Below are 288,358 nucleotides of genomic sequence, written 5' to 3'. Positions count from 1 at the left end.
TCCATTAATAATCGGAACCTGTAATGTAGAAGTATGTACCAAGGAAAATAGAAAATCATCAAAAATGAAATGCAACACATAAACATCGATATCCTAGGTGTTAGTGAGCTGAAATGGACTGGTATTGGCCATTTTGAACCCAGACAGTCATATAGTTTACTCTGCTGGGAATGACAACTTGAAGAGGGGTGGTGCTGCATTCACTGTCAAAAAGAACATTTCAAGATCTATCCTGTGCCCTTTATTACCACTCTTATTCAACATTGTGCTAGAGGTCCTAGCCAGAGCAATTAGGCTAGACAAAGAAATAAAGGGCATCCAGATTGGCAAGAAGGAAGTAAAATTATCTCTATTTGCAGATGACATGATCTTCTACACAGAAAACCCTAAGGAATCCTCCAGAAAACTACTGAAACTAATAGAAGAGTTTAGCAGAGTCTTAGGTTATAAGGTAAATATACAAAAATCACTTGGATTCCTCTACATCAACAAAAAGAACATCGAAGAGGAAATCACCAAATCCATACCATTCACAGTAGCCCCGAAGAAGATAAAATACTTAGGAATAAATCTTACCAAAGATGTAAAAGACCTATACAAAGAAAACTACAAAGTACTAGTGCAAGAAACTAGAAAGGACCCACATAAGTGGAAAAACATACCTTGCTCATGGATAGGAAGACTTAACATAGTAAAAATGTCTATTCTACCAAAAGCCATCTATACATACAATACACTTCCGATCCAAATTCCAATGACATTTTTTAATATGATGGAGAAACAAATCACCAACTTCATATGGAAGGGAAAGAAGCCTCGGATAAGTAAAGCATTACTGAAAAGGAAGAAGAAAGTGGGAGACCTCACTCTACCCGACTTTAGAACCTATTATACAGCCACAGTAGCCAAAACAGCCTGGTATTGGTACAACAACAGGCACATAGACCAATGGAACAGAATTGAGAACCCAGATATAAATCCATCCACATATGAACAGCTGATATTTGACAAAGGCCAAGTGTCAGTTAATTGGGGAAAAGATAGCCTTTTTAACAAATGGTGCTGGCATAACTGGATATCCATTTGCAAAAAAATGAAACAGGACCCATACCTCACACCATGCACAAAAACTAACTCCAAGTGGATCAAAGATGTAAACATAAAGACTAAAACGATAAAGATCATGGAAGAAAAAATAGGATCAACCCTAGGAGCCCTAATACAGGGCATAAACAGAATACAAAACATTACCAAAAATGACAAAGAGAAACCAGATAACTGGGAGCTCCTAAAAATCAAACACCTATGCTCATCTAAAGACTTCACCAAAAGAGTAAAAAGACCACCTACAGATTGGGAAAAAATTTTCAGTTATGACATCTCCGACCAGCGCCTGATCTCTAAAATCTATATGATTCTGTTAAAACTCAACCACAAGAAGACAAACAACCCAAGCAAGAAGTGGGCAAAGGAGATGAACACACACTTCACTAAAGAAGATATTCAGGCAGCTAACAGATACATGAGAAAATGCTCTCGATCATTAGCCATTAGAGAAATGCAAATTAAAACTACGATGAGATTCCATCTCACTCCAACAAGGATGGCATTAATCCCCAAAACACAAAATAATAGATGTTGGAGAGGCTGTGGAGAGATTGGAACTCTTATACACTGCTGGTAGGAATGTAAAATGGTACAACCACTTTGGAAATCTATCTGGCGTTTTCTTAAAAGTTAGAAAAAGAACTACCATACAACCCAGAAATCCCACTCCCTGGAATATACCCTAGAGAAATAAGAGCCTTCACATGAACAGATATATGCACACCCATGTTTATTGCAGCTCTGTTTACAATAGCAAAAAGCTGGAAGCAACCAAGGTGTCCATCAACGGATGAATAGTTGAATAAATTGTGGTATATTCACACAATGGAATACTATGCATCGATGAAGAACAGTGACAAATCTGTGAAACATTTCATAACATGGAGGAACCAGGAAGGCATTACGCTGAGTGAAATTAGTCAGAGGAAAAGGACAAACATTGTATAAGACCACTATTATAAGATCTTGAGAAATAGTAAAAACTGAGAAGAACACATACTTCTGTGGTTATGAGTGGGGGAGGGAAGGAGTGTGGGAGAGGGTTATTTACTGATTAGTTAGTAGATAAGAACTACTTTAGGCGAAGGGAAGGACAATACTCAATACACGGAAGGTCAGCTCAAATGGACTGGACCAAAAGCAAAGAAGTTTCCAGGATAAAATGAATGCTTCAAAGGTCAGCGGAGCAAGGGCGGGGGTCTGGGGACTATGGCTTAAGGAAACTTCTAAGTCAATTGGCAAAATAATTCTATTATGAAAACATTCTGCATCCCACTTTGAGATGTGGCGTCTGGGGTCTTAAATGCTAACAAGCGGCCATCTAAGATGCATCAATGGGTCTCAACCCGCCTGGATCAAAGGAGAATGAAGAACACCAAGGTCACACGAAAACTATGAGCCCAAGAGACAGAAAGGGCCACATGAACCAGAGACTTAAATCATCCTGAGACCAGAAGAACTAGATGGTGCCCAGCCAGAACCGATGACTCCCCTGACAGGGAGCACAACAGAGAACCTCTGAGGGAGCAGGAGATCAGTGGGATGCAGACCCCAAATTCTCATAAAAAGACCATACTTAATGGTCTGACTGAGACTAGAGGAATCCCGGCGGTCATGGTCCCCAAACCTTCTGTTGGCCCAGGACAGGATCCATTCCTGAAGACAACTCATCAGACATGGAAGGGACTGGACAATGGGTTGGAAAGAGGTGCTGATGAAGAGTGAGCTATTGTATCAGGTGGACACTTGAGACTGTGTTGGCATCTCCTGTCTGGAGGGGAGATAGGAGGGTAGAGAGGGTTAGAAACTGGCAAAATTGTCACGAAAGGATAGACTGGAAGGGCTGACTCATTAGGGGGAGAATAAGTGGGAGTATGGAGTAAGGTGTATATAAACTTATAGGTGACAGACTGACTTGATTTGTAAACGTTCACTTAAAGCTCAACAAAAATTATTAAAAAAAAAAAAGATCTATTCTGAAATACAACGCTGTGCCTGATACGATAATATCCATACACCTACGAGGAAGACCAGTTATCACGACTGTTATTCAAATTTATGCACCAACCACTAAGGCCAAAGATGAAGAAACTAAAAATTTTAACAGCTTCTGCAGTCTGAAATTGATCAAACATGCAATCAGGGTGCATTGATAATTACTGGTGATTTTAATGCAAAAGTTGGAAACAAAGAAGAAGGATTGGTAGTTGGAAAATATGGCTTTGGTGACAGAAACAATGCCAGAGATCAAATGATAGAATTTTGCAAAACCAGTGACTTCTTCACTGGAAATACCTTTTTTCACCAACATAAACGGTGACTACATACATGGACCTCACCAGATGGAATACACAGGAATCAAATCTACTACCTCTGTGGGGAGAGACAATGGAAAAGCTCAATATCATCAGTCCGAACAAGGCCAGGGGCCAACTGTGGAACAGACCATCAATTGCACGTATGCAAGTTCAAGTTGAACCTGAAGAAAATCTGAACAAGTCCACAAGAGCCAAAATACAACCTTGAGTATACCCCACCTGAATTTAGAGACTATCTCAAGAATAGATTTGACACATTAAACACTAATGACCGAAGACCAGATGAGTTGTGGAATAACATCAAGGATATCATACATGAAGAAAGCAAGAGGTCATTGAAAAGACCAAGATGGATGTCAGAGGAGATTCTGAAACTTGGTCTCAAAACTCAAGCAGCTAAAGCAAAAGGAAGAAATGATGAAGTAAAAGAACTGAACAGAAGATTTCAAAAGGTGGCTCAAAAAGACAAAGTAAAGTATTATTATGACATGTGCAAAGAACTGGAGACAGATAACCAAAAGGGAAGAACATGCTCAGTGTTTCTCAAGCTGAAAAAACTAAAGAAAAAATTCAAGTGTCGAGTTGTACTAGTGAAGAATTCCATGGGGAAAATATTAGACAACACAGGAAGCATCAAAAGAAGATAAAAGGAATACACAGAGTCATTATACCAAAAAGAATTGGTAAACGTTCAACCATTTCAAGAGGTAGCATATGATCAGGAACCAGTGGTACTGAAGGAAGAAGTCCAAGTTGCACTGAAGGCGTTGGTGAAAAACAAGGCTCCAGGAATTGACGGAATATCGATTGGGATGTTTCAACAAATGGATGCAGCACTGGAAATGCTCGCTCGTCTATGCCATGAAATTTGGAAGACAGCTATCTGGCCAACTGACTAGAAGAGATTGATATTTATGCCTATTACCAAGAAAAGGGATCCAACTGAATGTGGAAATTATCAAACAATGTCATTAATATCACATGTAAGCAAAATTTTAATGAAGATCGTTCAAAAGCGGCTGCAGCAGTATATCCACAGGGAATTTTCAGAAATTCAGGCTGGATTCAGAAGAGGACGTGGAACCAGGGATACCATTGCTGATGTCAGATAGATCATGGATGAAAGCAGAGAATACCAGAAGGATGCTTACCTGTGTTTCATTGACTGTGCAAAGGCACTCGACTGTATGGATCGTAACAAATTATGGATAACGCTGAGAAGAATGAGAATTCCAGAACACTTAATTGTGCTCGTGAGGAACCTGTGCATAGATCAAGAGGCAATTGTTTGGACAGAACAAGTGGATACTGAGTGGTTTAAAGTTAGGAAAGGTATGAGTCAGTCAGGGTTGTATCCTTTCACTGTACCTGTTCAATCTGTATGCTGAGCAAATAATTTGAGAAGCTGGACTATAAGAAAAAGAACAGGGCGTCAGGATTGGAGGAAGACTCATTAACAACCTGTGTTATGCAGATGACACAACGTTGCTGGCTGAAAGATAAGAGGACTTGAAGCAGTTACTGACAAAGATCAAAAACCACAGCCTTTAGTATGGATTACACCTCAACATAAAGAAAAAAATCCTCACAACTGGACCAATAAGCCACATCAAGATAAATGGGGAAAAGATTGAAGTTGTCAAGGATTTCATTTTACTTGAATCCACAATCAACACTAGTGGAAGCAGCAGTCAAGAAATCAAAAGACACATTTCATTGGGCAAATCTGTTGCAAAGGACCTCTTCAAAGTGTCGAAAAGCAAAGATGACGACTTGAAGACTAAAGCGCACCTGACCTAAGCCACAGTATTTTCAGTAGCATCATACACATGTGAAAGCTAGACAATGAATAAGGAAGACCAAAGTAGAATTGATGCCTTTGAATTGTGGTGTTGGTGAAGATCATTGAATGTACCATGGACTGCCAAAAAAGGAACAAATCTGTCTTTAAAGAAGTACAACCAGAATGTTGCTTAGAAGCAAGGATGGCGAGACTGTGTCCTACATAATTTGGATATCCAGGAAGGATCAGTCCGTGGAGGACATCATACTTGGTAACGTACAAGGTCACCAGAAAAGAGGAAGATCCTCAACGAGATGGCCTGACATAGTGGCTGCAACAATGGGCTCAAGCATAAGGATTGTAAGGATGGTGCAGGACTGGGCAGTGTTTCGTTCTGTGGTACCTAGAGTCGCTATGAGTCAGAACCAACTCGATGGCACCTAACAACAACATGTGTCTCTGCTCACTTCTCTCTTTTATATCTCAAAAGAGACTGACTTAACACACAACTTAATCTTGTAAATTGAGTCCTGCCTCATTAATAAAACTGCAGCTAATCCTGACTCATTAACATCACAGAGTTAGGATTTACAACACATAGGAAAATCACGCCAGATGACAAAATGGTGGACAATCACACAATACTGGGAATCATGGACTAGCCAAATAGACACACATTTTTAGGGGGGACACAATTCAATCCGTAACAGAGTGATAGAAAACTTTGGAAAGGAAGTGGTGATGGCTGTACGATATGGTGAACGTAAGTAGAGTAGCTGCACTGTACATGTAGAAATGATTGAAATGGCAAATGTTTTTTTATACATATTTAACCATGATTTTAAAAATGTTCATGATGAACACATTTAAGCTGATCTGCTAGAACTGTGACTTTCTTGAAGATGTGACATGATCCTTACCTTGCAGAGCTGTTGTGAGGATCAAGGATCAAGGTGTGAATGATCCAGCATCTAGTGCTAAATAAACAATACTTAGTGCTTAAGAGTCTTCAGATACAAGAAGGAAAAATCCTGGGGGTGCAGTTCTGTGTGTGTGCAAGTATGTGCGTGTGTGCATGCATGCACGTGCTTTGTGGGGTGGTGCTGGAGGCCTGATGACAGACAATGAGCAAATACATAAGCAAAGATAAATAAAACTCAGGACAGAATGAGTACCGTGAGGAAAAAAGGCAGAATGAGGAGCTGTCGAGTGGCAGGGGAGGAGCAGTTGACTGAGGAAGGAGTCTCTGCCAAGGGAACCTCCACAGAGAGGAAACCCTGGCCAGGTCTCAGTTTTATCAAGCGTCAGGCCTGTGGTGGGCAGTAGTCTTTGGGCAGAACTCTATCCTGTGACATTGCCTCATTTTACGTTTCCGTATCTACCTATGGAAACCCTGGTGGCATAGTGGTTAAGTGCTATGGCTGCTAACCAAAGGGTCGGCAGTTCGGATCTGCCAGGCGCTCCTTGAAAACTCTATGGGGCAGTTCTACTCTCTCCTATAGGGTCGCTATGAGTCGGAATCGACTCGACGGCACTGGGTTTGGTTTTGGTTTTGGTATCTGCCTACACATATACGGATTCCGTTTTACTCCAAAAACTGGCCTCCTAACTCCAGAATCAACAGAGCATTGTGGTGTTCTAAAACAATTTAACTAAAGCCAATTGGCCTAAAATCAGTCTTCTAAAGTCAATTCACATATAGGCAACTTACTCAACGTTACTTTCACCTACATTTTTCTTAAAGGTTCACATTTAGAGTCTTTCCTATGAAGCAGGTCACTTTTAACCTCTTGTGAAGTTTTATATTTTTCCCAACGTTTTTCTCTTTCAGTCATTTGTTAAAGGGTTTTGTTTTTTTTTTTTAATTTTTATTTTGCTTTAGATGAAGGTTTACAGAACAAACTAGTTTTTCATTAAACAGTCAGTACACACATTGTTCTGTGACATTGGTTAACAACCCCACGACATGTCGACACTCTTCTGCTAAAGGTATTTTTGTCTTATTTTCATGTTTCTAATTAGCATTTAGGAAACCCTGGTCAGCAGTTCAAATCCACCAGGCATTCCTTGGACACCCTGTGGGGCAGTTCTACTCTGTCCTATAGGGTCACCACAGGAATTGACTTGACGGCAGCAGGGTTTTTTTAGTCAGCATTTGGAAACTCTGCTGGCATAGTGGTTAAGAGCTATGGCTGCTAACCAAGAGGTCAGCAGTTCTAAATCCACCTAGGCGCTCCTTGGAAACCCTATGGGGCAGTTCTACTCTGTCCTGTAGGGTTGCTATGAGTGAGAATCGACTCATCCTATGACTTGGATTCGACTCGATGCCTATGGGTTTACAGGTTAATCAGCATTTATTCACATAAAACATACACATTGATCTCTTTCAAGATTTATTACCTCTGCTTTGCAGTTTTGTCTTTTCACACCTATGTGCCTCAATGTATTTATCATGCGGATTAGTCCCACCTATCTCTGATGCACTTAATTCGATGTTATCAGGTGCAAATAATGCTCGCTGCTAACCAAAAGGTTAGAGATTCGAGTCCACCAACAGGTACTGTGGAAGAAAGTCCTGGCAAGCTACTTCTGAAAAATCAGCTCTGAAAATTCTATGGAGCACAAATCTACTCTGACGCACATGTGGTCACCATCATTTGGAACTGATTGGACAGCAACTGGTTTGGATTGTTTTTTATTATCTTGACTGATGCAAACCACAGAAAGCTTCCTAGTGCTCTTAGGTTCATAAACGTGGAAAAATAAAACTACTTCGCCCATGTAGGTATAGTGCACATGGTCGCTTTAAACCCATTTGGGAAGCAAGTGAGGCCGATTAAGTAATGGAAACACAAAGCACACTCACATACATTTTCTCATTCAAAATGTGTGTCTTCATGACAGCAGTTGGGGGGGTGGGAAGGGGGGGATTATCATTCTCATTTTAAGATAAGGATCTTAAGGCTTGGAGAGGTTGAGTTCCCATAGCCCACACACATGGGCAAAGACAAGACTTGACTACAGGCTTTCCAACTCCAAACTCAGCGTTTCAATTAAGCACCCTACACTACTTCCAGTAATCATCTTGCAAACGTGCTCATTATGCTGCTAATTCATTCAATAAGACATGATCTATCTACCATTTGTTCAAACACAGTCTCATTTGAGCCTCCAAAATGTCATTTCTTATTACCATTCTCATTTGAATGGGGAAAGTTGGTTGAATGAATAGATGAATTAATTCATCATATGATGCAGGGGCTACAAACTTAGTCCAGTTATGGAAACAAGAAAAATTGAAATCAGGAAGTAGATGAATGAACTAACAAAGAAACGTTCTCCTTTAGAATATCTTAAACCAGCAGTTCTCACCTGGGGATGATTTTATACCCCCGAGGGACATCTGGCAATGTCTGGAAATATTTTCCTCTTACAGAACTCGGGTATGGGGAGTGGGGAGGAGAGGAAGGTACTGGCATCTAGTGGGTAGGGGCCAGGCATGCTGCCAAATGTCCTGCAATACACAGGACAGCCCCCACAACAATGAATTATCTGACCCAAAACATCAATACTACTGAGGTTGAGAAACCCTATTTTAAGGGATGTTTTTTCAAGGCAGGAAGAACGAAGTGTTCTTTGAAGACTAGCACTATCCTTGAAGGGAATAATCTTCTTCCTGTAGTATATTTCCCCAATAGAGCCTTCGAGTGTTTTGCCATTTATAATCTCACTTCCTTTTCAGAAAAAAAGCCATGTTCCTATGTTCATTTTCTCAGCCTAAATTCTTGGGTGAGGTTCTGTTTTGCTGTCTGCTTTCTCTGGCACAGTCCCTCTTCCACCAACTCTCTTTATGAGCTTGACTCTTGCACTCAATGGAAATAAAGGCCATTATTACTTCAAGTTTTAGCCTTGCTCCCAGACCCTCTGTCCGGGTGAGGCTCCTAGACAGGCAGAGCAGATTGGGTCTCTGGTTCAATCAACTCTCTGTCCACTCCTGATGCTACCAAGCCCAGCTCAGGAGCCAACTGAAGAAGAGGAGGGCTTTCTCTTCCTTTCCTTTCCATCTGCCTGTCCATCATCATGCTTTCCAATCTCTCTAGTCCAGTCCTGACTCCTTCAGACAGCTAGAGGACTCCTTACCCTGAAATACCCAGCAATCCCACTGATTCGGTGCCTGGGCTCAAGACTCAATTCTTTCCATCTTCCTTTTTAAACTCCACCCTCACCTAGGGTCATTCAGGAAAGAGTTAATGACTGAAAGAGCTGCATGTTAACCAGGACCTTGCCTGGGCTCAAAAAAGAAAACCAAAAACCAAACCAGTTGCTGTCCTGTTGACTCCGACTCATGACAGTCACACATGTCACGGTGTAGAACTGTGTTCCACAGGTTTCTCAATGGCCAGTTTTTTGTAAGTAGATCCCCAGGCCTTTTTTCTGAGACATCTCTGGATGAATTTGAATCTCCAACCTTTTGGTTTGCAGCCAAATGCTTAGCCATTTGCGTCACCCTGGGACTAGCTCAAAGAAGTGAAGTGCTGATGGTGGGCTATCCGGGCATGATAATACAAAGTGATTTCCCATCCATTTCCTCACTGGTTTTCAGAGTTTCTCTCTCGGACTGAAAGGGCAGAGGATTTTGTAATGCCGTTTTGAATGATGGTAAAATATGCTCAGAGTTCCAGGCTACCCGGCTGGCTGATGGCAGTGGCTACATGAAACACGGGACTTCAGACCTTCAGTAGGTATACCTGGAGGGGTGTAGGGGCGAGGAGCACAACCCTTGCAGGACAGCTGACACCCTTCCTCACATGTGCGGCTCCTTTTCTGCTTACACCAAAAGGTAGCATCCCAGCGACCCAGAAAAGGAATCCTGCTCTTTGGGGAAGGGGTTGCTTCGTCTCCCCTCCGATATCCAAGCCCATGGAGCTGTGTGATTTGATGCAGTTCTGAGTCCCTAACAGCTCTCCCTTGTTAAACCCTGACTTATAATCATGTAGTCAGCATCTTCCTTCCTCAGTAAGATCCCCCACAGATGCTTGCCCTTTCGTAGTTGACTGTCCAGCTTCATTTGTTTGATGTTTATATTTGCTCTCATTCCTTTCTGGCATGGGAGGACTCAAGTTGAAACAGCTCAGATTCTTCCTACAAGTTCTCTCTGCTCTCTTTCCTCATTAAGTAAAGGTAAATTATAAGAGGCAAAACAAAACTTAGAATTTCATTGCCTGGCAAAATGCAAAAACATTTGAGAAATGGCCTAAAAATCCCTTCCCCTAAGGAATACACTATAGGGTAGCTACGAGTCGGAATTAACTCAATGTCACCAAGTTTTTTCTTTTTTTTTTTTAAGGAGCACTTGGTGCCCTGATGGTGCAGTGGTTAAGTGTTCATCTGCTAGCCGTGAGGTCGGCAGTTCAAATCTACCAGCCACTCCTTGGAAACACTACGAAGCAGTTCTACTCTGTCCCACAGGGTTACTGTGAGTTGGAATCGACTCGGTGGCAATGGACATGATTTTGGTTTTAATGAATACTCAGTCAAAAGGGGAAACAAAAAAACACAATTAAATATAGTGTGAAAAATGGTGCTACTGGTATAAGCCCAGGAGACTGTGGGAGCTCAGAGGAGGGAGAAATTACCTAGGCAGGTGTCTGGGTGATATATGGACAACTGCACAGAGCAGGAATCTACCACCTGACCTCACAACGAAATAACACCCTCAGTGAGAAACATTTGCTAGTTTTGTTACCCGAGAATGGCCTCGGTTCTTGTCTTCGGTGTGGGAAAGAATTCGAACACTGAGACAAATAGTGCCAAGCAAGCAGAGGGTTAGTAGTAAAAGTACACTTGACTAGGAAGCATCAAGGGGGCTACTCAGGTAGAGAAAGAATCTGAGTGCCCTGATAGTCATTTTCTTAGGGTTTTATACCCCTGTTATCTCTCTTTTTTTTATCTCTTATCTCTTTCTGTTAACATTTAACAGCCAGGACAGGACCCCCTATGGAGACTATTTCCTTGGCTTAAGGTTTAATTACCAAGTTAGGGACCTTATCAAGTTAGGGACTTCATCAAGTTAAGGACTTTATCAAATTAAGGACCCCTGTAAGGATCGTTTCCTTGGCTTAAAGTTTAACTATGTAGGGACCATCTTATTGAGGAATGTCACCACCCCCGTCTCTTCCTTTGTAGGGACAGTCTTACTGAGGAATGTCACCACCCCCTGCCTCCTCCTCTTCCCAAGGGCAAGCTCTCCCCCTCCCCCTTACAGTTTCAATGGCAATGCTAGTTTAGTGGCTGGCTTCATTTCCCATTTTATAATTGACTTCAAATGTCAGTATTACCTCAGCAGGCAGCTTTCCTTTACCAGAAAATCAAAGTTTTGAAGAGATTTTCCATAAAATTTAAGGATGAAATATAATTGAGAAAATAATTTTGTTGTTGGTTTTGGTGCTGTTGTTTTGGCGCAAATACCGCTCTACTTCCCATGCTTTTTTAGGATTTTGACTTTCACCTTGTATTAAACCTCCTCTGACTCCAGGAGAAGTTGTAATACTACCTACAGCAACTTGTCTCCACGACGTCACATTTTTGCACAGTAACCATTTCCAACTGACGTTATGTCACAGCAGCTGGGGCAAAGTAGAGCTGTTACCTAACTCTTCCCAGCAAGCAGCATGACAATTTCGTAGGGACCTGCTTTGACCTTCTCAATGCTGCAGTCATCTCATTTTATTACTCCATCTAGTTAAGACTCCTTAACCTAGTTAGCTGAGCTCTGCCGTTTCCTTTTAAACTCCTGTAATTGCTTCTATTAGACTTAGTCCAAGGTTTTGCTTTGTTTTGTTTTCATGCGACACTGATGTTTTCTAAATAACTTTTTTCCTTTTGACCAGATCAAGCAGAAAGGCTGCAGAAGGTACTTTGATTTGGGATGTTCTCCGTTCACAGATTCAGGGCATAACAATCTAAGATCAGGGGATTATGATCAATGTTGTACTATCACCATTTTAAATTAGAAATGAAACCACAGAGGCTGACTCTGTATAGAGCCTGAGCTTACCAGCACTTTACAGGAAGCCCCCTTGGGGTGTCTATGACCACGAAGGCACAAAGAAAGCATCCCAGAAGTGTAGGAGAGGGATAGAATACTACAGTCTAAGGAGATACCAGAAACTGAAAATTAGGAGATGGAGCCGGGCCTTTAAGGCTGGCAGGATTTCAAAAAGTAGAGAACAAAGAAAGCCTTTTAAGGAGATAGAACACCTCAAGCAATACACCATGTTAGATAAGATTAGGGCCTATCAGAAAAAAAAAAAAAAAAAAGGAGCTAATCAGTGTTGCTGGAGATCAAGTCTCTGGGGCAGGGAAGAGCATAGGAGGACCTAAGGCTGGGGAGGCGGTTCAGATGTAAATAGATCACGTGCGACTTTAGATGCCAAGTGGGGTGGGGACTTTATTCTCAAAGAAAGGTGAGCCATTGGAAACTTTAGAAAATACTCTAGAGGCATGGAGGAGAATATATTTCCTTGGTAAAAATGAGAGGTTTTGAAAACTTTTATCAGGATAATAGCTACTGAAAAGAAAAAAAAAAAAGTAACCGTGGAGTCCATTTTGACTCATGGTGACCCCCATATGTGTCAGAGTCGAACTCTGCCCCATAGGGCTTTCAGTAGCTGATTTTTCAGAAGCAAATAGCCAGTTCTTTCTTCCAAGGCACCTCTGAATAGACTCAAACCTATGACTTTTCAATTAACAGCCAAGAGCATTAACCTTTTGCAGCAGGGACACACGGAGCAAGAGGAGGGGAAAAATAAACCCTGTAGCAATCAAACCAAATAAGATTGAACTCAGGCTGGATGTGGGGAGGGGGAAGGTAGAGGGCTGTTATAAAAAATAAGAAAAAGCCAAATATCCAGCAATACATATCCAGACATTTACCCAATGCGAGGTCCAAGGTAGGCACTCAAGAAATACTCATTGAAGTTGATGCTTCCAGGATTAGGAGTGTAAGTATTAGGAATCGGGATAAGAAAATTGGGCATGGGGAAGATAATGGGGAAAGCCATGGGCATAGTACATTTAAGGTGCTTGGGGGGACACACAGGTGACAATGGCCAATTGGTATTGGATATAGAAATATGGAGCTCAGGAAAGAAATCTGGGATAAAGTCAGGATTTAAAGCGTAGGTGAAACTGCACAAATAAATGACATTTTCCAAGAAGATTTTGTAAATTCTCGTGGAATTCAGCCTTTCTGGAGTCATTGAGGCTGGATGAACCCATGAAACTGTTTCCCTGACATAAACTTTAAACCTTAAACCAAAAATATCACCTGACGTCTTCTTTAAACCAAACAGTAAAAACCAAAACCCAAACCCGTTACCATCGAGTTGATCCCGCTGACTCATAGCGACCCTATAGGACAGAGTAGAACTGCCCCACAGAGTTTCCAAGGAGTGCCTGGTGGATTCGAACTGCCGACCTTTTGGTTAGCAGCCGTAGCACTTCACCACTATGCAACCAGGGTTTCCACAGTTTAGCTTAATTAGTCAAGAACATCTGCCTTAAGCATTGTGCTTCAGGGCTTTGAACTGGTTCGTTCAGGTTCAAAACCCTAATGAGAATTTGCATTTCCACCCCAGATATACTGAATCAGAATCTATGGTAACAAGATCCCCAGGTGATTCTTCTGTATAATAAATTTAAAGAACTACTGCCCTACCGGTGGTTCTCAAAATTGGTACCTAATCAGCAGCATTAGCATCGCCTGGGAATTTGTTAGAAATGCAAACTCTCAGCAAAGGTTCAAACCGGAACTAACCTGTTTGAAGCCCTGTTATGCTCTTTGAAAGTACTATCTATATGGGATCAAACTGACAACAGCAACTCGAAATCTTAGACAGGCAGTTTAGGGGGCAGTGAGTTCCTGTTAATGGCAGAGAAATAATTCAGAAAAAGGGTAAGAATGGTTGCACAATTTGAGGAATGTAGTTAAGGTCACTGAATTGCACAGGTAGACATTGTTGAATTGGTGCTTGTTCTACTGTGTACAATTTCAGCAATAACAAAAATAGAATAAGTTACTTCTTAAAAATTTTGTAGAAGAGAACAGATGTAAGAGCAGATTCTTAAAAAAAAAAAAAAAAAAGAGCAGATCCTTAGAGAACATCAATTCTTTCTGCTGGACAGTGCGTTCATGAAGCCTACTCGTTGTGCCCACCGTGATTCCTATTGTATCTCTTGAGCCTAACACAGGCCTGGCAAAGAGCACATGCTCAATCAACCTTTGCTGAGTCATGGAATGAATAAAGTTAAGGAGCAGGTAGACTGCACTTCATGAGAGGAGTGAACAGGGATTGGACCTAATCTTTGTTGAGCATTAACCACCTGACAAGTACTGGCCTTATTCATGGTTTCTTCTTTAAGACAATAAAATAATGTCACCCAAAGCTTTACAAAACTTAAGTCCAGCTTTGTAAAGACCCCACCACTCCCATGCCTTCCTGTGGACCTTCCCCTACCCTCAACATTTTTGTATTTAAGCTCTGCTTAAAAAATCAGGGCAAAATGAAAGACCTTTTGAACTTAGGACAGTCTCATCATTCTCTTCCATAAGGAGAACTCTCAGGTTCTTCTGGGACTGTTGCATTTGTTCACTTAGTTGATTGCTTCATCATTTTCTAAGAGCCAGGCACTGGACTACAGTTAGGAATATAAAGTCAAAGAAGACATGGATCAGCCCACAAGGAGCTCAAAATACGGTTGAAATGTGTGTGTGTGTGTACATGTGTGCATGCGCGAGTGTACACACGTGTGTGCACGTGTGTGTGAATACTTAACCATAATATAACCTGATAAGCAGGCACTGTGTTTTGTGAACACGTACAGAAGAATGAGCTTAATTCTGTCCTAGAGGTAAAGGTAAGACCATAACAGCCTGCACAAAAGAAAAGTTGTGAAAACAGTTTTGAAGGCTGAGTAGATTTTTTTCTTCCAGGCAAACGACAGCATGTAAGCAAAGATGTGGAGACACAAGAGTGCCGACTGTGTGAAAGGCCTGGAGATAGAGCAGGAGCAGAACTGCAGAAGGTCCTTACATGAGACTGACCTGATTGCACCCGTGCTTTGGGAAGACCTTCAGCAACTAGTGTGGACTCTGTATTACAGCTTGGAGAGACGCCTGCACGGGGAGTTTTATGTCAAAGAGCTTTCTATCTGTCCTCTCCTTGGCCTCAGCAAGGCTTCAGGAGTGCTCGATCTTGAAGACTGGCATTTGTAAATGGTGTTGAACAATTTGAATAGGGTGTGTTGTTGTTGTTAGCTGCTGAGGTGTCGACCCCTGACTCATGGTGAGCCCACACACAAATGGAGCAAAACTCTGCCCAGTCCTGCACCGTCCCCGTGATCGGTTTGGCCATTGCAATCCATGGGGTTCTCATTTCCTAATTTTCAGAAGTAGATCACCAGGCCTTTCTTCCTAGTCTGCCTTAGTCTGGAAGCTCCACTGAAACCTGTTCAGCACCGTAGCCACACTGCAAGCTTCCACTGACAGACGGACGGTGGCTGTGTGTGAGGTGCATCAGCCCGGAAATGAACCCAGGTCTCCCGCATGGACGGCAAGAGTTCTACCACTGAACCACCACTGCCCCCTCAAAATAGGGTGTTGATTTAAGCATATTTCATGAATGCCTTTGCAGTCAGCGGGATGCAAGGAGAGTAGAGATGTGGGGGTGCGGGTGGGGGTGGAAAATAAAAATAAGGATGCTCAAGAAGAAGCTCGAAGATTCGGTCTAACTTGTGCTTACATGAACTCTTGATTTATCATAAATAAATGTTCATTCAGTCATGATGAGCTTTACGCGTAACTTCCCAAAGCCCCCTCAATGTTCTAAGAAGAGTTTGCCTTATGTGTCAACACTGGTCCTGGCTCGCCCCCAGCTCCGGTCCCAGCTCCAGCTACAGGGTGTCACAGGGAAAATGCAAACCTCAGGCACCTGAAGGAAAAGTGGCTTAACTCAGCAAAGCTTCTCTAACCAGGCTTTACTCCTAGTAACTTAGAGTTGACACAGATGGACTGTTGCACTATGAAATTCAAGTGGGATTTGCAAAGAACTCTTATGGCCTAATGCAGTCCCTAAATTATACCTTGGAATGTAGTTTAACCACCTCATCAAGATTCAAGAGTCTTAAATATCCAAAACCATTTTTTTTTTAAATATTGATTTAATTGCTGCTGCGTTTAACTTTCTTCTTGCACATTTTCATTAAGCATTCCTTACATATGAATCCAAATCAACTAGAGACTGAATTTCTAGAGTAATGTCTTAAGGGCCAAGAAGTAAGAATGGGGGATTTTTTTCCATAGTACAAAACGCACAAACCCTAGCATGCCTGGCAACAGACAGAAACACAGCCATGTAAAGGGTCATGATTTGCAGCCCTGGGCAACTTCTTCTGCCTGGTCACTTTCCCTCAGCCTCCCAGAATGAAAATACATTGCTAGACCTGGGCCTTGGAAAACAACTTATACTCCACAATGGATGGTGGTGGTGGGCCAGGAAATTTCTCAAACCGTGATGACAGGCAAGTATGTGCCTTCTGAGTCCCCTCTCTCCCTCCCTTTGTTCTCAGCGTGTCCTCTCACCTGGTCTACGATGAAAGCCCCAGGGGTAGGTCTCTGGGATTTCCTGGAAAGCAGAAACCCACCCTGATCTCCTGAGCACTGCCATCAGTCTACTTGGTGCAGAGTGAGGAAGAGAAGAGTGTCCTTGAGGAGATTCCCAGCAGTAGAAGAGGATTAGTGAGTTCACTGCGTACTGGGATATCTGTAAAGGCTAAGGATATCCCTAGAAAGAGACGAAAATTAACCCAGTTAACCAGTGGAATCAATGCTACCATCTACTCCAACTTAGAAAGAAGAAAAAACTTGGCGTGACAAGTCGATTCTCACTCATGGCGACCCCTATGTGTCAGAGTAGAACTGTGCTCTGTAGAGTTTTCAATGGTTGATTTCTTAGATGTAGATTGCCAGGCCTTTGTTTCAAGGCACCTCTGTGTGGACTCAAACTTCCAACCTCTCAGTTTGCAGCTGAGCACATTAACAGTTTGCACCATCGGTGACTTGTTAGCCATTAACCAAAAACACCAACCCTGCTATTGAGTCGATCTGACTCATGGCGACCCCATGTGTTTCAGAGCAGAACTGTGCTCCATAGGATTATCAATAGTGGATTTTTTGGAAGTAGGTCACCAGGCCTTTCTTCTGAGGCACTTCTGGGTGGACTTGAACTTCCAACCTTTTGGATAGCAGCTGAATGGGTTAACCATTTGCGCTACCCAGGGACTCCTAACAAAGAGTTCAGAGGCCATTATTTCAGTCTGGTTCTCGCCAATAATGTAGGAAAACCCTAGAAGGTCATTTATCCCGTGTAAGGTTTAGATTCTTCACCCCCCATGGGGAACAGAAACTTTTTGACTCACCAGCCCCTGAAGGCTGCTGTGAGTGTCAGACAAGAGTGATGTCCATGAAAGCAATCTAAAACCCACTGCGAGCCAGAGCAAAGAAAGGAAGCTTCAAGTTTTCAATCGATATTTAATATTGAACATCATGTGATTTCACTCTGCTTAATTTTTTTTATATTATCCATAACTTTGGCTCCCAAATATTTCAGTCTTAGAATTAATTTAATAATAATAATCTCGCACTGCAGCATATGCTTCCAACAAGGAAGACAATAATGACGTTTTCACCTGGAAATTGAAGGCCTAAAAGAGCTAGTGTTCCCTATAAAAATCAATTTAAATTATGCAGATTAGACCATCACTTAAACTATTTCAGGTCTACGGGATTTGCCAAAACCTTCTCATACACGGTCTACTACTGTCAGTTTATTCTTTTAGTCCACATATATTTATTAAGCAAATACCCTACAGAGTGCTAGCTACAGAGACCCAGAAAGCTGCTGGAAATGAGGTGAATAAAGGCGAAATTATGGAAGAGTAGACTTCTTAGGTTCTAAATTTTAGCGCGTTCTGGGGGGTAAATTTTTCCTTTTTTTTTTTTTTTTTTAGCAAAGCTATATTTTTAGATTTCTACCGTTAATTATTAAAAAAAATTAGAATTATTTTCAAAATGTATCTTTGGCATTGGAGATTATGTTTGGTCTGGTAACAGTCCTAGCGGCTTTCTCTCTTAACCAACAGCTCATCTAAAACCTTTTACCAAATACAGAACATAAGACAATTTACAATGACGTTTGGAGGGAAGGGGACTCAACTGTAGGAAGCGAAGCTTTGTTTGAATGGAGCCTGCATAAAATCTTGTGCTCTTGTGTATTGATACCTGTTCAGCTTAATGTCTGTGGAGTTGAATTCAAAAATTCCAAATGCCAGAAATAACAACTGCACTAGATCAAGTCCAGGAATACATATTGGGACTAGAAGGAGAATTTTTTTTTTTTGTCTGAGTTTTTTTGTTTTATTTTTTTCTCATCTCTAATATTGCAGATAAATGGAAATGCTACTAATCCCAGCACTTTTTTGACTATAAGAGAGCCATGTATGCAGTGACCATGGGCTATCATGCCTTAACAACCCTAGATCACAGAGAAAGCAATATCAGTACCTTCGAATGGTTAAGGAAGTCCTGGTGACATAGTGGTTAAGTTCTACAGCTGCTAACCAAGAGGTCAGCAGTTCAAATCAGCCAGGTGCTCCTTGGAAACCCCATGGGGTAGTTCTACTCTGTCCTGTAGGGTTGCTATTGAGTTGGAATGGGCTGGAGGGCAATGTTTTTTTTTTTTGGTCTAATGGCTAATGCCTCCTAATGAAATGCATTTGTTCCTTTGTAAAGACTAATTAAATACTTTTAATTTATTAATAAATAAGATTTTAATATCATTTCTGTATTAAACAAATAGGAACCCTGGTAGCGCAGTGGTTAAGCACTCAGCTGCAAGCCAAAAGGTAGGCAGCTCAAACCCACCAGTTGTGTGGAAGCCTGCTTCCTTAAAGATTTACAGCCTTGGAAACCCTGTGGGGCAGTTCTACTTGAGGGAACCCAACAACAACAAGAACCCTACTACTCAGGATTAGAGATTTTTGTTTAAACCCAAAAAACTCATTGCTGCCGAGAGGATGCCGACTCATAGCCACCCTATTGGACAGAGTAGAACTGCCCTGTAGGGTTTCCAAGGCTATAATTTTACGGGAGCAGATGGCCACATTTTTCTCCCACGGAGTCGCTGGTGGGTTCAAACCACCAACTTTTTGGCTAGCCAGGCCAGTCTTTTGAGGCACTTAACCACATACTGTACCACCAGGGCTCCTTAGTATGGTTCTATTTGTGTTTATATCTTGAGGAAAACTTGAATTATCTTAATATTTGCTAATCATGTAAAAAATGTTTGGTATTTTCAAATTAAGTTAACTTAAACGTCCTGCATTTAAAAATAAATATAGCTTCGATTATACCAAAAAAAAAAAAAAAAAAAACCTGTTGCTGTGGAGTGGATTTGAACTCATAGCAACCCCGGAGGACAGAGTAGAACTACCCCACAGGGTTTCCAAGGAATAGCTGGTGGATTTGAACTGCTGAATTTTGATTAGCAGCCAAGCTCTTAACCACTGTGCCACCAGGGCTCCAATTCAACTCTAGTAGCCTATATTTTATTGCATTTTAAACAAATGCAGAAAGAAGTTTTTATAAAGCTGTTAGAAAAAATTAAATGTGTCACACCAAAACAAAAAGTTAAATCTTTTTTCTTAGTACATATGTTTTTATAATCAGTGACTGTTCCTGCTACTTAAAAAATAAACAGGCAAAAAGAAAAAGGAACAATCTGCTAGTATCATGAGTACATTTGTAAGGCAGCTGGCTCGCCGTACCTCTTTGAGAAATGAGCGTTATCACTTTATGGACCTGGTTTTAGCCAAAGTAGTAAGTTAAGTAGTTTACCAATTATAGTACAGTCTTTTTCTTTTTCAATAGATTTAAAAGATAATAGTATGATCAGCCAAAAACAAATTTCCAAAAGAATCGACAAGTTGTTGCAAGAATATGGGCTTAGCCACTGCGTCGATAAGGCTTACTGTCTTCTTCAAGGGCTGCAGAGAAAAAGAGATTAGTTTATGTCTATTTTCAGCAGCATGGTAGATTCATACCTTGAATGATCCTCCCTATAAACAGAACTGCAACTGCTGGACAAAATATTTTGAAAAACTTGTTAAAAATAAATAGCTGGGCTGACCAGAAAGTCAGGAATCTGTACATGGGGGAATGAAACACCTTGGAAATTAAATGAATATGTAAGTCAGGTAAGTGAAACCACACAAGTACTAGGAGAAAACATGGGCAGATTCCTCCTGAACTTCAGTGTGGGAAAGGCTTTCTAACTATAACTTAAAATCCAGAGGCAATAAGCTGGCAGAAAATATTCACAATGTGTATCACAAAAAAGGGCTAATATCCATAATTCTAAAGAAATTTTAAAACTTTGAGGGTAAAGAGCCCAAAAATCCTTAGACAAATGGGCAAAAGGCACAAATAGACAATTATAAAGAGATATAAAAATTGTCCTAAAGTACATGAAAAGGGGTTTGATCTAACTTAAAGATAAATGCAAATTAAAACTACACTGAGATACAATTTCTCATCTGTCAGTCTGGAAAAATGCAAAAGCTTGGCAATACACTCTGTTGCTGAGCCTGTGGGAGACAGGCAGTTTCATAAATTGCTAGTGAAACAGCAAATGGGAATACCCCAACGGAGGGGAATTGGCAATATCTAACAAAACTACTTACGTGCTTATCCTTCAAGCTGAAATTTCACTTCCAGGGACTTACCTAGAGGATGCATCTCCAACAATACAAAAATTCATATGCACAAGGCTGTTTATCATAGTATTGTTTGCAATTCCAAAATGTTGGCAACTATACAATCATAGAAGATTGACTGAATAAACTGTGGTTCATACACACAATGGAGTACTATGCAGCTGTAAAAGTAATAATAATGAGGAGGATGATCTCTATGAGACTATGGAGTGATTTCTAGGAAATTTTAAGCAAAAAAAATAAAGTACTTACTAAAGAGTATGTATAATACGCTGTTTTGTGTAAGGATGAGAAATAAGAAAACATACGTGTATCTGCTTACCATTACAAAAAGAGATACAGGATGGATAAACCTGAAAACAATAAAACCAGTTACCACACAAGGGTGGTGGGAATGGAGGGGAGGAGATGTGAAAAGGAGTGAAACTTCTCTGACTTTCAAAAGCATGTCATGATCCTACAAATTCGTAAAATTAAATCAATATGGAGAGGAAGGAGAGGGAACATCTAAAACGTAAAGAAACTGAAACAAATGAACTTAATTATGTAAATGAACCATAAGCACACTGAGTGGAAAGAACTAATCCAAGCAATTTATAAGCACAGTGTTAATATAAATAGTCTCCATCTTGGAAAGGGTTGAGGAGAAGGAGAGAAGTGCACACAAATCCTAAACTCTTTGCAGTAGGTTTGCTTATTGTAGTGGTTTGGGCAAATCGATTCTGAAATGATTCTAAATGTATTACTGGATAAACCAAAGTTGCCATTGAGTTGATTCGGACTCATAACAACCGTATAGGACAGAGCAGAGCTGCTCCATAGGGTTTCTGAGGCCGTAAATCTTTACAGAAGCAGATTGCCACATCTTTCTCCTGTGGAGCAGCTGGTGGATTTGAACTGCTGACCTTTTGGTTAGACACCAACAGCTTAACCCACTGCACCACCAGGGCTCCTGTATCACTGCATAAAAATAGTATTGAGTAAATGTGCTAATGTTGTTGGGATCCAGGTTCTCATTATGGAGGAAGAGTTAAAAATGTGGGATTGGGAAAGGCAAGAAAATGCTCTGTGTGGTTGGGTTGGAATTGGAAGTATCAGTGTGAATTTATGGATTCTAAAATACGTATGTATAGGTTTATGCACATGTTTATATTTGTATGTATGTGTGTATATGTGACTACATGTGCATGTGTTTCCTAGTTCTGTCTGCCGAAAGGGACAAGAAATAAAGACAGCCCAGTAGCAAGAAGCACCCATTCCTTGGTCTCTAACACCATTCCCCACTTGAAGGAAGCAGGGCTCCTTGGAGCACTGGTTGATTACAGGGCAGGTTCAAGATAAGTCTGAAACATCTTGTCAAACCAGAAAATAAGAAAGTGCTCAAGAAAAATTATGGAAACATATCACAAAGACATAGGAGTCAGCTTCAAGGGGTTCCCAATGGCCAGATATGGGACAATTTGAGTATCCAAATAATTAAATATAGTAATTAATTTTAAATCATTAATAATTAAGAATCAGTGCATTCATTCCAATAATAGGTAGAAAGTAGAATGCCAAGGGCCCATTGGTAAATGTCAACTTAGAAAATCATTATTTTACAACCACCACGGTAAAGAATCATCAATGGATGGTAAACTCAGAGAGAACAATGGATGGTAAACTCAGAGAGAACATTTCATGATAAGCAGGATATTTTGCATGGTTTTACATGCAGGGTGCTTATTAGTTGGAAGGGAGGAAAAAAAAAAACACAGCAATTATACCAATGTAAAACTGGATTATACCTTGACCAGTGGGTCAAAATTAGCATCATCAACGAGGGACAGGTAGACAGTATGTACCTCCTGATGTGAGACGCAGAGGACACAGCATCACTTATGCAGTACTCTGGCTGAAAATGTATAACTTCAAAAGAATCAGGAAGTAACAACAGACAATAATATAATCGAGAAAGTACTACTTTTAAAACGTTGGGGGCAAGGGCCCTGTAATCTTCAAAAATGTTAATGTCACAAAAGATAAACAAAGACTGAAGAAATGTTCCAGATTATGGAGACTAAAGAGATATGGCAACAAAATGCAATAACTGCTCCTAGATTGGATTGTATTTTGGAGAGGGACAAAGCTATAATGGACAGAACTCAGTCAACTAACCAAATTAGAATATGAATAGTAGGATAAAGAGAATATTATGTAATGTGCTTTGATGAATTTGACAATTTTACCGTGGTTATGTAAAAGAATATCCCAGTTCTTAGGAAATACACACTAAAGTAGTTAGGGCTATGATGCATGCAACTTAGTGACTCAGGGAAAACAATAATGAATAGACACAGAAGGAAAAAAGAGAAAAGAGAGAGAGCATGCAAGTGATAAACCAACGGAATGAAACATTAACGAAAGACAAATCTAGGTAAAGAGTATACAGGTATTCCATGTACTATTTTTATTTTTGCAACAATTTGTAAATTTGAGATTATTTCCAAATAAAAACTTAAAAAAAAATGTAAAAACAAACAAAAAACCGAAATAGTAGAGCTTTTAAGAATCCTAACAGCATTGTCTCATTGCAATCTTCCAGAGAGCCTAAGGTAAAGAAAGACTTATCTAGATGACACAACCTCGCTTGCTGAAAGTGAAGAGGACTTGCAGCACTTATTGAAGAAGATAAAAAACCATAGCATTCAGTATGGATTACACCTCAACATAAAGAAAACAAAAATCCTCACAACTGGACCAATAAGCAACATCATGATAAATGGAGAAAAGATTGAGGTTGTCAAGGATTTCATTTTACTTGGATCCACAAACAACACCCATGGAAGCAGCAGTAAAGAAATCAAGAGACACATTGCATTGGGCAAATATGTTGCAAAAGACCTCTTTAAAGTGTTGGAAAGTAAGATATCGCCTTGAGAACCAAGGTGCGCCTGACCGAAGCCGTGGTGTTTTCAATTGCCTCGTATATATGTGAAAGCCAGACAATAAATAAGGAAAACCAAAGAAGAATTGATGATTTTGAATTATAGTGTTGGCAAAGAATATTGAGTATACCGTAGACTACCAGAAGAATGAACAAGTCTGTCTTGGAAGAAGTACAGCCAGATGCTCCTTACAAGCAAGAATGGTGACTTCGTCTCACCTACTTTGGAAGTGTTATCAGAAAGGACCAGTCCCTGAAATAGGACATCATGCTTAATAAAGCAGATAGTCAGCAAAAAATAAGACCCTCAGCAAGATGGATTGACGCAATGGCTGCAATAATGGGCTCAAACATAGCAATGATTATGTGGATGGCGCAGGACTGGGCAATTTTTCACTCTGTCATACATAGAGTCGCTATAAGTTAGAACTGACTAGATGGCACCAACGACAACATAATATGGTTGCCAAATTTATCAAATAAAAATACAGGAAGCCCAAATAATTTTTTTCAGTATAAGCTTGACTCCAGTATAGCATGGAACATATGCAATGCTAAAAAAAATTTTGTTGTTTATCCTAAATATAAGTTTAACTGGACATCCTGTACACTCTATCTAGAATTTTTCCTCCTTAAATTTGGGTGGGCTTATGATTATGGCAGAAATGATTCTATGTGACTTCCAAGGTCTCTCTCTTGGGCCATTTTCTCTTAGAATATAGCCACCATGCTGTGAGGAAGTCCAAGAAGCCTATGCAGAGGTCCACATGGAAAAAACAGGGGCTTCTTCCTGACCAACATCTCTGGCTAAGCTCAAAGTACCATTTTAAAAGTGGATCTTTACTCCTTCATGTGTCAGTCATCACAGCTGTGCCAAATAGAGAAGAGATGAACCATCTCTGCTGAGCCCTGACCTAATTCTGTATTTGTAAGCAAAACAAATGATTGTTGCTATTTTAACCACTGAGCTTTTAGGTTGCTTGTTAACCGATAATAAGATAACCAGAAAAGAGGTCACACATTTGATAAGCCTCATAGGTCAGGATTTGACTAAGTCAGTACTTTTCTCCTAGGCCTTGGAGAAGACTTGGCACTTTACTATGTGCAACCTGGAAATGCCAGAAGTTCACGCTCTTTGCTGCCAAAATTTACCACTAATTGACATTGATGTTAAATGCCCAATTGCTACCCTGGGAGTACAACATTCAATTAGGTGACAGAACATGGTGGAAAAATCACTTTAGTGCAGTAAAGAATCTAACCCAAGTGGCAGCTATCTTTATCAGAACCCCATGAACTATGAGAAGATGGCAAGTTATAGCACCGATAACAAGGAAAACACACTTTAATGCTTTGACAGTGATGTCTAGAGTGAAACCAGATGGAAGGTTAATGTTCTGACTCCTCCCTGAGTATTTCCGCTTCTCCCAGGCCCATGGAGAGTGGGAGAACAAGAACACCCAGTGCTGCTCCAGCGACGTTTCTTGTATGCACTAAGCAAGGGATGGACATGGCAAAAACATCCCTTCCCATCTTGTAAGAAATCATATGGGGGAAAGGAAGTGTCTTGCTTCCGGGAAGTCCTTTCCATAACTTTCTTACCTCTCCTCCTTTACGCCTTATGCTGACTCCCATCCCTCATTTTTACTATTCAAACCAATTTTCAATTCCTGAAGGGAAAGGAGGGGAACTCTTTATGATGCTTACCAGGAGATACCAAAAAAATCTAGGTGGAGAATGACCAATATGTCTATTCTATGCAATATGTCTATTTTTACCAACTAGGCCCTACCTCCAGTTTTGATTAACTCTACCACCACCACCCACTGTCGTTGAGTCGATTCTATAAAGTTTCCAAGGAGTACCTGATGGATTTGAACTGCTGAACTTTTGGTTAGCACCGTATCTCTTAACCACTACGCCACCACTACAGAGTCACATTGACAAATATGACTTAACTTTTTATGCCTCGTGAGTACTGGATACCTCGACTGCTTGCTCAAGTGGTATCTGTGGTCTATCCCAGTTCCACCAAACTCTCCCTTTAGTCATAACATCTCCCTTTCTCTCTCAACTCTCCCAGCATAAGGAACTTGCCAAAGTTTTCTCTTATCATATCATCTTCTAAATGTATAATCACTTCAGTCCCTATCACTTCACTGAGTCTCAGAGTTTTAACTAACAAAAGCCACAAATTGTCTTCTTTCTGTTTTCTTCTGTCTCCTTCCCACCCTGGTGCCATGAAGGTAGAATACCCAGCTGACTGGATGGAGAAGGAGAAGGAAGACACTCCAGGAACAAAACTGGATTAGTTACTTTTTCAAAATTATCAAGCCAAAATCATTGTTTCAAAAGCATGATGTCTGCACACCCATGTTCATTGTAGCATTATTCACAATAGCAAAAAGATGGAAATGACCTAAGTTCCCATTAACAGATAAATGGATAAACAAATTATCATACATACACACAATGGAATACTACACAACAGTGAAGAATGATGATGAATCCATGAAATACCTCACAACATGGATGGATCTGGAGGGCATTATGCTGAGTGAAATAAGTCAATCACAAAAGGACAAATATTGTATAAGACCACTATTTTAAAAACCCCAGAAAAGATTTACACACAAAATAAAATAATCTTTGATGGTTATGAGGAAGGGCAGGGGTAGAAAAGGGAAATCACTAACTAGACAGTAGACAAGTGTTAACTTTGGTGAAGGGAAAGACAACATATAATACAGGGGAAGTCGGCACAACTTGACCAAGGCAAAGTCATAGGAGCTTTCTAGGCATATCCAAACACATTGAATGGTCAAGTTACTGGGGCTGAGGGCTGGGGACCATGGCCTTAGGTGACATATAGGTCAGTTGGTATAAAAAAGTTCATAAAGAAAATGTTCTATATCCTACCTTGGTTAATAGTGTCTGAGGTTTTAAAAGCTTGTAAAGAGCCATCCAAGATACATGTATCACTTCTGTTACATTCGGAGCAAAGGAAAATGAAGAAAACAAAAGTCACAAGGAAAATATTAGTCCAAAAGACTAATGGGGCCACATGATCCACAGTCTTCACCAACCTGAGCCCAGAAGAACTAGATGGTTCCCGCTTACTACCACCAACCACTCTGACAGGGATCACAATAGAGGGTCCTGGACAAAAAGGGGAAAAAATGTAGAACAAAATTCAAATTCACGAGAAAAGACCAAACTTACTGGTCTGATAGAGACTGGAGGAACTCCCGAGACTATGACCCCTGGAGACTCTACTAACAAAAAACTGAAGCCATTCCTGAAGTCCACCATTCAGCCAAATATTAGACAGGCCTATTAAACAAACAATAACACACATGAGAAATATGCTTCTTAGTTCAATGAAGTATGGGCAACACCTACCCAAAAGCAAAGACGAGAAGGCAGGAAGGGACAGGAAAACTGGAAGAATGGACTCAGAGAACGCAGGGCAGAAAGGAAAAAGTGGAGAGTTGTAACACATTGCAGAGATTGCAACTTATGTCACAAAACAATGTGTGTATAAATTTTTGAGTGGGAAACTTACTTGTGCTATAAACTTTCACCTAAAACACAATAAAATTAAATTAAAAAAAAAAAACATGGAGTAGATTTGAAGCACCAGTCAAGATGAGTGGCGACTTAGCTGACTCCATCATAGCTGCGCTAAGAGCAAATGCATCTCTTTCAAGATGTTGTTTGTTCATTCATTTATTCATTCACTTACTCACTCAACGGTATTAATATTTTGAATTTTCTTTTTGTTAACAACTCTGTGAATAACAGAAGTGTGATGCACAAAATATCAAATAAAAAAAGCAAAGAAAAGCCATCGCTTTAGAAAAGAAAATAAGGTTCAGAGTCGGAAGTAAAAGTGGGTGTCACTGAATGGACAGGATATTTGTGAAGAACAAAGAAAAATATCAGACTCAAATAAAGTGCACTAGGCCATTCCATGCAATCAATGGTAATGGAAGTAAATTTTTATCTCTATGCAGGAGGATCAGATACGGAAAGTCTATATGCCTCTGAATTGAGCATCTACTTTAGTGAAGGTATTTTCCCTTCAGAGCTTTAAGAACTAGTGAAGTGAGACATTAAAGGAAGAAGATTTCAGAGAGAACAAAGGCAACTTACATTGCTTCAGGAGAAAACCGGTAGACAGAGGTCAGGGAGAGGCTCCCTTATTGGAATCTCACAGAAGATTAGAAAAACAGGTGAAGAAATTGTGATAAAAGCTCATTCTTCTAACATTTACTATTTGTAGCTATGATTCATGGATGCCATTGAAATTCTGATTAAAAAACAAAGAAACAAACAGGAAACTGTGGAGTTCTCAAAAGAAATGCACAAACACCCAATTTTACCAAATTCATTTCATTCCATTGAAAATTGATTTATATGACTTGGTATCAATATTGCATAGTGGGAAGAACATAGAATTGGCTCTGCCTCTGACATAGACAAGTACACGTAAACTTCATGGATCTTATTTCGTCACTGGTAAAAGGAGAGTTGGACTAAATGGTCTCTATGCGCCCTTACACAACTAGCTTCATATGTGTTCAAAACTAAAAGGAAATCCACCATTCCTTAGTGGAGGAACTTGTCCTAGAAGCAGGAAGTCTTGGTAGGAGGGGTGACTGGCCCCTTGACTCACTCTTCCCTTCCTCTTTCCTCTTGATATTGTTGTTTGTGTGTGTCATTAGGTCAGTTCTGACCCATAGTGACCCTATTAGGTACAACAAAACGAAACACTGCCCGGATCTGCACCATCCTCATAACTGTTGTTATGGTTCAGCCCATTGTTTTAGCCACCGTGTCAACCTGTCTCATCGAGGATCTTTCTGTTTTTCGCTGACCCTCTACTTTACCAAGCACGATGTCCTTCTCCAGGGACTGATCCCTCCTGATAACATGCCCAAAGCATGTGAGTCATAGTCTTGTCATCCTTGCTTCCAAGGAGCATTCTGGTTGTACTTCTTCCAAGATAGATTTGTTTGCTCTTTTAGCAGTCCATAGTATATTCAATATTCTTCACCAACACCACAATTCAAAGGCATCAATTCTTCTTGGGTCTTCCTTATTTGTTGTCAAGCTTTCACATGTGTATGAGACGATTGAAAACACCACAGCTTGGGTCAGGCGCACCTTAGTCTTCAAGGCGACATCTTTCTTTTTAACACTTTAAAGAGGTCTTTTGCAGCAGATTTGCCCAATGCAATGTGTCTTTTGATTTCTTCCTGCTGCTTCCATGAGTGTTGATTGTGGATCCAAGTAAAATGAAATCCTTGACAACTTCTGTCTTTTCTCTGTTTATCATGAGGTTGCTTATAGGTCCAGTTGTGAGGATTTTTGTTTTCTTTAGGTTGAGGTATAATCCATACTGAAAGCTGTAGTCTTTGATCTTCATCAGTAAGCACTTCAAGTCCTCTTCCCTTTCAGTAAGTAAGGCTGTGTCATCTTGAGTTCTTCCTTATTGTTGTGGTCTTCAGTTGATTCGTGCTGCTACCATCATGTTGACTTCAAAAGGGCTCTTTATACCCTCAGGCCTTAGAAGGAGTTGATTAGGAATTTTCAGCATGGAAGTGACGCAGTCTGATTTTTACAACTGAAAGGTCATGCAGCGCTAACCCCCAGATATATCCATCAGTGGTGCAAGGGAAATTCTGTCCCACCCCAAATGGTTCAACCCCATAGAGTCTTAGTAGATCCTAAGAACATCCCTGAAAATGGGAGAAAAAGGATGCAGGAGCAAGGCAAATAACTGGGCTAAATATACTTTCCAAAACTTCCTTGCAAAAATAAAGCCCATGCACAAACCACACATACATTACAAACTCAGTGTAGACACACTCAAATCTGCAGAAATCTTAAAGGGGTCTTGGGCCTTGGGTAAACATAAAGGAGGGACAAAATTAAGAGATGGGAGAAAAAGTAAGAGAGTTGACTCTGATCTACTTTTCTGTTCTGTCTTTTTTAGATCAGCCCCCCCTCCTTAAATCCTATTTCACCCTTAACATAATGGAGAGCCAATTTTTTAATCAAAAGCCATTTTTAGGATCAAAGAGAAACATATTTCCAGGCAGACAATATGTTAGTTATGTCTTATAAAATCATATGGTGAAGGGGTATTCGACTAAAATTAGAGGCTCTATTCACTGAAATTCTCAAAAAATCAAGTGCCTCCAAATCCAGGGATGAGGGAAATATTGAATCTTTTTTCTTCCAAGATATTTTTCTCAAGTACTAGCGGAAGTGCTAATGAGAGACAGGCCTCCTTGCCAACCAATGACAAATGTAATAGGTTACATGAAACCACAGAAAATGGGTCTATTTAAAAATGTCAGATACAACACTAAAGGAAAACTCAGTCTTGTATTTTTTTCCTCTTGATCATGGTCTAATAGAGATAATTCAGAAATAATTTCTTCTGAACTTGATGATATTCATGATTGAAACAGCGTTGTTAATGATAACAATGTGTAGAATTATTACATGAAAAGTAATAATAACGCAAATCAGATGGTCGCTGGCTGCAGTTCCCCTACAGATTTATTTTTTTCCTGAGCACATTTGATTGCTGAGAGATTAGCCTACTAACACTCAGATTTGTACTTACGGATAGAGAATTTGGGTTTGTAACAAAATTAGACAATTAAATAATTTTTTATTTATGCCAGTGTTGCCATGTAAGATAATAAACAATGTAAGACAAGGAGTAGTAAACCAAAAAATGTTACTTTCAAATATTTTTGGCATCTTGTATGTTTTTGCTTAGATTTACCAAGAAATAGATTTCTATGAGACTTAATATTTAAATAACTTTAAAATTATATGAGTACTTGCTAAATCAAAGGCAACTCAGTCTATGATGTCAAAGTATGATGCTGATTTTGGAAACTTTAAATCTTATCTGACTTCTTGACTATGCATTCAGGAAAAAGTCAAAATATTTTCTTTTTTCCTATTTAGAAGAATTTTTTAAAACTATCTTCATAGCTCACACAGCTTGTATATCTGACAAACCAAACCAAATCTGTTGCTTCTGAGTCAATTCTGATAGTGACTCTATAGGACAGAGTAGAACTGCCTCACAGAGTTTCCAAGGAGCAGCTGGTTAATTCAAACTGTGACCTTTGGGTTACAGAGTATTTTTCTTTTCTATAAGAGGCAGCATTTATAAAGATATATTATGTCACTATCATTACAGGGGAGTCCCTGGGCGGTGCAAACAGTTAAATGCACTTGTCTGCTAATCAAAAGGTTAGAAGTTCAAGTCCACACAAAAATACCTCAGAAGAAAGCCCTGGCAACCTGTTTCTGAAAAATCAGCCATTGAAAACCCTGTGGAGCACAATTCTACTCCAACATACATGGGGTCATCAGGAGTCAGAATCAACTCCATGGCAACTGTTTCCTTTTTTCTTTCTTCTTCTTTTTAATCCACCCAGTCACAAAGTTCTTCTGGGGTGGAGACTTGCCCAGGTAATTATTATATCCTGGCAGAGCAAAGAACTCCTAAACCAAAAAAAGAGAAAACCTACCAACCTACTCTCTGTCCAGTCAATTCTGACTCATAGCAACCCTGTAAGATGGAGTAGAACTGCCCCATGGGGTTTTCAAGGCTGTAATATTTACGGAAGCAGGCTGCCACATCTTTCTCCTGTGGAACAGCTGGTGGTCCATAGGTTCAAACCACTGAGCTTTCAGTTAGCAGCTGAGTGCTTAACCACTGTACTACCTGGGCTCCTTAAGAGAGAGAGGCTAGGAATGTTATATTAACTGAGATTTTTCACCATGGAAAGAGCCACTGAGAGTGGAAAACACGGCCACCTGTTTGTTATTGTTTCAATTCATCGTATTTATCCACAATCAACACCTATGGAAGAAGCAGTCAAGAAATCAGATGACGGATTGCACTGGCAAACCTGCTGCAAAAGACCTCTTTAAAGTGTTAAAAAGCAATGTCACCTTGAGGATTAAGCAAAGATGTCACCTTGTACCTGATCCAAGCTGTGATATTTTCAATCACCTGATAAGCATGTGTAAACTGGACAATGAATAAGGAAGACTGAAGAAGCGTTGATGCCTTTGAATTATGGTATTGGGGAAGAATATTGAATACACCATCAACTGCAAAAGAACAAACAGATCTGTCTCAGAAAAAGTACAACTGGAACCCTCAGAAGTGAGGATGGCAAGACTGTGTCTCACATACTTTGGACATATTATCAGGAGGGACCTGTCCCTGGAGAAGACATCATGCATTGTAAAGTAGAGGTTCAACAAAAAAGAGGAAGGCCCTCTGCAAGATGGATTGACATATTGGCTGCAACAATGGGCTCAAACATAGCAACAATTGTGAGCATGGCACAGAACCAGGCACTGTTTCATTCTGTTGTACACAGGGTGGCTATGAGTTGAAACCAACTCAATGGCACCTAACAACAACAACCCTTAGCCTATGGTCAAGAAGAGGTGTGTCTATCTCCCTCAGGAGGTTATTCCACCAATAACTGCTCATTTTAATGTCTTTCTGGATCACTGATGGGCAAGATGGATTTTCCCCCAGAAGTGTTGGACTGGCTTAGAAGGGTACATTTTTTTCAATTAAATTAAATCCAAGGCCATGCTGTGCTCCAGCCCAAAAATGTATTTTCTATTCTATTTTCCACTTTAAATTTTGTTCCTGTGGTGCTGTCTAAAACAGTCCATCAGAGGTTCTGCAATGAGAATAAATGATATTAAGGTGCTCTGATGGTAAAATGCAAACACTCAGTGTTGCCCTAGATGCCCCAGCTTTGAACTATGAGGATGCAGGGCCAAATCCACTTTTGAGAAATTGAGAAAATTGAATATGAACTGGATATTAGAAGATATTAAGGAATTATAATTAATTGTGATGTGTGATAACGCAATTGTTCTTTTTTAAAAGACTTTATCTGTTAAATATTCATACTGAAGTAATAAAGGTCAAAATAATATAATGTCTGGAATATGCTTTTAAATGTTCTAGCAAAAAAAAGAAACAAAGGCATGTGGACATAATGCAGATGTACTATGTGCTAGATATGTTCAACTGATCTCCAGAGCCCAGGAACCTAAGTGTATCTGGGAAAGTTAGGACTGTGATATTTGAGTGTGGTTGAAAGATGTGTAGGAGTTTTCTGGGACAACTGGAGTAGGTTTACTAAGGAAAGGAGTAACATTCTAGGCAGAAAGCGTGGCATACATATGGGCACAGGGTTTGGAAAAGCGTATTGAAATACACATGAAGGAGCTCAGGGATATTCTGCAATAAAAACCTTGTACAACCCTAGTTAGGTAAAAGTGTTCTTAGTCTTGACTGCACAAAGTTGATACTAGAGTGAACTTTTCTCCATTGGATCATGCCATTGCCAAGCATTTTATATATTTTGTTCAATTAATCTTCTCATTTAAAATGCCATTTTTTCTCTCCTCTATGCAAATAGTAGCCATCTTTCACAGCAGAACTCAAGAAATTCTTTCAGTCAAAGACCTCCCTAACCAATTCATATTTCGTTATCCCTGTTTTGACTCCTAAAAAAAAAAACAAAAACCAACCAACCCTACTGCCGTGGAGATGATTCTGACTCATGACAATCCCATGTGTGTCAGAGTACAACATGCTTTCTAGGGTTTTCAATGACTGATTTTTCAGAATTAGATTCAGGCCTTTCTTCCAAGGAGCCACTGGGTGGACTATATCCCCCAACCTTTTGTTAGCAGTCAAGCATGTTAACCATTTGCACCACCCAGGAACTTAAGAGTGTGCTTATTCCTTCCATATGGCACTTGATGACAGAGCTACTCTACAAAAAACAGTATTAGTAAAAGTTTATGTGGATAATTTCTTGTTCTCAGCTAAGTTGTGAACTCCTTGAAAGCAAGAAGGCGTTATCTTAAACCAAATCTCACACAATACTTGTGAAGTTACGGGATTCATAAAGTGGGGTATTCCCTAAACATAAGGAAAGGGCCAGATGTGGGTGGCCAAAAAAATGACACAAGTCCATTCAATCCCCACAGACACTCTTTGGGGTTGATGTCTCAGTTTTACCATATGGGGGTGGGGGGAGAAAGAAGGAGTACAAAACAAAGCAAAACAAAAAGGTAAACAGGGTTCTGTGATATTCCTGAAATGTTATAAAAATGGTTGACTCCAGAAACAAAGTTCAGATAAAATTGGAAATTTATTAAATCTCTTTTACCTTTTTGTTTAACTCTATAGATTTCAGCTTAAGAATTCTAAAGAAATCCATGAATGAAAATAGGACCTAAGAATAGACTTGAACTCTATGCCAATGATGTGACTACATTTGGTTTTTTGGGAAATAGGCTACGAACAAGACAGCCAAAAGTGTGAATCTTTTAAAGATATCTAAATCCAAGAAAGAAAAGGTCTAACAGAAAAACTACAATAATATAGCAAGAGAACAGTAGACATTTTAGTTCCTCCATTGTGCTGTACACAGTGCTGCGTAGGGCAATATCTCCAGTGGGTAATTCAGAGAGCTAAAATGTAGTCCTGGGCTTCATTATGGCTGCCAATGGGAATGCAATGTTAGTCTTGTTAGTTTGATCTGAGAATAGGATGCTTGCAAATTTGTAAGTTGCAACATAATGCATTCATGAACTATAAGCTTTAAAAATGAATATACATGGCGAAGCCAAAGACAATCAAATGTTAGAGGAAAACATAAATTAATTGAGTCAATTAGCTTTCTCTCTCACTTAAGACTAAATACTTGTCCAAAAGTCACATCAAACAGGAATATTCAGCAAACAGCAGAACAAAGGTACAATGAAACAGAAATGGGACTTTGTCATGTTTGATGGAAAAGAAACCATAAATATTTTGGCAACAGATAGTCCTCTGAAGCTTATGATCTACCTAGCTGTCTTAGGCTGGGTACTCTGGAGTAGCAAAACCAGCAAAGCATATATATATATATATGTAATACATATATAGAGAGAGAGTGAGATTTATCTCAAGGAAATGGCTCATGCAGTTGTGGAGGGTGGCAAGTCCCAAATCCATGGGTTGGTGTCAGGCTGGAGGTTCTCCTGACTCACGGAGTTGCAGGGGCTGACTAAGCCACAATCAGCAGGTCAGATGGTAGGCTGTTGGCTCATGGGGCTGTGGAAACTGGTGAATCCCAAAATCAGCAGGTCAGATGGTAGGCAGCTGGCTCAAAGGGCTGCAGAAGCCAGCAAATTCCAGAATCAGGAGGCCAGGCGACAGGCTCAAGTTCCAAGAACTGGAAGACAGATGATGACTAGCCAGATGCAGAATCCTAAGCAAGTGAGAGCCTTCCCAAAGCATCCATATATATATATCGAACGCAGGTCACACTCCCAGGAAACTCCCCCTACATCAGAGTAAGGGTGTGACTTAGGTAAGGGTGTGACTTGAGTTACGTGCTCTTGTAAGATTGTGACTAAAGATACATCTCACACTAATTATGCCTAATTAACATATAGAGGCTAGGATTTACAAGACATAAACTGTGGGTTAATTACATAATACAGCAAAATGGAGGATAATTACATCAGATCACAAAATGGAGGACAACTATACAATGCTGGGAATCATAGCCTAGCCAAGTTGACGTGTAACATTAACCATCACACTAGCTAATAATATTTACTGGTTTACAAAACAGCAATGGTCTAAGCTTTTATTTAGTTAGATAGTTGGATGGAATGGACAGGCATTTTAATTAACATAAGATTCCATTCTTGTTTTATCAGGGAAAACAAAGACTTCATTAAAAAAATAAAGGGGCCCAGACGGCTTCACTGCAGAGTTCTACCAAACCTTTAGAGAAGACTTAACACCATTACTATTGAAGGTATTTCAAAGCATAGAAAAAGACGGAATACTACCCAACTCATTCTATGAAGCCACCATCTCCCTGATACCAAAACCAGGGAAAGACATTACAAAAAAAGAAAATTTTAGACCTATATCCCTCATGAACATAGATGCAAAAATCCTCAACAAAATTCTAGCCAATAGAATCCAACAACACATCAAAAAAATAATTCACCCTGATCAAGTGGGATTTATACCAGGTATGCAAGGCTGGTTTAATATCAGAAAAACCATTAATGTAATCCATCACATAAATAAAACAAAAGATAAAAACCACATGATCTTATCAATAGATGCAGAAAAGGCATTTGACAAAGTTCAACACCCATTTATGATAAAAACTCTTACCAAAATAGGAATTGAAGGAAAATTCCTCAACATAATAAAGGGCATCTATGCAAAGCCAACGGCCAATATCACTCTAAATGGAGAGAACCTGAAAGCATTTCCCTTGAGAACGGGAACCAGACAAGGATGCCCTTTATCACCGCTCTTATTCAACATCGTACTTGAAGTCCTAGCCAGGGCAATTAGGCTAGACAAAGAAATAAAGGGTATCCAGATTGGTAAGGAGGAAGTAAAGCTATCACTATTTGCAGATGACATGATCGTATACATGGAAAACCCTAAGGAATCCTCCAGAAAACTACTGAAACTAATAGAAGAGTTTGGCAGAATCTCAGGTTATAAAATAAACATACAAAAATCACTTGGATTCCTCTACATCAACAAAAAGAACACCGAAGAGGAAATAACCAAATCAATACCATTCACAGTAGCCCCCAAGAAGATAAAATACTTAGGAATAAATCTTACCAAGGATGTAAAAGACCTATACAAAGAAAACTATAAAACTCTGCTCCAAGAAATTCAAAGGGACATACTTAAGTGGAAAAACATACCCTGCTCATGGATAGGAAGACTTAACATAGTAAAAATGTCTATTCTACCAAAAGCCACTTATACATATAACGCACTTCCAATCCAAATACCAATGTCATACTTTAAGGCGATAGAGAAACAAATCACTAATTTCATATGGAAGGGAAAGAACCCCTGGATGAGCAAAACATTACTGAAAAAGAAGAAGAAAGTGGGAGGCCTCACCCTACCTGATTTCAGAACCTATTATATAGCTACAGTAGTCAAAACAGCCTGGTATTGGTACAACAACAGGCACATAGACCAATGGAACAGAATTCAGAACCCTGATATAAATCCATCCACGTATGAGCAGCTGATATTTGACAAAGGACCAGTGTCAGTCAATTGGGGAAATAATAGTCTTTTTAACACATGGTGCTGGCATACCTGGATATCCATTTGCAAAAGAATGAAACAGGACCCATACCTCACACCATGCACAAAAACTAACTCCAAGTGGATCAAAGACCTAAACATAAAGACTAAAACGATAAAGATCATGGAAGAAAAAATAGGATCAACCCTAGGAGCCCTAATACAGGGCATAAACAGAAAACAAAACATTACCAAAAATGACAAAGAGAAACCAGATAACTGGGAGCTCCTAAAAATCAAACACCTATGCTCATCTAAAGACTTCACCAAAAGAGTAAAAAGACCACCTACAGACTGGGAAAGAATATTCAGCTATGACATCTCAGACCAGCGCCCGATCTCTAAAATCTACATGATTCTGTCAAAACTCAACCACAAAAAGACAAACAACCCAATCAAGAAGTGGGCAAAGGAGATGAACACACATTTCACTAAAGAAGATATTCAGGCAGCCAACAGATACATGAGAAAATGCTTCCAATCATTAGCCATTAGAGAAATGCAAATTCAAACTACGATGAGATTCCATCTCACACCAACTAGACTGGCATTAATCCAAAAAACACAAAATAATAAATGTTGGAGAGGCTGCGGAGAGATTGGAACGCTCATACACTGCTGGTAGGAATGTAAAATGGTACAACCACTTTGGAAATCCATCTGGCGTTATCTTAAACAGTTAGAAATAGAACTACCATACAACCCAGAAATCCCACTCCTCGGAATATACCCTAGAGATACAAGAGCCTTCACACAAACAGATATATGCACACCCATGTTTATTGCAGCTCTGTTTACAATAGCAAAAAGCTAGAAGCAACCAAGATGTCCGTCAATGGATGAATGGGTAAATAAATTGTGGTATATTCACACAATGGAATACCATGCATCGATAAAGAACAGTGACGAATCTCTGAAACATTTCATAACATGGAGGAATCTGGAAGGCATTATGCTGAGCGAAATGAGTCAGTTGCAAAAGGACAAATATTGTATAAGACCACTATTATAAGATCTTGAGAAATAGAAAAAAAGGAGAAGAACACAGACTTATGTGGTTACAAAGGGGGGAGGGAGGGAGGGAGGGAGAGGGCTTTTTATTGATCAATCTGTAGATAAGAACTGCTTTGGGTGAAGGGAAAGACAACACTCAATACAAGGAAGGTCAGCCTAATTGGACTGGATTAAAAGCAAAGAGGTTTCCGGGATAAAATGAAAGCTTCAAAGGTCAGCGGAGCAGGGGCTGGGGTCTGGGGAACTTGGTTTGAGGGGACTTCTAAGTCAATGGGCAAAATAATTCTATTATGAAAACACTCTGCATCCCACTTTGAATTGTGGCACCTGGGGTCCTAAATGCCAACAAGCGGCCATCTAAGATACATCAATTGGTCTCAACCCACCTGGAGCAAAGGCAAAGGAAGAACACCAAGGTCACACGACAACTAAGAACCCAAGAGACAGAAAGGGCCTCATGAACCAGAGACCTACATTATCCTGAGACCAGAAGAACTAGTTGGTGCCCGGCCACAATCGATGTCTCCCCTGTCAGGGAGCACAACAGACAACTCCTGAGGGAGCAGGAGCAGGAGACCAATGGGATACAGACCCCAAATTCTCATGAAAAGACCATACTTAATGGCATGACTGCGACTAGAGGAATCCCAGAGACAATGCTCCCCAGACCTTCTGATGGCACAGGACAGGAACCATCCCCGAAGACAAATCATCAGGCATGAAAAGGACTGGTCAGTGGGGGGGGAGAGATGCTGATGAAGAGTGAGCTAATTAAATCAGATGGACACTGGAGAGTGTGTTGGCAACTCTTGACTGGAGGGGGGATGGGAAGATAGAGAGGGAAGACGGCAAAATTGGCACGAAACGAGAGACTGTAAGGGCTGACTCAATAGGGGGAGAGCAAGTGGGAGAAGGGAGTAAGATGTATGTAAACCTACATGTGACAGACTGATTGGAATGGTAAATGTTCACTTGAAGCTTAATAAAAATTAAAAAAAATAAAATAAAATAAAGGAATGATTCGTAAAAGTCTATAGCAGTATTATTGATCCACAAAAACCTTACTGAATGCTGAAAACAGTTTTTGAGGAATCCAATAAAATGAGGACACACTGTATTCTAAAGGGATATTCATCAGTAGCTAGTGCCAACCTTTACTTTGCTTTTAATTTATAGAGAAAGTTGAGCTATATCACATGTATTTTATCTTCACATGCAACCCCACCTTGCCACTAAAAGCTTCTTTATAGTGTTTCATTGAGGGGAACTAATGAATCAAATTGATAGATTAAAACAAAACATTTGAAGTTAAAGTTACACTATATATGGTGAATGACCTTGAAAGACTTAAAAGATATATGTTAATCTCTCTCTAATATATACATGCATAAATATACACAAATACATGTGCAAATATAAGTGTGTGTATATATTTGTATATGATATATACATACATATTTAAAATTGTTGATGCCTTAAATATTTAAACACTGGTGTTTGTCAGTTTTTTTTTTATTCTTTGTTTTTATAAGTGAGTGCCTCTCTGAAGGCACTGCTATCAGCGAAGAATCTGTTAGCAAGAATTCTTGAGTATCACAGCTCAAGTGTGCAGGCTTTTAGGACCGGCTATCTCCTTGAGTATCTGCATAATTAAATGCTAGGAAGAACAGTGTAGTTATAATACATAAGCTAAATATGGCTTTTGTCAACTTCTAGCTATTACCTCCATTCTGTGTTAATTTTTAAATATAACAATGAATAGTTTATTCTAATTAGTAAATTATGGCTGCCGTGATTACTGTGGTCTCCTAAAGAATTACCTATGTGGGATCAAGTTGACAATGGCAACTCAATAGGTTAGATGGGAAGCTTAGGGGGCAATGAGTTTAAGATAATGGTAGTGGAATAATTTAGAAAAGAATAACAAGAACAGTAGCACAAACTGAACAATGTAATCAATGTAACTGACCTGCACATATAAAAATTGTTGAAATGGTATATTTTTAGTGGTGCATACTTTCACCAAAACAAAAAAAAATTTTAATCAATTAGAAATAAAGAATTCATTTTGACTTTTAATTTATGACTGAGATGAACCACTACATGGATATGTTTTCCATACCTAAAGTGTCTGAAAATATATATTAACATGGGTCTCAGAGCACATCAGAGAATTTATGGAGACTGCATTAAGTAACTATATATTTAAAAGCATTTAGAGTCGCTATGAGTTGGAATCGACTCAACAGCACTGGGTTTGGTTTTTGGTTTGGATAGCTATAATACTCATAAGTATAACATTTGTAAGTGCAGATATACTATTCAGTCATAAATTTACCCACCAACCACTGACACCAAAGATGAAGAAATGAAAGACTTTTACCAATTTCTGCAGTCTGAAGTTGATCAAGCATGCAATCAACATGCATTGATAATTACCAGTGATTGGAATGTGAAAGTTGGAAACGAAGAAGGATCAGTAGGTGGAAAATATGGCTTTAGTAAAAGAAATGACAAGGAAGATTGCATGATAGATTTTGCAAGATGAACAACTTATTCATTGGAAATAACCTTTTTCAACAACATAAATGGTGATTATACACATGGACCTCACCAGATGAAAACACAGAAATCGAATCAACTACATCTGTGGAAACATAGGATGGAAAATCTCAATATCATCAGTCAGAACAAGGCCAGGGCTGACTGTGGAACAGACAATCAATTGTTCACATGCAAGTTCAAAATGAAGCCGAAGAAAATTAAAACAAGTCCGCAAGAGCCAAAGTACAACCTTGAGTATATCTCACCTGAATTTAGAGACCATCTCAAGAATAAATTTCACACATTGAACACTAATCACATTGATGGAAAACCAGATGAGTTGTGCAACGACATCAAGGACATCACACATGAAGACAGCAAAAGGTCATTAAAAAGACAGAAGAGAAAAAAGAAGAAAACGGATTTCAGAAGAGTCTCTGAAACCTGCTCTTGAACATAGAGTAGCTAAAGTGAAGTGAAGAAATGAAGTAAAAGAGCTGAACGGAGGATTTCAAAGGGTGGCTTGAGAAGGCAAATTAAAGTATTATAATGAAATGTGCAAAGACCTGGAGTTAGAAAACCAAAAGGGAAGAACATGCTCAGCATTTCTCAAGCTGAAAGAACTGAAGAAAAATTCAAGCCTTGAGTTGCAATTTTGAGGATTCTATGGGCAAAAAAATTTAATGATGCAGGAAGTATCAAAATAATATGGAAGGAATACAGAGAGCCACTGTACCAAAAAGAATTGGTAGAAGTTCAACCATTTCAGGAGGTAGCATATGATCAAGAACTGATGATACTGAAAGAAGGAGTTCAATCTACCCTCAAGGCATTGATGAAAAGCTAGGTTCTGGGAATTGAGGGAATATCAATTGAGATGTTTCAAAAAACAGATGCAAAGCTTGAAGCGCTCCCACATCTATGCCAAGAAATTTGGAAGACAGCTAGCTGTCAGGAAGAGATCCATATTCATGCCCATTCCAAAGAAAGGTGATCCAACAGAACTTAGAAATTATCAAAAATATCATTAATATCACATGCAAGTAAAATTATGCTGAAGATAATTCAAAAACAGTTGCAGCAGTACATCAATAGGGAACTGCCAGATTTTCAAGCTGGTCTCAGAAGAGGCTGTAGAATGAGGGATATAATTGCTGATGTCAAATGGATCTCAGCTGAAAGCAGAGTATACCAGAAATATGTTTACCCATGTTTCACTGACTATACAAAGGCATTAGACTGTGTGGATCACAATACATTATGGATAACATTGCAAAGAATAGCAACTCCAGAACACTTAATTGTGCTCAGAAGGAACCTGTACATAGACCAAGAGACAGTTCTTCAAACTGAGCAGGGGATACTGCATGCTTTAAAACCAGGATAAGTGCGCCTCAGGGTTGTATCCTTTCACCACACTTATTCGATCTGTATGCTGAGCAAATAATCTGAGAAGTTGGACTATATGAAGAAGAACACGGCATCAGGATTGGAGGAAGACTCATTAACAACTTGCGATATGCAATTAATACAACCTTGCTTGCTGAAAGTGAAGAGGACTTAAAGCACTTACTGATGAAGACCAAAAACTACAGCCTTCAGTGTGATTACACCTTAACATAAAGAAAACAAAAATCCTCACAACTGGACCAATAAGCAGCATCACGATAAACGGAGAAAATATTGACGTTGAAAATTTCATTTTCCTTGAAACCACAAATAGTGCCCATGGAAGCAGCAGTCAAAAGATCAACCAGAGTATTGCACTGGGCAAATATGCAGCAAAAGACTTCTTTAAAGTGTTAAGAAATGAAGATGTCACTTTCAGGACTAAGGGTCGCCTGACCCAAGCCATGGTATTTCAAATCACCTCATATGCATGCGAAAGCTGGGCAATGAATAAGGAAAGACTGAAGAAGAATTGATACCTCTGAATTAGGGTGTTGGCAAAGAATATTGAATACCCTATGAGCTGCCAGAAAAATGAACAAATCTGTCTTGGAAGAAGTACAGCCAGAATGCTCCTTAGAAGGGAGAATGGCAAGACTTCGTCTCATGTCCTTTGGACATGTTATCAGGAGGGACCAGTTCCTGCAGAAGGCCATCATGCTTGGTAAAGTGAAGAGTCAGCCAAAAAGAGGAAGACCCTCAACAAGATGGGTTGACATAGTGGCTGCAACAGTGGCTCAAACATAATGAGTGTGAGGATTGAGCAGTACCGGGCAGTATTTCCTTTTGTTATGCATACAGTGGCTATGAGTCAGAATCAATTTGGCAGCACCTAACAGGAATATACTTATAAAGGAAAAGATTTATTGTTGGATCCAGTTGAATACCACTATTCAAAATTCACTAACTTTTATGCCCAATGGTCCTATCATTTGAATATACTTTGAATATAAATCTTAGTTGTCTTTCAAACTTAGAAAAAAGATAATTTTTTTCTTTTTGTTCTGTTTTTTTCCTTACTCTTGTTCTTTTTTACATAATTATCAATTTACATATCCACTAGGTCCAAGGGAGCATAAACCAAGAATAAATTTTTAACTTACTGCATAATGGAATAATTGGGGTAGAAGAGAACATTTTTTATTAATAAGCACAGGTCCTTTTAACGTTCTCATAATGTCTAACATTCTTTCTTATTATGTAGATCCAAGTGCTATCCCTATCTCTGTCTCACTCTCACTTTCACTGCTATTCTGGGGCCTATACCTCTTCTGTCAAAGTGTCCCCAACTACTCCCTTACCTCCACTAAAGGGTTCCCAACAATGTGACAGTTCCTAGAAGTTTCCTTGAAGGGTCCCTGCTCAGTTGATCTCTATCACATCAGAAATTCAATTTTTTCAATGCTCAAGGTCTTTGATGCAAACTAAAACTACAATGATATTCCATTTCACTCCCCCCCCCCAGTATAAAAAAAAAAAGATAAAAGCAAAACAAACAAAGACGAAAAATAACAAATGTTAGTGAGGAAACTGGAGCCCTCATCCATTGCTGGTGGGAATGCAAAATGGTACAGTTAAAACAGTTTGATGTTTCCACAAGAAATTAAACAGAGACCTGCCACTTGACCCAGCAATTCCACGCCTAGGCACATACCCAGCAGTTATACAAACAGACACATGTACACTAATATTTACTGCAGCACTATTGACAATAGCCAAAAGGTGGAAATAACCTAAATGTCCATCAACAGATGAATGGACAAACATGGTACAAACATAGTATTCCATATGGTATCCTATACATAGACGGAATACTACTACTCAGCCGAAAGACAAATGAACTCCTGATACATGCCACAACATGGATGAACCTTGAAAACATTATGCTGAACGAGATAAGCCAAACGCAAAAGGACAAATGTTGTATGGTCTCACTTATATGAAATGTCTAGAATAGGCAAATGTATAGAAACCATAGCTAATAAGTGGTTACTGGGGTGAGAAGGTGGGGAAGAGGGAGAATCATTGTTTGGGAAGCAGTGAGTTACTGTTTTTAGTGACGGGAAATTTAGTATCCATTAAGGATAATGATTGCATATGATTACATAACATGATTAATGTAAGTAATACCACTAAGCTGTACACCTGAAAATGTTAAATTGGCAAATGTTGAGATATATACATTTACAACAATTTTTTAAAAAAGAAATTCAACCTTCTCTCTCTTCTCTTTCGGTGACACTGCCCACAAAATGTCAGAACATGCTGTACTACCCCCACTGCCTCTGTTCCCTATAGCTGCTGCTTAGGATTGACCAAAAACGCCAAACACCAAACTCACTGCTGCCTAGTTTATACCAACTCACAGTGACCCTGTATGACAGAGTAGAACTGCCCCATAGGGTTTCCAAGGCTGTAAATCTTTATGGAAGCAAACTGCCCCATCTTTCTCCAGTGGGTTCAAACCACCCATCTTTCTGTTAGCAGCCAAGGGCTCAACCGCTGTGCAACCAGTGCTCCTCTCATGATTGACAGCCCCCTAAAATCATTTCCTGTCTGTGGTACACTGCATGGAGGGTTTTCTGCTCAACAGAAGGCAGATTTCCTCCCCTTCTGCTGAATTCCTTGGTACTACACTCTGTCATAGTGGTTACTGAGTAGCACTGTCTTGGAATCCCAAAGTAATCTCATAGATTTTGGGGGAAATTACTTCCTTCTGTTCACTGCTATACTCCTTCTCTTCCTAGAACTCAGACATGCATCCATATGGGTTGAGCAAAAATGGAATCATTTATCTGATACCATCATCCTAAATTCCGTTCTCATTTTTCCTCCCACCTAGGCCCATGTAAAACATTTAACACACAACTTGACACATAGTAAATATTCAGTAAATATTAGCTATTATTACTTTTTGACAAATCTCTCCTCTCCTTCCTTCTGGTCATTTATAAATTCCTCAGAGTTTCCTAATTATTATATGTAAGCCTCAGTTTATATCTGGAAGCCCTCCTTCCATAAATTATTGTTTTGCCATCACCCAATGACGAAGTTAATCAAAACGCCCTGCATTGCATCTTTACATGGCCACTGCTATGCCAATGAAATGCATAGTCAGCCCTTGCACGTTTTTATAACAAGTCCCCAGATGAACTCAGGAGTAGCTCGGGATTTATCAGGTAGGAGGCTGTCTACTGGAAATAATAAAACAGAAATGAAATTCCTTGGCTCATACAACTGGAAAGTCCAGAGATTGGCAGGCTTCATGTACGGTGGATCAGGACTCCACCTCATTTCTCCATGATTCTCTCAAAGCTGTGCTGCTCCTTGTTTTGACTTTCCTCATGAAAGCAAAAGGTCTGCAGCAATCCCAGACATCATATTCCACACCACATTGTCTGTGATGACAGAAAGACTTCCCCCAGCATTTCAAGCAACAGTCCTGAGATTTACCCTGACAGGATGGCTTGGGTCACACACCAAGCCTGGAACCATGAATGAGGCTGGGAAAGCGAATGCGGTGATTGATTAAGCCAATCAGGGCCATCCAGGAGCCTCTCTCTAAACATATGAGCTGCTTGGAGGTGGGATGGGTAATGTAGGGAAAGGGGAAGGGGAAATATAAACTAGTTAGACAACTGAAAACATGTCCACCATACCACCCATTGCTTCAGTTCTGTTTATCCAAAACCACACTATCAGCTAAAATGTCACTTTCTATTCCATTTCCTAGCTCGACCTATGCTTTATTATCCAATCGAATGCATAGACAAGAGTACACATTCTTCTATGTGCCTTCCATTAAAATCTATATCAGATTTCAATAACTAAAGTTACTTAATATTAGAAAAAATAATAAAAACTCAGATGTTGGCTTCAATGAAAATCAGTAATGAAATCAGAGCAACTGCATGGTTTTACCCACAAAGCTAGCAGCCTCTCTTAAAACTTCCAGTTTTAGAGGAAAATTTAAAATGTTAAAAAAAAAAATCAAAATAGGAGTTAAATAACAGTTCAAAAATAATACTAAAGAGAGAGGATCAAGAGAGTATATAACTGTTTTACGACTGTTCAGGAAAGATGAGCCACAAGCTCAGAAAAATAGCAAACAGATGATATGTTAGACTGGAGTCTTGAATTTTCCCAGTTACTTTATCCTGTACTTATTCTCTCTCTTCACCCAGATCTCTTCTTAAAGTTATCTCCTAAGAGAGGACTTTTCCTGCTCTTCTGATACAAAATAGTGCACTCATTGTGGTAACCAGTCTCCAAAATGGTCCCCAATGATCCCTACCTTCTGGTATTCACCAAACCCAAAAAAACCCACTGCCATAAAGTTGATTCCGACTCATAGCGACCCTACACACCCTTGTGTAATTCCTCCTACACTGAATAGCATACATACGCAAATGATGGTATGTCAATTCTGATATGAGGTCATAAAAGACTGTAGCTTCCTTCTTGGGTGCTCTCTCTCGTCCTCTCTCCCTCAGATCTCTTGCTCTAGAGGAATCCAGGCTGCCATGTTGCAATCAGCACTGTGCAGAGGGCCACATGATAAAGAACTGAAGCCTCTGGCCAACAGCCAGTAAGGAACTGAGGCCTGCCAACAAGCACATGATTGAACTTAGAAGCAGATTCTCCAGGCTCAGTACAGAGAATTCTGCCTGGGTTCCAAACTCTTTTCTAGATTCCATTTCTACTTCTTACTGAGGTCTGAATGTACTTCTGCCCTGGAAGTAGGAAATCCATTGTTCTGTTGGGGCTATATTAACTTTGAGATGCCTACTGGACTTCCAAGTGGAGATGCTGAGTAGGCTGTTTTATCTACAAGCCTGGAACTGATGGTAGAGGTATGAGCTGGAGATACAAATTTGAGAGTTGTTTGCCTCTAAACGGTATTTAAAGCTGTGGGACTGGATGCAATCACCTAGGGATAAGTTTAGATAGAGAAGGGTATCAAGGATAGTGCCTTAGGGTTGTAGGAAGCTAAGTTTAAAGGAGACAGCTAGAGAATGAAAAGGAATGCTGGAATGATCTTCTGCTAAATCTTCTGACTCCTTGTCATTCAGGACTCAGTTCAGATGTTTCGCTGACTACCTGACCTAATTTAACCACTCTCACATCATCATTTAACTTACCCTTATTACCTAGCACTGAAAACAATGCCTAGGACACAGAAGAATCTCTCTATATATATATTTGAAAGAATGAGTGATTAAATACTTTGGTACAGATCTATCTCCCCAAAATGGCAAATGGAACAGTATGTACAGAAGCATGAGAGTTTTATTGGAGATAGTATGGGCATTCCAGAAACAGAAAGACAAGAGTGAATACATTGAAAACAACTAGTAAACTACTGCAAGTGATCCATGCGAGTAAAGATAAGTGCTTGAACCATTCCAGTAGTAGAAACTCATCCAAAAATAAATCGAAAACAAAACAAAAATCGAACCCCTTGCTGTCGAGTCGATTCCGACTCATCGCGATCCATAGGGTTTCCAAGGAGCAGCTGGTGGATTCGAACCGCTGACCTTTTGGTTAGCAGCAGAGCTCTTAACAACTGCGCCACCATTAGTGTAGTGTTTATAGTGTAGAAAAGCCTGGCTCTGTCACTTATCAGCCAAGTGACCGTGGGAAAATTTCTCTGTGCCTGAGAGTTCCTATGGGAATAAAACTACAGTCTGGAAAGACTTTTTTTTTTACGCGATTGAACTCCCTTGGTTACTTTTTCTGGCACAGGCTTAATCAATGAAATCAGAGCTATAAATCATCTGAGGCAATACGGCACAGATGCATACACAAGGATGGAAAGAAACGCTACATTAGTGAAACACGTTCATTGTTATTTTGCACACACGTTGATCGGTGCATTAGTAATGAGGGACAACAGGTTGAAAGTAACATATAATGCCAATGTAATTAATCATTTATTATGTATATTAGTCTGTGTTTCCAGACTCTATGGTCACATGTAATACTGATCTCATTGGGTTGCTGTGAGGATTAAAAATGAGTTAATTCAAACTCATTAAGTGTTACATTAAAATAATAAAAACTCAGAGAAGTAAATGTAAGGTTTATTCTGAGCAATTATTCTATATGCATATAGGGAGGCCATTCTGATTACAGGAAAAAGCAAATGGCTCAGAAGTTTGCTAGTTATAATGAATCTTACAAAGCGGAGGGAGAAGACTAAAAGATCAACCACTAGTTATTGTTAACGTGATGGACTGAACCCTAACCTCTCCCTTTTTACTAAAATCACCTGATAGCGGGTCACAAGGCGATCTGAGTTTAAAACGCCTCTGAAACAGAAATTTCCAGCATTTTGCTAAAGTGAGGTGTAGCAGAGGCTGCTACAAACCTCTAAATGGTATTTAAAGCTGTGGGACACAAACAATGTGAACTGCGAATCAACGTTCCTCTGTACAGGCTGAAAGGAAGAGATGCAACCAGGAATGGAAAGAAACCGGTGGTGGGGGGGGGGGGGGAGACGTAGACAACGACTGAGAAAGGAAAGGAAGCGGAAGTACATCAAGGATGGCAGACAATAAGAGGCGAATGAAATCCAGCTGAAGGGGAAGAGAAAGACCCAGCACACCATCACCCTCCGGACAGTCCTGCCGGGTCTGGACCAGCGGGCAGATCAAGAAGCGCCCAGGCCCCGGCGTGCTCCGGCGCCCGAAGCGACTCGTGGCGCGGCGCAGTGACGTAGAGGGAGACGGAACTACCGATCCCCGTGACAACTTCCCAGGACCGCCTAGGAAGGGCTGGCTGCACCGTAGGCGGACAGGTGAGGTGCTGTTGACAGCGCTCGGGGCGCCTTTGCAGGCGGGAGGACGCGCGGTCCAGCCCGCTGTAGCCAGAGCTCGTTCCTCTCTATGGCTCTTCGCAGGGTCGGTGCTGCCTGTGGCCAGACGCCCACAGCGGCGTAAATGACGGTGTTGCGACCGGTCGGGGTTTGGAACCTTCTTGGCTGGAAGACCCTTGGGCTGCTGACCGGGTAGTCACTTCCCCGAGCACCGGAACGTACCGTTTGTACCGCTAAATTTAACCCACCTATTATGGAGGTCTTACGTCGGCCCCGCGAGGAGTAGGGACCAGGGGGTAGGCAGCCGGCCGGGAAGAAGTGGCAGAGAGTGAACAAAGTCTGGACGGGGAACTCCAGAGATCTGAGCTCTTGTACTAACTTCTCCTCTTAACTGTCCCTGGGTAGGTCACTCTCTTCCCTCGGTCGGCCTCAGTTTACCTTCTTGTCGAACAGTGGGATCATTAAAGGATTCTTTTGGTTTGGACTCAGATTTCCTAGCAGAGTCAGCATCCCCTTCTTCCTCCACCCCACTCCCCAAGCTCTTAACCCTAGGTATCCTTGATTATTGACTCTTGGCCCACCCTCTGAACCTGACACACTTGTAACTTCTTTCACACGTTTGAGGCTCAGCAGTAGCTGCTTTAATATTTGTCTGTTGTGCTGAGGTTAGAATGGAACTTTCTCCCTTGAAAACAATTGAGGCTTTCTGTCGCATCCACCACTGGTTAGGAATCTGGATATTTTACTGAACTAGCCTGTGCCTCAGTTTTTCTCATTTGTAAAACATGGTACATTAGTACCTACTTCATAGGGTTGTTGCATTAACTGAAAATTCATATAGCGTTTAGAGCAATGTCTTACACATAATAAAAATAAGCCATCGATAAAATGTCAACTATTGTTGTTGAATGATCCCCACCACCTCCATACACACTTCACAGGTCTCTTAAAGTTCTTTGCAGCAGGCATCTAGTGATCACACTGCTTTTCTTTCACCTTTAAGGCCTTTCCTGTAAAATCTCACCCTTGGAGTTTTTCTTCAAACAAGACAGGGTGTGCAGATTGGGATACTGTAGTACTTGATTCACTAATTCATTTTTTTCCTCGCAAGTAATTACTGAGTCCATAGTTCGTCGTTTTGGTTTTAACAGCAAATCTCTGTGGAGAAAGTAACGACTATTAAAAAAAAAAAAAAAAAGTTAGAAAGGCCCCAGAATCTTTATTCACAAAGGTTTTTGCTTTTTAAACTTCTCTTTGAAACAGTAAGTAGAAGTATCTTTATAGGATTTTTTTCCGTTTTTCCACCAAAGAGTGAAAGGCTCGCAGACATTCTAAGCCCATTTTCCCAGCACAGAGGATTGATTCTAGGGGCCAATCAAGGCAACACAATAGGTGCTTCTCTAAAATTGGTAGTTTGATAACTGAAGGCCTTCAGAATGGGTGACTTTCTCTTTCTTAAAAGGGTGATTCTCTTTGGGCATTTTCTCACTTGTAGTATTGTAGTTGTTAGGTGCCATCAAGTCACTTCCAACTCATGATGACCCTATGCACAACAGAACGAAACACCGCCCAGTCCTGCGCCATCCTCACAATCGTTGCTATGTTTGAGCCCATTGTTGCAGCCACTGTGTCAGTCCATCTCATTGAGGGTCTTCCTCTTTTTTGCTGACCCTCTGCTTTACCAAGCATGGTGTCCTTCTCCAACGACCAGTCCCACCTGATAACACATCCAAAATACATGAGACGAAGTCTCGCCATCCTCATTTCTAAGGAGCATTCTGGCTGTATTTCTTCCAAGAGAGATTTGTTCATTCTTCTGGCAATCCATGGTATACTCAATATTCTTAGCTAACACCATAATTTAAAGGCATCAGTTCTTCTTTGGTCTTCTTATTCATTGTCCAGCTTTTGCATGCATTATGAGATGATTGAAAATACCATGGCTTGGGTCAGGGACACCCTAGTCCTCAAAGTGACATCTTTGCTTTTTAACACTTTAAAGAGGTCTTTTCCAGCAGGTTTTCCCAATGCAATATGTCGTTGGATTTCTTGACTGCTACGTCAGTGGGTGTTGATTGTGGATCCCAGTAAAATGAAATCCTTGACAATTTCAGTCTTTTCTCTGTTTATTGTGATGTTGCTTATTGGTCTAGTCGTAAGAATTTTTGTTTTCTTTATGTTAAGGTAATCCACACTGAAGGCTTTGATCTTCATCAGTAAGTGCTTCAAGTCCTCTTCACTTTCAACAAGCAAGGTTGTGTCATCTACGTATCGCAGGTTGTTAATGAATCTTCCTCCAATCCTGATGCCATGTTCTTCATATAGTCCAGTTTCTCAGATTATTTGGTCAGCATACAGATTGAAAAAGTGTGGTGAAGGGATACAACCCTGACACATACCTTTCCTGATAAACCTCGCAGTACCCCTTGTTCAGTTTGATCAACTGCTTGTTGATCTATGTACAGATTCCGCCTGAGCACAATTAAATGTTATGGAATTCCCATTCTTCCCAGTGTTATCCATAATGTTTTATATGATCCACACATTGCGGTGCCTTTGCATAGTCAATAAAACAGAGGTAAACATCTTTCTGGTATTAGCTGCTTTTAGCCAAGATCCATCTGACATCAGCAATGATATCCCTAGTTCCACAGCCCCTTCTGGGTCTGGCTTGAGTTTCTGGCAATTCCCTGTCAGCGTACTGCTGCGACTGTTTTTGAATTATCTTCAGCAAAATTTTACTTACGTGTGATATTAATGATATTGTTTGATAATTTCTGCATTCTGTTGGATCACCTTTCTTTGGAATGGCCACAGATACGGATGTCTTCCAGTCGGTTGGCCAGGTAGCTAGCTGTCTTCCAAAAATCTTGGCATAGATGAGTGAGCAAGTGAGCACTTCCAGTGTTGTGTCCATTTATTGAAACATCTCAGTAGGTATTCCATCAATTCCTGGACCCTGGTTTTTTGCCAGTGCCTTCAGTGCAGCTTGGACTTATCATATGCTACCTCCTGAAATGGTTGAACGTCAACCAGTTCTTTTTGGTACAATGACTATTCTTTCCATCTTTTGATGCTTCCTGCGTCATTCATTTTTTTGTCCATAGAATCCTTCAAAATTGCAACTCGAGGTTGAAATTTTTTCTTCAGTTCTTTCAGTTTGAGAAATACTGAGTGCGTTCTTCCTTTTTGGCTTTCAAACTCCAGATCTTTACACATTTCATTGTGATATTTGACTTTGTCTTCTCAAGCTGCCCTTTGAAATGTTTTGTCTCTTTTACTTTATCATTTCCTCTTTTCACTCTAACTATTCTATGTTCAAAGCAAATTTCAGAGTCTCTTCTGCCATCCATTTTGGTCTTTTTTTTTTTTTTTTCTTTCTCTCTTTTTAATGACCTTTGTTGTCTTCATGCATGATATCCTTGATGTCATCCCACAACTCGTCTGGACTTTGGTCATTAGTGTTTAGTGCATCGAATCTGCCCTTGAGATGGTCTCTAAATTCAGGTGAGATATACTCAAGGTTGTATTTTGGCTCTCATGGACTTGTTTTAATTTTCTTCAGCTTCAGCTTGGAGCTTGCATATAGTTATGGATGGTCTTCAGTAGTTGGCCTTGTTATGACTGATGATGTTAAGCTTCTCCATCATCTTTTTCCACAGATGTAGTCAATTTGACTCCTCTGTATACCCTCAGGTGAGGTCCACATGGATAGTCAGTGTTTATGTTGTTGGAAAAGGAAAAGGTATTTGTGCAGGGGAAGTCAACACAACTGGACTGAACCAAAAGCTAAGAAGTTTCCTGAATGCAATCAAACACTTCAGGGGACAAAGTAGCAGGGGTGAGGGCCTGGGGACCATGGTTTCAGGGGACATGTAGGTCAATTGGCATAATAAAGTTTATTAATAAAATATTCTGCATCGCACTTTGGCGAGTGGCGTTTGGGGTCTTAAAAGCTTGTGAGTGGCCATCTAAGATGCATCAATTGGTCTCAACCCACCTGGAGCAAAGGAGAATGAAGAACACCAAAGACACAAGGAAAACATTAGCCCGAGAGACAAAAAGGGCCACATAAACTGGAAACTGCATCAGCCTGAGACCAAAAGAACTAGGTGGTGCCTGGCTACCACCATTGACCACCCTGATAGGGAACACAACAGAGAGTCCCTGATGCAGCAGAAGAAAAGTGTGGTGCAGAACTCAAATTCACGTAAAAAGACCAGACTTAATGGTCTTGCTGAGACTAGAGGAACCCCAGAAGACACGGCCACCAGACTCTCTTAACCCAGAAGTAAAACTATTTCCAAGGCCAACTCTTCAGACAAAGATTAGACTGGACTATAAGACATAAAATGATACTCATGAAGAGTGTGCTTCTTAGTTCAAGTAGATTCATGAGTCTAGTAATTATAAACTGACAGCAAATTACAAAAAAATTGTTCGGGAAGATCCCTGTGCACCCTTCATCTAGCCTCCCCCAGTGATAGTATCTTGCCTAACTGTAGTACAATATTAAAACCAGGAAATTGACATTGGTGTAATCCACAAAGTTTACTGAAATTTCACCAGTTTTTTTTTTTTTAATTTTTATTGTGCTTTAAGTGAAAGTTTACAAACCAAGTCGGTCTCATACAAAAACTTACATACACCTTGCTATGTATTCTCCTTTGCTCCAGGTGAGTTGAAACCAATTGATGCGTCTTAGAGGGTCGCTTGCTAGCATTTAAGACCCCAGATGCCACTCTCCAAAGTGGGATGCAGACTGTTTTCTTAATAGATATTATGTTATGCCAATTGACTTAGATATCCCCTGAAACTATGGTCCCCAAACCCCCGGCCCTGCTATGCTGGCCTTTGAAGTGTTCAGTTTATTCAGGAAACTTCTTTGCTTTTGTTTTAGCCCAGTTGTGCTGACCTCTCCTGTATTGTGTGTTGTCTTTTCCTTCACCTAAAATAGTTTCTATCTACTATCTAATTAGTGAAAACCCCTTTCCCTCCCTCCCTCCCTCACCGCTCTCATAACCATCAAAGAATATTCTCTGTTTAAACTGTTTTTTGAGTTTTTATAATAGTGGTCTCATACAATATTTGTCCTTTGCAGCTGACTAATTTCACTCAGCATAATGCCTTCCAGATTCCTCCATGTTATGAAGTGTTTCATGGATTCATCATTGTTCTTTATCGATGCATAGTATTCCATTGTGTGAATATACCATGATTTATTTATCCATCCATCTGTTGATGGGCACCTGGATTGCTTCCCTCTTTTGCTGTTGTAAACAGTGCTACAGTGAACATGGGTGTCTATATATCTGTTCAAAATTTGAGCAGTTTTATAAGCACTCATTTCAGTGTGTGTGTATGTACACAGTTCCCGTCTAATTTTATCACATTTGTAGCTTTGTATAACCACCACCGTAACTGGGATACAGAACTGTACTGTCACCACAAGTCTCGCTTACACTGCTCCTTTATAGCAACCGCCACCTCCTTGTAGCCCAATCCCTAGCCCGTGACAACCACTAGTCTTTTCTCCATCTCTGTAGTTTTGTCATTTCAAGAATGTTGTATAAATGGAATCGTATAGCATGTAACCTTTTAAGATTGCCATTTTTCTTTCAATCAGCATAATTCCTTTGAGATTCATGCAAGTCGTGTGTATCGATAGTTTATTCCTTTTTATTGCTGAGTAGCATTCCATGGTATGGCTCTACCACAGTTTAACTATTCACTCCTTGAAGAAAATTTGGATTGTGTCCAGTTTGGGGCTACTGCAAATAAAGCTGCTGTGAATCTTCATATAAATAAGTTTTTATTTTGGGGAGATAAATGCTCAAGAGTACAATCGGTCTGCAGTTTTTTCGTACTGTCTTTGGGTGGTTTTCATGGCAGGCTAATAGTATTCCCTTATTATCCTTTCACTGTCTACAGGGTCTGTAGTTATTACTCCTGTTTCATTCCTGATATTAATAATTTGTGTCTTCTCTTGTTTTATCTTTCTCCATCTGCTAGAGGTTATTGAGTTAATTGATTTTTTTCCAAAGAACCAACTGTTTGTTTCATTGATTTTTTTCCTCTGTTTTTCTGTTGGCAATTTCATTGATTTTTGCCCCTTCTTATTTTATCCCTTCTGCTTTTCTGGGTTTATTTTGCTCTTTTTTTCCGAGCTCCTTGATATAGGAAGTTGTATTATTGATTTGGGACCTTTTATTTCTAACATAAGCATTTAGTACTATAAATTTCCCTGTCAGCAGTGCTTTAGTTGCATCCCACAAATTTTGATATGTTGTATTTCATTTTCATTCATTTCTATGAATTTTTAAAACTTCCTTTGAAACTTCGTTTTTGACCCATGGATTCTTTAGAAGCATGTTGTTTAATTTCTAAGTGTTTGCAGATTTACCTGCTGCGTTTCTGTTACTGATTTCTAGTTTTATTATATAGTGGTCAGAATCATATTTAATATGATTTTAATTATTTTACATCTGTTTAAATTTTTTTATTGCCCTGAATATGTACTATCTTGGTGAGTGTTCCATTTGATCTTGAAAATAATGTGTATTCTGCTGTTGTTGGGTACAGTGTTCTACACATGTCAGTTAGATCCTGTTGGTTGGTTCCTTTCTTCTTTATCCTTGCTAATTTTCTGTCTGGTAGTTCTGTTAATTGCTGAGAGTGGGGTGTTAAAGTTATTGAGAAGCCCTGGTGGCACAGTGGTTAAGTGTTGGCCTGCTAACTGAAAGGTTGATGGATCAAACCCACCGGCCACTCCACAGGAGAGTTGTGGCAGTCTGCTCCCGTAAAGAGCACAGCCTCAGAAATCCTATGGGGCAGTTCTGCTCTGTCCTGTAGGGTTGCTATGAGTCGAAATCGACTTGATGACAACAGATTTTTTATTGCAGCACTGTTACAAAAAATTGGGAACTAATAATGCCCGTCAACAAGGAGATGGTTGTATAAATTACAGTAGATGCACATTATGTAACTATTAAAAGCAATGAATTACAGTTATACTATTTGGCTTGGCCCATGGGGGAGAACAACTGGCAATCTGCTCCTGCAAATAATACCGCCTAGGAAACCCTATGAGGCTGTTCTGCTTTCTCTCTACTGTTTTACTTTACTCTCTCCTAGAGGGCCGCTATTAGTCAGAACTAACTCAATGGCAACGGATTTGGTTTTTTTTTGTTTTGGTTTTATTTGGTTTAGCAGGATTGCCATGTGTTATTAAATATGAAAAGGAAACATCTTTTAAAAGTTTGTATAATATGCTGGTATTTATAAAACAGTGACAACTATATATGAAAATATATATAAATGCTTATATATTTTTATATTTTATGTGATCATAAAAAAATAGTGAAGACTTCATACTGTGTTAATAACATGAGTTTGGAATGATGTGGATGGAAGTAAGGAGAGGTCAAGGGGAGGCATGCAAAAGAGGTTTTTAAAAACTGACCATTTAAAAAGATCCCAGTATATATTATATTTGACTTATCCGTCTAAGCAATATTGTACGTCTGTGTGTGCATGTACATGTCTACATTTTTTCAAATAAAGAAAATTAGCCTGGAGTCAGCCATATCAGGGTTTAAATTCTGGCTCTGCTTCTTTGCAACTTACTGTGTGACCTTAGGCAAATTGCTTAATGTCTTTCAATGTGTCTTCTCCCAACTTATGTTTGTGGGGTGGGAATAGGAGAGAAAGTAATGGTACCCATTTGATAGTGATTGTTGTCAGGATTCAGTGAGGTAATATCTGTAAAGCACTTAGCACAATGCCTGGCTTAGAGAAAGTATCTGTAAAATGTTAGTTATTACTGTTGCCTCTGTTCTCATGCTCTTTGATATTTATGTAATTTTTATTTCATTACCAACCGCTAACCAAAAGGTTGGAGGTTTGAGTCTACTCAGAGCAACCTCGGAAGAAAGGCCTGGTGATCTGCTTCTGAAAAATCAGCCTCTGAAAACCCTATGGAGCACAGTTCTACTCTGACACACAGGGGGTCACCATGAATTGGAATCAACTCTACAGCAATTGGAGAGAGAGGGAGAATTTTCTTGAAAAGCTCCCCTCTGGCTTACATGACTTTACATTTCTTAATTTATGCCTATTTCTATTGTTTGTTTTCTCTCTTTTGCTGGCTTTTTTTCTATTTTTTTTTTTTAATCTGTGACTATCTCTTCTCAATACAGCAGAAGAAAGAGTGACTGGGAGAATAGTGCTATATATGCTATCTTGGTGGCGTAGTGGTTAAGTGCTACAGCTGTTAACCGAGAGGTTGGCAGTTCAAATCTGCCAGGCGCTCCTTGGAAACTTTACAGGGCAGTTCTACTCTGTCCTATAGGGTCGCTATGAGTCGGTATCGACTCGATGGCACTGGGTTTGGTTTTTTTTTTTTAATGAATATCCCTCGTCAATACAGCAGGAGTTGTCAAAGAAGCTTTTGAGGAAGAGTGACTGGGAGAATAGTGCTATATATGGCAAGAAGGAAGTCAGGATGTAGCGTTTGTAGGGTTGATTTTTATTTTTGACCTATAAAGTGCATCACATTAATGAGGCACCCAGATGAAAATGCTCAGTAGCTGGAACAATGGGATAGAAACTTGAGAAATAGTTGGGGAACAGAAAAATAGATGTAAGTGTCCTTCTCCATCGTTCAGAGTGGATATAATTTCCAAGGAACAGCACGTAATGAAGAGAACCCAGAGAAGAAGCTTTGGAAACAGGGAGTAAAGGATGATAGAGGCCTCACGTAGGACTGGGAGATGTCATAGAAGCCAAGGTAGGAGAGCTCTTTATAGCTGGACAAACCACGTTTCTAGCTTTGTCCTCTCTGGGGCTTTAATTTTGTGGCTTCCACTGTCTTCTCTCCTTATCGCTTACTATATAACTGAACCCAGAATTCCAGCATCTGCTTACTTGGCAGTCTGAAGGACAGTGTCCTTGTAACTCCTGAGCTCTGACCTACCTCCGGATGGCTGGGGGCAGAGGGCTACTTGAGAGCCTGGTGTCAGAGACGATTGAGAAGGAGAAAAGTGAGGATTTGATTAATCTTCACATTTTGGGGAGTGAATTTATGTGGATTCTTATGCATGAATCTTCTTTCCCTATGGTTCCTTTTGAGAATAGAAGTTACTAATTTTAATGAGTCTGATTTATTAATCTTTTCCTTTATGATTAATGCTTCTTATAACTTGTTTAAGTAATCTTTGGCCAACCTATGCTCATAAAGATATGTTGTCTTTTGGAAGTGTTATTGTTTACCTTTCATGTTTAGATCTACAATATACCTGGTATTATATTTTATGTATGCTGTGAGGTGAGAATCAAGATTTATTTATTTTCCATATGCATATCTAGTTGACCCAACACCATTTATTTGAAAGACCATCTTTTCCTTACTTCCCTGAAAGATCACTTTTGTCATAAATTGCACCCTTGTATGTGTAGATTTGTTTATGGGTTCCCTGTTCTTTTTCACTGTTTTGTCTTTCTCTGTGCCCTGATAATCCTATCTTTTTGTTAACTTTTGATATTCAATAAAGTTTCTCCAACTTTGTGGTTGTTCTTCAAAATTGTCTTGGCTATTCTTAACACATTGCATTTCACTATATATTTTAGAATTAGCTTTCTGATTTCTGTTAAAAAGGGGAAAGAAAAAATCTGTTGAGATTTGATTAAATTTCACTGAATTTAAGAACTAATATCTTTACACCAGTAGGTCTTACCATTCATGAATATGGCTAATCCCCTCATTATTTACTTTCTTTAACTAATACCGAACAAATTCTAAAGCTTGTATATTCCCAAGAATTTTATTTATTTTTTGATGCTATTATAAATGGTATCTTTAAAGTTTCATTTTCTAATTGCTTGTTGCTGCTATATAATTTGGAGCCCTGGGGCACAGTGGTTAAGAGCTCGGCTGCTAACCAAAAAGTCGGCAGTTCAAATCCACCAGGCACTCCTTGGAGACCCTATAGGGCAGTTCTACCCAGTCCTATAGGGTTGGTATGAGTTGGAATTGACTTGGCAAAACAGGTTTTGTTTGTTTGTTTGTTTATAATTATTTTTTATGTATTGGCCTTGTGTTTAATGACCATGTTGCATTCACTTATTAATTAAAAATTTATATGTATATCCTTTTGGATTTTCTATATATACAATCATGTTGTTCGTGAAATATGGCCATTTTCTTTTCTTCCTTTCCAATCCACATGCATTTACTTCTTTTTTGTGTGTCGTAAGCATTGACTAGAACCTTAAGTACGATGTACGGTAGTAGAAGTGTTACCAGCATACCTCTTAACATGATCCAAACTCAGAGCAGCTTTCAGTATTTTACTCTGAAGTATGGCATTTGCTGTAGGTGTTTTGTGGATAACATGCCCCCCACCCCCACCCCGCACACCCCTCACCATCACAGCAGCAATAGGTAACTAATCGGAAGGAAGCCGAATGGAGAAATGGAAGGGCGTGGGAGGGAGGTCCGCCATGCTAACAACCCCCCCCCCCCGGCCCACATGACCCTGTGAGATTTGTCTGATCATCCCCATATTTTTTTAGAGCAGTTTTAGGTTTACAGAAAAATTGTGTGGGAAGTTCCCCCAGCACACTGTTTCTCGTGTCATTGACATCTGGTATTTGTCTGTCATGTTTGTTACAATTAATGAACCAATATTGATACATTAGTATTAACTAAAGTCCATAGTTTACATTTGAGTTCACTTTGTGTTGTACTGCCCTGTAGGTGTTGAGGAAAACATTATGTCATGTGTCGATCGTTACAGTATCACACAGAATAGTTTCACTGCTCTAAAAATGCCCCTGCTCCATCTATTCATCCCTGCTCTTCTATTGGTGCTTAACCCCTGGCAGCTGCCAATCTTCTTACTGTCTGTAGTTTTGCCTTTTTTTAGAGTGTCATATAGTTGGAATATATATATATATATATAGTATGTAGCTTTTTCAGACTGGCTTCTTTATCTGTAAAAAACCCAGTGCCGTCGAGTCTATTCTGACTCATAGCGACCCTATAGGGTATGCATTTAAGGTTCTTCGGTGTCTTTTTGCAGCTTGATAGCTCATTTCCTTTTATTGCAGAGTAATTCTCCATTGTGTAGATGTACCACGGTTTATTTATTCAGTCATCTATTAAAGGACATATTGGTTGCTTGCCATTTTTGGCAATTATGAACAAAGCTGCTATAAACATTTGTGTGCAGGTTTATTTATTTATTGTCTTTAGGTGAAAGTTTACAAATGAAGTCAGTCTCTCATACAAAAAGCAGTACACACCCCCTGTGCACTCCCAGCTGCTCTCCCCTTAATGAGACAGTACATTCCTCCCCTCCACCCTGTATTCCTCGTGTCCATTCAACCAGCTGTTGTACCCCTCCTCCTCTCGTCTCGCTACTTGGTGGTAGCCGGGTGCCATCTAGTTCTTCAGGTCTCAGGCTGATGGAGTCTCTGGTTTATGCGGCCCTTTCTGCCTCCTGGGTTCATATTTACCTTGTGTCTTTGGTGTTCTTCTTTCTCCTTTGCTCCAGGTAGGTTGAGGCCAATTTATGTGTGCAGGTTTTTTTTTTTTTAGGTTTTTTAATGTTTTCAGCTCAGCTGGGTGAATATCTAGAAGCACAATCGCTAGATTGTTTGTTAAGCTGTATTTAGCTTTGTAAGAAACTGGCACACTGTTTTCCAAAATGGCAGCACCATTTTGCATTGCCACTGGCAGTGAATGAGAGTTCCTGTTGCTCCACATCTTCTCCAGAATTTGATGTCAGTGCTTTGGATTTTAGCCATTCTAATAGGTGTGTGGTGGTAACCTGTTGTTGTTGTTATTTTCTCTTAATTGTGATGAAAATATACACAACAAAACATTTGCCAGTTCTACAATTTCTACATGTATAATTCAGTAACATTGATTCCATTCTTCATGTTGTGCAAGCATTATCACTATCCTTTTCCTAATTATTCCTCCACCATTAACATCAACTCAGTGTTCCCTCAGCAAAAACTCTCCCTTTGCCCCTCCCTCCCATCCTGATAACTACTAATTACCTTTGGTCTCTGTATATTTGCTTATCTCGTATAAGTGAGATTATACAGTATTTATCTTTTTTGCAGCTGACTTATTTCACACAGCATAATGTTTTCAGGGTTCTTCCACGTTGTGGCGTGCTTCGGAACTTTATTTCTCCTTATGACTAATATTCCATTACATGTATGTACCACATTTTATTTACCCGTTCATCTGTTGATGGACATTTCAGTTGTTTCCACATTGTGGCTGTTGTGAAAAATGCTGCCATGACTATTGGTGTACAAGTTTTTGTTTGCGTTTCCACTTTCACTTTTTCTGAGAACGTACGTAGGATTGGGATTTCTGGGTCATATGGTATTTCTGTATTCAGCTTTTTGTGGAACTGCCAGACTGTTTTCCACAGTGGTTAGACCAATTTGCATTCCTACCAGCAGTGGATGAGGGATCCAGTTTCTCCACAACCTTGCCAGCACCTATTTTCCATTTTTTTGATCATTGCTATTCTAAGGGTGATGAGGTGGTATCTCATTGTGCTTTGATTTGCATCTTCCTTTGGAAACCCTGGTGGCATAGTGGTTAAGAGTTCAGCTGTTAACCAAAAGGTCCGCAGTTCGAATCCACCAGGTGCTCCTTGGAAACCCTATGGGGCAGTTCTGATCTGTCCTATAGGGTCGCTATGAGTTGGAATCAGCTCCATGGCAATGGGTAATGTAACAGGTAATGGTTAATGGGAGCCCTGGTGGCCCACTGGTTAAATGCTATGGCTGCTAACCAGAAGATTGGCAGTTTGAATTCACCAAGCTCCTTTCCAAGCTCCTTGGAAACCCTATGAGGCAGTTCTACCCTGTCCTAAAGGGTCACTATGTGTTGGAATTGACTCGGTGATAGTGGGTTTGGCTAATAATGTTGAACAGCTTTTCATGTGCTTCTTGGCCATTTGCGTGTCCTCTTTGGTGAAATGTGAGTCCTTTGCCCATTTTTTTGATTGAGTTGTTTGTCTTTTTCTTGAGTTGTAGAAGTTTTTGTTTTTTAAATATATTTTGGATATTAGACTTCTGTTGGATATCTGGTTCCCGAAAATTTTCTCCCATTCTGTAGGTTGTCTTTTCACTTTGCTGATAAAATCCTTTGATAAACAAAAATATTTAATGTTTATGAGAGCCCATTGATCTATTTTGGCTTTTGCTGCTCATACATATCATATCTAATAATCCATCATTAAAAACTAGGCTCCCCAGCCACACCCCTATGTTTTCTTCTAAGAATTTTATGGTTTTAGGCTTCACGTTTAGGTCTTTGATCCATTTCGAGTTGTGTTTTTTGTGTATGGTGTTAGGCATTGATTCATTCTTCTGCATGTTGAAATCCAATTTTCCTAGCACCGTTTATTGAAGAGACTCTTTCTTCCCCATTGAACTGAGTTAGCCCCTTTGTGAAAAATCAGTTGCCCATAGATGTATGGATTTTTTTCTGTACTCTGAATTCTATTCCATTGGTCTGTGTGTCTTTTAGTATACCAATACCAAAAAAAAATTACTCTGGCTTTGCAGTATGTTTTGAAATCTGGAAGTAAGTCCTGCTTTAGTCTTCTTCAAGATTGCTTTAGCCATTTGGAGTTTATTGCTCTCTTATATAAACTTGAGAATTGGCTCTTCCATTTCTGTAAAGAAGGCTGTTGGAATGTTGATGGGGTTGCATTAAATTTATAAATTGCTTTGAGTAGTATTGACATCTTGACTATATGAAGGCTCCCAGTCCACAGATACAGAATGCCCTTCCATTTATTTAGGTATTTAATTTCTTTTAGCAATGTTTTATAGTGTTCTGTGTACAAGCCTTTCACCTTCCTGGTGAAATCCGTTCCTAGGTGCTTTATTCTTTTAGGTGCTGTTGTAAATGCTAGTGTTTCCTTAATTTTCTTTCCTACTTGCTCATTGCTGATGTATAGAAACTCAGCTGATTTTTGTGTGTTGTCCTTGTACCCTGCCACTTTGCAGAATTCATTTATTAGTTCTGATAGCTTTCTTGTGGATTCTTTGGGGGTTTCTGTGTATAGGATCGTGTAATCTGTGAAAAAGAAGTTTTACTTCCTGCTGCCCAGTTTGGGTCCCCCCTCCTTTTTTTCCTAGCTTGATTGCTCTAGCAGTGGTGAGAAGAGTGGTGATCCCTTTCCTGTTCCCGATCCTAGTGAAGAAGCTCTCAGTCCCAATCTCTTGAGTGTGATGTTGTTGTTAGGTGCTGCCCAGTCGGTTCCGACTCACAGCGACCCAACACACAATGGAACGAACACTGCCCTGTCCTGTGCCATCCTCACAATCATTGTTGTGTTTGAGCCCATTGTTGCAGCCATTGTGTCAGTCCATCACTGTGTGATGTTAGCTGTGGGTTTTTCATAAATGTCCTTTATTATATTGAGGAATTTTCCTATTTTTATCTTGTTTTTATTATGAAAGGGTATTGAATTTTGCCCAGTGAGTTTCTGCATTGATTGAGATGATCCTGTGGTTCTTTTCCTTTGTTCTGTTAATGTGGTGAATTACATTGTTTCATTTTCTAATGTGGAACTGCTCTTGCATTCCTGGGATAAATCTCACTTGATCATGGTATATAATCCTTTTAATGTGTTTTTTGATTTGGTTTGTTAGTATTTTGTTGGGTATTTTTGCATCTATATTCAGTAGGGATATTGGTCTGTAGTTTTGTTTTCTTGTGGTGTCCTGTCTGGCTTTGGTATCAGGGTAATGCTTGCCTCATAAAATGAATTAGGATGCATTCCCTCCTTTTATATTTCTTGGAAAAGTTTAAGCAAGATTAGAGTCACTTCTCCAAGTGTTTGGTAAATTCCCCAGTGAAGCCATCTGGTTGAGGACTTTTCTTTGTTGGGAGTTTTTTGATTACTGATTCAATTTCATCACTTATCGCGGGTCTGTTGAGTTCCACTGTTTCTTCTTGCGTAAATATAGGAAGTTTATGTGTTTCAAGGAGTATGTTCATTTTCTCTAGGTTATCTAATTATTTGGCATACAACAGTGTTCATAGTATTCCCTTACAATCCTTTTTGTTTCTGTAAGGTGGGTCGTAATGTCACCATTTTCATTTCTAATTTTAGATATTTGCATATTTGCTCTTTTTGTTTGTCATTCTAGCCAAAGTTGTGTAGATTTTATTGATCTTTTCAAAAAAACCAACTCTGGTTTTGTTGATTCTTTTTTTTTTTCTTTTTTTTTTTTGCTGTTCTCTATTTCATTTACTTCTGCTACGGACTTTATTATTCTCTTTCTTCTGGTAGCCTTGGGTATAGTTTGCTTTTCCTTTTCTAGTTCGTCAAGTTGTAGAGTTAAGCTGTTGATTTGGGATCTTTTCATCTTTTTTAATGTAGGTGTTTATTGCTATAAATTTCCATCTGAGTGCTGCCTTTGCTGAATCCCATAAGTTTTGGTATGTTGTACTTTCATTCTTGTTCAACCCTAAGTATTTTTTTATTTCTCTGTTGATTTCTTCTTTGATCCATTGGCTGCTTAAGAAAAAAAAAAAAAACCTGTTGTCATCAAGTCAATTCCAACCCATAGCGACCCTAGAGGACAGGGTAGTTTCCAGGGAGCGGCTGGTGGATTTGAACTACTGACCTTTTGATTAGCAGCCATATCACTTACCTGCAGTGCCACCAGGGCTCCACTGGTTGCTTAAGTAGTGTGTTATTCAGCTTCCACATATTTGTGTATCATTGTAGTTTTAATTTGCAATTCCCTGATGACAGATGATGTACATCTTTTCATATGCTTATTTGCAAACAGTGTATATTTTTTGGTGAGGTGTCCAGATCTCTGTGCATTTTGTAATTGGGTTGTTTGTTTTCTTATTGTTGAGTGTTAAGAGTTCCTTTGAAATGGAGCCAGAATGGAAATAATGAGAATGGTCACACACCGTGAAGAATGTAACCAATGTCACAGAACAATTTGTGTAGAAACTGTTGAATGGGAAATTAAACGACTGCATAAATTTTCACTGAAAACACAATAAAATATTGTTTAAAAAAAAAGAGTTCCTTTGTGTATTTTGGATACAAGTCCTTTACCAGATACGTGTTTTGCAAATATTTTCTCCTAGTTCATGGCCTGTCTTTTCTTCCTCTTAATAAATAACTTATTTTCATAAAAAGAAGATCCCTTCTCTCTCTTCTAAGAGGGTTTTTTTTATTAATGCATAATGGATTTTATAATATGTTTTCTGAATCTGTTGAAATGATTATATGATTTTTCTCTTTAATTTTGTTAATGTGGTAAATGAAAATGGTTAAATTTTGAATGTTTTAATAACTTTGCATTTCTGGTTTTTATACAATTTGGCTGTAATGTATTATCCTTTATATATCACTGGATTAGGTCTGCAGATATTTCGAGTATAGTTGCTGCATCTATGTTCCTGAAGGAGATTGGCCTGTAACTTTCCTTTCTTGTAATGTTCTTCTCAGGTGTTGATAGCAAGGTCTTGCTGGTCTCATAAGATGAGTTGGGACGTGGTCTCTCTTTTTCTGTTCTCTGGACAACTTTATGTAAGATTGGTATTATTTCTTTCATAACTGTTGGGTCTGTCATCTAAGCCAGGAATTATGGATTTAATATATATAATAGATATAGAACTATTAAGATTTTTCTGTTTTTTGCATCTTTTTTTAAATTACCCATGTCAAATATATTGCATAAAATTCTTAATAATCTTTTTTTATTGTGATAAAAATATACTTAACAGATTCTTTTGACAATTCAACAATTCTACATGTATTATTCAGTGACGTTGATTACATTCTTCATGTTGTATAACCGTTTTCACTATCCTTTTTGGAATTATTCCACGGCCATTAACATAGACTCAGTGTCCCTAAGCAGTAATGCCCACATTGCCTCCCCTTCCCACCCCCAAAAACCGCTAGTAACCTTTGGTTTGTATTTGACTATTTCATATAAGTGAGATCATACACTATTTGTCCTTTTGTGGCTGATGTATTTCACTCAGCGTGTTTTCAAGGTTCATCCATGTTGTGGCATACATCAGGACTTCATTTCTCCTTAGGCTAATAGTCCATTGTATGGATATACCACATTTTGTTTATCCAGTCATTTGTTGATGGATATTTAGCTTTCCATATTTTGGCTATTGTGAATAGTGCCACAATGAACATTGGTTTACAGGTTTCAATTCTTTTGGGTATACCAAGGGGTAGGATTGCTGGGTCACACGGTAGTTGAATGTTGCTATGTTCATCTTTTTGGGAAACCACCAAAATATTTTCCATGGTGTCTGTACCATTTCACATTCCCACTGGCAATGGATGAGAGTTCCAGTTTTTCCATGACCTCACCAACACCTGTTGTTTTCGTTTTCTTTTGTTTACTTTTCTTTCTTTTTTTTTTTTTAATAGCCATTGTGATAGGAGTGAGGTAGTATCTCATTGTGGTTTGCATTTGCATATCCCTCCCAGTTAACTGCTTGACTACTAGCCCTTTGAACCCACCCAGAGGCGGGTCGGGGGATAGGCCTGGCAAACGGCTTCCAAAAGGTCACAGCCTTGAAAACCCTACACAGCAGTGCTACTCTGCACACATGGCGTTGCCATGAGTCAGACTCAACTGGATGGCGAGTAACAACAATAACTGATGAAACGGCTGTTCAAGTCTTGCACAGTTTTTAAATTAGGTTGCGTTTTTGTTGTTAAGTTGTAGACTTTTTTTGTGTATTTTGGATATTAATTTCTTAGCAGATATATGATTCTGAAAAACTTTCTCCCGTTCTGTAGGTTGTGTTTTATCCCTCCTTGTCTTTTCCTTTTTGCTTTTGGGCAAATGCCACCCTCTAGACCTCTTATAATTGATTATTCTAAGGTGCACACATTCACTTTGGGTGTTACTTTTTATTTTATGGGCCTGAAAACCCTAGTGGCATAGTAGTTAAGTGCTGCGGCTGCAAACCAAAAGGCCAGCAGTTCAAATCCACCAAGTGCTCCTTGGAAACTCTATGGGGCAGTTCTACTCTGCCCTGTAGGGTAAGCTGTGAGTCAGAATTGACTCGATGGCAACAGGTTTATTTTGGGGAGGGGGGTCTATGGTTTGACTACAAAGCACTTATGGATGGAAATCAAAGACCATAGCCTTCAGTATGTGTTACACCTCAACATAAAGAAAACAAAAATCTTCACAACTGGACCAATGAGCCACATCATGATAAACAGAAAAAAGGTTGAAGTTGTCAAGCATTTCATATTACTTGGATCCACAATCAACACCTGTGGAAGTCAAGAAATCAAAAGATGCATTGCCGCCTGGAACAAAGGAGAATGAAGAACACCAAAGACACAAGGTAATTAGGAGCCCAAGAGGCAGAAAGGACCACATAAAGCAGAGACTACATGAGCCTGAGACCAGAAGAATTAAATGGTGCCCAGCTACCACTGATGACTGTCTTGACAGGGAACACAACAGAGAACCCCTGAGGGAGCAGGAGAGCAGTGGGATGCAGATCCCAAATTCTTATAAAAAGACCAGACTTTTTTTTTTTTTAATAATTTTTATTGTGCTTTAAGTAAAAGTTTACAAATCAAGTCAGTCTCTCACACAAAAACCCGTATACACCTTGCTACACACTCCCAATTACTCTCCCCCTAATGAGACAGGCCGCTCCCTCCCTCCACTCTCTCTTTTCGTGTCCATTTCGCCAGCTTCTAACCCCCTCCACCCTCTCATCTCCCCTCCAGGCAATGCCAACATAGACTCAAGTGTCCACCTGATCCAAGAAGCTCACTCCTCACCAGCATCCCTCTCCAACCCATTTTTCCAGTCCAATCCATGTCTGAAGAGTTGGGTTCGGAAATGGTTCCTGTCCTGGGCCAACAGAAGGTCTGGGAGCCATGACCACCAGGGTCTTTCCAGTCTCAGTCAGACCATTAAGCCTGGTCTTATGAGAATTTGGGGTCTGCATCCCACTGCTCTCCTGCTCCCTCAGGGATTCTCTGTTGTGTTCCCTGTCAGGGCAGTCATCGGTTATAGCTGGGCACCATCTAGTTCTTCTGGTCTCAGGATGATGTAGTCCCTGGTTCATATGGCCCTTTCTGTCTCTTGGGCTCGTAATCACCTGTGTCCTTGATGTTCTTCATTCTCCTTTGCTCCAGGTGGATTGAGACCAATTGATGCATCTTAGATGGCTACTTGCTAGCGTTTAAGGCCCCAGATGCCACTCTTCAAAGTGAGATGCAGAATGTTTTGTTAATAGATTTTATTATGCTAATTGACTTAGATGTCCCCTGAAACCATGGTCCCCAGACCCCTGCCCCTGCTACACTGGCCTTTGAAGCATTCAGTTTATTCAGGAAACTTCTTTGCTTTTGGTTTAGTCCAGTTGTGCTGACTTCCCCTATATTGTGTGCTGTCTTTCCCTTCACCTAAAGTAGTTCTTATCTACTATCTAATTAGTGAATGCCCCTCCTCTACCCTCCCTCCCTCCCTCCCTCCCCGCTCTCATAACCACAAAAGAATGCTTTCTTCTCAGTTTAAACTATTTCTCAAGTTCTTATAATAGTGGTCTTATACAGTATTTGTCCTTTTGCAACTGACTAACATTGCTCAGCATAATGCCTTCCAGGTTCCTCCATGTTATGAAATGTTTCACGATTCCTCACTGTTCTTTATCAATGTGTAGTATTCCATTGTGTGAATATACCATAATTTATTTATCCATTCATCCATTGATGGGTATCATGGTTGCTTCCATGTTTTTGCTGTTGTAAACAGTGCTGCAGTAAACATGGGTGTGCATATATCTGTTCACGTAAAGGCTCTTATTTCTCTAGGATATATTCCAAGGAGTGGGATTGCTGGATCGTATGGTAGTTCTATTTCTAACTTTTTAAGGAAGTGCCAAATCGATTTCCAAAGTGGTTGTACCATTTGACATTCCCACCAGCAGTGTAGAAGTGTTCCAGTCTCTCCAACATTTATTATTTTGTGTTTTTTGGATTAATGCCAGCCTTGTTGGAGTGAGGTGAAATCTCATTGTAGTTTTGGTCTGCATTTGTCTAATGGCTAATGATATGTGAACATTTCCTCATATATCTGTTAGCTACCTGAATGTCTTCTTTAGTGAAGTGTCTATTCATTTGCCCATTTTTTAATTGGGTTATTTGTCTTTTTGCAGTTGAGTTTTTGCAGTATCATGTAGATTTTAGAGATCAGGCGCTGATCAGAAATGTCATAGCTAAAAACTTTTTCCCAGTCTTTAGGTAGTCTTTTTACTCTTTTGGTGAAGTCTTTGAATGAGCATAAGTGTTTGATTTTTAGGAGCTCCCAGTTATCTAGTTTTTCTTCTACATTCTTTATAACGTTTTCTATACTGTTTATGCCATGTATTAGGGCTCCTAACGTTGTCCCTATTTTTTCTTCCATGATCTTTATCATTTTAGATTTTATATTTAGGTCTTTGATCCATTTTGAGTTAGTTTTTGTGCATGGAGTGAGGTATGGGTCTTGTTTCACTTTTTTGCAAGACCAGACTTAATGGTCTGACTGAGACTAGAATAACCCCAGAGGTCATGGTCGCCAGACCCTCTGTTAGCCTAAGACAGGAACCATTCCCAAAGCCAACTCTTCAGACAGGGATTGGAATGGACTATGGGATAGACAATGATGCTGGTGAAGAATGAGCTTCTTAGAACAAGTAGACACATGAGACTATGTTGGCATCTCCTGTCTGGAGGGGAGATGAGAGGGTAGAGGGGATCAGAAGCTGGCCAAATGGACATGAAAAGAGAGAGTGGAGGTAAGGAATGTGCTGTCTCATTAGGGAGAGGGTAATTAGGAGTATAAAGCAAGGTATTTATAAATTTTTGTATGAGAGTCCGACTTCATTTGCAAACTTTCACTTAAAGCACAATAAAAACTAAAAAAAAAAACATTGCATTGGGCAAATCTGCTGCAAAGGACCTCTTTAAAGTGTTGAAAACTGAAGATATCACCTTGAAAACTAAGGTGCGCCTGACCCAAGCCATGGTACTTTCATTCAAATCATATGCATGTGAAAGCTGGCCAGTGAATAAGGGAAGACCGAAGAACTGACGCCTTTGAATTCTGTCTTGGAAGAAGTACAGCCAGAATGCTCCTTAGAAGCAAGGATGGCGAGACTGCGTCTCACATTCTTTGGACATGTTGTCAGTAGGGATCAGTCCTGGAGAAGGAAATCATGCCTGGTAAAGTACAGGGTCAGCGGAAAAGAGGAAAACCCTCAACGAGATGGATTGACACAGTGGCAGCAACAATGGGCTCAAGCATAACAACGCTTGTAAGGATGGTGCAGGACCAGGCAGTGTTCGTTCTGTGGTACATAGGGCTGCTATGAGTCGGAGCCGACTCAGTGGGACCTAACAGCAACAACATGGTTTGACTGATCAGGTATTGTGTTTTTGTGCCTTTGCTTTTCTTGATGAGTCTTATTAGGTGTTGTTTGTTTATAGGTCTTTTCAAAGAATGAACTTCTGGTTTTGTTAAGCTGCTCTAATATACATTTTTTTCCTGTCCCATTAATTTCTAAAAAAAAAAAAAATTAATTTCTACTCTTTATTATTTTCTTCTTTGATTTACTTTAGTTAGATTCATTAATTTTTCTGTAGCTCTTTAAAATAGATGCTTAGATCCTCAATTTCCAGTCCGGTGGTGCCGTGGTTAAGCACTTGGCTATTTACCAAAAGGTTGACAGTTCTAACCCACCAGCTGCTCTGTGGTAGGAAGATGACAGTCTGCTTCCGTAAAGATTTACAGCCTTGGAAACCCTATGGAGCAATTCTACTCTGTCCTGTAGGGTTGCTATGAGTCAGAATCGACTTGATGGCAGTGGAGTCCCCCCCCCAATATATGCATGTGAAGACTTTAAATTTTCTTGTACGTGTGCCTTTATCTGCATTCCATATATTTTGATATGCCATATTTTCATTTTCATTTATTTCATTATCATTCAATTCTGAAGTACATTTGATTTCTTCTTTGACTCATCAGTTATGTAGAAGTGTATTGCTTAGTTTCCTAAAATACGAGGATTTTCTTGTCATTATGTTATTCATCTTTAGCTTAATTCCGTTGTAGTTAGAGAACATACTCTATATTATTTCAGTCTTTTGAAATTTGTTGAGATTTGCTTTATGACCTAGTACAGTTAAGAAGCCCTGGTGGCACACAACAGGCTTGGCTGCCAGCTGAAAGTTGATGATTCAAACCCATCCAGCAGCTCGTTGGGAAAAAGATCTGGCAATCTGCTCATGTAGATTACAGCCTAGAAAACCCTATTGAGCACTTCTGCTTTGTCCCATGGGGTCACTGTGAGTCAGCAATCGACTCAGTGGCACCCAACAGCAACAAAATAAGGTCAGTTTGGTAAATGTTTCATGTGCACTTGAAAAGAATGTGTTGTTCTGTTGTTTTTGCAGTTATTTGATATAGAGTTTTATGTGTCAATCAGTTCAAGTTTATTAATTATTCAAATTTTCTATGTACTTATTGATTTTGTTTGCTTATTCTATCAGAGGAGCCTTGGTGGTCCAGTGGTTAAGAGCTCGCTGCTAACCAAAATTTCAGCACTTTAAATACACCAGACTCTCCTTGGAAACCCTGTGGGGCAGTTCTGTTCTGTCCTGTTTGGTCGCTACCAATCAGAATCGACTGGATGGCAACGAGTTGGTTTGATTGGTTGGATTCTATCAGATACTAAGAGTGGTGTGTTAAAATCTCCCACTATGACTGTAGGTTTATCTATTTCCCCATTTAGTTCTGTCAAGTTTTAATGTATATATTTTGAGACTATATATTTTCTTGGTTTGCATAAGATTTAACTGAAAAAGATTCTCTTACTAAATAAAATTAAGAACTCATTGGTACACGTAAGTGAGCACCTCTTTTAGGGCACTAAGGCCTGCCTGAATTGTGCCAGTTGTATCCATACTTGGTTTGTATCCAGCAGAAGTCTTGCTGCTTATCAAAACTGACTTCGGTTAAAGATTATTTGTAGGCTGCAGCTGAAGTTTGGGCCATCACTTTTTAACAATATATAATTACAACTCATTGTTGTTTGTTAACCGGACACTTTTTTGCAGAATTAAAGGACCTTGGAGTCTTGGATGAGGAAGAATTTGAACACTGTTCAGGTTTTCTTCTGCTTTTTTCATGTGGTATGTGGGATTAAGTAACATAAGAGTGAAGTAAAATGAAAAAATACTTTATAAATACACGTGTTAACCTGTTTCTCAGCTTTCTTTGAGGCGTTTTAGAGCTAAAGTGTGGCTTTTGTTTGTTTGTTTTCCAACTTTTATAGACTGAGCTTAAGTTTCATGTCTGCTTGAATTCTCAGTAATTTTGTGACTAATCAAACTCCCTAGGCAGCATTTACTTGAAGTTTTCATATTTATGAGTTGAATGCACTTAATAACTTTGGGTTCTCTTCTGATGAAAGTGTTAAGGTTAGCCAGTGTCTTCTCTGTCAGTGCTCTGATCTAATATTGTGTGAAACAGCTAAGTGTAATATTGTTTCTAACACATTATAAATGTCATACCCATAAAAAACCCATAAGACCTTTATAAATATGGACTGTGTTTTGTGACAGTTTTAGAGACTGGGCTACAATGACATTTACTAGTGAACTAAAAACTACTCCATAACAAAAGTTTAGATGATACATTTATTTAATCAATAGATTTTGAGTGGAGAGGGGTTCCATGCTATTTAAGAATTTTTCATTTTCCATAAGTCTTTTTATTATTAAAGAAAATTAATTTTGGACTCTCAGTTAAACATGGAGGTTGGAACATAGACATTTATTTCTTTTTCGTCCCTAAACTTACCGCTAAAATGACAATAAAAGTAGCAAAGGTGTAAACAAAGAGAATGGAAGAGGCAACATAACAGCGGACAAGAGAAGTGAAATTTTAGAAGCTTTAGAAAGCAGATGGATGAGTTATAATCAATTTAGCAGAACAGTTTTGATGGAATATAGTATTTGATCATAAGATCGAACTACAATTTATTTAATCATTCCCCTAATGTTGAGTCGTATATATCATTTTTAGTGGCTGTATAATGTTTTATCATAATGTACTTAACTATTCTTCTATTAATGGACATTTAGGCCCCTCAGCTTTTCCCTGTTATAAATAGCATCCCAAGCAGCTAGTCTTTAAATATTTTGGATTTTTTTTAAGAATTGAGTTCTCAAAATTACTGAATCAAAGTTACGCCCTTTATGGGTATTGATCCATGCTGCTAGATTGCTTTCTAAAGGCTGTTTTCATTGTTACCATCAATTTGTGAACTTCCCCCTGTCACCACGTCCTAACCAGCATTGCATTTACCTTAAGGTGTTCACTCTGGGGAGGGGCAGGTAGTGCTTGCAGTGATGGCTGTGGGGCTAACAGTAAATACTTAGGTCAGAGAGAGTGTACCATGACATGGATAACAAGTATATTGATCTCCCAGTAAAGCTTAACTGGCTACCTTATCATAGCCAGTTAGGATAAACACAGATTTTAGAGGAAGGGGAGATTTCCTTAAGCTGGGGGTGCTCAGTAAAGACCTCATTCAGAAAGGAGGATTTGCACTAACATGAGAAGGATTTGAAGAGTTCAGACAAGTTGAGACTGTAGGTAGGCACAGAGGGAGTTGGCCACACTGGGAGAGTTGGGGTATCCGTTTGGGTGCTGCTGGAATCGGGAGTGGGAGAGACCTTCCTCTGAAAAAACCTTGAGTGCTGTTGTGTATGGCTTGGGCCAGGGCAAGTCCAGGCTGCTGTGCAGGACAAAGGTTGGCCGCTGGCTGGCTGGCTGACTTAGAAGGCCAGCCTTGCAGGTTCCCTGCTGTGTGCATGTGGGGCTGGAGGGAGGTGTGGGGAGAGCAGTGAGCTGGTCTGGAGCATAAACCTCTACTATCTGGGGCTCTGGCAGTGCCACTGCTGCCTGAGTAAAGAGCTGGAGGAGAAAACACATGATGGCTGCCAGAAGCTGGTGAAAGCTACAGGCACCTAGCACTGGAGCAGAGTTTCTCAACCTCAACACTGTGACTCTTTGGGCTGGATCATTCTTTGTTGTAGGGCTATCCTGTGTTTCATAGAATGTTTAGCAGCATCCCAGGTTTCTATCTACTAGATGCCAGTAGTACCCATACCCATAGCCATCAAGTTGATTCTGACTCATAGCAACCCTATAGGACAGAGTAGAACTGCCCTATAGGGCTTTCAAGGCTGTAATCTTTTCAGAAGCAGACTGCCACATCTTTCTCCCGTGGAGTGGCTAGTGGGTTCTAGCCGACCTTTTGGTTAGCAGCTGAGCACTTAATGACTGTGCCACCAGGGCTCCAGTAGTAGTCCCCCCCGCCCCCCCAGTGTGATAACAGAATATATCTTCAAATATTGCTAAGTATCCTCTGGCAACAGAATTGTCTCCATTGGAAAACCACTGTACTAGAGAAACCTAGGGGCTGAGCTGTAGAGGGGGAAAAAAAGGAAGTTTTCCAGGAGCTGGTTGAGAGAGCACATTGAAACCAGGAAAGAAAACTCCTTCCTTCTATAATGTCTCTCCAGCACCCTCTAGTGACAAAGCTTAACATCATGTAGCTGGTAAAGGAAAAATATTTAAAGGGCCCAGATCCATTTTCTCAGAGCAGGCAATGAAGGATTTGGAGCTGAGAGTCAAAAATTGGTAATCGGCACATTCCAGAAAGCATTCTGTAAGTGATTAGGAAATAAAATATGAGCACAGTTACAGGAGCAGGAAAATGTGAAAACACTGAGGAAATGCAAGGATAAGACAGCCTGGAGTGCAAGGTTGGTATGAAGGGTGAGAGGAGAGAAACCTACAGAGGTACTTTGAGCCTTAATTCCGGAAGCCTTTCAGTGAATGGAGTAGCATTAAAGAAAAACTGAAAGACCACTGGTCGTTTGAGACTTGGTGCTGTTTTAGACATAGGGATGGCAGGAGTGGAAATGGCAGTAAAAATAATTTTAGGACTGTATTTTTGCACATGCATAGATTTAGGAAGTTGTTCACATTGTTATCTCATATCCTAGTTGTTTTTGTTTGTTTTCCAAAGAACCATTTTATAATTTAACAATATACTACTTTAATAATAATACATATACTACTTAAGAACAATAATGCGTATAAAATATGCTTACAGAATTCGGGACAAGAGAGGGTTAATAGAGGAAGGAAGTGATCATACATTGAAAGGAGGAAAAGACCGTAAAGGAGCTCACTGTCCCTCTTACAGTTCTACCACGGAAAATACGAGGGCAAGCCATAACCTCTACATTTTTTCCCCCCGTTAAGTCTTCACTAGGTGAAGGTAGGGGGACTTTTCACTGGTAAAGCACATAGCTGTGAGAGTTGCAGCAGAGAGGAAGTGGACGTGTTATCCATGGTTAGTTATTGTCCATTTAGACTGGAGATGAAAGATGTGGGAAAGATGAATTCGATTTTGATTCAGACCCCTCTGTAGGTTTGTTTTTTTTGCCAAATATGTGTCTCTTATATTTTGCTTTAATATTCTTGAAATCCTTTAATCCAGAATTGCTGAATAGTCTTATATTTCCCATATCTATTTGTGATGTCTCCTCCTACTTATATGGAAATTTGTCCTTTTTATTCTTGAATATTTTCTTTGGCTCAAGGTTTTATGTTTTAGTGATTGTTCACACAGTTTTTCTTTCCTTACTTAGAAATGGACTCAAAAATCAAGGAAGAAATCCCTGTGCATGAGGAATTCGTTTTGTGTGGTGGGATTGAAACCCAGGTTCTAAAATGCGGGCCCTGGACTGACCTGTTTAGTGATCAAGGTGCCACTAGGCCTAAGGTGCTTATTTTCATTATTACTGGTAAGTATAGAAAATCTGAATGAAGAGACTTTATGTGGACATTTATGACTATTTCTGATTTTAAAAACACCATTACAGGTTAATTATAGAGAATGTGATAAATATAGGAAATCTTACAGAAGGAAAAAAAATCACTCAGTTCATTGATAACAAGTACTGTTAATACTTTGGTGGTTTTTTCTTTTTCTTCTGTACATTTATAATATGTATATTATGTTGTTATGTGTATATATATATACATACATATATGTGTACTTATACATATGTATACACACATACACACAAAACTAAAAACCAAACACATTGCCGTGGAGTCAATTCTGACTCATAGCAACCCTATAGGACAGAGTAGAACTGCCCCATAGGGTTTCCAAGGAGCAGCTGGTGGATTTGAACTGCCGACCAATTTTGAGGGGTCAAAATTAGAAGCATACCACATATACAATTTTGTAATCTGCTTTTTTTTCCTTAACAGTACTTAGAATATTTAGAACTTTTTCAGATGTTTCTGATAGTTTCTAAATATCTTTTTCCTCTCATTTAAAGATGATTACATGTTTATTGTAGCATGCTTATTCTGTCTTCGTGGTTCGCTGGATTTGGCAGCTAGATCCCTTGTGACTTTTGCTAGGTCACTGTCAGTAGAATGTTAGGACTGGATACTTGCTTGCAAGTCGTGAAGCATTTTTTTAATTGTGAGTGAGTTTGAACATATATATTTATAATCGATTTGTGTTTCTTGTTCTATGAATTGCTAGTTTGAAACCCTCGTGCATTTTTCAACTGTGTTGTCAGTGTTTTCCTTATTGATTTGTTGTAGCCTTTTTATATTTAAAGTAAAATTGTGCTTTGTCTATTGTATTGTAGCAAGAATCTTTCCTAGTTAGTCATTTGACTCCATTATGGTATTTATTTGGTTGTGCGATAAGTTTCATTGTTATGTAGTCAAAATTCGCTTATCCTTTAAGTCTTCTGGGTGTTATGACTTTCCAAGAAAGGCCTTCGTTACTCCAAGATCATTCCTCCCATGTTTTCTTCTAGTTTTTTTTTTTTTTTCTTTTTTGCTATAATTGAGGTGAACCATATCATTGTAGTAAGTTTGAAATTGGGACGTTTGATTCCTCTTTGGTTTTCTTTTTCAATATTGTTTTTTTTCTATTTAGAACCCTTTGCAATTCCATATAAATGTGAGGATTAGTTTTTCCATTTCTGCATGCAAATGGGATCTTTCCATTTATTTAGGTGTTCTTTAATTTCTGTCAACAATATTTTGTAGTCTTCAGGATAAAATTCTTCTAGTATTTTTATAGTTTCGTTTTTATCCTCTAAATTTGATGCATCTGTAATTTAAGTGTGCATCCCGTGTTTGTGGATTAGAAGACAATATTTAAGATGGTAATACTCCCCAATGAAACCTACAGATTCAGTGCAATCCCTATCAAAATCCAATGGCCTTTTTTACGGAAATGGGAAAGCTGAAAAATTCCTTAAATTTATATGGAATTGCTCTCTACTTGGCCCATTACCCTTTATTATAGAATCTGTCTTTTTTCTATTGGTTTAAAATGTCAACTTTAACATAAAGTAGATTCTCCTATGGCTGGGAATCTGTTTCTGTACTCTTTTTCTTTCTGTACTAGTCACATCTTTAATGTTGTTGTTAGGTGCCCTCAAGTCAGTTCTGACTCACAGTGACCCTTTGTACAACAGAACGAAACACTGTCCGGCCCTGCACCGTCCTCACAATCGTTGCTATGTTTGAGCCCATTTGCAGCTACTGTGTCAGCCCTTCTCATTCTTCGCTGACCCTCTGCTTTACCAAGCATGGTGTCCTTCTCCAGGGACTGGCCCCTCATGATAACTTAGTAGAGTTGATGCATTTGAATTATAGCAATAGAATTGATTCATTTGAACTATGGTGTTGGCGAAGAATATTGAATATATCATGGACTGCCAGAAGAACAAACAAATCTGTCTTGAAAGAAGTATAGCCAGAATGCTCCTTAGACATGAGGAGGCAAGAGTTCATCTCACGTACGTTTTTAATAGCTCTAGCTTTATAATACTTTTACATATCTAGTAGCCCTTGTCCTGGGTCACTTTTATTCCTTTTCAGAATAGTTTTTGGCTTCTCACATGTTTATTTTCCCTACGATCTTTAGAATCAGCTTTTCTAGTTCCAACAATATCCTCAAAGACAAACACTTTCAACCCTGGTGTGTTCTTTTTGGTATTTGGTCCATATTTCTAAATGAAATACTTATGTTGCCATTTCTTGAGTTTCTTGAGGTTTTAGTATTAGATGTTATCTGTTGACTTCCTCCATGAAAGATGAGGATCAGCTTTCCTCCACTTTGCCCTCCCCAAACACAAACATATCTCCCCCTCCCTCAATCTTCCTTTTATGACTGTATTATAGTTTTTGGTTAGGTCAGTATTCAGTGCCTTTATTGTTATGAGTATGTACATATTTCCAGCTAAGCTTATAAGGTATCATGATTCCATTTCCTCTCTGGTACATCTTTTTTGTTTTCTCTGGGTTAATGTTTGTCTCTTATATTTGCTTTTTTCTGTTTTAATCATCAATTTATCCTAAACTATTCTCTACCAGTGGGGGAAAAAAAAAAAAGCCCACTCAATATGTTTGGGTAATCAGTGTTTCTTTTTTCTCGGAGATATACGTTCCTGAACTCTGTTCTCTGACTCCAGTCTGGAGTGATTCCTCTCCAGTCCTACACAGCTGTCATTCTGGGGATTCCCTTCACTTTTCTCCTGGATTAAATCCCGTTTCCTGGATCCCATTTTTTCCTCTTTCTTGATTTATTTTCTTGTTTGGGGTGTAGTACATCTTCTAGTAGCTCCCTGAGAAGAGGCTCAATGGAAAGTAATCTTTTAAAGATCTAGCATGTCAAAAATGTTTTTAGAATTATAAGTTGGAAATAATTTTTCCTTAGAATTTTAAGGGTACTAATCATTGTTTTCCACCACCTTAGTTCTAGGATTCTGAAATTTCACAGTGATTTTTCATACTTTGTAATTGGTTCCATTTTAACCTAGAAACTCATGTACTTCAATTCTAAGAGCTATTTTTTCTCTCTCTCTTCCTTTTTTTTGTTAAACAATTTCCAGTTTAGTGGGTGCAGTATTATTTTCTTTGGCTTCTTGTATTGTTGTGGTTTTCATTTAGTTTCTTTTCTTTTTTTGTTTGCATTAGTCCCTTTCTTTCCTCAAATATCTGGTAATCCTTGACTATCCCTTCATTTTTTAGAGCAGGGCACCAAAAAGCTGATTGGAAGTTCTGTATTCAGGAGTGGACCTTGCCCACAGGTGTGCCTAAGGTGACCATCCACCCCAGTTTGCCCAGGACTGGGCAGTTGCTCAAGACTCAGGACTTTCGGTGTAACACAAGGGCACTCCTGGGCAAACCAGGAAGTTTGGTCACTCTGGGTGAGTCTTTTTTCACTGGGGGGCCCCCAGCTTTCAGTATCTGTAACTTTTTCTTGGACTGTTCAGTTTTCCCAGCAAGGAATCTTCCAGTGTCCTGTCTAGGGGGTGGAAACCTGGCAGCTAATGTTCAGAGCTGAGTGGGGCAAAGCAGGCTGAGAGTTTGACTTTTTAGTAACACTTCACCTAAACCATCTTCTCGCTATGGTACTTCCATTCTCAGGAAGGTTAAGGTTCCTGAATTCAAAATTTCTCTTTGGTTTAGTCTCTTCCAGGAATAAACTTCCCAGTCTTCTACCAGGATGTAACAGTCTTTTTGGAAAGCAATCTGGCAAAATCTATGAAAATTAAAAGTACACATACTCTGCCTGCCGTGAGAATTTGAAATTATAGCCATGAGAAGTGCTAATTGATGGAGCAGAGATCTGGAGGCCACAATAAAAGATAGAATTGAGAGAATAAGTAGAAAAGTTATCTTAAACTGGAGAAGGGATGTACTCTGAGGCTGGAAGAAAGGTGCTGTAGAACATTTTAAGTCGTTGTAATTCTCAGGCGGTCATATGAAGTGGAGACATGTGAAGTGTTTTGTGCTGTGAGTACAGTGATTACATCTCGAGCAGACATGACTTCATGGATGAACCTCCAGTTCTGTCCACACAGCAACCTTCTACGTAGGTGCTGAGTGATTACCAGAAGCCACTCTCTCACACTAACTTAATATATGGTAGTTTTTGTCTCCTGCAAAATTAACTGGAAGGCAAGAAGTCTACAGGTGCAGTGTTTGGTACTTCAGAGTTTATTGGCAGAGTCTAGGGATGATCACTCAGCCTCTGTTATGTGTTGCTCAGGTATCTGACTATGTGTGTGTTCAAGCATGTGTTTGTAACACATTTTGATACAAACCTTTGATAAAATGTTTTTAGTTGCATTTCTTTTTGGATTGTTTTGTAACATCCCTACGCCTGGATATGTATGTGTGTGTGTATGTGTATGTGTTTATCTGATTTTAGTTCCATAAAAGCAGCCATGTTATTTTTCTTTGTGGTTTCCTAACCAGGAAGTTTAGTTCATGCTTGATAAAATATAAAACATAAGGCTGTAACGTTTAAGTGGTGAAGTATGCAGTGATATGTAAGCATTTTGCATTGTAGATGCAATGTTATAAGTTGGATTTTCTCTGTTATAAGTTGGATTTTCGTGTTACTGGCCATGGATTCACTGTATCTGATTTACTGTATCTGAGCGCTGCGTGCCCAACTGGTGCTGCTAGGCACCACTTTGGATAGAGAGAACTGTGAGAAGCCATGACTGCTTTTAAAAAACTTAAAATTTTTGGTTAGGTTAAGAAGACTTACCTGGTAAGAAGTAGTTTATGTATATTGACTAAGTTTTCTCTACTTATGATTCAGACCTATAAAAAGTAATAGAGTTGGGAGGGTGATAATATGACACTGCTGTAGGTGTGATGGGATTTCTAGTGGCGGTCCAAAGGGGAGAGAGAAGTAGCACAAGTCTAAGGGGCAAATTAAGAATAGCCAAACCTGAGGGGTCTGTAACTCCAGGCCTCCACATTGGAAAATATCATAAAAAGGAATAACAGAACTGGAGAAGTTGTTGTTGTTAGGTGTCGTCTAGTCAGCCCCTGACTCGTGAGCCTGTGCACAACAAGGAAACACTGCCTGGTCCCGCGCCACCCCTTTGATGGCTTGGGGATTGGACTTTTCTGATCCATAGGGTTTTCACTGGCTGAATTTCCAAAGTACATTACCAGGCCTTTCTTCCAACTGGAGGGGTACCTGTTCTTTTTTGGTAGTTCTGCTGTGTCATCTTACCTGTTCCTAGCCTCAATTTTTAACAGTTGACTTTTTTCTACTTTATATATTTTAAAAAATTACTTAAAAATAATTTATTCAAGTACATAAATGTGATTATATAAATACTGCTTTAATTTTTAAGTGAAGGCCCTTTTTTTTTCCTTTCTTTTCCTTTTTTGGATTGGTTTCTTCTACTTGTGTCTCTGACTAGCTACATCACCCCTTTCTCCCCCATTTAAGAATTATGTATACCTCCATATTTTTTACTGTATTAATATACTCTTACATATGTGTATTAAAAACATAGGGGTGTTTTTCCAAAACTGAATCATGTTATGCATACTTTTCTGCATCTTGCTTCCATACTCAGCAGTACTCAGTGAGGTCCCTTCAGGTCAGCTAGTGGAGTGCAGAATCATTCTTGTTAACGTCTGTGTAACATTCTGGGGTATAGCTGAGTCTTAACATCTTCTGTCATGTTGCCATTTCTGGTGGTTTTCTTGTTGTTTGTTTTGTTTCATGGTCAGGCAGCATGCATCTTTGTACATATGTCCATAGTTATTGATGTTGTTATTTCTATGATACAGATTCCCAGGTATGGGATTTCTGAGTCAAAGGTTGTATGTATTTTTAATTTTAATAGCTACTTTCCAAAAGTGCTGACCCTTTACATTTTCACCTGAATTATATGAGAATACCATTTCCCACATCCTTGCTTTAGTAGGTGTTTGGCAGTATAGTGCAGTGAGTACAAGCACTAGGGGCAGGATGGCTACCTGTATCCTAGCTCTGTCACTTGTTAACTCTGTGTCCTTGGGCAAGTTATTTCAATATTTCCTCGTCTATAAAATGAGGATGATAATATAAATAATACAAAGCAAGTTGTGAAGATTAACTAAGTTAAGGCATTTAAAGTGTTTAATAAATGGTAGCTATTTTTAAGAATATTAAGAATTTTGCCAGTCTTATAGAGTAAAATACTATCTTATTGCTTCTTTAATTTACATTTCCCTGACTACTAATGAATTTGAGTATCATTTTATATGTTGGTTGGTCATTTGGATTTGTTGTTGTCTGGGTTTGATTTGCTTTATGAATTTATATATAAAAAAAATTTAAGGGCTTATTTCCATTATTCTATCATCTCTTTTAAAAATATTGTTTCGGGGGCCAAGATGGCTGACTAGGTAGAAGCTACCTTGGATCCCTCTTGCAACAAAGACTCGGAAAAACAAGTGAATCGATCCCATACATGGCAATCTACGAACCCTGTCCATCAAACACAGATCTAAAGAGTTCACCTGAGTGACAGAGACTGAGAACAAGCAACCACGGGGAAGCAACGACTGTTTTCGGAGCCTGGAGCCAGCGTCCCAGTCAGAAAACTTGGCGCCAGGCTTTGGACTGGGCTCAGGGGAGCTGAGCACGGCATCCTGAGATGGCGCAAACACCGGACGCAGCCCTAGCCCCCAGAAGTGACCTCGGGGGAAGCCCAGCCAGTGCACGCAGGCAGCGCAGTGATGCAGCTGACAGAAGGAGAAGTCACCGGGATGCAGCGACTGGTTTTGGAGCCTGGAGTGTGACATCCCAGCCAGGGAACCTTGGCGCTGGGCTTTGGACTGGGAGCAGAGGAACTGACCACGGCTTCTGAGACAGCACAAGCAAAGGACATGGGCCTGACCCTTGGGGACAATCTTGACCCAGCCAACGCACACAGGCTACACACCCCTCAGGAATCTCAGATAAAACAGTCATGACCAAGCAAGATAAGTAACTTTGTCTATATTCCGGGGTGCTACTCTCTCCTATCTATCTGATCCCTCCCCTCCCCTTCCCAGGCAGCTTCATTAACATTGGAATTCCCTAAGCCAGAGAGTGAAGTGCTCTGCAGTTGTGTTTTTTTTTTTTTTTTGGTCTTTTCCTAACCCATTCTCCTGGCCTGAGAAGCAGCTACAAAAAATGCAGGAACCAAAAATCCTTCCCTGACTTCCCGAAATTGGACTAAAAATACAGAACCAGCTCCAGCAAAGCATATGAGATCCACAGTCTTGGGCTTTCATCCCTACAGGGAACAAGGTGGCTATTATAATGCAAAGGCAATTCTGATAGGGATCTGACTGTAATTGTTTTAGCAGATTACTGGAAAGACAAGTTTCCCAGGTCTGATATCTCTGCGTATTAAACAGAGCCCTCACTGACCTACAACGGGGAACTGAAAGCTGAAGCTCCCCCCAGACCACCTAACCTCCTCCCTTAGGGGTCTGAGGATGATGACACCTACCAATCTGTAGAGGTATATGCATTGGGTGCCTAAGGTACAGATGCAGAGCCTACCCACCAAACTGCTTTAGGAATAGAGACACACTGACCTCACTGGCACTTGGGGGAAGCCTGTCAGCACCCTGCCCCCCCCCCCGGAATGTGACCCCCTGCTGCTACTAGAATCTCGTGCACACAACTAGCACCACTGCTCCTCTAGGTGGATAGGTGACAGTCTGCACCACACACACTAGGTGTCCCAAAATCAGATTCTGCTCAAGAATAGTGAATGGGCTCTTAGGCTTATATACCTGATAACAGCCCAAACCAGCTGGTAATAGGACATAAGTGATTCAAGGGCTACAACAATCAAGACAGTGCAATCTAGTAGCCCATCTACGTATATTGAAAGAAGACAAGACAAGATAAGACTCAGTGAGCAAATATAGAATAAATCACTACAATACTTTATAGATGGCTGGGAGACAGCAGCCGATATCAAACCACATAAAGAAGCAGACCATGATTACTTCTACAACTCTCCAAATTAAAGAATCAAAATCTTTCCCAAATGAAGATACAATCCTGGAATTGCCAGATGCAGAATGTAAAAAACTAATTTACAGAATGCTTCAAGACATCAGGGATGACCTCATAAATGAAATAAGGCAATCTACAGAAAAAGCCAAGGAACACACTGATAAAGCAGTTGAAGAAATCAAAAAGATTATTCAAGAACATAGTGGAAAAATTAATTAGCTGCAAGAATCCATAGAGAGACAGCATTCAGAAATCCAAAAGATTAACAGTAAAATCACAGAATTAGACAACTCAATAGGAAGTCAGAGGAGCAGAATCGAGCAACTGGAATGCAGAGTGGGGGAGCTGGAGGATAAGGGAATTGACACCAATATAGATGAAAAAAATCAGATAAAAAAATTAAAAAAAATGAAGAAACCCTAAGAATCATGTGGGACTCTATCAAGAAGAATAACTTGCATGTGATTGGAGTTCCAGAACGGAGGGATAACAGAAAATACAGAGAGAATAGCTGAAGATCTGTTGACAGAAAACTTCCCTGACATCATGAAAGATGAAAGGATATCTATCTAAGATGCTCATCGAACCCCATATAAGATTGATTCAAAAAGAAAATAACCAAGACATATTATCATCAAACTTGCCTAAACCAAAGATAAAGAGAAAATTTTAAAAGCAGCCATGGATAAAAGAAAGGTCTCCTACAAAGGAGAATCAATAAGAATAAGTTCAGACTACTCAGCAGAAACCATGCAGTCAAGAAGGCAATGGGATGACATATATAGAGCACTGAAGGAGAAAAACTGCCAGCCAAGGATCATATATCCAGCAAAACTCTCTCTCAAATATGAAGGTGAAATTAAAACATTTACAGATAAACACAAGCTTAGAGAATTTGCAAAAACCAAACCAAAGCTACAAGAAATACTAAAGGAAATTGTTTGGTCAGAAAATCAATAATATCAGACACCAGCACAACACAAGGTCACAGAACAGAACATCCTGGTATCAACTCAAATAGGGAAATCACGAAAACAAATTAAGATTAATTTTTAAAAAGAAAAAAATGCTCAAAACAGGGAATCATTGAAGTCAATATGTAGAAGATCACAATAATCAAAAAGAGGGACTAAATACAGGAGGCATGGAACTGCCATATGGAGAGGGATACAAGGTGATATAGGACAATACAAGTTAGGTTTTTACTTAGAAAAATAGGGGTAAATATTAAGGTAACCACAAAGAGGAATAACAATTCCATAACTCAAAACAAAAACCAAAAAAATCATAATGACTCAGCAAACATAAATTCAACTACTATGAAAATGAGGAACACACAATTTACAAAGAAAAACGTCTCAGCACAAAAAATAAGTGGAAAAATGAAATTATCAACAACACACACAAAAAGGCATCAAAATGACAGCACTAAACACATATCTATAATTATGCTGAATGTAAATGGACTAAATGCACCAATAAAGAGACAGAGAGTCTCAGACTGGATAAAGAAACATGATCCGTCTATATGCTGCCTACAAGAGACACACCTTAGACTTAGAGACACAAACAAACTAAAACTCAAAGGATGGAAAAAAATATATCAAGCAAACAACAATCAAAAAAGAAGAGGAGTAGCAATATTAATTTCTGACAAAATAGACCTTAAAGTTAAATCCACCACAAAGGATGAAGGACACTACATAATGATTAAAGGGACAAGAGACCAGGAAGATATAACCATATTAAATATTTATGCACCCAATGACAGGGCTGCAAGATACATAAAACAAACTTTAACAGAACTGAAAAGTGAGATAGACACCTCCACAGTTATAGTAGGAGACTTCAACACACCACTTTCGGAGAAGGACAGGACTTCCAGTAAGAAGCTCAATAGAGACACGGAAGACCTAATTGCTACAGTCAACCAACTTGACCTCATAGACTTATACAGAACACTTCACCTGACAGCTGCAAAGTATACTTTTTTTCTAGCACACATGGAACATTTTCTAGAATAGACCACATATTAGGTCATAAAACAAACCTTTGCAGAGTCCAAAACATCGAAATATTACAAAGCATCTTCTCAGACCACAAGGCCATAAAAGTGGAAATCAATCACAGAAAAATCAGGGAAAAGAAATCAAATACTTGGAAACTGAACAATATCCTGCTCAAAAAAGACTGGTTTATAGAGGACATTAAGGAGGGAATAAAGAAATTCGTAGAATGCAACAAGAATGAAAATACTTCCTATCAAAACCTCTGGGACACAGCAAAAGCAGTGCTCAGAGGTCAATTTATATCGATAAGTGCACACATACATAAAGAAGAAAGAGCCAAAATCAGAGAACTGTCCCTACAACTTCAACAAATAGAAAGCAAGCAATGAAAGAATCCATCAGGCACCAGAAGAAAACAAATAATAAAAATTAGAGCTGAACTAAATGAATTAGAGAACAGAAAAACAATTGAAAGAATTAACAAAGCCAAAAGCTGGTTCTTTGAAAAAATTAGCAAAATTGATAAACCATTGGCCAGACTAACTAAAGCAATACAGGAAAGGAAACAAATAACCTGAATAAGAAACAAGATGGGCTGTATCACAACAGACCCAACTGAAATTAAAAGAATCATATCAGATTATTACGAAAAATTGTACTCTAACAAATTTGCAAACCTAGAAGAAATGGATGAATTCCTAGAAAAACACTACCTACCTAAACTAACACAGTCAGAAATAGAACAACTAAATAGACCCATAACAAGAAAAGAGATTGAAAAGGTAATCAAAAAACTCCCAACAAAAAAAAGCCCTGGCCCGGACGGCTTCACCGCAGAGTTCTACCAAACGTTCAGAGAAGAGTTAACACCACTACTACTAAAAGTATTTCAAAGCATAGAAAATGATGGAATACTACCTAATTCATTCTATGAAGCCACCATATCCCTGATACCAAAACCAGGTAAAGACACCACAAAAAAAGAAAATTACAGACCTATATCCCTCATAAACATAGATGCAAAAATCCTCAACAAAATTTTAGCCAATAGAATTCAATAACATGTCAAAAAAATAATCCACCATGACCAAGTGGGATTAGTTGGTTTAATATTAGAAAAACCATTAATATAACCTACCATATAAATAAAACAAAAGAGAAAAACCACATGATCTTATCAATTGATGCAGAAAAGGTATTTGACAAAGTCCAACACCCATTCATGATAAAAACTCTCAGCAAAATAGGAATTGAAGGAAAATTCCTCATCATAATAAAGGGCATCTATACAAAGCCAACAGCCAACATCACTCTAAATGGAGAGAGCCTGAAAGCATTTCCCTTGAGAACGGGAACCAGACAAGGATGCCCTTTATTACCGCTCTTTTTCAACATTGTGCTAGATGTCCTAGCCAGAGCAATTAGGCTAGACAAAGAAATGAAGGGCATCCGAATTGGCAAGGAAGAAGTAAAATTATCTCTATTTGCAGATGACATGATCTTATACACAGAAAACCCTACGGAATCCTCCAGAAAACTACTGAAGCTAATAGAAGAGTTTGTCAGAGTCTCAGATTATAAGATAAACATACAAAAATCACTTGGGTTCCTCTACATCAATAAAAAGAACATCGAAAAGGAAATCACCAAATCAATACCATTCACAGTAGCCCCCAGGAAGATAAAACACTTAGGAATAAATCTTACCAAAGATGTAGAAGGCCTATACAAAGAAAACTACAAAGTACTAGTGCAAGAAACTAAAAAGGACCCACATAAGTGGAAAAACATACCTTGCTCATGGATAGGAAGACTTAACATAGTAAAAATGTCTATTCTACCAAAAGTCATCTATACATACAATGCACTTCCGATCCAAATTCCAATGTCATTTTTTAATGTGATGGAGAAACAAATCACCAATTTCATATGAAAGGGAAAGAAGCCCGGATAAGTAAAGCATTACTGAAAAAGAAGAAGAAAGTGGGAGGCCTCACTCTACCTGATTTCAGAACATATTATTCAGCCACAGTAGCCAAAACAGCCTGGTACTGGTACAACAACAGGCACATAGACCAATGGAACAGAATTGAGAATCCAGATATAAATCCATCCACATATGAGCAGCTGATATTTGACAAAGGCCCAGTGTCTGTTAATTGAGGTAAAGATAGTCTTTTTAACAAATGGTGCTGGCATAACTGGATATCCATATGCAAAAAAATGAAACAGGACCCATACCTCACACCATGCACAAAAACTAACTCCAAGTGGATCAAAGACGTAAACATAAAGACTAAAACGATAAAGATCATGGAAGAAAAAACAGGGACAATGTTAGGAGCCCTAATACAAGGCATAAACAGAATACAAAACATTACCAGAAATGACGAAGAGAAACCAGATAACTGGGAGCTCCTAAAAATCAAACACCTATGCTCATCTAAAGACTTCACCAAAAGAGTAAAAAGACCACCTACAGATTGGGAAAAAATTTTCAGCTATGACATCTCCGACCAGCACCTGATCTCTAAAATCTATGTGATTCTGGTAAAACTCAACCACAAAAAGACAAACAACCCAATCAAAAAGTGGGCAAAGGATATGAACACACACTTCACTACAGAAGATGCCCAGGCGGCTAACAGATACGTGAGAAAATGCCCTTGATCATTAGCCATTAGAGAAGTGCAAATTAAAACTATAATGAGATTCCATCTCACTCCAACAAGGCTGGCATTAATCCAAAAAACATTAGATAATAAATGTTGGAGAGGCTGCGGAGAGATTGGAACTCTTATACACTGCTGGTGGGAATGCAAAATGGTACAACCACTTTGGAAATCTATCTGGCATTTTCTTAAAAAGTTAGAAATAGAACTACCATACAACCCAGAAATCCCACTCCTCGGAATATATCCTAGAGAAATAAGAGCCTTTACATGAACAGATATATGCACACCCATGTTTATTGCAGCTCTGTTTACAATAGCAAAAAGCTGGAAGCAACCAAGGTGTCCATCAACGGATGAATGGATAAATAAATTATGGTATATTCACACAATGGAATACTATGCATCTATAAAGAACAGTGACGAATCTGTGAATCATTGCATAACGTGGAGAAACCTGGAAGGCATTATGCTGAGTGAAATTAGTCAGATGCAAAAGGACAAATATTGTATAAGACCACTATTATAAGATCTCGAGAAATAGTATAAACTGAGAAGAACACATACTTTTGTGGTTACGAGGAGGGGAGGAAGGGTGGGTGGGAGAGGGTTATTTACTGATTAGTTAGTAGATAAGAACTACTTTAGGTGAAGGGAAGGACAATACTCAATACAGGGAAGGTCAGCTCAACTGGACTGGACCAAAAGCAAAGAAGTTTCCTGGATAAACTGAATGCTTCAAAGGTCAGCGGAGCAAGGGCGGGGATTTGGGGACTATGGCTTAAGGGGACTTGTAAGTCAACTGGCAAAATAATTCTATTATGAAAACATTCTGCACCCCACTTTGAAGTGTGGCATCTGGGGTCTTAAATGCTAACAGACAGCCATCTAAGATGCATCAATTGGTCTCAACCCACCTGGGTCAAAGGAGAGTGAAGATCATCAAGATCACACGATAACTATGAGCCCAAGAGACAGAAAGGGCCACATGAACCAGAGACTGACATCATCCTGAGACTAGAGGAACTAGATGTTGCCTGGCCACAACCGATGACTGCCCTGACAGGGAGCACAACAGAGAACCCCTGAGGGAGCAGGCGAACAATGAGATGCAGACCCCAAATTCTCATAAAAATACCAGACTTAATGGTCTGAGTGAGACTAGAAGAATCCCGGCGGTCATGGTCCCCGAACCTTCTGTTGGCCCAGGACAGGAACCGTTCCAGAAGACAACTCATCAGACATGGAAGGGACTGGGCAATGGATCGGAGAGAGATGCTGATGAAGAGTGAGCTACTTGTATCAGGTGGACACTTGAGACTGTGTTGGCATCTCCTGTCTGAAGGGGAGATGGGAGGGTAGAGAGGGTTAGAAACCGGCAAAACCGTCACGAAAGGACAGTCTGGAAGGAGGGAGAGGGCTGACTCATTAGGGGGAGAGTAGGTGGGAGTATGGATTAAGGTGTACATAAGCTTATATGTGTCAGACTGATTTGATTTGTAAACTTTCACTTAAAGCACAATAAAAATTATTTTTAAAAAATTGTTTCTAAATCTATAATTTGTCTTTATTTGCAGTAAAAAAGTTTTAAATTTTTATGTAGTCAAATAGGTGTTGGTTAAGGTCTCTTTGTACCCAGGTTATATACAAAATGTTCCAGGTTTCCTTGCAAATTATTTATTGCCTTAGAGTTTACACTGAAATCTTTAATCCAGTTTGTCTGTGCAATAAGATATGAATCTACTTTTTATTTTGTTTTAGGTGGTTATCAGTTGTGCCAGTACCATTAATCAATTCTTTTCTGGTGCCATTAAACAAAGCCCTTTGTTTTATGTTAAATTATTCTATAAAAGAGGACCTATTTCTTAATTCTCTTTTCTGTTACACTAATCTATTTTTATATATACTAATACTGTATTGATTTATTACCATAACTTAAAGTATGTTCTGATATGTGGTGAGTGGAAAAAACTGTTGAGATTGTAACTAACTGAATTAAGTTTATATAGGTTTATTTTGGAAGAACCGATGATTTTATAATTTAAGTTTTCAAATTTAGTGGAATGATATGCCTTTCATTTATTCAGTGTTGTTTTTTGTCTTTTCGTAAAATATTTCATTTTTTATATATGTAGATTTGGTGCCTTTGTATTTAAGTTTATTACTCAGTGTTTTATAATTCTTGTTGTTGCTGTTAATGGAATTTTTTTTCTGGTTTTCATTTCTGTGCTAGTTTTTACTGACTTGACATGTTTTTTTCAGCTCTTTTACCAAACTTAGTCATTTGCATAATTTTCATTAGCATCTCTAAATTTTCTAGGTATACAATCATATAGTAAACAGTAGGAGATTTAAGAAGTATCTAGACAATGAGTGAAGGAACAGTTGAGTACATGAACTGGGGACGTTCACAGATGCATAAGTCATTAGTAGAGACCAGTGGTGGTTCACTGGTAGAGTTCTTGCCTTCCATGCAGAGATCCAAGTTTAATTCCCGGTCAGTGCATCTCAAACACAGCCATCCCTTGTCTGTCATTGGAAGCTTATGTGTTGCTATGATGCTGGACAGATTTCAGTGGAGCTTCCAGACTAAGACAGACTAAGGAGAAAGGCCCGGCAATCTACTTCTGAAAACCAGTCAGTGAAAACCCTATGGATGACAATGATCTTGATCCCCTTGTGCATGGGGTTGCCATGAGTTAGGGGTCGACTTGACTGTGGTTAACAGCACACAAACACGCATATAAAAAACCTCTATTAATTGTGGCAAAAAAAAATTCGTTATAGATACATATAAAGCATAAAATTTACCATTTTAATCATTTTTAAGTGTGCATTTCTGTGGCATTAGTTATATTCAGAATGTTGTACAGCCATGACCACTGCCTATATTTCCAAAATTTTTTATCACCCCAGAATCTTCGTACCAAGCAGTGATTTCCCATTTCCTCCCCTTTCAGTCCCTGATAGCCTCTCATCTACTTCCTGTCTCTATGAGTTTGTCTATTCTAGATATATCATGTAAGTGGAATCAGACAATATTTACCCTTTTGTGCCTGGCTTGTTTCATTATCATAATATTTTGAAGATTGATCTGTGTTGTAGCATGTATCAGAACTTCATTCCTTTCATGGCTGAATATCCGTTATATGTATACACCACATTTGTTTATCCATTCATTTACTGACGGACGTTTGGGTTATGTCAGCTTTTGGCTATAGTAAATAGTGCCTCTATTGGCATACAAGTATTTGTTTGAGTCTTTGTTTTCAATTCTTTTGGACATATTCGTAGGAGTGAATTTCTGGGTCATATGATAATTCTGTGTTTAAGTTTTTGAGGAGTTTCCAAAATGTTTTTCATCACATCTTCACATTTGACATTACTACCAGCAATGCACAAGGATTTTAGTTTCTCCACATTCTCCCCAACACTTGTTAAGTTTCCGTTTTTCTGATCATAGCCATCCTGGTGGGTATAAGGCCTCACTGTGGTTTTGATTTACAATTCCCTAATGACTAACAACCTAGAGCATCATCTCATGTGCTTGGTCATGATGTTTCCTTTTAATATTTTGTTGGATTCAGTATGCTAAAATTTTGTTTAAAATTTTTGCATTTATGTTCAAAAGGTATTTTGGTTTATAGTTTTCATTTTTCGTAATGTCTGTCTAGTTTTGCTATCAGGGTAATGCTAGACTCGTAGAGTGAGTTTGGAAGTGTTCCCTCCTCTTCTGTTTTCTGGAAGTTTGTGTAAAATTGTTATTATTTCTTACTTAAATGTTTGGTAGAATTCTCCAGTGAAGACATATGGGCCTGGAAATTTCTTCATGGGAAGATTTTTAAGTACGGTTTCAGTTTCTTTGATTGATATAGGACTGTTCAGGTTATCTGTTTCTTCTGTAGTGAGCTTTGTAGCTTGTGTCTTTCTAGGAATTTATCTATTTCCTGTAAGCTGTCAAATTGGTTAACATAAAGTTGTTCATAATACTTTCTAATTATCCTTTTAATACAGAAAAATATCTTTAAAATTTAAATCTGATCATACCTTAACCTTGTAAAACCCTTGCAGTCTTACTTAGAATAAAAGCCAAATGTCTTATCATGGCCCACAAAGTACTGCGTAATCATATTTGTCCTTCTCTGCAACCTCATCTCATGCAAGATCTTTGCCCCTCACTGTTAGTACACTGACATGCTGCATGTAAAGAGAGAACTGGGGATTATAGCCTCTTGTTTCTTCAGGAGCCAAGCCCTTTATTTCTTGAGGGCCTTTGCACTTGTTCTTCTTCCTTTACTAAAATTTTCTTCCCTCAAATCTTCACAAGCTGATTTCTTCTCATCCTTCAGGTTTCAACTAAATGGCACCTCTTCAGACAAATTTTCAGCCCACCTTAGTCTCTTCCTTCCTTTATCACGTGGCCTTCTTTATTTCCTTCATAGCAGTTATCCTGTGGCAGTTATCATGGTCTTGAATTATCTTATTTACTTTTTCTCCCACTAGAATGTAAATTTCATAAGGAACCTTATCTGTCTTGTGCTTAACGCTGTTGTTGTTACGTTCCATCGAGTTGGTTCTGACTCATAGTGACCCTGTGTACAATAGAATGAAACACTGCCCGATTCCTGCACCATCCTCAAAATCGTTGCTACGTTTGAGCCCATTGTTGCAGCTACTGTGTCAGTCCATCTCATCAAAGGTCTTCTTGTTTTTCACTGACCCTCTACCTTATGAAGTATGATGTCCTTCTCCAAGGATTGGTCCCTCCTAATAACAGGTCCAAAGTACGTGAGATGAAGTCTCACCATGCTCACTTCTGTCATTCTGGCTGTAGTTTTTCCAAGACAGATTTAGTGACATATATAATAAGTGCTTAATAAATGTTTGATTATTAAAAGAATATACAAAAAATGACAGTAATGAGTAGAATGAATGAACATAAAGTAGTTGGTGTTATCATTCACTTGATAAAGCAGCAAATCAGACAGGTGGAGAGGATTTGCTTAAAATTTTATAGTCATTAGGGGCAGAACTCAGACTTAAGCCAGACATAGAATAAAAGTTTGTTTTATAGTAATACTGTTATCAAGTACACATTGTTTTTTATATATTTTGTCATTATTACTGGAGCCGTGGTGGCAGAGTGGTTAAGAGCTACAGCAAGCTACAGCTGCTAACCAAAGGGATCAGCAGTTCGAATCCACCAGCTGCTCTTTGGAAATCATTATTATTGCCTTTTATTATCAGTCTCTCTATAAATCCAATCTTCGAACATCTGAGAGTAAACATCCGAGAATGATAACATCAGCAAATTACATGCAGCAACATTGTATATAGTGCATATTACTAACGATAAGATGTACAAAAAAAAAAAAAAAAAGACAGTTGTAAGTGCGGTTTGTTGTAACTCGAATAAGTGTTGGACTACCTGTAACGCAAACTATAGGCCTATTGTAAGATTAACTGAAACAAGGTACACAGAAGATTCTAGATGAGGTCTTCTATGTTCTTTTTGCCCTTTTCAGTATTATTATCTTCTTTTGTATATTCTTTCAGTCATCAAATATTTTTTTCCCTTTGTGTCTTTTTTTTTTTTTTTGAACATTTTATTGTTCTTTAGGTGCAAAGATAAGAAGGCAGGAAGGGGCAGGGAAACTGGACAAATGGAAATGGGGATTCCAGGGTGGAAATGGGGAGGGTGCTGACACATTGCAGGAATTGTAACCAGTGTCACGAAACAATTTATGTATGAATTATTGAATGGGAAACTAATTCACTAAACTTTCATCAGTCATCAAATATTTATTGAACGTTTAACATCTTTGTGACTTTGGGCAAGTGTTTTAACATCTATTTACCTCAGTTTCTATAAAATGGAAATAATAATAGCGCTACCCCATATGGAGGACTAAATGAGTATATGTAAAGTACTTAAACACTGGCTGGCACTTAGTAAGTGCTATATAAATGTTCTGGAGCCGTGGCGGAGCATGGTTAAGAGCTCAGCTGCCAACCAAGAGGTCTGCAGTTCATATCCACCAGCTGCTACTTGGAAACCCTATGGGGCAATTCTCTGTCCTATAGGGTCACTATGAGTTGGAATCGACTCAACAGCAATGGCTTTGGTTTTCGTTTGGATATAAATGTTAGCTATTATTTATTTTCTACTCATATGAAGAAAACTGTAGAACTTTACTGAGATATGACATTTGAATAAACAAGATATAACACTTCCTAAAATATTATACTCAGTGATATAAAATAATCAAGTCTTTCTAATTCCATGTATTATAAAATTTTAATCATAGTCTCAAAGAGATTTTTAAAAATTGGAACTGCTGAAAATAATACTAAAATTTATAAGACTGGTCAAGAAAATTTAGAGAAGAACATTAAAAGAAAGGGTTTGTCCTGTCGGTTACTGAAACATTAAAATGTACTGATTAAGATAGTATAGTACTGGCACAGGAGAAGGGAGAAAAATAAATAGAATTATTTGGAAACAGAAATGACAAGTTAATGTAACAATTCAATATTAGATCAGAAGGACAGTTCAAATCGATGAAGGAAGACTGGGTTGTTTAATAAATGGTCTTGGGACACTTGGTTAGCCATTTGGAAAGAAATTTGATTGCTCTCTTATACCTTATATAAGAAAATATCCCAAACTTGTTGAAGATTTAAATATAAAACAGTGGACATCCTCATCCATCATAGATGTTACAGCCCCTGTCCTGGTATTCCCTTCTTTCCTTTTTCTCTTAACTGCACAGTGGCCAGCCAACTGACCAAAGAGCAGAGGATAAGTGGCAAAGCCAGGATTCTAACCCAGGCAGTCTGGTTCTAGAGTCTATGACCTTAACCACTTACCCACGTTGCCTCTCTAGGAAAGTGACAGATATGGACAATGAAGAAGAAATTGGTGAAACTTTGACAAGGATGGTAGTAGTTACATCAGTCTAGAAGACCCTTGCCATGTAATTGCAAAGAAGAGAAAAACTAATAGCATAGAGAAATAGATAAATTGATCAGAGAAAAAGATATTGATAGAAGTGGAGAAGTGACTGTAAAAACTTGATAAAGATGATTATTGCAAAATGAAAACCCCATTTCACTGTCTTTTACTCTACAGATGTATCACATTGAATCTTTTTTTAAAAAAAGATCATTTATTCATTTTGTTTCTGAATAGCAGAACTCTGTCAAAATGTGTTCTGTATACACACTGCCTATAAGGTTTTAGTTGGTGATCTTTTCCCCAAGGGATCAAACTGTACATCTCTTTACAATATAAATACTTTCGATAAATTATAAGGAAGCACTTAGTAGACTCCTTAGTTTCTCTTTGTGAATGATTCTCACACTGATTTGGCAGGATTCTTTTTTTACTTTTCATGCAACTTGATAATTGAGCATAGTCAAATCTTTTTTTTTTTTTAATGTGTTTTAGGTGAAAGTTTACACAGGAAATTAAGTTCTGGTTTGACAGGTTTTATACAGATTGTTTCATGACATTGGTTACAATTTTCATAATATGTCAGCATTCTTATTATTTCCATTCTGTAATTCAGTTTCCATTGATCTGGTTTCCCTTCCACTTTTGCCTACTCATCTTTGTTTTTGGGTAAATGTTGACTGTTTGGTCTCATCCGGTTGATTGTTTAAGGGACCATGGTCAAATCTTGAAGGACCTTACAGGCATTATTAACAAGTTTAGACTTTATCTGGATGACAGTGGGAAGCCACTGAAGGGCGTTAATTAGAGTACTGCTATGATTTGATTTGAGGTTCAAGATATTTCTCTGGGTCTCTAAAGAATTGATTCTTAGGGTAGAAGAGTGGCTAGGAGAAGAATGAAATTAGAAATCAATAACAAATAAATCAGGGAAACTCATAAATACGTGGAAATTTACAACACATTTCTAAATAAGAAGAAATCATAGGGAGTCAAAGAAATCATAGGGAAACTCAAAAATACTTTGAAAAGGAAGACACAACAAACCAAAACTTATGGGGTGCAGCTAAAGCAATGATTAGAGAGAATTTCGTAGCTGTAAATTACTATGATAAGAACGATGAAAGATCTCAAATCAATAAATTAGCCTTCTGGCTTAAAAACCAAAATGAAACTCATTGCCGTCGAGTTGATTCAGACTCATAGCAACCCTAAAGGGCAGAGTAGAACTGCCCCATAGGGTTTCCAAAGAGCACCTGGTGGATTCAAACTGCCGACTTTTTGGTTAGCAGCTGTGGCTTTTAACTACTATGCCACCAGGGTTTACCCTTCTACCTTAAGACACTAGAAAAAGAAGAACAAACTAAACCTGAAACAAGAAGAAGGAAGGAAATAATAAAGGTTAGGGTGGAAATTAATGAAATAGAGAATAGAGAAAAAAAAAAAAATAGGAAAAATCAGTGGAATAGGATTGAGAGTCCAGAAATAAACCTGTGTGTCTATGGGTCAACTGATTTTCGATACAGCTGCCAGGACTATTCAATGCGGAAAGAATAGTCATTTCAACAAATGATGATTGAACAACTGGATTGCCACATGCAAAAGAATGAAGTTCAACCCTTATCTCACACCACATACCAAAATTAACTCAAAATAGATCAAAGACTAAATGTAAGAGTTAAAACTATAACACTCTTAGCGGAAACATAAATATGAATCTTTATGACCTCAGATTTGGCAATGGATTTTTAGATATTATACCAAAAGCCCAAACAACAAAAGGAAAAATAAATTGGGCTTCATCAAAATTAAAAAGTTTTATACTCCTAAGGACATTATCAAGAAAGTGAAAAACCAGCCCATAGAATGAGAGGAAAGACTGCAAATTATATATCTGATAAGGCAATTGTATCTAGAATGCATAAAGAACGCCTACAACTCAAGAAACCCAGTTAGAAAACGGGCAAAGAATCTGAGTAGACATTTCTCCAAAGAAGACATACAAATGTCCAATGAGTGCATGAAAAGGTGTTTGGCATTAGTCCTCGGGGAAATGCAAGTCAAAACTACAGTGTGATACCACTTCATGCCCACTAAGTTAGCGTAATCAAAAAGTCAGATAATAGCAAGTTTTGGAGAGGATATGGAGAAACGGAAATCCTCATACTCTGCTGGTGGGAGTATAACCTCATACGCTCCTGGTGGGGGTGCAGCCACTTTGGAAAAGTCTGGCAGTTTTTCAAGTGGTTAAGCATAAACTTACCATATAACACAGCAGTTCCACTCCTAGGTATATACCCAAGAGAAATGAAAACGTATATCCACATAAAAACTTGTACTCGAATGTCTGTAACGGCGTTATTCATAATAGCCAAAAGGTAGCAACAACTCACATGCCCATCAACTGATGAATAAACAAAATGTGGTATAGCTGTACAATGGAATATGATTTAGCCATAAAAAGAAATGAAGTACTGATACACGCTACAGTAAGGATAAACCCTGAAAGCATTGTGCTAAGTCACAAAAGAAGCTAGTCACAAAAGGCCACATATTATATAATTCTGTTTATATGAAATGTCCAGAAGAGGCAAATCTGTCAAGACAAAAAGTAGATTCGTGGTTACCAGGGGCTGGAAGAGCGGGGCATGTGATGGAGGCGAGGGGGCATGTGGAGTGACTGCTAATGGGTATGGAACTTCTTTTTGAGGAGATGTAAATCTTCTAAAATTGACTGTAGTAGTCATTGCACATATCTGTGAATATTCCAAAAAATGATTGACTTGTACATTTTACATGGGTAAAGTATATGGTGTATGAATTAATGTCTCCATAAAGCTGTTAAAAGAGTGGAGAGGAGAAGACCCGTCAGGAGGCTGTGTTGCAAGAAGCCACCTGGGAAGTTACGTGGTAACAGAGAGAAGTAGACAAATTCGAGATGTATCTTAGAACTGAATTGATAGGACTTATTGATGGATTGTACCTGACGGGCAGGGAGAAACCAACAAAGACTCCTAGCGTTTTGACTTGAACAATAGACTTGTGATTGGTAGTGCCATTTAGTGAGTTGAGAAAGAGGGAGAAAGAACTTACTTGAAACAGAAGAAGCAGGAGCAGAAATTTTCCAAGTGATCATTCCCAAATTTAAGGTAGAAGGGGTTCTAAAATTGAAATGTATATGTTAATTTACCAGATTTGTAGAGGAAAGTGTGAGGAGAAAATAGCTCCTCCCCCCCCGCCCCTTATCTTCCTGTCTGGATATCATCTTGTGTGGATTTATTGCTTTGGCTTATTGAAGGTCTTTATTTCTTTTTTTAGGTAACCCAGGTTTTACTACGTTTTATTTGCCATTTGCGAAGGCTCTGTACTCTTTGATAAATGGACGTTTTCCAGTTTGGATTATCAGTCATGCTGGGCACTCCGTCACGCACAAAGACAAAAAGATTCATGCAGCCTTAGATGGTATGTCCTTGCTAACATCTGACTTTCTTTGCAGTGAGTGGGTGTTCATGTTTCTGTGAATTCTGTGAAGATAAAGAGTTACACTAGTGCAAACCTGTTTGTGCCATGAAGCCCATACTGCCATGTTTTGGTAATATTTGGATTTTTAGGAACATTTTAATTCTTGATGTGATTTTCTATAAGAATTTGGGTGAATCAACCAATGTGTCTATGACTTCCCTTTTCTGTTTACTGATTTGTAATCAACTGTGTATTTCCAGGGCTGTACTAGGTTTTTACTAGGAGGAATGAGGGTGAAAAAGTAATATACGCCATGGTCCTTAGTCTAAAGAAGCTCTCAGTCTCGACGTTTAGAAAAAGGATTAAGTGACAAACTGGCCTGCTGAGCATGTGGACACTTACAGGGTGAACACAAGAAAGAACACAGTAGGGGTTAGAAAAGACTTTGTGGAGTAGGTAGGTTTTGACAGTTGAATAGGATTTAGATTTAGTGGTGGAGGGAAACCAGAGGTGTACCAGGTAAAAGAAGTAGCGAAGCAGGGAGTGAGATTCAGTAAACGTGATACTCAAGGCCAGACTGGGAGAGATCTTGAAAGCAGACCGAGAGCTAGCACTCTATTTGGTAAAAAGCTGAAAGCCTTTAAATAGAGGATATGGTACTACAGAGTTACAAAGTACCTGCATGTAACTTATGAGAATTCTACTATGTTCATGGTTCCAAAATTTTTTAAAAATGAGAGAAAAATAACAAGTTCTATAGGCATCCATTCAAGAGCTTTTTGTTTTAAAGGGTGCCCTTTAGTGCATGTGAGGTGGGAGGGGAGTGGCTTGGCTGTAGCTTCCTTGCCTGGTTTGTTTTGGGTTTTGGTATGCCTCTCCTGTGGTGTGCCTTATACTTACTGAGCTTCTAAGTGTTAAAAATATAGTACTATAAGTTTATATTTTGCTTATGCACTCTTTATTACCATGTATCCTTCATTCTTTTAAACATTGATGTACAAGCTCAAATACACAAAAACCTGTGCTCTAGGGATAATTTAAGTGATGTTAAGGCTAGTTTTAATTATATTTAATTTTGACCAGATAACTTTGACTATACCTCTGAATCAGATACTTTTTTTTTTCTCTTTTAAAATTTGAATATAGTAACAAAAAATATAATTACATCTGTGAACTCTTCTGGACACCCTATAAAGAAGATTATTTTAAGCTATTACTCATTTGGGTAAATGCTTTGCAGGTCAGATAAACAGTAGTATTAATTTACCTAGTTTAATTTTATCCGTATATTTTGGCGCTGATTTTTTAGCTCCAAGAAGTAATGTTGTGTAATTCATTTATTTTCAGACCGTGTTAGCTTTCCTTATTGTGTTTCTATATTAAAAAGTTATACATGCTTATTGTAAAAAGTTTGAGATAATACAGGAAAGCGTAAATAAGAAAGTGAAAATCAGTGTCCATAATTTAAGGTTGAAAAAGAATGCTAAAACTTCATACCTTCTTGTTTGAATTCCACTTAGACATTTTCAGCTCCAAACCAAGCAAACATTAGCACTTTGGCCCCAGGAGATGAGATTTCCTAATACTTTTAACACCTCGTGCAATAGCTGAGAGTTTTTGACAAGGCTGAAGCACCAAGAAGTATATTTTTATTTCATTTTTTTTTTTTTTCCCTATAACAATGTCGTGCTGAAGTGTGTATCTTAAACCTTAGCAAAATAATTACACTTAGATTCTGAGGGGTCTTTTCCCCCCATTTATTTGCTTTTTATTACCTGTTCAAAAATTTTAATTGGCATGTATTAAACACCAAGAACACCTTATTGAAAATGATGTAAAAAACAAATACTGAGTTTTAAAAATAATTTACTGTTTACATTTCAGTTTTTAACTGGCATGGGAATGTTATAACGTTGCACCTGAGCAATAGTAAAACACAGGTTACTTCTTAAAACGTTTTCACTAAATGTTCAAGTTTTGCTGTCTGTCTTTGGCTCACCCTCAGAAGTCTTACCTGGGAGTTTTTAGAAGCTGGTACTTTGAAGTGTTGATCCTATTGAATAGCCAAGAGAAAGTTACCATTCAGAGTAGAGTTTTTCCCACATTCATGAACATCTGCAGATGTGCTAAATTTCTTTGGATACAGAAATTGGCCTATAAGTTGACCGATTGAGATTGTTTTAAGTGTAAAGTAAGAGGTAACAAAATAAAATGCAAACTGGATTAGTCACCTTTGTTCTTTGGTTCATATGTAAGAATTTATTTGAAGAAGTGATGACAATGAAAAGATTTCTATTTTTATCTTTACCTGATTTTTGGCAGTTAACTCGAACTATAAACAGTACACAACTTAGTTATTGGGAATTTAGGAAACAAATTACCTTCCTGCACACAGAGTGGAGACTGTCTGGTTCTGTGTTAGTATGGAACGTGGCTCTCTTTTCTTTTTCCTCTCGAAGCCATAGCTCAAACTTGGTGTGTCACTGCACTGTGACTATCACAGCTCCCTGACTCGTATCCTTTCCTAAATGCTCTGAATCAGTTTAATAATTTTTGAGTACCTGGTCTGGACTTGACTCTTTGTGAGCACTTAGAAGTACAACTGTATTTAAAATAAATCCTGCATTTTCGTTATTGCTAGTCAGGTAATGCCACCTCCCGCTGACGTTCTACATTTTCCGTTTTTAAGGCATTGCATGTAATATTGCCCTTCTCTCGGCAATCTCTCTCTACCTCTGTGGAAACAATTTCCAGTTTCCACTCTGTCTTGAGTTTTCAAAACAGCCAAACTTTGGCTTAGGGCTTCAAGCCATCAGATTTCTTCCACCACCACTTCCGCCTACTTTCTAAAAATCTTTTTACTTCCCTAATTATCTTACATTTAGAATCATAGCATTTTACAGCTAAAGTTTTCTACATCAAATCCCACTTTGAGCCCTTACTTTTCAAGGAAGAAAACTGAGACCCAAAGGTCACACAGCTAGTGAGTGGCAGAACTGAGTCTAAACCCAGCACTTTGATACTCACTTCAGCACTCAGATCCTGCTGGTAGGTCATCTCAGTTGGCTACCGCAAAGTGCTAATGAGACCAAGTTTTCAGATTTCATTACTATATCAGCTAATCCTCAGATTAACTCTCCCATGATCACAGGTATTTCCCTCTTCTGTGGCCCTTTTCCTGCTGTGACTCATAAGGGGACAGGATAAATGGAGTATGGATGGAACAATGCAACTTGCTTAAATAGCTCAAAGTGCCTTTTTTTGGTAGTATGTTTCAGTCTCTGCATTCTCTCTCTCTGTATGTGTGTGTATTTAGTCCTCCCTGAGCAGTTTACTTGAGAGCCATTTTCCACTTTGTTTTAAGACTAGGGTGTACTTTGAAAGCTAAATGTATATTATTACCTAGGAGTGAAAGATGTTAAGAGCGATAGTGAAGCAAAACTAAATAGATAGATTTGATTGCCTTGATTAGAAACATCTATTTCAGCAACCATCCATTTTGAAATGTGACTGAACATGAATAAAATGTATCACAGATACTTGCTGTGCTCTGAGATGTTTAAAAGATACTTCCTTATTGTTTTAAGTTTATTTCTTCAGATGTGCCCAGAGAAATCTGGGAGCTTAAGCCCATAGCTTTTCCTTTGTAAGGAAACTTGTATGTCAGCTTAGAATGTGGTTTTGCTACATTATCTGGTGCTTGCTCCCAGAAACCTTCTTAGTAGAAACAGGCTTGTTTAACATGCTGAACTTCCAAAAGCTGCCAGCTGCCTTGGCCTGTTAACTGAACTCTGGCAAGAGAAGAGATAAGGTAAAGACTGAGGAAGTTAGGAAGTAGTGGAAAACCACCAGGGTACTCAGTGAAGGGTAATACTTTTGTCCTGTTCAAACTTCTTAATAGTGAGTAGTTAACTTGTCTTATTCTTACATTCTTACCTTGGTAAGAAAAGCCATCCATAATAGGCAGAAACTATGTATTGGATTACTTAGTGGATAGAGCAACAAACATCTAACTCAGGTATCACCTGAAAGCATGCTGATGACGAAAACAAACCCTTAACTGTACATTAATAATTTTGAAAGTTGAAAATAGACTTGAAGGGTAATCCTTGATCTCAAACCCACTGCCATTAAGTCGATTCCAACTCATAGCAACCGTACGAGTTTCTAAGGTTATAACTTAGATAAGCAGACTGCCACATCTTTCTCCCGCACAGTGGCTGGTGGGCTCGAACCACTGACCTTTCTGTTAGTAGCCAAGTGCTTAACCACTGCACCACCAGGGCTTCCTAATCTTTCAACAGTGGTTCTCAGATTTGGCATGTGTCAGAATCACCTGGAGGGTTTATTAAACAACTTACTGGGCCCCATACCCAGAGTTGCTGCTGGGGTGGGACCTGAGAATTTGCATTTCTAACAAATTCTCAAGTGAAGCCAATGCTGCTAGTCCTAGAACCACACTTTTAGAACCACTGCCTTAGCTCTTCGCCAGTAAACCCTAGTGAGGAAAATGAGCAGAACATGTCTGTAGTGTTTCTAAATTTCCAGGAAATGTCTTTAGTTCTTGTTTTAAATTGGTATTTCATCATTTTTAACTTTATTTTGAATAAACCTATTGCTTTTTAGGCAGCCTGTATACAGCTGAGTTGATGACCTAGTAATTAAAGCTTGGGTTCTTTGCTACCTAATGAGAACAGTGCCATCTAGAGGCATTAGCCCAAAGGGCCACCACAGGGCCAGAGGAAGTTGCGGTTTCTAGAGAGGGTAAAGAATGTATTGACAGCCTGCTAGTAGGTTATTTATTACGTGTGGTGCTGCGTGGGTATACAAAGAAATAGCATTGTTAGTCTCTGCCTTCTAAGGTAGTGGCTTTCCATCTGTGTTCTGAGTAGCCCAACAGTTCTAGGAAGGGTGAATAGGGCTCTGGGCCTCACCAACTTCCCCAACTCAACTGGAACAGTTCTTCATCTGTTGTATGTTGGAGGTTATGTTTGCAAATGCATGCTGTGGTAATTTGCTTTGGATAGGTAGGACAGATATATTATTTCTCATCCAAGATTATTGTCCTGAGGTACAGGCTTTCTGACATGCAAAACATGGTGTAGGAAGTATGTAATCACTGAGAGAAAGGGCATACGCTATCACTACACATCAGATGTTGAAAGGAAAGTGTGTTTAGCTTCACGTTAACACACGTTAAAATTGTGAACAGTTGGAAATGATATTCAAGTGGCACCACATTGTCACAATTATAAAATGAGTACAATTGGGAGAACAGATGTTCACTAATGTCAGAAGGAGGTGGTTCAGGGAAAAAAAGTGTGAAAAGAAAATTTGAGAAATTAGAAATGTAAACACTTTCCAGCTCTGATTTACTAGAGTCAACTTACTCAACAACAGATTCATTTTCAACTATTTCAAGTCACCTGTTCAAAATGAAAGCTAGAAATCATATTGGTTTATTTTTAGCACATGAAAAAGTGATCTAAAAAAGTTCGACAGCCTTTCAATGAGTGGTTAGCTTGGGCCATGCTTATCTAGAGAAAGAATAAACCATGTCCACCTCTCCACCCCTTCTGCCATGCACTGCTTCCCCCTGACCCCCGCCAAAAAAAAAGAAAACCAGTAGAGCTTTCTTTATTGCCAGGACTGTGACTAGCAGAGAACATGGGGGTGAGATGGAATGACCAGATGAGCGCAAGGCAGGGAGAGTCAGTTTGACAAGTCTCAGGGCTCACAGTCACTAGAAATGAAAGCAAGTAAGTAACTAGGTGGGAAGCACAAAGCAAGAGAAGAGGTCAGGAAGGCAGTAAGCAAGACGCACAGCAGGACTGGGGAGTCAGCATTTCAGTTCACTTCTTTAGTGCTGCCCGGATCATGCCTCCCCTCTCTGCAGTCCTCAGATCTCTTCTCAGCTCACAGAATGGAGTTTAGTGTCCTAGTGAAACAGTGTCCTGTTCCACTTCTGTTCATAACCACAGAACTCATGGCTACTTCCAAAATAACACCTCACACTTTCACACTTTTAAGCCATTTGCTGTGTTGTTTCCTAAAGCTATATCATTATGTTCCTCTTGCTGAATTTTTCTGTCTTCTTTCCCACAATTCCCACTGAAATCTTCTGCAGACCACTAGTTTTAGTCAAGTGGAAAGCATAATCTGAGGACCCTGGTTTTCACTGTCTGTTTGGAGAATCATAATTTAATAATTCATTATTAAGACCTGTGACTTACAAATTGTTGTGTTTTAAGTAAGGTGGCAGTTTTAAGTAGGATGCCTGCCATGCCCTCACTGTGTTGAGCACTTCGGGAGTGAACAGAGCCATAGCAGTGTTTAGATACAGCGGGCTTAGGGAATACTTTGGGAGCCAGGGACAGGTGAGGCCTAAACTGTGAGAGTATACTTTCACACTAAAGAATTTGTATGTTCCTGTCGAAACAATGAGAACAATGGAAAGAAAATGACTTTAGATTTATTTTTTAAGAAGGTTACTCTGGTGGTAATAGAGAGCATTGAACGGAGTGGAAGACACTGTTAGACTCCCCACCCTACCCTGGCATGCATAGACATGCACAAGGAGACCTGCTGGGGAGTGTTTTTACTGTGTTGGTGAGAAGCGTTAAGGTCTCTTAAACTATCGTAAGGTCAGTAGGGATAAAGGAGAGGATATAGATTTGAGAAATTTTGGGGAGGAAGAATCAGCAAACTGAACTTAGTAACCAATTGGATAGGGGTGAAAGGGAGAAGCTGGGAGTATAACAACATTTCTAGTTGGGGAGCCTGTCCGGATTATATGTTTATTAATTGAGAAAGGAAATCCAGAAGAGGCAGTTTTGTTTTCTGTTTCCTACCTGATTTTAAATCACGATTTTACTACAGAGCCAACTATTAGGAGTCATGCTATCATGAGGGCTGTATGTGATTTATTTGCTTACTTTTTAGTAAAGCTTTTTCTGTAGATACTTGAGGTATTTGTGGAAGGTTTGGGCAAAGAAATAGGCTAGAGCGGTTTTTATCCAGCCAATATACATGGAATGAATAAGTTATCAATACATTAGTGGTCACACCAAGTTACCTCAGTACAGCAGAAAATGTCAGGGTATCATCTGTGTAGGTAGAGAGAATCATTTAAAAGTGAGAGGTGTTCACAGGAGATCTTTCCCATTGATGGCTGGATGGCTGGATAATAGCAGCAGGTCACTATCCTGTGTTCATTCATTCAACAACCATTGTATTTACTTTGAACCTCTTATGCTGCAATCACTGAGGGTATAACAGGGAACAAAAACCTTGTTGAGCTTACATTCTAGGAGGGAAGGAGTGGAAAGATTTAAGTAAGATATATAGAATGTTAAATGACAATATATGCTATGAAAAGAAGAAAGGCAAAGAGGGAGATTAAGAGTTTGTGTTGTATGTGTGTGGAAGGGATGTAATTTGGCAAAAATGAGTGCTGGTTTAAAGGAACAGTTTACTTTTCTACTTACGTCTTCCAATCTCAGTTCTTTAAACAAAAAAGTTATCAAAAATAATGAAGCAGTGCCATGAATTCTCTTAGTTGCCTGCTAGTAATTTAGCAGAAACCAGTGGTTCTCAAAGTGTGGCCCTGGGAACAGCTGCACCAACATCTCCGGGAAAAGTAGAAATGCACATTATTGGGCCTCCACCTGGTCTTACTGAATCAGAAACTCTGGGAGGGGGACCCCGGAATCAGTGCTTTTACAAACCCTCCAGGGGCTTTTTTTTTTTTTCTTGTCCCTCCAAAATCATGAAATTTGGTTACTATTGGCCATGTTTGAGTGCTTTGTTGATGAGACGATAATGTGTTTTTTTGTTTTTTAATGCATTTTGTTTCTTGCACTTTAGATGAAGGTTTATAGAACTAGTTTCTCATTAAACAGTTAGTACACATATGGTTTTATGACATTGGCTAACAATCCCACCACATGTCACCACTCTCCCTTCTCTACGTTGGGCTCCCTATTACCAGCCTTCCTGTCCCCTCCTGCTTTCCAGTCATTGCCCCTGGGCTGTTGTGCCCCTTTAGTCTCATTTTGTTTTATGGGCCATGAGTTTTTACAGTAGTGATCTCGTACAATATTTGTCCTTTTGTGATTGACTTATTTCATTCAGCATAATGCCCTCCAGATTCATCCATGTTATGAGATGCTTCACAGATTCATCATTGTTCTTTATTGCTGAGTAACACTCCATTGTGTATATATGTACCTTAGTTTGTTTATCCCTTTATCTGTTGATAGGCACATTTTATTGTTGCCCCCTTAATTATGAGATTTTCTACTGTGGCTGGTAGAAATAGTAGCTATTTTCAGTCCAGGAATTATTCTGTTAATCCTTTCAGATAGTTCTTTCCCTAGCTTCTGGGAATGTGCCGAGGATCACTAGGTGGGTGGATTTACATCTGGGTTCTCAAGTCTGTTCCACTGGTCAGTGTATCTGTCATTGTACCAGTGCCAGGCTGTTTGACTACCACAGCTGTATAGTAGGTTCTGAGGTCAGGTAGAGTGAGTCCTCCTACTTTATTCTTCTTCTTCAATAATGTCTTACTTATCCAGGGCTGCTTCTCTTTCCATATAAAATTAACGATTAGTTTTTCCATTGCTTTAAAGAATGTTGTTGGTATTTGGATCGGTATTGCATTATATTTGTAAATTACTTTAGGTAGAATTGTTATTTTTACAATGTTAAGTCTACCTATCCATGAGCATGATATGTTTTTCCATTCATGTAGATCTCTTTTGGTTTCTTACAGTAGTGTTTTGTAGTTTTCTCTTTATGGGCCTTTTACATCTCCAGGGGGCTTTTGATGCACACTCAAGTTTGAAAACCATTGGCCTAAACTAACAGTAGTTTGTGGGATAGTTGAAAGTTCATGGGCTTTGAGGACAGAGAGACCTGGGTTTGAATCTCACCTCTCCCACTTCTTAGGTATGTGACTGTCAGTGTGTCACCTAATTTCCATGAGCTTTGGGTTTTTCACCTATAAAGTGATGCTAATAATACTTCCTTTCCAGGGTTGTTGTGAGAATTGATTGATATAATGTAAGTAAAGTGCCTAATACTGTAACTGGCAAATTGTAGGCTTCAATAAATGGTAATTGCTGCTATGATTAATGGTTTTTCATTTTGTTTTTAGTTTTTTTCCACTGAAATAATTCTTTTCACTTATTGAATAAAAACATGCTCATATTTTTGCTTTTAGATTCAGATACTCAAGAAATTAAGGACATCTATGGACTCCGTGGTCAAATAGAGCACAAACTAGCTTTCCTGAGAACTCATGTGCCAAAGAAAATAAAACTTGTGTTAATTGGCCATTCAGTTGGCTGCTATATTTGCCTTCAAATGTTGAAATATGCTCCTGAGCTTCCAGTAAGTATCCTTTAGGAGGTGTTGTGCTTCCTTATGCGTTTTCATAAATCCTCCTCATCTGTCCTTCTTTCTTTTGTTAACTCAGCCGACTGGCTCTTGTTTACCTGATGAATAAAACAGGGAGAGGAATGCTTGGTAGTTGCCTTATCTCCGTATTACTGTGGGCCTTTGTGAGTGCATGTTCATGTAATGAATGCCTTGGAATCTAGACTTATATGGAGTTCTTATATTATACACATAACTTACTGTCTTTTATAAAGTAATATTTAGGAGCAGTTACCAGCTTACATCAAGAGAAGAGTCTGTCTCTATTGGGAGTAGATTTGGCAAATGTTTATGTTTCCTTTCAGAGGGAGAAGAATTTATCATCAACATTGTCGTCATCATCACTGATAGACAGGTATCCTTGCAGAACACCAAATTTTTGCTTAGTAAAAAGCTGGATCCTTAAACTTCTATTGTGTAGCTTGGCAGCCTTTTGAGACACACATTCATTCAGTAAGTCACTAAATACTCATTGGCTGCCACTATGTGCCAGATATTAAGGGAGGTACAGGAGACACAAAGATGTACTATTTAAAGTGCGCAGAAAAGCTAGTGAACTAGCAGATACCAGAGGCTTCAAAAAAAAAGAACAAAACTCTTACTAACATATACCATTGATATGACCCATTGAATCAATGCCATTCACAAGGTCATTTTATTGAGCAAACATTTATTAAGCACTTGTCATGTGTCAGGCACTGTGCTGTGTATTGAGGACATTTCAGTGACTAAGATGGTCTTTGAGGTAAGAGACCGAAGTCTAATGGAGGAGACAGACTAGGCAATACATGTGATAATCTGCGTTATGCAAGTGCTGTATGTGTGGGAACACAGAGGAGAAGCACTTAACCTAGTCACCCGAACACAAGATAGAAAATGATCCCTTCATCAACCTCTCTGTCCTAGAATTGTGATTCTTCTCCCTCCGTGTGATAAATTACCTCCAGTGGGTTCTCATTACTCGTTTGGAATTTGTTCCTTTTCCCACCAGCTTGACACCCTTACTTTTTACTTGTAATTGCCCTTGGGAAAAGTACAACTATAGCTTCCCTGGCTGTGGTTTTTATGCCCAGTGGAGGTTTTTAATTTTCTCTTATTGAGTATTAAAAAAATACGTATTTTATTTCCAAGTGTAAATTCAATAAATTCAAGATTGCACTCCATTCACCGTACTTACTGCTTCTACTCTGCAAACCCTCCCACCAGCGTCTTAATCAGAAAACATGCTTTGTTTTTGTTTTTAGCTTCGAATCCCTTTTATGCCTTCTAAGTCTCCTCTAGTACTGTCATGTCTTGTGGTTACCATCTCTATAGTGCCCAGCCTAGCGTGCCATCTGTTCACACAGCTGTGAGCTCTGACTCTGGAGCCAGGACACCTAGGTTCAAATAATTGCTGTCACTTTTTTGTCTCTATGACTTTGGACAAGCTATCAAATTTCTCTGTATCTCAGTTTCCTCACCTGTAAAATAAGGATGCTAGTAATATTTTTTTTTTTTTAGTAATAGGTTCCTGAAAGGACTTTTGTGAGGAATTATGTAAGGTACTTAGAATGGTGCCTGGAACATAAAAGTTCCATGTAAGTATTAGCTATTGTTATTATGGAAATGAGAAAAGACAGTGGAATCATTGTCTCAGACATTAGGTTAAACTACTATATTATTTATCCATTGCTGTGTAACAAATTACCCCAAACACAGCAACACTGAACAATACACATTTAATATCTCACAGTTTCTGAGGGTCAGGCATCTTAGCTGGGTTCTTCGCTTCAGAGTCTCTCACAAAACTGCATTTAAGGTGTCTGCCAGGGCTGTGGCTTCATCTGAAGGCTTGAATTGAGAAGGATTTGCTTCCAGCCTCACTTAACATGGTTGTTGATGGACTCAGCTCCCCTTGAGGGAACTAAGGGTTGTTGGACTGAGAACCTTAGTTCGTTGCTGGCAGTTGGACAGAGATCAGCCTCAGTTCCTTGCCCTGTGGTCCTCTCCTTCTTGATTTATCAGAGCAAACACAGGGGAAGAGCCAGAGAGTCATCTGGCAAGATGGAGGTCACAATCTGTAACTTAATTATGGAAATGACATCCCATCACTTTTGCTCTATTCCATTTGTTAGAAGCAAGTTACTAGGTCCAGTCCACCCTGAAGGGGAGAGGATGGCACAAGAGTGTGAATAGCAAGAGGTGGGGGTCCCTGGTTGCCATGTCAAAAGCTGCATAGCCCACCACTATTGAAGTCAGGATTTCACTTGTATGGTCTACAGGCAAGCATGCAGATACAGAGACATACAAATTAAAATACTTAATCTGTTTCCTAGTATAGAAGTGACTTTTTGGTTATTATTTGTTCCAGGTGTTTAAAACTTTAAAAACTACATATTTAAAATAATAATAGCATTACTATTTTATAAAAATAAGGAGGAAAATACTCATTTCTGGGTTTTTCACCATCTATTAACTTAATCACAGATCTGTCCTTTTGGTTTTTGTTTCAGATCCATTCTGCATGTAATGTATGGTTTCTCTTGTGTATATTGGAAAACAATTGTTCAGTACATTTGCTTTGAATCCCTCTCCATTCTGGCTTGCACTCACAGTGTCTGCTGAGAAAGTACAATGCATCCTAAGGACAGCGCTGTTTCTTACAGCTTCTCCAGCTTTATAACTTTCTAATTACTGTAGTGCTCGACTTTCAGGTGTGTCTGCTCTTGTAGGAGTAGCGGTGAAAAGGAAAAAGAAGATGAAACATGAGCTTAACCTAGTGTGTTTTTGGAGACATAACTCATGTAGTGATTATAGTTTTCAGAGAGACGTGGGAAACCACGTTTTATCTTCTTAGAAAGGGTGTGTTCTAGAAAATAACAAGTGCTGTAAATTGTCCATAAAGATTTTTTGTTTTTTTTTTCTGGGGGTGGGGAGAAGGGTGAACATCTGTGTGATTTTTATTATTCAAAAGCTTTATCTGGTTTCAATAAACTCTATATTGTTGAATCTCTCTCTCTCTGTCTCCCACACTGGGGCCAGTTAATATTGGTGGTGTGATCCCTGCTGAAGTGTTGAAATTTCAGTGTCTCTGGGCTAGTCTAAGATGGCACAGTGCCTGCACGCCTGAAGTTCGCATGACACGCTCCATTTAAGATGCATTTAACAATCAAATAAGTTTGTATAAGGCAGGGTGTTGCAATCTATAATCATTTTGCCAAAAATAAGTTAGCTGTTATGTTTTATAACATATGAAGTGTGATAATAAGAAACTTGTGTTTCTGCCTCTTCTGTTATTTTTACTGGAATTTTTGACTCCCATAAGATTTTTAGCACATATGTGTAGTTTAGTAGCTGGTTTATTTGTTTTTTATTTTGGTTTGGTTCTTTGCAATATTTTTGTTACTAAGTGTAAGAACCTTTGTCTTAAAATTGTTTTAAGAGGCATTTATTTCATATGTCAAATACATTGTCTGGCCTATGTTTTAAGATACTGGAAAATTAATTGCCTTTTTAAAAAATCTGGCATTTAAAAATGTTTGTATCTTTAAGCAAATTAGGTACCTATACTTTGGAAATGCTTCAGATATTTTGACAGTAGTTTCCAGAAGAGAAATTTTAAAAAGAAGCTTCAGAAAATAGGTATTTGGAAGTCTGTTAAATAGGAGCTGTCATGACTTATAATAATAAATACAATTTATTTTTTGACTTATAGAAACTTAGAACAGAGATGCTCTCTGGAGACAGCCTGGTCCCATCTTTCATGTCATAGGTAGAAGCTAAGAGGAAGGTACCTTGCCAGGATTTAGCCTCAGCTCAGCATGAATCCAGGGTGGGGTACAGTTATATCAGCTGTGGGTATAAAAAGAAGGTATCTGATGATTGTTTCAACCTTGGATGATAGCAGAGGCTACAGATAGTATATTTCCCTGCAGCATACACGTCTAGATTCATGTGACTCATTATGTTGCCGTTTAAAAAAATGAGAGACCCCGTGAATGCTTAGCTATTTAGAGGGTGGAGGAGAATGGGAGCAAAAAAGTAGTAGTCTTATTCCTAGTATCCAGAATCTTCTTTTTCTCGTCATCCATGCTCTATATGTTTAAAATGTGTTATCGGGTTTTGCCAAGAAGTCTTTTGCATAAAGCTCAAGATTTGAGACTTGGGAACCCTTGACTCCTAGCAGGGCTCGGCAGTGAGTCATGGGGTGAACGTCAAGTAATTAGACTTACTTTCCTCTAAGAATTTCTGTAGCATATGATAACACTTACCCCCTTTCCATGGGTATTAGATCTTTTAAAACTCAATTTTTTATATTATTTGGCTTTCCTTGGGGAAAATGCACAATAATAGTTTCCTTTCTCTGTTCTGGTTGGCAGAGATACCTTCTTTTTTTAAGTGAAATTTCCAGATTACTTAAAGTAGTCTATTTTTATAGACTATTTTTATCCAGTTGGATAAAAACTTGTCTAAAATATATTATTGACTTATCTGTCTTCTTCACCAATACGTATTGATTATAAAGGAATCTTTTTCTGAATGATTCGAGGACATCATTTTGATAGTCTTATTATGTTAAAATGTAGTCAAAGGAATTTTGCCTGTGTCTAAATTTCTTGGGTAATAGTGCTTTTCATTTTTAAATTCCTTATGTCTTTTTTATACCTTCTCTGTGTCCTCCCCCAATATTAGGTGCTACTTTACTTCTCTTTTCTAATTCTGATTCATTGCTACGAATTAGCTGTGGGTAGGAAAAACATAACCATTTTACAATTCTGTCTCAAGTAAGAATAAACAGGTCCTAAATGAAGATAAACCAAACCCTTTGCCGTTGAATCCATTCAGACACATAGCAGCGCTATATGAAGATTTAAAAAAAACAAAAACCTAGTTGCTGTTGAGTCTATTCCAACTCGTGACATCCCGTGTACACAAAGTAGAACTGCACTCCATAGGGTATTCAAGGCTGTGACCTTTATGAAGCAGCTCACCAGGCCTTTCTTCCAAGGCACCTCTGGGTAGGGTTGAACTGCCAGCCTTTGTGTTAGTAGCTGAGTGCTGAACTATTTGTACCGGCCAGGGATTCCTAAATGAAGAGTAGAGTAAAATTAACTATATTAAGTGCAAGAGTTTAATTGTCATTCACAGCCGTTTTTCTCTTTTGTTTCCTTTGGAATCCCCCGTGGTGCTTTAGATACTCAAAGTTTTAGTGACTCACACTACGGCTGCAGCTGAGAAGCTTGAAAAGCTTTCCTAAGAGTTAGAATATCATGTTAGATCATGAGTATGTTTATTCAGAATTACATCTCATCCACCAAAAAGAAAACCCTGCGTCAAGTCCCATAGGGTTTCCAAGGCTGTAAATCTTATGGAAGCAGACTGCAACGCCTTTCTACTGAGGAGCAGCTGGTGGGTTTGAACCATTGACCTTTTTGGTTAGCAGCCGAGCATGCTTTAACCACTGTGCCACCAGGGCTCCTCCTCATCCACTTTAGAGAAAAAAAAAATTCAAATATTCTGTCAACAGTGCAATTGTTGAGACTGTGGTGCACTTACACTATTCTGCTGAGCCTTCATGTCTGGTATCAGACATGTTAGTGAGAAACACTCACATAACATGACTAAGTTGTGTTCAACAGAAGAAATAATCTGGAGGGAGGGTGCAAAATAGGAGATAGTTCATTTATCCACATCAATGTCATCAGAGTTCTTGTCCCTAGATTAAGTGATAGGAAATAGAAGGCAAGATGAGAAAGTACTGTAAGGCTCTGAATGTTGTGAGGGGAGAGGTGATCTCTAGCTAGGAAAATCAGAGAAAGTTTCATGGAAGAGCTGGTGTTTGAAGAACATGTATGTAGAAGTATGAGAGTTGGCTTTGTGTTGGCAGGGATTGGTATGCCTTCTAAGCAGTGGGAACAGAATAAAAAAAGAAGTGGTTTTTAACCCTGGGAACATGAAGAGTGCAGTAGGTGGTTTGATTTGGCTGCAGTCTAGTGTGCATGGAGGGGACAGTGTGATACAAGAACTCAGGCTGATAGAGGTGGAGGGCCAAGAAAGCTGGGCTGGGGGTTTGACCTCTGTTTTCTGGACATCAAGGAGCCACTGAAGGATCTGCGATGATAATAGTTATGTGTCAGGTAAGTTAATCTCTCAGCGAAAAGGACAGTGAATTGCAGAGAGAAAGAATGTAGAATACAAAGCAAACAACCAGCTGATGGGCAAATCTAGTAGTCCAAGTGAGAAATCATGAAGAAGACCAAGAGAGAAAAGAAAGAGGTCGTAGATGTATACTTAGGGAATGACTTCATTGAGGGAAAGGAGGATGGAGAGGAGGAAGCAGAGAAAGAAGCAGAAGATATATTAGTTTTCCAAACTATTGACTGCAACCTGTTAGCAGATTGTGAATCACTTCAGTGAGTTACAACCAGTGGAAAGTCTAAATAGAGTAGCCTGTGCTGTAGTAACAGCTTCAGTGGCTTTATAACAACAAAAGTCCTTTTCTTGCTCACAATACAAGTCCTTTGAGGATAGGCTGCCTCCATGTAGTTCTCTCCGTGCAGTCTTCACTCCAAAGTCGAGGTCGATGGAATAACCCTTATCTGGAATACTCCAATCTTGTGACAGGATAAAAAGAAAATAGTGGACATGCACTGCCTTGTAAAACCTCTGCCTGGAAGTGCCACTTGTCACTTTGCACATTTCATTGGACAGAGCAAGTCACATGGCCAAGGCTGCCATCAATGACACCGTAAGGTGTTTGTGAACAGTGGAGCAGCATTTTTAAATGTAGCAAAATAATGGAATAGAGTAAAATAGAAACTATTAGAGTTTAATGTGATGTAGTGAAGGTACAGTGAAACACTTTCACTTATGTGTATGTGGATGCCCTAGATTACCATGTATATCTTACTGTGAGTCAAGGTAGAAAAAGGTTTAAAAGCCAGTAGTAACCTAGGCTAGAGTACGCTGTAGAACCTAAGGGAAGACAAAGGAGAGTGTCAAGAACAGTAGACGTACTGGTAGATTAAAGATGGCCGAGGGTTTTGTCTGTTTGTTTGTTTTACCATTCCTCTTGGAAGAGGCGAAGTCTGTTTCCCTCCCCACTTGAATCTGGGCTGGGCATGTGACTTGCTTTAAAGAATAGATGCAGCAGAAGTGCCTTTCTGGTACTTCCAGCCCCAGGCGCAGACTGGCAGCTAGTTTCCTCCCTCTTAGAAGCCAGCTGCCGTGTTAGAAGTCAAACTACCCTGAAATTGCCATGCTGTGAGAAAAGTCCAGGCTAGCCACTAGGAGAGTCATGAGGTGCTGGACATTAGGGTGAAACCTACTTGGAACTTTCAGCCTGCCCTTCATCCGCTGAATGCACCTGAGTATAGGTGACCCCAGTTGGTGCCACATGGAGCAGGAGGACTGTCTAACTGAGCCCTGTTTGAATTCCTGACCCACAGAATCAAAAGAATAATCATTGTTTTAAGCCATATATTTGGAGATGCTATGTTATGCGGCAGTAGATAACTGAAATAAGGTAACAGAGTTGAGTGGTAATGAAGATTGAGGAGGGTAAGGACTGGAGCCCCGGTGGTGTAATAGTTATGAGCTTGTCTGCTAACCAAAAAGATCGGCAATTTGAATCCACCAGCTGCTCCTTGGAAACCCTAGAGGGCAGTTCTGCTCTGTCCTGTAGGGTCACTATGAGTCAGAATGAACTTGATGGCAACGGGTTTCGGGTGTTTTCAGTGTTAGTAATTGGAAAGACACTGGTGTCCTTGAAGCAAACATTTGTAGTGAAATAATGGGAAAAGGAGGTTACAGGAAGTTACATGATACATGGATAGTGATCCAGGAATTGGCTGGTAAAAAGGAGAAGACAAGATGATAACTTAAGAATCTGCTCGAGGGATGTATTTTTCCTGAAAGTGGGAGAGAATGTAACATATTTGTATGCTGAGGGGAGTGGCCCCATGCAGACAGAGGTGTTGAAAATGAAAGAGAAACAGGGTAATTGTTGGAGCACATTCCCTCTTTTGCCTGTTCACCTAAAAACTAGGGAAATTGAATTTGTCTTCATCTTTGCCCATGTCCTTATAAAAGATGCTTATTCTCATTAGGATATATGTGACTTTTACTTACAGTCTAAAATCCTGAATCAGTTTTTTTTTTCTTAATTGATGTTATTGTCATCGTTAACATGAATGATATTAAATATTCATTTGAAATTTACAGCACGTATTCAGAAGTACCAAGGTCATATAGCAACCTGATTTTTCCAGTTTTTCAGACAAGGAACCTGAAATGCCAAGGACTTATGCTTCTAGCCCATATGTCAGTTGCCTAGCAAGTGGCGGAGTTTATACTCTATTCTGTTGCCTAACTTTCCCATTCATCGTCTGCTTTCCAAGTGGTTGCAGACAGTGGGAGTAAGTTAACACCAAAACTTATTTGACCTGGTTGCTTAACCTTAAAGTTTCTACTGCTTTTTCTTTAATAATAGAGCTCTTCAGATACTCAAGGAAGTGGATGAATGCTTTTGGTGGAGTTAGGAGAGAACCAGGAGGACTGTATATGTGAGACAGAAGATAAAGAGAGTTGGTGTTGGGTCATGAACCAAGGGCAGAAAGAGTGGCCAAATTGAACTCACAAGACAGTGAATCTGAATTCTAGAATTGAGCTGGGAACAGAAAGGAAGATTAGAGTGTGAAAGGAATTAGAGGACCTTCCCCAGCATAGTGTATAATAGTTCCCCAGTTATCTCCATGTGACCCATTGTGGACTCTGATGTATGAGAACCACGGGGGTCAGGCAGTCACAACTGACTCCTCTGATTTGTGAAAGACTCTTCTTCCTTTTAGAAAACAGTGAGTTCCCTACACTGAGAAAAGTTTCTGTTTTGTATGAAGAAATGCAAGTTTTTTCATTCACTTATGCATTTACTTAGATATATATATGTACACATACGTATCTGTTTATATATATATATATACACACACACACACGCACATTTATTTTCATCTCTCGATAACCAGGAAGCTACCTTGCTGAGAACTAGGTGCATGGAGAGTCTCAACTTTTCAGCTTCAGTCCTTTTTTAGTTATCTGTATATAAAAAGAAAAATCCTGAAATTGCTTTCAAAGTGGAAAAATTGTGTGGGCTTTTTCGTCTTCTCATAACTCAAAAACTAATATATTTTTCTCAACTTTGCAAAAAAAGAAAAAAAAAACACCTTTGGGCTGAAACCAAGCATGGAAAATTTCACCACAAAGAGCTAATTTTTTTGGAAAGCTGCAAGAAAGTGAAAACAGGGGTTTATAATAGAGCATTCTTCATGCACATTAATACTTAGTAGTTCATCTAATGCATTTCATCTGAGAAATTCTGAACGCTTAAATGTTGGACCATTTTAATATTTGTGTATCCATGCTGTACTGTAAGTTATGGAAAATTCCCCCATCCCCTCAAAGGTACAGTATCTTAGGAGGGAGTGAGAAGTATTTCAAGGGACAGATAGGGGAAATGAGGTAGCCACTAGCTAGAGGAAGCCTTACATTTACCCTCTAAATGCATTTGTTTAGCACCTCTTTCTGGCCCAAGAGTTGTTGTGAGTAGAATATAATAGATGACCAAACAAAACCGTCGCCGTTGAGTTGATTCTGACTCACAGTGACCTTATAGGACAGAGTAGAACTGCCCCATAGAGTTTCCAAGGAGCGGCTGGTAGATTCGAACTGCTGGCCTTTTGGTTAGCAGCTGTAGCACTTAAAAAACCCAAAACCCAGTGCTGTCGAGTCGATTTCCGACTCATAACGACCCTATAGGACAGGGTAGAACTGCCCCATAGAGTTTCCAAGAAGCACCTGGCAGATTCGAACTGCCGACCCTTTGGTTAGCAGCCATAGCACTTAACCACTACACCATCAGGGTTTCCATTGTAGCATCTAACCACTGCTGTATCTAAGCCAGTGGTTCCCAAAGCAGCATCCCCATCACCTGGGCTCTTGTTAGAAATGCACATTCTCAGGCCCTGCCCAGACCTGCTGAATCAGAAACTCTAGACCTATGGCCTAGCAATCCATGTTTTAAACAAGCCCTGCAGGTGATTCTGATGCATGCTCAAGTTTGAAAACCTCTGACCTAAGTTTTCCCAAAGCTTGGGACATAGAATGTACTGAGATGCTCTGGACAATTAAATCTGTCATTGGTATTTCTCTAGCATGTCCAAATGTAAGACCTCTTTTCCTTAGCTCTGTCTTCTCATGTTATCTCTTGGAGGCAGGAAGAATACTAATCAGGGTCTATAAAGAAAAGATCTCCTTTTCTGTGTTCATATATTCTCATTCTTTCCACTTATAACTTTGTCCAGAAGCACTGAGACCCCCTTGGGTAGAGGTGCTGATATCCACCTTGTTCAGGGAAACAAGCAAGATGTATTTTCTCATTTGCCTGAATTAGCAGGGTGAAACCTGGGATGGGAGCATGTATTTCATTCTCATTTCTTTGAAGTCTTAAGTTTCAAGATTTAAGCAGCAGTGTAGCAGAGGTCTGTCAGCAGAGGTTGATTGAAGCCATGCTCTTCTGTGTGCAGGTTCTGTATCTTATGCTTTGCTGTGGCCCTGTGCATTCCAGCCAGCCCTGATGCCCATATTTTTGTGTCTTCAGGTGCTCAAATAGTTGTGTTATGTGGCATTTTAACAAACTCTGAGAATACTCTCTTTTTGATGGGAGTCAGAGTCTCTTGTATGTGGGCCTTTAGTGAATCTCTGTGCCCCAGCTTGTTGTAAGGATGGGAAATTTAGGCGTAGCCTGAGATCACCCAGGAGAGGGAATTTAAGAAGTTTTAAAAAAGTATATTGAGCTGTAACCCATTTCAGTGAAGCCTGAATATGGATGTATAAGCTAATATTGAGGTAAAGGAAAAAAAAAGGCATCTCTATGATAATTTAAGTGTTCTATTAAAAATGTCCAACAGGAGAAAAAAAATTATATAATCAATCTCTAGATACCCATTACACAGATAGAGATAACTACTAATATTTTGTTAACTTACCCCATTTTTTGCTTTTAAATACTTTCAAGTAAATTATAGACCTTATAATATTTTACCCCTAAATACTTTATTGTGCATTATCTTGGAAAAAAGGACGTTTTCTTATATAATTATCATATTATCATCCCTAACAAGATTAATAGTCATTCTTGGATATCATTTAATACAGTCCGTATTCACATTTCCTTTGTCCCCAAAATGTCTGTTTGCAGTTGCAAGATCCTTCTTTAATTTAAAGATTGCTTGTCTAATTATAAAAGTTAATATATTTGTGAATTTCAGAAAAGTAAACAGAAGGAAGAAAAATGTCCCTTTGAAGTTTCATTAAAAAAGTAGTGTCCAGAGAGACCTGATGTGCTAAATGTACCCCAGATTGCTTTTCTGCTGCAATAAGTGGCTTTTAAAACAGCATGTGAAGTTGGCTTAAAGAAAAGGTATAGATAGATCTGATTATAGCTAGTTATAGAGAGAGCTAGTGGTAAGAGTTCATGGTTTTATATAGGTCATTTTAAAGCTAATTAACTTATCCCTGAAGTTTTATGTCTAGACCGGATAGAGATAAATAGCACCTTGTCCCCATTTTTTTATTTAATAAGAAAAAAAAATGAAAATTTGACTTGTTCCATTATTATTTTTTAGGATGTAAAAATTTCTGTAAGGTCCCTAACTCCCTTATAGATACTTGTGTATGAGGCGAATTTTTTTTTTAGAACTAATAGTAAAGTTTCCAGTGGTTTGATGTTAGCATCATATTTATAACTGTCTTGTAAAAGGAAGCCAAATGTAAGAGTGGCTGTGGAGTCTCATGATGAGTAATGTTAAGTGCAGTTGAGTTGCTTCTGACTCATAGCGACTCCATGTGACAGAGTAGAGCTGCCCCACAGGATTTCCTAGGCTATAATCTTTACGGGCCCTGATTTCCAGGTCTTTTCTCCTGCAGAGCCGCTGGGTGGGTTCAAACCACCAACTTTTTGGCTACCAGCTGAGTGAGCGCTTAACCATCGTGCCACCAGAGCTTCCTATGATGAGTAATAGCATAATTCAAATATCTCTGGAGCGATCACATTCTCTCAAGGAGGTGGGACGGGATACATACCTACTGTAATGTATGGACCTCCCCTTGCGTTTTACTGACTAGTGAAAAGCAATACAGGTTATGAGTTGAGTATGCATGTTCTACTGAAATTCAGTGAGGCCTGCAATTATAATCTCATGGGAATAGAAGCAGATGCAGCTATTAAGGAATTTGATAAGAAAGAAATCGTCTTCTGAACAGTCCTCATAGTATAGGCCTTCCAGGTTTTGGCTGACAAGATTTACAATTTTGAACCTACATGTTAAAGTATTTCTAGATAGGAATCAGTGGTCAAGGATTGAATTTTTGACCTTTGAGTCTTTCAGTCTTCTTGGCAGGGCTCCTTCCTGGGTTTGTTATTTAAAAAAAAAAAAAGTTTTTCTAAAATAGGTCTCTATTTAGAGAGTTTGCATAGTTTCTCCCCCTTGTTAGCTAATGACTTCTAATTCCTGTATTTGCATTGATATGTAAATTATTCCAAGGTGAACATAATCATGGTGGTTTGGGGTGATTTTTTTCTGTTTATTTTCTGCTTTTCAAATTTCCTTTAATGGCATATATTTCTTCACTATTATAATCATTTAATGGCCAGACATTTTCTTTTTTTTTTTTTGGAAAAGCAATTTGATTATATTGTTTCTTAACAAAAAGTTGGTCCACTTTGTAAGTTGTGAAGTTTAGCACAGTCCCTCTTAAAGCCCATATGAAATGCCAACCTTCTTAAATCCTTTTGGGCATAAGACAGAATTTACAAAAGCATACCAACAAATACACTAGAGTCGGAATAGACTCGACGGCATTGGGTTTTTTGTTGTTTTTTTTTTTTTTTTTTTTTTTTACCAACAAACAGGTAATAAGCCGAATGCCACTTTCCTGATTGCTCTGATGGAGCATAATTTCTGCCACTTTTGAACTGATCATATTGTCTTCTATTAGCTTTTCTCTTGTAGCTTGTAGATTAAGTCATACAGCCACAAGAACAGGAGCTGGCTCTTTTTTTTTTTTTTTTTTTGCTTTGCAGCTTTGTAGCTTGAAGAATGGGGTCTTATACATCCCAAAAAGGGATATATAACTTTTTTTTGTTTAATTAAATTAAACTTTATTGCAGTTACAACTTCAGCAGCTGCTACTGGGTAACAACCCTCTTACTTGGTTCATAAGTGCCACTGACTGTTTTGTTCATATGTTGTTGTTGTTAGCTGCCATCGAGTCGGCTCCTGCTCACGGTAACCACATGTATAACAGAATGAACCACTGCCCAGGCCTGTGTCCTCTTCATAGTTGTCGGTATGCCTTAGTCCATTGTCGTGGCTATCATGTCAGTCCATCTCACTGAAGGTTTCTCTCGTTTTTACTGACCTTCTACTTTACCAAACATGATATCTTTCTCTTTCTGTTTATATAAATTAATCATCTGCATTGACAATGAACAAGGGCACAGATCAGCAGCAGGAGATGACAGCTCTGTGCATTGGAGGGGATACTACTCTTTCAGGATCTAGAAGATACCATAGGAGAATATTTTCATGGCCTTGGAGCGGGTACACATTTCTTAAACTGGACAGCACATGCTCACCTACAAAATATCACCATATGTTAGAAGAAAGAGATAAGGCAGGCAGACTCTAGGTGGCCCCCAATAATCCTTGCCTCCTGATGTTCACATTTCCATAGTTTCCTTCCCATGTGTTCGTGTGACCTTTGACTTGCATCTAAGCAATAGACTGTCCCAGAGGTAACGGACAGGATGCACAAGATTACATGTATGCAATTACGTACATCAGATTCAAGGGTTTATCTTAACTGAAGTATCTTGCCCTGGATACTGCATCCAGCTCATTATCATCTGACCTCTGGTTCTCGGGGCTTGAGCCAGTGACCTGCCATATTGCCTGCTGATCTTGGAATTCATCAGCATCCACAGCCTGTGAGCCAGTAGCCTGCTGTCTTACTTTCTGATCTTGGATTCTTCAACCTCTGCAGCCTGTGAGCCAGCAGCATACTGTCGCACCTGCCAATCTTGGGTTCATCAGCCCCTGCAGCTACATGAGTCAGGAGAAGCCTCCGACCTGATGCCTGATCCCCAGACTTGGAACTTGACAGCCTCTACAACTGCGTGAGCCATTTCCTTGAGATATATATATGTGCTCCACTGGTTTTGCTTCTCTAGAGGACCCAGCCTAAGACATTTGGTTCTCCCACCAAGAGAGAAGAGCCAGGAGTGGAGCGTGTTCTTTGGACTCCAGGTCCCTGTGATGCAAACCTCCTGTTCCTAGGGGAAGATGGATGCCCAGACACATGGAGATTTCCAAGGAAAGCTGGACCCACAGTTGTTGAAAAGAGATAAGGACCTTTCCCCGCAGAGCCGGCAGAGAGAGAAAGCTTTCCCCTTAGAGCCAGTGCCTTGATGATCTTGGACTTATAGTCTCCTAAACTGTGAGAGAATAGATTTCTGTTTGCTAAAACCATTCACTTGTGGTATTTCTGTTTTAGCAGCATTAGATAATGAAGACTCTGAGAAAGCAAGCTGCAGTGTTGTTGGCTGCGTATGTTGGGAGGCTTACGAGGCAAGGAACTGCATGAAGCTGAAAGTAGCTTCGGCCAACAGCCAATAGAAAACCAAAACCCTCAGACATACAACTGCAAGGAACTGAATTCTGGCCACAACCTGAGTGAGCTTGGAAGTGGATCTTTCCCCAGTTATGCCTCAGACAAGGCCACAGCCTCAGCTGGCATCTTGATTGTAGCCTCATGAGATCCCACACAAAGGACCTAGCTAAGCCATGCCTGGACTCCTGACCCACAGAAACTGAGATGAAAGTGTGTGTTGTTTTAAGCCACTAAGTTTTTGGTAAGTTGTTGTACAACAGTAGGTATGGAATGCAAGGGGAAAGTAATGTCAGCTTCAGGAAAACCCACCCCTAGTGTGGGTTTTAACTTGATACAATAGTAATGTTTGAGGTGTGGTAAGATCGAATGTGAACCAAGAGAAGGAGGCCGGAAACATTTAAATATTTGTTACATTCCCAGTCCCTGGTGTTCACAGCACCCCACAACTCAGGGCCACTTGGGATTGCACCCGGGACAGGGTAGCAACAAGCTAGAGTTGTACGAGAGGGTTTATGTATGGTAAACAGAATGGGATGACCCAGGTTTAGTAGGCTTCTTGGAGATTGGGTACTGTGAATAATTCTGCAGGCTTCGAGCCATACCTGGCCCTGACACAATTAGAGCAGGCATATAGTGGTCCAGGAGTGGGCGAACTCGATAAGGGGGGTGGTTGGATAGTGGACTTAACTACCTACTCAAGGGAAACTGACCAGCCTCTAACCAGGGTCTCAAAACTAGGTCAAGACAGCATTTATGAAATATTAATGTTACTTAGTGGTACTAAGTGGCACAGTGGTTAAGTGCTCTGCTACGAACCAAAAGGTTGGTGGTTTGAACCTAAAAGCCACTCCACGGGAGGAAGATGTGACAGTCTGCTTCCGTAAAGATTCCAGCCTTGGGAACCCTTTGGGGCAGTTCTGCTCACTCCTATAGGGTCACTGTGAGTCAGAATCAACTCGACAGCAACAGGTTACGGGCTAGTAAGTCAGTAGCAGCATCTTTAGCAGTAGCGCTTATCCTGGCCTCTTAACCCAAGAACTTTTCCTGCTCCACTGAATTAACTAGGCTTTTGGCCTTCCTTGCAGTTTTTCATTAACCCTATTTTTTTTTTTTCTCCAAATTAATTTGTGTTGTTGATAAGTATGCCTTTTGGATGACCTGTCTCATGATTGTTTTTTGAATGTGAGAAGAAAATCACAGGTTGGGATAAGCATTGTTTATCCTACTCTTAGGAAGAAGCCGGCCTTACTTGAAAGCACAGCCATATTCAGATCTCATCTGATCATGAAGTTCACTGTGGCTCTGGAGTATGAGTGAGCGCCTGTGCTAAGGCCTGTGCTAAGGGGATGGCTACGGGCCTGAGAAATGGACCTTGTTGTACCTTGCCACACTTAAGCCTTGGTGGGCTAATGTGTTCATAGAGGAACAAATTCATTGGATAGAACATAGCAATTAGAGAAGAGGTAGTAAGGAGGAGATTGGAAACAGATGGACAGAATTATGTGAAATTGCCTTTTGTGGCTGTTGTTTATCCCAGCCAGAAGATTCATTCTAGGTCTGTCTGTTTGCAAATGAGAAATGTGAATGTGATCTTTAAGGAAAAGGCTCTCTAGTATAGTTATGAGATTATTTTACATTTCCTTCTTGCTTATATGGAAAATCTGTGAACAATATGGCAACGAAGTCCACACAAAAATTCCCTGAAGTGGAAAAAGCCTAGCAGGCATTAAATGAAGGATACTTCACAAGAATAAAATGTGGTTGCTTTGAGATCTCACATTCCAACTCAGTTCAGACTAGTTGTATTTAGCTGGGAAGAAGCAACATCACCATGGCTGCAACAGTGGGGTCAAACATAGCAAGGATTGTGAGGATGACAGGACCGGGCACTGTTTCTTTCAGTTGTGCATAGTGTTACTATGAATCAGAATGGACTTGACACCACCTAACAATAACAACAACATCGTGTATGAGGAAGGTACACTGACGCGTGGATTAAAGACTAAAACCAGGATCACCTGGCAACCTGTCCCTAGGAAAACAATAAATCATTTTTCACTATCAGTCGAAAAGATCAGAAGGAGCACACACGAATGAAGCCTAGACGGTCTAGAAACTTCATTTCAACAAATTATTTTCCTACCAGTACAGTTATGGGAGCTTCTGTAGTAAGCCAAATTGGATGTTACAAATTCAGCCTTTTCCTCTTTCATAGCATACTGCCCTCAGGAAAATGCTGAAAAGCTTCTTGTGCCCTATCATAGAGGAGAAAGTCTTTGAAGGCTTCAGTAACGTTGTGTTAATATTAATGGACACTGATTCAGAAGAGATTTTCATAAAAACCTACGAATGGATTCTGATTATCTGAGTGCCAGGAGAATTCTCCTTAAGGACCACTGAGGGCAGCATGGCTTTAGCTTGGTCCTTCTAGTCATATTCCTGGCTCCTCCCATATACATGCCCAGTGCTCCATCCTATTATGATGTCCAACAAGGAATTTCCTGTCAGCGTGCCTTTGTGTGAACCGCTTCCTTTCTGCTTTGTCTCAACACCACCTAACAGATGCCTTCTGTCCATCTTTCAAAAATCCATCTCAGATGCCAGCTCCAAATGAACTTTTCCTGATTTTTCCCAACCATTTTTACTCTCTCCCTTCATTGTAACCCCTTTTCTCACGATATTTATATGTTCTACCTTATATTATTGTTGTTGTTGTTGTTCAGGTGCCGTCGACCTGGTTCTGACTCATAGCGACCCTATAGGACAGAGTAGAACTGCCCCATAAGGTTTTCAGGGAGCACCTGGTGGATTCAAACTAGCGACTTTTGGTTAGCAGCTGAGCTCTTAACCAGTATGCCACCAGGGTTCCACCTAATCTTATAGGCATTGCATATTTATTTGATTTTTCCTATTAGTTTTTTTTTTCTTTTTTTGGCCAAGGTATAATTTATATACAGTAACTCCTTTTTTCTCTCTATGCTTTAATCTAGATACGTTTAATCTAGATACATTTTCTGACTTATTTTCTAGGCTACTAATCCTCACTTTAGCTGTGTATGAACTCTTTTAAATCTGTCCGTTGAGTTCTTAATTCCAGTTCTTAATTCTGGTTTTTGTTATAGAATTTCCATTCTCCTTATTTTTATAGTTACCAATTCTTGACTAAGATTCTCCATCGTATTTAATTTCTTGATCATTTTAGTCACAGCTAGTTTGAGGCGCATGTCTGACTTTATTCTGCTTTTAACTGTTCAAAACAATTTAAAAGCACGGTTACTTTTATTCTTAAAAAATAAAAATTTGGAGATGACATATTTGAAATAAGTGGAAAGATTGTGTCTGCTGATGCCAATATCCAAATCTCATATAGTTCCATTTCTATTTCTGCTTCTTTTCTTCTTTGTTTTTGTTCATGCCATTCATTTCGTCTTTCAGTATGTTTGTTGAGTTTTGTTTTGAATACCTGAAATTATATATGAAAAAATCCTTTTGATAATATGGGGCTCTTATCTTTCTCCAGGGAGGATTTACTTTCGCTTTTAACTAGCAGTCATAAGAACGACAGATCACTTTAATCCCAACAGGAGTTGAGCTGAATCAAAGCTGTGTGCTCCATTCTGTGTGAGAGCTGGGCTATTCCCAGTTTATCACTACTTGCAAGGTGTATTTCCATAGTAGTTCCCACTGAAAATCTAGGCTGCCTTTTTGTTAATGGGCATCAAGTTTTGTCTCATGATCACCATAAGATTCCCTTAAGCTCTGTTCAGCTTCTTGGCCTGTTTGCTACTGCCTACACAGCTAATACTAAGAAAAGCTATGGCAGTGTACCTCTCTGAGTTTCCTTTCTGTCCAGGGTCTTGGTGCTTGAAATCCCCGCTGCTTCTGCTGCTTTCAGGAGGACTTTTTAAAAATATTTTTCCAGCCTTTCTAATTGTTCTTGGCAGGAAGATTGCTCTGCAAAAAGTTAGTTTGCCATCTCCACCCTTCGTCACCACCATTACCAGTTATTGCCTAGTTTCAGGTTCTTTAAGCCTTGCTATCAAAATGTTCCATCTCATTTTGATTTTTTGATACCTTTGTGTGACCTGTTTTCTTTAGACAGTTTTAGAATCTTCATTTTACCCCCAATATTTATTATGTTATTCTGTGGTATTGTTGCTTAGATTATTTATCCTTTTTTAATCTGGAAACTGACATCCTTATGTGCCGAGAAATTTTCTTGTATTTTTTTTTCTTTCTTCTTGTTCTCATCATTATTCACATCTCCAGAAATTATTCTCTTGATATGTTTTCTTTTCCATTATCCATCTCTTTTGTTTTTTAGTTCTGTACAAAGGGAAATATGAAAAATTTCCTTAATTTTATCTTCCAGTTCATCTAATTGAAGTTTTGATTTCAGCTTTCATATAAATTGTTCCTAAGAGTTATTTGTTGTTCTTTGTTTCCTTTTTGTAATATCCTTTTTATTTTGTAGATTGCTCTCTTAGGAGCGCAACCTGTTGAAGGTTTTTCATGTTCGTTTATGTTTATCTGTTACGATTGAAGCTTTCTTCAACTGGCTGGTATTCCTTTGTTATCTATTCATATTTAAGAATGACGTAGTAAAAATGATAGAAAGTTTTGTATGGAGTGGGGTTTGTGAACTGATGAACTTCAGTATGGGACAATTGGACAGGTGCCCTGATTTTTTTATTTTGATATTTCCATATGTCACTATCTGTATATATTTTCTCTGGAGCCATTCAGTTTGTCCAGGAAAAAAAATCTTAAAATCTCCTGCCTAAGAGCAGCATCTTTGAAGCCAAAACAGCACAAGGGGCTGATACTTGTAAGTGGGGCGTCCCAGCATTTAGTGTTTTGACTTTCACCTAATCCCCTTTTTATTACAGTCCTTTCCCCCTGCCTTTCTCTATACTAGATGTACCCACCTCTGGGATCTCTTTCCTTCACTTGCTATACAGAATAAGCCTCCAGGCCTGTGTTGGGGTTGGCCAGGAGAAGTTGCCTGGTGGCAGAGGATGAGGCAGGTGGCCTGGGAGACTAACTGTCCCTCTCCCAAACCTTCATTTGTTCAGTCTACTATGTGCTGTGCGCTGTTACTGAGGGCCTATTAGAGACTTGTTGAAAAATAGTATTTCCAATGAATAGGTCGTTGGTCTTGTAAGAATCTGTCATGCAATCTCTAGCATTGTTTCTGTCACCAAGACCATGTTTTCTAACTACTGACCCTTCTTCTTTGCTTCCAACTTTCATATTCCAATCACCAGTAATTATCAGTGCATCTTGATTGCATGTTTGATCAATTTCAGACTGCAGGAGTTGGTAAAAATCTTCAATTTCTTCATCTTTGGCATTAGTGGTTGGTGCGTAAATTTGAATAATAGTCATATTAAGTGGTCTTTCTTGTAAGCCTATAGATATTATCACTGACAGTGTTGTACTTCAGAATAGATCTTGAAATGTTCTTTTTGACAATGAATGTGACTATATACGTGGACCTCGCCAGATGGAATACACAGGAATCAGAAAGAGACAATGGAAAAGCTCAGTACCGATCAGAACAAGGCTGGGGCCGACTGCAGAACAGACCATCAGTTGCTCGTATGCAAGTTCAACTTGAAGGTGAAGAGGATTAAAACTAGTCCACGAGAGCCAAAGTACTACCTTGAGTATATCCCATCTGAATTTAGAGACCATCTCAAGAATAGATTTGACTCATAGAACACTAATAACCGAAGACCAGATGAGTTATGGGATGATACTGAGGACATCATACATGAAGAAAACAAAAGGTCATTAAAAAGACAGGAAAGAAAGAGTAGAGCAAAGTGGATATCACAAGAGACTCTGAAAATTGCTGTTGAACGTAGAGTAGCTAAAGTGAATGGGAGAATGTTGAAATAACAGAGCTGAATAGAATATTTCAAAGGGCAGCTTGAAAAAACAAATTATTATCATGAAGCGAGCAAAGTTAGAGTTAGAAAACCAAAAGGAAAGAACACACTCAACATTTCTCAGGCTGAAAAAAGTAAAGAAAAAATTCAAGCCTCAAGTTGCAATATTGAAGGATTCTATGGGCAAAATATTGAACAACACAGGAAGTATCAAAAGAAGATGAAAGGAATATACAGAGTCATGGTACCAAAAAGAATTTGTCAGCGTTCAGGCATTGCAGGAGGGAGCATATGGTCAAGAACTGATGATATTGAAGGAAGAAGTCCAAGCTGCACTGAAGGCACTGGCGAAAAACAAGACTTGAGGAATTGACGGAATACCAGTTGAAATGTTTCAACAAATGGACGCAGTGCTGGAAGTGCTCACTCATCTATGCCAAGAAATTTGGAAGACAGCTGCCTGGTCAACCAACTGAAAGAGATCCATATTTGTGTCCATTCTAAAGAAAGGTGATCCAACAGAATGCAGAAATTATCAAACAATATCATTAATATCATATGGGAGTAAAATTTTGCTGAATTCATAAACGGTTGCAGCAGTACAATGACATGGAACTGCCAGAAATTCAAGCCAGATTCAGAAGAGGATGTGGAACAAGGGATAACATTGCTGATGTCAGATGGATCTTGACTGAAAGCAGAGAATACCAGAAATATGAAAAGATGCTCAATGTTACTAGCCATCAAAAAAAAAAAAAAAGATTTTTTTTTGAGATGCAAATCAGAATCACAATGAGATACCATTTCACTCCCACTGGGATGACTATGATTTAAAAAATAATAATAATAAATGTTAACGAGGATGTGGGTGAATTAAAACTCTTATCCATTGCTGGTGGAAGTACAAAATAGTACAGCTGTTGTGGAAAACAGTGTGGCAGTTCCTCAAAAAACTAAAACTAGAACTACCATATATGACCCAGCAATTCCACTCCTAGGTATATACTCAAAAGACTTGAAAGCAGAGACTCAAAAAGACTTGTACACCAGTGTTCATTGCAGCACTAGTTGCAATAGCCAAAAGGTGGAAACAAAGTAAATACCCATCAACAGATTGATGGATAAACAGAATATGGTACATACACACAATGGCATAGTACTCAACCAGTAGGAGAAATGAAGTCTTGATGTATGCTATGGTATGGATGGAACTTGAAGACATTATGCTGAGTGAAATAAGCTAATCACAAAAGGACGAATATTGTATGACCTCATCTATATAAGAAGACAAGAAAAGGCAAATGTATAGAGTCTAAAGTTTATTAGTGATTACCAGGGTCAGGCGGGAGGGGAAAAGAGGGGTTAATGGTGATAGAAAAATTGAATTAAGGGTATTACACAGCCGATTGTTGTAATTGCTGCCAATAAGTTGTATACCTGTAAAAAGTTTAATTTGCAAAGATTGTGTGATAGATATATTTACAGCAACAACCAAAAAAGAGTAGCTGCTGAGGCTGCTTATGTACAACCACACACCTCATGGGATTTGTTTTCTTGGTTTGGAGGTTTAGGTTCATGGTTTCGTGGGACATCCCAGTTAATTGACCTAATAACGTGTTCAGCGCTTCTCTTCTACCTCCTAGTTCATTGCGTAGTGCCTGGGGTCTTAAAAGTTTATAAGTGGCCATCCCAGGCACAATTGGTCTCTTTTCACCTGGAGCAACAGAGAAAGGAGATTCAGGAATAGGAGGAGGATATGGAATGTGTGACTAATAGCTTCCATGAACAGCTGCCTCCTTTGCCATGTGACCAGAACTGGATGGTGCCTGGCTACCATTACTTAACATTTTGATCAAAGAATCCATAGAAGAATCCTGATCAAAGGAAGGAAAATGCAGAACAGGGTTTTCTGGAGAGGGTGGATGAACTTCTGAAACTATTTACCTGAGATAATCTTTAAACTTTAAACCAAAAATATCCCATGAAGTCTTCTTAAAACCGAACAATAATTTAGATTAACTAGTAAAAAAAGGCTTGCCTTTAGTATTATGCTATTTGCAAAAACTATATGGGGTCAGATTGACAACAACAACTCGAAAGATTAGATAGGAATATTAGGGGGCAGTGAGTTTATGCTGATGAGGTTGAAACAACACAGAAAAGGAGAGTGAGAATGGTTGTACAACTCGAAGAATATAATCATTGTCACTAAATTATACATGTAGAAACTGTTGAATCGGTGTATGTTTCACCATGTATTTTCTCAACAACAACAAAATAAATAAAATTTAGGAAAAGAAATCTGTATGCTAAGCAAATAATCCCAGAAAACTGTTACCAGCTAGTTGACTCTGACTCATAGCAACGGTATAGAAGAGAGGAGAACTGCCCCATAGAGTTTCCAAGTAGTGGCTGAATGGATTCAAACCGCTGACCTTTTGGTTAGCAGTCAAGCTGTTAACCACTGAGCCAATAACCCCAGAAGCTGGACTCTGTGAAGAAGAATATGGCATCAGGATTAGAGGAAGAGTCATTAAAAACCTGTGATATACAGATGACACAACCTTACTTGCTGAAAGCGAAGAGAATTTGAAGCATTTACTGATGATGAAGATCAAAGACTGTAGCCTTCCCTATAGATTATACCTCAAAGTAAAACAAAAATCCTAACAAATGAACCAATAAACATTATGATAAATGGAGAAAGATTAAAGTTGTCAAAGGTTTTATTTTACTTGGACATCAGGGAAGAAATCAAACGGCGTATTGCATTGGGTAAATCTGCTGCAAAAGACCCCTTTAAAGTGTTAAAAAGCTATGCTGTCAGGACTAAGGACTAAGGTGCCTCTGACCCAAGCCATGGTATTTTCAGTCGCCTCACTCATACGCACACTAAAGCTAGACAATGAATAAGGAAAACTGAAGAAGAATTGATGCATTTGAATTACGATGTTGGCAAAGAATATTGAATATACCATGGACGGCCAGAAGAATGAACATACCTGTCTTGGAAGAAGTATAGCCAGACTACTCCTTAGATGTGGGGATGTCAGGACTTTGTCTCACCTACTATGGACCTGTTATCAGGAGGGACTGGTCCCTAGAAAAGGACGTCATGCATGGTAAAGTAGAGGGTCATTGAAAAAGAGGAAGACCCTCAATGAGATGAATTGACACAGTGGCTGCAAAAAATGGGCTCAAACATAGCAATGATTGTGAGAATGGTGCACAACTGGGCATTGTTTCATTTTGCTGTACATAGAGTTGCTATGAGATGGAGCCAACTTGATGACACCTAACAGCAACATTATGGACTTGGATGCATCTGTGAAAAAAACAGAAAGAGATCTCTGCCCTCACAAAGCTTATAGTCTACTAAGGGGAGTTGATAATAAACAAAGAAAAAATAGAAGTAAATTAGTATATTGAAAGACAATACTGCCTTCTTAAAAAGACTGGAGTCAGGTAAAGAGGACTGGAAATGCCAGGGCTGGGGGATAGAGGGCAGTGGTGGACTGCAATTTATTTTTTAACATTTTATTTGGAAGTAATTTCAAACTTGACAGAAAATTTGCGAGAATAGGAAGAATGCAAAGAATACCCATATGCCCTTTACCCAGATCTGGGTTACCTATTGTTAATATTTTACCTCATTTGCTTTTTCATTTGCTCTCCCTTTCTATGTACACATACTATTTCTTCTTGAACCATCTGAGATAAGTTGAATATACATAGCCCTCTAACTCTAAATATATCCTAAAGTGTATAGTACTTAAGAACAGGGATATTCTCTTACATAATCACGGTGCAATTATCAACTTCAGTAAATTTAACATTGATGAATACTTTAAACTACCTCCCATATTCCAGTTTTGTCATTTGACCTAATAATGTCTTTTGTAGCGTTTTTCCCTTCCAGGACAAGATCCAGTCTAGGATCAGATACTACATTTAACTGTCAGCGCCTCTTTGTTCTCTTCTAATCCAGAACATTTTTTTTTTTTGTCTTTTCATAAAGTTGACATTTTTTGAAAGGATATGGTTTCTTTTCTTAAAAAAGAATATTCCTAATTTTGTGTTTTGTTTGTCTGATGTTTCCTCGTGACTAGATTGAGGCTATGCATTCTCGACTAGAATACTGCGTCAGTGATGCTGTGTCCTTCTCAGGGTATCATATCTCTAGGCTTCTCCTTGGTGATGTGAATTTTGATCACCTGATCAAAATGTTATCCTCACTGTATAATTGCTATTTTTTTCTTAGCAATTAATGAATAGTCTGTAGACAGACACTTTTTAAGATCATGCCAATAGCCTACGCTTCATCAAAAATTTCTCCTATATTCAGCATCCATCGATGACCCTTTCCTGACCCTAACCTTACCATGATGGTGATTTCCCAACTCTTAACATTCCCTCCATATTTCTGACTGATACTCAGTATTCTACTGTAAGCAAGAGCTCTGACTTATCTTTCTCTCTCGCTCATGTATTCGTCAATTATTGGCATGGTTTATGAATTTTCTCTTTTTTTAAAGTCTTGTGATTCATTACAGTACTTAATTATTTTGGTAATAAAACTGTTCCAGTTTTGGCCAGTGGAGACCTTTCAAGCTGGCTTATATTGTGGACTGCGACTAGTGATCAGGCACTTACAGGAGATGAAGGAAATAGCCTTGTTGATATCCAGGGAACAAAGGTTCCAGGCATTAGAAATAGTTAATGCAAAGGCCTTAAGACCAGAAGCTTGCGCATTATGTTTGAGGAACAGCAAGGAGGCCTGTGTGGCTGGAGCATAGTGAATAAAATGGAGAGTAAAAAGAGAGTTGCCTGAAAGCCATTATAAAGAATTTGGCTTTTTCAAGTAGACACATGAGACTATGTGGGCAGCTCCTGTCTGGAGGGGAGATAAGAAGGCAGAGGGGAACAGAAGCTGGCTGAATGGACACGGAAATACAGGGTAGAGAGAAGGAGTGTGTTGTCTCATTAGGGGGAGAGCAACTAGGAGTATATAGCAAGGTGTATATAAATTTTTGTATGAGAGACTGACTTGATTTGTAAACTTTCACTTAAAGCACAGTAAAAATAAAAAAAAAAAAAAAAGAATTTGGCTTTTGCTCTAAATAAGCAGAGGAGTGATATGATGTGACTCAGGTTTTAAAAGGAATTTCCTGGCTGCTGTGTTTGGAATAGACCGTAAGGGAACAAGAAGCAAGAAGTCCAGCTATAAGGCTAATTCAGTAATCTAGGTGAGAGATGATGGTGGATGTGGATCAGAACAGAAAGGTGAATCCGTGGAAGTAGTGAGAAGGGGTCAGATTCTGGATATATGTTGAAGGGGAAGGCAACAGAATTTCCTGATTAGATGTGGAGCGTGAGAGACAAGGAGGGACTTAAGGATGACTCTAAAGTTTTGGCCTGAACAATAGGAGAAGATGGAGTTACCATCAGCTAAGTTAAAAAAGACTTGTTTTTAGGTGCCATCGAGTTGGTTCCAGCTCATAGGGACCCCACTGCATATCTGAATGAAACATTGGCCGGTTCTGTGCCATCCACACCATCATTGCTGTGTTTGAGCCCATTGTTGTGGCCACTGTGTCCATTCATCTTACTGAGCTCTTTTTTGCTGACCCTCCACTTTACCAAGCATAATGTTCTCCAGGGATTGGTCCCTTCTAATAACATGTCCAAAGTAAGTGAAATGAAGTCTTACCATCCTTGCTTCTAAGGAGCATTCTGGCTATACTTCTTCCAAGACAGATTTGTTCATTCTTCTGGCAGTCTATGGTATATTCAGTATTCTTCCCCAACTCCATAATTCAGATGCATCAGTTCTTCTTCTTCAGTCTTCCTTATTCATTGGCCAGCTTTCACATGTGTATGAGGCAATTGAAACTACCATGGCTTGGGTCAGGTGCACCTTAGTCCTCAAAGTGACATCTTTGTTTTTTAACACTTTAAAGAGATCTTTTACAGTGTATTTATCCAATGCAATACAATACATTCTTTGATTTCTTGACTGCTCCTTCCATGGGTGCTGATTATGGATCCAAGTAAAATGAAATCTGTGGCAACTTCAGTCTTTTTTCTGTGTATCATGATGTTGCTTATTGGTCCAGTCGTGAAGGTTTTTGTTTTCTTTATATTGAGATGTAATCCATAGAAGGCTGTAGTCTTTGATCTTCATTACTTAGTGCTTTATGGCCTTTTAGCTTTCAGCAAGCAAGATTGTGTCATCTGCATATTGCAGATAGTTAGTCTTCCTCCAGAACTGTGGGAGAATGTATCTCAGTTATTTTAAGCAACCCAGTTTGTGGTAGTTTGTTACAGCAGCCACAGGAAACTAATACAGTGTCCTTGACACTTGAGGCTGTTTCAATATGAAGACCTGTATATCTGTGTTCTTCATTTTGTGGAAACTTCCATCAATTATTTCTGTTAGGTTCCCGTCCCTCCTTTTTTAGTTTCCTCATTCTGGAACTCGTTTAGTAGGATATTCATTTTCTTGTATTGGTTCTCTAATTTTCTGTCCTCCTGCTCATCTTTGTGATTACAGTTGGATTTTCTCCACTCTTATTTCTACTATTTTTACTGATTTTTTTTTTAATTTAAGAAATTATATTTTAATTTTTAAGAATTGTATCCTGTTTACTGTGTTCTTTTTATATCCCATTCTTTATTAACATAACATTTTCTTACATTTCTAAGCAAATTTTCTTATAATTTCTTCTGGTTTTCCCATTGTGTTTTCCTCTGAGTTTAATTTTTATATTTGTTTTGTCCTCTGTCTTCCATGTTAGAGCCCTTACTCAAATGTGTGACAATCTGTTGTTTCTTATCTATATTTAAAGTCGTACATTATATTTGCGATTCGGAAGCTCTCTTTGTGTGTGCTGGACTTGACAGCATGTGGACTTCTGCCTTCACTGTAGACTAAATAGCTGCAAGCCAGCTTTTTTGTCAAGGAACCCAAATGTCAGTGTGGTAGGCTATGGTCAGGCTTGTCTAGGAAGAAGATTATGAAGATGTTTAACTCTGGCACAGCTAGAAATTCCATTTACAGTAGCGGTGAATTCCTTCATGCTGAGGTGTTGCCATGATCCCTCAAGCCACTCATACAAAAGGCTGCCTTCCAGCTATGAAGATTGTTAACCCATGAAGTAATTATGTCTGTTTTAGTGAGATTTGTTATTTTGGGGAATATATGTATGTATCAATTGGAGGGCTCCAGAAAACGTGCAGTTCCCCCTCCTGAAATAAATGATAATTACATTTTGCCCTGTGAGAGGTCTTTCCTGGGGTATTGACCCTCATTAGACTGAGGAAGACTATATTATGCTTTGCTCTAAAAGATCTCTCTTAGATTTATTGAAGATGGCAGATTATGGTTCTCTTTCATGATCATCTTATTTTGAAGTAATTTTTCAGAGAGAAAACGAAGCATCTTTACCTCACAATAAAAGTCTGAAACCACGTATTTGTAGTGATCTGTAGGAAGACTTACTAGAAGCACTCACAGGATACTTTCCCTAACAGAATGTACATCTTGCATGCAGTGATTGTATTCTACCTGTATAAACTATATTCCAGGAAACTATTGCATAAAAGTTGTACAAAATTGAAAATAAAGAAAAGGCTTTTCTATGAGTGGGCCATCTGGGATATTCTATAGGTATATCACCCCTTAGGGAGCAAGGAACAATGAAGAAAACTAAAGATACAAGGGAAAGGTTAGTCCAAAGGACTAACAGGCCACATCTGCCACGGCTTCCACTAGGCTGAGTCCAGTACAACTAGATGGTGCCTAGCTACCACCACTGACTACTCTGACAGGGATCACAATAGAGGGTCCCAGACAGAGCTGGAGAAAAATGTGGAACAAAATTGTAACTCAAAAAGAAAGACCAGACTTGGCGACATGACAGAGACTGAAGACACCTGGAGTGTATGGCCCCCGGACACCCTTTCAGCTCAGTAATGACGTCACTCCTGATTGGACAGGCCCATAAAACAAAATGAGACTAAAGGGGCACACCAGCCCAGGAGCAAGGACTAGAAAGCAGGAGGGGACAGGAAAGCTGGCAATAGGGAACTCAGGGCTGAGAAAGGTGAGTGTTGACATGTCGTGGGGTTGTTAACCAATGTCATAAAATAATATCTGTACTACTGTTTAATGAGAAACTGGTCTGTTCTATAAACCTTCATCTAAAGTACAATTTTTAAAAAAAGGCTTTTCTTTTCAAAAAGATAGGTGAAATTTCATTGAGGATCGCATGGTATTGTTTTAAAATCAATTTGCTTTGATATAATGGTGACAAATGTACTTTTTTAGAAATAGTTGTTATTTATGTTATAAATATTAGAACCAAACTTTGAATTATATTTTTTTACTGTGGTAGTCATATATGTAAGAAAACATTTGCCATTTCAGCGTTCTTTACATACACACTTCAGTGGCATTAGTTATGTTTATCAGGCATATATTATGTTATTCAGCCATTACCATTATCCATTTCCAGATTTTTCCATCATCCTTAACATAAGCTCAGTGTCTTGCTTTTAACTTAATGTAAACTTTCGCTGTATGCATTTGAAAAGCATGAATTAATTCTGTCAGTTGAAAATGTTACCTTTACTTATTGAACAACTTTCAAGGACCATTAAGGTGAATGAATGTTTGAGTCGCAGACTAAAATATGAACTGGTAATAGAGTATAATACCTAGTTCATTATATATCCAGATACCATGGAGTGTTTTTGGTTAAATTGGATGAATTATTGTCTTATTTATATGCCCAGTACTCTTGAGATTTGGCAGAGATGTCATTAGGCTATCAGAAATACAGCCCTGTCCTGTTGGGGAGGGTACAGAGTCTTCCCGAGGATGCTGTCCCCTCTCTAAACTCTGTAGAAGCCGATGCCTTAGTTCAGTGAGGCAGTGGTAGGACTTAGCAGCTAACCAGGGTTATTGCTTAGCCTGTCTTGGAAGAAGTACAGCCAGAATACTCCTAAAAGGCAAGGATGGCGAGACTTCATGTCATATACTTTGGACATGTTATCAAGAAGGACCAGTCCCCAAAGAAGGACATCGTGCTTGGTAAAGTGGAGGATCAGCTAAAAAGAGGTAGACCCTCAATGAGATTCATTAACATGGTGGCTGCAACAATGGTCTGAAATACAGCAAGATTGTGAGGGTGACGCAGGACCAAGCAGCGTTTCGTTCTATTGTACACAGGGTTGCTATGAGTCGAAATCGACTTGAGGGCATCTAACAACAACAGGCTTGTGACGTCACCAGACGATGCTACCCTCGTGAAGCTGGCATGCCTGAAGTCAGTGGGAGGAGGACCACTCCCTTCAGAGAATCGTAAGGAAAAGATAAGCATAAGATGCATCTTTGAAACATCTTTATTGAACTGAGCAAGACAGATCCTTGCCTGTTATCAAGGCTGGCACTGGGCCTAATGCAGTTCCTTTAGTCGGTTGGAACTAACCTTTTGCTTGTGAGTTAACTTCTTGTTTTTCAAAGATTTAGCCTCTGTCTCACGGGGTCTTAGTCACCTTAACTGATACATTTGCATTTTGCCAGGCAAAATGGAACAAGAAAGCCACACTTTGTGCCTTCCAGTTGACTTCTGAGAAGATGAGAATGTTTACAGGGACAGCTTCTGTGGTGGAAATCCCGTGTTCTCTGGTACTTTGGCGTGCATCCAGCATGTGCCTCTGACTACTGGCCTTTCCATTGTATCTAAAACCAAACCTCTTGCCTGGAGTTAATTCTTATAGGACTGAGTAGAACTGTCTCATAGGGTTTCCAAGGCTGTCATCTTTATGGAAGCATACTGCCACATCTTTCTCCCACAGAGTGGCTGAAGGATTCTAACTGCCAACCTTTTGATTAGCAGCCAAGCACTTAACCGCTGTGCTACCAGGGCTCCTTCCTCTGTATCATTCTCCCTTAAATTCAGAAAACCTGTGAAGGACACTTTACCTCATCTTAGGAAAGGTATAAAAATGGTATTTTAGTATGTTGAACTGAAGTATAAATGTTTCACAGTGTCTTTCAGCAAAGTTAAATGTGGAAGAATCTTTGTTTTACTGATTTCCCTGAGTAGCCCTGTGCTCTATCCTCAGCACCTTGACAGCGGTAGGTACTCAGTGAGTATTTGTCTACTTCTCTGGGGCCCTGGTGGCGCAGTGGTTAAGAGTTACAGCTGCAGTTCAGATCCACCAGATCCACCAGACGCTCCTTGGAAACCCTATGAGGCAGTCCTCCTCTGTCCTGTAGGGTCTCCAAGAGTTGGAATTGACTCTACGGCAATGGATTTGCTTTGGTTTTTGGTCTCTTTCCAAAGTCTTTTTCAACAGTTCCTAGGTCATGATGAACAAGAGATTTCTAGTGTCTGTTTTATATTTTTCTACTGTACTCTTTATTTCCCATATCGTGGTACCTATCATGCATTATTATAAACTTCTCTAACACTAAACTTTAAATGCTCTGAGGGCAGGCACTGTGTCTGTCTTGTGCATCCGTTTCTCCAGCACTCAGCCCAGCATCTGACGTGTTGTAGGTGCTCAATATATATTTGATGAAAGTGAATGAATGAACAAACTAATGAGCAGCCAGTAGACCTAATGAATGACTCTTTCTTCTCAGTCACTCTAGGCCCAAAATTTGAAACAGTGGGATTTCTAACTTACAACAGTCCCAACACCAGTGCTAAAACACTGGGGGTTTTTCGGTTGTTTTTTGCCTCCTGCCCTACATATAGTACTCTAGCTCCCAGTGTGATGCATTCCTACAACTGATTGGTTTATCACATCAGATCACATCATGAAGGATGACTACATCATTAGATAACTGCCAACTACATCACTATGTAACTGCCAAACCACTGAGAATTATGTCCCAGCGAAGTTGGCACACAATCTTAACCATCACAGGGCATTTTCAGTTTATAAACTATGCATACTTCTGGCTAAATAAGCTAAATAGACTTTGTGTTTCCAGTCAGATCCTAAGGGAGGAAAACATGGTCTTAGTGGGAGAAGAGTTAAACTAGGATCATTTCTAGATCTATGCTGTGACTACTAGCAACTTTATCTTTGAAGGCTGTCTGGTCTATAATGCATGTTCACTAAGATACGTCTTAACAATACTGGTAATCTGATAAAGAAATAAACTGTGTGCTAAATGTTCTTGTTTTCAACTTGTGCGGTTAGGTATCACCTGCCATGCAGCAACAAGTGGGCTCAACTAGTAAATTAATGTGGAAAATAGCAGCGATGCTGGTTTTTTGAAGGTTTTGTAAACATAACAGATATCATTTTTCATTATTTTGTCATAATGTGTAGGTACCATTGCTGCATCCAGAAAAACAGATGCATCTGTAATAAGTTACCTGAATGGGGAAGTTCATTTTTGTATTATTTTTTAAATTTTGTTTTTTTTAAAGCATCTAACAAAATAGATTGCATACAGACCACACCTGAACATCATATTCCTTACCTTACAGCCACACCCCAATTGCCTCTTAACTTCCTTCCTAAAAAATGACTACTAATAAGTTCAGGCAAAATAATTGTCAAAATACTATGTGTAAACCCCAAAATGTATCCACCATAAACAGTCCCAGTGTGTGTATTTATTTTCCTGCACTCTTCAAGAAAGCCTGGTTGTGTTTCATTATCAAAAGTTGAGTCTGATAGACTTCAAATGAGGATGTGAGCTATGTGAAAATGTTCCCTTAGAGTAGAATAACTTGGCTAGCCTGGAAGTTCTTTCTATAATGAGATAGTAACATAAGAAAATGTTTTATTGTGTACACAGATTTGGAAGCTTTCTCTGCACAGCTGTGTTTATAAAATGGGGTGTACTTTCTTGAACTCGGTGGTTTTTTTTGTTTTGTTTTTTACCAGTAGGTTTCTACATGAAGAAGAAAAGAAATTTTTATTATTGTGACTTAGGCTGTCACATGTGGGTTGTTTATTTTACTGAAATTATCATTATGATATATAGGAAACTTAGAAGCTTCACTCACAGGCAATAACTATTGTTCTCCAAAAGTAAGAGAGAAAAATCAGTCCCATCAACGAAGTATGAGTTGTGAAAAATGGTCTCTGGTCGTCTCATATTTTTGCGAGGCAATGATGCATTCAGAGCACATGATAGAACTTCCTTATTGTTTCGGTCCATTCCCGTGATTTCAGAGTGCACTTTAATTCTGAATTTGTTACTGATATAGATCAACCAAATGTAACTATGTGGTTGCTCATGTATTTTTAGAGTTTCCTTTGCATGCAATTTTGTTTAACGTGGGTCACAGTAATGGATCATTTATAAAAATAATGGATTGTTTCCTGTTTCTGCCAACTGATTTGATCAATCTGAAGTTCCTTGTGTACTGTGGGTTACATAACGAGTATGGAATCTGTGTGGTATGTTTTTTGGTTTGACAGTAGCTGTGTTAACCGTTTATATTCCCTAAATCTTTGAGGACATGTTAATAAGCACAAGCAAGCCCATGATGCTTCTTGAAGTGAGTAAACTTGAAGCTAAAATGAGCAAAGAGTTACCATAAAGGCCTAAATTATCAGACCTCTTGGAAATGAGATTGTTTTGTTAGTCATTAATTATTTTGGCTAACTGTAGATTAGCCAGGGCGAGGCTAGGGAGGGAGCACACTTATTTCCAACTTTGCCATTTAAATGTTTCTGATGTGTTTTAGCATACTCTTCTGCATTCGTAAAGAGTACAGTAAAACATAATTTAGCTTATTTTCCTAAAGAAGAATCTTGTTGTTCATAGCACCTAACAGTCCTAGTCCTGAATATTTTCTCTTACCTACAACAGTATTATAAATGCCGAAGGTGTAGAAGACCAGGATTAAATGTACTGTCCTCACATTATTCCCTGGAAATATTTTTAAATAAATCCCTGGTTTGGCTCTTTGCTAATATTTTCTAAAAGTTGCCTGGAGGAGAAAATATGATTGAGAGTTGAACAATTGAATTTCATTTAGTAGAGATTGTATTATTTGGTGACATCTAATTTACCAGGAATCATTTATGGGATATAGTTGAAGAGCTTGAAAATAAGCAAAATACCTCTGTGCTTTCAGAATTAAAAGCCCAAAGAACATATGAGCCTATAGAGCGTCTTACTTGCAGCTTGCTAACTCCTTTTGATTCACAATTCCAAGAAGCAGATTTCAAAGGAGAATCAAAATTTGTACACCCTTCCTGTCAGCACATACAAATCTGGCCAATGTTTTGTCACGGCCAAGTGTTCCATCATATGGATATAGCATAACTTACGTAACCAGCCTTAATTATGGGCGCTCATTTCCAGTTGTTTGCTATTTGGAATAATTCTGTTTTCTAGTTTTCCCAACTCCATTTATTAGGCAACCTTTTTCTTCCATTGATACCTTTATCATAAATTTCATTCCCATGAGTGTTAAGGCCTGTTTCTGTTCTTTTGTTTTTGTTCCATTGAGCTGCGTGATCCTTTTCTGGCACCAAGCAGTTTTAATTAGTGTAGCTTCATAATACATGTAATATTTAGCAGAGCTCATTTCCCTCGTTTCTCTTCCTTTTTCAGAATTCCTTGGCTATCCTTCTTATTTGTCCACATGAACATTAATATAATTTGTCAAATTTCAAAATAAGAATCATCTTTTGTTTTAAGCATTACTAGAGGTGTAAAGAGAGTTACTTAATTACAAAAAGATTAATAGTATCAGGGATGAAAGAGGTAACATTACTACTGGTGGTTTAGAAATTGAACTATAATAGCAGGGTATTATAAATAATTTTATGCCAGTAACTTTGAAAATTTCAAATGAGATGGATAAATCCCTAGAAAAAGATATCAAGACAGATTCAAAAGAAATAGAAAGCATGAATGGTCCTATAGCCATTAAAAAGTTGAGTCAACCAATAGTCAAAAGTCATTCTAAAGCTCCAGGCATAGATGGCTTCATTGGTGAATTCTACTAAACATTCAGAGAATAAATAATTCTAACATTATACAAAGGCTTCTAGTTCCTGTCAGGGCTCTCTAATCTGTTCTATTGGCCTGCTTTTCTAACTCTGCACCAAAAGCACGTATGTCTTATTTATTAAAGGTTTATACTATAGTATGCTATTTTTTTTATGATATTGGTAGAACAAGTTAAATCCCTTCTTTTTGTTCTTCAAGAATGCCTTAGGTATTTTTGGCTTTCTGCATTTCCATGTACATTTTGAATTTGCTTGTAAAGTTCACGAACAACTTGTTGAGATTCTGATTCTGGTTTTACTAAATTTATAAATTAATTTGGGGAGAAATAATGTCTTTACAATGTTGTGTTTTCTATTCCGTCAACTTGGGATAAAATAAACCCATTGTGATTGAGTCAATTCCAAGTTATAGAGAACTGTCCCATAGGGTTTCAAAGGCTGTAATCTTTATGGAAGCAGATTGCCATACCTTTCTCCCACGGAGCAGCTGGTGGTTTCCAACTGCTCACCTTTGGGTTAGTAGCCAAACACTTAACCGCTGTGACACCAGAGTTCCTTGAACATGGTATAGTTCTCCATTTATTGTAAATCTTCTTTATGGTCTTTAAAAAAGTTTTATACATTCTACCTATAGTCATTCTGTACAACTTTTGTCTGATTATTACCTTCTTATTTTTTATGCAGTTGTAAATAGGATATTTTTAAAATTTCATTTTCTAAATGATTGTTGCTGATCTATACAAATACAAATAATGTTTACATGTTGATTTTCTGTCCAGCAAACTTGTTAAACTCTCTTGTTCGTTCTAAAACTTGTCTGTATATTCTTTTGGATTTTCTAAGTACACATTTGTCCACAGATAATGACAGTGTTGTTTCTTCGTTTTAGATCCTGTATCTTTTATTTCTTTTCCTTACCATATTGAGGTGGCCAAAACTTCGAGTATAACACACAGCAGAAATAATCCACCCCTGTTTGAAATCTGTTTAGTCTTGTTAAGTCCAACAGAACATCATGTAGCACTTAAAGCAACAAGAAGACTTGTGATGTTAGAATTACCTACAAGATAAGGGAAGAGTTCTGAATTTGAAGGTGAAAAATCAAGGGTTAATATTAGCACCACTCCATCACTGAGAGGTTTTTCATCAGTTTCTCCTCTCAGACTCTGCAGGCACGCTGCTTAGTATCCAAGTGAAATGCCAGACCCCTATATTGCACAGTTAACATTAGACAGTGTCATAAAATTTACTAGCTGTGTGAGCCCCAGACACCCAGGAAGGTAGTTTTCCTTTCAAAAACAGAAGAGAAAAATTCAATACTTAATAGATGCAGTGTTGTTTAAGAGTTCCTTTTGAGCCACATCTTCTTTAACCCTCAGTATTCTCAGACTTCTTAATTTTTGCCAATCTGAAAGACACATGTCACATTGCTAAGAGAAACAGGAGTCACATTTGACTTTGAACCATTGGCAGCAGTTCTGAAGAAAGTCTTTGGACAAAAAGGCAAAAATGAAGTAGTGGCATACCTACTGTACATTGACTGTGAGAGTGGGGAGGCTTCTATTACAAAGCCCTGGAGACATCAGAAAGCTATTAGGTTCATTGCCAGTGCTGTCTGCAGCTGAAGATAACTGTAGTTATGATGCTAGTGCTGTATACTCTGCTTAACCTTTCCCCACATCATAGTGATTACTAGTGCATGAAGAATGCTGGATCCTTGTGCTATGCTAGAAGGGGAAAAGGAAGATGACCAAATATCAGAAAAGTCCTGGGATTCCAGAGCTGATCTCATTCCCTCTCTGTATTTGAATGTGTTGGGTTGGATCTCACTCTCAAAGTGGCATCTGGAGAGGATGATTGTTTTATTGTCTTTACTTTTCCAGCCAGACTTCACAGAGATTCCATAACCTTTCTGTGAATCTTTGTGCATAACCTTTGGACAAACCCATTGCCACACAGGCAGCTGGCTTCGATTTGAAGATTCCGGATCATCCCTGACATTCTGGGGCCCGCAGTAACCTGCAGCAGAAAAACCTGTGAATGCCTCATACATAAGGCCTTTAGCACAGTCCATCCGGCATGTCCTCTTCTGCTTTGTACCTGAGAAGATGCCAGTGTTGGAATCTCCCTTCTGCATTCTGCCAGAAATCCTGGATTCAATTGAAAAGTAACGTTGCCATCTAGCAGTTTTAAAATCATTTGCATGGATGTGGCTACCTGCTTCCAAAAAGTGTCTTTAACTCATCAGCTAAACAGGTGTTTAGGTAGCAATACATTCTCACTTTTACGTGGCAAAGGAGAAACAATGGAGGTCAAACTATCCTGTGACCAAAAAAGAAATAGCTAAAATATCTCACCTATTGTTGGGAGAAAAGGAAAAGTCTACGGAAATGGCTGAGCACTTAGCTGACAGATATGACCAAGGAAAAACAAGAAGATATCATGACTAAAATGAGAAATGTCCTTCACAGTTTTCATTCACAAACCCCTGTTCTTCCTAATAGTGAAAGCAGCATGAAGACAAAATTACAGCTGATTACTGATCAATTCAACATTTGGGCAATACCATCATACAGGTTTTTATGAAAAACTAGCATCAACAGCAGAGCCCTGGTGGTGCAGTGGCTGAGTGTCCAGCTGCTAACCAAAAAGCTGCCAGTTTGAATCCAGCAGCCACTTCTTGGAAACCCATTGGGGCAGTTTTACTCTGTCTTATGGCGTCACGATGAATTGAAATCAACTCGCCAGCAATGGTTTCTTTTTTTTTTTTTTTTTTTTAATGGGTAGTATCAATAGCAGAAAATGGAAGAGTCTGAGTCCACAAAAACCCACCTTTAGTCTCAGGGTCTACCAGCAAAAGTGCACTCAGTTCATCCAGAAGGAGGAGGATGAATACATAAGGGAAAAGGTAAAGCAAATCAGTGATCTCCGAAATCAAAGGAACAGATTCATAACTGAAGTTAAACACAACTGGAGACATAAGTCCACATCATAGAGCAGATAAAGAGGTATGTTTATAAAGAAACATTTTGAATGAAAAATATCTTCATGATTTGGGGCTACAGAGGAATTTCTTAAGCAAGACACACACACACAAAAAAAAGAACAGTAATCTTAAAGGAAAAGACAAATCTGACTGCATCAAACTTAAAGAACTTGCCTTCATTAAGAAAAATATAGTAAGAATAAGAGATGAACAGGCAAGCCACAGAATGCAACATGACCAAAAATTGATATCTAGAATATATAACAACTCCAACAAATCAGCACGAAAAAAGACAGGCAACCTAATAGAAAAATGTGCAAGAGACTTGAATAAGCACTTAGAGAATACAGAAAATATCCAATAAGCATATAAAAGAATCAAACTCATTAGACATCCATCAGTGAACACAAATTAAAGCCTCAGAGACACCACTCACTATACACAAGATTGTCCAAAATTTAACAATTTGCCAGTATCAAGTGTCATGAGGATATGTAATAACGTGAACTAGCATGTGTTGCTAATTGGTCCGAGTATAAATTGGTACAACTACTTTGGAAAACGATACGGCATTGTCTGCTAAAGCTGAACATATGTCTGTCTGTCTTAGTCATCTAGTGCTGCTGTAACAGAAATACTGCACGTAGGTGGTTTTAAAGAGCAGAAATTTGTTTTCTCACAGTTTAGGAGGCTAAGAAGTCCATATTCAGGGCACCAACTACAGAGGAAGGCTCTCTGTCTGTCCACTCTGGGGAAGAATCCTTGTCTCGGCTTTTGTGGCTGCCACATTTCTCAGTTCCTTGGCAATCTCCACATAGCATCTATCTTTCTGCCATTTGTGCTCACTTCTGTGTATAATCTGCTGTTTTTGTAACTCAAAATGATTAGGTTTAAGAAACACACCCATGCTGATAATGCCCTTATTAACATAACAAAGAAAACCCTATTCCCAAATGGGATTTTATACCCACAAGTATAAACGTTAGGATTCCAGCACATATTTTAGTGGTACAAAAATCCATGACACTAACCTGCCACCTAGTATTTCCACTTTGAGGTGATGTATCCATCAGAAACACATACACACCTACACCAAGAGACATGTACAAAAATGTTCATAAGCAGCATATATGTAATATCCCTGAGCTGAAAACAGCCCAGAGACCAGTAAAATGGAGAAACTGTGGAATGTTCATGCAATGGAAAGCTATATAGCAAAGATGATAATAAGCTATTGCTACATGTATCAACACAGATGAATCATATAAAGTTGAGAGAAAGAAAAAAGCATACTGTGTAATTCCATTCAGATCTAGTTCATTAACAGGCAAAAAATAAATATAGTTTTAAGGGATGTTAACTGTTAATGTAAAGCAAAATAAGTCAGGATAGAGGTTACCTAAGATGTGAACAGAAGTTGTTGGGAAGACATACATGCAGGGCTTCTGGCACTGCTTTGTTTCTTGACCCACATTGCTATTCATTTTATAATGATTTGTTAAATTGTACATTTCTGTTTTATGTGCTTTTTTGTATATATGTTATACTTCATTTAAAAGAGGGTTTAAAAAAAAAAGGAAGTCATTGGGTCCATTTTCATTTCCTGTTTTACAATCTATTGACATTGAATATATTCCATTCATGTTATTCTGTTATTAATAGAGATTGTGCCTAACGTTTGCCTTTTCTGATCCCCACAGAAATTATTTTTATATGTTAATTTTAGAAATACTAATATGGTGAATAATAAGTTTAAAATGATGTTAGTGATTCCCATTTTCCTGAACTAATATTAAAATATATTTAATAATAATCTGATAAATTGAGTTGAAATAATATTTTTGTCTTTAAACATTTGCCCAGTTACGTACAGATTTCCAGCTTCTCTTTTCCCTGAGCTGCATTTTATTAATGTCACATACTGAGTGTTAGAAATTTATTTGGTCTTGTTAAAGATCATTGTTGGCTGGTAAGATTAAAGAATAGAAGAACTTTTAAAAAGTTAAATACTTCAAATGTAATCAACGAAATGCTGAATGAAAATGGAATCACTTATGTGGTGCAAGTGCTTAACACACTTAGCTGCTAACTGAAAGGTTGAATGTTCGAATCCACCCAGAGGTGCTTCAAAAGAAAAGCCTGGTGATCTATTTCTGAAAAATGGGCTTTTGAGAACCCTGTGGAGCACACTTCTACTCTGACACATTTTCGGTCTTCATAAATTGGAATTGACAGCAACTGATTATTCTTATGTGGCTCTGCTGTCTTGTGGTGTCATTAATCACTCAGGTTGGTATAATTGCTTGACTATTATACCAACATTAGTTGGTATACGCTACATTAGTTCCTACTTTCAGCAGTCTTTAAAAGGGATTGTGAATTGTTATCACAGATGGCTAGGAATTACCTAGAATCTGATTCCTCCTCACCTTGAAAGTTAACCCCCACAACTCAGCAAGTCTGGATCATCCTTATATCCTAACCAGATTGACTATGGGCTGAGAGTGTAGTAGGTGATGTTGCTCTGTCTGAATAGATCTCTAGTCTTGTTCTGAAACCCAACCATGTGTCAGTAGTACGTGGAAGAAACCATCAAGCCATGGGCTACCCCTTAAGAAAGCCTCTCATCAAAGTATATTTCTTTATTGTAGGTAATCCGCTGCATGATGCTCTTTCCAACAATTGAGCGAATGTCACAGTCACCCAACGGCAGGATTGCGACCCCATTACTGTGCTGGTTTCGATATGCTCTCTATGCTCTTAGCTACTTATTATTGAAACCGTTGCCTGAGAAAATCAAGTACTTGCTAACTAGAGTGGTCTTTAAAGTGAAAAACATACCGAATGAGTATTTGTGCATGAATTTATTGAATCCATTCTGCCTTGGTAAGCATATTTTAAAATGTATGTTTTTTCTTATATAAGAAAGTGTTTTTGAGAATAACCTTAGAAAGTGAAGGAATATCAAGCAAGGAAGTATTTTTTGTTCCCCCCCCCCCAAAAAAAAAGTTTAAAACTAGGAATGAATAAAATATAAAATACAGTCAGGGGAGTTTTATATGACAAATAGATAATCCCCATCAAGCTTTACTTTTACCTTATGCTTCTGATTCTCTACTCTAGCCGTAGGATTGTGAGAAATAATTCTCCTGTATACATAGTATATTTATATATACTGTGTACATTTAGCATATTTCTTCACTGGGGCCTTTACAGGAAGCCAGGATGTGTCCTGATAGTTCAGTGAAAGAACTTTGCAAAAGACAGCCCAAGAAAACCAGGCCCAATATTCCCATAGAGTGAACAGTTATGCTTTTATTTTCCTCCTTTAAATGTCTTTGGGGGGTTTAAATTACAAAAGTAATAAATAACCATCATGGTAATACAGTATTATAATAAGGGGTGCTTTGTTGATTATGTTTTCTGAATGTGCCAAGAATGTTCTTACTACTTTACTTTTTGGCATCAAACATCATTTTAAAATGGAATTTATCTTTTTAGATGATACTACTTTATACTATATTTATAAATGATTTTCATAATAAGATAATCCTAGTTTCTTGATCTACAAAATGAGGATAATAATAACCCACACTTCAAAATGTTGTTCTGATGATTAGATGCAATGATACATGCATTTAATTTATAACAAGCCTCCGATAAAGAATAACGACACTTGTTGTAGCAGTAGTATTTAATGATGCTCAGTACAAACCAGGCACTGTTCTAAGCTTTTACCTGTGGTGCTCTGAAGAACTAATGTGGTTTAGGTTTATTACTATCCCCATTTCACACATGAGGTACAGAGAAGTTGTATGATTTGTCCAAAGTCACACAGCTAGTAAGTGGTGTTCAAACCCAGGCAGTCTGCCACTATGCTGAGCTTTTTTTCACCATAAGCTGCTGCTTCTGTCTTTTTGCCCCAGTTAATGATAAAGGCAAGACATCTGAATAAAATTTCCCATGCTCACCTGTACTGAGATATTGTATTGAGATATTAAGATCATGTAGATTGTGAGTCCAAACACAAGTCAGAACTGCCTGCAGTGTTATACACAGCTACTGATTGTATGGGAGGTATTTTTTCAAATATGTAGCAAGAATTGGTCATCACAAATATAAGGCACAAAATATCTTCTGTATTTGTGGGGTTTTTTTCTCCTCCATACTCTTCCCCACCCTTATTCTTTATTAGAGCCTTAGCATAGTGGTGGAAGAAGGTGAAATAGAGCAGTAGCAGGATTAAGGACAGTCATAGAAATTGGCAAAGGTTGAAGTTGGACATGTCTCTTAAAGACCATCTGGCCCAACTTCTCATCCACCCCTCATATTGCAGATAAGAAAGAGATGGCCTGGGAAGTGAAAATAGCACTGACTGGAAGTAAGACACCCTCAATTCTCATTTTGATTCTCCCCTAGACTCCTTTTTTTTTTTCCTAGACTCACTCTGTGACCTCAGTTTAGTCCCTTCCTCTCTCTGATTCTCAGTTGTGGATCAAATGAAGAGTTACAGTTACCTTGCCCCTTCCCCTGCTGGAGTGGTGTCAGAAAAACCCAGCTACAACGGACGGTTTAAATAAGATCCAGAGTCCCATAACATCATAATACCCAAAATGTTTGAGTTTCAATTAAAAATCACTTGTCATACCAAGAACCAAGAAAATCTCAACTTGAATGAAAAAAAGATGATCAATAAATGTCAACACCAAAATGACAGACGTTAGAATTATCTGACAAAGATTTTAATGCAGCCATTACAAAAATGTTATGCTGAGCTTTTATGAACACATTTGAAACAACTGAAAAAATAGAAAGTCTCAGCAAAGAAATTGAAAATTTGGAAGAAAAACCAAGTGGAAATTTTAGAACTAAAAAAGTATAATTAGTGAAATAAAAAAAAAAAAAACTCGATGGGTTCACCACCAAAGTAGAAGGGACAGAGGAAAAATTTGATGACCTTGAAGATAGAGCAGCAATTACCCAACACAGAGAAAATAAACCAAATAACGGGAACAGAGCCTTAGGAACCTGTAGGACTATTAAAAAAAAAAAAAAGATCTAACATTTATGTCATCAGAGTCTCAGAAGTAGAGGGCAGAGCTGAAAAGGTACTCAAAAAAATAATGACTAAAAACTTCCCAAATTTGACAAAAGACATAAACCTACAGATTTCAAGAAACTGAGCAAACAAGACAGTGTGGGTACAGGACACATCCCCCTCTCTGACTCACGTTAGCTGGAGCCTTCCAGCTACAATGTTCCTTGAGGAATCCTGAGCTTCCTTACTCTCACAACCATAGTAGAGTTATATTAGATGCAAAACAGACTCTCTGAATCAGATCGAACTCTCAGTTACAATCCTTCATCTTTGTTCCAAACAACCAACTTGCAAAAAACCTTTGGAGAACAGCTTGTTTGGTTCTGACTTCCCTTCCTTCTCTCTGATCCTGTAGTCTCTTCTTGGTTCTAGATCTGGCTCTCTGATATTCACATAACCATTACCTACCTCAGTGGTCTCTCTTTTTTTCCCATGACTCACACAGCTGAATAACCTTGGGTAAAGGGAAAAGAGATGGGAATTACCTTTCTTCTTTCTCTTCGGGTTCTTAGTTCATTCTCTGCTTGCTTAGATCAGTCTCCTAGTAGTTACACTAGGCTGGTCTTAACCAATCATTCCAAATATCCTAACTAGCCTTCTCCCACCTTCCCCCTTGGGATCCCCGCTGCCACCCGTGCTTGCTCTTGCAATAACCCTCACAGTAGCTGCCTTTGCCTAAGCTTGTCTTGGCCATTCTTCAGACAATTGCTATGACCTTGCTTACTAGATGATGTCACTGTTTCTCTATTACAAATGGAAGAAGGTCCGAGCTTCCTGAGAAAACAATGCTTATAATGTAATACCCTAGTCCTTGCAGATGATAAGTGGTATCCTCCAGAGCTTATGCCTTATGAATGGTGAAGGTAGCCAGTATTCATACCAGCTACTTGAGTTGGTGGCATGATTATCAGATTACATGAAAAGAGGGGTTTTTGAGGAAAAAGCAGCCCAGGCTAGAACTCATTCTCAGTGAGTACATCTAGGCCATCTGGTATTCCTTCTGCAGACCTGCTTCTCTGTAGCATGACTGTCATCCAGACGATGACCTTTGACTCGCCGGCTTGAGTCCTAGGAGGCCTTGTGGTGTTTACCCATTATGTAATGTCTGTGCTTCAATAGAAATCTTGCGGAAACAAATGGAGGAAGTTTGCCAGTCCAAATAATGGATAATAAATCCTGCCCCATCTAGATCAAAACTGGTTTTCTGTATCCTTTAGCTTATACACAGATTTTTTGTTCTAGCAAATTCTGAAAAATTCAAAGAACCAAAATATTTCAAATGCTGATTTTTTTGTTAAATGACATGTCCCTTTCTGTAGGCTGGGATTCCGTGGCATTAGCATTCTTCTCCCAGTGCGAGTGAAACCTGATTTACTATCCACCATTCAGAGAAGAGTAGTCCTAATTTAGTATACTTTATAAGTTTTACCATGGTGCTTGTTAGTACAGTTTATGTAAATAATTGTTGTAAATGTTATTTTAAAAAAAATATGTGAAATTTTATTCTTTGATTTTAATTCTGGAATGTTTGCAACTACATATTTTCTTTAAGTAGATGTTCTTCCATTTCATGAGAAGTGTGCTGTTCACAGAGACAGCTAAATTGGATTTTCTGATCAAAGCTAAAAGCAAATATATTTTAGCTCAGCAGTGCCACAGGTCAAGATAATTAACTTTTTAAAATATCCTAGGGTCTTTTCGTTACTTAGACCAAATTGATGTGTCATCATTGCTTTCAGTTACCCCACTAAAAAAATACAGTGCAGAAACATAGGGACTTTCTGGTAGGTTATGTTACTTTGTTGAATATGTTCTTGTAAAAGAAACTTTCATAAACTTTCCTTAATCAATATGAAAATAACTTTTTAAAACTTTTACAATGATATAAAATTAACTGAACTATTTAGTGAGCTGATACATAAGCTCCATTAAAGAATCACAGATTTCTTCCAGAATATTTCTAACTCAATCCCAGAATAATTTTTGAATAAGACAAAACCAGACTCTCATGGTGGCTATTCTATTTACGTGATCAGCTGTGAAAATCTGTTTATAAAACCCAACTGCAGCCTTTAATAATTCATGGAAGTTTAGCCTAAAATTCAACAATGAAGGAAAAAATTTTTGGAGAGGATAATATTAGGATTTAGGGGAAAAAAGGATTTGGTATGGTACTAGTATGCCATCTGTGGTCTAAAATTAAATGGTCCAGCAAAAGTTGTCTTCTTTTTTTTTAAGAGAAATTTTTACATATCTTTTAAAATTATGTCAGTCTGAAAAGTTGTATTATCTTTTTTTTAATTATACAACACCTTGATCTATGTATTTTACTTTGGTGAACTTAGTGTCACGTAAGCAAGATTCTCTAGTTACAGACTCTAGATGTATGGTCATGATAACCAGGGTTCTGGCTTATGGAGAAACACCTTTAGAAACTTTAGAATGAGGGAATTACTTTTTTAGCTCTGCTTTTCAAATTGTTAAAAGTCATGTTAGTCCCCATTTAAGAAAGATGAGAAACAACCTAGACAAAAATTAAGGAACTGCTAAAATATTTCCCCTCGTAAGAAGACCCTGCGCCTGGGTTTCTGTGACTGCGGTAAGGTCAGTGTGATTAAGTTGTGCTTAATCTTTTGAGCACCCTCCTGATTTATGCCTCTCTGAGTGCCTAGCCCTTAATCTGCCTCAGCAGCTCTGTCTCGATGGAGCTCTGCTGCAGTGTGGGATACTCACGTCCTCCAGATCGTCAGATCTCACAGTCTGTCCTCAACCCCAAGGACTGCACAGCCAGGCAGCCCTGCTTGGTACATAGCCCCCTAACTAGTGGCATGCCCCCCACTTTGCCTCCCCACCCCGTGTTCAGCAACATCTTGCTATCCTCAAGACTAGTTAGAAGATGGATGTGCTAGGAGAAGTTATCCTTGGAAGGGCTCTTTCAGTTAGCTCCCACCTCTGTCTCCTGTCAGAGAAGTCCTAATATATATAAGTACCAGAATCTGACAGGAGTTTAAGTATAGTGTTAATGCCTGTCTATGATCTAAAACACTGAGAAAATTCAAAGGCCCTTTCTTTATTCTTTTGCATCAGCTAGGATGGAGTTTGGCTATACCAAAAAAAAAAAAAAAATACCTGTTGCCGTCGCGTCAATTCCAGCTCATTGTGACCCTATAGTTTAGAGTAGAACTGCCCCATAGGTTTTCCAAGGAGTGACTGGTAGATTCAAACTGCTGACCTTTTGATTAGCAGCCGAGCTCTTAACCATTGTGGCACGAGGGCTCCCAGAGTTTTGCTATAGATAACAGCAAACTAAATTACAGTGGCCTAAAATTAAACAGATAGGCATCTGTTTTCCTAATGCACCAAGAAATCAAGGAGTAGGCAATCCAGAGGTAAATAGCAATTCAATAGTACCATCTTGGACTTGGGTTCTTTACACATTTCTATTCTGTTATCCTTCACACATAGACCTTTCTCTTCTTGCTTGTAATCTCATGGTCACAAGATGGCTCCTACAACTCTAGACCTCATGTATGACATTTAGGCAAAAGGAAAAGAAGCAAAGGACTTATTCCTGTTGAGGCTTTGACTTTTTATTTAGAAAGAGAAGTCCTCAATGGGAACTTTTGCTATAGATTAAAAGCCAGAACTGTGTCACACCCTAGCTGTAAAAGATATGACGAAGTCAAGTACTGTGGCTTTCCCATGTCTCTAGTAGAGGAAATCAAGGAAAATGAATTTTTTTTATATTGGCTTTTGGGTAATCACATAGTATCGACCACATCTCTATGCCAAGAGGGTCTTGGATCATCCATGGACTTAATCATAGAACACCCTACTCACCAAACACCTAACTAAGGCAGTTAACTCCAACCCTGCCCACCATAACTAAAACCCACCATAGCCATGTCCCTCCAGAATGTCTTCGGACTTCACAAGTCCTGCCAAGAGAACCTCAGAATGAGGTCTACAGTTTACTTCTTAATTATGGAAGACCTTCTTCAAAGCATGTGTTGATGCACCTGTTCACAGTGGAGCCCACCTCAGTTCCCATGATTAGTATTGTTATATTTTTATGTTAAAAGGAGCTTAAAATAAAACTGTGCTATTTTGCCTTTTTTGTGTGCTTACTAGAGGCTGCTTTTCCCCAGCCCATCCTCCCGTCATGGAGGGGAATATACCAAAACCTTTTTTCTAATCCAGAAAATTTTATAATGAACACTTTTTTTATAGAAATTGGTTTTTCCTTGTAAACAGGGTATACACCCACTTCTCACTTATCAACATGGTTAGGTTCCAAAGACCAGATCGTTATGCGAAAATTGGTATTATGCAAAAGTGGAGGATGACAGCATCAGATCACAGAATATTATGTGGGATGCATATGACCCTCTGGGCTCTGGGGGTAGGGTTGGTGGTACATCAGGTATGCTGTAACTTGTGCTAGCACCTGAAAGTGAGCTATTCCCATGAACATGGAATCATCATGAGAAATGCAACTTCCAAATAACACACAGGAACCCAGAAATAGACTTACAAGGCTTATCTCATTGTACAAAAGCCAAAAGAGGCAAAAGTTTTGCACAACCATACCTCCAGTATGCACCCGCTCATACAATACCTTGTAAAAACAGTAATTCGTGGCACACACCCATTTCTTCCATTTTAAACAGTCATACAGGTCCCTGCCTACCAGCAGCATGTACTGTCAGTGGGCCAGTAGCTTGTCAATAATCTCGAGAAGCGGAAAATGTTGGTGGACACCATATGTTCCATTGGTCATGAATTAATGCCAGCTGTTTGTCATTAATACACAAAATAGTCCAATAGTAGATTTTTTTTACTGTTGTCTTAAATTTGAAATGTCAGATAACGAGATAGTCAATGAGTGAGGAGTAGATATATTTTGGATCTGCAGAATCTTTCAGCCCTTTTAAAGAAAATCAAAGTGACTAGAGGTAGTATCTTGATCAGATTAGACCAGCAGTTTCCATCACATTTTACACATACGGTAGACTTTCTACTTCCAGAATTCACCTATTCTGATTAAACCATGCCCATCCCTTTGCTTCAGTAACCAACAATTCTCTGTTCCTAGCATGATGACAAAACCAAACAAAGGTAAAGGATTCTATGGCGGAATCTTACTAGTGGCACTAGGCCACCTACCACCAAAACAGCTAGGACAACTTGGCTTCCCACCACCAAGCTCTACTTGAGAAAAGCCATTCATGTATCTGTCCAAAACCTATTTTATAATTAGTTGTGGTTTTACCTCCCTGTCCATTGTCCCTCACTGCTCTAGCCAGTGTTCATGTGGCTTGCTTCCTGGGCAGCCTCTCCAGAGGCTCTTGGACTGCTCTTCTTGCCTGTAATTATTCATCCCAGTTATAAACCAGTACCTACCAACTTGGCTTACCAGTGTCACTGTGCTTCATCCTCCTGTTCTGCCTTCCATTGCGATGTCAGCTCTTGGACCACTTCAAAGAAGGCTTTTCCTCCTGACCACCACCACCCCCCAGAAAGAATAAATAAAAACACCAGCCCAGCTACTTCAACCCTCAGGCCCTTCCCATTTATTTCACTTAACAACTCTTAACTGATAACCTTCCATCAGCCAAAGCACTCTCTCAGATAGGCACTAGAGAGAGAGAGATGAATGAAATATAACTGCTACCCTTAAGTTAACTTACAGCATGTTGAGGGAGACAAATGTGAAGAATCTTAATGTATCACCATAAGAGCTATCATAAAAACGGATACATAGAGTATGCTGGATGGGTAAGGGAGCCAAAGATAGATGAATTTAGATTTAAAGATGAGATTTTTCTAGACAGACAAAATGGCAAAGGGCTTTCCAGGTATCAGGATAGGCTGAGTTGAGTCTTCTGTTGTAGATTATGTGTACTGGGAGGATTTAGCGATACCATTTGACATGTGAAGTGGATGCCCTGTTGGTCTTCCAACTTTAGCCCTCTTTTAGGTGTTCAAAACCCTTCAGCTACCCTTCCATAAGTTGAAGTCCTGTAGTGGTATTTGAACATTATGAAAATTTCAGGCACATAAAATATAGAATATTAGATTCCTCAGTGAGTCATTTTGAAATTTACACCTGTATTTAAATTTGTAATGAGGCAAAAGTAAACAATTAACATTCTTCTAAATAATTTTCATTCCTTCATGTTTTTGTTTCCATTGTTTCTGCTATTAAACATTTCCTTTACTGTGAACTCTGAATTCTGCTGGCTTTCCAAGAATGCTATTGACAGGCATTGCCAAGAGAAATGTGTTTTCCCCTTAGGAAATTACACTTCTCTTTGGTATTATTATTTCTGATCACTGTGTTGTGTTATGAGCATTTCTGAGGAATGACAGAGACGGCTTCCTTGAAGCAAAGAATTAACTGGAAAGGAAACTGGTATGATACTTTCTTTAAAAAAAAAAAGTGTACTTAGATGGGAAATTATCAAGAGGAAGAAAAGAGAGTAGTAATAAAGGTAGGGTGAGGTAAATTCCATAAAGAAAAATTTACTTTCAGAAATTTAAGACTCCATGATTTGAATTTTTAATTGAATTATTAAATTATTTGAATTTATTTCAGTTTTTAAGTTTGTTCTAATTCAAGAATGATACACGGAGAAAAGTCCTTAAAACATAAATGAATGCCTCCACAAATTATTAAAAAGCAAATTCCCACATAATTGCCACTCAGCTGAAGAAATAGAACATTGCCTGGTCTCAGAAGCTTCCTTCGTCCCCTGCCAATCTCTGCCTATTCCATCCTCCCAAATGTAACTACCATCTGAAATTCTACAAACATTATTTAATTTTGCCTGTTCTTGAACTTTACACAACCGAAATTATAGTGTATATTCTTTTATACATGGCCTCTTTCACACAACATTGTTTTGTAGTGTTCGTCAATGTTGTTGCATACAGTTTTAGTTCTTTCATTTTCATTGTTGTATATTGGATGAATGTACTACAGTTCTTATCAAACAATATCATTAATGTCACACCTAAGTAAAATTTTGCTAAAGGTAATTCAAAAATGGTTGCAGCAGTACATCGACAGGGTACTGCCAGAAATTCAAGCTGCATTCAGAAGAGGACATGGATAAAGGAGATATATCATTGCTGATGTCAGATGGATCTTGGCTGAAAGCAAAGAATACCAGAAAGATGTTTACCTGTGTTTTACTGACTATGCAAAGGCGTTCAACTGTGTGGATCATAACAAAGTATGAATAACATTGCAAAGAATGGGAATTCCAAAACAATTGTGCTTATGCAAAACCTATACACAGACCAAGAGGCAGTCGTTCGAACTGAACAAGAGCTTAAAATCAGGAAAGATGTGCATTAGTGTTGTATCCTTTCACCATACTTATTCAGTCTGTATGCTGAGCAAATAATCTGAGAAACTAGACTATATGAGGAAGAATGTGGTATCTGGATTGGTGGAAGACTCATTAACGAGCTGCAATACACAGATGACACAATCTTGCTTGCTGAAAGCAAAGAGGACTTGAAGCACTTACTGATGAAGATCAAAGACTACAGCCTTCAGTATGGATTGCACCTCAACATAAAGAAAACAGAAATCCTCACAAGTAGGCCAATAAACAACATGGTAAATAGAGAAAATATTGAAGTTGTTAAGGATTTCATTTTACCTGAATCCATAATCAACGTCCACGAAAGAAGCAGCCAAGAAATCAAATGATGTTATTGCATTGGGCAAATCTGCTGTGAAAGATCTCTGTAAAGTGTTGAAAAGCAGAGATACACTTTGAGGACTAAGGTGCACCTGATTCAAGGCATGATATTTTCAATTGCCTCATATACATGCAAAAGCTGGACAATGAATAAGGAAGACCAAAAAAGAATTGATGTCTTTGAATTGCGGTGGTGGCAAGAATCTTAAATATACCATGGACTGCCAGAAAAGCAAACAAGTCTGCCTTGGAAGAAATACAGCCAGAGCACCCATGAAAGTGAGGATGGCAAGACTTTGTCTCATACTTTGGGCATGTTATCAGGAGGGACCAGTCCCTGGAAAAGAACATCATGCTTGATAAGGTAAAGGGTCAGCGAAAAAGAGGAAGACTCTCGACAAGATGAATTGACACAGTGACTGCAACAATGGGCTCAAACATAGCAACGACTGTGAGGATGGCACAGGACCAGGCATTCTTTCATTCTGTTGTACATGGGGTCACTATGAGTCAGAACCAGTTCATCGGCACTTAATAACAACAACAACATCCATGTTGATGGATGTTTGGGTTGTCTCCAATTTGGGACTGCTCCCAAGAACATTTTTATACATGCCTTTCTGAACTTGTGCACATATTTCTGTTGGTATTTATCTAGGAGAGGAGATGGTGAGTTTTATGGCATGTGTATGTTCAGCTTTAGTAGATAAATGCCAAATGATTTTCCAAAGTGATTGTACCAATTTACACTCTCACAAGCAGTATATGAGTTTATGTTGCTCCATTTACTCGCCAATACTTGGCATTATCTGTTTTTTTTTTAAATGTAGTTGGCCAGTCTACTCGGTGTATAGTGATATCTCATGATGTAAATGTATGTGTGTTTAAAGGTATTTTAGAGATAGTTTGTTCTTAAGCAGATAAAAGAGTTCAGTTCTTTTCAATTTGATAATGTTATTTACCTTATAAAGGTGGAAAAGCATTTGAATAAAAATGTGACCATTTCTTGTGGCAAACAATTTGTGAGTCCATTTGACACTCACAGTGTTGTGAGTTTATGTAAAATAAGTACTTTTTGGAAACCCTGGTTGCGTAGTAGTTAAGTGCTATGGCTGCTAACCAAAAGGTCAGCAGTTTGAATCCCTCAGGCGCTCCTTGGAACCTCTATGGGGCAGTTCTACTCTGTCCTATAGGATCGCTATGAGTCGGAATCAACACGACGGCACTGGGTTTGGGTTTGGGTAAGTACTATTTCTTCTTTGAATATTTGGTAAAATTTACCAGTGAAGCTCTCTTGGCCTAGAATTTTCTTCATGGGAAGGTTTTTAACTACATATTCAATTTCTTTAATAAATATAGGACTAATCAGGCTATATAGTTCTTGGTGAGCTTAAAATTTGTATCTTTTGAGGACTGTCCATTTCCCCTAAATTGTAGAATTTGTTGGCATAAAGTCAACAAAATGCCTGATTATCTTTTTGCTGTCTGTAGACACTACAGGGATATCACCTCCCTCTTTCCTAATACTGGTAATTTATGTCTTCTCATATTTTTTTCCGGATCATTCTTGCTCATCAATTTATTGATCTTATCAAAGAACTAGTTTATGGTTTCATTTATTTCCTCAATTATTTTTCTGTTTTGTGTTTCATTGATTTCTACTCTAAACTTTATTATTTCCTTTACTCTGCTTGGAGCCCTGGTGGCACAGTGGTTAAGAGCTCAGCTGCTAACCAAAAGATTGGCAGTTCCAATCCAAAGCCACTCCTTGGAAACCTCTGTCCTAGAGGGTCACTATGAATTGGAATCTACTCAGCGGCAATGGATTTGGTTTTGGGGTTTTTTTTTATTCTGCTTACTGTGGGGTTAATTTGCTCCTTTTTTTTTTTTCTTTAAATTTTTTTTTTTTATTATTACTTTGTTGAGAATATATACAGCAAAACATGTATCAGTTCACCACTTTCTACATGTACAGTTTGGTGACCTTGATTACATTCCTAGAGTTGTGAACCGTTCTCACCCTCCTTTTCTGAGTTGTTCCTCCCTCATTAACATAAACTCACTGCCCCCTAAGGTTCCCATCCAATCTTCCGAGTTGCTGTTGTCTATTTGATCCCATATAGATGGTTCTTAAAAGAGCATAATGCTCAAGGGAAACCTTCTGTACTAATTAAGCTACACTATTGTTCAGTTTTAAGAAGACTTCAGGGGGTATTTTTCATTCAAGGCTCTCAAAGATAGTCTCAGGGAAATAGTTGCAAGGGTTCATCTACCCTCCATGGGGCCATAAAATCTAGATTCCATGAGAATTTTAAATTCTTTTCTACATATTCTCACTTTTGATCAGGATTCTTCTATGGAATCTTTGATCAAAATGTTAAGCAATGGTAGCCAGGCACCATCCAGTTCTTCTGGTGTCATGGCAAAGAAGGCAATTGTTCATGGAGGCAATTAGCCACACAATCGATATCCTCCTTCTATTCCTGACTCTCCTTCTTCCTGTGTTGTTCCAGGTGGATAGAAAATAATTGTTGTGCTTTGGAAGGGTGTTTGCAAGCTTTTAAGACCCCAGACACTACGCAGTGAGGTAGGAGGTAGAACAGAACCACTAAACACATTATTAGGCCAGTGAACTGGGATGTCCCGTGAAACCATGATCCAAAACCTCCAATCCAAGGAACCATATCCCTTCAGGTGTTTGGTTGTACATAAGCAGCCTCAGCAGCTACCCTTTTTTTTTTTTTTTTTTTGTAATAGTTGTAAATATATCTATCTAGTTAGATATACTTACCTATTTAATATATCTAGTTTCTTAAGTGAAAACTGAGGTCTTTGATTTGAGACCTTTTCTCTTTTTTTTTATTGCTATAATTTTTCTCCAAATATTGCCTTTCAGCATCCACAGATCTTGATAAGTTGTGTTTTCATTCAGTTGGAAATAATTTCTTATTTCCTTTTAGATTACTTCTTTGACCCAGGGGTTATTTTGAAGCATGTTATTTAGTTTTCACATACTTGGGGGTTTTCCAGTTGTCTTTCTGTTATTGATTTCTAATGTAATTCTATTATAGCCAGAGAATATATTTTGTATGGTGTGAATCCTCTTGAATTGACTGAGACTTCTTTTATGGATATGGCTTATCTTGGTAATATTCTGTGGGCACTTGAAAAGAGTATGTATTCTGTACTTCCTGGGTAGATTGTTCCATAATGTTAATTAGGTCTAATTGGTTGATAATATTGTTCAAGTCTCCTGTATACTTACTGATTTTCTTTCTACTTTTGCTGTGTCAATCATTGAAGAGAGTCGAGATCTCCAGCATAATTGTAAGTGTCTGTATTTTTCCTTATAGTTCTGTTAGTTCTTCATATATTTTCAAGGTCTGTTATTAGGTGGAATCCCTGGTGGTGTAGTGGTTAAGAATTAGGCTGCTAACCAAAAGTTTGGCAGTTCCAATCCACCAGGTGCTCCTTGGAAACCTGGGCATTTCTACTCTATTTTATAGGGTCGCTGTGAGTCTGGATCTATTAACAGCAATGAGTTTGTTTGTTTTGGTTATTCTATATGTAGACATTTAGGATTTTTATGTCCTCCTGATGACTTGACCCCTTTATTACTAAGAAATCACCTCCTTGTCTCTAGTTAGTATCCTTTGCATTGAAATCCATTTTGTCTGATAATAATATAGTCACTCTACCTTTCTTTTGACTAATGTTAGCATAGTGTTTCTTCTTCCATCCTTTTACTTTTAACCTACTTATGTTTTTCTATTTAAAGTGCATTTCTTGTAGGCAGAAAATAGATGGATCTTGTTTTTTATCCACACTACATTTTGATTTGGGTGTTCAGATTTGTACTGGATTGAATACTGTCCCCCAAAGTTCATGCCCACTGGGAGCCTCAGAACATGACCTTGTTTGGAAATAGGGTCTTTACAGATGCAATTAGTTAAGATGAGGTCATACTGGGTTATGATGGGCCAAAGTCCAAGTACAGTTGTCCCTACAAGAAGGCCACGTGAAGACACAGAGGAGGCACACAAGGAGAATGCCGCGTGACAACAAAGGCAGGAATTGGAGTGATGCGTCTACAAGCAAAGAAAAGCCAAGAATTGCTGGCAGTTTTTCTGGGTACCAGAAGCTACCAGAAGATGGAAGGAATACATAGAGTCATTATATCAAAAAGAATTGATCAGTGTTCAACCATTTCAAAAGGTAGCATATGATCAGGAACCGATGGTACGGAGGGAAGAAGTCCAAGATGCTCTGAAGGCATTGTCGAAAAACAAGGCTCCAAGAATTGACAGAATATCAATTGAAGTGTTTCAACAAATGGATGCAGCGCTGGGAGCACTCGCTTGTCTATGCCAAGAAATTTGGAAGACAGCTACCTGGCCAACCAACTGGAAAAAAAAAAATTTTTTTTTTTTTTTAGATCCGTATTTATGCCTGTTCCCAAGAAAGGTGATCCAACCACATGCGGAAATTATAGAACAATATCATTCATTAATACCACACACAAGTAAAATTCTGCTGAAGATCATTCAAAAGTGGCTGCAGCAGTATATCCACAGGGAACTGCCAGAAATTCAAGCTGGATTCAGAAGAGGATGTGGAGCCAGGAATATCATTGCTGATGTCAGATGGATCCTGGCTGAAAGCAGAGAATACCGGAAGGATGTTTACCTGTGTTTTATTGACTATGCAAAGGCATTCGACTGTGTGGATCACAACAAATTATGGATAACATTGCGAAGAATGGGAATTCCAGAGCACTTAATTGTGCTCATGAGCAACCTGTACATAGATCAAGAGGCAGTCATTCAGACAGAACAAGGGGATATTGTGTGGTTTAAAGTCAAGAAAAGCGTGTGTCAGGGTTGTATCCTTTCACCATACCTATTTAGTCTGTATGCTAAGCAAATAATCCAAGAAGCTGGACTACAAGAAGAACAGAGCTTCAGGATTGAAGGAAGACTCATTAACAACCTGCATTATGCAAATGATACAACCTTGCTTGCTGAAAGTGAAGAGGACTTGAAGCACTTACTAATGAAGATCAAAGACCACAGCCTTCAGTATGGATTACACCTGAACATAAAAAAAATCCTCACAGCTTGGCCAATAAGCAACATCATGGTAAATGGAGAGAAGATTGAAGTTGTTAAGGATTTCATTTTACATGGATCCACAATCAACACCCATGGAAGCAGCAGTCAAGAAATCAAAGGACACATTGCGCTGGGCAAGTCTGCTGTGAAAGACTTCTTTAAAGTGTTAAAAAGCAAAGATGTCACCTTGAAGACTAAGGTGCACATGACCCAAGCCGTGGTATTTTCAGTTATATGCACATGAAAGCTAGACGATGAATAAGGAAGACTGAAGAAGAATTGACTCCTTTGAATTGTGGTGTTGGTGAAGAATATTGACTATACCATGGACTGCCAAAAGAATGAATAAATCTGTCTTGGAAGGAGTACAACCAGAATGCTTCTTAGAAGCAAGGATGATGAGACTATGTCTTACATATTTTGGACATGTTATCAGGAGGGATCAGTCCCTGGAGAAGGACATCATGCTTGGTAAAGTATAGGGTCAGCGAAGAAGAGGAAGACCCTCAATGAGATGGATTGACACAGTGGCTGCACCAATGGGCTCAAGCATAACAATGATTGTGAGCATGGTGCAGGACCGGGCAGTGTTTCGTTCTGTAGTACATAGGGTCGCCATGAGTCGGAACCAACTTGATGGAACCTAACAACAACACCACCACCAGAAGCTGAGAGAGAGGCATGAACCAGATTCCTTTCAGACACTCCACAAGGAACCAACCTTCTTCCATCATGATACATAATTTCTATTTGTCTCCTCTGTCTTTGTTCCTTTTTTGCTCTTTTTCTGTCCTATTTCTATGTGGCTTATTAGACATAATTATTTGTTTTGTCTTTTTAATTGTTGCTTTAGGGTTTATAATATATACCATTAACTTTCACAGTCTATCTTCAAATGATACTATCTACCACTTGACATATACTGTAAGAACCTTAGAGCAGTATACTGCCTTTTGTCCCTCTCAGCACTTGTGATACTGTTGTCATTAAATTTACCTCTGTTTTTTTATTCAACAATTATCTTTTAAAGATATGTAAATAATAGGAGAAAATGTATTTTAAATTTAACCACATATTTGCCATTTCTGATGCTCTTTATTCCTTTATGCAGATCAAATTTCCAGCTGGAATTATTATCTTTCTGCTTGAAGGATTTCTCTTATCATTTCTTGTAGTACAGTTCTACTGGTGATTAATTCCCTCAGTCTTTATATTTAGTCTAAAAACGCCTTTATTTTACCTTCATTTTTGAAAGCTATTTCCGCTGGCTATAGGATTCTAGGTAGACAGTAAAATTTTTATTACTTTTAAAGATGTTGTTTTCTGATTTACATTGTCTCCAAGAATAAATCTGCTGTCATTTTTAATCTTGACTCCTCTGTATACATCTTTCCTTTTCCTCTGGTTACTTTTAAGATTTTCTCTTTACCACTAGTTTTAAGCAATTTGATTATGATGTACTTTGGCATAGTTTTCTTCAGGTTTCTTGTGCTTTGGGGTTCTTTGAGCTCCTTGGATTTATGAGTTTATAGTTACGGAAAATTGGAGAGTTTTTCACTGTTATTTCTTCAAATATACAAGTATAGCCTTTTGTGACTACCTTCTTTCACTTAGCATAATTCTCTCAGGGTTTATCCCTGTTGTAGCACGTATCAATACTTCATTCCCTTTTATTACCAAATAATATTTCATTGTGTGGCTATTCCACATTTTGTTCATGCCCCCTTGACTATGAGATTTTCTACTGTGGTTGGTAGAAGTAGTAGCTATTTTCAGTCTGGGGATTATTCTCCTAATCCTTTCAGATGGCCCCTTCCCTAGCCTCTGGTAGTTTCCTCACAAGATTGTGCTGAGGATCACTAGAAAAGCCTCCAACAGGAAAAAAGTACAGAATCAAATAAATGACCCTAGAGTAAATGGAGATAATCTGAGAAACAGAAAAATTTAAAAAGCTACATATTTTCCCCCAAGATCAGAGAAAATATGTTGGTGAAATCAGTAGGATGTTTTGAGGGAGGAATAATTAGAGACCAAGACAGACTCCATGCAAATTAAAAATAAAATTGTCAAAATTAAAAGTTTAGAAGGTAAAGTTGAGATTAAGAACCAAAAAGCAGAACAACCACAAAAGGAGATAGAAATTAAAATAGAAATGATAAGAGCCAGTGTCTAAGCCATCTAGTTCTGCTATAGCAGAAATACCAGAAGAGGATGGCTTTAACAAAGAGAAATTTATTCTCTCACAGTCCAGTAGGCTACAAATCCAAATTCAGGGTGCCAGCTCCAGGGGAAAGCTTTCTGTCTCTGTCAGCTCTGGAGGAAGGTCTTTGTCATCAGTCTTCCCTTGATCTGGAAGCATCTCAGCTCAGGAACCTTAGGTCCAAAGGTGGTGCTCTGCTCCTGGCATTGCTTTCTTGGTAGTATGAGGTCCCTATGTCTTTCTGCTGGCTTCTCTGTTGTATATCCCAAAAGAGATTGGCTTAACACACTATGTAATCTTGTAGACCTCATCAGTGTTACTGCTGCTAATCCATTTTATTACATCATAGTAATAGGATTTACAACACATAAGGAAATCACATCAGATGATAAAATGGAAGACAATCATACAGTACTGGGAATCATGACCTAGCCAAGTTGACAGATATTTTGGGGGGACACAGTTCAATCGATGACAGCCAGTAAGTGAGAACAGTGAAAACCAAGAGGAAGATATTGTCAACAATATAAGAAAATTTCCTAGAACTGAACAACACAGTGAATTGAAAAATACCCACATCAAGGCATATCATCATGTGGTATCAGAATCATTAGTAATATAGACAAAACCTTAAAAGGTTCCAGAATTTAAATTAAAAAAAAAAAAAAGCCTTCAAAGGAGTAAGAATCAAACTGTATCAAACTTCTCATCAACCATCAACAACAGTAGACTCTTAAAGATAGTGGAGCAGTGTCTTCCAAGTTTTGAGGAAAAAATATTTTCAGCTTACGATTCTTTAGCCAAGTATCAGCCAAGTATAAAGTAGAAAAATGACTTTTGCAGATATGCAAAGACTACAGAAATTTTTCCTCTAGTATACTTTTCCATACAAAGTCACCTAAAGATAAATCCCTCCAAAAACAACAGGAAATCATGAATAAGAACATAGATAGGCCCTCGTTCCCTAGCTGTTCTCCTACCTCATCTCCTACCCCTTCCCCACCCACTTAGTCCTTGGCAGCCACTTGCTGTCGTTGCTGTTCCTCATAGACAGCGAGCCACCTCCCACCCTGTTCTGTCTGGAGTTTGTTCCCCCGATAGCTGCGTGGCACACGTCCTCACCTCACTCAGGCCTTTGTTCAAACGTTATCAGAGCGGCCTTTCTCATGCACTTCACATAAAATAGGCAACTGCCATCTTTGCACTGTCTGCCTCCTTACCTTGTTTTATTTTTCCCATAGTGCTTGTCACCATGTGACTATTACATATATGTTTGTCTGTTTCCCCCTTTCCCCGTCCCACATTAAAATACAAGCTTCATAATAGTAGGCAGTTCTTTTTTTTTTTTCTGTGTTCATTGCTCTATTTCCAGTGCCTAGAATAATGTCTGGCACATCACTGGTGTTCCGTAATCTTTGAATGAATTAGTTAATTAACTTTGATTCAAGGAAACTGTAGGGACAACCCAAGAAGGTAGTGAAAGGGAATCCCAGAATGACAGCTGTGTAGTAGGCCTAGAGGCCAGCAGTCCAGATTAGAACAGAAGGCCTGGGGGTCCTGGAATGGACATCTCCAAGGGGAGAGAGTTTCAAAAAAAAAATAGTGTGGCTATAACAAAGAGACTATCAGAGGAGGAAGAAAGTTATATACACTGCTGGGAGCTGGGGGCTGGGAGGTTGGGTAATTATAAGAATGGAAATATGGCACCATACACAACTTGGCTCAACAGTAGCAGTGTTCAGATGGGCAAAATAACACCATTTACAGAGTTTTAAATGGTTAGACTCAACCCATACAGGGATAACTAGCGGAAGAACAGTTAAGAGAGGTTTCTTCTAGGGGTGAGAAACAGTGTAACAGGGGACTATTGTTTTTCATTATAAGCCTTTCTGTATCATTTGATATGTAAATTATATACAGTGTATGTATTTGATAAAACTTTAAACAAGGAAAGGAGAGGCAAAATATAAAAAATAATGATCTAGAACTAAAATTCCAGATGTCCCTATGTGGCACAAATGGTTAAGTGCTACTAACCAAAAGGTTGGCGGTTCAAACCCACCCAAAGGCACCTTGGAAAAAAGCCCTGTTGATCTGCTTCTGCAAGGTCATAGCTTTGAAAACCCTGTGGAACAGCTCTGCTCCGACACACGTAGGGTTGCCGTGGGTCGGAATCAACTCAACAGCAACTAATAACAAAATTCAAGATAAATTAGGGAAAAGGGAAGACAAGAAGAGAAAGTGCAGATTTGCTGAGGGCCTGCCTTGTTTGGATGGAGACGTTATAGACACCAATTAATATCAGACAGCAACAGATAAATAGAAGCTTTCACATGGGTTTAGGCGAGGCTATTTTTTTTTTTATTAACTACTAGGTAAATCAAAACGCAATTTATGCTTTGAAACTCTTAACAAAAGGAAATTAAAAAACAAAAGCAAGTGAGGTATGGAAACTCTTCGTGTTAAAAGGGGTGGGAAGAAGGTCACAAATAACAAGAAAGCATAGCATACACAGCAAGATGGTCCAATATCTTTCATCTCAGTATGTGTGAATATATATGTTGACTCCCCTTATTTAAAGACAGAGGCTTTCAAATGGCATTTTTCAAGAAGCCACTTTTATATTCTGATTGCAAGAGACATACTTAAAACAAAATGACAAACAATGGAAAAATAAGGGGAAAGACAGATATATCAGGCAAATACTGACAAAAAAGAAAGCAAAGTAGCGATAATTACACTAGTCAGAATGGAATTTAAGGCAAAGTACTAAAGGAAAATTTTCTTGCCAGTAGAAGAAAGCGACGTAAGTTTGTGTTATCTCTGGCTTTCTTTTTCTTTCCAGGTACTTGCTATCTTGCAAGTGAGAGTCACTTTGCTCATTTTGCATTCAGCATAATGGGACTAACCCTCATTGAAAAATCTTAGAGATCTTTCAACATGCTTTAAAATAAACATTATTTAGTTGTTTCCTTTTTTTAAAAGTGTGAACATAGCTTCCTTTTAGTAACTGTTCACGCAGTTTCCCTGGTGTACATGATTTATCTGAAACAATTTATTCTTCTAATCCGTAAATCGTTATAACAACAGATACTTATCAGGTACAATTATACATACATGTTATCTCCTGTATTTTCTGACAATATGTTGTCATACTGCTAAACTATCCTGCTAAGAAAGCCAAATAAGGCTGAAAGTTTTTTTTCGTAGGACACACTCTGGTTTCCAGAGGCTAAGCATGTTGCCTGACTTGCATGCCTCTCTTTGCCTCACAGATATTGTACATCAGATATCACTTGCCTCAAGAAATGGAGGAATATGAATTCATTAAAAATAATCTGACATTTGTATTTGTATATTCTAACTGTTTGGTTCTTTATTTATTAAATGTAGCAAATGCTGCCTACCTTGGGAGCCAAGAAATGGTGCAAATTGTGGAGAGAGACAATGAAACCATAAGGAAACATTTATCTAAGGTAATCGCTTTATTGCTATGAGGGAGTAAGAAAGCAAGGAGATGGGCAGAAGTATTTACTGAGAATCAAAGACTAGAATTGTTAGAATATGTAAGACCTCAAGGGTTTGGAGATTCAGATAGAGCTCTACATCTAGTTAAAATTAATATAATCCTTGAAAGTTGCATGGAGAGTAAAACTCATTATGGTTATTTAATTTTACCACCTATTCTTACTGAATTTATTTTCAGAATCAATACTTTTCTGTTTTATCAATGCATTTCAAATTCTTTAGGACCTTGAACTAAGAAGATTCTCAATAATATGAATAGGATAAATGAATGAGTTACATTAAAATATAAATAAAACATTGGAAAAGAACCAATATTACATATGACCAGATGACTAGTGAGCCTGTCTGTCTTATTCTCTAACCCATTAGAGTAGGAATGTCTAGCTCTTACATCAAGACCAATTGTCTATACAAGCAGGTGCAGAAAGGCAAAGATTGAAATGTTCAGCATTTGTGAGTTCCTGCTGTAAATGCTAGAATCTTGCACAAACTCATTGGGAAGCACCGGTCTCTGAAACTTGAAGAGAACCATGGTTCGGAGTATGTCTGAGCACCCTAGAATTTGAGCAGCTTTGGTACTTCTGTGGCATCATTTATCTGTCTGTCCATCCTGAACAGAATAGAACCCACTAACCCACTGCCGTCCAGTCGATTCCGACTCATAGCGACCCTATAGGACAGAATAAAACTGCCGCATAGAGTTTCCAAGGAGCACCTGGCAGATTTGAACTGCCAACCTCTTGGTTAACAGCTGTGGCACTTAACCACTACGCCACCAGGGTTTCCAGAGTAGAGGTGTGCTAATCCAGTATGCAACGTGTGGTTGTCTGTGGCTAGTCTGAATTGAGATGTGCCGCAAGTGTAAAATGCACATTTGTTCTCGAAAATTTGCTATAAAAAATGTTAAGTACTTTATTAATATTTTTATATTGATTACATGTAGAAATGATAATATTTTAAATAAAGGAGTCCCTGGGTAGTGCAGATGGTTAACATGCTCAGCTGCTAACCAAAAGTTTGGATGTTCAAGTCCACCCAGAGATGCCTTGGAAGAAAGGTTTGGTGATCTACTTTCAAAAAATCAGCCATTGAAACCCTTTAGAACACAGTTCTGCTCTGACAAACATGGGGTTGCCATGAGTAGGAATCAACTTGATGGCAACTGATGGTTTTTTAATATATTTATAATATAAATAAAATATATTAAAAAAAAAAGTAAATTCATCCATTTCTTTATACTTTTTAAAAATATAGTTACCAGAAATTTTAAAACTCCGTCTGTGGCACACATCATATTTCCTTTGGAAACAGCCGTAGCCTAGAGCTTTGTATTTTTTTTTTTTTTTTTATGATGTCTGCTGGGTACAATGAAATGATCCCTACTGAGTGTGGCCAACTCTTACAGGACCAGGCACCCACAATCTGCAAATGAAATCCTAGATACCCTACTGGGTTTAGGATTCCTTCAGGAACTTTATAAACTTAAACCTGCCTATAATGTTAATTCATATTTCTATAATCTCCCAGTAAAATTGTCTTAAAACAAGAAATGTGTATGTCCTTAAAATTTTTTTTGTTGTTGTTCAGAATATTGATCCTGTAGTAGCTTCGCCCATTAAGGACTTTTTAAAATGCTAATTTGCATCTTAGGCCATTGTGTTCATTGTATTTCTAAATGACAGTTGGTCAGAGATTGTAATTTTGAAGCCAAAAGGAAGTCCTTACTAAGTGGGACCCCAGGAGGGACCTGCCCTTCGGGGACATGAAAATACAAGAAAAACAGTATTTTATTTTTCAGTTAAATTATAGTGACTCTTATAAGTGTATCAAAAATGCATTTTAAGTTCTTAAGCTGGGAAGTTTATGAAAACTCAACCCCCAGTTAATAATAAGACTGACAGATACTCACTTCCAAAATTCACACTTGCTGAATGTCTAGACCCATCTTGTGTCAAAGCCGGTCTTACCACCTGTAGGAGCCAACTGCTGTAAAATACTCATCATTTCTGGATTCTGTGTGTATGTTGTGCTCAGAAGGAGGTCAAAGAAAGGTGCTAACTTATTCCAGTCCTAAGTTAAATCCATATGCAAGTGTAATCATTCCCAGATAGGGGTCTGTTTTGCTAACTATGTCAGGGCTGTAAGGTTTACTGTGATTTTTGTGGGAGAAATATGAGTGTATTATGGTAGGTGGCAGACGTTTCAAGGTTAGTGTTAACGTACATTCAGAGGAATAAACGTTTTCAACTATGGGGAATAGCTTTGTTTTATTTTTAAGACAGCATTAAATGTACTTGTGAAATTTCGGGAAGCAAGGCATTGTTTAATTTAATGATGCAAAGCTGCCTTGCCAAAATAGGTCAGTGCGGTTAATTGATTATCCCTTCTATCAGCTAAATTTGAGCTCTCCTCTAGAATAATACAAATCCAATTCCTAAATGAAACTAGAGAGACAGGAAGTTTATTGCAACTTTTTTTCTGTAGTGAAAAAGAGGAAGCATGCTGTAATTTAATATTGGTAAAATTTGAATCAACATAGTGTGTCCCAGTTGGCTCAGGAAAACAAGGAAACTTCAAAGAGTGAATAGTTGCAGAAGAATAGTTGGCCATTACCTCCTACCTTCCAACACCATGATAATTAGTCAGACTTGAAGACTAGTTCCCAAAACTAGAAATGTCCCTATTTTATATATTCTAGTCAAGGATACTCTGCCCATTTCAGCCCAAACACAGGCATTCAGAGACTTCATACCTACCTAGCCGAACTATCCAATGTGAAGAGATTTTGAGCCACAAATATTGGTGTAAAAATCATTCAATATACCTGAATTATTCAATTTAAAACATGTGCACCAATACAGGAGAGATCAGCACAACTGGACTAAACCAAAAGCAAAGAAGTTTCCTGAATAAACTGAATGCTTTAAAGGCCAGTGTAGCAGGGGTAGGGGTTTGGGGACCATGGTATCAGGGGATAACTAGGTCAATTGGCATAATAAAATCTAGTAGGAAAACATTCTGCATCCCACTTTGGAGAGCGGTATCTGGGGTCTTAAACACTAGCAAGCGGCAATCTAAGATGCATCAACTGGTCTCAACCCACCTGGAACAAAGGAGAATGAAGAACACCAAAGACACAAGGTAATTATGAGCCCATGAGACAGAAAGGGTTACATAAACCAGAGACTACATCAGTCTGAGACCAGAACTAGATGGTGCCTGGCCACAACCGATGACTACCCTGATAGGGAACACAACAGAGAACCCCTGAGGGAGCAGGAGAGGAGTGGGATGCAGACCTCAAATTCTCATAAAAAGACCAGACTTAATGGTCTGACTGAGACTAGAAGGACCCCCAGAGGTCATGGTCCCCAGACCTTCTCTTAGCACAGGACAGGAACCATTCCCAAAGCCAACTTTCAGACAGAGATTGGACTGGACTATGGAATAGAAAATGATACTGGTGAGGAGTGATCTTCTTGGATCAAGGAGACACATGAGACTATGTCGGCAGCTCCTGTCTGGAGAGGAGATGAGAGGGCAGAGGGGGTCAGAAGCTGGCCGAATGGACACAAAAATAGAGAGTTGAGAGAAGGAGTATGCTGTCTCATTAGGGGGACAGCAACTAGGAGTATACAGCAAGGTGTATGTAAATTTTTGTATGAGAGACTGACTTGATTTGTAAACTTTCACTTAAAGCACAATAGAAAAACAAACAAACATGTGCACCATCTAGTTAGGAATCCACAAGGAGTTAATGTAAAAATAGCTTCTCTGCTGTATCCTGAAGGAGCCCTGGTAGCACAACAGTTAAGCACTCGGCTGCTAACCAAAAGGTTGGCAGTTCCAACCCATCCAGCGTCTCCGCAGGAGAAAGACCTGGCAACCTGCTCCCGTAAAAGTTACAGCCTAGAAAACCCTGTGAAGGAACTCGACCTGTCTTACGGGTCGCTGTGAGTCAAAATCAACTCGACAGCACTGTGCCTTGCAGATGACCTTCTGATTGTTTTTCTTCTTCTGGAAAACTATCATTTCATAAACAGCAGCTTTGGTTCTAAATTGAAATTTTCTATCACTGGATTTCTTTTATCCACATGAAGAGAGCTTTTTATCTTCTTGAGGAAACTGTGTCTTTTTAACTCTATGGGAAATCTAGTGGGCTGATAATCTACCCCCGAAGTCTAGAGACTTTATACACAGTATTGCACAGTTGTGTATATTTGCCATGCTTCAACACTGGATAAAGTTATTTCCCTTTCCTGGGGCAAATATGTCAGACTAATAGATGTTTCCAAAGAGTATAGCATGGTTTATGGCACCATGGGTTGTGTTATTTCTTCACCTGACGAAACCTGCTTGGCTCCAGTGTCATCTCCAGGAGGCCTTTACCTTCCTCAGCTCCTGGTTCTGGTTCCTCAGCTCCAGGTTTTGGTTCCTCAGCTCCTGGTTCTGGTTGAGTGTCCTTCCCTGGACTCCCGTGCTCCTTGTGTAGACTAATGATACTGCAGTTAACACACAGCATTTAAAGGATCAGCCTCACTGTCTCCCACCTTGAGGGAAAGAGCTGTGTTTTTCTCATCTCCACATCCCCTAGAGTCTAGCACAGTGCATACTACATGGTAAGTAATCCATAAATGTATGTTAGATGGGTGGACAGAGAGACAGATGGATGAACAAACCATTAGAGTATAGATTCCAAACCTTTGTAGTACCGGAGAGTTTGGCTTTCTCATAAAATGTGTGGACTTTTCTCAGATTAATATTTTTGAGTGCAGGGTTGTAAAAGAACCAATTATATTCAAAATACAGTTATCAAAATATTTTAAAAATAAATTTATAATACGGTAATAAGGGCATCTTATTTACATATTAAATAATAGGATGTACTATCAGTAACTACTGTAAATTCATAGTGATGAGCATTAATAATTTTTGTTATCTCCAACAAGTTTACTGTGATTTGAAAATATCTACAGTAATTCCCCTTAATCCACAGTTTTGCTTTCCACGGTTTCAGTTACCCACCATCAGCCACGGTCCGAAAATGTTAAATGAGTACTGGGTGATGAAATCGCACACCGTCCTGCTCCACCGTTCACATAATTTTATTTCAGTATACTGTTATAATTGTTCTATTTTATTATTGTTGTTGTTCATCTCTTGCTGTGCCTAATTTATAAATTAAGCTTTATCATAGGTATGTATGTATAGGCCAAAACATAGTATATATAGGGTTTCAGGCATCCATGGGGGTCTTGGAACATATTCCCCACGTATAAGGGGGACTACTTTATAATCATAGATGACGAAGTATAGGGATTACTGATAATACTATGGTTTGTTGCCTGTATTCATAATTGAAGGAAACACTATAGTTAGAGATTAGCAAAAATAAAGATATAATTTTTTCCTCACCCAAATTTACATTCTCCCGCTTCTATCCATGGACCTGCATGAATTTATTGGCCCCAGGTGAAGAAGCCTTGCATTGGAGAAACTAGAAGAGGTCAGGCAGCATGATGTTATGGCTTGGGCACTCTCTTGAGATCGAGAAACCACGGTATGGTACACTGTGGTATGCCACACTAAAGAGACTAGGCAGGTTTGAGTTGTTGGGGAGACTTTTAACCATCATATGACATGGCCACTGACCAGTCAGAAGATATTCCAGCTGATATGAGCAACTCCTTTTTATCAATAGCCCTAGGAATGTGGTCAGATTAACAAATGAGAGGGGATTATTTAGAGAGAAATGTGTGGAGGAATATTGGAAAAGAATGAAATTTGAGGCAACTAGACTAGAAGATTTTTACAATAATCAAGGCAGGGGGATTGGAGATGAAGAGGGGAAGAATCTGGAGATATTTAGGAGGCCAAATCAAAGGCACTTAGTACTAATAGGATATGAGATAATGAGAGATGGAGGTTTCTGAGATTATTTCTCTGTATCTGGATCTGGTAATAAGATAGGGAATAAGAAAGAGAAGCAGCAGCAAGTTGCGAGTGATGGTTGAGAATAATTCATTTTGGTACTTGCGTTTGCAATGCCTGTGGGTCTTCCAAGGGGAAACATGACGGTAGGTAGCTGGATGTGTGGGTATGAAGCACAGAAGAGTAGCCTGGGCTGAATTTTTATTTGGGAGTCATGAGGATATAGTTGAAGCCATGAGTACGGATAATATTAACCTAAGGGAGTATGTGGAATAAGGAGAGAAAACATCTAAAGATTGATCCTTGGGGAGCAAAGCTTAAGGGTTAGGAGGAAGGATGGAATAAACCAAGGGAAGAGAATCAGCTGTACATTTTCACCACCCGAATCCCAGTATTCATCCAGGAGCCTCTGGGGTATGCTCTGCTTTATGAGGCACCTGGCGTGTTTGAGGCAAATAGGAGGTCAGTATTCCCTTGTTCTGTCATTGTTCTAAACTATAAGGGGATGCATGTCTCATTCATAGAAAAGTAAATTAGCGTTTGGTTTATAAACTTGAAGTTTCCATTTAAAACTCACTTAGGAGGGAAATTCTAAACTGCCGTGACCATCTTTGGCGCAGGCTTATGGAAACAGCTGGTGTGTGCTACTGCCAGACTGAATCTGAACATCACCATCAGTCCATAGGAGTCTGAAATTGTTCCCAGAGGGAACACACGGGCGCAGCTTTCTGATGAAGGTAGCCATGGGTGGAGGGGCTGCCTGTAAGACGGTGCTGCCCCTGCCCCCAGAGGTCAGGCCAGGGCTACAGTGTGGTTTGGGAAAGGAGCAAAATATCCTCAAGAATAGGAACCCTCTTCTGTCTCCCCATCTTCCTCAGCCTACCTTAGCCCAGAGGTGCATGTTGCCTTTGGGAACAAACCTGTGCAGTTTTTGCAGATTTGAGCATGCAAATCCTTCTGACATGCACACGTCCTTCTTGGTGGAGCATAGCAAGTGCTGCCCAGACCAGCCAACCAGGGCTGCCTTTCTGCCAAGCCTCGGTCTGAAACTGATTGTGTTAGTTCTGGCTGTTTAATTTGAAGCCTGTTTAGAATGTCATAATCATCCTGGAAATAGATAGGTTTGTTTTCATCTCAATCATTGTGACCTTGAAAGCTTCATCTTGGCAATGGTGCTAATATACCCTGGAGTTGTCTAGTAGAGCATGATGGAAAGGAGGTAGTGTGCTGGAGTGCAGACTCTTCAGAGTCACAGACCTAGTTCAAACCCCAGCCCCACCCCTTGAAGAGTTATGTGACTTTGGTTAAGTTACTTGACTTCACTGTGCGTCCTTTTTCATCAGTAAAATGGTTTAAAGATACTATCTCTTCGGATACAGTTGTTGCAAAAAATGATGCCATAATTCATTTCAAGACCTTGCAGCATTATGGTATGTACTATGCCTAGTATGTAGTGAGCACTCAGTAAGTGTTGGTTATTACCATTTTGAAGTTAGTTGTATCCTAGATATGTCTCTGAGTACTTTAAAAAGACTATTTGCCTAACTTTTCCTCCCCACCCACACCCTTTCCCAGCGAATTTCATTCTGTAATAAAAGATTTTGGTGATACTAAGGTGTGTGGCCAAGAGACTCTGGAATGCCCCTATCCATCCTAGATCGTAGCCTTTGCTCCCCGAAGATGCCTAGGGGAGATGTTGCATAGGAACGGTGATGAAGGAAAACAGAGCTGTACTTAATGTTTACCAGGATTTGGGCATAATACCCAAGTGCAAAGAATTCTGATGAGCGGAACTGGGCCATTTCCCTGAGTTAGTTAAGCAAAACCATTTCATCCCACCTGCCAGTTTGCTTTTTCGTAGATAGAGACAGAAAGGTTTAAGCAAGGATAAATGTGCCCCCAGTGCCTGGTACTCAGCTGCCTCACCAGAGAAAAACAGAGGTCCTGGTCCCACTTCTCACTCCAGCCTCATGGAAGACAGAGACAAAGCTAGTCACTAGATAGCCAAGTGACTTCCATGTGGGACTAAGTAGGTTCTGACCCTTTATGATTTGGGCACACAGAAAGGGGAAGAATGGCCACACTTTGCAAACCTTTTGATGCACAGTGACCAACCAGTGGCGACTGGTCCAGTCAGTAACCTGGTTGGACCTACTTCTCCTCCTTGGGAGTTTCAATTCCCACGGCTTGTTCCCCTGGATACCTGCAGAGGGGAAGTAGGATTCAGTGGGCATGAAGTATTAGGTTTTCACCTCCACCCTCAGCTACCTTTTTTTTTTTTTTTTTTTTATTTGATGATTTTAATTCTCCTTATTTTCTCAAGAATGGTTATAGAGCCAGATGGGGATGAAAGGAAGCAAGGTAAATGGGAAATTAAATTTCCTATTTCTTTAGCAAGTCCTCAGGTCCTAAAAAGAGTTGCTTAGAAAGGCCTCAGTGATATTTTAACGTTTTGTGGTTTCTTATGTTCCCAAGAGGGATATGATTATTAAATAACTGAAAGAAGATACGTATAGAATAGGTTGCCTTCAGAGTTGCAGGGTAGAGGCTTAAGTGCCTTTAACTTGGAAGGATGGGGAAAAACAGAAGGCAGTTGGTGTAGTCCAGCTCGTTCTGGATTCTCCCGAGAGGTGGAGATGCACTGCAGGACCTAACAGTTTATACCTGGAGCCCAGGAGAGCTGGGAATTAAAGCCAGGACAGGGAACTCTAGCTGGCAGGCAGGGGACCTAGATGTGTGGCTACTAATTTGCTCTCCCTTGGTAAGCAAGGAAACCCTGGGGGAGTAGTGGTTAAGTGCTACGGCTGCTAACCAAAACACATCAGCAGTTTGAATCCACCAGGCACTCCTTGGCAACTCTGTGGAGCAGTTCTCCTCTGCCCTATAGGGTTGCTGTGAGTTGGAATTGACTCAATGGCAATGGGTTTTTGGGGGGTTTTGGTAAGCAACTGGCTGCTTTGTAGCTAGCCTTTTGTTTCTTCAACTCAAAGAAAAAAAAACTTGCCAGGTGGGAGTTATTTCAGAGAAGGAAAGAAAGAGTGGAGAAAGCAAGAATGACATGATTTTATAGGGCAGAGAAAATGTCTGTCTTCCCTGAGCATCTGCGTCATTCCTTTTGGTTATGGTTTGAGTGCCGGCTGACTGTTTCCCTTCCATACTGCATGATAGCTCAGGACACTCTTTCTAAACATAATAGTGCAAAAACGTAGCTGGGGAGCCTGTTTAGTTCCCAGGAAACTACAGCTCTCTATGAAATGCACACACAGCCCTGGAAAGCAGTGAGCATTATCTTTGCTGCTTCGAAAACCCAGAAGCTCACTCACCCTGTGGTGCCTAACAGGATGAGAAGCACCAGACCCAGAATGCTGGGGCCTCCTTTCGTTTTGGAAGATACTTGACAAAATGGCAGTATAGCCTAGGCACCAAGTCTACTTACAAGTAAGAGTGGGCGAGAATCCACTTTACTCAGTGAGCTAGGTGTTAGTGTTAGCTTGATAAGGGGGTGTGCTTCACTGTTTGATTCTTACCTTCCATCTCATCTGTCTTTCTCCAGGATCATTTTAGGGGAATATACACACCCACACATACATGTGTGTGCATAATAATGGATAATGTACAGAATAAAATACCTTTGCCTTACGTTTAAAAAAATTTATTACATATTCTCTGAGCCTGGCTTATGTCAAAAGCAGCTCATCAGAGGAAAAGATATTTTAAGGTCCTGTGGCTTCTCTTCCCTCTGACCTAGGCACAACTCCCACTGTGGGGAAGAATCTAGACAGATTTTTCCCCAACATTACACAGTCTAGGTCTAGGAAGTGCCTTTGTCATTGTCGTCATCATCATCATCATCATCCTCATCATAGCCACTACCCTTTCAGAGTACATACTGTGTGTCAGGTACTTTATATACTTTATTTTCAAGTCCTCACCACAAACTCACAAAGTAGGTATTTCTATTCCCACTTTACAGATGAGGAGCAAGCACATAGCACAAGCTACATAGCTCGTCCAAGGTCACAAAGCTAGTAAATGGAAGAACCCAAATTTCAGTCTGGGTAGATAGGGCTCAGGACCCAACACTGCTCCATGCTGCCTCCCTGTACTGACTGTGGAGCTTGAGTAGTTTCACAAATTATTTTACTGTAATATAAAGCCTTTATGAGAAGCTGTTTCACTCGGAGCATGATACCCCCAGAGGCCGTTTACCACTGTGCTCAGGTTAATACTGTATCAGGAAACACACTGCTCAAAGACCACCTGAAGGCATGAAGTCCTTCAATTTAAGTCCTGGGAAAATCACATAGTGAATAATGTTCTGAGGATCTTCTACAATTCAGTTTATCCATACATTAACCAAAAAAATACACGTTTCTAAAGCGGTGAAAAACTTTCATTTTATTACCCCTGCCATTCCCATGATGCATGTAGCCCTGCTGAACTACTGAATAGAGAGAAGAAATTCAGATCAAAATCTTTGTGACTTTTAAAATTGTGAACATTTAACAATGTTGTTATATCACTGAAAGTGATTTTCATTAGTTATTAGCTGAATCAGATATATAAATTTGGGTCAAAAGATGGCTCCTTTCTCGTAAAAAGACCAGACTTAATGATGTGACTGAGACTTGAAGGACCCCAGAGGTCATGGTCCCCAGACCTTCTGTTAGCCCAAGACAGGAACCATTCCCAAAGCTAACTTTTCAGACAGGGATTAGACTGGACTATGGGATAGAAAATTATACTGGTGAGGAGTGAGCTACTTGGATCAAGTAGACACATGAGACTATGTGGGCAGCTCCTGTCTAGAGACGAGATGAGAGGGCAGAGGGAAGTCAGAAGCTGGCCAAATGGACACAAGGAGAGAGAGTGGAGGGAAGGAGTGTGCTGTCTCCTTAGAGGGAGAGCAACTAGGAGTGTATAGCAAGGTGAATATAAGTTTTTGTGTGAGAAACTGACTCGATTTGTAAACTTTCACTTAAAGCACAATAGAAATTATTTAAAAAAAAAACCAAACCCATTGTCACCAAGTTAATTCCAACTCATAGCAACCCTATAGGACAGACTAGAACTGCCCCGTAGGGTTTCCAAAGATGTAAATCTTTTTGGAAGCAGAATGCCACATCTTTTTCCCTGCAGAGCAGCTGGTGCAAGGCTGGTGTGTTTGAACTGCCAACATTGTGGTTAGCAGCTGAGTACTTAACCATCGTGCCACCAAACCAGCCAAACCTGTTGCCGTCAGGCCGATTCCGGACCGTAGTGACTTTATAGGACAGAGTAGAACTGCCCCATAGGGTTTCCAGGGAGCAGCTGGTGAATTCAGACAGCCAGTCTTGGTTAGTGGGGCTCCTTATATCCTCTGTTAGTTAAGCATAAAAGCCAATAGCTAAGAGTGTATACTAAAACAAAGCTTTGTTGACTCCCGCAGGGTAGAATTAGGGTTTTCCTGCCTGGGTTTTCACAGTATTTCGTTCATCTCTTTCTCCGCCAGTTGCGTTTTAAGGCCCATTCTGCACGTGCCTGTATTCTTCACTCGTCTGTGAGCTTCTCCAGGGCAGACACTCTTCCTCATTTCCAAATCTCTACCACTCAGCCCAGTGCTAGTTGTAGGATAGGGTCAGTCATTTTTGGTGGAACTGCTTGGAATCTGTCACCTTCAGTTTCTGTCCAAAAGTGCCTGTTTTTAGATTTTAAACAAAAGCACATAAAAACAGACAAACATGATTTCTGCATGGGGACAAGTTGCAGGTGGTTTCAGGGACACATCAGTAGGAATGTGCCTTCTTAGGGGCACACAGAAAAATTAAAGTAAAATATGTCTACGGGCACAGAGGCTGTAGTGAATGTAATTCCATTTTCCTGCAGAACACTTGAGGACGAGTAAAAACGCAGGTGTAGGAAATCAGAATTTAGGAGAACTGAGAAAATAGAAATTTTGTTCAATAGAGAAGTGAATTATTTAACATGAGAACGATTTATAAACACAAAGATTTCAACCTCAAGAATACGTACCTTTTGTCAACTGTCAAACCAAACCAAAACCAAAATCATTGCCATCAAGTTGATTCCAACTCACAGTGAGCCTATAGAACAGAGTAGAACTTCCCCATAGGATTTCCAAGGCTGTAACCTTTATAGAAGCAGACTGCCACATCTTTCTCCCTTGGAGCAGCTGTTGTGTCCAAACTGCTGACCTATTGGTTAGCAGTTGAATGCTTAACCACTGCACCACCAGGGCTCCTTATCAACTCTTACGCATATCAAAACAAGTGCCAAGGAGAAGTAAACTATGGGAAATCATTTGTTTTCATATAAACCTTTGAATGTAAACAGCCTACTGATAGCCTAAGATTCTGACTCCAGTGTTTTCAAGGCAGTTCTCACCCCATGGCATACAGAACCCCAGAAGAAAGCATAGACTGGTGGAACCCCCGAGACTGTAGCCCTTAGGCATCCTTCAAACTTGGAAGTGAGATCACTCCCAAAGACCTCACATTATAACCATATAATAGACAGGCCTATAAAATGAATAGTAACACCAGTGAGGAATTTACACCCCAGAACAATCAACTATCCCAGACCTAAAGGGCAGCATCTGCCCCAAAGCAACGTTCAGAAGGAAGGTAAGGGGAGGAAAGCTGGGTGAATGGACACAGGGAACCCAGGGAGGAACCCAGAAGAGTGCTAACACACTTGGGGGTTTGCACCAATGTCACAGAACAAGCTATGTATAAATTGTTGGTTGGGAAACTAATTTGCTCTGTAAACTTTCACCTAAACCGCAATAAAATGTTAAAAAAATTATAATAAGAGTAAAAAAGAATTCTGTAGACTTTGAGAAGATTTTAAATAAAAGTAGTTGGTTTTGTTCTGGAAACCCGGGTGGCATAGTGGTTAAGTGCTATGGCTGCTAACCAAAAGGTCAGCAGTTCAAATCCACCAGGCGCTCCTTGAAAACTCTACAGGGTAGTTCTACCCTGTCCTACAGGGTCACAATGGGTCGGAATCGACTTGATGGCAACAGGTTTTTAGTTGGTTTTGCTCCTGTCTTAGATTATCAAACTCAGTTAGCTTTCCTATGCAGTTTAGGACTCCCAGGCTTCAGATTTGGTATTCTCATCACATGATCAGTTCTCCTTTCATCGTTAATAGTAGTAAAAGGTAGTAGCAGTTAAGAATGTTGTCTCTGGATTTGTAACCTGGCTTTACAATTCACTGATTGCTGGAATTAAAGCAAGTTCCTTAATCTCTCTAAATCTCAGTTTCCTCTTCTGTAAAACAAAGATAGAGTACCTTCCTCAGAGGGTTGTCGGAAGAACTGAACGAGATAATGCGAGGAAAGTGCTTTACACAGAACCTGGCACGTTACTCTCAGCTCAGCATTATTCGTAGAGATTCAGTTTTGCATATCCACACAGTAATAGTTTACGCTCTTAACCACTCTGTTTTGGTCCTCTCCACACTTGCAGTTCTTCCTCTTTCTTTCCCCTTCACCTGTCCTCCCCCAGGCCCCCACTACTCCGTTCACACACTCCATACTTTTTCAGTTTCCTGTTTAGGGTTACAGGTGCAGAGTTCTCTGGTCAGATCTATTGCCTGTGACTTATAATCTGTAGGGAACAGGAAGTATCTCAAGTCAGTGTGTGCACAGGCATTAGAGTGACCACGTGTTTTACTTATAAGCCAAGATTTTTATAGAGAGCCCTTCAGTGAATATAGCCAAAAAAACCTAAGAGAAAGGGAAAACCTGGCCCCACAATCAATTAGGGACTTAACAAAACACAGCCTACTCTAAATGGTTACTGGTCTTGGAGGTTCAAGAAACAAAATCAGATTTAAAAAAAAACCCCAGTGCCGTGGAGTCGATTCCAACTCATAGCACAGGAGAAATCTAGACTCCTCCCTGTTGTGCTGTTTTAAATACTAATACTACTTTTTTAAGGTTCTTAGTATATGCCTTGGGCAGTGTGTGCCCCATAACTACTTGGAACTGTACCATAGTTGGACATGTCTTGATACCCAAAGATGGGTGTAGGGTCCCTGTAATCCATGTGTTTTACCCCAGCACAACTGTCTAACACCCCCATGCATGAGGGGAGGGATGGAGTTTCCCTCGTGCTGAGGTTCATTAAGCTGGACTTCTCATGGAAAGCTCTGGTTCTGTTCCAGGTTGTAGTTGCCTCACTGAAAAGTAAATGCTAAGTTCTTCATAGAAATATTCTTTGAAATGTCAAGTAAAAAGCAATGGCAGGTGTGTACAGGGGTGGCATTCTTGTCAAGATTTTCTAGGGGAGATCTTTCCTGCCTTGCTTTCCTTCTAGTTGACTCTGTGTATTACAGTTTTTCACTGTAGCTTGTACCAGTCCGAGGGCTCCCAGATAGCTTTTGCAGTGGCCAGATATCTTCAGACAAGAGAGTGCCCAGGAGTGGAGGAACAGACCTGATGAACACAAACCCAAATCTGAATATTCAGATCTATCAGCCTTTTCAGACCCTAAGGAAATGCTGAACAAATGTGTGTAATGACTGTTCCATGTGCTATTTCCTGAACAAAATTTAAAAGATTCCCGATGGTAAAAGCAGGGAGTGGCTTAGAGAGAACCTAAAGTTATTAGCCCTTTTGGTAGATAATTAACGCTGCAAATAACATACTCCTAACAGTATTTCAGAGGGAAGCTGTAGCAGGGTGATGGCTGAGAGAGTCTGAGAAACTTATTTTTTCACACCTGGCCAGAAATGTCACTCACTAATTGTGAGATTTCAGCTACAGAGACAGTGTTAGAGCCCAGGAAGGAAAAAGCCAGAAACTGCAAGGTTCTCCCATCCTCCAGGAAACAAAAAGAAGTTTTCACTCGGCTAAGAGCCATTAAAAAAAAAAAAAAAAAAAACCAAACTTGTTGTGATCAATTCCGACTCGTAGTGACCCTATAGGACAGAGTAGAACTGCCCCATAGAGTTTCCAAGGAGCGCCTGGTGGATTCAAACTGCCGACCTTTTGGTTAGCAGCCATAGCTCTTAACCACTCTGCCACCAGGGTAACTGTGAGAGCCATGGCAAAATGATATTTGGTTTAGAGGCTTTAGATTGCCTAGAAGTGGCTGGAATGAGCAAAAACAGGAGAATGTGAAGAATAAATTAAATGATAAATCTGTAAGCCACAAATTCTCTGTAACATTCAACATTGGAACCTGAGAAAATTCTCTGTGAAATGATTCAGAATAAATCTGCGGCTCAAGATTTAGTTGTTACTAGTTTATCTACAGAGTACTATGTGAAATGATGTATTTTTCTCTTTAAAATGTTTCTTAATGAACCATCTCTTTTAAATATTGGTTAGGTCATAATATTACTGTAATCAAGGCCAGTGTTTTTATAAGAGCAGCTCTCTCTGTCCCATATTCAGAGAATAGATTTAGTGGTTAATATAGTAAAATCTTAAAATCATCCAATAAGCAGAGGCGATAAGAACTGTTTCTCATGCCCTCCTCTCCCAACCACTTGATCCCCTCCAATCTCTCTTCCAATTTCAGCCAGAGTAATTTTCATAACATACAGACCTGATCGTGTCACCTCATTATTTAAAGTCTTTTGTTAGTTGCTGTGAGCTTCCAGAAGAAGGCTGACTATGACCCAGTCTCTCTCTGTCTCTCCAGTCTTGTCTCTCACCACCCTGCATCCACCCATTTTTAATTACTTGCAATTCTTCAAGTATGTCATCCTCTTTCATACTTCTTTTACTTCACTTGGAATGCTCCCCACAGTGTGCATCCTCCCCTACTTGAAGACTCAACTCTCTGGGGAATCTTTCCTGATTCCAACCAGCTGCCCCTCCCCTGGGCTCTCAGCACCCTGTACTGCCTCTGCCATTTTGAGTCCTAATTATCTGTGCACATGGCGTCTTTTGTATCCCCCCACAACACACACACTAGAGACCCAGTCTTATTGTCTCTGTATTCCAGGTTCCTAATACAAAGTAGATGCTCAGTAAGTGTCTGCTGAACAAAAGGATGAATAAATATTTGAGTGAGTGAGCGAGCGAATTTGGTATAGTTATGAAAATTGCAGGTAGACTGCAACTCCACTTAAGGGCTGGAGCTAGGCAAAAGTCTTTTTTTTTTCAGTGATAATAGGTGTCATAGAGTCCATAAAATTTAGTTTGTACTTTTGTAGAAATTACCACTATGTGCCTTTCTGAATATAAGATTTCACCTTTGTTGCCTTTTTTTTTTATATAAGAAATAAAGAACAGAACATAGCTGTTTTTCAGTGAAGCCCAGCAGCCTAGACACACACACATACTCACATATGCATACATACATGCACGCACAGGTATCACAGCAGATGTAGAGAGGTATCCAAAAAGGGTCTTAGCAATGCCTCAGAGGAGGCTCTGTCTCCATTCCGCCTGCTTGCTGTCACCTAAAGTACGACCGCTCCTTCCCACTGAATGAACATACCCCTCTTCATGGAGCCCCTCTCAGGGCACTGATCCCATTTCATCTACTACATTGGAAACCGTTTGAAGCCAGTGTCTATCTGATTCATCTTTGCATGAATTCAGCAAACATGACCCGTATGCCTACCAGGTGGCTGTATGAAAACTACTAAGTGTTTAATAAATGGTCACTAGTCACTCAGTGACTGTCTCAGTGGCTCTCTTCCTCATCCTCACCTGCCTTCTGTTCAGTGTCCATCCCCACCTCAATACACACAACTTTGCTAGCAAGTCCTTTTTGGGGATTACAGGTGATCTGTCACACAGGGTCTCCCTGCATGGGCTTCTTCCCATCAGGTGCCTCTCAATACACTCCTGGAAAGCTTGAAGGCTTAGGCCTCAAGATAGCCTCAGTCTGCGCGGTGCCTTGGGACTAGCTTACAGGGCCAGGCAAAGGCATTGTCTTTTAAAGCGTTGGGGGCAGCTGGTGCTATATCTCTGTGAAGAGGGGAAGATGTTTTCTAATAAAATTTTTTTGTCTTGTGTTTTAGCTTACATTTTACTACGGTACTATAGATCGTTGGTGTCCGAAAGAGTACTACGAAGACATCAAGAAAGATTTTCCAGAAGGAGATATCCGACTCTGTGAGAAAACGATGCCTCACGCTTTTGTCGTCTCTCATATACATAGCCAGGAAATGGCTGAAATGGCAGCTGCCTGGCTAAAGGATGACCTCTCCAAAATATAAATACTGATATGGGGGAACAAGAATCTACAGCCAGTATATAGGATCAGCAGATTTACTATACTTGGTAAATAAATGGTTAATTTTGTTGTTTGATATTAGCAAAGAAAAGATTGAGAACCTCTTGGCTTAAAAAAATACCAATTCCCCATATAGGCTGAAGTAAGCACAGTCGATGAATCATTCCATAGGCATTTTCTAAGATTCAGGGAATAATCATTTCTAAACAAGGTGTCTCGTGTTTGCACAAGATGCCCAGTGGTACCGTGTGGCTTAATTTGGAAGGCAGAATGCTTGCAGACAAAAAGAAATACAAATTTAGTTGATTCTAACTGTAGAATAGGCTCTTCTAGAGGAGAAATTATGAAATACCTACTAGAAAATGTAGAAGAGATCAGTGAGTATGGATAAATGGTTAGATATGTGAAGTGTTTGAGATCACGAGAAAGTACACTCATGCTGCAGGAAGTATGAGCAGTGGATCTTGACAGGAGACTGGGGTATCCTTGAAGGACAAAAGCTGAAGGTCAGCCCAGACTAACTTTGCACAGGTCTTGGCTGAGGTCATCACAATCAGACTGAGTGCCAGAGCAACCTGTCAACCCCACCTGGGACTATCTTGCAGCATGTCACAAACACCAAGTCCACTTGTTTCCAGCCACCAGTGGCACAGGCCCACCATTAGGGGAGGCACTGCTTGTCTCCGTATCTGAGCAGCTTCCCTGAGGAGTATGACTGCCTGATATACTTCCATTAGACAGAATACAGTTCGCCACACAGTATCTGGTCACCTAGCCAGATAAGAGTTGTTGAAGGATCCCAACTCTTCCACCTGCCACAAGACAGGCAGCGGTCTCTGTGCTGAGCCTGTGCCTGCCAGGTAATGAGCTCCCTGCAGGCCCCTCTCCTCCAGAGCCACGACAGCGAGCCATGGGCCATCTCAAGTCAAGCCTGTGCCTGCAGCATGCGGTTGCCCATTCTGTTATTCTTTCAATAAAATTCTATTGAGGACCAGCAATTAGCCAAGTAGTATGCTGGGCATTGAGAATAGAGTTCTTAGCTACGTTTTTTTTGTTTCTGAAAATCTTGCCGTAAATAATTATTGAAAGGGCACCTTTAAGTTGCTAAGTGGAGAATTACCATAAATTAGTTCTGCACATCTGCTTTTGTTTATTAGGTAGAAATAAATTGTTTTACTAAGGAACTAAAAAAGCAAGCCATTAAATTATGTGAATTCACCTTCTCTGGAAACCTTGAAGTCTGGTAAAGAATAAGCATGTTCTTTTTTTCTGGCCTTAGAGTGGGCCGACAATATTGCTGTCTTCCCTAAACTGACTGAATTCAGGTACTTTAGGAGCCACATGCTAAGTCCCCCTGGCTGCAGTGACAGATGACGGTCGATCAGAAGCATTTGGTTTTCTCCTGGAGGAAATTTCTCATGACATATTACTCCTTAAGGACAATGGAATGGTGTCGTTCCTCTCAAAACCTAAAGCTCCCCGATGAAAGATTCGGCTCTGATAGGCTGCCAACCCAGTGCTGAGCACTGATGACTGTCCTTTGGCCTGGCTTCTGCATCTGAGCAAATGACTTCTCAGAGGGGAAGAGCCAAGTTCCAGCAAGGAGTGCTCTTGGCCAGGGAGAAGCCAGTGGACGCAGAGGCCACAGGCACAGGACTACACACAAAGACCTTGTTGGCATCTGCGTGAGGAAGCCTTTAGCAGATCTGATGCTGGAAGCTAGAACTCGTGTCTCTGAAGTGCCTTGCCTACAGGCCATGCTCAGTAGTTTTAAATTGAATCATTTAAACAGGTTCTGGGTAAATCGTACCTACTGGAATGAAGAGTAACAGTCTCAGCTTTTAGCCATTATTTTACTTCTCCATATTTCAAATGCCCAGATATACAAAGTTGTCTTAGTTTTGTTTTTTTTGGAGCTTAAAGTAGAAGACACCAGTTCTTATTTCTATTTCTTGTTTATCATCTGAACACCAAATGAATTACAGAAATGTTTTACTGGCACCTGTGTCCCCATTCGGCCTGATCTGTGTGTTGGGAGCGGGGAAGGTAAAATCTGCGCAGTTCTCCTAAGTTACACTCAGGTCAGAGTCTCTCCGTAGAAGTGGAAAGCCACTTTCTCACAGCTTCTTTTAGAAAGGGAAGAATCAGATTTCAGGAGACTGAAGTTCATTGTATTTCATTAGGAATTAAACAAAAGACTAAATTGATAAACAGGGGATGAAATCCATTTTCCAGAAGCAATTCTGCCTGTCCAGTCAGCCACAGCGATGGTCCTTGTCAAAGATTTTCACTTCCTAGAGGGTTATCGGGTGCTGACTAGAAAGCAGAAGTTGGCTCCATGATTAAGCGCCCTGGGTTGCGCATCTATCTGCTCTAGGCCATTGGAAGAATCTCCACTGTCAGCCCCTGGGGCTCTGTGGCCTGATGTCTGAGGCTGCCAGGGCCCTCTCGGAAAGCCAGTGACTTTCAAAGGCTTTTTTTTTTTAATGCTACACTTTATTAAAACAAACAATTCCAGATTAAAACAGACACGACAACCAAGTAAAACACGTGATTCTGGACTAGATGTTTTTGCCATGAAGACATTGTTGGGACAATTTGTGCAACTCAGATGGGGTCTGAAGATTAGATAGATGGGGTCTGAAGTAAGGTACCAGTGTTAATTTCCTGATTTTGTTGGTTGTATTGTGCATAAGTACTGAAGACACAATAAAGTATCCGGGGTGATGGGGAAAACATGTTGGCAATTTCCTCTCAAATGGTTCAGGGGGTAAAAATGTTTCTTGTATTTTGTTTGCATCTTTTTTGTATGTTTGAGATTGTTTCAAAGTTTATTAAAATAATTAACAACAAAACACCGTGTTGTCTCTCCTGTGTCTATCTCTCTTGGCCTCTTTTCTAGAAAATGAATTTCTTCAAAGCAGCAAATGGAGACCTGGGTTCAAATCCCAGATCTGTCATTTACCAGGTTTGTCATGTTGCGTAAGACATAACCTCCCTGAGTGCGCCCCCCTTGCCTCATCTAGGAAATTGGGATAATACCTGTATTTACTTTTTTGGATTTTGAGAGGGTCCTTCACACTTTGTGACATGAGACTTGCTCTGGAGATGCCTTCAGTCTTGTGGGAGAGGCCAGACACATGACCCACAGCTGCTCCCCACCTGGGCCAATGTGATCACTCCCCTGCATCTGTATGGGGCCCAGGCAGGAATCTCAGTCCCCTGGCAAAGTGACTGGGAGGTTAAGTCTCATGTATTCATCAAAGCTGTTCTGTCCTCAGCACTCCAGGGGGAGAGCCCCGGCCTCAGAGCCTCAGAGATTCATCTGTTCACACAGCACGCTCAGTTCTTGCCCCCGACTTGTGGTTCAACCGCACCCCCCACCTCCCACGACTGAAGACGGGCCCAAGCATATGCTCTTCTGTCCTGCAAGAGAAGGCCAGGAACAAAGACCGTGTCTCAGATTGCCTTGGACACACACCCTACTGACTGACCGACCTCCATAATGGGGATCAAATGAGGTCATAACATTTAGCACCCTGCCAGACTCATGGAAGATGCTCAATAAAATGGCACCCAACGGACAAGGGCAGCAAAGTTGTTTTTTCCTTACTACCTCCTTGGTGCAGTGGAGGGCCCCAAGATACCTCAAGTTCCTGCCTTGTTTCACCGAGGCTGTAGCTTGATTCTGGCACAGTCTTAGAATTTCTGGCATGTATGGGCACTTGCGTTCCTGGCTCCGCTCTCTGGCCTCAGGCCATGTAGGTCTCCCCCCACACAGCCAGGATATGGATTACAGTTGATTTAGAAAAGATGCAAGAAGCTAAGCATTTCTTAGAATACCTGAGACACGATCTTTGTTCCTGGCCGTCTCTTGCAGGACAGAAGAGCATATGCTTGGGCCCGTCTTCACTCGTGGGAAGTGGGGGGTGCGGTTGAACCACAAGTTGGGGGCAAGAACTGAGCGTGCTGTGTGAACAGATGAATCTCTGAGGCCCTGAGGCCGGGGCTCTCCCCCTGGAGTGCTGAGGACAGAAAAGCTTTGATGAACACGTGAGACTTAACCTCCCAGTCACTTTGCCAGGGGACTGAGATTCCTGCCTGGGGCCCATACAGATGCAGGGGAATGATCACATTGGCCCAGGTGGGGAGCAGCTGTGGGCCACGTGTCTGGCCTCTCCCACAAGGCTGAAGGCATCTCCAGAGCAAGTCTCGTGTCACCAAGTGTGATAAGAAGTGAGCTTCTGTGTGGTATCTTCGAAGGGTGGGTGAGGGCCTGAGAAAGCGCTGGGTGACTGTAGTTCTATAAAGAGAACCTCCTGGAGAGACGGGGAGGAGGCTCACCCCTGCATTTTAAGTGTCTCATTGAGGCCTTACAGTCCTGTGAGGTTATGATTATGCCCATTTTACAGATTGCCATTGAGGTGCAAAGAGATAAGTAGCTTGCTCAAGATCTCCAAGCTAGCAAGTGGCAGAGCTGGCATTCAAATTAAGGCCTCTGCTCCGGAGCCATTCATTCCCTTTGCGTGCATCATGCTGCCCCCTAGAGGCAGCAATGGGCAAGCCTAGCAAAAGTGGAAGTTTTTTTTTAAAGCTTGAAAAACCAAACCAAACCTGCTGCCATCAAGTCAGCTCCGACTCATAGCGACCCTACATAATAAAGATTTTCAGGGGAAAAAACGCGCACCAAGCAGTGAATTGTAAGGAGGAAAGCCAGCAGACGGGCCAGAGATGAGGCGGTCATCACATACATTCTCCCGTAGCCACCTGATGCTCCACCCAGACCTGCTCACTTCAGTCGCTCCTCAGAGCCTCTCTGCCCCCTTCAATCTTTGGAATCACTGCTCCAGCTTTTAGCCTACCCATGCCTCTCTCCCACCCCTGGAGACATGGCCCAAAATACCAACTGCTTCTGCCTCCAAGAGCAGTCCCTCCCCCCTCGGAGCCCTCATGAGTCCCTGGCCACCTCTCTATTGAAGTACTTACCAGTATGTCAGGAATCATCAAAATTTTTACTGGTCTGTCAGTCTGTCCCCCCAACACTCCTCCCTGCCCTTTAGAGTCCTAGAAGGTGGGATTGTGTCTTAGTCATCTCTGTATTCTGACAGTCTATAGAATAAGGCCTGCCACACAGAATATTCAATAAACGTTTGCTATCTAAATAAGTTTCTACCATCCATAACAGGCAGGCTCTCAAGAAACGTGAGTCTGTCACTCCGTCAACTATCAGGAAGTCGCATCTCAGGGACTGACTCCTCATCCCTCAGAACTGATGATCTGAATGGAAGTGTGAAGTGGACACTTGCTCCTTTATCCTTTAAGCGTTTCCCCAGCAGAGCTGTGCACACTGGGTCAGGTTTGAGGGTGTTGACTCTTGCAGCACTGAGGAACAAGCAAGGAAGCCCGCTGCACCTTCTGGCCCATTCGTCTAGCCCGATAGGGCTGCATCTGTTACTTCCACTCTTCTGATTAGAAAACCTCTGGCGTCTGGGTATTAGCAACTACCAAATATGTAGTTTATTATTTATTGAGGGCTAGGCCCGTGCAGCACACCAAGTGGGAATTGTAGCAACAATGCACAAGACTGTGCTCTGGGGTAGTCTAGTTTTCATTTTGTATTGCACTCCTCAAAGACTATGGAAGAGGGGCCTATGCTGACCTCCCCACATTGGGACAGATTTCCTTGCTGGGAAAGTCTATGGGGAAATTCCTCTTCCTTGGGATAGGAATGTGACCCTGTGGCTGGGCGTCCATTACAGCCAGGGGTGCAGGTGTGCCTGCAGGGCCTCCCTCCCTCACAGCAGGACTCGAATTCCACTTCTGCAAATCCACCCTGCTCAGGCTCTGCAGAACATCTGGGCTTCCTCCTACTGGCCACTGCTGAAGGGCTGTGCACCTGCAGGTGATTAGGACTCCGGCCGGCAGACACCCAAAGCCTGATAGTTGGTGGCTGCACCTGGTGACACTGCAGTGGAGGAGTTTCTTGCCAAATCACTGGGCCTTCCGGGCAGGTGAGCATGGGGTTCCAAGGGGCACAGGAGCACAACAGCAGTTAGAGGCATCTTTGCATCAGCCTGCCTGGAAAGGAGCAGGCATGAGGGGCAGGGCTAGGGTGCCCAGGGCCAGGGGAGGGAGCAGAGAAGTCAAACTGAGCCTCCTTTTAGCATCCGTCATGGCAGGGCCCTTCAGACTTGCTCTGATCTGTGTTTGGGAAGTAGGGTATGTTTTTAAATGCCCCCTCTGACTTTGCTCTCTGTAACCACCCCTTTTCTACTGAATGTGTGAGCCTCTAAGCACAGAATGCTGGGGCAGGTCAAGTGGAGACTGAGACACAAGAAAATGAAGTGACCAAGATTCTTTACAAGCAGTTCGTGGTAAGACACTTTACACTTTTTGATGACAGGGTTCTACAGCTTATAAATTTATTGTACCTGCCAAATGAGCTAGCTAAAACAATTTTTTCTTCCAAAGAAAAAGACACCTGCCTTTAGTACTAATGAAATTGAGGAGCAAAAAGGGAGCAGGCTTTCTTGATCTGGCTTTCACTAGACAGACAAACTCACACGACCGCAGGAGCTTGCACTGACGTGCGGCAGGAACTTTGAATTTAGAGATTAGAATCTGTGCTGCTGTCACTGACCAAAGGGTGGCTCCCACTGGCACAACCCACATCCCAAAGGCTAGGGATAACCAGTCGTTACTGAAGGCAGGTTCCTGTCATCTTCCAACAACTGCTGCTCTGTTCACTAATCCTTTCTTAGAAATATCTGAGCAGATGAGATAGCATTCCCCTTCATCTGTAGGAAAGTCAGGTGTGAGGGCCAAGACAGCAGAAGGATGCGTGTGGTTGATCCTCTCCCACGTGATACTGAAAGTTTCAAGGCAGTGTCACTGAGCACGGAGTGTTGTACTTGGCTAGCACAGGACTATGCAGAAGTGGGCCGTCAAACTGGCTGTGGGCCTTGGTCTGTTTCCCTCAGATATGTAACGGGCCTTGCAGAGGAAGATGCTACAGTTGCGCTCTATGCGCTGGGACTTGGGAGGCAGGGTGGCAGGGCCCACGCTTTCTGGAGTGAGATAGGCGTTAGAGCAGCCTAGTATGTATTAAAACGAAACCTTTCCACAAACTGTTGGAAATGCCAACGCTCACTCATTACAAATCATAGCGCTGCTTTTCCAAAGAGAAAATGTTTTTCACTGCATTTTAGCCTCTTCTCCCCTAAACCCACACTTGATTTTTCTTCCTTCCTGTGCAGTAACTTTCTGCTATCTGGGGCTGTGCTTCCCGTTTTAATGGCTGCGTTCCTAATGCCTAAATGTCGACTACTGTTCTCAGTGGTTGAAGAGCCAGCCTAGACTAGCTCAGAAAGGCTGAATAGCAAAAGCCAAAAAACTGTTCTCCAAAGACCAGTCGTGAACAGTTTTATCAATAAAATATTTAATCAACTTATCTGTACAAAATATTAAAATTGTTAATGAAGAGTATACAAGCCTGTTTAACAAATATATACTGCTATATGATAGTCAAGAAAAATAGAAAATGCTGTTTTACAGTTCATTTACATTTCAATATGTACAATCTATTTAAACTTGAGAATACATATACACAGTGGACTTACACCTGCCCTTGAAGAGCACCCTGCTAGCTGGCCTGGGCCGCGGACAGACAGCCGATCGGCAGCCCCCAAGCTGCAGAGTTCTGCTCTGCCCTAACCAGAGCTGGAAGAGTGCAGACAATGGAGATTTCAGTTGCATCAAATGAGGTTTAAAAACCCCACTCCCACCTCCTTGCTCCCAAACCAAGCTGAGATAAAGCTGGTGTCACTGCAACATGAAACAAGCCAAACATACTGCCTCGAGTCAATTCCGACTCATAGCAACCCTACAGGGCAGCATAGAACTGCCCTATAGGGCTTCCAAGGCTGTGAGTTCTTCACAGAAGCAGACTGCCAAATCTTTCTCCCATAAAGTGACTGGTGGGTTCGAACCTCCGACATTTTGGTCAGCAGCCAAGCACTTTAACCACTGTACCACCAGGGCTCCTCTGCAATATAAAAGGACTGCTCAAACAATAAAAAAAAAAAAAAAAATTGACTTTGTCTTTAGCTGCTAAGGGACTGGTGTGTTATTGTGCCTTGCTGGCATCACCATGACTTGAGTTTCCCCATTTCCTTAAAATCACAGTGTTGGAATCAGCTTCCCCTTTCAGGGGCAGGGCACTCGCAGAATTCCGCTGCCCTAGGTAACCTGGTGCCTGCTTAAACAGCATCACTTGGTAAGCCGACGCGGCAGTTCTGCAGAACCCTTCACAGTTACAAGCTTTCTTCTTTATATATGGAAAAAAAAAAAAAAAAAAAGGTTTTTCCAAACTTTTCAGAATCCTCTGTTGTCATTAGCAGAAAGGGCAAATTGTAGCCAGCATGTTAATCCTTGTAAAAAATCCATTAACTTTTCAACTGGGGTGAAATACTTCCAGCTACGAGACCGAGAGTGACTCTATTATGATTCTTTGTCAAAGAAAACATAAAAGCTGTTTGCACTACAGTATAAAGTGAAACACAAAAATAAAATTAAGGTGCTCATTGTTTAGGGTGTGATTTATCCAGGATGGAGAATGCCAGAGAAATTCCCCTCTTGAGAATCTCTGTCCCTGGCTCAGAACACTCAAGTATTTCTCAGCCAGAAAACACATCTTAGCCCGAGCTTCCTTTCTCGCCGAACTGTATCATTTCCCCCACATAATGCCGAATGGCTGACTGTGCTCTGAGTCCAACAGGCCCTGACCCCGAAACAGAAGTTACAAGGAAAATAAGCCTGCTCGTGGGCACACCCCTTCCTCAAGCCAGCCTGCTCATGTACCATTTTCTGGCCTTGGCAGCTTTTGGTCACTCAGAGACAAAAATGCCAGGCAAGGAAAAGCCCTCAAGACACCTGCTTTGCCAGTGCTTTTCAGATTCACGCCACTGGGGCTGCCCCCTGGGTGAGAGGTCTGAGAAGGGTGGGGCTCCTCAGGAAGACCATCAGGTATGATCAAACATCTCTACCAAGTGTGTGCAATTTCAGCAACCACTGACTCCGCAGTCTACATGCGGCCGCTGCCCCATCTTGCAGCCCAGTGAGTTTCCTCAAGGGAACCTCAGCCTGTATACTTCTGATCGCTTTGTGTTTATTCTAATTCAGCAGGACTCTTATGAATAAGCCATACAGGGAGCCTCGTTTTGGTCAGCCACAAGCACACCTGAGCCCCAGACTCTAACAACCATGTGTCTGAGCAGGACCCAGGTGTGGAACAGGCATGTAACCTCTCTCTATAGACACAGCAACCTGGGTGTGGTGTTACCCCTGCTGGTCACGTGGAGCGGTACAGATAGAATTCTGCCAAGATGACAGTCACTCATTCACCTGCCTGGCCACAGTCCTGTTTGCCAACAGTTCCAAAGGTAGTGAAATGGAAATGCAAAAGCAAAACAGCGGGCCGCATCTCAGAAGGTTTGTACTGCCGTGCTTACAGGTGCCTGGGATCTGACCATCGGAAGCTTGGCCTTGCTTTTCTAGACAGCTTATTTCAGCACCCCGTTACTGACTTTGGAAAGATATGAAAAGTGTCTGCACTACAGCTTCTATCAGGTGGCCCTCTCTGGAATGAAGAGTTTCCAAACTAGCAGCAGGACGTTCATCTGGCAGAAAGGAGTGGGGACTGTACTTCGTACACTTGCACGCTAAGCTGCCCTGCCAGCAAACTCACCTGACTGTGCAGCCCCCCACTCTCGGAAGTTTCCGTGAACACTGCAGCCCTCTTGCCATCGTAGGGGCTAGAGTTGAGAGAAACCACTCCTTTCTTTTGTCAGCACAGACACATCCACAGATGCTAGAGAGGGTCTGCAGTCTGCTCCTGGGAGATCTGCATAGGCAACAGGAAACTGACTGTCGCCCTCTGGCTGTGCTGGGCTGAGGGTGTGTTTGTACTTGTTCAACTATAAGCATGAGTTGAAATCCAGACTAATTTTTCAACGGCCTCACACCCCTCCACTCCACCTGTCCTGGATTGCTCAGCTCTAACTGCTGCTGCTGCCATGAAGCACCAACCCAGACTCTGCCCCGCCAAAAGGCCTAAGTCCCAGGTGCTCCAAGAGCACAGCACAGGCTCCAGCCGAGCTCCAGTTAAGCTGGGCACATGCACATCATGAGCAGAGAGAATCCCTGAATGTATGATCACAGCCCACGTGGCAGGTTTCACACCTCACTCACCCCCACTGAGGCACTAGGCCAATGTCCAACCTTCTCCCTGCAGCCTGCGTCCACGCGGGTGATGCTCTCAGGTGAAAACTACGGCCTCCTGTAATAAAAGGCTTCCCCCACCTCACTGTGCGTCAACTATTTGTGTAGCTCTGAGCTTTGGGCACAGATTAACAGATTAAAGTCCAGAACAGCACAAAGAGACAAGAAGGCTCTGCTCCAGCCTAAATGGTCATAAGGCTCTAGGCACAAAAGGCCAAGCTGTCTGAAAAATTCAAAATAAACCTCTTTTTCCTTCCTCCTTTCTAGTGCTTCTTACTGTTAAACTTCACTGCCATTTTCCAAGCCAAAAAAGAACGGAAAGTGAAGGCTCTTCTGGCCCCTGATGCTTGCCCTTGGATCCCTCCCGTGACCAGACACGGGGACCTGGTAGGGAACCGGTGGAGCCGTCCAACCCTGCGTGACTCCTCCAGGGCGCTAGGACAGTCCCGGAACCCTGCCTGGCTTGTGAAGACTGTGCATTTTCTCTCCTCTGTGACTCCACAGCCTTTTCCCCAACACTTGGACACAGAACAATCTCAGTCTACATGTGCCCCTACCAACCCCTACGCTCACACAGGGGGAACTCGAGCTGGGTTAGCAGTGCCCCTAAACCAGGGACACAAGAAAGGGCTGGGCTTTGGTGAGCTAAGCCCCACCCTGAGGTGCTGGCCTCCCCTGCACCTGCCTTACCTCAGCTGGAAATTGAAGCAGCAGCCATGAAGCATCACAGAGGCTAAGAGTATAACGGACACACACACGCAAGAGCTGCAAAACCTAAGAGGAGACGTGGCTTGGCCAGGGCTGTGCCCAAGGCCGCAGGGCCTGTCCCTGAAGCACAGTCACAGCTGCTCTGCCTTTGAAGTGTCTGAATAGACTTTTGGGGCAGGTAGAATCCTACAACCGTGGAACTGGGAGGTCCTCATTTTACAGGGGCAGAAGTTGAAGCTTGGGGCAGGGAGGTGACTGCCCATAACCTGCCTCTCACACCTCTCTCAAGAAATGCCTTGTGGCGTCCAGGCAGCTATGAGCCATGCCATGTGGGCCAATTCACTCCTGGGCGGGCATGCGCAAGCCTACAATGAGCTGTGACTCCAGTGCCTCTGAGAGGGATCCAGTTACTTCTCACCTCACCTCCAAAGTTTTCTAACTGCTGCATTCACTCCTAGGTTCCCTCTCCTCCCTTCCTTCCCAGTCCAAACACCTTCTCTCTCTGAGCTGAGCCCCTCTGACAGACTGAGGCCTTTAAGAACAACAGCCCTCAGCCCTCCTGGTGTCCTGCTTGAGGCCCCTGGCCCACGGCCCACTGGAAGGCCCTGCATTCTGGGCCTGGGGGAGGCTCTCTATCCCCAAGATGACACGCTCTCACAAGAATCAGTGACGAAGCCTGTGGCTCAGCAACAGCTGTGGTGTTTTCTCTTCCTTTCACTGGGTTTTCTGGAGACCAGACTCAGGCAAAGGAAGAGCTGGATGCTTTTTCTGTGCACAAGCTGCTTTTGGAAAGAATTCAATTTTTCTCCCTGCTTTAAGAAGAAAATCAGTCTACGATCCCTAGTCATTTTCTGCTCTGAGGTTGAATGAAACTGCTAACGGGATGACAGGATAAATGACTTGTAGAATTTAAATTACAATCCTATTACATCCACAAGGTTATCAGTACCCTTCAGTTCTGATGGCAAAGCGCTATCAGGGGAGAAGTTACTGCCCTGGGGTTTGATGGGTTTTGACTCCACTATCACACAATCCACACCTCTTATCTTTCCCATGCCACCTTAGCAATAAAATGCCAGGAAAGTCAGATGGAGGGGAGCATGTACAGAATGAATGGGCACAGTTCAGATCTGGATTTCGCAAGCTAAGACAACAAGGCCTTCCACCCTCTCCAGAGGACCCAAACCAGTTGCTTGGGAAGCCAGAATTCAGCGAGTCCAGAATTTGGTCACTGGCAGAGGTGCCCACCTGCCAGTGTAGGGGTCTCCTTTCATGCAAAAGGCCAGTTTCAAGCACCCAGCCTGCCCTGGCCCCAGCTGGCCTGCCCCATGCTCCCCAAGCAGGGATGCCAAAACCGCCTCTCTAGCAGCACTTAAGGTGGTTCAAATTATCTCAACTAATAGTGCACAGTTCTTCCTGACAAAATGGAAAATTTGATTTTTAAAAAAACAATTACGCCTCACCACTTCAGGAGGGAGACTTTGGTAACCCCAGATGGGAGCCTGCCTTCACTCACAGTCCTGACACACTTTGTCCCTGCTTATAAACAGCTGGCTTTCCCCCATTACTGGTGACCGGAGAGTCCAGCTGGTAGATTCCAGCAGAGGAGCTTGGCTTGTGCTGGTTGACCCTGATCCCTGCCCTCCGCTGCTCAAAGACAGATAGCACAAAGTACTGCCAACTGTGCTAGCAGAATCATGCTAATTTAACCAGGTCACAAATCCTGTCTGCCTCCATGTGATGGCCCTTTTGCTGTCATTTTTACAAAGTGAAACACATCCTCTACTTTCCTCTAGTTGTAACTATGCAATGTCAGGAAGCTGGACAGAGTTGGAGCAGAGCAGGAGTGGTGCCTGGTGTTACATGCAGCTCCAGAGGAAACCCAGGAGGCATGCCCTGTATTCAGTAAGCAAAGAACATACTAGGGCACCAGGGGCCATGAGAAGGGATTGTGTCACTGGGTGATAACAACACACAGCTCCATCCCCTGGGTGAGCCTGGACTCAGGAAACTGGGAGAGATCTACACCCTACATCCTCACAAGGAACCCTGTGAGAAGTGATCAGCAGGAGGAAACAGTGCAAGTGGGCATTTGTTTTCCTGCCACAGAAAGTTCCAGCTAAATCAAGACATCTCTTCCCCCAAACTTGTTTTCCTAATCACTAAAAAACGGATCAAAAAAAAATTTTTTTTGCCTGAAAATACTAAACACCCTGGAATTTCTCCAAAATAATATTTAACTTCAACTTTAATTAATTAACTCCCTTCCTAAAACTTTAAATACTACAACTTTCAATACTTTTTCCCCTCCCCTCCCCATAATGACAGGTATCAGAGCACTCGCCATGTAATCATTACTGAAATCACAGTTTAGAAAATGGGAGTCAGCCATCTCTGGCAAAATCCATAAATCTAATGGGGCCATCACTGCCTAGTGGCGAAAACTGGATGGAATTATACCACAGGAGCCTTTTTTTTTTTTTTTTTTTTACCTGAAGACACTGTTGCATTTTCTGGCTATTTATAGCTGTTCGCATGGCCACAGCATATAAATTCACATTATAAAAAGGGAAAATCTTAATTAAAAAAAATAATCTAAATGTGCCCCCGCCCCATTTGGGGGAATTTTACAGAATAAAAGGACTATGTAGGGCCCTTAAATAAATTGGTTATTTTTTAGTATCTCTTGCTTATGAGTATAAGGACTGAGAACCAAAATTTTTATAAAATGTCCTGGGCCTTAACAGAAGAGTGGAATTAATGACTTTCCAGGACCCTAAAGAGGAGGCTTGGCATAGCCTTAAACAGGAGCACCCAAGAGAACTGGAAGGTTTTTAAAAGGAGTCCTGAAAGCCCCAGACAGGTGGGTGTCCAACTGGTATCTCTTCCTTCTCTCAGCCATTTGCACAAGGCACAAAGGACTCTGGGGATAAATTAATCCAATAAAACACAGAACCAAATGACGAGGCTGGCATGTTCGAGTTCACTCTTACATGAATAGAAAATCTTAGACTGTCAACAAGACTTTTCGGGGGCAAAATACAAGGTCTGGAAAATGGGCTTCCACTTCAGGCCCCCCACACCAAGGCCCAGCACCTTCTCACAGGGCGACAGCAGGCAAGCCACCCATCCCCTGCCCCTCTGGAGGCAGGCGGGGAGGGAGCAGACCTGCCTCCAACTCTGAACGACTGGGTCGTGGTGAGTTTAAATCTGACAAAAGCACGTTTGTGTGGCCTCACTTCCCCTTACTATCACATTGCCAGAGACCACAGCAACAACACACAGTGAAAGCGTGTAAAAGCCGACAGACTTGATAGCTAAGCACAAGCACATGTTGGCCCACTCTGAGTGTGCCATTAGAAGAGCACTAAGCCAACCTGGAAGGGGCCCTGGTGGCACAGCAGTTAAGCACTCAGCTGCTAACCAATAGGTCAGCAGTTGGAATCCACCAGCCATTTCGAGGAAGAAAGATGTGGCAGTGTGCTTCCATAAAGATCTATAGCCTTGGAAACCCTATGGGACAGTTCTACTCTGATCCTACAGGGTCTCTATGAGTCAGAGATGACTCAGCAATGGGTTTGTTTGATTTGGGGAGGGCTACTTTTTTTACCTGGCATACAAGTGAGTCCTCCACAGTGGCAGGCCCCAGGACGCCTCCCAGCCTCCTTCCAGGCCTAAGCGAGCCTCTTTGCCAATTTCTTAGGAAAACCTCCTGGCAGGCCTCTAGGAAAAGCGGTAGCTGCCTCCCCTTTCCCCATTTCCAGCCATTGCACTGTGAACCCCCCTCCCCCCAAGGCAGTGAGTGCTACCATCTCTGCCTGCCCAGCTCGGGAGTTTATGAACCTCCAAATCCCATTCCACCCCCAATTCCACATCAAATTAGCCTCAGCAGTTTTAAACCTCTCCCTCATTCCACTCCCAAAATGAAGAAAATACTTTCTATTCTTTCCACTTTCTGGACCATTTCTAATTGGAAATGGTAAAAAAAAAAAAAAAAAAAGAGGTGGGGCCGACCTTCGCGGAGATCTGGGAAGCTCCTCACGCATTCTTTCAGACAAACGTTTCCTTTCAAAACTGAGGGAGCACGTTAAATTTAAAAAATTAAAGAAAAAAATTAAGGCCCCTCACAGTGGTTCCCTCCTGGAGTATGTGTCTCCTCCCATGCAACGCAAACCCTCAGAAAAGCTATTATATCCCTTCAGTCGGTCCCAGGGCAGGCACGAAACTCACCATCCAGGAGGGGGCGTGACCTACACCCGGCACGAAACAAAAAGCGGTGAGACAAGACTTACCAGGTCCCCTTTCGTTCGCCCAGTCTGGAGCCCTCAGTTCTCTAACCCGTTTCTACCTGATACTGTGCTTGTTACCGTAGCATCAACTCAAGCACCTTCCACTCCCCAAAAGGGGGCAGTGGACGCAATGGTGATTTGTTTGCAAAATACACACGGCTCTGACATTCGGTAGCATCAGGTCATCTCTTCCCGGGGCTTTCGGAAGCTGTACACGGTAAATGTGTGCATGAGTGAACGAACGTATGAATGTGGATGTGAGTGCGTGTGCTCTCTCTCCTCCGTGTGGACGCGAGGCCAGAGTCCGATGCTCACCCACGGTCGGTGACAGGCTCGGTCCGGCCCGCAGCTGCTCTTCGGCAAGTGGTCTTCGGCGGCGCGGCTGCTCTCTACCCGGCCCGGCCCGCACGCTACCTGCAGCCGCATGCCTCTACCACCATGTCCTCGTATTGCTTATAGACCACGTTGTTAGCGGCATCGATGTAGAGGATGCTGATGGGGCTAAGGCGCGCAGGCACGCAGCAGGAGGCCGGCGCCGCGTCCGGAGCCATGGAGTTGAGCAGCGTCTGAATGATGGCATGGTTGGTAGGCTCGAGGTGCGAGCGCAGCGGGAAGTCGCAAATGCCCTCGCAGTGGTACGCCTCATAGTCCAGCGGCGCGATGATCCAGTCGTCCCAGCCCAGCTCCTTGAAGTCCACGTGCAGTGGCTTGCGGCTACAGCGGCTCCGGCCCTTGCGCCCGTGGCCCCGACCCCCGCCCCCGCCGCTGCCCTGCGCCGTCCGAGTCCCAGACAGTGCCGTCCGTCGCCGCCTGCGGCCGCCGAGAACCCCCTTCGGAGCTCCGGGGCCGAGTCCCTGGTCGGGCGGCGGCTCTGCGGCCAGCGCTGCCCCGAGCGCGCGGGCCTGGGCGCGGATCTCCTGGAACAGGCTCTCCTTGCTCTGCGAGCGGGAGGAAACAACTAGCAGCGCGCGCTCTTCCGCCGCTGCGCCGCCTCCGCCCCGCGAGCCTAAGCCCAGAAGCCGAGGCGCCAGCAGACTTCGCGCGGGCCCCGCCACTGCGCGCAACAGGAGGCAGAAAGCCCGGCCAGCGCGCGGCTCCCGGCGGTGGCGCCGCACGGCGTCCGCCACGTCGAACACCTCCCAGCGCGCGGCGTCCAGGGGCTCGGCAGCCCGCGAGTGCAGCAGGCGCGGTGCGCGGGCGGCGCCGGGGCACGTGGACAGCAGCAGCAGGGGCGGCGAGGTAGCCCTGCCGGGATCCGGCTCCCCGGGCGCTCGGCGCAGCACGCGCAGCTCCGCGCCCACCACCTCATCTGCGTCGGGAAGGCTAGACACGTCGAACAGGAAGCTCTGACCAGTCTCCGCCGCCGAATCATCTGCAAGGGACGGGCAGAGACAAAAAGAAAGAGCTGAGAGCGAAGCCCGCACTCCTGCTCACGGGTCCTCCCAAATGCAAAAAGCCAGCCGCCCTCGATTCATAAATGAGGAGCATTGGAACAGTGGCGCAAGTCCCCAGCTTTAACTCTGACAGTGTACCCAAAGGAAAGGGAAACTTCGCCCTCACTGTCAGGCCTGGGGCTTTCGTTCCTAGAGCCAAAAGCCCTGCCACCCCAGGTACCCATGGACACCTGCATATGGCACATGCCCGCACTCAGGACCAAGATTTAAGGCCACCACAGTTCCGCTGCCTGCCCCGGAACCACCGGTATGAGAGGACCAAGTCGGAGGCCAGATTTCCAGGCCAGTGACAGACGGAAGTCGTGCGTCCCTTGGGCGTCCTGGAGGCCAGTTGGGCTTTTCGCCCGAGTCTCTAAGTTATACAGGGACAACTCTGTTGCCCTGTTAAGCCCCCGGACAGCCGCGAGTCCCAGGCTGTGCAAAAAAAAAAAAAAAAAAATTTTTTTTTTTTTTTGTCCTCTGAGAACTCTTTCCTTTGGCTATGTCTCTTCTCCCAGAAAAGCTCGAGTGATCCTGACGGGGAACGCGTCAGTCAGGGTTGCAGACACCCTCCAGTCCAACCTCATCATTTTGCAGAATTGAGGCCCAGATAGGGGCCACGCTCTGTCCAAGGTCTTACAGCAAATGAGGTCTGCTAGTCCCAATGGGGAAGCCAGGCTCAGCTCCTCCCCACGGCCTCAGAGGACAGCCGGGAGAGGAGCACAAGGAACCTTCTCGGAAGCGGTCCAGGCAGCCGGTGCCGACTTGGGACTATGGGGGCAGAATCCTACTTCAAGTGAGGTCTGGTCTCCAGAACCTCTTGGTCCCTTCGCAGACTTATTCTTTCCCTCCGTTGTGATTTATCTGGGGTTTTATTTTTGGTCGTGGCCTTTTTTGGCGGGGGAGGGTGGGGAGGGATTGGGGAAAAGTTGAAATTCCACCAACAGCTCCCTTTCAAGAGGGTCATATGGTTTCGTTTTGCCCCAAACTTGGAGAGCCTGTGCAGACTTTCCCCCACCATCAGGGATTTGCTGGGTAACCACAGACCCCAGACCCTTGCTGTCTGATGCCAGAAGTCTTGCTGTGTCGCTGCTCCCAGTGGCTTCCTGGGACCTCAGACAGCCCCACTTCAAGTCTAGGGAGATGAAGCTCAGGGTGCAGAGGGAGCTGCAGGGCAAGTGCCCCCCACCACTGCTCTCGGCCTGCTTGAGCTCTTTTCCTCAGCTTCCCCTGCATGCTCTTGGCCTCTGTGGGCTTCAGGGTCCCTACACGACTGCATTCCCCTAGAGAGAAGAGGTGGCCTCCCGAGCCTCGGCAGCCAAGCCGAGCTCCCCAAGGAAAGGCCGGGGATTTAGGAAAGGCTGAGGCGGTGGTAGGCCCAGCTGGTGCCTCTGTGACCTTAGGACGCTGCACACACCACCTCTCCTGCAGCTTCTGAGCCTCCATTGCAGCTGGACACTGCAGCATTAGGTCTGGAGCTGCCCCAGGCCCTTAAGGACCAGGACTCAGGCTTCCTGTGTTAGTACTCCCAGCACCCACTTCAGCAGGGGTGAAGAATGCTTCACAGTTCCCACTGATCTCTAGGGCTGTTTGGGCCTGGGAGTTGCTTACACTCAAAATAAAACAGACCAAGCCCATGCATTGTGTACGTGTAGGAAGGGGCTGGGTGATTTGGCTGCTGCACCACTTCCGCCTGCATTCCCAGGTCAGGGAAAGGTGTGCAGCCTCTCAGTGGCTGGCGGGCAGGGGCCGCCTGAGACCAGCAGCACTTACTTTCCAGCCCTATTCCTCCTTTCATGCTGGGTCTCTGGCTGGATAGAATTAAGGCCGAAATTACTTTATTTCCGCCTGAAATTAGTTAAAATCTCCCTATCTGTCTGCTTTAGTGACTTCAGTGGAGATTAATAAAATCCAGATGACACACAGCAACCACCGCAGGGCCTCACCCACATCCTACCTTTGGGAGGGAGTAAGGTGGGATACTTGGTCAGAGAGAGGCCGGCATTCCTGCACACCTAGGGTCCCCTCTCCGCCTCACACAGCTAGGGATTCCGCCATCTCTGGCCCTCCGAGGGGCTCAGCATAGGACACGACACCCTTACCTGCACACCTCACACACACACAAGCCACCACCACCCAGAAACAGCCTGCTGAGAAGAAGAGTCCTCTTCATACCTGCTGATAGCACCAGCCAGCCTCTCCAGGGCCATCTACTTTAATCTGACACCTGCCTCTGCTTCGCATTCCCCTGGGCTTCCCCAATTTGTGCGGTCCTGGGAGCTGCTTTTGAGATTGCTGCAGCCAAGCAGCCGCCAGCATCACTGCGCACTCCCTCTCGGCCCGACCCCGGATGTCCGCGCTCCTGCCCTCCTTTCTTCTCCGAGGGCTCACGGCCCCGAGGCCACTCCAGCCTCTACCCGAAGAAGTGGATCTCCGACTCAGCCTGCCTCCTCTAGGGTACCCGCCGGTCGGCAGGGCCAAGGAACCCAGCAGAGGGGCCGGCTCAGCTTTCCGGGGCCGGTCCCCACGAGCGGCCCCGGTTCGGCCCCAGTCCAGGCGCAGCGGGTTCGGGTACTTCGCCCTCGGCGAAGTTTTTAACACCTGAGGCTGGGGCATGCGGGGCCCCGAATGGAAAGTAGCAGGGGGTACGGTTCCTGCGGTGGCCTCAGCCCAGGACCGGACGGGATGGTTGGGCGCAGGAGAGGCTTGAGTACCTTGAGTCGCCTGGTCTGCGAAGCCGGTGATTGTGTCTGCGTGGCTGTGGCGGCCGGAGGCGGAGGCGCCTGCTGCCCCGGCTGGAGCCTTCACGGACAGGCTCCGGTAAAGCGACATCATGAATTGGTGAGGCACCACCGAGCCGTTCCTGAAGCTAGAGCCGGCGGCGCGGCGCGCCGCACGGGCCCGGGGAGCTGCGGCGGCCGGGGCAGCGGAGGGGCCTGCAGCCGAGGCGAGGTTCCGCCTGCCGCCGCCCCCCGAGCCCCTGGCCGGTTCTGCCCCCTCCGCTCGCAGCACCGCAGCTGCCTCGAGCCCGTCGCGGGGACGGCAGGCGCTCAGCAGCCAGAGGCACAGCGCGGCGGCGGCGCTCAGGTCCATGGGCTCCGTGGGCCGGGCGGGCGGGCGGCTCGGGCTCCGTGTCTCCGGGAAGTCCCCCGGCGCCTTTTGAACATAGTATTTAATAATGGGGGAAGTGTGCGCAGCAAGCCACTGCCCCCCTCCTCTCCCACCCCACCCCCGCCCAACCCCCGGAGCAGCGCCCCCTGCCGAACACTCTGGTGGCAGCGATGCGCCCCCCATTCTGGCCTAACTAGCGTCCAGAGCTGGAGGCGCCTCCTCCCATCGTAGCGCTTCGCCCCCACCCTAGCCAAGTGAATGTGACCCGCCGGAGGCTCTCGCCGCGACCCAGTGCCCCGCCTCTCTTCCCGCGGCAATGCGATCCACCCACCCACCCAGCCGCGCCCGAACCAAACGCGCCCTCCTCGGTTCCTGGCTCAGGGGCATCGCCCGTACCCGCCCAGCTTCTTCCCCACTCCCCTGCGGAGAAGCACCCCGCCCCCCTCTCGTTCCCCTCAGCGAACGCTTCCGACGCCAGAGGTGGGGCCACAGAAGGGCGCTGCCCCTGCGGTCTGCGCGGTGATCCCTTGGCCAACGCACACCGAGGCCACAAGGGCGCGCAGAGTCCACACCGGCGCGGAGAAGCCACGAAGGCGCGTTTTCGGTCACCAGTTAGGTGGTTCCTCAGCCTGCCACAGCCTCCCAAGGATCGGCGGGCAGCCGGAGCAAGGAAAGGGAACCTCGCAGGGGAGGAAGAGAAGGCAAGCGGCTGGAAGGGCAGGCCGGAAAGAGACAGATGGACATGGACCGACCGTTGGAAAGATATGGGCACGGAACTTGCGTTTAAGCGTAATCCGAACACAAAGCAAGAATTACTGAGGCAACCCTGGGGTGACGAGGGGACTTCTATCCGGGAGTGGTGCTCCGACTTCATCTGTGTGTCCATAGTGGTGACCTTCCGCCCTGCCTTCCAGGAGCGTCGACGGCCACGTTTCTTCGCAATCAGTCCGGCTAACACAGACGGGCGACCGGGTATGTTCGGCGCGGGCCCGAAGCCGGGAAGGCAGGCAGCAAGGAGCACCTGAATGGCGTCTCCGTCCTTCTTTGCTGGGGCGCGATTATCGCGCGGGGCGGGGATGGGTCGAGGGGACGCCCTGCTGCTGCGGCGGACCCTCAGAGGGCACTCGGGTGGGCAGCGGGGCGTTTGGGTCTGCAGCGGGCAGGGGCAGGTCCCAGAGGCCACGTCTCAGGAAGACGCGCAGGCAAGGGAGGCTGTCGACGAGTGTGGGCTCAGTTCGACGGTAGCTGGAACATACACAGAGTGTGGGAACGTCCGGCGGATGGGCGAGCCGCTATTAGGCGGACGGTGGGCCTGGGGCCGAAGGATCCCCCGAGGCAGGGTAGGCGCGTTCTTTTTCTCTGAAATGGTGTTTGCTACCGGACTCGAAATCTAGACCGGCGCGGTGAGTTATGATCACTTTGAGCGGTGATCAGCGTTAACATGACGCCGCTCGGTCCAAAGCCACCTTGGCCGCGAGCTCGCAGGGCTGCGCTGCACTCTGACCGAAGATGCCTGACGGGTGTTGGTCCTGGGTCAGCTGCCGCCCAGGCTCGGGTGTTCCCTTGCACTGGCCGCTTCGTCCCAAGCGAACTGCTCGGCCATCATCATCCAGGCCCTAGGAAGACGTGGCGCCCGCCCGGCTTGGGGCTCTGTGCCACTCATACGCTGGGACGTTTGGGGGTAGGAGGGGGCGGCCTGGCGAGGGGTCGTCACTCGCGGACTCCAAGGCCGCTCAAGTGCATGGAGAAGAAAGGTCCGAGGTTAGCGTGGGAGAGTCTGAACATGGAGGGCGGATACCCGGGCGGGGTCGGCGCTGCCGGGTCTTCCGGTAGCCAGAACGCGTGCACCTGGGGGCGGGGGGAAGTGGGCTGGCCGGGGCTGCATTACACCATCCTGCCTTTGGAACTGAGGCTGGAAAGTCACCTCTCACCCACCTCCCTTTGTGGTGCCAGTAGACACAGAGCGGCCCTATGGGAACCTACCCAGGTTGGCTGGCAGAGCCCCCAAGGACACTGGCAGGCCAGTCGCCGGATTCTCTGCTGACGACAGTGCTGAGTCTCTGCTGTCTTACTCAGCCTCCGTTCACCCTGCAGCCCTGCACGGTCCCCTTGGGTGTTTTACAAATTCCAACTTGAGTGTGATTTGTGCAAACATTTGGGATCCTTGGACTGGAGTCAAGAGCCCTGGTTCTAGACCTGGCTTTGACCTTGGACAGCAAATCTCTTGCCTCGTCTTAGCTTCAGTCTCCCCCACTGTATAAAGCAGGAGCAAATCAGGCTTGACACAGCAGTGCCGAATAAACGTTTGATTACATGGCACCTCTGCCCTGAGGCCACCTTGGGGCTTAGGAATTCATCATGGGTTGGAATACCTGGGTTCGCTCCTGCTGTATCTGTGGGAGCAAGCCGATTAGCTTCACTGAGACTGAGTTTCCTCATCTGTAAGACGGAGAGGTTCTCACCTAGAAAGTGGCCAGGATAAGAGGCTGGCACAGAAGAGGCTCCGGTGCCTGTGCCTTGTCCCCCTACCCCCTAGTCTGTTCTGATTCCCAAGGGTGATAATGGCAGAGACAGAGAAGCAGCTGTAATCACTGGGAGGCCCTGGAGGAGACTGCCTGGGGGTGGACAGATACTACAGGAGCCACTGCCCACCAGCGGTCGGTGCTTAGGCCAGTCTTTAGCGTTCCTTGGTCTGTAAAGTGAAGGCAGTGATTTATTCACACATTCATTTGTCCATCCATCCATCCATCCCTTCTTTCCAATAAATACTTATTGCTAGCTACTCTTCCACGTATTATGGAGTCAGCAATGAACAGGACAAACACATAGAGCAAAAGTGATAATAAACAGTAAGCAAGTAAATCTATAATACATGTTTATCAGGTGGTAAAGAGTAGAGCGACAGAAAACCAGGGGTGGGGGAGGAGAGGGCTTGACCAGCAGAGGACCTTGGAGCCGAGTCCAGAAAGGAGGGAGAAGCAGAAGATGTTTAGGCGGTGTCTGGCTTCCTCTCTGTTCCTTTTAATAGCGACAGTAACCATTGGTTGCCTTCTGTAAACTAGGCATCATGCCAACTGCTCTCTATGTGTATCATTTCATTCTCACAACTATTCTTTGAGGTAGGTACTATTATTCCCATTTTATAGATGAGGAAAGTTGAGTCACACAGAACTTTGACACCTTGTCCAGGGTTACCTAGTGGATGGCAGAGCCTGGATTCATGTACTACCTTTGTCCAAACCTTGGGTGCCTGCTTGTGGGGAGAGGAGAGAGCTAGCAACACCCCCTTGAAGCTGTGTGCTCTATGAGCTGCTAAGGGCATTCTGAAAGGAAATGCTCTGTCTTCCTCTGTGCTACCCCAGCAATCCCTGGAAAACTGTCCACAAGGCCCAGAGGCAGATGGGAGGGAGCAGAGATCAGAGGCTGGGAGAAAACTGGGGACTGATGACCCTCTGCTCCCCGCAAGCCTCCAGACTCCAGCTGTCTCCTCCTCAGAGAGAGGAGGTGGTATCGGTTCCAACAGTTCAGTAAAAGCATGCTTGGAGTTGTTCCTTCACTGATGTGAAGAGGCAGGGCTCCCACATTCTCACCCCCAGATCCTTCCCTTGGGGAGTGTTTTGCTGCTCATCCGTCCCTTGCAGAAGCCATTTGCTTTCTTGCAGCACCAAGTCTCTGATTCAGAGTCATCGAATCCCAGGATCTGAAAGAAATTTTAGGTTATTTCGCTCAACTTTCTATGCCTGAATCATAACAAGTTGCTTACCAGGCTGAGGAGTTCCTGGGTGGTGCAAACGATCAACATGCTTGGCTACTAACCCAGAGGTTGGAGGTTCGAGTCCACCCAGAGGTGCCTCAGAAGAAAAGCCTGGCGATCTACTTCCAAAAAATTAGCCACTGAAAACCCCGTGGAGCACAGTTCTGTTCTGCTACACATGGGGTTGTCCTGAGTCAGAATTAACTCAGTGGCAACTGGCTACCCAGGCTGAGCTTGCATACTGGCAGAGAGAGGAGCTCCCTCTCCCAGGCAGCTCCAAGTGTGAGGAAGCCCTTGATACTGCACTGTGAGAGCCACGACATCTCTCAAAGGCTCCTTCCTGTGGGGAGCTAAGGTGTCATCTGGAAACCTGCAACACTGGGTTAATACCTCTTAGGAAGTTAGTCTTGGGTTCTGCCAAGTAGAATCACGTTGCAGTGACCTTCAGGCACTAGAACTTGGACCAGTCCCAGGTGTAGTCTGCTCAGCCTCATAAGTGTCTGGGAACGCCCAGACAGCTGTTCCCCCCACCCCATGTTTGATGGGAAGAGAACTAGGAGGCCCTCGGTTAACTAGGAGTTAACCCACACTACAGCCCACATTTTACAGATGGGGAGGCCAAGTCCCCACCAAGGGGAAGTGCTCAGCAACCCAGCCACCGGGGAGTCATGGGTCCCCTCTGTGATCTTGTGCCTTTGTTCTCCATCACAGCTCAGAGGGTCTTGTCTCAGCAATGCTCAGGGCACCTGGAGGAGAGACATGATGAAGGGTTGGCCTCTGCCCTATCCACTGGTGGGGGCTCTGGGTCCCTGCACACGCACAAGGCTCCTGGTCCCTACAACCACGCACTGCTTTGGAACATTTAACAGATATCCCATAGATCATGTTTGGTTGACGCTCCTGACAGTCAAGAGGCTTGAATTCAAGTCCTGGCTCTACCCTTGGGCTACAAGTTACTTGCCCTTTCCTAGCTCTAAAAAACAAACAAACAAAAAAAACCAAACCAGTAGCTGTCGAGTCAATTCCAACTCTTAGCAACCCTGTAAGGACAGAGTAGAACTACCCCATAGGGTTTCCAAGGAGCAGCTGGTGGATTTGAACTACCGACCTTTTGGTTAGCAGTCTGAGCTCTTAACCACTGCACCACCAGGTCTCCTTCCTAGCTCTGGATTCCCCAAGTGTACAGTGAGGCTGACAATCAAATGTCCACCAAGGACCTGCCTGTGAAAGGTGGTGAGTGTGAGGATTGGGGCAGCCCGGGCCACTGCCAGGGACCCAGCCAGGAGCCTGTCCGTGGTTTAGGGCCCACCATAGCCTCTGGCTTTTTTGGCTCAGAGCTGGGGAGAGAGCCAGACGTGAGGAGAGAAGGCACTGGGTTAGGGGGAGGGAGAAGACGTTGATGCTATACTATAGCTGCATCTGGTGGGGCTGGTCTCCCCACAACATGCAGATAGCCCCAAATGTCTCTCAGAGAAAGAGCTCAGAGTGGGGCAGCAGATGTGGGAAGATTCCTGCAGGACTCCTCTTCGGTCCTCCCAGTATAATGCCCAGGGTTAGGCTTCCTCCAGCTCTGAGGAATTTCCCGTATTCAACCCATGACTGCCCATCCCCAGGTTACCCTGAGCAACAGCTCTGGCATCCACACTGGAGTTGGGCTGCAGCTCTGACCCCAGGCCGCTAGGTTCTGCCTATCTCTGTGCCCTGGGCTGCTGGGCAGGGGGAGGGGAGGGAACAGAGAAGAAGGAGAGATGGGTGACTTCTTACCCAGAGGTGTTCCACACGGGACGACTCCTAGCGCTGAGGCTTGAGACAAATGGCTGAGGGCTATCAGACACTGCCATCTGCTGGCCGCTGGTTATAACAGCATCATAGTGTGGCTGCAGTCCACCACCTGCACAGATTCACAAAGAACAGGCCAGTAAGGGAGAAGGCTCAGAAATCAATGCATCTGGCCCTCTGCTGCTAAACAAGTTTACTAGGTGCTATAACGTTTCCTGGGAGATGAGGGAGAAGGGATCGGCTGCCTCTCTTGGGGTCAGGAAATAGATTACAGTGTGGAGTGATGGTAAAGACCTGGGTGCAAACCCCACCTTTGCACAAGCTTTGTGGCCTTGATTAGGTTAATTAGCCTCTGTGGTCCTCCATCTCCTATCTTTAGAATGGGTATTATAGAGATAATACCTTTCAGGCATGTGCTGAAGATTAAAGGAAATAAAGTAGGTAGGGTGCTTACCACAGTGCCTGGCATATAAAAATTTTTTTTTAATTTTTTATATATATATATATTTTTTATATAAAAAAGGCATATACAAAGGGCTAAATAAATGGTGGCTTTATTATCATCTGAGAAAGTCCTGGCTTAACTCATTGGATGACTAGTTAATCTAGCCTGCTTTCTTAGTTATCTAGTGCTGCTATAACAGAAATACCACAAGTGGATGGCTTCAACAAAAAGAAATTTATTCTCTCACAGTCTAGTAGGTAACAAGTCCAAATTCAGGAAATCACCTCCAGGGGAAAGCCTTCTCTTCTCTGTCAGCTTTAGAGGAAGGTTCTTGTCATCAATCTTCCCCTGGTCTAGGAGCTTTTCAGCACAGGGACCCCAGGTCCAAAGGACATGTGCTAATGGCTCTGCTTTTTGGTGGTATGAGGTCCACTTATCTCTCTGCTCGCTTCTCTCTTTTGTGTCTCAAAAGAGACTGGCTCAAGACACAGTACAGTCCTGTAAATTAAGTCCTATGTCGTTAATATGACTGCCACTAATCCCATCTCATCAACAACACAGAGATAGGATTTATAACATGTAGGAAGATCATATCAGATGACAAAATGGTGGACAGTCACACAATATTGGGAATCATGACCTAGTCAAATTGATATACATATTTTTGGGGGACACAATTCAACCCATGACACCGGTCTACCCAATCTCCTCTTAATGGTCACTGCCTTTGGGGCATTTCACCCTCTATGTACTTGCACAGCTAAATATCAGCATGCCAAATGTTCTGGAGTTGTGTGTCCATTGGATTTTCTTGGAGACCTTTGTGGACACATAACATTAAAAAAAAAAAAAACCCTTTTAGAGTAAAGCTGATGGCTGTTAGAATGTGCAGTAATTTGGAATACTGGTTAGATAAGGATCCCAGAGTTTCTGCTCTAGACATGCCATGAATAGGGGGCCGAACTCTCTTTGGCCAGGGAAGATAGTGGCTGACAGGGGTCAGGAGCAAAGCTGGAGGAATTAGAAGGTATGTGGTGGGTCCCCAGTCCAGGGCATGAGACCTTGCAGCCATTCCTCAGGCTGACGACACTTGCACCAAAAGGTCTCATGGCTCCCACAGAGAGCATTGAGCAGGAGCATCATGGGGCTGAGCCAGGGGTCCTGGTGTCATCACACTGGATGGGTGGGCTGTCTCAGGTCTTCTGGCCCACATGGCAAACGCTTCCATGAGGTTTGTCTATAGGAATAAGTCTTTTGTTAGATTTGCCCTGAGTCCCTGAGGCTACGGAATAAGTCTTTTGTGGTATTTGTCCTGAGTCCCTGAGGCTACCCAGCAGAAGATGGGGTCATCTGCAAAGCTGGAAACCAGGGCCTAGGCCGTGGCAACCCTTAGTTCTATCCACTTTCTGAGGTAGCTGGTCCACCTCTAAATAACAAGTTAATTAAGGGCAGGGACCCAGTTGGGTTTGGTCCTCCCAGACTCTACTCCTGGCTTGGATGGAAAATTGGAGGACTTAAATCAAAATGCTTGCTCCGATTAGCCATCAGAGAGATGCAAATCAAACCACAATGAGACACCATTTCACTCCCACTAGGATGGCTAAAATGGAAAAAAAAAATAGTAAATGCTGGGGAGGATGTGGGGAAATTGGAACCCTTGTCCATTGCTGGTGGGAATGCCAAATATTACAGTCATTGTGGAAAACAGTGTGGTGGTCCCTCAAAAAACTAAACTAGAAATACCGTATCACCCAGCAATTCCACTGCTAGGAATATACCCAAGGGACTTGAAAGTAGCAATGTGAACAGACATATGTATACCAATGTTCACTGCAGCACTGTTCACAATAATCAAAAAGTAGACACAAACTAAATGCCCATCAGTGGATGAATGGGTAAACAAAACGTGGTACATACACACAGTGGAATACTAGTCATCCAGAAAGAAAAACAAAGTCTTGACACATGCTACAACACGGATAGACCTTGAAGATATTATGCTGAGTGAAACAGTCAATCACAAAAGGACAAGTATTATTATATGATCTCACTCACATAAAGAGGCAAGAACAGGCAAATGTATAGAGAACAAAGTTTATTATTGGTTACCAGAGGCGGGATGGAGGGGAATAAAGGGGGTTATTGCTTATAGAGCACTGAGTTTCGGTTTGAGGTGATGGAAAAATTGAATTGATGAAGGGTGGGGTCACACAGCCAATTAATGTAAGTGCTGTATTGACACCTGTAAAAAGTTAAATTGGCAAAAGTTCTGTGATAGACTTACAACAACAACAGGAAGAATAGCAGCTGCTGAGGCTGCTTATGTACAACAAAACACTTTATGGGTTTTGGTTTCTTGGTTTGGAGGTTTAGTGTCATGGTTTCATTGGACATCCCAGTTAATTGGCCTAATATGTTTAGTGCTTCTGTTCTACCTCCTAGTTTGTTATGTAGTGGCTGGGGACTTAAAAGCTTGCAAACGGTCATCAGAGATGTAGCAATTGGTCTCTATCTGCCGGAATAACCAAGGAAGGAGAGTCAGGGATAGGAGGAAGAAATGGAATGTGTGGTTAATTGCCTCTATGAAAAACTGCCTCCTTTGCCATGAGATTAGAAGAACTGGATGGTGCCCAGCTACCATTACTGAACATTTCCATCAAAGATTCTGTGGAAGAATCCTGATCCAAATGGAGAAAATGGAGAACAGATTTTCAGTTTTTTATGGAATCCAGTCTTCCTGGATCCATGGAGGCTGGATGAACCCCTGACATTATTGTCCTGAGATAATCTTTAAATTTTATACCAAAACTATCCCCCGAAGTCTTAAAACCAAAGAATAGTTTAGCTTAACTAGTAAAGAATGTCTGCCTTGAGCATTGTGCTGTTTTACGAATTATATGAGGTCAAATCGACACAGCAACTCAAAAGATTAGATAGGAACCTTAGGAGGCAAGGAGTTTATGTTAATGGAGGAGGAACAACTCAGAAAAGGATGGTAAAAGAGGTTGCACAATTTAAAGAATATAATCAATGTCACTGAATTGTACATGTAGAAATTGTTGAATTGGTGTATGTTCTGCTGTGTATATTCTCAATGGCATCAAATAAACATTTTTTTATTGTACTTTAGATGATGGTGTATAGAACAAACTAGTTTCTCGTTAAACAGTACACGTATTGTTTTACGACATTGGTTAACAACCCTACAACATGTCAACACTCTCCCATCTCAACCTTGGGTTCCCTATTACCAGCTTTCTTGTCCCCTCCTGCCTTCTAGTCTTTGCCCCAGGGCTGGTGTGCCCCTTAAGTCTCGTTTTGTTTTACGGGCCTGTCCAATCTTTTGCTGAAGGGTGAACCTCAGGAGTGACTTCATTACTGAGCTGAAAGGGTGTCTGGAGGCCATATCCTCAGGGTTTCTCCAGTCTTTGTCAGGCCAGTAAGTCTGGTCTTTCTTTTTGAGTTAGAATTTTGTTCTATATTTTTCTCCAGCTATGTCTGGGACCCTCTATTGTGATTCCTGTCAGAACAGTCAGTGGTGGTAGCCGGGCACCATCTAGTTGTGCTGGACTCAGTCTGGTGGAGGCCGTGGTAAATGTGGTCTGTTAGTCACAAATAAATTATTTTTTAAAAAATGCTTGCCTTGATTGCTGGAGACACAAATCCAGAAGACTTAATAAAAACATTGGGTAACAGAATCGCATCTAAAAAGCCAGCAGCAAATAACTGCAAAACAAAAGAACAGTGAGAGACCATTTGTCTTCTACCTATAAGATTAGATAAATTGAAAAAGATAAAGTCCACGATTGGTAAGAGGATAGGCAAGTGGGTGCTTCTGATATCCTCTTGGCAGGGATATAGATTCATGAAGATTTTTCAAGAGCAATTTGACAGCATCAACATTTTAAAGAATGATATCCTTTTAATCTGCAGTCTCACTTGTAGAAATTTATTTAACTTCTAGATATACTCACACAAATAAAGATAAATATACGAGGATTTCTTACATTGAGATAATAGCAAACACCAGAAATGACCAAAATAACATTTAACAGGGGAATGATAAACTATGATGCACCCTTACAGTGGCCTACTATTCCCCTATTACAAGACCGAGGTAGACTTTGTGCATGGCCTGGAAAGATGTCTGTGGTGTGTTACGCTCAAACACAAGGTGGGCGAGATCGAAGGAAGGGGAGGGGCAGACGCTTAGCTGTCCAAGCCTATGGGCTGGTGTCTGGACCAGATTACTGCCCTTGCACCCAGGCTCTGTCTTCCAGCCCTTTTATCTCCCCAGGGTCCCTCACTGTTCTTTCTGCTTTGTTTAAAAACTGACTCATTTTTTACATCATTAAAAAAAAGACCTTCTTGGCAATCTTTGTTACCAGATCAACATAGACTAAACCTGTACCTACCTGTTGCCTTCAGGTCCATTCCAACTCATAGCGACCCTATGGGACAGAGTAGAACAGTGCCATTGACTATAAGCTTATACTAATTCCATAAGCTGATAATTCCAGTGTAGCACTGGAAGCAGAATAAACAGGTCAGGGGAACACAGTACAGAGTCTGGAAGCAAATAACAGTGCTTGAAGATATTTAGAATATAATAATGGTGACAATACAAGCAGAGGAAAGGATGAACTGTTCAATAAAAAGGTACTTGTGAATAGTAGTGGATATTTGGTTAAGTTTCTGGGGGGGAAATAGCTTACCATATTAAACCAAAATTAATTCCTAGTGAGTCAAAGAACCGATTATGGAAAACGAAACCATGAGCATACTTGGAGGAAATATGTAAATATTTATATAGTCTGGAGGTAAGGAATACTTGTCTAAGTATAATTTCATTGCAAAAGCCACAAAGGGAAAGGTTCACAGTTGGAACTACCCAAAAATCTTCAAAGATGCGTGTCCAAAATTCTAAAAACAGAATTAACCTTAAGCAAATGGTCAAATGTAGCGGCACCAGTCCTGTGGGAGATGGGCAGCGCGTACCCCTGATGTGATCATTAATGTAGCTGTCCTGCCAAAATGTTTAACCTGCATCTAACCGTGAGGAACAACTAGACAAATCCAAACTAAGGAGCATTCTGCAGAACAATTGACCTGTCCTCTTCCAAGATGACAATGTCATGAAAGACAAAAAAGACTGAGAACTGTTCTAGAATAAAGGAGATTACAGAGACATGATCATTAAATACAATTCATGAGCCTCAGTTGGACCCTGAGTTGGAGGTGTGAGGAGGAAGCAGTTGTCAATAAAAGATAATATTAGAACAACTGGAGAAATGGGGTCTGGAACCCTGGTGGCATAGTGGTTAAGAGCCTGGCTGCTAACCAAAAGGTCGGCAGTTTGAATGCACCAGCTGCTCCTTGGAAACCCAATGGGGCAGTTCTACTCTGTCCTATAGGGTCGCTATGAGTCAGAATCAACTTGATGGCAATGGGGTTTGGGGGTAATTGGAATATGGATTGTGTTATGGATTGAATTGTATACCCCCACAATATGCATTAAAATCCTAGCCCCTGTACCTGTAAATATGACCCTCTTTGGAAATAGGGAGTTTCTTTTGTTATGTTAATGAGGCTACCAGTGTAGGGTGGGTCCTAAACCTAATCACCTCAGAGTTATAAAAGGACAGAATAAGCATAGAGAAGCACAGGGAGAAGAGGGAGACAGACTCCCTCTGCCCACACCTGTTCCCTTCACTACCCTCAGGTGTTGCTCCCCAGAGCGCTGCCTAATCAACTTCCTGCAGGCCAAGCTCCATATCAGCCTGGGGGGCCTGGCCTGTGGAGGAGGTAGAGGGTATGCAGATAAGGTGTTATCCCTTCAACTGTTCTATAAATTTCAAACATTTTCCAAATAAAAACATAGGGGAAAAAACAATTGAAAGACAAACGTGTGTGCAAAGTTTTAACTACAAGGGTACACGCCACAGGGTTGTTTATAAGAGTGAAAAACTGGAACATATATCCCACTCCTAAAGACGCCTAAGTGAATTATGGTACATCTGCAAATGGTATTCTAAGTAACCATTAGAAATTATGGTTTTGGAAGGAGTTTAGCATGGAAAGAGGTTTACAGTGTGATAAACAAAAAAGCAAGTTACAAAATAGTACAGTGAAACCTGGGAGAGCCAAAACTTGAAGGGACTGCCTTGTTTTTCCGGGTCTTGAAAGTTTTCTTTTTTTGACAGGGTATACAGTCTTACCACTTTCCTGTAACTCATTTTAACGGAAAATATTTGCGTTTTCCTTCTGTTACAGGTTTCTGTCTTGCACAGGTTCTGACCTTACTGTATATCCACTGAAGTTTCTTCTTATTTAAAAGAAATGTTTTCTTATATGTAAACCCGTTACTGTCGAGTTGATTCCGACTCATAGCGACCCTATAGGACAGAGTAGAACTGCCCCATAGGGTTTCCAACGACTGGCTGGTGAATTCAATTTGCTGACCTTTTGGTTAGCAGCTGTAGCTCTTAGCCACTGTGCCACCAGGGCTCCTATCTTATGTATACCCATTGCCGACTCATAAAAGAAAATAGCAACAGGAAAGTGTCAGGAGGGAAGGAACGACAAAATTTTAGCAACTGTTATTGCTGGTGTAGAATGAAAGGTGATTTGTATTTTTTTTCTTTTAACTATCCATATTTTCTAGCTTTTTCTATAATTAGCATGAACTACTTTTTTTTTTTTTTTTACTTACATAGAGGAGCCTTGGTGGTGCAGTGGTTAAGGGATTAGCTGCTAACCAAAAGGTCGGCAGTTCGAATCCACCAGCTGCTCCTTGGAAACCCTATGGGGCAGTTCTACTCTGTCCTATAGGGTCTCTATGAGTTGGAATCAACTCAAAAGCAATGGGTTTGGGTTTTTTACTTACATAGAATAAAATAATAATAATAATAAAATCCTCACCTTGCCTTCTCTCCTTCATGATTAAGATTCTGGAAGACGGTGACACCCTTACCTCACCCACAGTCCCCTCCCTGGTCCACTGCCATCTGGTGCCTACTGCCATCCAGTGTTCACCGCTGAATGCCCTCTTCAAGGTCAGGGGAGGCTTTTCCATTCTTATCCTTCTTGACCACTCAACAGTATTCAGCATTCCTGAGCACACCCCAATCCTCTTTCTGGAATATTCTTTTCCCTTTGTTTCTTTGAGTCCACTTCCTCCTTCTTCAGGGTAGACTCTTTGCAAGGCACACAAGGCCCTTCAAGCTCAGGCTCCTAGTGGTCTCTGCAGCCTTGTCTCCCAGCAATCCACCCCCAGCTTCCACTCTTCCCTCCAGCTCTTCTCCAAGGATACTACGATTCTCTCAAGACGCCCTGACTTTGCATGCAGGGCCTGGAACGTACTTTCTCTTCTCTTCCTCCTCCTCAGTCATTCAGTGTTTTTATGACAGGCATTATGTTCATACTTTACAACTGCATCGACAAGGAATCCATTGCATAAAACTCCACTTAGAGCGGCTTTAACACTCTTGAAAAGAGGACTCTAGAGAAGGAGTCCAGGGCTGGTAGTTTGTGTGTGGTCATGCTCCCAGACTCTCCTATCCTATATGTGTGGGTCTCAAACTCATGTTTGCACCTCGTAGTCGCAAGATGGCTGCTGGTTCTCCAGCATTATATTCCCTTTACAGGTAGAAGTCAGAGAAGGGGTGAAGAGTTTCCTAGGGAGGTTTTGCCTTTTTACTCAGGAAAGTAAAGGCTCCACAGGGAGTTTTGTGTGTGTGACACACACACACACACGAACATACACACGTTGGAGATATATATATCATTGGCCAGAATTATGTCAGATCATGGCCCCATTTAACTACAAGGGAGGTGGGAGCAAGAGTGTTATACATTTCCAGCCTCATGGTAGTATAAGACAAGGGGGGAGGCAATTGTGAATGGCTGCTGGGTGGCTAAGCTACAGTGCCTGCCATACAAGTCATCTCATTTAAGCCACATTTTATCTCATTTAATTCACAGCCATGCTATGAACCGTCAAAAACCTACATACACAGAGAAACACCAAAAGTTAGTGTAATAGAGTATATTTATTGTGAGTAGATACGGTTCAAATAGGGCCGGGTTAATGCGAACATAGAAGAGTGGACAGTAAAGGGGGTTACATAGGCCATTGTTAAGTTACTTTCTAAGCAGATAGCATCAAAGCGCATGCAGCATTTTAGGGTGGGTCTGTTACAGACTCACTAAGAACATGCCATACATCCTACAACACAGCCTCGAGTCAGACCCTGGAGTTCCTGCTTTGGAAGCTGGCTGCACATGGATAATTTCCCAAAAGAACTCAATGCCTAAGACAAAACATTTCTCACCAACCTGCTTACTAGGCTGTTGTTTGACTTGAAGGTGACTTCAGGGAACCAGTTCCTCAAAGGCTCATGTTCCAAAAGGACACCTAAGGGCAGATGGCCTGGGTGGGTCACCCCAATTCTATGAACTCAGAAATCTGGATTCCTGGAGAACTAAACAGTTTTCTCAGGACTAAAGGTTATCATTATGCCCTTTTCACCCATGAGAAAACCAAGGCTTAAAGAAATAATGTGCACTCTTTCAAGACCTGGGTCCAGCACCCTCTCCTCCTGGAAGAACTCCTTGTCCTATGCCCTGACCTCAGGCTGTTGGTTATGTGCCCTTCTATTAGTAATAATCAACACAAGACCAATCGCCCAAATATGAAGATAATTCCCATCCCCATTTCCCTGCTTCTCCATCTTTGATACCAGCCACCCACGTGGCCTTTTCTCTCTCTGACCCTAAACACCCAGAGCTAGGTCTTTACAAAACGACTGCCTGCACAGCCACCCAAAGCTGGGTCCTTCACAAGTTAGGACTCTGTCCTTCTAATCACCTGTCAGATAGGCCCTGCTGTCCCTCACAGCCCCCAGTGGGTTTGAGAATTCACTAGAATGACTCACAGAACGTGGCAAGGGGTATACTCACAGAAACCTTTTAAATACAGCCACAGAAGGATATATACGAAGACCCGCACAGGTGAGCTCTGGGAGAAGTTTTCGCACGTAGCTTCACGTTCCCAAAGATATTTTGGTCGTCCCAGGTGCATCATCAATCCAGAAGTGGAAAAGGAAGCTCCAAGGTCCAGGGTCCTTTACAACAGTTATTGGGGCCTCGTTGTATATACATGATTGAAGCCTTAATGCAGAGTTAATGATTATTAAGTCTCTGATTAGGCGTGAGATTCTGACTGCTTCATGCCTCCCTCCCTTCTTTAAGTTAGTTCACACAGTGTGGTCTTTGGGCTTTCACCTCATTTGCACACTTTTAAGTGCCTGCCTGATTGAGAAAAACAATGGCACCACAATTGCTCAAGAGATTCCAAGGGCTGTTTTTAGGAAGCAGAGACAAAAGGCCGATCCCTCCACGGTACACCCATAGCACCCTGGGCTTGCACGGGTTTGAAATCTCTACCTGTCTATGATGGTCTTCAATCCCTGCCAGACAAGCCCGTGTCTTCCCCTGCCTTCCTAAGCTCTGGGAGGTGACAGGCCTGGAACTGTCCCCATGAGTGCTTGCTGAGTGACATGCCAGGTGGTGGCATGTTCCACTTGTCGGTGCCCAGACCCAGAGCTGGCAGTCCAGCATCACTTAGAAGGCAGCAATAAGTCAGCAGGTCCCCAGAAGACCCAACCCACCAGAAACAGGGGAAATGCCAGAGTACAGTGGGCGCTGGAGCTCAGATCAGACCCCCTGCAGGCTTGGGGTGTCTGTAACCCACCGCACTGCCCCCAGGCCAGCAATTTTCCCAAGGTGGAGGCTGAGGCCTGGGGTAGTTCTCCCAGGGCAGTGGGGACGAGTGAACATAAGATCCTTTGCAATGTGGTTTGCGTTACCAGAGCGTCAGCCATGGAATGGGCTCCTCGAGTCAGGCAGGAAGCAGAAACTATCAAATTTAGATTCCACATTCCAGGCATTGTATACAATTATCTGCCGGAGCTACAGAAGAACACACAAGGCTCAAAGAGGCCGAAAAAGGGATTGATATCAGGGAAGGGGTCACTCTTTCATCAGAAACCAGTTGTGCTCTTGGCAAGCATCAAACCCAAAAAACCCATTGCCATCAAGTCGATTCCGACTCATAGTAACCTTATAGGACAAGGTAGAAATGCCCCATAGAGTTTTCAAGGCTATAATCTTTTCGGAAGCAGACCGCCACATCTTTCTCCTGTGTAGCAGCTGGTGGGTTCAAATCGCTGACCTTTTGGTTAGCAGTCGAGTGCTTAACCACTGCACCACTGGGCCTCCTTTGGCAAGCATCAGATGTGTCCAAATTCCCCTGCAGGGCAGACTCGGGAATCCCAGGAGCAGGTATGAGACCCAGACTTAAGGCATTGGTGACAGGCATGGGACTAGCACATGCAACTATGAGGGGTCCCCTTCTTTGCAGCCCCTTGGATGTAAGTGCTTCCCTAGACCTGTCCTCGGCTGTCTTCTCCGCTTGCTCTGACCACACAGGCTCACCCTGCTCTCGGCTTCAACAGCCTCCTCTCCACCCATCTGTCTTAGTTAACTAGTGCTGCTATAACAGACAGAAATTTATTCTCTCAGTTTAGGAGGCTAGAAGTCTGAATTCTCTCTCTCCGCTGGCTCTAGGGGGAAGGTCCTTGTCATCAATCTTCCCTGGTTGAGGAGCTTCTCAGCACAGGGACCCTGGGTCCAAAGGATGCGCTATTCTCATGGCTCCTGTTTCTTGGTGGTATGAAATTCCCATGTCTCTCTGCTCCCTTCTCCTTTGTATCTCAAAAGAGATTGAACAAAGACACAATCTAATCTTGTAGATTGAGTCCTGCCTCCTTAACATAACTGCCTGTAATCTTGTCTCATTAACATCATAGAGGCAGGATTTACATCGCATAGGAAAATCACATCAGATGACAAAATGGTAGACAATCACAATTGGGAATAATGGACTAGCCAAGAGGACACACTTTTTGGGTGGGAGGGGACATAATTCAGTCCATAACACCATCACTTCCGCATCAGGGTCTCTAGTCCAGGTCCACCTCCTGAGGTCCAGGGCTATATATGCAGTTACTTCAATGCCCCCAGACCCTCAAACACCACCCGTCCAAAACAGAACTCATCATCCCACCAAAAATGTGCTCTTTTTCCAGGTACCCTGTCAAAGGGAATGGTAGCACCATCCAGCCACTCACAGGAGCCAAACCACAGTGGCATCTTAACTCTTCCTGCCCACATTCATTCAAATATTGAGTCTTGACCAACTCTGTTTCCTAAGTCTCTCTCCGGAGTCCCTGGGTGGTACAAATGAATAACACGCTTGACTCCTGACTGAAAAGTTGAAGGTTTAAGTCCCCCTAGACGCATCTCTGAAGAAAGGCTTGAAGATCTACTTCCAAAAATTCAGCCACTGAAAACCCTATGTAGCACAGTTCTACACTGACACACATGGGGTTACCATAGGTAGGAATCGACTCGATGGCAAGTGGTTAAGTTTGTCTCCAGCCTGTTTTCTCCTGGGCTGCCATCATCCTAGTTCATGCCACCATCATCTCCTGGATGGATTGTTCTGCAGCCCTGCTCATTTTTTTCCTGTCTTAGTTATCTAGTGCTGCTATAACAGAAATATCCCAAGTGGATAACTTTAACAAAGAGAAATTCACTCTCTTACAGTCTAGGAGGCTAGAAGTCCAAATTCAGGGTGCCAACTTTAGGGGAAGCCTTTCTCTCTCTGTTGGCTCTGGGGGAAAGTCCTTGTCATTTATCTTCTCCTGGTCTAGAAGCTTCTTAGAGCAGGGCCTCTGAATTCAAAGGACGCGCTTGCTCCTGGCTCTTCATTCATTCCCTCTGTCTCTCTGCTCTCTTTTTTCTTTATATCTCAAAAGGGACTGACTCAAGATACAACCGAATCTTGTAAATTGACTCCTGCCTCCTTAACGTGACTGTATAATCCTGCCTTATTAACATCACAGAGGTAGGATTTACAACACACAGGAAAATCACACCAGACAACAAAAGGATGGATAATCTCACAGTACTGAGAATCATGGCCTAGCCAAGTTGACAACACATTCTTGGAGAACACAGTCCAGTCTACAACACCTGCCTTCAGCACTCCGCGCCCCAAACCACTGTCCACAACGTAGATGGTCAGCTCTCTGGTGGTTTTGCATTGTCCTCCAGATCAGTGCACAGTCCTCAGCGTGGTGTCCGAGGCTGTCTGTGCCCTGGCTCCTGCTTGTCCCTTGCTGTCGATGTCCCCTCACCCCTTGTTCCCCTGAATTCTATGCTCTTTCTTATCTCTAAAGCTTTATACATGACATTCCTTCTACTCTATTCCATCCGTTCTTATTTCTTCAGATCTTTTCTTAGATTTTGGCTCCTTTAGGAAGCTTCTCTGACCCCAACTCCACCCAAGTACAGTAAAACCTCAGAAAGCCAGAACCTGTGTAAAGTGGAACCTGTCAGAGAAGGAAAACTCAAATATTTTCCACTAATAGAGAGCAATAGAAAAGTGGTAAGACTCTACCTTGTCAAGGGCGAAAACTTGCAAGATCTAGAAAAACAAAGCAGTCCCATTGAGTTCCAGCTCTCACAGGTTTCAGAGTGTAAGGGGAAAGAAGCTCATCGAAGGCAGTAACTGTGTCTTAGTCACTGTGTATTACTAGCACCAGGACACTGTGTGTATGTTCAATAAATGGTTGTGCAATGAGGACTGTGCAACCGCCTGGCACGTCCCAGGGCTGCACCACGCCCCGACTCCTAGAATCCTGACATCTATATTGCTTTCCGATCAGACCTGCACTCCCTTCTTCTAAAGTGAGGCACATGAAGTTAAACAAGACATGGAATACTGTTTGCTGCCATGAACACTGCTCCACAGATAGATGACAGGTGGCAGGCAGAGGGGACAGCAGCCACTGCCACCTGTCAGACCACTGCCCTTTCATTCATTCAGCCATTCTTCCATTTGTTGGTGCTTACTTTGTCTACAGATTTGAAACAGACCCCAAAATGTATATGAGTGTACGTATTTATTCAAAAGACACATTGGGGAAAATTTGTCAGTTTTCAAAAAATTTTGCCGTAGGATTTCCTCACTAAAATGTGACTCAAATCCAGGCAAATAATGCTATTGGTGGTGATGAAGCCGGGGCTGGTGAGCTCCTCCTTTAGGGCGTGTGGCAGACATTACCTTATTGTCCTTTGTGGTATCACGAAACCCCAGCTTCTGTTGCTCTTTGTCAGTGGGGCTCTTCATGTAGAGAGCTACAGAATAGGGACAGTGTTTTTAGACCTTTCTCCTGGCCCTGTTTCCAGCCTTGGCTTTTCTTTTCCTGTAGGTGATACCTGGGCAGGTGACACGACCTCTCTGTTTCTCATTCCATGGTGAGTTGCATCTATTATGAGAGGGTCTATTTTTTTTTTTATTACACCTGGTCGCCTCACTCCTAGGTCTTCTTCCAGGAAAACTGGTCCCTTGACCCCATTGCTCTGGCCCCACAGGCAGCCATCTGAATGCAGGGAGGCCTTCTCTGTCCACCCACCCGCAAGTGACTCTCTGAACCAGCCTGAGATCCTCTGCTGGGGAGGAGTGCCTGCTGGATATAGAGCGTGAGCAGAGGCCCTGGAGGAGAAGGCGTAAGAGAAGCCAGAAGCTCCAAGTGCATAGGCACACCTGAAAGGGTGGGCGAGGTCTGTCCTGTGCATCTTCAGAGCCAGCACAGGCCTGGAACAGAGTCCGAGCTTAGTAGATAGTTGTTGAATGAGTGAATGAATGATTAAATAAATGAGTGAAAGGTCAGGCAGGAGAGACGTGAGTAGTTTCGCCACGGGACTAGCCGTAGAGACAGAGCAGAGAGTAGCTGTTTCCTTAGTAGAACACAGAACAACACAAACACCCTAATTAAATGCCCACTACGTGCCAGACTCTGTGCTAAGTGTTTTATTGGTGGTTACAAAAAGGTGGAAAGTTCACCAGGATTCCAGGGGTGGTGCAGGTTGGGTGGTGGCTGGTTCTTAGGGAAAAGGCAGCAAGCAGAAGGCCCATCTCCACTTCCCAGAGGGTGGGGAGCAGCAATGGGAGGGGGTGCCCTTGGTCAGGAAGGGCAGAAATGAGCAGGAGAGTGTTCCAGAGAGAGGCAGAGAGTTTTAATGTGTGTGAGAGGGAAACTGGGGGGAAAGGGAGAGACACACAAAAGGAGTTTTCCGAAGTTTTTTTTTTTTTAGTTAGGGAAGCCCTGTTTTCCTCTTTAGGGAAACCCTTGGTAAGGCCTCTGGAGTGAGGCGCTGTTTCTTTAGATTACACCCACAGAGGGGGTTGCACTTAGTTTGTCTGCTGGGTTAGGTATCACTTCATTTGAGCCCCCTAACATCTCTGGGGGAATCCCTGGGTGGTGCCAATGGTTAACATGCTCTGCTGCTAACCTAAAGGTTGGAGGTTCAAGTCCTCCCAGAGGCATCTCAGAAGAAAGGCCTGGTAATCTACTTCCAAAAACCAGTTATTGAAAATGCTATGGAGCACAGCTCTACTCTGATACACACGGGATGGTCCTAAGTCGGAATCAACTCCGGGAACAAAACCCAAAAACCTCCATAGGAGGTAGGGGCTCTCAGCATCCCTGGGGCCTATGAGCACTGGCTGTGTTGTTTCTGCAAGTCTCTCCCCAAGGTACCCCCCCACAAAAGAAAAAAAAACACGTTGCCATGGAGTCAATACCGACTCAGAGTAGAGTAGAGCTGCCCATAGAGTTTCCAAGGAGCGCTTAGTGGATTCGAACAGCCCACCTTTGGTTAGCAGACATAGCTCTTAATCATTATCTCACCAAGGTTTCCCTTCCCAGGGAGACCAAATAATTATCTTCCTAACCAAGGCACTTGTATTAATGAAATGAGCGTCGTCACTACACTAGGACAACAGGCACAAACTGGAACTTCTGGTCACCTGAAAGGAAAGCCCTCCTCGCCTTCCGTGCCTTCCGACCGACCTGTCGGACCAGGACACACGATCACGGCCCCGTGCTGGGCGCAGGGCGAGAGGACGCACCTCGGCTTGGACCCAGCCAAGGCAGGCGGCCGTGCGTGGCGGACTCCGGGGCCTGGCCCTCAGCTCGAGCTCACGGTGCAGTAGACAAGAAAGGGTCCGAAATCCCCGGCGGCCTCTGGGACTAGCTCACCTGATGGCCACTAGAGGGCGCGCCAGGGCAGCGGAGAGGCGGTGCGGCTGCTCTGAGGCTGGGGCGGGCCGTGCGCGTTGGGCGGGGACGCCGCGACGCCGGCACCGCCCGGTCCCGTGACCGCACGCCCCGCCCGGAGCGGCCGCCGTCATGCAGTCACCGGCGGTGCTCGTCACCTCCAGGTGAGCCAGACCCCCATGCCCGGGCACCACGCCTGGGCAACTTGGAGACTGGGTGCTCCCGAGTCAGGGCCAGTGCGCCCCAGGCGCAGGAGGAGGTGGCGGCGCGGTCCCCGGCTGCGCCCTCGGCCAGAATCTCCCCAGCGCAATCTGGTGGTTTATCTGGGCTGGGCCTCTCCACCGCCATGTAGGAGGGTTAGGGCGGCATCGAGTGCCCCGTTTTACAGATGAGAAAATTGAGGTCCCTTAGAGGGTAAAGAACTCACCCTAGACCCAGTGGACGATCTTGGGATTGGCTGGCCCCGTAAAGGCAGGCAGAGACGCCCCGGGGCACTCTTTTCTTCCCTCCTGACTTAGCCTCATTTCTTTTTGTCCTGAACATTCTTTCGTCTCTTAACTTGTACCAGGCCCAGTGCTAGGCACAGGAGGTGGGTTGAAACAGACAAGCCCAGGCCCTGGAGGAGGAGACATGGATGAGCGCAGACCTGACCCGAGACCCGTTGCTCTGGATTCCGACTCATAGCGACCCTATGGGACATAGTAGAACTGCCCCCATAGGGTTTCCAAGGAGCGGCTGGTGGTTTCGAACTGCCGGTCTTTTGGTTAGCAGCCAAGTTTTTAACTACTGTGCCCCCAGAGCTCCCATCCGGTTGAGTCCTTTCGGACTCATAGCGACCCTACGGGAAAGAGTAGAACTGTTCCATAGAGTTTCCAAGGAACAGCTGGTGGATTCCAACAGCGCACCTTTTGGTTAGCAGCGGAGCCCTTAACCGCTGCGCCCCTAGCGTTGCGCCCACCAGGGCTACGGGTGAGAAATGCTGGTGGGGCAGTGTGTTCAGGTTGCCATGGGAACACAGTGCAAGGACACTCACCCAGACTTGCGGGAGGAAGTGAATGAGGCTTGTCCTGCAAGATGAGTGGGCTTTACCCGGGTGAAGGGGAGAGAGGAGGAGGCTGGAGGAGGGAACTCAGAGAAGAGCAAGTCACAGCAGAGGCCCCACCGAGAAGTGTCCCGGGTGGAGGATGCAGTGTGGGTCTGCCTTGATCCAGGCTTGGAGGGCCCAGCACAAGATGAATCCTGGAAAGGCTGGGATGGACACGAATTTACTGTTTTTTTTCTTTCTTAATAGCTGTAAAGTGACTTCACTTCAAGCACTTTCCTGTACTGCACCCACACTGCCCCTACACAAAGCTTGTGCCAAGGTGCCAGCTTATTACATAAAGAATGCCTTACCCAAGTTCTGCAATCAGAACTTCCCTGTGACTTCAGGTCTGGAAAAATGTTTCTTTAAGCAAACTCTAATGTCAGAACGTGCTTGGCCTCCCCTCGATGATATAGTGAGGTTACAGGTCATATCTTTCTTGGCAGAAGAGGTTTCATTAACGCTACATAAGTAGCCTCTTTCTAAGCTGCCGTTTCCTCGTGTGCAAAATGAAGGTTTAAAAATGACAGGGATGAACAATGCCAGCAGCAAACACCCTTCTCCACCACATGCAGACCATTGCGGGGGTGACTTTGGTGCGAGGTGCTTGGAGGATGGGTGGCTCCTCTCGCCGCCCAGCCTGGACACAGTTTGCTAACTGAGACAGGGGTGCTGGTGGGGCAGGCTACATGAACCCATGCTCATTCCTTGGTGGCAAGACCAGCAAGACCAAGGAGCTTGCCTCCAGGGTGAGTCCAAACACCTTAATCCAGCAGCTAAGCGAGACCTTCGCAGTCCAGCCTCAACTTGTCTTTCCAGCCCAGCTTCCCCCCATCTCCACTTGCATTCATGCATTCACTCATCCAGCAGATATTTATTGAGGGTCTACTTTGTGCCAGGTCCTGGGCCAAGTTCTAGGATACAGCAGTGATCAAAACAAAGTCCCTCTCGTGAAGCTTAAGCAGGGGCAGATGACAGTAGGTAGATGTATAATATGTCAGGGGATGATGCATGTGATGAAGGAAAAGAAAACAGAGTAGGGGCACTACATTGATAGGGGGGAGTGAAAGCTGTTCCCTACGGTGTGATCAAGGGATGTCTTTCTGATAGTGTGGCAGTTGTGTGGATCCCTGACAGTTCGCTGAGGGAGAGCCACGAAGATATCTTTCGTCCTAGTGTACCTGGCAGATGACAGCAGAAGCAAAGGCCCTGAGGCAGGCGTGTGCTTGGGTGTTTGGGGAACAGCAAGGAGGCCAGTGTGGCTGGAGGGGAGTGTGCTGAGGGATGAGTGTTAGGTGAAGTGGTGAAGAGTGGGTGGGTTTGGGAACAGGGGACACATCGCGGGGGCCTTGTAGGCTGTGGTAAGGCCTTTGGATTTCATTGAGCACAATGGGAAGCCATAGGCAGAGTGGTGGTATGATCTGACTTAGTATTTTACAGAGATCCTTTGGCTGCTGTGTTGAGCAGCTGTGGAAGAAGGAGATGGCTCAAGAGTCTATTGTAGTATCCAGGGGTGCAAGATGGTAGTGGCTTGGACCTGGGTGATGGTGGTAGAGAACTGTTTGGGTTCTGGATGTATTTTGAAGATAAGATCTTTCAGGTTTTACTGATGATTATATGTGGGGTGTAAGAAAAAGAAGAACCAAGACTGACCACAGGGTTCTTGTCCTAAGTTACTAAAAGAGCAAAGTTGCAATTTACTGAGATGGGGAGACTGACAGGAGCAGGCTTCGGATAAGGTGGGGATCAGGATTTGTGTCGACAAGTTAATTTTAAGAAGCTTATCAGCGTTCAAGCGGAGATGTCAGGTAGGCAGTTGGGAAAATGAGCCTGGCATGAGGGGATAGTCTGGACTGGAGATTTGAACTTGGGAGCCATTGGCCGGAGATGGTATTAAAGCCTTGAAGCTGAATGCCATCACCTAGGGAGAGGATGCAGCCAGAGAAAAGGCCTAAGGATGGAGCTCTGGATGAAATCACCAAGGAAGCTGAGCAGTGTGGCCGATGAGGGGGAGAAGAACCAAGAGAGAGTGAGGTATCCTGGAAGCCAATAAAGACTGTACTTCCAGGAGGATAGCATGACTGTGCCAAGTGCTGCTGCCTGGTCAAGGAGAACTGAGAATTAACCTTCGGGGTCAACAACCTGGAGATCACCAGGCAAGAACACTTTCAGTTGCATAATGAAGCCAAAGACTGATTGGAATGGGTTCAAGATCAAACCAGAGAGAGGAACTGGAGACAGTGTGTATAGGCAACTCTTTCGAGGAGTTTTCTATAAAGAGGAACAGAGAAATAGAGCCGCAGTAGCTGCAAGCAGATGTCAGGTTAAAGGATAGTTTTTAAGAGAATAAGATGAGGGGGCTGATGATGCAGAGGAGAGAGGGGAGTAATTGCAGCAATAGTGGCCTCCAGGTGGTGAGAGGGATTGACATCTACTCCTCAGTGAGGGTTGGCCTTAGGTAGAGCCAGCAAGTTCATCCAGGTAACAGGAGGAGAGGCGGGGTCCAGAGAGTAGACTCAGGCAGACTGGTGAATGTGATGTGAAGCCCTGGAAGTTCTCTGCCGTTTTCTCAGTGAATGGGGGAGCAGCGCCATCAACTGAGAGTGAGGAGGGGAGGGCAGGTTTTGGGGGTGTGCTGATGCAGAATAGAGATTTAGACTCTGTGGCTTGCTACTCAACGGGTGGTCCCCGGAGCATCGTGGAGCAGCGTCAGCACCACCTCGGAGCTGCTTAGAGCAGCAGACTCTGCAGACTTACTGAATCCCAGCAAACAAGATTCTCAGGGGACTTGTATGTACATTCAAGTTCGAGAAACTTGTCTAGGGCAGGGGTGGGCAGACTAATCCCACGGGCCAAATCCTGCACCGCTTGTTTTTGTAAATAAAGTTTTATGAGAATACACCTCCGTTTGTTTATAAATTGTCTGTGGCCAATTTCAGCTACAACAGCAAGAGTTGAGTGGTGGCGACAGAGACCATCTGGCCCTTTACAGAAAAAGCTTTCCTAGGGATCTAGGGGAGGGGGAGAGTGCCTGGACGAGGCTCAGGTGCAGCAGAACCACCTGGCGGTCTCGTTAAACACCTTGCTGGCCCCACCCCCAGGGCTTCTGATGCAGCAGCCTACATTTTTCTTTCTAGCAAGTTCCCGGCTGGTGCTAAAGTGCTGGTCCAGGAACTGCACTTGGAGAGCCTCTGGTCAAGGGCAGTGTAGGGGGCCTGCCAGGCCTGTGCTGCCAGCTGGAGGCTTGTGGCCATGAATTTCAAGCAGGGCCACCAGGCAATGTGGCACGCGTTGATCCCCAATTATATTCAGCTGCCTGGGCACAGGTGCAGAGGAGGCAGAGAATGGAGTCTCGGGCTTTTCCCAGGCAGCCCTGTACTCAGAGAGGTCAGGAGCGCTGAGGTGTTTTGCAAGCATTCTGGCAATGAAATGCAGAGTCCAAGCTGACTGATGCCTGGTGTGATGGGTGGGGCGGTGGAAAGGTGGTGGATCCGTGGATTATAGGTCCTGGGGTGGCCACAGAACTGTGAGAGGTGAGGTGCTGGGGGAGTGAGCTGCTCTGATAGGAGGTGATGGTCAGGGGTGCCCTCTGCTTTACGCTCACCTGTTCCACTGCTAAGAGGCCTTCCCCTCTTCCTTCTCATTTCCACCCGCTGGAAGTCAGGTTCTACCTGTGCGTCCTTTCCATAATGATCCTAACTCGTGCCTCATTTCTTTCTAATGCCCTGTAAGGGGGACGGGGTGGCCTGGAGTGAGGACGACTGAGGACCACCAGCAGAGCAGCCTCATACCCAGGCCTGCTGGGCCAGACCGAGGCCCTGCCTGCATTTCCGTAGAGAAACCTGCTGGTTTGAACCTGAACTTCCTTTGCCTTCTTTTCCTTTTGGCAGGCGAGTTCAGAATGCCCACACAGGCCTGGACCTGACTGTGCCCCAGCACCAGGAGGTGCGGGGCAAGATGATGTCAGGCCATGTGGAGTACCAGATCCTGGTGGTGTCCCGGCTGGCTGCATTCAAGTCAGCCAAGCACAAGCCTGAAGATGTTGTCCAGTTCTTGGTGAGCTGGGGGCTCTGACCAGGGTCCAGGGTGGGAGGTATCTGGGGATCTGCTGAGATGCATCCACCCACCAGGGTGCCAGTCAGTAGAATCAGTGAGAGGGCACTGACTAAGGGTCTGTGAGTGCCTGACCCATTTAGGTGGTCAGGACACCAGAGTGAATCAGGCTCAGATGCATACAGTCCGTGGGGAGACAGACTTGTAAAGGCAGACACAAGTGGTGACAAGAGCACACGGTGGGGTGGGGGGCTGTGAGGGAACACAGAAGGAGCACCTCATCCACCCTGGGGAAAGGGATTCCAGAAGACTTCTAGGAAGAGGGTTGAGCTGCATCTTAAAGAGAAGATACAGTACACGAGCCATAGCCTCATCTACCCCGAGTCTAGAAGGACTAGATGGTGCCCAGCTACCACTACCAACCATTCTGATCAGGGCCACAATAGATGGGCCCTGATAGAACAGGAGAAAAATGCGGAGCAGAATTCAAATTCTTAAAAAGTTCAGACTTAGTGAATAGTTGAGACTAGAGGACTCCCTGAGACTATCTCCCTGAGATACCCTTTAAACCTTGAATGAAAACTATCCCCTGAGGTCACCTTTTAGTGAAATAACAGATTGGCACACAAAATAAAGGATATTATCCACGTGTATGGTGCCCCATTAAAATAACCGTCTGTATGAGACCAAACGGTCAACGATTAACTCTAAAGCAAAGCTGAGAAGGTAAGGGGACAGGGAGACTAGAGTACTGGAAACGGAACAACCGGAATGCAATTAAAGACAATGTTGACACATTGTGAAAAATGTAACTAATGTCACTGAACAATTGGTGTAGAAGTTGTCAGACGGGAACCTGATTTGCTATATAAATTTTACTGAAAACACAATAAAATAATATTAAAAAAGCAGATGAGAACTAAGCAGAAGAAGAAAGAGGAGTGTGTCCCAGGCAGAGGGCACCCAAAGCCACAGAGGCCAGAAGCAGGGGTGTTTGGGGATTCTAAACAGTTGAGCATCACCCTAGGATGAGATGGGAGGTGACGACAGGATCCAGGTCATGGAGGGCTGAGCAGGGAGCCTGATTTGTCTTGCAGCTGAGGAGTCATAAGCAGGAGGGTGGCATGGTCACATTCATATTTCCCAGGCTGGGCTGGTGGCAGAGTGGAATTGGATTAGAAGGAGCAGGACTAGGGATGGTGAGCCCAGTTAGGAAGCTGATATGGTAATCTCCAAGGTGAGGGCTTGGCCAGCTGTAGTTGGAGTGGAAAGGAGGGAGAGAATTGAAAATATTTACAAGATAACATCCACTTGAGGCAGTGGTGGTTCAGTGGTATAATTTTCGCCTTCCGTGCGGGAGACCTGCTTTTGAGCCCCTGTCAGTGCACCTCATGTGCACCCACCACCTATCTGTCAGTGGAGGCTTGCATGTTGCTATGATGTTGAACAGGTTTTAGCAGAAATTCCAAACTAAGGTAGACTGGGGAGAAAGCCTGGTGATCTCCTTCCAAAAAGTCAGCCAGCAAAAACCCTATGGATTACAATGGTCCAATTCTATTGTATATGGGTTCACTATGAGTCAGGGGCCAACTTGACCGCCACTAACAACAACACCCACATAATCTGACTTGTTTCCACCAACTGAAATACAGAGCACTGGCGGAGAGCAAATCGAGGGGGGACGTGTTAAGTGTGAAGTATCCGCCCAATGGAAGGATGCATGAGGTTGGAGCTCGGGAGAAGAGTCAGGCCTAAGATACAGATTTGGAAGTATCTGGGCATGGATGAAGTTGCCCAGAAAACAGAGGTGGAGGGTGGAGAGAGAAGGGTTGAGGAGGGGGTTCTGGGGGACATCAGCAGTTCAGAGACAGTCAAGGAAGAGAACTCTACAAATGAGGTGGATGGCAGAGAGCTGGGAGTCTACAGTCACAGAAGCTAAGGGAGGAGAGAGTTTCAGGAAGAGATGAGATCAGATTCATTCGTTTGTTGTTTGTTTACCATTGGGCTTCTTGTAAATAGGCCCAGAGAGAGTCCTTTTTACAAGACCAAGAGAGGCCACGGGGTTACTAGGATAAAGACAAAATGAGCAAGAGTCACGCAGTCAAGAGGGAGCAACAGCCGTACCAGGTTATAGCCATAGGTTTGCACACAGGTTGGTTCTGAATCATCTGGCAGCCAGGACAAAAAGGGAAGCAATGAATTACATAACTTGTCTTAGTCATCTAGTGCTGGTATTAGAGAATTACCACAAGTGGTTGGCTTTCACAGACAGAAGTTTATTCTCTCACAGTCTAGGAGGCTAGAAGTTCCAATTCACAATGCCAGCTCCAGGGGAAGGCTTTCTCTTCTCTATCTGTTGGCTCTGGGGTAATGTCCTTGTCATCAGTCTTTCCAGGTCAAGAAGCTTCTCAGAGCAGGGATCCGAGGTCCAAAGGATGTGCTATTCTCCTGGTTCTTGTTTCTTGGTGGTATGAGGTCCCCTGACTCTCTCTGTTCGATTCTCTCTTTTATATCTCAAAAGGGATTGACTTAAAATACAATTTAATCCTGTAGATTGAGTCCTGCCCCATTAACATAACTGTCTCTGATCCTGCCTCATTAACATCATAGAGGTAGGATTTACAACACACAGGAGCATCACATCAGATGACAAAATGTAGGACAATCACAATATTGGGAATCACAGCCTACCCAAGTTGACACATATTTTTAGGGGGCACAGTTCAATCCGTAACAGCTCTCATTACCTGTTAAAAGACACCAAATTCCAAGAGAAGTTTATATGAATCTTTCATGGGTAGTGTCTAAAACAGAATAGCAGCAGTATTTTCATTTGAGTGTTTCTTACACTGTTTGTGAGAGCCAGGTGTAATGTCTGTCAGATGGTTGCTCCGTGTTCACATTGTTCCAGGAGCAGCTGTGCTCTGCAGCGTGGTTTTCAGCTTCCAGGTGATCTGACTTAATCCAGGATGGAGCTCAGTGCATCCATGTTTTCAGGAACAGGAGCAGCGGAGGAACATATCTGAGATTGATATCTCTGGGTGTGACAGAAATACAGTATACTAGGAGCCCTTGGGCAGTGCCCAGCCAGCCCCATCTGTCCGGTACAAAGAGCCAGCACTACATGCAAGGGTGTAAATGGGGCCAGTTTTCAAGTCTATACGCATGATACCATGCCCTGTGATGGGGTGGGGTGTATGCGCAGGAGGGCGTATGTGTTTGTGGGTGCCTCTCAAACATTTTGAAGTACCTGCAAGAGCCAAGGAGAATTGTCATGTCCTCCCTGTGGGATCGGGGGGTGTAACCCAGAGTGCATACCCCAAGCATGAAATCTATTTGACCTTTCATGATTTAGCTAAAAAGTCTAGTAAACATTCTGCATTCTACTTCTTAAAAAAAAAAAAAATTCATGTTTTAATATAAAACTGTGTTTAATTGCTAACCATGGAGTATAAAACCAGCCTTCCAGAAGGGACTGTTTGTATTTGAGGATTTGCAGACACCCCATGTGTTTGCAGTAAGGCACACACATTAGGTTGAGGGATGCAGGGTAGCAGCGCTGTATGCTCAGCCTTCTGCCCGGTGCCAGCACACAGGAGGCACCAGATAAATGCTAGCCCCCACCCTCTGTGCCCTCTGCCCTGAATGCCTCTTGCATAACCCCCTATCCTCACTAGTGTAGGTAGCTACCTGAGTAAGCACTTACTTTGGAACACTGGTGAATGTGGGCACTGGTTGGAGGTGGAACCCCCAATTTACCGCTTCCTGGAGTCTCACACTGCCGGTGCCTTGGAGACCTGAGGCTCCCAGAACCCTGGTTCTGGTTGGTCTGTGGGCCAGGCCTGCGTGGGACAGTCAGGCCAGCAGAGGGCGCCCGGCCCTCACCATTTCCTCCATTGTTCTCTGGCAGGACTCTCTGGTTTCTAAGGCCACTTCAGGGGTTGGAGCCTGTGTTACTTAACAGCTTTTGGGAAAGAATTCTCTTGTCTTTCTTTTCTTGAGGCCTGTTTTTGAAAAGCCCTGGAGCCAGGCTGTTGTGCCTGGTGTTGACAACTGTGGGCAGCAGCTCGTTTTCTCAACGACTCCCCATTCAGGGGGCACTGGAGCCCCCCACCCAGCCACCTCCCAGCATCTGGCACCCTTGTAGCAGCTGGGGTTCTGAGTGATCATCTTGGTTAGTCAAGAGTGCGGGCTTCAAACGCCCTGTGCAAAGGAGATGCCAGGTTCCCGAGTGTGAATACATGAGATCCCCGGGGTCAGTCGGCCTTGCAGCGGCATTTGCAGCAGTGGTTGAGGGCGCAGCCTGACCAGGAAGCATCAGTGTGAACAGTCATGCACTTACCCCCAGTGGCCTTGCTGACGAGTTGGGAGACAGGCCCAGCACATGGGGAGAGCACAGAGAGGCTCAAGGCGAGGGTGGATGCGGGCTGGTGGCGGAGGGTGTGGTAAAGCAGGTGACTGTCCTCTGAGCGCCCTTGTTAGGCTGCACAGACCTCAGCGCTGACATAGCCCACCATCCTAGGACTGCTCACCCTCTCTGGTCTCCCCTACAAGATCGGGAGTCTTTGAGGGCAGAGACCATGTTGGGGTGTCACCATACAGAGTAAATGTGCATCAAAAGTTTGATAAGTGAATGACTGAACCCTGCGCTGCCATGGGCATCCTGGGGAGCAGCAGAAGAGGAGGCAAAGTCAGCCAGCACCCAGGACCACCCTCTAACAGCCAGCAGGAGCCCTGGCCTGCTTCATCGTAATCCTCATGTGCAGAGGGATGGCCTGGTCATCCTGGTTGACTATGGGCTGGAGAGACCAACTTTGGCAATATTTGGCTCTTTGCCATCAAAGCACTTGTAAGGACTGGCCTAACCAGAGGCAGCCTTAGTTCATGGGGGAATGAACAACAGATCTGTGCTGAGAACAGGTGACTCATGGTGTTACAGGAAGATGACCTAATAGCCTGCAAGACTGTGCGATCACCAGCTAATGCCCTGTAAGTCTGGAATGGAGGCAGCAGCGGTGGTTGCCTGTAGGCCAGGCCAGGCAGGGGTCCCTGCATCAGATATCCTTATCAGTACCTGGAATCTCACCATTACTGCATCTTTCCTTTGGGTCACTAAAACTCTTGTAACTGAGTCTACCGTTTACTAGCAGGGCTAAGGAATGGAGCCTGAGGCAGGCAGATGGCAGAGGATAAGGAGGCAGGCATACCTAAGAGAGCCTGCTCCTTCACCCAGCCCTTCCTTCGGCAGACTGGTCCTTAGGGAGGACTCTGCAAATAGCCTGGCCCTCTTGGGGCCTCTGGGTGGGGCAAACAGTTTGTGCTTGGCCGCTAATCTGAATGTCGGCAGTTTCAACCCACGCAGCAGTGCTGTGGAAGGAAGACCTGGTAATCTGCTTCCGTAAAGATTAAAAACAAAAACTAGTTGCCATGGAGTCAGTTCTGACTCATGGCAACCCCATGTGTTTCAGAGTAGAACTGCACTCCATAGAATATTAAGTCCTGTAGGGTCACTATGAGTTGGAATCAACTTGACAGCAGTGGGGTTTTTTTTTTAATGACCTTTTGGAAATAGATCATCAGGCCTTCTGAGGTACCCCTGGGTGGATTTGAACCAACAAGCTTTCAGTTAGTAGCAAAGCACTTAACTGTTTGCATCACCCAGGGACTCCCTGTAAAGATTACAGCCAAGAAAACCCTGTGGAGCCAGGACTTTGAACTGGTTCATTCCAGTTGACTCCTTGCTGACATTTTGCAGTTTCACTCCAGATATGTTGAATCAGAATCTACAGTTCAACAAGATTCCCAGGTGGTTCTTGTGTATACATAAGAATTGTAACAAGCTGGGGAACTTACGTATGCACAAGAGTCACCTGGGAATCTTGTCAAAATTCTTACATGTACATAATAATCATCTGGGGATCTTGTTAAAATGTGGCTTCTGGAAGGGCTGGAAGGGTTCAAGGCCCTGCATTACTGGGAAAATGGATGTGGGCTGCATCAACACAGGATGCACCTCTGCCTGGAGCCACCCCCAACCCTCCCCAGGGGAGTACAGGCCGGGTGTGAGGTATACATAAGAATCACCTGAAGATCTTGTTAGAATGTGGATTCTGATTCAGTATATCTGGGGGCAGAAATGCAAGTTCTCAGCAGGGGGTCAGACAGGTTCCACCAGGATGATCCGGTTTGAAGCCCTGTATGGAGCAGTTCTACTCAGTAACAAATGGGGTTGCTATGAGTATGAATCAACTCAACAGCTGCGGGTTGGGTGTTTTCGTTCTGGCTTGGGACCTCTGGTTGGGTTGAGAGAGGAGTACTCTCCCTTTTATTTTTCACTCAGGAAATCGCCTGCCTCTCTCATTTCAGGTCTCTAAAAAATACAGCGAGATTGAGGAGTTTTACCAGAAACTGAGCAGTCGGTACTCCATGGCTAGCCTCCCCCCGCTGCCAAGGAAGGTCCTGTTTGTTGGGGAGTCTGACATCCAGGAGAGGAGAGCCGTGTTCGATGAGATTCTACGCTGCATCTCCAAGGATGCTGAGTTAGCAGGCAGCCCCGAGTTGCTAGAATTCTTAGGTACCCACCACTCTTTCCCAAGTCCCTGTGGTTTCCCTCGGTGCGGAGCCAGGCCTCCCTGTCTTGGCTCAGGGGGAGAGAGTCCACGGCTGCTCTTGGCAGCCCAGAAGCTTCAGGCCAGACTGCTGAGACATCTTCGGGCTGGAGTGGTGGGCAGAGGAGACCTGGGCCCTTGAGGAACTCACCGGCTGGGCGCCAGATGGGGCCCTCACAGAGGGTATTCTTCATTGTTTGACCCCACCCATGCCCCTCCCGCCAGCTCGGTCCCTCAGAGCTCCCCTCCCTTCCTCCCTCCCCTCGTCCCCGCCACCATGCACAGTATTCACAGAAAGCTGTGCCCTCACGGCCAGGGTGGCAACCTGACCTCTGGGGATACCTCATACCCAGCTTGTGCCCTCTCGGGGAGAGTTCTGGGTGGCTCTTGGCAGAGGCGCAGCCACCCCCACTTTTCGCAATAACAGAGGACCTTGAGCCCTTCTAGTCTGTGTTCCAGCCTCCTCTCCTCTTTTTAGTTTTCTCATTTGCAAAATGGGGCAGATACCACTGACAGGGGTGGTTGTGAGAAGTAAATGAGCTGATAAACGTAAAGGCCTTAGAACTGCACCTCCAGCGTGATACTCATTCCACCACCACCACTGGTTGCTGATACGTTGACCCCGACTTGTGGCCGCTCATGTGTCAGGGGAGAGCTGTGCTCCATAGGATTTTAAATGGCTGATTTTTCAGAAGTAGATCTCCAGGCCTTTCTTCCGAGGTGCCTCTGGATGGACTCAAACTTCCAGCCTTTCATTTAGCAGCCGACCATGTTAACTGTTCGGCACACCCAGGGGCTCTTAAGGGTGATTTTTAAAAAGCAAATGCTTTCAAAGATACAGTAAAACCTGGAAAAGCCAGAACCTATGTAAGGAGGAAATCTGTCAGAGAAGGAAAACTCAAAATATTTTTCGCTAAAACGAGTGATAGAAAAGTGGTAAGACTATATCTTGTCAAACTTGCGAGACCCAGGCAAACAAGGCAGTCCCAGCGAGTTCCGGCTCTCACAGGTTTCGCTGTGTATTACTCAGTAACTGTGGATATAGATGAACAAGTAGTCTAAGCCCGTGCTTCTCAAGGTATGCCCCGGGAAGGACTGGCTTTTCATTCTCAGCCTGTCACAGTCTGATACTTTGGTAAATACAACATCACACAGGTGGCTGTTGTGACACCTGCCCTGACTACTTGCTGTCCCTTCTGTATTTACCTCACCATGGACACCACCAGTGGGCCACTCTTTGAGAAATGCCAATCTAAGCCACTTTGTAATGGAATAGTCACAGTTCCCTTCTGAAATCTTCCACGTGCTCACTGTGTGCCCTCATCTAGTGCACAGGCCAATTGCCCAGACCCTTGGAGTGGATCTCCATCCATGGTTGGATTGGCAGAGCTCCTTGACATACCCTACGACAGTGTAAAATGTTTCTGGAAGTGTTGGTTCTATTTGAATCACCCTGTACATTGTCTAGTTTGTCTCCCATCAGCCCAGTGGAGGTAGGTTCTGCCACCCCTGCCTCACAGACAGGCTCCGAGCTTCAGCAGTTCAGGAACGATTGTCTTCATCATTGTGAACTCCCTTGTGGAACCCCTCTGCCTTCAGCTTCTCTGGTGCCCATCAGCCCTCCAGGGGCTGCCCCAGGAACCGTTGTCACCTCCCACCCACTAGACCACCACCCTGGCTCGTGACCAGGCTTGGTCCCAGGACACTGCCCTCACCTCAGACACTCTTCCATAGGATTACCTCCCTCCCCACCAGGTGGGTATCAGGTCCCCTCTCTTCTCTCGTCTTCCACAGGCACCAGGTCCCCAGGAGCAGTGGATCTCTGCAGCAGAGATGTGTCCATCCTGGATGCAGACAGCCCAGCGGGGGATGACGGGGAGGCTTTCGATTTCTTCAGGCAGCAGGATGGAGTGGCAGGAGAGGGCCTGAAGGGAAAGGATGCCGGGAAGCCCCTGGAAGAGGAGGAAGAAGAGGAGGAGGTGGCATTGGACCCTCTGGGAATCATGCGGTAGGTCTCCCCTGCAGAGAGGGCATCCTTCTCCCTTGTTGCAGGCTTGCCAGAGAGGGTTCCTGCCCCCTTCCTGGGCATCTGAGAAAGCCCTTGTGCCCCCTGCTCAGCGCCCACAGGGTCTGGCCATCAGGCCTTGGCCTGTGTGCTCAGGAGGAGCATCTCTGCTCAGCCTCCACTTCGCCGGGGTCTTTGCCTGCCCCTCTCTGGGTCACAGGGCATCCCCTCTGGCTCCACACAGAGGCCTGTCAGCCACCCCCCGTGACAGTAGCCCTGGCTGCTGGGACCCACCAGGCAGGCAGCGGGAGGCCTGGGTTCTCCGTCTAGCTGTTGCTGCCAGCCGTGTGACTTGAGCTCTCTGGGTCTTGTTTCACTGTCTGTAAAACCAAAACCAAACCAGTTACCATGGTGTTGATCCCGACGCCTGGTGGCCCCGTGTATGTCAGGGTAGAAGTGTGCTCTACAGGGTTTTCAGGTGCTGTGATCTTTCAGAAGTAGATCACCAGGCCTTTCTTACTAGGCACCTGAGTAAGACACTCCAACTTCCAACCTTCTGGTTAGTAGCCAAGCGCTTAACCGTTTGTGCCATCCAGGGCATCCTCACTATCTGTGAAGCAGGGATTTTATCTTGGCCCTGCCTCCCTGTAGGACAGTAGCTAGGCTTTTGTGAATCGTCTGAGTGGAGGCCCCATGGGACCCATGAGGCGTCGTCTACATGTACTGCGGGAAGACAGAGTGAGCCCTGGGTACCCTGGCCCGTGGACTGTGTCTCTTCACACGTGCGCACACACACTGACAAGAGAAGGCGAGGCGGGCCAGCTGTGGCCTTGGTCTTTTTTCCACTTCTGGCCCTCTGACTGCCTCTAGCCAATCAGTGAGCTGCTCCTGAGTCCCCACTGCGTGATCATCCCTGTGCTGGGCTGTGAAGATGGACGCAGGCCAGCTGAGGGGAACAGAGAGCCACACATCTGCCCCCAAGGCTATCCTGTGGGCACAGCTGAAACGTTATGGCCAGGTCCTCCTGGCCCAGAAGGAGCTAACTTCCCCGAGGGAAGCCAGGCAGACTCAGCCACTCCCAGGGCCCACACCTTTTGTTGTTGATCCAAACTTGCAAGAAACACGGTGGTAACTAATGTGCCTTGAGCACTGTGTGCTGGCCGTTGTACTTTGTAACTCACATACTGTAACTCACTGATGTCTTGCAAGTAGCTGTTGTTATCCCATTTTACAGATTAAAGAAACCATGTGGAGGCTACTTACCTCCCTGAGGTCAGACAGCTGGTAAACATTGGGATTGGAGCTGAGTTTAAGCGCTTGCCCTGTGGAGCCAGACTGCCTGGGTGCCAGTTCTGGCTCTGCCTTTTACTAGCCTGTGTCTTTGCAACGTGTACCTCTCTTCAGTTTTCTTTAACAAAAATAGGGTAACAATAGTACCTGCCTCCTAGGGCTCTCGTGAGGACTAAATGGGTTAACGTATATAAGGCGTATGTCAGTGCTCTGTAAATGTTAGCGATTAGCTACAATTAAAGCCACGCCCCTACCCCACTGCCTCTGTAGGATCAGACCCTAGACCAGAGATGGCATCTTCACTGTCATTATTCGTAGACCTTAGAGTTACTGAAATGTTAAGTCAGCAGGTGACTGAGGCCTCTTGTAGGGCGTGTTACAGAAAGGATTGGAGCAGATCAAGAGTCAAGCAGTGGGCAAGTTAACCTGAAGTCAGCATGAAAGGTGTCATCCTGAGGCTTCAGGAAGCACTGAGGTGTCCCCCTCGTAGAATGTGTGAGAGGTGGGAAAGTGGGTGCTACACTGGAGAGTGGGGTGTGGTGGCAGGCCACAGACTGGGAGACCAGGTGGAGGGTAAGGATTCACAGTCAGAGCCCTCAGGGCATCTCAGCATCTCAACTAAGAAGTCACCAGGCAGGGGCCGAGGGTCTGCAGACCCTAGGTGTGTGAAATGCCCCAGACGCAGGCCTTCCCAGTTCTGTGCACCAGGGCCTTGTACTGGACAGGGTCAGTGACCCCACTGGGGGGCAGCCAAGATGGCAGGGTTATGTGGGAAGAAGGCCTGCCCTAGAGCAGCCAGGAGAAGCTTATAATAGCGATCCCTTATCAGCCTTGCCCAACCCTGCAGGCCCTTCTCGGGCTTTGTTTTGGTAAGGATAAGGCTTTGTTTGAACTCCTGCTCTCTGTTGTTCTGAGTAACCACACGTAATGCCAGTCTGAGACAGACTGGTGGTTTGCTCCAGTCTCTGGCTGAAGGACACGCTTAGCAAAGTGGCTCCTTTTTTGGGTAGGAAAATGCTCTTTGGGGTTGGCAAGTGCTGCCTTCCATTTCCTACTGACGCCAGTAGCAGATGGTCAGGGGGATACCGGGCAGCCAGGGCCCCTCTGCCTCCCAGCTCTCCCTACCCCTGGCTCTGCCCTCCAGAGACCTTTTCCTGAATCCCATAGTGGGCCAGCGTAGCACCTAGAGAGGAACAGCAGAGGCTTAGGACCCGCCCCACCTGGTTTTTCTTTGCGTGAGCAACGTGAAATAGACACCTGTCAGCGCTGTCACCTCCATCAGTAATAACGACTGACGTTTTCTGAGAGCTTGTTAAATACCAGGACCTGGGCAAGCATTTGCTTATATCATCTCATTTTCTCTCTTAAGATGGTATTTCTGAAATCTTTTTATGACCCACAGTAAAAATTATATTGTATATCGTGACCCAGTACATACATAGGTATACACACACACAGGTATAATATATACATCGTTGTTAGCTGCCATTGCATCTATGTTATATAGAAAGAGGTGTATACGCATACGTATAAATATAGAGAGGTGTGTGTGTGTATATATATTATATCCAGAGAGATATGTGAATATATATTTTTTTATATATACAGATATATATATATTACGTATAGACTATATATGTATATTACATACAGAAAAAAATATATATATTATATAGAGATGTGCATATGTATATATCATACATAGAGATATGTGTATATTATATATAGAGTGAGATGTGTATGTGTATATATAAAGAGAGATATGTGTATATGTATACTATACATAGAGATATATATATATATATATATAATACAGAGAGAGAGATGCAAACTGAAACAGAAGCTTAAAGAACTCATACTTAGCCTTACTGTGTTGTACTCTTCTATTTTCTGTTCTATTCCATTATTTTTTAAATTGCCTTCACAATCCATTATGGGTCCAGTTGGAAATGGTGCTCTAGGTGGCCGATATTGGGATCAACCTTACTTTGTATGTGAGGAAACTGAGGTTTGGAAGGTTGAGTGAATGCCTACAGCCAGCAGACGGCAGAACCACAACCGGACCCTGCCTCCGTGCTGCTGGTCTGAGTTCCCGTCTCTCAGCAGTCTGGGAGGTGGGCCGGGACTAGGATTACCCCCCTTTCACAGAAGGGAACGTCAAGGACAGCAATGAGCAGGGACCTGATCAGAGCCTTGTGTGTGGCAAAGCCATGCTTTGAAGTGGGGCTTCCCTCAGCTTCTCCGGGGACACCCAGGTGAGCTTGTTGACCCCTCTTGCTTTAGGTTTCCTACTGTCCTACCCAGCCGCCCTTTGGTGGGGAACATTCTGTTCTTTGCAGGCGGCTTACGTTTTGCTTGTTTTTCTTCATCTCCTATACTCCAGTGCTCTGCAGAGGCAGCAGCGCTGGCCTCCCCGCCAAGACTGGGCCTGGCTGTGGGCCTTTTTGGAGTAGCCACTATGTCCGGGTGGACAGGACTTGGCCTTTCCCAGCTATGGCCACAGCGGGGTGCTCTTGCTCTACTGTGGGGGCTGCGTGGAGGGATGGGAGTTGCCAGCACAAAGCTTAGCATGCTGGCCGGGCTTTTCTTTGTCTTTTAAACATGGTTTTGATTACTGAGAAGACGACATTGCTACATCATTAGAGAAAGCTTAGAGATAGAAAAAGCCCGCACTGGCCCAGCCCAATACTGTGCTTCCCTTATTTGCTGGGGTTTTTGTCAGTGCCTGCCCAGCACTGACAAAATTGCAGACGTAGTGTTTCCACGCCTTTTCGTACCCTGCTTTTTCACTTCATGTTCTGTCCTAATGGCTTTTCCATGTTGCGCATAGTTTTCATATTTAACTTCCTATTTTAGGGACTTCATGGTTCTGAGGAAAATGAAGTTCTGCCATAATAGTTCTGTCTTCTGCTGGAAATATTCTTCTAGAAACACGTGTAATTATATCTCACATAATATATGATTCACCAAACAAACAAAAAACCGGTTGCCATGGAGTCAGTTCCGACTCATAGGGTTTCAAGGAGGAACTGGTGAATTCGAACTGCTGGCCTTTTGGTTAGCAGCTGAGCTCTTAACCCCTGTGCCAATGTGTGGTTATTATAGAAAAATTCAAAATGCAGGTAAAAGTCGTTCCCTTGAGACATACACGCCTTTGGATATTTGTGTTTTATTACCAAAATGGCATCGTGGTATATGTGTGCCATTCTGTAATTTGCTTTTTTTAGTTTTTATACTGGTTCTTCCCAAATTGATCCCAAATTGACAAATAGACTTCCTCGTTCTTATTCTGTGCTTTTCCATCAGGCTGATGTGCTATAATTGGCATAGACAGGCCCCTGCTTGTGGACCTTGTGTTTCTGTAGGGTGATGCTATTCTAGCCGAGAGCTTGAGAGACTTTTCCATATAAAACCAAAAAAAACCAAACCCGTTGCTGTTGAGTCAGTTCTGACTCATAGCAATCCTATAGGACAGAGTAGGACTGCCCCCGTAGGGTTTCCAGGGAGCACCTGGTGGATTTGAACTGCTGACCTTTTGGTTAGCAGCCATAGCACTTAACCACTATACCACCAGGGTTTCCCTTTTTCATATACAGAGCTTTTACTCTATTGAGCTTTTTCCCCAGATACACACCCCAGGCTCAGGTCTCCGAGGCTTCTAGTTTTACCAATCAGGTAAGGGGTTCCTTAAGGTTGGGACACCCCTCTGTCAGATGGCACCTCCGTCCTTCTAAACCCTACCGCTCACAAGGCCTGGCTCCGTCACACCCTTCTCCAGCCTGCTTCCCTGGTACACAGGGAGCCTCCCCCTCCAGGTCCCGGTCCGCCCTGGGAAGACAGGCTGTTTCCTGAATATGAACTGCCTTAAAATATATATATATATATATATTTTTTTTTTTTTTCTGAAGGCTGGGCTTCCCGGACTCTTGACTCAGGGTCCTCGAGGGCACAGAGGGGGAGTGAACACCCAGGGTCTGATGCCAAGGCCAGATATTTCTTGGAATACCGTATTTTATCATAATCAGTTGTGCAAATTTTGATTTATCTTTCATAGAATAACCATATGTGTTTTAGTGTAGAAATAATGTTTTATTCCCTGTATTTGGGTAAAATCAACACTCTAAGTTGATTCTGTGGCTTCAAGTGCCCCTGGCACACTGCCAGGTGCCCCAGGGTTTGCTGACCCAAGATTTAGAAATACAGCTCCCCAGGGGATAACATGACGGGAGCCCTGTGGGAACGTCATACCTTCAGCCCCACCTCTGGAGGTGCCCCTTCAGCTTTTTCTCCCTAGACATTTCTTGCTAAATATCGTTGCCATCTCTCATGGGCTTCCAAACCAAAACCAAACCCATTGCCATTGAGTCGATTCCCACTCATAACGTACCCTGTAGGATAGAGTAAAATTGTCCCATAGGGTTTCCAAGGCTGTAAGTCTTTACAGAGCAGACTGCTGCACCCGTCTCCCGTGGAGCAGCTGGTGGGTTCAAACCACTCACCTTTTAGTTAGCACTAGAATGCTTACCACTGTGCTACCAGGGCTCCTTCTTGTGGACTTGGGCCTCTTTAATATTTTAGTGTGAGCCTAGGCACGAAGACCTTCTCCGAGTGCCGGACACAGCATTACCCTGGAGCTCCTTAGAAATGGAAATTCTCAGCCCCCACACCAGCCCTGGGTGGAGCCCAGGAAAATGTTTTAACAAGCTCTCTAGGTGATTTGGATAAAAAGAAGCTCCAGAAGCCAAACTTGATTAAATCTTGGGGTTGGTGGAGTGAAATAAACCTAGAGAGTAGCAGGCCAGTAAGTCACCCCTTTCCCACTGGGGATTCCACAGTGAATTTTCTTTTCTTCTATGTTCCCCCACCTCCTCCTCCTCGTACCTGGGGTTTCCCCCTTCTCTTCGCCTTCTGGAGGAGTTCCCCAGTGTCGGTCTTGAGGGCAGCTCTTTTTTATCGCTGTTGGGGCTGTGAGCCAGGCTTGGCTGGGCTGGACTCATGCCTGTACCTCCCGGCACCTAGCCCGGGCCCAGCCTGGGACTGAAAACGAATGCAGAGGGCTCTGTGACAGCCACCCTCGGCTGTAACCTGGTGATCTTACAGTAACTGGGATGACAGCTGCTCTTGGAGGATTACAGCTGCATGACATGGTTATGCCAACTCAGTGGCCCATCCAAATCAGTACACAAGTCTGGTCTGAAAGAAAGGACCGTTAGGGACAATATTACAGTGGTTTCTACTGTTGTGATTTAGTGGCAAAATCTTTGGCTCAAGAGCAATCTCCTGCCGAACCTCAATATGTAAAACACACCGAAGTAGAATTGTTTTGGTTGAGACAAGACTAGAGTCTGGCTCTCTGCCCACCCAGCCACAGCTGCCCCTTCTCCCTGACGAGGTGGCCCCTGCGTACCTTTGCAGAAAGCCAGGGACCCTTAGAAGATGGCCTCAGAGCCACTGGGAAATCCTGAAACATCTAGGATATGTGGCCACCTCAGAGCACGCTTAGAGGTTCAGTCTCAGGTTCACATCCCAGCTCTGCTACTTACCAGCTGGTGAGGTACCAGGCAGGCTGCTTCACTTCTCAGAGCCTCAGTTTCTTCCTTTGTAAATGAGGGGTAAAGTCCAGGCCCAGCTGTTATAAGGATGAAGTGAAGTATGGGAAAGTTCCTTTAAAATGTTACCACCATTTCAGATTGACTCTTTCTGTGTTTCAGCAACAGTTGAAATGTAAAAGGCAGCTTGTCCATTTCCTGTTGTTGTTATGCAAATAGCAGCACTGAGGTGCTGTGCAGTGGCCTTTACAGGCACTGCCAGGTCACCAGACACCCATTAGACTTGCAGCAAGCCACTTCTCTGGAGGTGGCAAGGTGCCTCCCAACAGGCTCTGCCCATGGGAGGATGGTGCTTTCTTGGCTGAGTCCTTGATAGGATTAAATGGTTGCTTGGTTACTTTAGGGGAAGGAATCTATGAAGGACATTTCTGCCATTTCCCTGCCTCAGGAGTCTTTGCAGCAACGCCCAAGTCAGAACATTTTTAGAATTATAGAGCCTTTAGCTATAAGGGACCTAGAGGTCAAATCCAGTCTCTTCATTGTTAGAAATCAGCCCAGATCATTCAGTCAGAACGCGAACTCTAGTCACCCAGACTGTGACCCAGGGTGTGGACTTTTCATGGCCCCCGTCCATTGGTCCTTTGTTTTTGATGCTACGGGTGATGAATTCTCCGCTAGAGGCACTACTAGCCTCCTCCTGGTCATGGCAGCATTTGGGGTGTGGTTGCTTTGGGTGATAGCAGGATTGGGCGCTGCTTTAAAGCGAAGGGTCAGCAGAAGCCTGTGGTCAGGACCAGCCTGGTTTGATGGCGGTGCTCTGCGGTGGTGAGTGAGGGGCACGTTTGGCTCCCCCGCTGTGTGAGGAAGGAGAGATGCCGCCCCCCACAGGCTGAGAAGGCTGGTCACTGAGGCTCTCTCTCCTCAAGGTGGGGCCCAGTGGCCTGGAGAGTCAGGCTGTGGTTGTTAAGGACTGTATTGTTGGCGTGTGACTCTGGGAGGCCCACAGCACATGATGGATGTGCGTGGTGGCTACCTAGCCTGGCCCATTCCCTTTTTAAGGCCCAGAGCACCACCTGTTGGGTCTAGCACACAACCTGAGCACAGAGATCATCAAGCAGCACCTTGTGACCACAGGCTTCCGCCTTTGCCCTGCACTGACTGTAGCTCCACCTTGCAGCACGTTTGCATTTCTGCTTCTGGTGCCTCCTTATTTCCATGTAACAGACAAGGAAGCAGACTCAGCAAGGTTACATGTCTGACGTGGGGTCATCTTGCATCCCCTCCTGTGCACCGCCCACGGCACACTGCCAGAATCTCCCAGGCCCGAGTTCATCTTCAGACCTTCCTCCTCTTTGCATGTGCCTGCTGCCCACCTGTTGGCATTTTAAACATGCCAAGCTCTTCTCCCCGAGGCGTTTGCACAGGGCCATTCTCTCTGCCCAGAGCACTGCTCTCCTGACTCTGTTTAGCCTTTAGTCCCGTCCTTCTCTGCAGCCCCCATCCCTGGTGAGGTCAGCTGCATCCGTTGTGAACGCCTCTACTTGGTGATTCCCACGACTCTTGTGATGATTGGTTCAGCGTGGAAGCCTCGTTACCTGGTGGTGCTGTAAATAACAGTGTCCTACAGTGAATGTCAGAAGCTTGTTTATGGCCACCCTGATTAAAAAAATAAAACCGGTGCCGTCGAGCCAGTTCTGACTCATGGAAACTCCACGTGTTACAGAGTAGAACTGCTGCATAGGGTTTTCTTGGCTGTAATCTTTGCAGATCGCCCAGACTTTCTTCCATGGTTCCACTGGGTGAGTTCGAACTGCCAACCTTTTGGTTAATGGTCAATTACAAACCCTTTGTCCCACCTAGGGATCTATACCCACCCTGGTAGTTTTTTCTAATTAAAAAAACAAGCCGAACTTGAGATTAAAAAATGAGAAATGATTGATTTTGAAGCAGGAAAGTTCTGTTATTGGAGAGGAAGGTTGTTTCCATATTTGGTTAACATCGCTTGGCTTTGAAGCTAACGGCCCCATTGTCCTGTGTTTCATCCTCTGTTGAGATGGAGCCAAGCTGGCTGCACAGAGGATGCCTGAGCAACCCCAGGGTACTCAGCTCCCGGGCAGTCAGTGCCCATCAGTGGCCTGCCATGGTGGGTGGTCGTGTCAGGGAGCATCGACACGGCCCTCTGCATTGGAGAGGGGAGATGCTCTTGGTCTATCAATCACTGTCACCAGAACTGACCAGTTCACATGGGGCAGGGCTGCTCCTTGTCCTGTCAGAGCTGTCAACTACCACATCTGCTGCGGAACACAGCCTGGTCTAGACATCTGTCTTCTAGCAGGCAAGCACAGCAGGAAAGTGATGTCTGCCCATGCTTGATCACACACGTGTGTGGTACACAGACATGCTTATGCATGCCTGCGTCTGTCCAGGGATCCCCCAGCCTGCCTCATGCAACTTGAACCTCATGCTGTGCTGAACCCCCATAAATCCAGCTCACGCTCTCGGGTCAGGAACTGCAGTTCCATTCTCGCAGACCTTACTCTTTGATTCCCCAGGTGCCCATCTCTGGTGAAAAGCATCTTGTCATTACCAGCCTGCCTTTTGACGGTGGGAAAAGGGGGCATCGTTTGGTCACGTCAGTAAAGGGCTTTGTCTCGAGGACAAAGATCTTGGGTCAATGCAGAGGGTGGGCTGGTGAGCAGGACTGCACAGAACCGGCCAATACACCCTGCAGACAGCCAGTGGACTTTGGTGTGAGGAGTGGAGGAGGGGCACAGGGGGAGGGAGGGCAGCCTGGGCACAGTAGCTTGGTGTGATAGCCCATGTGTGTGATTTGATTTCATGCTCATAATGACCCTGAAGTGTCAGCCTTCTGAGAGAGGTGAAGAACTTGGGCTCTAAGAGACAGAGTGATTCACCTCAGACATGAAATTTATTGACCGGGTGTCTGAGGTCAGAATCTGGGCATCACTCTAGACAGTGATCACTTGAAGCGTCTAAATGTGTAAGCATCTTTGCCTTCTAAATGTCTCACTGATTGCGTCTCTCTGCCACTCTGAGATTCCTTACAGGAGCCATGGACAAGCTCCTGCTGCCTCCTGGCTCTCTGCCCTCCCCTGCAGCACTGCCTCTGCTGCTCTGACTGGCACACCCCTGCTGAACACTCAAGGGGTTCCTAGTCACCTGGAGTCCCTGGGTGGTGCAAACCATTAACGTGCTCAGCCGCTGACAGGTTGGAGGTTGAAGTCCACTCAGAGGCACCTTGGAAGAAAGGCCTGGTGATTTGCTTCTGAAAGGTCACAGCTATGAAAACCCTATGGACCACAGTCCTACTTTGATACACACGGGGTTGCCATGAGCCAGAACCAACTTGATGGCAACATTGTTTTTTTCCTTATCTAGAGAGTCACCTGAGTTCTCCTCCCTGAATCACGCACCCCCCCCACCCCCAGCTCTCACAGAATGACTTGCAGTTCCTCTGCCTGAGGCACCATCCTGCCTTTTGCCTAGCTCATTCCAGTTCTGACTTCACTGGCTGGCTCAGCATTTCCTCTGTAGGAAACCCTCCCTGACACTTGGACTGAGTTTGCTCCTTTTTCTGTGCTCTGGCCATCACAGCATGGACCCCCCCATGTGGTAATGACCTGTCATGTGTCTGTGACCTCTACTGGGCACTGAGCTCCTGGGGGTCTTAGCAGGTCTTTTATCTCTATGCCCCCATCACCCAGCACAGGTTCTTGTATGTGGGAGGGGTCTAGTGAGTACCTGGGTTGTAGAAGGTGCTCATGAATGAAGGAATGAGTGGGTTGCTTACAGAATGGCTGAGTGACTGAGGCTGATGCTGGGAACCCATCTCTCTTTACTCTCTTCCCCTCCTCCCCCCGGGGGGAACAGGTAGGAAGAAGTTTGGATCAGAGATGTGCTGTCACCCTGTCTGTCCATCCATCTGGCCACCCATCCACCCATCCATCATTTATTGAGCATCTGTCTCCTCTGGACCAGGTACTCTACTGAGTCCCCAGAGACTGAACATTTGGGGCCAATGAGGACAGGACCCTGGGGCTTTTGGACACCAAAGCGCCATATTTCCTACCTATTCTTTGTCTCCCCATGAGATGGGCTGGAGAGAGTTCAGGAGACAAGATGGTGGTGGGGTGAGTGGTGGGGGAATGACACAGATGTTGCCTGACTGAGCAGCCCCTGTGTGCCACAGATTGACTTTATTTCGCTTCAAGAAAACAAAGGATTGTGTCTTTGTGTTTGTCCTTAACACAAGGACATGAATCCATTTTGAGAGGTGAACTCACACAGAAGGAAAGTTAGACCTATTCTGTGCTGTCAAATTCAGAAGTAGATGCAAGAAGGGAAGGCGCTGAAATCTCTGCATCTCTTTTCCGGGGATCGTTAATAACGTTTGTTCTCTCTCCCTCCTTTGTTCTTCAGACAGTTCCCATCTCTCTCTGCTTCCTCTGATTTCTAGATGGTGGGAAGCCTCTCACTCTCCTGCCCCATGGGGCCCATTTGCTGGGTGGATACACTGTTTAGGTCCTCTTTGAATGGCCTGCGTGTTTCTGTGGAGGTTGATTGAAAATGGGGTAGGAAGCCCCCCCGCAGGGGTTCGGAGCCTGTGAAACCTCAGCCAGGCCCTCGCTGGGAATGGGAACCCTGACGGGGTGGGGGCTCTTGCTTCACTGCCGCAGTCTCTGCCAGGTCCATGAGCAGGGGCCAAGCTGAGGGGCTCTGCAGTGAGGATGTGTGGTAATCAAGCGATAGAGACACCCCAGGCTGGTCCAATAGCTCCCAAACCTGATCATTAGGTTCTACAGCAGATTCAAACACAGTTCCTAGGCCCCTGAGGTTTCTGACTCAGTAAGTCTTGGGGCCATGTTTGATCAACTGGGCACAGTGCAGTGGCATCTCTAGGGTTACTGTCACCCAGGGCAGTAACTCTTGGTGTCACACCGTCCCCCATGGACCTCTTCCCATACCAGACAATACAGAATCCTTAGTAATGTTTTTAAGTTACCCGTAAATCGTAATTCCTGTGTATCACTCCTTCTTTTCCTTTAATTGCTACTTCATTCTCAAAAAGTTACTGATATAGTTCACAAATACTAATTACCACAATATTGTAACTGAAACACCAGAGAATTTGACAAAATCAATGACTATAAAAACACTAGCAGCAACGAAAAGAGCAGCGCATGCTTGTAGCGCATGCAATCAAAAGCACATGATTTGAAGCATTATTGTAATTGGGTAATAATGACAGCTCAGACCAGAGGACATAAGAAGGTTCAAAAAGTAAATTGGTATAGAGTTTTAGCCTTGTAGGTATATTGATACATGTAAGCTGGGCTTATGAAAAAATGTTTTTGTTGTTACATTTAACTACACGTACATTTTTATAAAAAATAATAAATTTCTGCTGAAACACTGCACAAAAATTTTATAGACAGGCAGAGCCAACATGGCACTATAGACAGAAGTACCACGCTGTCCCTCTGGAGCAAAGACCCAAAACACTAAGTAAAACAGAGACAAACGTCAATCCTGGAACCCTAAGCATCAAATGAAGAGATAAAGAGCTTGGCCAAGCCCGAATAGAATAAGAAATTGACAGAGGACAGAGAGGGGAGAGATATGGAGCAGAGGTCCCCTATCAGCTAACGCAGCGCAGATTTGCCATCTTGAACTCCTGTCAGGGATTGGCAGGTGGGGAGTGTGGGAAAGCAGCTTCACGGAGCTCCCAGCAGGAGACAGAGCACCCAGGAACCAGTGATACATGCTTTTCCACTCCTCACCCTTCTTCCCCCTGCTCAGCACTACAAAATGGCTGCAATCAACGCATACCCATCAATAATTACACTGAATGTAAATGGCCTGAATGCACCCATAAAGAGAGTGACAGAATGGATAAAAAAAAAGTATAAGTGTGTTGTTTAGAAGAGACATACCTTAGAAACAAAGATGGAAATTTATTAAAAATAAAAGAATGGAAAAAATGTATATCAAGTCAACAGCTACCAAAAAAGAGCGGGAGTGGCAATACTAATCTCAGCTAAAATAGACTTTAGAACAAAATCCACCATAAAAGGCAGAGAAGGGCATTATATAATGATTAAAGCGATGATCCATCATGAAGACATAACCATAATAAATATCTCTGCACCATATGACAGGGCTCCAAAATACATAAACTCTAATAGCACTGAAAAGAAAAATTGACAGTTCCACAGTAGTAGGAAGAGCCTTCAACACTCCACTCTCGGTAAAGGACAGAACATCTAGAAAGAAACTCAACGAAGATACAGAAGATCTAAAGGCCATGATCAGCCAACTTGACCTTGTGGACATATATAGAACACTCCACCCAACAGCTACAAAGTATACATTCTTTTCCGATGCACATGGAATGTTCTCCAGAATAGACTGCATCTTAGGCCACAAAGCAACCCTCAGCAAAATCCAAAACACTGAGATAATACAAAGTATCTTCTCTGATTACAGTGCCGTCAAAGTAGAAATTAACAACAGGAAGAGCAAGGATAAAAAATCAATTACATGGAAACTGACTAATACCTTGCTTAAAAACCACTGGGTAATAGAAGAAATCAAAGATGGAATCAAAAAAATTCCTACAGTCAAATGAGAATGAAAACATGTCATACCAAAACCTTGGGGACACAGCAAAGGCAGTGCTCAGAGGTCAATTTATAGTAATAGATGTACATATCAAGAAAGAAGAAAGGGACAACATCAAAACATAGCTACACAACTTGAACAAATAGACAACAGCAAAAGAGGCTCACAGCCACCAGAAGAAAGAAAATAATAAAAATCAGAGCAGAAGTAAATGAAGTAGAGAATAGAAAAACAATAGAAAGAATCAACAAAAGCTAAAGTTGGTTCTTTGAAAGAATCAACAAAATTGACAAACCACTGGTTGAATTGACAAAAGAAAAACAGGAGAAGACACAACTCAAATAAGAAATGAAATGGGGGACATTACAACAGACTCAACTGAAATAAAAAGGATCATAACAGAGTATTACAAAAAACTATACTCCAACAAATTTGAAAACCTAGAGAAAATGGACAAATTTCTAGAAATACGCTACCTATCCAAACTAACACAAAATGATGTTGAAAACCTGAGCAGAGCCATAACAAGGGAAGAGATTGAAAAGGTAATTTAAAAAACTAACAACAGCTACAAAAAAGAGCCCTGGCCCAGATGGCTTTACTGGAGAATTCTACCAAACACTCAGAGAAGAGCTTACACCGGTACTACTCAAACTATTTCAGAACATAGAAAAGGAAGGGATACTTCCAAATTCATTTTATGAAGCCAGCATAACCTGATACCAAAACGAGGCAAAGAAACCACGAAAAAAGACAATTATAGACCAATATCTCTTGTGAATATAGATGTAAAAATTCTCAACAAAATTCTAACCAATAGAATTCAGCATCATATTTAAAAAAAAACAAATACACCATGATCAAGTAGGATTCATTCCAGATATGCATGGATGGTTCAACATTAGAAAATCAATGTAATCCCCCACATAAATAAAAGAATCACATGATCCTCTCAATTGTTGCAGAAAAGGCATTGGACAAAGCCCAACACCCTTTCCTGATAAAAACTCTCAATAGGTATAGAAGGGAAGTCCCTCAACATGATAAAGGGCATCTATGCAAAACCAACAGCCAACATCATTCTTAGTGGAGAGAGGCTGAAAACATTCCCCTCGAGAACAGGAACAAAACAAGGATGCCCGTTATCACCACTGCTATTTAACATTGTACTGGAAGTCCTGGCTAGAGCAATAAGGCAAGAAAAAGAAATAAAGGGCATCCAAATTGACAATGAGGAAGTAAAACTTTCCCTATTTGCGCATGATATGATACTATACGTAGAAAACCCTAAAGATTCCACAAGAAAATGCCTGGAACTAATAGAAAGTTTCAGCAGAATAGCAGGATACAAGGTAAACATACAAAAATCAGTTGGATTCCTGTACACCAATAAAGAGAACAACAAAAAGGAAATCAGGAAAACAATACCTAGGAGTAAATCTTACCAGGGACGTAAAAGACCTATACAAAACCTAGAAAACACTACTGCAAGAAACCAAAGGAGATCTATATAAATCAAAAAACATGCCATGCTCTTAGATAGGTAGACTCAACATTGTGAAAATGACAGTTCTAGCCAAAGCAATCTACAAATACAGTGCAATCCTGATCCAAATACCAACAGCATTCTTTAAAGAGATGGAAAAGCTAGTCATTAACTTTATATAGAAAGGGAAGCAGCCCCAGATAAGTAAAGCACTATCGAAGAGTACAGTCGGAAGACTCACACTGCCTGACCTCAGAACCTGCTATACAGCTACTGTAGTCAGAACAGCCTGGTACTGGTGCAATGGCAGATAGTTGACCAATGGAACAGAATTGAGAACCCAGATATAAGTCCATCCACCTATGGTCACCTGATCTTCAACAAGGGCCCCTTGTCCATCGAATGGGGAAAAGACAGTCTTTTTAACAAATGGTGCGGGCAAAACTGGATGTCCATCTGCAAAAAAATGAAGCAGGACCCATATCTCAACAGCATACACAAAAACTAATTCAAAATGGCTCAGAAATTTTATAGACAGTCATTTTGGTGTCACCCCCTCTGACAGTGTCACCTAGTGAGGTCTGTACCCCCGCTAACACACCCCCTAATGATGCCACTGGCACAGGGGTCCTGGCCTCTTTTGGTATCCACTTCCCAAGGGCCGTGGAAACTGACCGTTCTGTCTGATCAGTGAAGGTGGTGCTATTCTGAAAACAAAGGGGGAAAGCATCCCATATGAACAGACCTCTGCAGCTGAGCCCTGGCTCCTCGAGATGTGTAAGGAGGCACAGCTGGAGGTTTCTGGAAAGCTCTTACTGTACAGCTGGAGCAGTCCAAGCTCCTTTCACATTGCCTCTAGCACCCGGTGCCCAGCACAGCCAGCAGGGCCTGGGGAGGGTGCATCCAGCAGGCTTTCCTGGCAAAAGCAGAGGCATGGCCCTGGTGGCCTGTGCCCAGGAAGGAGCAAGTGCAGGGCCTGCAGCTGAAGGGCCTTCTGGCATAGCTGCTGCACATGGGTCTGCTCTCAAACACTGCCTGTGAAACGTGTCACCCTCTCCTTAAAGAACAGCGGAATAAGTCGTGCTGTCACCTTTAAAAGAAACCAAACAATTGCCGATGAATTGATTCCAACTCATGGCGACCCCATGTGTGCAGAATAGAACTGCTTCATAGTGTTTTCAAGGTCGTGACATTTTATCACCAGGCCTTCCTTCTAAGGTGCCTCTGGGTGGGTTCATACCTCCAACCTTTCATTTAGTAGCCAAACACTTAACTATTTGTGTCACTCAGTGACTCCTCTTATCCCATACTGTCCTGTGTCTCCTTCCTGCTTATGGGACATATTGAGGGGGAAGAGCATAGGACCGTGAGTGTGACTGACATGCAGTTCCAGCCCAGCCCTGCTGCTTTGCTGTGTGGCCTTGGAGGAACACTTAGCCTGTCTGTTTTCTTATCTGGCAGATTAGCCCCGATGGAGATCCTCCTACCGGGACTTGGCCCGGAGCAGGGAGATGTGCTCAGCCCTGCAGCCTTCCAGCAGGATGCATTCCCTAGCTTATATTGCTTCTTGCCATCTCAGAGCCCCAGGCTGGGTGCTGGGAGTCTGGGAGCCTACCAGACTTGTAAATGCTGACCGTGGGAAGGGCCAGCTCCTTATGTCCTTACCATCCAACACCCCAGGCTGCCCTGCTATTTTTATCTGCTTCTGTTTAATCTGTATCATTATTTAGGGCAGGACCAGACTCTTAGTGCACTTTTGCTGCATAGTGTTACAAATATGAGCTCAGATGGTGACCTAAGTCCAGTGGAACTACCTGGCAGATAGACAGGCGTGTGGAAATTCACTGATTCCAGTAAATAGTATATTCTTGTTGTTTGCAAGAACCTTACAATGGCCCATTTAGGCATCAACAGCAGGGAATGGACCATTAAAGTGATTCCAGTAAATAGTATATTCTTGTTGTTTGCAAGAACCTTAAAATGGCCCATTTAGGCATCAAGAGCAGGGAATAGACCATTAAAAAAAAAAAAAAAAGTTTGGATCTCTGCCTGTTATCTGTCTGTCTAGAGTCCCTTGGTGATACCAATGATTAATGTGCACAACTGCTAACTGAAAGGTTGGAGCTTCGAGTCCAGCTAGAGGCACCTTGGAAGAAAAGCCTGGTAATCTACTTTCAAAAAATCAGCCGTTGAAAACCCTGTGGAGCACCGTTCTACCCTGACACATATGAGACCCCCATGAATTGGAATTGACTCGAGTTTTGGTTATCTATTTATTTGAGACATAACTTGCAGTGATGTATACAAATTTTAATTGGTCAGCTCCATGGCTTTTACATGTGTATACACTGCTTACCCCCACAACCCCTGTCAAGAAATAGAGCACTCCTGTCTCTCCGGAAGCTGCCAGGTCCTCCACCAGTAGCTACAGCAGAGAGCAGACCCTTAGCCAGTCAGGGCATGCAGCAGATCAGGACCCAGTTTTGAGAATAGAGCGGGGGCTTTTTGGTAGCCAAAGGGCTTCCTGGAGGAGGCTGGGTTTGCTTCTTGGGTCTTGCGAAGTGCAAATGGTTACTGAAAGATGTGTTTACCAGAACAACAGAGGCTACACCCTTGTGGAGGGGGGGAGAAGGAGGAAATACAAGCATTTATTTACAAAGATGGGCTCTTGCCTGGGCCTAAGCCCAGAAGCCTGTGACCTCAGACTGCATCCTCCAGGTTTCTGAGTGTCTCTAGAGTGTGGCTCTGTGAGCCTCCCCCAGGGAGTGCTGAGATAAGATGGCCACTCCAGCCTTGGGGAGGAGAGCACGTTGTCTGACCTATGAACACACAAGCCCATGTAGGCTGGAGGCAGGAGTGGATGCCAGAGTTGTCCAGGCAGTCAGCTGTTCAGTCCGGCCTGTCATACACCCCTGGTCCAGTGTGTGGCCATCTGCAGTCACAGGGACCTTGCCTCTCCCATTGTCAGATCATTAGAAAGTTCTCTCTTGATACAAGCTCAAACCTTCTAACTTCCTCATTGTCTCTGGGCCTCTCCACTGAAGGTTCCCTTTTCTGTGTGACAGCCCCTTAGAGTTTTGAGGATGACCATTGTTCCTCCCTCTGGATTTCACTCCAGCCTTTCTGTGCCCTGGTCTTCTCTGGAGACACCCGGGATCTCTGATCCTCAGTCCAGCAGGACCCCAGGTGGGCCCAGCACATGTGTGGGTCTGACCAGGCGGATGGGGCTCTTGTGAGAAGTCGTAACCTTGTGTTTTGCCTGATTCTCAGCTCCAAGAAGCCCAAGAAACACCTTGAAGTGGTCACCAAGCCCAAGCCTGCACCCCGGCTCACCATCTTTGATGAGGAGGTGGACCCTGATGAGGGGCTCTTTGGTTCTGGCAGGAAGCTCTCTCCCCAAAGCCCCGTGGAGGACATGTCCCCCAGAGACCGTGAGTAGACCCTGTATGTTCCTTTGCCCCTGATGTCTGCCCTGTGGCTCTCCCCTGCACATGGGGCTTGGGCCCACCCTACGTGCGATGGGATGGACGTCTTCTTCAGTCTTGTTTAGACAGTGTATGGACTCAGCTTACTTTCTGCTGGAGAAATCTAGCCTGTACACTGGAACATTCTAGGCCTGAGCAGTCCTACTCTGCACACGTGGAGTTGCCATGAATCGGAATCGACTCCATGGCAACTAACAACAACAACATCTATGTTAAACACCCCACTGACGTAAAGATGGTTTCCTTTGTTGCTCTGAGAGACGTAGATTGTGATTTGTATGAAAGCACCATCCTTATATCCACAGCCAGATGTGGGCGTTGGGGGCCTCCAGGCACTGTGTGCTGGAAGATGGATGCAGACCTTGCCCCCAGCGTGCTAGTGACTCTCTGAAAGTGGGATCATCATGCAAGGTTTGCCTTGTCTGAGTAGACCTCAGTGGAGGGTTCTGTGCAGAGGTGGAAAGGGGGTGCTGAGCAGCCTTGGGGCTTCTGGGAGCTCCCTGGGTCTGCCTCTTCTGGCCCCCTGGCCAGGTACACATCCAGAGTGGGAAGTTGATGTCACTCACTAATTCAGCAAACACGTGGGGAGCACCACTGAGGAACAGACCCCAAGTGAGGCCTAAGAACACAAAGATAAATGAGACCCAGTTCCCGGCCTTAGAGGAGACAGGACATGAACTGACAATTCCCGGAATTATCAGTCTGTACAAGGTCCAAGCAGAACCACATCAGGGCCTGTGTGAGGAGGCCCAGGAAGACATCCCAGGGTGGGGCTGGTGTGGGCTTATACTTGAGCTGGAACCTGATAGACCAGTGGGAGTTTGCCAGGCCTGCTGAGAAAGTATATTCCAGGTAAAGAAGATAGTGGTCAGCTTTCATCAAGCGCAGCACTTAGTGGTTCAGACAGGGGAGTGGGGTGTTGGGGGACACAGGCCCCTGGAAAGCAGGGCTGCAGTCAGAACAGTGTCAGCTCACCACCACCCCAGCAGAGTGCCCCCCATGTTGGCACTCTATAAATTGTATCGAAAGACTGGAGTGCAGCAATGGGAGGTGAGTTAAGAGACACTAATTGGATTGGATCGCAGGGCGCCTTGCACAGGGAACCAAGCAGCTGATTGCTCCTGAAAGCAGTGGTGAGAGGGACCTGACACGGGGAAAGAAGCCATCAGGTGACTTATAGCATGGGGATGGTGGGGAGGGCAGGCTGAGGCTGACAGGTGTCCCAGGCCCTGGACGAGCCTCCTGCCCTCTTGCCCTCCTCTGCCCTGACTCTGCCCCACTCTTTGGTTTGTCTGCACCCTCCTGTGTCCTTTGTCCACCCTCCTGGTTGTGCCAGGAGGCTGAGCCAGGCTGTCTGCACCCTGCACCCCTGAGAGTGAGGTCCAGGGCATCCTCTGACCATCCTCCGCTGTCTTCTCTGCAGCCCTGAAGCTGTTTGACGATCCTGACCTGGGCGGGACCGTGTCCCTGGGTGACCCCTTACTGCTGCCATCTGCCCATGAGAGTGGACAGCCCACATCCAGCCTGGGCCACAGGAAAGCCTCCGAGGAGCTCTTCAGGTACCCCTGCCCCCAGTAGTGCCTCGCCAGAGCCAGGGGATCCCTTGGAAGGCTCCCCCATCCCAGTGTGGGAGGGTTGCCAGCCCAGCTTCAGAGAGGAGGGATCCAGGCCTGTCAAGCAGGAGTCTGGGGTACAAACTTGCCAAGAGGCAGTGAAGGGAAGTCTTGGGGAGGACCAGCCACCCAGAGCAACTCAACACATTCCAGAACAAGAGAACTAACATTGACCTTAGTTTCATACTTAACGATACTTTTCCTTTCACACTTGTATTTTAATAAAAAAAAAATTGTTTTTTAATTTTAATAGCTTATATAAAAACCAATCCCGTCGCCGTCGAGTCGATTCTGACTCATAGCGACCCTGTAGGGCAGAGTAGAACTGCCCCATAGGGTTTCCAAGGAGCACCTGGTACACTCAAACTGCCGACCTTTTAGTTATCAGCCATAGCTCTTAACCACTACGCCACCAGGGTTTCCAGCTTATGTAAAAGGAATTAAATTCTACAGTTGCAAGAGCAAGTATGACTGCCGTAAATAGATTTGGGAGCAAGTAACACTGACTTATGGTAACATGCAGTTCATGTGGCAGGAGCGGAAGGGCAAATGTACCAGAGTGGCCCCCCAGCCTGGAGGACCCAGTAGTTTTAACAGAGGGAAGGGAGGGCAAGGCTTAATCTATTAAGTGGCAGTTGATTAGTAGAACTTGTTTGAGAACGGTATTTGCTGAGTGCTTGTTCTATGTCAGTCTTGTTTAATCTTCATCCCTGTTGCCATTGAGTCGACCCCCATGGTGACCCCATTTGTGTCAGGGTATGGTTGTGCTCCATAGGGTTTTCAATGGCATAGTCTTACAGAAGTAGATTGCCAGGCCTTTCTTCTGTGGTGCTGCTGGGTGGATTCGAACTGCCAACCCTTCAGCCTTCAGTTAGTAGCTGAGCATAAACTGTTTGTATCACTCAGGGAACCTTTAATCTTCACAACAGCTCCTCCCTAAAAAAACAAAACCAAACCCATTGTTGTCACATTGATTCCAACTCACGGCAACCCCATGTGTTGCAGATTAGAACTGTCCCATAGGATTTTCTTGGCTGTAGTCTTTATGGAAGCAGATTGCCAGGCCTTTCTTCCATGGTACCACTGGGTGGGTTCAGACCACCAACCTTTAGGTTAGTAGTTGAGCACAAACCATTTGCACCACCCAGGGACCTCAGCATCCCTCTAAGGGAGGTATTACTATCCCATTTCACAGGACATTGAGAGTTGGAGAGAGGTAACCAGCCCAAGGCCACAGCTATTATGTGGCAGAGCCAGGATTGGAACCCAGGTTGGCCTGCCTCAATCCTGTTCGCTCCACACCATCTGGTCCCTTCCCTGTATGCAGCATGAACTGGGAACTCCGAGCACTCGTTGGAAAAGATGCTGGGAGATCTGCCTCCCTTGTCCCAGGCCACGGTGGGATCTCCCGGGCTTCTGTGTATGCATGTTGCATTCTTCATGTGCTGGGCATTACATGTGTCCACACTGTGTCATGTGCGTCACCCCCGATGCAGGGCTGTGCCTTGGAGATTTACAGGAACTGAGGCTGTCTCTTTCCAGGAACCATTTACGTGGCGCCAGGACATGTGGTCCCTGGGGGCTGTCATCCGCACCCCTCGTTAGCAGACACGGCCTATTAGACAGCCCTTAAGTGCCCACCGAGCCTGAGTCACAGCAGTGGCTTCTGGTATTTACATTTCCCCATGGCCCCTGGCATCTGTTCACTCTCATCTTGTGTCCTCGCTCCCAACATCCTGCCAGGCTGGCAGGAATTGAGATTATTGTTCTCATCTCATTATGGGGGAAACCAAGTCACAGAAGAGAGCATAAGAGGGTCAGCCCCGGGGAGTGGCAGGCCAGGGGAGCACACCCAGGCCAGGGAGCCTCTGCTGTCTCCAGAACTCTGTGTGTCCTGGTGGGGCAGGGATAGCGGGACTTTGTGGCTCAGTTCATTCTAAAGTCGTTAAATCAGCACTTACTGGCAGTGTTCTGTGGAATGCAGGCACACTGGGATGGGGAAAGATGCCACCTTCAAAAGGGCTCTGCGGCCAGATGGGTCAGAGAAATGACTACGTGAGGCCTTTCGTGTATGGGTGTGTGTTGCTCAAGGGGGAAGCACCGCGCAGCATTTGGTGCTCTTATTGGTCCCCAGGGCCCCTCCCTTTGTAGTGCCTGTTAGCATCCCACAGAGCTAACGGTCCACTGACCACATTTTTTGGAATCTCTGCTTTAAAGAATGTGAGGCCTGCATCCCTGCTTTCCTAAGAGACATCTGGTAATGAAAGAATAAGGTTCTGGAGAGCAGGAGCCATATTTTATTCTTCTTGGTGTCTACATTGTGACTACCCAGGCAGTAATTGGGCTTCCATATAAGGAAAGGCTTTCTGACATTGATTCATGCATTCCTGCACGCATGTGTGCATTCGTTCATGCTTTCACACACTCATTCATTCCATTAACTAGTTGTAACATTGGCCACCCCGAGGCAGCATGGAGCATTGGGGCCAGCAGGGTTTAGAGTTGGAGAAGCATCCATTTCTCTTACAGGGCCTCCAGGGTGGACCTGTGGCTGAGTCCTGTCCTCTGCAGGGACCCAGGAAGGAGGGGTGAGGGCCGTGGCCTTCAGAACTCCCTCCATCCCCTGAGCAGTTGACCTCATACAGGCTGAGCCTGGAAGAGGGGGGCTTCCACCTTGTATTAGTGGGACCATTTCCTAGTCATGACTCAGAGATCCCAAATGGAAATAAGGTTCTTAAAAGGGGGTTCCCGTGCAGCTACCCCAGTGCTGAGTGCAACACCACCCCTCCCACTGTGCCTGGCTACCTGTCATCACAACTGCCATCTCAGAGCAAACTGGTTCCAAAGAGTCATTGCTTTGCCAAGCAGTATAAATCCCAGAATCTGACACAGCTTTTAGCTGCGGCTTTATTTTCCCAAGAGCCCCAGTGTGAGGGTAATCCAGCCCCTTGAGCTTTCCCTGGCCCCCAGCCTTCAGTGGAAGGGGCGGGGTGGGGGCAGGGAGCCAGCACCTGCCCTGGGGGAGCTCATGGCAGGGCTGCTGCTTGGTGAAGGGAGCTGGGACATCCAGAGCTGGCAGGCACATCTGACCTGGTTTCCAGGATCAAGCCTCTCCCTGGCTAACTGTCGTTAGTTGCCCTCAAGTTGATTCCAACTCATGGCGACCCCATGTGTGCAGAGTAGAACTGCTCCGTAGGGTTTTCAGGGCCGTGACCTTTCGGAAGCAAATCTCTAGGCCTGTCTTTTGAGACGTCTCTGGGTGGGTTCAAACTACCAACGTTTCTGTTAGTAGTCGAGCCCTTAACCATTTGTGCCACGCAGAGAGTCTGGTCCCTGGCTGACCGCCTCCCAGCATTGTCTCTCTGAAGGCCTCACTCTGTCTGGTCCCTCTGGGTCTGGACCGGAAGGGACTCCTTTCCTTCCCTTCTCTGCAGTCCACGGAGGCCCCAAATTCTCCCTTTCGTGTCCGTGCCCTATCACAGGAACTCAGCCCAGGAATCGGGCAGGGAGGCCTGGAGCCCCTGTCACAGCCAGACCTGGCAGGCAGCCTGTCCTCTAGGAGCTGAGGTCAGGGGGAGCTCTGCTGGGTACTATCACCCTCCTGCAGGCCTCTTCCAGGCCCTGAGGTGCTGGGGAGTTACTCTGACCCAAACTGCCTTCTCTCTGCTCCCTCTACCCAGCCCTGCTGATGTCAGAGCCGGCCCAGCCCTCTCAGCCCTGTTATCCTGGGTATGGTGCCCAGAAGCCTACCTGGCCCCTACTGTCAGTTATCATTCTTATCTCCAAACCCCTGCTCTGTGCTGCTCCCTGCTCCAGAATTCCCCCCTTACTCCCCTGTTTGTGCCAGGCCTATCCTTGAAAGGCCCAGTATCTCCAGGAAGCCTTTCCAGCCTGTTCTGGCCCTTGGGGTCACTCCCTTCTCTGAACTTACTCTCGGACCCTTTTAATTGCGTGAATCCCATCTTACCAGCTGGGCTGTGAGTCCCCTGAGAGGAGGGGCTGAGGCTGCTGCTCCTTCATGTTTTATGCATGCCTTGTTCCACACAGTGCGGCTTTCAGGAGAATACCAATATATGCAGTATCCCCTTACATTTGTAAAGCACTCGCTAGTTGTTATTTTATTTGATCCTTATAAGAATTCCTGTGAGGTTGGCGGGACAGGGATTATCCCCAGTTCCCAGATAGGGAGACTGGGACCAGGCAGGGAAGTAGCGTGGCCTGGGGCCACCTGATGCAGGAGTTGCAGAGTGAGGAATGGAACTCAGTCCCCATGGCTGTGGTGCTGGGCAGCCCTGCCGGGTGATGCTGTTATTCCCATTTTGTAGCCGTAGAAACTGTGGCTTGGAGGGGCCACGTAACCTGGCAAAGGCCACTCTAGATCTTCTGCCTGCAGCTTGTGGGCCCTCCCTCCCCTCCCCTGCCCCCAGTGCGATTGGCTGATGCATAGTCAGAGACCCACTAAACACAGGCACCTCTCTGGCCGGGTGTGGGGAGCACCTGTCCGAATATTTCTGCTGGTGGCTGGTTTAGGAAGCTCAGAAGGAGCCAGGTACCTCTGTACCCCTCTAGGTTTCCAAACTTGGCCTGCTGGATTTCCTTGGGCATTTTCCAGGTAACTCTGCCTATGCCTCTAGGATGTTATCAGATCATTCCCACCAGCCCTGTGAGTGGTTGGGCCCCAGTGTCTCCTAGTTCCATACCAGACAGGCCAGTGCACAGCTCCTCCAAGAGGACAGGAGAGAGGGCTGCCATGCCTCTGGGAACATGAGCTGGGGGAACCATTCCTAAGCCCTGTTATAAGCCAGGGAGCCACATTGCCCTCCCTTCTTGCCCAGATAGGTGAGGATGTGCACGCCCTGACCTAGTCATTCTTTCCCAGAGTTATGGAAGCTGGAGTATTCCCAAAATGACCTCATCTGGCCCTTCATGGATAGGGAGACTGAGACCGGGAGGGAAAGGGCCCTGTCTGTGGTCTCTTACTCTGTAGTTCTTCTTGCTTTGGATATTCTTTTAATGACTGAGGGGACCTCAGACTCAGCATGTCCTAAATTGAACTGTCCCGTCGAGGGACAAGAAAAATGGGCAGCCAAGGTCCTTGATCCTGACCCAAAGGAAGAGCTTGCTAAGGATGCAGGTGTTGAGACCACAGAGGCTGCCACAGAGTCCAAAGGGAAGGTCCTCCCTCAGGGAGGCAGGAGGAGGGTCTGGGTTGGGTCTTTGTAGGCAGCAGGCCCAGGGCATCACTTAGGGCAGGGACTTTTAGTCTCCTGCTGCCTACGCAGTGTGATTTAAGGACACCTGAAGGGCCTGTGGCCTTAGCTTAAACAGGGACCAAAGAACCTATATCAACCTCAGCCTGCAGCTGGAGGAAGGATTTTTAAATACATAGATGCTCCCAGGAAGTCAGACACACCACAGAGAACCCAGGTAGCCATACTCAGGTTCAAATCCCGCTCCTCTATACACTAGGTGTGCGACCCTGGGCAAGGCACTTAACCTTTCTGAGCCCCAGTTTTCACATCTGTAAAATGGGGCTAGTACCTGCTACCAGACAGTGTTCTGAGCTTAGTAAATAAGTTAATCGATGTGGAAATGCTAGGCCATCAAATAAATCCAGCACAGTGTCTATTAGATGACTGGGGGGGATGGATTGAGTGGGGTCTTCACTTGTACATCAGGCCTTCAGAAATTGAGTTTTCCAGCAGGAGCAGGCAACAGGAGCTCGCTCCAGGCAAAGAGGGCAGATCCAAGCAGCGGCTTGCCGTTTCTTTCCTGCCGTCGACACGGGGGGATGGTCCACGGTGAGCCACTGATGGGTGTTCAGCGATCTAGGGCCACAATGGAGCCATGATGGGACTGTGGCCCACTGAGGGGCATTGTGGGACAAGCAGACCCCAGGCCACAGTGGCTCAGAGCCCCCATTTATTCTTTCTCTGGTTGAACTTGGTTTAGATGGAAGCTCAGCTTCTGAGGTCTGCCAGTCCTGGTTCAGACTCAGGCTCTCCACCTTAGGCAGGTCCCTCACCCTCCCTGGGCCTCAGCTTCTTTATCTGCAAAGTGGGGATGTAATAGAACCTCCCCAAGGCTTGTTCTGAGGATCATATAGGATAGCATATTGAAAGCACTTGCCCAGAACAGAAGCTCAGTACATGGTAGCTCTTCGGCTATTTCTAACGAGGCTGAAGGAAAAGTCCCCTAAAGAGGCCAGTAAGTCTAAAGCGGAGCCACCTCAAAAGCAACCATCAGGAGGCTACTGTAGGCCCCACTCTGCTCCCGCTGTGCTGTGGGGTTGGAGGGAAGGAGAACCCTGCTGTCAAGTTTGTCCTCGGGACCATGGTGGGGGGAAGAGGCCAAGGTTGGGCAGGGCCTTGGCCTGGCTCAGGGTGGCAAGCCAGAGCAGAGGGCTGGGCCCAAGCTCAGCTCCCCAGAGCTGCTGCCCAGTCACCATGTGGGGAATGGCGTTGCCTGGGGTCTTGCTTTTTGCAGGAGGTGGTTATGCGTAGGGAGTATAACCATTTGGGTTCCCTAGAGTTGAAGAGGACTTGGACCAGATCCTGAACCTGGGAGCTGAACCTAAACCCAAGCCCCTGCCCAAGCCCAAGCCACCAGTGGCAGCTAAGCCAGCATTACCCAGGAAACCAGCTCTTCCCCCCAAAGTGGGTCCGTCTGAAGCTGTGGTCGGGCAGTGGAAGCAACAGCAGCAGATCCAAGCCATGGACGAGATGGACATCTTGCAGTACATCCAGGACCACGACACACCTGGCCAGGCCACCCCCAGCCTCTTCTGACCCTGCCTGCCCCTCTGCTGGGCCTCTGGCCGGCCCACCATCTCCTGTGGTGGGGGGCAGGGTAGGGGCTGTAAGTGTGGGGGGGACTTTGCCTCTAGTCCAAAGGAGTTGGGGTGGAAGCCTGACTCACAGGACCCCTGGCCTGCCTTGTTCCTTTGTCTCCTGGTCTTTGGGGTCCAGATGGACCCCTGCAGGGTGGAGAGTGAAAGTCATTATAGGAAGTAGAGCCCACGTGGTATCAGTCCACCTGGGTGTGGAGGGGAGGGAGAGTATGGGGATGCCTTGCTAACCAGAGCCTAGCCCCAAGGAGGGAGTAGACATATGGGGGTCTCAGGGACACTTGACCGAGCACACAGGTGATTCCCTGCCACAGGCTTCACTTGGGGGCAGAGAAACCTCATGCTCACTTGTGCCCACTGGTGCTGCCAGCCCCAGAACAGGGAAGGGAAGGCCTGGCCAACCTGGGCCTGGGTAGGGGTGGGGCTCCTCATGCCAAGCCACTCTGGAGGCTCTGGGAGGGACGCCCAGGAGAGGGATCCTGAATGGGAGCCTGGGAGAGCCAAGCTAACCGACATGAAACCTCTCCCAAGCCTTCTGCAGTTACTGGATTCTAGGCAGGTGGTTTTCCCCGCCATCCAAGCTCAGAGCACTCAGGCCCAGCCTTGCCTTTCTGGGCTCTGGGCAGCCCCCTTGGCTGTCTCCACATTTCCCACCCTTCACAGGGAAGGCCAGGCCAGAACGTGGCCTCCTTGGACCTTTGGGCAGAGGGCCAAGGTCAAGCATTGCAGCTTTAAGCAATGGGGACCATAGCATCCTCCAGAGCACTGCCCAGGCCTGGACTTGGGGTGACCTTCCAGCCCCTTGCTGCCCCCTGCTCACAGCGGGCCGGGGCATGATGGTCTCTGACCTCTGCTTCGAGGTTCCATCTGTCACATGGCAGGTGATGCCAGGCCTTCCTTCAGGGGCCTGCACCTGCTCACCGGCCTTTCACTAGTGGGGACCACCTGCCGAGGAGCAGGAGCCTGCACCAGGCAGGGTCAGTGCCTTAGAACTCCCCCCGCCCCAACCCCCAGAATCCCTGCACAGGGGGAGCTTGGTGTGGTGCTCAGGAAACTCCCAGTGAATGAATGGTGTTTAATGGAGCAAAGTGGGAAAAGAATGCCATTTTTTGGTATATTCTTCATGTTTAGAGCTAGGTTTTAAAGAAACACAATTGTTTTTAATGAAAAGCAACTACTGTTCTTTGGCTCTGTCCTGCCTGACTAGCAGAGGCCTTGGAAGGGGCTTTGGGAATAGGACCCCAGACCCTTTCCTGGGAGGGGCCAAGAGTCAGCCCTGAGGGTGTCCCTCGTGTTCCTGTGCCAGTGGTTTGCTGCCATCAGTGTCTCTAGTGTCCCCTATGCTGTGCCAGGGCCTGCAGGGAATGGCAGGAGTGCCAAGTCGTGTCTGTTCTGAATCTTACCATGTGCCTCTTCACCTTATAATCCTGGAAAGGGGAAGGCTTGGCCAACCTGGGCCTCGGTGGGGGTGAGAGGAAGCGGGTGGTCTGGGAACTGAGGCTGAATTCCTCCTCCCCACCCTGTTGGAGCTCTGAGCTGCTCGACTTCCTTCACTGCCAGCCCTCACACCCTGCCGCTCACCTGCAGCAGACTCCTTCCCAGGACCCAGCCCTGGGCCCAGCACCCCCGGGTGACTGAAGAGGAAGGCCTGGGGTAGGAGTGGTGAGGCCAGGCAGGCTGCCTGGCTGTGTTGGCACCAGCTCTCCAGCTCACCCTCTTATCCTGGCTTGGGTGCCAGCTCCCTGCACCCTCCTTCCCTGGCCTTCGTCTACCCTCCAACTTGCTTTGGACAGTGGAGACATGGTTAGTTAAGCTGGAGAAGGCTTAAGTGTGACATAGGAAGAGAAGGTGATGGGACGGAGGGGGTAGGTCCCTCTGGCTGGGGTCTCTGCAGAACCTGGGCCTGCCACTCATGTGGATTCTTCTAGCCGTGGCCCAGCCTCGTTCTCAGTGGCCTGGAGCTCCCTGGCCACTTCAGTGAAGATCTGTGCTTCCCAGATACAGGTGTTCTAACCGTGGCTCAGTTTTCACCACAGGCTTGTATCGCCCTTGCCAATCATGTGACGCCTTTCATCCAATAAAGCCAGTATCGGTGATTCATTCCAGCATGTGTTAGTGATGTTCTTTTCTGTGCGTTGGGCTATATGGGGAGGGGGGATTGTCCTTTATGACAACGGACTTAACCCGGGGAGCTGCCTTGACGGGCCTGGGGTCTGCCGAGGCTCTGCCCCAGCCTCCCAGGAGGGTTCTTAGTTGGGTAGGGAGGGGAGAAGAAGGGTTCCAGTTATTTTTTCCCACTGTGTAAACTGAGGCAGAGGGGCCAGGGGCCAGAGGCCCAGGCCTCAATAGAGGTCCTCAGGTCAGTAAAGGAAGAACTCCTTAGCCAGGGCCTATGTGTAAAGAAGACCCCTTCCCCTCTCCAGACCTCACCACCCCTCTCCCTGAAGGAGGAACTAGACCCTGCTTGGACTACCCCTGTTGCCGTTTCAGCTCTGACAGTGACAAGATTCTCCAGCCCTGCCCACATATACTCGTCCACCCACAGAGAAACCCAGCCCAGGCCTCCTGGCCTCACGCTCCCTGCTGGTGCGCAGCTTCTGAGATCCTGCCTTCATCTCCGGGGCCCATAGATTCTGAAGGCAAACAATTTTGCAAACCCACCTCTGCTGCAGAATAAGAAACGGGTTCCCGTGAGACCCAGGGAAGCTGTGCACAGGCAGTTGGTGAGCTGATATCGTGGCATCTCTGCCCCACAGCCTGAGATTTTAGCTAAGATGAATTAGAGTTTTGGCTCCCAAGAACAGACAATCTGGCCATTCAAGAATGCTCAGCCCAAGAGTTTGCAATGGAAGAGGAATAGAAAGGTTTAATGTGGGACCACTGGGGTTTGTTTATTTGAGCCCTGTGGAGGGTGTGGTAACTGTCTGTGGCAGGAGTCTCTCCCTTCTCTCCTGGTGTTGTTCCTCTCAGGACGCATCTCCTAGATAGTCCCAATCCTAGTGGCTGGTCCTGGCCAGGCCCATGTTTTCAGCCCTGTTGGAGAGCATGCCCACCCTTTGAGCTCAGGTGTCTGTGATCATGTCGATGCAACGGGTCGAGAACTGAGCTCACCTCCTGTGTATTCGGGCTGGTCTGAGGCTCTAGTCCCTCACAACAGAAGACGACAAGATGGCAGAAGTCCAGCCCACTCTTTTGGGCCCTGTAGCCTTAGTGCTTAGCTGCCACTTGGCATATTTCAGTGTACTCAGTGCAGTGGATTTAATACCCAGTGCTGTGCTTTGATGGAAGGAGCCCTCGTGGCACAGTGGTTAAAGCGCTTGGCTGCTAACTGCAAGGTCAGCAGTTCCAACCCACCAGCTGCTCTGTGGGAGAATGATGTGGCAGTTGACTTCCCTAAAGATTTTAGCCTCAGAAACCCCTTGAGACAGTTCTACTCTGTGCTATAAGGTTGCTATACGTCGGGATTGACTTGGTGACAGTGGGCTATGGGCTATGCTTTGATCTTTCTCCTCCCCAGTCTCCCAGGAAATCTGATTGTGCAAAGTCATACTCAGTTCTCTAGCTCACCAACTGTCCTGGGAAAAACAGAGGGCAACAGAGCCACCAAAATGTCCCCTGGATGATGACCCTGCTGACAGCTCCTTCAAATGCTTCTGTGTCTTCATGTGGGTGTGATGGCTGTCCAGAGCCAACTGTGGTCAGGAGTCCAGAGCTCCTTTGAGTAACTGACCTTCCAGTGTTAGGCTTGGGATGTCCCACCTGTAGCACCGAAGGCCTTGAGGTTAGAGGAGGCTGATCAAGGGGCCATGGAGTCACTGACTATAAGCAGCACTTGGGTTCTCACGTAGCCTACAGCATCTGGGTGAATCAATGGTCTGGCCTTATGAAAAGGAATGGCAGGGCCTGGATTCCAGTCCTGCTTGGCCCTGCGAAGTTGAGCCTGTTGCCACAGCGCCAAGTGAAGAAACTTACCGTGGCAGGGCTCATGTGAACGGTCTGTAGTTAGCCACCATCAAGTCAGTTCTGACACATGGCGACCCAATGTGTTACAGGGTAGAATTGCTCCATAGAGCTTTCTTGGCTGTAATCTTAATGAAAGAAAATCACCAGGCCTTTTCCTCTGGGTGGATTTGAACTGCCAACCTGTAGATTAGCAGTCAAGCACAAACCATTTGCACCACCTAGAGACCCCAGGTACTGTAAAGTCTCATGCGTGCTTGAAGGGTTATCAGTGGCGGGGTCCCACTGTGATGAGCCATGGAAAACAAGAGCTAGAGGTCAGCCCTGGGTGAGGGGAATTAGTATTTGTTGAGCATCCTTCACCCCAAGAACCCTTGAGTCCACAGACAGGTCTCCTATAACTTGTAGCACAACGAAAGCCTGGAGATAGTCGTCGATGCCCTGGGTGGAGGCCCTGCCAACTTCAGCTCGGGCCACTGGCGAGAGCTGCGGGATTTCATTTCTCGAGCTGTGCTCAGGTTAACGGTGCAGCTGCCGGAGCGGGGATTATGGGTTCAGTGCATGGTCGCAGTAAGCAGAAATCCCTGTTGATAGCGTTCAGAAGCACTGATGTTTCTCTGCAAACACAGCAAATAACAGCAATCTCTAAATCGCTTTCTCAGTAAAACTGGGCTAACTGCCTCCAGCCCAGCTGGCTGATCACAGCATCTGACATTCAGAGCTCATTCAACAACACCAAGCATTTAATGGGCACCTACTGTGTGCAGGCACTGTGACATGTCAAACATGGGGGCAATCAGGGGGGCTGAGGCACAGGAGAGCAGGAAAAAACCAGGTAAGCCCTTGCTGTCAAGAAGCTCCACATTGTGTTGGGTACCAATCAACGACTGGTGAGTAAGTGAATCCAAGCTTTTTAGGAGTAAGACAAGCTCAAAAGCAATGCAGTACAAAGCTGAGTGAGGTGAGCACTAGGTGAGAGATGCAGAACTCGTGCCTGGGGCACCTACCTTGTGCAGCACCTGGTCCAGGATGATGCAGAGATAAAAAACCCTGAGCCATGCAGAGCTTCCTGGTTTCAGTTCTGTTCTTTGGGTCTCTTGCCCAGACAGCAGGCACAATAAAGGAGGTGCCTCCTCCTCCTCCTCTGTGCAGCCCTCTCCACCCCTCCATCCTTCCCTCTCTGCCGCCTGAGCCCAGCACTTGATCACTAAGGGTCTGGTACCTTCCAGGAGACAGAGTTACTTGAGAGCAGGAGGGATGACTTCTTCATCCTATCTTCTTTGGGGTCTGACACAGTGGTGAGGTCTCACCAAAGACCCTTTCGGAGGGCCTACTGGGGGCTATTTGGTGCTGGCTTTGCAGCCTTGTTATAGTATGTGATTTGGGGGTGCTGGGATCAGTATGGCACTGGGCATCAGTACATTGTTCGCAATCAATGGCATGAGCAAGACACACCAAGTATGTGACTTGTGGAGGCCCGAGACCTTACCCATGTGGCCCAAGTATGGCCTGGTCCCTGGACTATTGTGTCCCCACCCCCCACCCCAGGCAATTGTAATCCCCTTCCCCAGGGCAGTTACCTCTGTCCTGGGCCCTTGGCTTCCAGGCATAAACTGCGGACAGCAACGTCCCATCCTGTCAAAACCATGGCCTCTGTGAGGGTCCTGTAGACCCAGTGTTGCAGCAGAACTGTAATCAGCACACCCTGTCTGAGGAGAGGGCGTGTGGGCAGGGAGCATGGAGGGAAGACGCACTGTTGGACACCTACCGTCTGACCCCATAACAGCGTTCTCTCATATACAGCTGACAGCAGGAATGTCAAAACCTCTTAAACTGTTACTGTTGTTGTTAGGTCCCGTCGAATCGATTTCAACTCATAGCGACTCCATGTGACAGAGTAGACCCACCCCATAGGGTTTTCTAACCTGTAGTTTTTACCAGAGCAGATCGCCAGGTCTTTCTCTCCTGGAGCCACAGGGTGAGTTCGAACCACCAACATTTCAGTTAGCACCCGAATCCATAACCATTGCACCACCAAGTCTCCTTATCAATAAAGTAATAGCAGTTACAATTTCTGGGCTCATCTGTGTAACAGATTCCAGGCTGAGCACTTTATGTGCATTTCCTAAATGAATTTTTGCAAGAAGCTTGTGAGTAGGTAGATTGTTCTCTTTTTACAAATGGAGAAACAGGTTCAGGGAGGTTAAGTAACTTGCCTGAGGTCACACAGCCAGTGCAGAACCAAGACAAGAACCCAGCCAGATCTTACACTAAAGCCCCCACCCATGCTGCCTCTCAGTGAAGTAAGTTAAATGCCAGCTTCACTGTTAGTAACCCAGGGTGACGGCCTTATTGCTGGACCAAGCACCCCCACATCTCAGCGATTAGCATGTAATTTCATAGCCCAGGACTTAGTCGCCAGGTCCCATCTAACCACAGGGGAGGGTGGGAAATGTGGTGGCCTTGAGTATCCAGGAAGCAGGATGTGGTGAACACATGACAATCGTGAAGCTTCAAATCTTACTGAAAATGACTCTTTAGAGCAACATATGGTGCAAAATGGAGAGTCAGCGCTCTCAGAGCTAAGCTGACTGAGAGTGGCTCACAGAGCTCTTTTCCTTTCGAAAGGGCAGCTTGGCCCTGGAGAAGGCCTTCCCAGGCCGGGCAGCTGGGCACCAGTTCCAGCCCTCGAGCAGCTCAGCTGTGTCCTGGGGTGGGCCCTGCTGGTCAGAAATGGCCTGATGCCTTTCCCAGGGAGCCAGATCCTGGAGCTTCCCTCCCCCCCTCTCCCCCATCTTCTTCTAGCTCTGCCTCTGAGGAAGTTGAAAAAAGCTCAGATAAAGCCAGTGAGCTGCTGGCTCATAACCCAAGGCCTGAGGGTTTCTCCCTTTGCCTCTGCTTTTTCAAGGCGGCTCTCTTCCTTTGCCAAGATCACTCTTGACCTCTCCACATGGGTGATGCTGTTTTCCTTATGGTTTAATAGGCGCTTTGCTGATTTCCCCTAACTAGTGCTCTAAGTCCCAGAGGGCTAATCTTTTTAGATTAGAAAGTAGAAGAGCTGATTTCTTGTCACATGTTTCTTAGACCATCAAGAGCTAAGGAGAGGGTAAGCTTGACTCCATGCCAGCCTGTGAGGGTCTTGTTTTACTATCCCAACAGACTCCAATTAGGCTGGGTCTGCCCTGGCCTCTAGACTATAAAATCCATGGGCATGGGAATGAAAAGTGGTAAAGCATTTTGGAAAACAATTGGACAGTTTTTAAAAAGCCAAACAGATTAATCATGCTGTTGTTAGTTGCCGTCAAGTTCATCCCCAGTATCATGACCCCATGTGACTGAGTAGAACTGCTCCATAGGGTTTTCCAGGCTATAATCTTTACTTGAGCAGGTTGCCAGGTCTTTCTCCCGTGGAGCAGCTAGGCAGGTTTGAACTGCCAAGCTTTTGGTTGGTAGTCTAGTGCTTAAATGTTGCACCACCAGGGCTCCTTAAAATTATCATACAACCCAGCAATTCCACTCCTGGGTATATACCCAAAGAGAAATGGAAACATGTCCACATGAAGATTGTACACAAATGTTCATAGCAGCATCGGTCATCATAGCTAAAAGTAGAAACCATCCAAATATCCAACAGCTGATAAGTGGAAAAACAAAATTGGTACATCCATAGAATGGAATACTAGAAAAAAAAAACAAACCCACTGCCGTTGAGTCGATTCCGACTCATAGCAACCCTATAGGACAGAGTAGAACTGCCCCATAGAGTTTCCAAGGAGTGCCTGGCAGATTCGAACTGCCCGCCTCTTGGTTAACAGCCATAATACTTAACCACTACGCCACCAGGGTTTCCAGGGGAATCCAGTGGAATACTATTCAGCAACAAAAAGGAACGAACTACTGACACATGCAACGACAGGGATGAAAATTAAAAACGTTATGCTAAATGAAAGAAGCTAGACACAAAAGACCACGTATTACATGATTTCTGTTTATATGAAATGTTCTGAATATGCACCCTATGGGGATAGGAGTCTCTATAGATTGTGGAATAGGGAGTAACTGCAAATGGGCACCAAGAATCTTATTTGGAGTGACAGAAATATTCTAAAAATCGGATGGTTGTGATGGTCACACAATTCTGTAGATATACTAAAAATGTAATTGTACACTTAAAATGGGTGAATTTTATGGTATGTAAATGACTGTCTTCACTACCTGTCAGTTTGTTGTACTGTGGTGGCTTGCATGTTGCTATGATAGTGGAAGCTCTGCCACCAGTATTTCCAGTACCATCAGGGTCACCCATGGTGGACAGGTTTCAACCGAGCTTTCAGACTCAGACAGACTAGGAAGAAAGGCCTGCCACTCTACTTCTGAAAATCAACCAATAAAAACCTTATGGATAACAACTCGCTAGAATAGGACATCGTGTTTGGTAAAGTAGGTCAGTGAAAATGGAGGAAATTCCCAACGAGAGGTATTGATACAATACCCACAACTATGAACTCAGAGATGCCAGTGGTCATGAAGATGGCATAGGATCAGGCAGCACTTCATTTCAATTGTACCTAAGGTTACCATGAGTCAGAGACGACTGGACAGCAGCTAATAACAACAAGCTACACCTTAAGAGAGCTGTTAAAATTTTTAATGACTGGAAGAACAAGCAAACAAACAAAAAAAATCTCTGGTCAGCATAGTCCAATGGCTAAAAGTGTGGGCCAAATCCTGCCTTTCCCGCCTACCAGCTGTGTGACCCTAAGCCAGTTAGTGAGCTACTCTGTACCTCAGTTTCCTCACCTAGAACATAGAAATAATAATAGCCCTGCATCATTAAGGTAGTTAGAAGGATAAAATGAATGAATATTTGTAAGGTGCCTGATACATAGTATTTTATATGAATAATTAAAATTCTGTTGTGTTGTTATTCAGTTGGCTATAGTGCTATAAAGGAACTCTGGTGGCATGGTGGTTAAGAGTTCGGCTGCTCACCAAAAGGTCGGCAGCTTGAATCCACCAGCTGCTCCTTGGAAACATTATGAGGCAGTTCTACTCTGTCCTGTAGGGTCACTATGAGTCAGAATCGACTGGACAGCAATGGGTTTGGTTATAGTGCTATAAAGGAATCCTGGTGGCGCAATGGTTAAGCACTCGGTTGATAACTGAAAGGTTGGTAGTTTGAACCCCCCAGCAGCTCTGTGGGAGAAAGACTTGATCTGCTTCTGTAAAGATTACAGCCAAGAAAACCCTATGGGACAGCTCTACTCTGTCACATGGGGTTGCTACGAGTTGGAATGGACCCAACAACAACAACATAGTGCCTTCAGAATTCTAGGCTTTAAGTGTTTATGTAGGAGTGAGGGCCAAGAGGGGCCTGCTATATGAAGGGTGAATGTGGGTGAGAGAAGAGGCTCGACGTTTTGTATTAACCTCTCAGTTTCTCTGAGCAGCAGTGGGAACACACGACCTACCTCTGCCATCTTACCCTGCAGCGGGGATCTTGGGTGCCAACACACAAATACACCGTCTGAGAACCAAAAAGGAGCTTTGTGTCTGGTGGGCTTGGGGTGAGACCAGGGGCCTAGATCCAGGTGGGCCATGGAGGGTTACAGGAGGAAGGAGGAAGGGCGTACTCTGCCCAACTCTGGGCGGATGGAACATGCTGGAAATGAGCCACTGGAAAAAGAAGTCCTTCTAACGAGGAACACTAATAACATCAGTGGGGCATGACTAGTGGGGAGCTCATCCCAGCGCCACCCCACACACTAGACAAAGTATAGTTTTCCCAGCGCCATGGAGATGAGGAAATAAACACTGAGCTTCCTTCTCCTGGCCCCTGACCTTTTGTTCAGAACGATTAGCTGTGCGGGGGTGGGGGTGGGAAGGTCAAGGGGAGAGAAAGTATTTGGCAGTTCTGGCAGCTGTCTGGCGTCCATAGACTGTGAGGAGGACATAAAGGGGCCTCAAGCACCTTGCTCTTGACCCTTGGGGCCTCCCCAACTTCCTCATCAACTCCCTCTTCATCCTGGGTCAGGGTCAGGAAGTCCCTGCAGTCCCCACCAGTCCCCCTCCAGAAAGAAGCCACATATAGACTTGAACACAGATGTTCACAGCAGCGTTATTCATAATAGCTCCCTGCCACCCCTCCAAAGGAAACAACCCAAATATCCATCAACTGGTGAATGGATAAACAAACTCTGGTAGTCATACAGTGGCATACTACTGAGCAACGAAAAAGAAAACAACCAGTGATAGATAGAACAAATGAATGGATCTCAAGAACATGCCAAAGGAAGCCAGACTCAAAAAACGATATACAGTGGCCCCAATCCCCCCCGCCACCCCCCATCTGCCATTTAGCTTCAGAATCTGTGGGTCCCAGGGATGAAAGCCTCGTCTCAAAAGCTGAACACCAGGAGGAAGTATGAGGCCAGAAGGCCTGGGCTGGGTGTCTTTGTGGGTGGACAAGTCTATGTGGACAGGGCTGCAGAATCTTGTCTGTTGTCAGAGCTGAAAGGGCCCCAGTTACTGGAAGTCAACAGGTTCAAAGACGTTAAATGAGTATGTAGCATGATGAAATCTTACACCGCCCTGCTGCGTCATGCACGTAACTTTTACTACAGTATATTGTTATAATTGTTCTATCTTATTATTAGTTATTGTTGTTCATCTCTTACTGTGTCTAATTTATATGTTAAATTTCATCATAGGTATGTATGTATAGGACAGATCATAGTATGTATAGGGTTGGGTGCTATCCGAGGTTTCAGGCATCCATGGGGGTCTTGGAACGTGTCCCCCACTGATAAGGAGGACTACTGTACTGTATGATTCCATTAATGTGACATTCTAGAGAAGGCAAAGCTATTGCAACAGAAAGCAGATCAGTAGTTTCCAGGGGCGGGGGATGGTGGGGTTGGGGGCGGGGAGGATGAGATTGATTGCAGCGGGGCGCAAGGGAACTTTTGTGGTGATGGGTGATGGTTGCATAACTTATATACATTTATCAAAACTTCCCTAACTGTACCCTTAACATAGGGGGGGTTTTATTGTATGTAAATTATACCTCAATAAAGCTGTTACAAAAGGAACCATAGGGAGAGACCCCTTAACCTGGAGGATGCTTGCTGCTCTAAGACCATGCCCACCCATAGCCCCGGGGGTACAATGGGCTCAACAAACGTTTGGCTGATGGTGGTAGTTTCCAATCCAGCAGGTGGCAAAAAACACAGGGGGGAGCTGAGGGCACCCTATGAAGGAGATGAGGGTTGAAATCCTCAGTCAGCTAGGAAACTCAGTGCTGGCCTTGGTTCCTGGGAGTGTTTGTCTTCCTCTCTGCATGATTTTCATCTGTCCTTTTAACTTCCCTGGACAGGCAGGTGGAAAGGATTTATGGCAGAGGGGCTCAGTGCCTCTTCCGAGGCTGATGAGCTATAGCTGAGCCAATCAATGGAGCAGCACATCCAGCCTTCTCTCCTTTCCCTCCTGGAATGAAGCCGTGGGGAGCCTCAGGATCAGGAAGACACACCCGTTGTACTTCCCAAAGCTGTCACGAAGCCCCAGGGTCTTGACCTACATGGGCACAAAAGAGAATGAGCATTCCTGGGAAGAGACCCCAGTGGCCTGCCTAGACCCTGTTGGAGCAGGCTTTGAAGGACTCTATTAGTCTTCCTTTGGTTTGGGAAATGCCCAGTACTTGGCTTGCTGGGATAAAAAAAAGGGCTGCTGATGGTTCTCAAGTGGCACAGATCAAAGGCCCAAACCCAAAAAGGCCGAGTTAGAGCAGAGAGGAGAGGGTGCTGGTGTGGGAACTGCCCAGCCTCTGCCTCCCAGCATGGTGCTCATCCTGCTGCTGGGATCTAGGCAGAGGGGAATGACTTTTTGTTTTGTTTTGCTTTGCTTTGTCCCATGGTCACATATGAGCTGTGCTCACTACAGGGCTACATACTAAGAGCTTTACAAGTGCCATCTTATTTTGCTCTAATATAAGCCTAAGGTGCTATTATTGCTAATAGTAAGAGGTGTTGTTGCTGTTAGTTCTCCTCAAGTTGGCTTTGACCCATGGTAGCCCCATGTACAGTAGAAGTAAACATTGCCTAGTACTGCACCACCTTCGTGATCATTGGTGTGCTCAAGTCCATTGTTGTAGCCACTGTGGGTGAGTGCCATCCAACCTAGGGGGCTCATTTTCAGCATTATATTGCTGAATATTCTTCTTCTCTTTTTTTTTTTTTAAAAGCTTTCAGGTGATTTTTTTTTTTAATTGTGATTTAGGTGAAAGTTTGCAGATCAAATTAGTTTCTCATTAAACAGTTAATACATAAATTGTTTTGTGACATTGGTTGCCAAGCCTTCCACGTGTCAACACTCTGCCCGTCTCCACCCCAGGCTGACTGTTTCCATCATCCAGTTCTCTTGCCTGTTATGGATTGAATAGTGTCCCCAAAAATGTGTGCATGAATTTGACCAGGCCATGATTCTCAGTATTGTGTGATTGTCCACCATTGTAAATCTGATCGCTATGATGTTAATGAGATGGATTACTGGCAGTTATGTTGATAAGATATATAAGATTATATTGTGTCTTAAGCCAATCTCTTTTGAGATATAAAATAGAGAAGTGAGCAGAGAGACAGGGAGATCTCATACAACTAGAAAAAAGCACTGGGAGCAGAGTGCGTCCTCTGGACCCAGGGTTCCTGTGTGGAGACCTCCTGGTCCAGGGTAAGATTGATGACAAGGACCTTCCTTCAGAGCCAACAAAGAAAGCCTTCCCCTGGAGCTGACGCCCTAAATTTGGACTTCTAGACTAGACTGTGAGAAAATGAACTTCTGTTTGTTAAAGCCATCCACGTGTGATATTTGCATTATAGCAGCAGTAGATGACTAACACACTGCCCCTTCCTGCCTTCTTGTCTTTGCTTTTGGGCTGATGTGCCCATACACTGAACAGTATTCTGGCCATGGTTTTTTGCTTGGTGGGGTGACCCAAACGATTCATTATTCCTGAGGCGTCTGGGCCATTAGTAGTCATGTTGGAATTGGGTTGCTATGGTTTTCCATTGACTTTAATCACAGGGCGTGATAGTACTAAGAGATGCCTTAAGGGATCTCCTGTATTTCAGACATACTCTTCTTTACCTCCATTATGTGATATCAATCCGATTTGCTCTTGGTAACCAGGATCAATCACATCAGCCAGTATGGTAACTCACTTCTTTGCCTGTTGATTCAGAGGCATAAGGAGCCCAAAGACGGCTAACTTTTGGAACTGTGTCACCAAACCTTTCTTCCTAGTTTGTCTTAGTCTGGAAGCTCTGCTGAAACCTGTCCATGGGTGGCCCTGATGGTCTTTGAAATACCAGCATCATAGAAACACACAAGCCACCATAGTATGACAAACTGATAGGTGGTAGAAATGAGAGGTTGGCTTTTGCTAATGCCCCTGGTTGTTTCTGGAGTAATTTTTTTCTTGGCATTGATGCCTGTGGGCTCAGCTTGAGGAGGACCCCCTTAGACCTGAGGCTCAAAAGTCCTAAGTTTAAGGAAGGAAGAAGAGGGAGCTCAGGAGCACGAGTCCAAGAACTGGCTCCCCAAGCTCATGTAGAAATCAGGACAGCAGAGAGACCTTTGCAAAAACATTGAGGTGGATGGACAAGCTTGCAACTCAGCCCTGCATCTCTCCTTTCCCGGGGATACTCATCTTCACCTATCAAAAGCACTTCCTGGGCCTGGTCTCTTGAGAGACTTAGTTCACTGATAATTATCTTTGTTTCTTATATGAATGTCAGTTTTCTCATGTTATACTAGTTCTTTTCAAGTTAATTTTGGTCATTTATATTTTTTCTAGACAATTGTCCACTTCATCCAGATTTCAGATATATATCATATTCCCATATAACTTTAAAATTGTCTTCATATTTGTGGTTATGGTCCAGTTTTCATTTCTAGGGTTATTTATTTATTTTTTTTTAATCTCCTTTTTCAATTATGTTGTTATTTTGTTGTTAGATACCATTGACTCGATTCTGACTCACAGCAACCCTATGTACAACTGAACGAAACACTGCCCAGGCCTGCACCATCCTCACAATTGTTGTTATGTTTGAGCCCGTTGTTGCAGCCACGGTGTAGGTCCATTTTGTTGAGAGTCTTGCTCTCTTTCACTGACCCTCTCTTTTACCAAGCATGATGTCCTTTTCCAGGGACTGATCTCTCCTGATAACATGTCCAAAGTATCTGAGAAAAAGTTCACCATCCTTGCTTCTAATAAGCATTCTGGCTGTACTTCTTCCAAGACAGATTTGTTCTTCTTGGTATATTCAGTAATCTTTGCGAACACCATAGTTCAAAGACACCAGTTCCTCTTCAGGCTTCCTTATTCATTGTCCAGCTTTCACATGCATATGAGGTGATTGGAAACACCATGGCTTGGGTCAGGTGCACCTTTGTCCTTAAAGTGACATCTTTGCTTTTTAACACTTTAAAGAGATTTCTTGCAGCAGATTTGCTCAATGAAATGTGTCATCTGATTTCTTGACTGCTGCTTCCATGGGCCTTGATTGTGGATCCAGGCAAAATGAAATCCTTGACAACTTCAGTCTTTTCTCCATTTATCACGATGTTGCTTATTCGTCCAATTGTGAGGATTTTTGTTTTCTTTATGTTGAAATGTAGCCCATACTGAAGGCTGTGGTCTTTCGATCTTCATCAGTAAGTGCTTCAAGTTCTTCACTTTCAGCAAGCAAGTTTGTGTCATCTGCATATCGCAGGTTGTTAATGAGCCTTCTACCAATCCTGATGCCCTGTTCTTCATATAGTCCAAGTTCCCAGATTATTTGCTCAGCATACAGATTGAATAAGTATGGCAAAAGGATACAACCCTGATGCACACCTTTCCTGCCTTTAAACCACACACTATCCTCTTATTTTTGCAGTATCCTGTTGGTCTATGTATAGGTTCCTCATGAGCACAGTTAAGTTTTCAGGAATTCCCATTCTTCACAATGTTATCTGTAATTTGTATGACCCACACAATCAAGTGCCTTTGCGTAGTCAATAAAACACAGGTAGGTATCTTCCTGGTATTCTCTCCTTTCTACCAAGATCCATCTGATGTCAGCAATGATATCCCTGGTTCTACGTCCTCTTCTAAATCCAGCTTGAATTTCTGGCAGTTCCCTGTCGATGCACTACTGCAATTGTTTTTTAATTGTCTTCAGCAAAATATTACTACACATGAGGTACATTAGCAGGAAGCAAACTTGGTCTCCTGCGTCAAAACTGAGAACTCTACCATGGAACTACCAATGTCCCGTGACATGTCCTATTTCAGTGAAACAGTGACTCAAAAATTTAACTGCCTATCCTGATTTCTCATCTTACATCTAGACCTATGTTTCCAAGCTCTTATTCTGATTATATTTATTTTTTGTATTTTTTTATATTTCTTTTTCTTGTCTTACTGCTCTGGCTAGGACTTCTAATACAATAATGAATAGAAGTGGTAAGAATGGACACTTTTGTCTTGTGTTCGATTTCAAGGGGAAAGCTCTCAGTCTTTCTCCGTTAAGTATAATGTTGGCTGTTGGTTTTTCAGATATTCCCTGAATCATGTTGAGGAATTTCCCTTCTATTCCAATCTTCTTTAGGATTTTCGTCAAGAAAGGGTGTTGGATTTTATCAAATGCTTTTTCTGCATCCATAGAGATGATCATGTGGTTCTTTTGTTCTATTGATGTGGTGTATTACTTTGATTTTCTATTGTTGAACCGTCCCTGCATTCCTAGAATAAATCCCACTTGGTCATGGTGTATGACTCTTTTAATACACTGTTCGATTTTGTTTGCTAGGATTTTGTTGAGGGTTTTCGCATCTGTACTCAAAGAGATATTGATCTGTAGTCTTATTTTCTTCCGGTGTCTTTGGTTTTGTTATCAGAGTTATGTTTGCTTCATAGAATGTGTTAGGGAGTATTCCTTCCTTCTCTATCTTTTAGAACTGTTTAAATAGTATTAGTGTAAATTCTTCTCTAAATGTTGGTAGAATTTCCAAGTGAAGCCATCTGGTTCAGGATTTTTTTTTTTTATTGGGAGGTTTTTGATCACTGATTCAATCTCTCCACTTGTTATGGATCTGTTGAGACTTTCTATTTCCTCTTGAGACAGTTTGGGTAGGTCGTGTGCTTCTAAGAATTTGTCCGTTTCATCGAGGTTAGGTTATCAGGTTGTTGTCATACAGTTGTTCATAATATTTTGTCATAATTCTCTTTATTTCTATCAGGTCAGTTGTAATGTCCTCTCAGTGCTAATTTTGCTTCTTTGCATCTTTTCTTTTCTTTGTCATTCTAGCTGAAGTTTTGTCAATTTTATTGATCTTTTCAAAGAACCAGCTTCTGGTTTTATCAATTCTCTCTTGTTTTTCTGTTTAATTTTTAGTTCTATTTTGAGAATCATGTCAAATTTGTATTTACTTTCCTCTTTTGGTGTCCAGTTTTAAAAACATTTAAGCTACACATTTCTATTAAGCTACCTCTCATTGACTTTAATATGTAGTGTTCTCATTTTCATTAACTTTTAATAAGGCTAAATTTGCAGTTTTTATTTCCCGTTTGAAACTGAAAAGCTGTTTTAAATACTAGTAGTGTTTGTATGTGTGTGTTTTTATTTCCAAGGTCTTATTATTATTATCATCATCCTTTTGTAATTCATTTCCAGTATCATGCATTATGGTCTGAGAATGGGAATCTGTATGACTTCTATTTTTGTAATTAAAAATTTTTCTTTGCAGCTTAGTATATAACCAATTTTCATAAATGTTCAAAGGATATTTTAAAAATGTGTATTCTGTTTGTATAATATATATAACTTCAAACTTATTGATTATATATTTTAGAATTCTGTACTTTTCTTTGTGTCCCCTTGGTCCATCATTTCAGAAAGATGCTGAAGCATCCTACTATGATGTTGGTTTTGTCAAGTTCTCCTGGGGATTGTCTGGTATCAGTCCACACTGAGTGTCCCCAGCAGTCTCTGGCCTGGTTCAGAGAAGAGCTGAAAGCGGCCAGGAGAATATGACCTCACATTAGCCAAAAGAGCCAGATTAGCAGGAAACAGGATGGGGTCCTGCTGTTCGCGGTGCTGGGTTCACTCAGACTTCTATCACTGGATTTATACTTTAAGCCCACTTTTTTTGTGGCTCAAGCCATTGTCTTCACAGTGCCGCCTGGCCTCAGGTGTGTGGGCAGCAGGGTAGGCACTTACAGGATTCCCCTCCAGCTGAGAGGGAAAGGAGCAGAAGATTCTGCCCACAAATAGAGATTTCCATGCCAAGTCAGCAGGCTCCACCTGCCACGGAGCCAGGTGCCCAGGTACACCTGTGATTCTTCGCTCTCCATCAGTTCTCTCTGGGCTCCTACCAGTCAGGCCATGTATTTGGATTTGTCTTTCCTGTGGCCGAGAAGCCCAGACCTAGCTCTTCTCAGCAAGCCTGACCTCTGAGGCTTCCTAAAATCCAGTGCTTTTGAAGCCCTCAGTATTTATTAATTACACTCGTTCCCCTTCATGTTTGGGGCTGTGCGAGAGGCCCAGGGAGGAGAGAAACAGTCAGGGCTACATGAGTGAGGTACAAGGAATTCCTCAGAAAAATTATAGCATGAAGCCTGGAGAGCTCAACTGGGAAGTAGAGGGCAGAAGTGGGAACTGGAGGATGTAGGTTTGGCAAAGGCTGGAGAGTGGTTTCCCTTGTGGAGCAGAGCAAGGGCAGGGAACAGGATACACTGAAGGGAGTAGGGGAGATGAGCCAACAAGAGTCAAGAATGTATCCAGGTGAAAGACTGGAAGCTTTCCCCATAAGATCACAAAGAAGACAAGGATGCCTGCTTTCACCACTTATATTCAACATAGTACTAGAATTTCTAGCCAGAGCAATTAAGAAAAATAAATAAAATACATCCAAATTGGAAAGGAGGCAGTAACACTCTTTCTATTCACAGGTGGTATGACATACATAGAAAATCCTAAAGAATGCATGCACACATACACATATACACAAACAACTGTTAGAGCTAATAAAAAAATTTCAAAAAAGTTTCAGGATACAAGATCAACACACAAAAATCAGTTGTATTTCTACACACTAGCAGTAAACACTCTGAAAAGGAAATTAATAAAACAAGTCCATTTACAATAGTGTCAAGACAAATAAAACGCTAGGAATAAATTTAACCAAGGAGGCAAAAGACTTGTACACTGAAAACTAAAAAACATTTCTGCAAGAAATTAAAGATCTAAAGAAATGGGAAAACATTCCATGTTCATAGATTGGAAGACTTAAGATAGTTAAGATGGCAATATTCCCTAAATCGGTCTATAGATTCAATGCAATCCCTATCAAAACCTCAATGGCTTTTTTACAGAAATGAAAAGCCAAACCTAAAATTCGTATGGAATTGCAAAGGACCCTGAATAACCAAAAAATCTTGAAAAAGAAGAGCAAAGTTGGAGGATTCGCACTTCCAATTTCAAAACCTAATGCAAACCTACAGTAATCAAAATAGTGTGGCATTGGCACAGGGATAGACATGTAATCAATGAAACAGAATTGAAAGTTCAGAAATAAACCCACACATGTATGGTCAACTGATTTTCAAGAAGGGTGCCCAGACAGTTCAACAGGAAGAAAAAATAGTTTCTTCATCAAATGGTGCTAGATGGGATATCCACATGCAAAAGAACGAAGTTGGACCCCTACTTCCTACCATATCCAAAGCAATTCACTCCTAGGTATATACCCAAAAGAACTGAAAACGTAGTCTCAAACAAAACTTCTACAAGGATGTTCATAGCAGCACTACTCACAATAACCAAAAGGTGAAACCAGCCCATCAACTAATGAATGGATAAACAAAAGTGGTATAGCCATACAATGGAATGTTATTCAGGTATAAAGAGGAATGGCATCCTGACACATGCTATGATATGGGTGAACCTTGAAATGGGTACGTACAGAGTTTCCTTTTAGGGCAATGAAATTATTTGGGAACTAGATAGTGTTCAAGAGAAGCCCTGGTGGCACACTGGTTTAAGCAATCGATTGCTAACCAAAAAGTCTGTAGTTCAAACCCACCAGCAGCTCTGATGGAGAAAGATGTGGCAGTCTGCTTCGTTAAAGATTTACAGCCTTGGAAAACGCTATAGGGCAGTTCTACTCTGTTTACTATGAGTCTGAATTGACTCGACAGCAGTGGGTTTGGCTTTTGGTAGATAGTGACGATGGTTGTACAACATTGCGAATGTACTAAATGCCACTGAATTGTACACTTTAAAATGGTTAAAATAGTTGAAGGGAGTGAAGGGGGGCGGCATGTTTCTGCAATTGATGTTGAAATCCTGGTGAGAGAGGCTGCTGGGAGTGTCAGGCCTCCCAGGTTTAAGAAGCTCATGTGTGTTTGTGTGTACTCTGTGAATAATATGGGCTGGGACTTGTCTTACTTGGCTGCATCTAAACTGAAGACAAGTTCTCCCCTGATTTGGCAGGAAACGTTTGAAGCTATTGCCAAGACATCTGTTTCATCTTCCTTGGCAACTAAAGGCATCCTGAGAGAGAGACTCAAGGCTTAGAACTGGGAACATCCTTAATTCTTCCTTTTCTCCCATGAGACTTTAAACAAGAGCTCCCAACCTCAAGTTCAGAGAAGATCCGACCCCAGGAGCCTGAGAATCCAGCATGTGGGGAAAGAAATGAGCGGGGGCGGGAGGGTGGAAATGGGCATGGGGTAGGGGCGTAGAAGTAAAGGTGGGGTAGGAGCCTGGGTGACTGTGCTGGCGGCACCCA

General features: G+C 42.7%; 3 protein-coding genes and 1 pseudogene across 7 annotated transcripts; 3 read left to right on the top strand and 1 right to left on the bottom strand.

The window, feature by feature from the left end:
- Positions 1-48,774: 48,774 nt before the first annotated feature.
- On the top strand, positions 48,775-189,920 carry LDAH (lipid droplet associated hydrolase). Of its 4 annotated transcripts, XM_064295074.1 has the most exons (8): positions 48,775-48,990; positions 72,183-72,257; positions 75,795-75,950; positions 98,962-99,105; positions 108,329-108,498; positions 148,782-149,016; positions 169,648-169,730; positions 186,700-189,920. In XM_064295074.1, the coding sequence occupies exons 3-8, from the start codon at positions 75,797-75,799 to the stop codon at positions 186,895-186,897; spliced, it is 984 nt and encodes a 327-aa protein (XP_064151144.1). In that variant the 5' UTR covers positions 48,775-48,990; positions 72,183-72,257; positions 75,795-75,796; the 3' UTR covers positions 186,898-189,920. The 4 variants fall into 4 exon arrangements, with proteins under 4 accessions (XP_064151144.1, XP_064151142.1, XP_064151145.1 ...); XM_064295072.1 differs by lacking the exon at positions 72,183-72,257 and having other exon boundaries at positions 48,884-48,990; XM_064295075.1 differs by lacking the exons at positions 72,183-72,257; positions 148,782-149,016 and having other exon boundaries at positions 48,884-48,990; positions 186,700-186,811.
- Positions 137,059-145,909, top strand: LOC135232913 (nuclear pore complex protein Nup88-like; annotated as a pseudogene).
- Positions 189,921-202,599: 12,679 nt separating the features above from the next.
- On the bottom strand, positions 202,600-206,715 carry GDF7 (growth differentiation factor 7). The gene is made up of 2 exons (XM_064294907.1): positions 206,337-206,715; positions 202,600-203,561 (listed from the first exon to the last, which is right to left on the bottom strand). The coding sequence occupies exons 1-2, from the start codon at positions 206,713-206,715 to the stop codon at positions 202,600-202,602; spliced, it is 1,341 nt and encodes a 446-aa protein (XP_064150977.1).
- Positions 206,716-228,008: 21,293 nt separating this feature from the next.
- On the top strand, positions 228,009-270,669 carry HS1BP3 (HCLS1 binding protein 3). 2 transcript variants are annotated; one of them, XM_064295071.1, is made up of 8 exons: positions 228,009-228,066; positions 232,877-233,042; positions 239,406-239,613; positions 241,442-241,655; positions 259,890-260,050; positions 261,528-261,663; positions 267,420-267,518; positions 268,247-270,669. In XM_064295071.1, the coding sequence occupies exons 1-8, from the start codon at positions 228,035-228,037 to the stop codon at positions 268,503-268,505; spliced, it is 1,275 nt and encodes a 424-aa protein (XP_064151141.1). In that variant the 5' UTR covers positions 228,009-228,034; the 3' UTR covers positions 268,506-270,669. The 2 variants fall into 2 exon arrangements, with proteins under 2 accessions (XP_064151141.1, XP_023406225.2); XM_023550457.2 differs by lacking the exon at positions 267,420-267,518.
- Positions 270,670-288,358: the final 17,689 nt, after the last annotated feature.

This window comes from Loxodonta africana, chromosome 12 (genome assembly GCF_030014295.1).
Source record: "Loxodonta africana isolate mLoxAfr1 chromosome 12, mLoxAfr1.hap2, whole genome shotgun sequence".
NCBI classification, from domain to species: Eukaryota; Metazoa; Chordata; class Mammalia; order Proboscidea; family Elephantidae; genus Loxodonta; species Loxodonta africana.
The sequence above is the reverse complement of the archived record's forward strand: the minus strand, read 5'-3'. Positions and strand labels throughout refer to the sequence as shown.

Excerpts from the sequence above, each read along its gene's own strand:
- LDAH (XM_064295074.1), top strand. The coding sequence starts at position 75,797 with ATGGACTCAAAAATCAAGGAAGAAATCCCTGTGCATGAGGAATTCGTT. Across the intron at positions 75,951-98,961 it reads GCTTATTTTCATTATTACTG|GTAACCCAGGTTTTACTACG; the intron begins GTAAGTATAGAA and ends TTCTTTTTTTAG. Across the intron at positions 108,499-148,781 it reads AATATGCTCCTGAGCTTCCA|GTAATCCGCTGCATGATGCT; the intron begins GTAAGTATCCTT and ends TCTTTATTGTAG.
- GDF7 (XM_064294907.1), bottom strand. The coding sequence starts at position 206,715 with ATGGACCTGAGCGCCGCCGCCGCGCTGTGCCTCTGGCTGCTGAGCGCC. Across the intron at positions 203,562-206,336 it reads CGCAGACCAGGCGACTCAAG|ATGATTCGGCGGCGGAGACT; the intron begins GTACTCAAGCCT and ends CGTCCCTTGCAG.
- HS1BP3 (XM_064295071.1), top strand. The coding sequence starts at position 228,035 with ATGCAGTCACCGGCGGTGCTCGTCACCTCCAG. Across the intron at positions 260,051-261,527 it reads GGACATGTCCCCCAGAGACC|CCCTGAAGCTGTTTGACGAT; the intron begins GTGAGTAGACCC and ends TCTTCTCTGCAG. Across the intron at positions 261,664-267,419 it reads GCCTCCGAGGAGCTCTTCAG|CAGGAGCAGGCAACAGGAGC; the intron begins GTACCCCTGCCC and ends TGAGTTTTCCAG.